The 251471-nt window shown below is 39.6% G+C and overlaps 4 protein-coding genes across 5 annotated transcripts; 1 reads left to right on the top strand and 3 right to left on the bottom strand.

Annotated features, from left to right (window-relative positions):
* Positions 1 to 5554: 5554 nt before the first annotated feature.
* Positions 5555 to 16065, bottom strand: PPIL6 (peptidylprolyl isomerase like 6). Its single transcript, XM_063296584.1, has 8 exons — positions 15964 to 16065; positions 12614 to 12709; positions 11819 to 12007; positions 10670 to 10732; positions 9170 to 9317; positions 7607 to 7663; positions 6280 to 6415; positions 5555 to 5741 (listed from the first exon to the last, which is right to left on the bottom strand). Exons 1-8 carry the CDS (start codon positions 16063 to 16065, stop codon positions 5630 to 5632), a joined length of 903 nt encoding a protein of 300 aa, XP_063152654.1. The 3' UTR covers positions 5555 to 5629.
* A 3341-nt stretch (positions 16066 to 19406) lies between these two features.
* ZBTB24 (zinc finger and BTB domain containing 24) lies at positions 19407 to 33071 on the bottom strand. The gene is made up of 7 exons (XM_063311257.1): positions 32987 to 33071; positions 29440 to 30408; positions 27112 to 27279; positions 24923 to 25006; positions 23866 to 23949; positions 23381 to 23462; positions 19407 to 21960 (listed from the first exon to the last, which is right to left on the bottom strand). Exons 2-7 carry the CDS (start codon positions 30404 to 30406, stop codon positions 21162 to 21164), a joined length of 2184 nt encoding a protein of 727 aa, XP_063167327.1. The 5' UTR covers positions 30407 to 30408; positions 32987 to 33071; the 3' UTR covers positions 19407 to 21161.
* Positions 33072 to 35162: 2091 nt separating this feature from the next.
* Positions 35163 to 123984, bottom strand: AK9 (adenylate kinase 9). The gene is made up of 37 exons (XM_063296485.1): positions 123866 to 123984; positions 120217 to 120280; positions 116473 to 116525; positions 115879 to 115975; positions 114991 to 115103; positions 111967 to 112155; positions 110279 to 110404; positions 106725 to 106803; positions 106218 to 106312; positions 105580 to 105719; positions 105321 to 105501; positions 104317 to 104461; positions 102705 to 102821; positions 97152 to 97303; positions 95239 to 95395; positions 94518 to 94632; positions 94142 to 94197; positions 92338 to 92421; positions 91160 to 91366; positions 86181 to 86317; positions 82789 to 83001; positions 80714 to 80989; positions 67070 to 67191; positions 65379 to 65598; positions 65074 to 65136; positions 64227 to 64433; positions 57855 to 58073; positions 55715 to 55928; positions 53321 to 53522; positions 52617 to 52763; positions 44836 to 45056; positions 43708 to 43904; positions 42499 to 42668; positions 41211 to 41309; positions 41023 to 41125; positions 40296 to 40410; positions 35163 to 35685 (listed from the first exon to the last, which is right to left on the bottom strand). Exons 1-37 carry the CDS (start codon positions 123980 to 123982, stop codon positions 35483 to 35485), a joined length of 5415 nt encoding a protein of 1804 aa, XP_063152555.1. The 5' UTR covers positions 123983 to 123984; the 3' UTR covers positions 35163 to 35482.
* Positions 123985 to 125677: 1693 nt separating this feature from the next.
* FIG4 (FIG4 phosphoinositide 5-phosphatase) lies at positions 125678 to 230253 on the top strand. 2 transcript variants are annotated; one of them, XM_063311288.1, is made up of 23 exons: positions 125680 to 125973; positions 138182 to 138280; positions 139992 to 140115; positions 145002 to 145158; positions 147459 to 147509; positions 149999 to 150147; positions 151505 to 151633; positions 157377 to 157477; positions 158807 to 158969; positions 161820 to 161917; positions 170851 to 170984; positions 177249 to 177365; positions 183967 to 184012; positions 186398 to 186546; positions 190142 to 190308; positions 195206 to 195344; positions 198860 to 198918; positions 200261 to 200408; positions 201133 to 201216; positions 208176 to 208371; positions 218040 to 218122; positions 219850 to 219936; positions 229776 to 230253. In XM_063311288.1, exons 1-23 carry the CDS (start codon positions 125911 to 125913, stop codon positions 229951 to 229953), a joined length of 2721 nt encoding a protein of 906 aa, XP_063167358.1. In that variant the 5' UTR covers positions 125680 to 125910; the 3' UTR covers positions 229954 to 230253. The 2 variants fall into 2 exon arrangements, with proteins under 2 accessions (XP_063167366.1, XP_063167358.1); XM_063311296.1 differs by lacking the exon at positions 219850 to 219936 and having other exon boundaries at positions 125678 to 125973.
* Positions 230254 to 251471: the final 21218 nt, after the last annotated feature.

The following is a 251471-nucleotide window of genomic DNA, read 5'->3' as shown; positions in this document are numbered from 1 at the left end:
CCCTCCAAAGGGTTTGGGTAGCGCATCACTCCTGAAAATCACTGGATGAGAATGATAACACAAAATAAATATTAACCCATAATATTTCTACTGACTCATCATTATCATAAGTTAAAATCATGTACAATAGAGCCAGTCTCCAAGAACCCTTCTAAAAGTTATCAAACTATAACGTTGACTTAATGGAAAAAATATAAGGAATAATAATGGTAGATATTTAACTGTAATTAAAATTTAATGTAAATTAAATCAAATATTATTTTTGTTTTGACCCCACTCCCATTTTAACATGCAGCCCCTGACCTACCACTCAAAGCTCAAATGCAGCGTTTAGCCTCAAAAAGGTTGCACATCACCAATGTCTAAGAATTCTTACGATTCTTTACCAGTCTAACCACAGGTCCATTTGGTTTAGGTTTAATTTTGAAGACATGAGATATACCTCATTAATTAATGTGATTATCATGAAGGTGAATGACAAAACATGTGATTTGATAACATTAAAATTGGAGAATCTCTTTAGCGTTTTCTGCATTTTCCTTCTCACTAATTAATACATTGCTAAAAATGTTTACTACACTATGCAATCTTACACATCAGCTCAGAAATAAGATCTTGTATGTTTAAGAACACTTATTCCCAAGTCTAAAATTGCAGCCTTTCATTCCTTTTTCATCTGTCTTAGCCATGAGAAGTTAGTATTTGCTTTTGTTTTAAATTAAATACAGTTGAGCTTTAAGTCTAAGAGTAGGCAAACTATGGTTAGGTTTATCACTAATTGAAATAATGGCTGGTTTACACAGTTCATTAAATCGTGGTTTGTTTAAAAGCTATTAAATCTTGGGTGCAAAAATCTAGATGACCAGTAGATGACATTAAAGAGTAAAGTTTTCTGTCCATCTTTGCTGCCATCTTAATGGTTGTCTGGAATTTGGAGCCATAGGTTAACCATATTTCTGGATGTGCACATCATTCTAAACCATGGGTGCCTGCCAACCACAGTGTGTAGATTTACTGCATTGTGTTAAATCAGAACCAAACTACAGCATGGTTTAGTACTTTACACATCAAACATATTGCCAGTGTGTTTCAGCTAACCATAGTCAAGCCTAACTAGTTTAGAGTCTGAGCACACTAAACTGGAGTAACTTGAAATCAGAAGTAAACACCTCTGATCTCCCATCGCCGCACTGAAGGGAAGGCAGGAACAGCTGTCACACATAACAACAAGCCATTCAGAGCATGTTGGGTGTCTAAGAAGATATGAAGGAAACCTTCCAGATCTGAAAAACCATTTTCATTCCTAGTCTCTTATAGCAAGATACATGTTTCCCAGTACATGAGTATAGTTAAAATAGGTGCAGGGTGATGGTGGTGGAGTTTGAACATGTGTATACACACATGAAAGTGTCCCTGGGCATGTGATTCTCTTTTAACACTTAATATGTTCTGAGTGAAGAAAGATCTGTAAAAGTTTCTTCTGTTGAAGAGACCATATAATTAGGAAGTTCAGTTTGATTGCTTCAGTGTAAAAGTTGGGGGGGGGCATTCCTGATGAAAACAACTACCCCGTCAGTCCCACATGCCACATACTGTCTAGGCCTTAGGCTTTGTATGGTCTCTGCCTGGGATTGACAGGGTATGATTGACAGGGATCTATTTTGATTGACAAGGATCTATGCTGTGATTGACAGGGTGCTATTTTAACCTAGTCAGTCTGAGTGGCAGACATGCATTAGAAAGGTATGATTTAACTTTTTATATAACATTTATAAAAGTATTAAAATACATAATGAAGCAACAACAATGTTATTCCATTGGCTATGAAGTGCTGCCAATGTTAAAATAACAAACTTGTTTGGGTTTGGTTAAACACATCTAATTCTCTTTGAGCAACTCAGTCTGTAGAAAATCCTCTTTTTAGAATCTCAGATCAGTCTTTCACAAGTTTCTTATTTACTTGGTATGTTCCTCAGCTATCTTGACCTCTGTCTTACTGACTTTATAACTTAAGTTCAGATTAATCAAGTATTTTGTCATAGAACCTTTATCTACAATAGACACCCTTAAAAATCGAACACATGATCTAGTAAGAAACTTACTAGACAGTTTATTCCCCTGGGAGTCAGTAGGACCAAAACATAAACCCAAGACTTTATCCAGGACATTAAAACACACAGCTTGAAAGCATTATAGACTCCTTTCTTCATCTCTGTCCTGTGCAATGTTATACAATAGCTTGCCAGGCATACAACTTATTGTGGTGGACAAATGGTGAGATGTAATATATTTTAGTCCTGATAGCCTTTTAAATGCTTTAGTTTGCTTTAGTGGTATTTTTTTATTTGTTTCTTTAATGATTTTGTTTACCACCCAGAGTCACATTGTTGAGTTGGGCAGCCATATACTGTAAGTGTTCTAAATGAATAAATAACCTGCTAGCTATGGGACGCGGTGGCGCTGCGGGTTAAACCGCTGAGCTGTCGATCGGAAGGTCGGCGGTTCGAAACCGCGCGGCGGGGTGAGCTCCCGTTGCTCGTCCCAGCTTCTGCACACCAAGCAGTTCGAAAACATGCAAATGTGAGTAGATTAATTGGTACCGCTTCGGCGGGAAGGTAACGGCGTTCCGTGAGTCATGCTGGCCACATGACCCGGAAGTGTCCTATGGACAACGCCGGCTCCAAGGCTTAGAAACGGAGATGAGCACCGCCCCCTAGAGTCGGACACGACTGGACACGTCAAGGGAAACCTTTACCTTTACCTATGCTTTGGCTGTCTAGCAGCATTATGGAGATCCAAAGTATATTTGGCACTAGGCTTTCCAAGTTGATAAAAGGAGATGTGGGAGCCTCTGTTTGGTGGGAGGAAAGGTTGGCTGGCAAAGGTTGATTGGTAGTGCTTATGATGCTGATATTCTGAATCCGGCCCATTCTGGGCTGGAAAAAAAAACAAGCTGCTACGTAAAGGTAGAGCCAGTGTGGTGTAGTGGATAAGGCATCAGGCTAGAAACCAGGAAACCGAATGTTCTAGTCCCACCTTAGGCATGAAGCCAGCTGGGTGACCTTGGGCCAGTCTCTCTCTCTCTCTCAGCCCTAGGAAGCAGGCAAGGGCAAACCACTTCTGAAATCTTGCAAGGAAAGTGCAGGGACTTGTCCATGCAGTTGCCAGGAGTCAATACTGACGTGAAGGCACTGAAAAAAAAAGGCTGCCAGACCTGGGCTGCAGAAACCAGTTGATCGCTAGATAGCAGAAAAGAGGTGTGGAGAACTCTATGTTGTCATCTGTGGGTTCCCTGACATTTTGCAGCCCAAGCATGGAAGCCCTAATAAAGAGTATGTTTATCTGCATACAGGTAGTCCTTGCTTAATGACCCTAATTGGGGCCTGCAGCTCCACTAAGCAAAGCAGTCATTAAGCAAAACATCATGTGACTACCCTGCTTTCTGACAGCAGTTCCAGCAGCTCTGGTTGTGGTCATTAAGTGAATCACCCATGGTCATTAAGCGAGACATCACGGGACCGCAACTTGTGACCTCCTGCCGGCTTTTTCATTGGCTTGCTTGTCAGAAGTTGGCTGGGAATGTTGCAAATCGTTATCACATGACCATGGGATACCGCAACTGTCATAACTGCATGATGGTTGCCAAGTGCCCGAATTGCGTTCATGTGACTGCTGGGATGCTGTGACCATCGTTAAGTGCGAGAACTGGTTGTATGTCACTTTTTTCAGTGCCATAACAACTTTGAACAGTCACTAAATGGTCATTAAGCGAGGACTACCTGTAGTCTGTGATTATATTTTGCAGGAATAAAGTTGTACCCACTCCTCATTTAGCAATTGAGTTCTGGTCCTACGACTTGGTCGTTAAGCAAAATGGTCACTAAGTGAACACATGACTGAGAGGGAGAGACTGCAAAGTTCACTCATTGCTGCCATCTCATCCAGATAAAGTTCTCTCATATAGCTATCCCAGCATTACTCTTACTCCAGCATGTGTTGTCAGATACACAAAATTTGGTTGTATATGCGCACATTAGTCAGAAAATTATTTTTTTATTACCATTTATTACCATCGTATTTGTGAATGGTTGCTGAGGGAGTCACTAAACAAGGAGTGGGTGTACTATGTTAGTTCTAACTAGGCACCACATTGGTACTGTTCCCTAAGTGTGTGACTGACAGGTGGCTTCTTTGTTTTTGAGAGCCTGCAGTTTAACAATGTTGCTGGCTTCCTCATGCAACTGGTATTGAGAGAGCTGTTCACTTCCTGTTGCTATTTATCTTTGATGTGAAACTTTACATGAGATTAAGTGTGCAAACTGAGAGAGCCCTTTTGAGCAGAAGACAAGCTTTTTGCCAGCATGCAAGATACAATATCATCTCCTAGTACTGTGCTGTATTAGAATTTGAAAAGGATTTTTCACAAACACAACATGAGAATGTATTTTCTCCTGTGTAAGAGAAAATGTTTTGGAAAATATGTGTACATATAAAGGACATTTTGTATCAGCCAAATCCTACTGCACTGAAAGAGGATACCACAAATCATGAGCCTGCTCAGTACATGTGACAGCACATGTGTTTTGCATCATGCTATGCTATGGCTTTGTTTCAGCTGAGCAGACATCAGTAGTAGGTGTGGTGAATAGGCAGAAAGATAGACCATAATCAGGCTTAAAGTCACTCATGACTATTTAGATATAAGAGTCTCTGCCTCCTATATTCCAATACTGCTGGGGGTAGTGCACTTTGCAATACCAGCATAGGACCAATTATAATAATCAGTTTTCCTGATTCCAGATAATATGTTAAAATTTTCCCCTTAATGTGTGGTTCTTTGGGAGTCATCAGAAGCTGAACCTGACTCAAGGGAGTCTTTATCTTCCCTTACCTAACAGCACTACAAATGAGTGCGAATTCTGGGTTTTTCTGGAATTCAGTTCCCTATCTGATTACTGCATATAGCTTTCTGTACTAATCCAGTTTGCTTCTAACAATATTTAAGCTAGAACTGCTGTGAATATTAGTGCTTATTAGTGCTAAAATGTACGTTGCTTGATCATTTCTGCTTCAGTTCTCCTGCTGTCTGGAAGGGTCAAATAAACCAAGGTCATTTCCAGTTCTAATTTTAGCACTACATCTGATTGAGGATTCCTGGCTTCTCCCCTTCCTAACAAACTGGCTTGTTCTCTGCTTCTGACCGCCGTCTTATTTGGAAGCAATAGCCAGGAATCCCAGTTTGAATGGGATGTTTTGACATGTTTTGTTATTAGATGCTATACCATAATAAACAAACAAACAAATACATATGCGCACTCATAAAGGATACACATATATTGCTTAAGACCTTGCTGCTAGTTTTGAGATTCAAGAGATTTTCCCAACTCATGTGAATTGAAAAGCTGGCCTTAAAATTCACTTAGACTGCTTATACTAGTTAGTTTCCCAAGTCCTATATTCTTACATGTATGTTGCTTTGGGAAGGAAAAGGACCGCAGATGTTTTAAGTATTATATTGTAAAAATTAAAAAGTAATTTTTATTTGTCAATTTTTTTTAGCTACCACAAATTGTATGATCAGAACAGAGCTACACTCTACAACAAAACTAAATTAACATCTGTACAGTAGTCACGGCTGAAAAATATTACAGTTAATAATTTTACATTGAGGCACTGGCCTCTCATTGGATGTATCTGTTAGTTCCAGTTCCCGGAGAACTTCTGAGCCCTCGATCACCTGTCTAAAATAATAATAATTAAAATAATTAAAAATAAAAACCTGAGTAAATCCTTGGAGTTTATCCAATCATTATTAGGCCATAGTTTAAGACTGCATTTGATTGATTGATTGATTGATTGGTTGATTAGATTTGTATGGCTGCCCATCTTAAAATGCAACTCTGGGCAGCTTATAGCAGTAATAAAACTACAAACCATAAAATCAGAAAAGCAAAACTAAAACCAAGAACTAAAAAACCTGGCACCTCAGTCATCTCCTAGGATGCACCAACAACCATCCACCAGCTCCCATCACTCTACCCCATCTCCTGGGCAAACAGCCAGGTCTTGATGGCCTTCTGGAAGGTTAAAAAGTCGGGTGCCTGCTGGATCACCAGGAGGCGATGCAGCTATCTCACTTCAGTGAATCTACCCACCAATATTGCTTTGAGTTTCATGGTAGAAGAAAGGCAGGAGATAAACATCAAAGAAGAAATATGTTCCCATGTTTCAGTTACCACATTTAAACTTGGGATACGCAGAGTGACTTCTTACACATACCCAAAAGCCACGTATTTGGTATTCAAATATGGTGCAGGCTGCAGTGTGATGTAGAACTGGGACCCATTGGTGTGACGTCCTTTGTTGACCATTCCAAGAACCCCTCTCCTGTCATGGGGAACTACAAAATTTTCATCTAAAAAACAGTAAACAGTATGTAGGTGTGCATGTGTGAATATACCTACACAAATACATACAAATACCAAGGCTGACTGAGATCCCCAGTGAATTAACTTATCTCTGTGGGCTGTAGCACAAGTCACAAAGTCTTGGTTAGTCATTCCAGAGGTCATTTTCTATGTCTTGCCAGCTGCTGCAAAGGAGGCTGGGAGGCTGTTGCTTCCCTTTTGCCCTCTTTCCCTGGTGCCTGATCACAGTCAGCACCACAGCACAAAACCCCACCTGTTTCTGCCCATGTCTTTACTCCTTCAGTGGAGTGGAGTTGGAGGGCCTAGACATACCTTGTTTTTGCAGACCATCTCTGGAATTTCTTGATTGTGGACACCAGAAGGAGCAGTTTAACTCTCAGGTGACATGGAATGAACCATCGGATTCATGGGGAGTTGGTTTGGCCCTAAACAGACCTAGATCTGGTTGGGGCTGAAACTAAGTTTCTCTGTATGACATGCTATCCTCTCCCTGGCACATTTAAGCATGTTATGCAAATAGGGCCATAGAATAAGTGCAGTTTTCTATGGCCCACTGATTTACTTTTTCCAATGTTACATTTGGCTTGTCTCCTTGCCTTAGTTCAGTGTAATATCTATAATACAGCCACAAAAAAGTATTGATTATTCCCAGTTTTAGACAGAAAGGTGAGGAATATCTATTATGTACAATTCACAAATCAACCCCAAAATAGAGCTCCCTCCTATTCCATACTTCATGACACTGAGTTGCTCTATAGTTATTAGGAATAGTCCATGTTGATCTCCATGGACACACACTGCTTACCAACTCCTTTTATAACTTCACTTCCCCTGTGATGATGGCCAAAAATTAAACACCTTCTGAACAATCAAGAATTTAGAATATATGAATTCTAAATTGTTTCTGAATCTCAAATCTGGTCCTTTTTAATGAGGAAGTGAAAGTGAAAATTGGCACTTGTAACACAAGTGGCTCATACTTGCACTACACTGATTAAAGCAAGAGCTTCAACGTCTCCATTTTCATTCGCTGCAACACAGCTGACTTTATACTGTTTCTTTCAATTCTTTTTGTATTAGAAGATTATTTTTTACATTTAGGATATATTCTTTGCCTATAATATTTATGAAGCCGCCTATTTAGGTAGGACCAGCATATTTAAAAAAAATACTTCTACCTTCAAAGACAGGTCCATATATCGATTCACCTCCATTTCCTCTTCCACCATTTATATCTAGGTATATTAATTATGAAAAAATAAAATTATATGTTACCTTTTTATATCAGAAAACAGCACAGAATTTTAAATGACAAATACAATTTAATGATTTGTAACTTTTGTCTTTAAGCAAAAGAAGGAAAAACGATTAGAAAAAGGGGAAAAGCATAGCCACAAAATTATATATGAATGAGTTTTTTACATATGTCGATTATATATGGATGATTATAATGCAACATAGTTATCCTTTATTAAAACTGTTGTCTAGGACTTTAAATACATAGTGTTTTTCTTTTGTTGTTGTTTATTCATTCAGTCACTTCCGACTCTTCTTGACTTCATGGACCAGCCCACGCCAGAGCTTCCTGTCGGTCGTCAACACCCCCAGCTCCCCCAGGGACGAGTCTGTCACCTCTAGAATATCATCCATCCATCTTGCCCATCTTCGTTGGCCCCTCTTCCTTTTGCCCTCCACTCTCCCTAGCATCAGCATCTTCTCCGGGGTGTCCTGTCTTCTCATTATGTGGCCAAAGTATTTCAGTTTTGCCTTTAATATCATTCCCTCAAGTGAGCAGTCTGGCTTTATTTCCTGGAGGATGGACTGGTTTGATCTTCTTGCAGTCCAAGGTACTCTCAGAATTTTCCTCCAACACCACAGTTCCAAAGCATCGATCTTCCTTCTCTCAGCCTTCCATATGGTCCAAGCTCTCACAGCCATATGTTACTATGGGGAACACCATTGCTTTAACTATGCGGACCTTTGTTGTCAGTGTGATGTCTCTGCTCTTAACCATTTTATCGAGATTTATCATTGCTGAGAAGCCCTTATATATTTTATGATATTAGGAAGAATGGTATAATAGTTTAATGATTACTATCAGCGGAGATCCTGCAATACAGGGAACTAGTAGTATTGCAGTTGTTGGTGAAGTACATCTCTCAACATCCAGTACTGATCATGTTTGCTTGGGTTCCTGGGAAGTATAATTCTGCAGCACGCAGAGTACCACAGGTTCCTAACTTTTGTTGTGACTGAGAGCCTGACACATCTTTATGTCAGATATGCAATGGCTATTCTAGGTTTAGGCTTGGTTCCATCCAAATAAAAGGCTTCCATGCAGATAAATTTGCATAAAACTTTCAAGTGGTCCTCTTTTGTTCACAATTGATTTTCTAAGCATGTTTAAAATGTTTTTGTCAAATTGTTTGTGACTGTTACCAGCAACAAAAGTCTGATACGTCTTCTTCATTCACCCAGACTCCTGCTGCACATTTCAGTGCTCACAGAAAGATCTGCATCAGATGAGCTAGCTCAATGGAAGTGAATGAGGAAATCTGCACTAATTGAGGAGCATCATCCATGCTTGCAGTTTTATATATTTACAAACCTATAATTACCTAAAACTATAATTCTTATCTAAAAGTATTGTTTTATTCTGGTGATGGGAGGAAGAATTGTCTCACATGCTGGGTAGTATACCAAACTTGCCCCATACTTCAGTCTATGATTTCAGTACATACCTCCTCCTTGTATCCAACCATTTTTTACAATTCGATGAAAAATTGAATCCTTGTAAGTGAGTGCCAATCCAGATTCAGAGTTCCCTTTCTCTCCTGTACATAAACACTGGAAGTTACAGCATGTTCTGGGGCAGATATCAGAATAGAGCTGGACAATGGAAGAAGAACATGGAACATTTCAGAAGCTCAGTCCCTGAGGTCAGTGGGAAGAGAAACATTCCATTAATCAAAGCGATTAATGTATCTCAGTACACTCTGTTTATTCTAGATACAATCGGTCTAAAGATTGTGACATCTTTTAAAAATGAGTGTTTAATCCTCATGGGAAGAGACAATGCATTTTAAAATGGGGAGAAAGAATCATGACTAAGAGATCAGGATCTTGAGCATGTGCTACTGTTATCTGTTCTGTTACTCTATGGTGACTTAGAATTACTTCTCTGCCTCAGTCCAACTGCTCGCTATCATTCCACCCATCTCTGCCTAGCAACAACCAATAAAGCCAACAGCCCTTGCCAACGGTGTTGCCTCCATTTTGGAACTCCTGTCCCAGGCCATGGGGGTCTCCTGGCAGTTTTTCAGCTATGTTTCAGAAGGCAATTAAAATTTTCTTCTAAAGAGCTTCTAGTTTAAGTTTTAAGAAAGGGAATTTACCGATTTATTTTCCATGGTATTATATGATGACTTTTGCTGATTTCAGTGTTTGCATGTTGTAAACAGCTTATTTTACATTTACTGTGAATCACTCAGGAGTATGCACAAGGGCAGAATGCAGAAATTAAACATGCACAAGCACACACACACGCGCACACACAGAATTGCTTGACTGGAAAACTCTTATGGCACAATCCTAAACATGTTTAGCAAAAAAGTTTGAGGACACTTGGCAGTAAGAGTATATTGGATTGCAGCTTTAATAAATCATATAATTTTTAAATATTTATCAAAGAAGCATAAGCTTGCATTTGAAAAAAAATCTAAATCAAAATGTATTTGTTTTGTTTTCTGAGCTGGCATAGTACCAACTTTAAAAGTGATTCCTTTCTCCTTGTTACACACGTGCAGATGCACACACATACAAGGACAATACCTTCAAAGGTAACACTTTTCACGTGACATTTTTATAAGTACTTATACAAAAACTGATCTTATAAAATTTACAGTTTTGCTTTACAACCATTAATGGGTGGTAATTAAATTTGAATTTGAATAATGGTTCTAACAAAATATTTTAAAACAAAACTGAGCAAAACAATATTTTAGGCTCAAGAGAGCAGAAACATTGCACACACTTCTGTATTGTCACCCACATAATTCTGATGAGTAGCCATTCTCCATTTTCCATCCATGTTCCAATGCCTCTTAGTATTTGATCCCACACCAAGGATTACACCCTTAAGTGTAACAACAGTTTTAAGCATATGTATGTTTGCTTCCATGTACATGATAAACAGAAAGCCCACTACCAGGAATTGTTTGTCTTTTTCTTGTGCAACTTACCTCAAAGAGCAATTTTCCAATCGAAACCTCCTGAATTGCTATTTCCATGAACACAAACATATGCTGCCAAGATAAAGAAACCAAACCCTGTGGTCAAAGTAGAATTGAGTGAATCACAGGATAAAGATTGCTCCGTTCTGACTGTGAGTCATGCTTCAGAAGGTAAAGGGTCAAGTTGCAGTAAGAAATCTCTTGTCAATATTTTACTCTCAGGAGACCTGATCAGTGATCATCAACTAATCTGCCAAAGAACTCAGACATATGGATGAGTCTGGAAAGTGTTGCAGGGTACACATTAATAGCAGAGGCTCAGTCTTACATCATACGTGAACTGAGAATATACAGAACAATCTAGGCTCAGCAAGAACTCACAGCACTCCAGATACTCCACCCCTTATCCAGCACTTGGTTTGATTTGGCAGAAGACTCTCAGACATGACATGGCTATATTGGAATCTTTATGACAAATAAGAGTGAAGCCCTAAACTACATAGTTGTTTGCTCAAGGCCATGCAAAGAAGTCAGAGCCTTCAGATACAGCTACTGTATGCTCCAGGGTGTAGGCTTTTTCTTCCTGCTCTTCTAAGCTCATGGATATTGGCCAGTCTTGTAATGGCCTTGAGAGGCAACTGAAAGATGTTCATGGGACAATTGTTATTCACCTTGAAATTGCTGGTTCCAGCCAAGCTCAGCCTTTACAAGCATTCAGACCATGCTCTAGACCTCATCTGCCTGTTCTTTTCACCCTCACTCACTGTCAGTTCTGACTTTTCTTCAGCCAGCACGCTGCATGTTTTTCAAAAAATACAGTATTTTTTCTGACAGCCGTAACTCTGTCAGAAATTATGATTATTACTTACCTATAAAGCATGATATGAAGAAGAGAGGGATTTCAATCCATGGTTTTAAGGTTAGTGCTTAGCAAGGTTTATGTGATCTAAATATCACATAAATGATGGTCAGAGCAACCAAGAAATGGGAGAAAATTTATGAGTTGAAATTCTCTTGGTCATTCTTAATTTTCTAAAGGATTTTCTGAGTCAGCTTTATAAAATTAAACAAATGAATTACACAGGGTTATATGTAAACTCCACCCAACTCCAAATGTTGTATAGTGATCAGTGAGACTTCTGAAAACCCAAATATCACCTTTTTGCCTTTTAAGTATTTTGTGAGGAAATCTGATGTAATTGCTTCATAAAGTGCTGTGGGCTTAAAGTCTTTATAATCCCAAACATCATAAGCCCACTTGAGCAGCATTTTTTCATCTCCAAGGAGCTGGCCATCAACAAAACACATCACATTGGATGGATATTCCCATGTTTCACCTCTCAATTCCTGTGATAGGAAAACAAAATGGCAATATTAAGGATTGATACACATTTCATAGAAAAACACTAAATTAAACATGTTGATTTTACACAGGTGATAAAATTAAGATAGATCTGAAAGGGTAAGGATGAGTTTCTGTAAAAGATGCAAGTTTGCAAGCATTACATAGGTTGACCAGGATTTCCTATTTATTATTTATTTTCTACCCCACCTTTATGTTTCTTCAGCTGTAGATTCACTGGTTATATTCATGCATCATACTGAGCCATAGTTTGTTCTCTGTGGCTCAATTTATTGTGGAAGTCCAGGTTATGGATAAGTGCACCTTTGTCAATTGTGGTTTATTCAACAAATCATAATTTAGTACTATGTGCTATTAGATATGAAACAAACCAGTTCTCAGTAATTCAGGCTAATTTGCCCAGATTTGGAAACAGAAGTCTTTGTTGACACACAATTAGAAACTAGCCAACTACATTTTAGTCTAGCATATCCGTGTAATAATTTGCAGTTCAGTGTGTTGTGCAAACTCTGAAAATTGGAATAATAAAACTATTCAGTTAACTATAGATAAACATGTTGTGTAAATAGAGCCAGAAAGTAAAATATTACCTTTTTTTTTTCTTGTAGATATTCATTCCATGCAAACTGCAGTAAAGGAAGTACTTTAGGCACAGCTATCTTGCTGGGAAAATTTCTCCTAAGGGTCTAAATGCTCAAGACAAAAGTTTTAAAAAGCGAATTATGTTTTATATTTTATAATAGTGCTCCTAAAATACACATAACCATTATAACCATATAGCAGGTCATATAAGTTCCTTACCTAACTAACTAACTATGTTTTTGAATCACTTAGAGGAATTTATACAACTCTACTTCCATGGAATATTTCATGCAAGAGTTTATCATGATAAAAATAAGTTGTTAATTTCTTCTTCATTTATTATACAAGAATAAAATGGCTAAAAACAGCTATTAAGAGTGGTAGCAGTGAGACTTGCAAGTCACAAAATTTCTCTTTTTCATCAAGTATTAATTCAACTGAGTGGTCCTAGCATTCCTTAGCTAGCTCTCCTACCTCTCCCCACAATATATTTTATAAATTGATGTAAGTTTTACAATCCTAAATCACAAGTTGGCTTGGGGAAATCTCTCTGTCTCTGTACCTGCAATAGGAGAGATTATTCCCTTTTAGGCCAATCCCCCTACTTTGTATTGTATACCAGTTCCAATTCTGGTCCTACTTGATTGGCAGGTCATAGATAGGAGCATCATCTCACTATCTAAACTCAATGATATCTAAGACAATAATGTCCAATGCAGGCAAAACCATTCTCTCAGCCCAACGTACCTCAAGGGTTGTTGTGGGGGAAAATAGGAGGAGGGAGCACTGTGTTTAGCTACCCTAGTTCCTGAGTGAAAGGCAGCCAGGATATAAACAAATACGAAGAAACACATTTCACTTCCTGCAATCTTTCTAGTTTCTTTCACTTTTTTTCTTTTCTTTCCACACCCATTTCCACCCAAGATCCACTCTTGATACTACCAAATAATGGTCTGCCCCACATTTGGAACCTCTCATCATCCTTTCACTATTCTCTCAGTTTTCTTAAGAAATTGCATCATTTCCTTGCACCCATGAGCCCTTTTGATCAGCAGGGCAAATGGCAAGAGTTAGATAAGGCAAAAGGTCTTCAGATACTTCCCTGTGTCTGTTTCTTACCTGGACTATTGTTAGTTAAATATTTATGTATTTATGTATTTATTTGTTAAATTTCTCTGCCACCCATCTGGGTTTAAGAGAGAGAGGGAACTTGCTGTCTGTTTCTCTCTAGTTCTTCCCTGTCTTCAAAATGTAGAAGTGAAGCTTTTGTATCATGTATAATAAACCCAGCTTTTACTTCAAACATAATAAATGTATTTTAACATTCATCAATTGCTGGTTTAAGTTCATATTCTGCAATCCAGACAACTATATTATCCTCTTTTAGATTTATATTGATCCCTTTGCCATGTGAACTTCAAATATGCTTAAATTATGAATCTGAAACGAACAGACTTTTTCTGAGCAAATACTCACCAAACAGTCACCGTACTCACTCATTCTTGGGTTCTGAATGGCCCAGTTACTCTGTATTCTTTTGTGTCAATCCCACCCATCCAGTTATGTCAACTAACAGAATAATTTCCCCCCTGGAATACATTCATTAAAAGTGGTGTACAGTCTTTCCCTGATTCTTTAATTATCAACATTCACTACAGTGGAACATGCAACTATCATCCAGCCTATAAATTCCTATTTCATATGCACCCATGAGAATCAGATGACACCAATGAATACTTTCATTACCAAGAGACCTTTTTGTTACACTTTCAGTTCCCTGTATCAACTCCTCTTTTCAAGCTCAGGCTCCATCCATCCATCCATCCATCCATCCATCCATCCATCGATATTGTATTTTCTCCTTTCTCTTCGTCATACAGCCTATTTTTCTTTCTTTCATTCCTTTTACCATTAGTTCAAGCTTCTTGCCATGTTTTCCTCTTTTATTTTCCTTATTTATTTTATTTTTAAAAAAGATTTTTATGGCCACTCATCTTAAACAATTCTGGGTGGCTCACAACAGCAATAAAACTTGGTAACTATAAAGCATAACTATATTTTAAATTACAATCTTCATGTACCTCACCAGATAGGCCTATAGATATTGACCTTTGCTACCCATCATGTCTTTGGCCAATCAAAGCTTTCATGTAGTATTTTTTCTTAATAATGAACATAATGTTGTAAGTAAGGCTACCAGCCTTAGTCATATTGTGGCATTCCTTGCTAATGCTGACAATACCAGTTAGTTTGGGCACATTTTGTGCAGTGTGTCACATGCCCAACCAAAGCCCAGTTTTAGCTCACACACTTCTATGCAAGCTAGCATCTCTATCTAAAAACAGCTTTGGAAGCCAACATGTCTAAATCTCACCAACTAGGAGGTGCATGCAATGGACTGACAGATAATTATGATGTAGCATCAGAACTAAGTATCCAAATGAAGGTCACATATCCTATCACTGAAAAATTTACTCTTGGGAGATAGTGATAAATGTCAAATTTCAGTTGCTCCCCTTTGGGTTAGCCCTTTTGTTCATAATAGCTCTTCCCCTCCCCAAATTCCTTTTCTTTGCAGCCCTTCTAACTCTTTAAAGCAGATGGAAGGTTGCAGGGTAGATGCCTCCTCCATATTCACTGAAGAAGGCTTTTCATCAGTGGGTTTAATTGGGTAATACCCATCTAATTAATTCACAGCTTACATAGTAATACGCAAGAGGCAAGTTGACACGAAGTGGCCTTGGAGATTAAGGCCCACTGAAGAATCAGCCTTCATGTATATAGAATAGCTACTACATCTCAGTAATGATATTCTTGATGGAGTACTAATTTTTTTTTGGCTGCCATAATTCCCTCCTAGAGTTATGTTGTCTGTATGGCCACATCTGCAGAGATTTTCAGCAACTGAAGTAACTAAACATTTCAAAAAGTCAAGGGAGCAGATTTTCTCTGGCATTAAGGAAATGAGTTTTTCTTGTACCTAACAGAAGGAAATTTATTTTATTTTGTAAGCTTATTGGCTGCCCCAGAAGGCAAGAGGATCATAGGAACAGACATTTGTCAGGGATCTGGGTTTTTTTTTTTTAATGTTACAGAAGCCTACCTTATAACTGCATACTGACAACATTAGTAACATTTTAAATAAACCACATTTAAATCTTGAGCAAAACCGACAATTATCTTCTGAGAGAATCTGCTGTTCATTGAGCCTTTGCAATACCATGTTTGCAGTAGAACAGCTCGTGGGCCACGTTATGGACATAAAGAGCATCAAAGAAAAAAGAGAAGATGTTAACAAAGATGTGAGCAGTGAAATGGGTAGCAAGTGAGTTACAAGGAAAAGGCTCCTGGAAATTACCTCTGCTGCATGTGCTGCCATGTGAAAGGAAGATTCTGTGAGCAGGCCTACAACCTCCACTTCTTGCAGCTTCACGGGCTGCACAGCGTTCTTTGACCACATTGCTCACAAAGTTTTCTATTTCTTCCCTTTGCCTTTTAGCTGCTCTGCTTCCTCTCGGGCAGCAGCAAGAGGAAGATCAACAAGTCCCCTCACCATAGCAACTCCAATCAGGTGCCACCATTCCCTCCAGCTGGGAGTTCTGCCAGCCAATGATTGGTTCTCAGTTGATTTTACCTTTGTATAATGCAAGATGACACCCCACAGGTCAATTTGGTTGTAAGCTGAAATCTGATGCCAACTGATACTATAAACCCAGAACATAGATATTCCACTTAAATACTGTAATGAGGTAGTGATGTGTTTGCCCACTGAACTTTCTGAGCTGAGATATCAATTGAGAAGAAGCCAAAATACTTCCTGTTCATACTTTTCTTGCACGTGCATTTGTGTTTTTGAGAGAATTGTTTAGATAGTACATATTGACTAAGTGGTGCCCCGTAGAATTAGAATTATACAGATGATAACAACAATCTCATAAAAATCTTGACAATAACATTAAAGTGCTTTTGGATTGGCTGTGGGATTTGCTAAAGGCCAGACTGTTCTCTGATCAGTGCAGTTAAACGCTTAAATGTTAATCCTTGCTACTGATAGAAACAACACATAATGTGATGTGACATGCATAAGATCAGAGTATAAAGTTAATAACTGAGAAAACACGATAAAAATGGTAAAATTGTATATCCTAATTAGACCAAAGTCATTCACTGCACATGATAACAAAATGAGATGTTGTTTTATGAGTTTATTTTACATGCATATCTGATCTGAAAAGCACAGTCCTTATGGTTTGGGATTGAAACACTTTACAGAGTACAAGCTCAGTAACATTTTTTTGTAGCTCCAGCAGCTTCTTTTACATTTAAGTAATGAACCAGTATTTGGAAAGACTCAGGGGCCTCAGTTTACTCACCTCTCCAATACAGGAACAAACAAAATACCATATACACTCACGTATAAGCCCATCTGTGGATAAGCCAACACACATTTTTCATGGTATTTTGGTTAAAAATTTGAGGGTCTGCTACTCCGCAGATCGGTTTATCTGTGAGTATATATGGGAAATATGGGTACTTTAAAAAATATTACCATATATACTCGCGGATAAGCCAAAGCCAATTTTTAGGTGCATTTTGGCACCTAAAATTCTCAGCTTATCTGCAAGTATATACAGTAATGAGACTGCAATATTTTCCAGTGTGGACTGTCAACTGCCCACCATTCATACTGACTTCTATTGCAGCTTCTCAGATGCTGTCACCCTGTGACCTTGAAACATGGTTGGCCCTCAGTGGGTTATTCTGCAGGCTGTTTCAAGATTTGCCCCTTTTAAGTTTTCTTCTTCTTCTTTGGTATGCTCATGTATAAGACCTGCACTTAAGAATGTATCAAGAGCAGATTTTACCACCAGTAAAGGAATATCTATCATGTCGGTTTTAATGAAATTGTGTAGATGCTTTTCCATTTTTGTCATGTCAATTTATTTTTTTCCCTCGCAGTTTTCAATTCCTTTAGGATCATAATGAGAGCCTTTTAGTTCCTGTGAAATTTGCAGACACCTTGTTATTGACAGCCAGACAAGTTCTAAAGGAATAATTGGTAACACGGGGTCAATATTTGGGCAGCTGTTGTGTAATACTGAAAAAGCACACTAAAGTATTCCCAAGTAAAACAAGTTAATCTAAGCGTAATGTTTATAGTTCAGGAAATCAAATCTGTTTTTATTCGGAGCCATAGGTAACTCCAAAATGCCAACAAGGTTCCTGTGGCAAGGAATGGGCAGATAAGCCCCTAGTCTATATTCACTGACAGGTGCTCAGCTATTGCTCATTTCTGATTCACATTCAGGTTGACCGAGGCATGGTTTGGGCACATGTAGGCAGGGCAATTACTCAACCTCTCCTTTCCTGCTAGATGTTTTTCTTTAAAAATAAACAAATGGATAGAAGCTGGAAACTGAGGCTGAGAATAGAATTGCAGTTCATTCCATCTCCCCAGCAGCCTCAGATAACTGACTGAAGTGCACAGGGACCTGAAAATGAAATGCAGGAATAACTGAGACAGAGAGAAATATGTTTCAGGAAGTCATTTGGTAGTCTGGCAAGAGCCTTATATTTTCCTCTGTATTTTTTTAAAATGGGAAATCCTTTTAAATTATGACCTATGAATTGAACATCTTTGTATTTTTATCTCCTTTGCCACTATTTTTGCCTGCAACTACGTAAGACTAAAAAGAGATTGGTCAATCTCCCAAAGGGGGCTGGGGCAGAAGAAGCGCTGATTCCTCATGACATACATTTTAATGTTATAAAGCCAGGAGTTAATGCTGTAGAATTTCATTTTTCCTCCCCGCCGCTTTTAATTTCCAGAAAAGCAACCCAGATTGTGGGAGCCCTCTCTTTCTTACACAATATTAGGTAAGTAGTCACAGTACTTATCTGTTACACCAAGGAGGTGAAGCTAGAGTGTATAAACTCAAGAGAGCTTCTGGGAGATGAGGTTTCATACCTCTCCTCCAAACTTTTGTCTTACAGACTTGGCTATGCCACAACACCCACCCCTCTGAACAAGAAATTAAAACGGGAAGATGGCATGCTGCAAAGCAAACTCCAGCCTCCAGTATCATTTATAAGAGTTTCAGGACCTTTTGTGTGTGTGTGTGTGTGCGCCTTCAAGTCAGTGTTGACTTCTGGCAACTGCCTGGACAGGTACCTGCAGTTTTCTTAGCAACATTTTCAGAAGTGGTTTGCCCTTGCTGGCTTCCAAGGGCTGAGAGAGAGGGACTGGCCCAAGGTCACCCAGCTGGCTTCATGCCTAAGGTCGAACACTGGTTTCTAATCTTGACCACTACACCAAGCTCTCTTTCTTTTCCAGACCTTACCTGGACTTCATTAGCATATTTAGGAAATATAACTGGCAAGTGGCTGCAGCAGAATGTTGTTCAGAAGTGTGCCCACCTCTCCAGAGAAAAAAATGAGGGTGCTGGGAATCATTTGGGAAGGCTACAGGAGGTGCTGGAAGGCATCCTCAAAATTTTGCCTTTGTTAAGGGGGTATTTGTGACTGGTCATGTCCACCATTTGTGAAAGCATCCAAATATCCACTCAAAATATCATTTGGGCATATGGAGAAATAGTTGAAATATATTTTTGTATTTGCACATATGATTACTCCACTAACACTTGTAATTTTATATATTTTTCATAAAGTAATTAAATATGATTTGTTCTTATTTATACTGCAGGAGCCTAAATTTGACCTGTGAGGAACAAGTTTCTGACCAAAAAAAAAAAATGTTTGTAACACACAGATAAACCATGCAGGAAAAAAATTCCAGAAGGATTAATGTATGCATTGTGTTTATTTTAAAAGCACTATAGCTTTATTTTACATAGACACAAAGAAGCATTATATTTTAAATGCTTAACTCAGGCCACAATTTAATCATTAATTTAGAGGCAGAATCATTAATTGCTAGTAGCTATACTTCCAGATTACATGTGTTTATTTTGCCATTTTCCCCCTCCTGATATTTTATTATTTTTTTCTTTACACAAACCTTCAATATTACATTGTTTATCTTCACTAACTAATTCAATTGGTTTTAAGACACTGAGAGTTTTAAAATAATAGTTTTGAAAGAAGCTCAGTCAACTTAACTGAGAGAAGAATGGGTGCCATTTCAGGTAATGGCTACAAGTCTGGACCTCCTGTCCCCTCCCTTCAATGTACAAACTCCTAGCACCTTCATTTTATCCTGTTCTGAATTATACTAACTGTTAAACATGGTTACCGCAAGGATGCTGAAATAATCTGTAAGGTTCCATTGCCAACCAGAGTGTTCCTTGTCTACCACAGCAAAACTTTTCCCATATTCAGCAAATACAAATTGTACAAATTAGGCAGTAAGAGGAAAGGAAGAAGTGGAAGATATACAGGACTACAGTGCCCATCTGAGTATGGATGTCCATCAGCACTGCAATACCTTAAGGAGAATGCATGCTCAGAGGTGCATTCTTCCCTATTTCTAGGCTATTTCAGGCCTAACCATTTTGGACAATGGTTTATTGGCCCAAGCATGAAGCCTTTATATTCTCTCCCCCAGTGTGATCCTAGCTTAAAAACTACAATTAAAATATAAAGCAAACATTCTTGGTAGTTATAATGGGAAACAGTCACTTGTTTTTATTTTATTACAGAACTGTTGTATGCTGCTTATTCACCAGAATGTAAAGAGCACAAGACAAAGGAGAAATCATAATGCCTATTTTTGCTCTGATAAGCCAATACTTTCTGACCCAGGATTGATTTGTGTCGATCAAGTTTAGGGAAGTCTAGCATTGAACTCTGATGTGCATAAATACATTTAAAGAAAAGCTTATGTAAAACATAAGTAAAACAAGGCAATGATTTGCTAAGCCTATTATCAGCATTACTTAGGAGAACCTATGCAGACCTGTCTGGAGATCCGCCAATTTTTTCTACCTTGTGAAATTAGACATTTACTTTTGCAAAAGGTTGCAAAAATCCCTTAAGCCTTATTTCACATATGCTTGTAGATATCATCTCAGAAAACCAACTCTCACAAAATCTCAGCTGACACTAACATAGACTGATTCATATTTTGTTTTTGAAATCCAAACATGGGCTTGCTTTAGCCCGAACTAATGAGCAGATAGGAGGAAAAAAGTACAATACATCAGCTGATAAGTTTGTTAAATATATACAGTATTGTCCATTCAAAGGCAATTTTACATCCCATCATTTTCAGTGGGAGAATTAAGCATGCATTGTTCTTTCCCACTGAAATAACTGAGATGGCAAAATGCATAAGCAGGCTTGTACCATGTTCTATTAATGTTTTATTGCAATTCAGGCAAAATGAATGAGAACACTGGTTAAAAAGCCATTCTTTCAACATCTATCTAAACTGATAAATCTGCAAAATAAAAATGCATAAAGCAATGACCATTAAGCCAACAATCAACGCTACCAACATGTGAAGGTAAATAGATAATATATGTAATGCATTTCACATGAAGGATCTTATTTCATCTTGATAAATAAATATAGCTAAGAAGGAAATCAGCCTGTATTTTAAAAAGTCTGCCTTTCAATGTGATGATCTCCAGATGGCTGGTTTACAGTTAGAGGCTGTTGAGGTGAATTGGAGATATGTACAGTCTGGCTCCGTCCTTTGCTAATTTGAGGAGGTAGAATGCGAAATTGCTGGCTAGGTTCTTGGGCCATCTGCAGATGTGGGGTTGGATGTGGTGTTCCTGCCGCTATCTGAAGCACATCTGCTTGACTCTGATTGGCATGGAGATGTTCCAGAGCTTCCTTGGACAGTGTGATGACATGCATTTGTTCAGTCTGGGGAGGATCCATTGGGTCACTCACAATGCTGATATTCTGAATCTGGTCTGTGGGTTCTGGCTGGCCTGAAAGAAGCAGGTTCTGCAGCTGCTGTGATGGCTGAGTGAGAAGAGTAAGGCTGCCTGTGTGCTCCGTCATCACATTTTGGGAATCATCTGAAGTGACAACGCTAATGCCTTGATTATGGCTGGGCACAAAGTTTATGTTGTGCACTGAATCTGTAACCAGCAACTGGATCTCTTGTGGCCCAGAGGTAGAGAGTTGATACTGCTGCAGCTGAAGAATGTTCCTGACGTCCTCTGTACTGCTGCTGTTGGAAGCCGTATTGGCTTCCTGCAGCTGTTTCTCTTTGATATGAATTTTCAAATGAGACTTCAAATTGTCTAAGCGTGCAAACTGCACACAACACTCTGAACAAGAGAAAGGTTTTTTGCCAGTGTGTAAGATACAATGTCTCCTTTTGGCACTGGAATCTGAAAAGGATTTTCCACAAATACTACACGAATATGGCTTTTCTCCTCTAAAAAGGAAGACATTTGGATTGATTAGATATGCCAATACTTTGAGAAACATGGATGTTTTAAAAGACCCAAAGCATTATTCAAATATTACTGCATTACAACTGAATGCTACATGGATTCTCTTTCTCCCTCCCCCTGAAGCACATCAACTACCCAGTTAAGTGATATGTAAGTCAACAGAAGCCATCTTACTTTCTTATCATGTGGCTCAAATCATGACTGTACTGTAGGATGAAACTCTCTGAAATCCTATTACTGCCCATGATGCCTCAAGATGGTTGGTATCTAGTTTGCCAATCTCAAGAACAATTGGGCAGATGCACAGGTGTACCGTCAGACATTTTCTCCACCTGGGCATGTCTAAACCCACTGCAGCCATTCCGTTTCTAATCATGTTCCAATATGTCTAATCTCATAGAACGACAGTTACAGACTGGAAGAGAGATTAAGTTGCCAAGGGAATGTCATTAATATTTCTTCTATCTATATTGCCATCAGATACATTTAAGCTATTGTTTGGTAACAAGAAATTCAACCTTGGAAATATTCTGAGGATGCTAAAAAAACTACAAGGATTAGCAGGATCCTCAACCATATGTTGAGGGCAGTAGACAGTAGCTGAAAAGGCCTGATCTACTTCAGCCTGTCATTAAGGTGGCATAGCAACGCTCTTCTTTTTCACCCATTTTGGGGTCATATAGCTGATCCACATTGTTTTTTAAGTGCAGCTGAGATAATGAAGTGGAAAGATATTAACACAGTACATAGAGAAAAATTCCACACTTGGCTAATCACAATTTTTCTCCAACTCTATAGTTTCATATCCCTTTGCTACTGGGCTGTCAAAGACCATCAGGACTGCCAACTTTCCCTACTTTTGTAAACAGATGATGATCTGTAGGGGCCTCATAAAATACAATTTCCAGAGCTCTTTTAAAGACCACACTATTGTCCATTTCTAGTGCACATATGCCCTCAATCTGTAATGCCAGGCTTTACTTTTTACTAAAAGGTCCAACTTTCAAGAAGATAAGTTAAAACTGTATGCATTATTTCATCTATAATGAGAAAGAAAGACCAGAGTTCATTTAAAGCAGGAACCAATACAGGTAATTGATTTTTTGACAATATATATTCAATAATGTGACAGTGTTGGTACAAACAAATTTGGGCAAAAGACTAAGTACAATTTGCACCAGTGGTTAAAAAATAATTTCATTTTAAATATTCAGAATGGTGAAGATAGATATTCAGCTTAAAAACTGTCAGCATATACAGTAACATAATTTACTTGTACTGTATTTACAAACTATGCTCTGTAATTGCTGCAGGCAATAAAAGTGTTAATAGTCTCACTCAAAATATTTCCCATAAACTGGTTTCCATACAAAATCACAAAGAAAAAAAGGAAGGAGATACCTGTGAATTCTGATGTGTGTCTGAAGAGAGCTTTTTGCTGTAAATGACTTGCCACAGATTTCACAAGTGAATGGCTTTTCACCTATAAAAACTTGCTGGTTACTATAGTATCTAATTACTTCTTATTTAAAGAACAATTAAGAGAGTTAAACTTACAAGTAGACTCTAACTAATGTAACAATCTCAAATTTCATAATGCCAATTCATAGCTATTTAGTGAAAGGTGAACGGTCCCCTGTGCAAGCACCAAGTCATGTCTGACCCTTTGGGGGGATGCTGCTTTCATGACGTTTTCTTGGCAGACTATAGCGGGGTGGTTTGCCATGGCCTTCCCCAGCAAGCACCATACAGATCCAATGTTAAAGATCAGAATCCATTATAAGCTCATTTTTCTCTATAGATTCACACTGCTTGCTTGAATGTTCCTACCTAAATCATACATACTCCCAACTTTTCCTTCAGAAAAGAAAAGAAAGCAATATTACCTGTATGTGTTCTTAAATGTTTCTTTAATTGAGCTGTATCCATGAATTTGCGATGACACAGGATGCATTCTGGCAATGAATGACCTCATTATGTAAAATGAAAAATAAATAATCAATTATCTTTCCCAAGTGTGTCTATTTCATTTACTATTTCTGTTTTAACAGGTAGGTAGTTAATAATAAAAAAGCATGACGTTTACAATTCTAATGCAACTGAAACCAAAGTAATGCCACAACTGATGGACGCATTATAGGGAACATTAGAAAATTAAAAGTTGTTTATTGTGGGACAATGGCTCCATCAAATGTAAGGTGAACTGATGTCTGCTTGCGTGATGGATGTCTCTTCTTTCTCTTCTTTCACTCCACATATGCTCCAAAGTTACTCCCAGATTAGGGAGGTGTGTGAGGGATGAAGGAGGAATATCTTTTGGCAATGGATCCTGTTGTATCAGCAGATGGCCGCTACTGCATGAGTTGGTGCTCATTTAATACATTTGGTGCTCATTTAATACATTTGACATTTATATTTTTTCCAATATGATCATAGTAATTTGAAATATTACATAATTGAAACAAGTTTGACCCGGAACAAAATAACAGTAATAGCAAAGTGAATAATAAAGTGAATAATAGCAAAGTGAAGAGAATCTGACAGGTTGTCCAATTCACCACAGAACTGTTCTACAAGCAACTCAATTTCTCTTGCTTCCTCATATACAGGAATCAACCCATTAATATCTCTATCTTCAATCACAGTATCTTCATAAATTTTTGCTTATTATGAATTGCTTCCTTTTAATTGTGCATTTTCAGCAGAAGACATCCCCAACTCCTTAAACACTGAATATTTGAATTTTCTTTTATATACTATTAAATTACTCATATAATAATTCTGCAAAATTATCAGATGGAACTAACAGTGCGTTGAAACATTTTATGGAATGCACAGTAAACAAATGCTTATAGATCTATCAGTTATGATTCAATAATTAAAAGTATAAGAAAACCTCAACACTTCCTAACATGTTGTAGTATTCTCTTTAATTTATTATACCTGTGTGAACTCTATAGTGACTTTTAAGTTGCCTTCTCTGACTGAAGTATTTTCCACACTGGTCACAGGTAAAAGCCTTCTGGCCTGAAAAGAAAAGGGGGGAAAAGGAGAAAATATAGTCACTTATCTGTACTTGTGGTTCTCTGAGCAGCCATCTGTGAATTCACACCTAGGCATTCTGCTCCTGCATAGCAAGTCAGCTGAAATGTTCCAGAACGCAGCAACCCTGCCCATTACAAAGCAGGGCATCATCCAAACTCCTTAGTTCTGAAGACTGCCACAGAAGCTTGAAACCAAGGTGACTCTCCTCAGACCAAGGTAGGATAGATAGGCACATTGTATGAATTCTCAGATGCCATTCAAAGAACCACAGTAGCAGGTAAGTACAGTAACTACTTCTTTCTCATGGTATCAGTTTTTTTTAATTGTATGGTATAGCAGTTCGGTGTTCATGCTGTTTTTTCTTGCTGGGAAATCCTTGTGAGGTCCAGAAGCCAGATGTGTAGACTATTTAGCAGTGACAAGTCACGTTGCCCGGGGTGCACCACGAGGAGGCTAGTCTACGTTGCACCAAGTTGGGCTGAGAGAGTGACTGGCCCAAGGTCACCCAGCCGGCTTCCATGCCTAAGGCGGGACTAGAACTCACAGACTCCTGGTTTCTAGCCACTAGACCAAACTGGCTCTCAGTAATCAGTAATTCAGACATACTGTATGCAGGATTAGCAAGCATTCCTAACTTGAAGTGGGAAGATCTAGGATTGTATCAAAGTCAGCACTATTTGTCAAAAGCTGCATCACACTGGGATTGAAAATCCAACTAATGGTCCTTAATGAAACTACAGGTTGTCCTCCCTTAATGACCACTTGTTCAGCGACTGTTTGAACTTGTGATGGTGCTGAATGAGTGGTACTTATGGCCGATCCTCAAAGTTCCAGCTATCACAGCGTCCCACAGTTACGTGATTGCCATTTGTGACCTTCTTTGCCAGCTTCCTACATGCAAAATCAATGGGGAAGCCGGCAGGAGGTCGCAAAAGGCGACATGACGTCCTTGCTTAACAACCCACAGTTACTTGCTTAACAATGGCAACCAGGAAGTGCTGGAACTGCTGTTGTTAAGTTATGCAGTCACATGACATTGCGCTTTATGACTGTGTTGCTTAGCGATGGAAATTCAGGTCCCAATTGCCATCGTTAACTGAGGACTACCTGTAGAAGGCTGAGACTAGTGGACTGCCTGGCAAATGTCTGGCAGAAGACATCCCTCAGAAATGCCACTGATGAAGCCATGGATCTAATGGAGTGACTTCATAAGCCTATGAGATGAAGTGATTTAGTCAAATCATAGCAACTAAACAAGAGGACACCAAATTAATAGGGTATTAAGCAGGCACAGAAGCCATGTGTGTAAATCAGAGACCATGAACAACAGAGGATTACATAAGTCATTTTAAAGAATCATAAGAGATGTAACACACACTGGAAAACTAGATTATCATTAAGGACACCTAACAGCCCAATCACACTAACTAATCTTAGGAATGGAAAATGAAATATATTTACTCAGAAGTAAGTACTACATGATAGTATTTAACATTTTGTAACTGGACTTTCATTTACACAACATTACATAAGCAGATTTCCATTTATATCACCTCTGCGGCCACTACCACGTTCTCAAAATTTGCTTGCGAATGTTAACAGATCTTCCGCTAATAGATTTTGAGAGCATGTAACAGTTACAGGATGGATGAGGAATTTCTCCTGTCTCATTCTTGGAATAGAAATGGCAGTAAGCCCTCGATATTGACCAATGGAATATGGGTGCTACATCCAGTGTACCTCATTCTAAGGAAAACACACCTGGGACTTCTGCCATAACTGTGAAATTGACATAGAATTTATTCCACATGGAGAAGTCATGAGCTATAAAAAGGTTTCCACCAATGTATGAAAAGACCTATGTATGGATTAATGGAACCCCCATGAATAACAGCAGTACACCTCATAAAACCAGACACTAAGGATAAAATATTGGGGACAGCTATTATTTCCAGTCCCTATAAGTGAGTTCTCAGAAGCATCAAGCGTTCTGTTACTGAAATAATGCAGGAACACTAATTCTAATCCAGCCAGGCATTTTTTTTTCACTTTACAATTTTAGCCTAACGAATGGCTTTTGATCTTACCTGTATGAAGACTCATATGTTCCAGGAGGGAATGTTTTGTTGTTAAAGCCTTATTGCAAACTGTGCAAGTGTATGGCCGTTCCCCAGTGTGCATCCGCTCATGAACTTGGAGAGAGTGCTTTTGGGAAAAGCCTTTGCCACATTCACTGCATTTGAAGGGGCGCTCTCCTAAAAACAAAGTTGGGGCATTGTGAATGGGAAATAGACACTTCAAACAGACAGAGCAGCCCTTGAAATAATATGTGTCATTTAATTTAAAACAGAAGTAATTTTTCAATACTACTAGTTTGAAAATACAAAGGTAGCAACAATGATGGTAAAATAAATAAATAAGCAAGCAAGCAAGCAAGCAAGCAAGCAAAAGTGTAGTTTTAATAACTTTAATTCTAATAACACCAAGTTACTTTACAGGGAGATAGTACTATTGTTGCTGGAAGAACCAAGAAGACAAAACTGTTCCTTTTCTGAGGCTGTACTGAAATATATAACTATAGGATTTCCTAATTTACCACCCATCTCTCCTTAGGGGGGGGATGGGCGGTGGTAAAATTTGACAAATAAAAATAAATAGATAAATAAGCTAATTACTTACATGAATCCATAAAAATAATAATTACAGAGAGGTAAAGATAAAGTCTCCCAACAGCCAAGCTTAACACCTTAGGACTTTAGGGACAAGTCATCTTAATTCTCTTGGCAACAATACAGGAAATGGTTTGTCACTGCTGTTCTCTGAATGTTTTTTTAAATTTCTCTGTCCAGTCTATGGTTCAGGGATTTCCTAGTGGTCCTCCATTTAAATACTAAGCAGGCCTGCATCATTTTTTTCAGGTTTATACAAGGTCTGCTAAGTGCAGCCAGTCCCTGTGACTCAACATAGGCAAGCTCTTAAATTCTGTAGCACTGTGTAAATATACTATGGAACTTATATCAACTTATCATAAAGCAGGTGATGTGGAATGAGTAGACATTTGTGTGGGTGGGTTGGTGGGATCTGTCAAGTTGGTCAACCTTAAAAGCAAGACCTGTAGTCAAGCACAACAGGAGAGTAGAGGTGTTGTGGCACAGTGGATCTGCATCCATCTGTTGCTTTTGACAGAAGAGAAGTAAGAAAAGAAAATCCAGAGGAAACCACTCTCCGCAGAATTTATCACCTCAGACTGAAGATCTAGCATTTTATATATGCAAACCCACCCAAAAGTCTAATCATTTCACATCGCCTGCTTTATGATACTTGGTATAATTTCCATAGTACATTTGTACAGTGCCCCTGAATCAGATGAATGGATTCCTGAAAACAGTATTAGGGAAAATTAAGCTATATTAAACATAATTGTAACTATTTTGTCCATTTTATATCATAATAACCTAAAGAAATATAGCCACTGAAAATTAGGCGGCTGATTTTCAGTCACAGTTCTTTGGGATAAGCTAGGTAATGTACTTTTTCTACGAGTTCAGCTATTTGTAAGGTGAAAAATGTATATTTATCATTGTGAGAAGGGTTTTCAAAAATCATACTGAAGATTGCTGAGGAGATTCCAATTTCTGTCATTGCAATTTTAATTTAAAATTATAAATGTAAAAGTTGTTATTGTTTAAGCTACTAAATATCTATATATGAAAGGTTATCATTTCAATTAATAAATTGTTTTATATGAGCAAACCATGAGGCACAGAGTTTTGGGTGCTTCACCATTCACCTGTGTTATGCCACTGTTGCACAAGCTGCACTGGCTTCTAGTTTCCTTCTGGGTGCAATTCAAGGTGCTGGTTATCACCTTTAAAGCCCTGTATAGCACAGGGCCAAGTTATTTGAGTGACCCCCTCACCCTGAGGACATCTACCTGTCCCACTAGATTGGACAGGGTGGGCTTACTTCAGGTCTCCTCTATTACTTGTTGTTATCTGGTGGGACCTAGGAAGCGAGCCTTTTCCATAGCTGCTCCTACCCTATGGAGGGCCGCTCTCCTCCTTGCCTTCTGGAAGGCTGTTAAGATCTGGTTTCCCTCAGGTGTTGGGCCAGGATGGGAAGTGAGCCCAAAATCTGTGTTTTTGAGAAGATAGTGTTATGGTGTTTTAACCTTGTATATATTATTATTTCCATATCTGTTAGCCACCTAGATTATTTTATTTAATATGGGTGGCCATATAAATTTTTCTAATAAATAATAAATAAAAGTTTAAATTTATGTCATTTCCCTATATATTGGTTGATAATTTATACATTATATTAATCTTCCAATCACAGTTTAATAAACAGAAAGTAGATTGCTTTTAGTATTTTGCACAACAATCAAATGAAAGAAACTGCTCTTCAGTACTCACCTGTATGACTTCTTCGGTGGATAGCTAAAAAATGGTTATATTTAAAGACTTTCCCACAGTCTTTGCACTCAACTTCAGACCCAGTACGTTTTCTTCTCGCATTGGCCCTTTTTGTCAGCCCACTGTCCTCTTCATCACCAATAAGTTTATAATCTTTTAACTTGATTGACCGCCGTATCCTACGTTTGCTGTAACGACTCTGACTGATCTGTGTGTTTTGGCACTTAGGATCATAGTTCTCATCTTTTTCTGTTGAAGCACTGACCACAGCTTCTGTCCTACATATTTCTCTTCCCTCTCCACTTACAGGAATGAGTTCATTGGAATTTCTGTCTTCTACTGCAGTCTCTCTCTTTATCAGATTTTGCTTATTATGAACTGAGTTGTTCTCTTTTAATTGCACATCTTCAGTAGAAAGGGCTTCCAGTTTTTCTTCCTGAATGTTCTTCACTTTTCTTGGTCTTCCACGTTTTCGCTTTGGTGGATCTTCACTTTTCTTGTTCTTTGCTAAGACAGCTACTGCAGTTTCACCATTAGAAATGCCAGATAATGTGTTACTTAAGCTACAGTTCCTCTGTTGTTCTGTATATGCTCTAACCAGATCATTCACTTTGAGGAGATGAGCAGTCGCTAAAATTTGTTCTATACTTTTTTCACTAGCTTGTAAGCAGCCTGTGTAAATGAATTCCAATAGGACACCAAAAGCATCTGCCACCATCCCTTCCAGCATATAGATTGACTGGCCAATCTCGCCCTCTTCAACAAACATCATTGAGAAATATTCACTGCTGGCAGCAAGTAAAGCCTTATGTGCTTTAAAGTGAACATTTTCTACAATTAAAGTGATGTCACACAAAAAATCTTTTTTTCTCTGCTCCTCAAATTTAATCAGGATAGTATCTCTGTGAACCTTGGAGTGGATTGCTATAAGTTTCTCTGAAGCATTAGATACGACTTCATCCATCATTGCTAAAGGCAAAGGAAAAAGGAAAAAAAGAAAAGAAACTAAGATTCAAAGTGCTCCAGGACAAATGCTTATTTAAGTACATGGGGCATTTGCTGGTCTATTTGAATGGGACCACATCGTGCCCTGGATCCCCCAACTTTCAGAGTTACAGGCCAGTCACTGTAACTCTGAATTAAGCATCCTAAATAAAGGCCTCATTTAAACATCAACTTAACTTCAATAATTAATTAATTAATTAATTAAATTAATAGTTCAATAGCTTTAATAATAGAATAAATAAAAGTTGGTTCCAAAGTAGCAAAAAGCAGAACTCTATGACCGGATGCTCCCAAAGTTTGAAAGGGGAAGGCAGTTGTCATGAACCTACCTACCTTTTGTAATGCCTTATGCCTAGAAACTCTGCTTTGGGAAGGTAGGGGGATTCTCCAGAGAAACATGGAAAATGGCAGTACATTTCACCTCCTTTCTTTTAACGCATGGAAGCACGTAGTTAGCAGAGTCAGCCACAGAATAAGTCCTTTCATTTATGGATGAGAAACTGGGATCCAAATCTACTGGCTGCAATTTTAGCTCCATTCATTTGTACATTCATATAGCACACCGATGCACACATACACAAAGCAGGAGTAAGAAAGCAGCTTTGCATTAGAGCTACTAAGGACAGAATACAGTTGGTTACAACATTTAATAATCTGAATGTAATACATGCACATTACAACTTGACTTCTGATGAAATGGCCAATTATAAGTAGACCTCAGGATTTATTCCAAAGTATATATCTGTGAATACCAAGAAAGGGTTCTTTCAAATCAATAAAGGCAGCATTCAGATAGGATGTAAGTTGTTTTAGCATATTAGAGATAAGGTAAATAAAGACATAGTCTAGTGAGAAGCTGTACACATTCAATCCCTTTAAACATTTTTTTAAAAAGAGAAATCAAATAAATTTAGCAGAGATGAAAATGAAACTTGTAAGACAGATATTACCAAGATCTGATGTTTCCCTTTTTAATACATGGGATGATTACACTAATATTCTGGCCAATAGGAAACTGGCCAGTGATGTCACAATGTATAAGGAGCAGGTATAAAGCACCTCTCTTTGATTCACTATAACAGCTGTACCTTTTCCCATGCTTGCTTTGTATGCTGCTCTTGGCTATTTCGACATGTCTGGGAAAAGGTGTGGCTGCTTTATTGTTTTGAAGAAAAAGTGCTTCATACAGACTTCTGACTGATGCAAAGTGACTCTTTTGAGGGAGTTGCATAGCTGTTCTGGTTAGTATCACTGACATAAGCAGCACTTACAATAATCTAAGCTCAACTGAGCCTCACACAGAAATGTATAATTTTCTTCAAATAAATGCTGATACATCCACTTTTACTAAACCACTTAAGAAATCCTTAACTGGGCCTGTCACGTAAGTTTGTTTCCCAATAGTTTTGATAGATTAAACTAAACAGCATACTCATGGGCTACTCGTCTCATTAAGAACTGGCCTTTATCTCTTAGATAATGTTATATATAGTTTTGTGCCACATCCAAGGTTTTCTTTTCCACAGAATCATATTTCTAATTGTACTGTAATCTTCAGCATTGATTCAATGTATTGTTTACTATTTATAGTTCTGTCTGTGATTTGTATTATGTTAACCTAATATGTTCAATTGGGATACTTTATCTCTTTTTTCTTATACGTTTTTACATATTTCTTTTTTACATATACTTTACTCATTTATATTCTTTTAGATAAAATTTTAAAAATGGCCTTTATTTCCTCCCATGTTAAAATCCCTAGGAATATTAAAACCATCTATCATGCCATATTCAATCAGTTACTCTATCATTCCTTCCCTTTCAGGTTAGATTCCATATTGTATGACTTCACTGTTGAGTGAATAATAAAAATGAATTTTATTTTCTATAATGAGATGCTTCCCATACCTTTTTCAAAGCTTTTGTAGAAGCAAAAAGAAGACCCATTATAGAAATAAGGGCAAAAAATGACTGGTCTTTAAAAGCCATCGGCCTGTAATACATACTTCCCTTTGCTGTCATATTTAAGACACAACAAAAGAGGAGCCAAGAACTGTAAAGCAAGACAAAGTAGAGAGATAAGAAAATTAAGGGAGGAAAGATGAGAAAACAGCACCGGGATGCCGGGTCCACCGCCCCCCACAGGAGTTTCGTGCCTTTACAAGCTGCTCCACAGCAAGCGAAATTCAACAGGTGACGCTTTTTCGTCTCATCCAACTGTAAACTACTAGGTTTCAGTTAGTGAATTTCTGCCTCTTGAACACTCACTGAAAGTCCTGCCTTTCAATGATTGTTATTTACCAAAAATATTTACCAAAATAATGTATTTACCAAAAATAAATATTGATAGCGGGGTTATGCACCAGAAATTCCGGCCATCCCATCGTACATAAAGATGAAAGAAGAATCAGAGGAAGAGTTGCGACCTAAAAACGCCTCTATCATTTCATTAGTCTAATAATTGTCAACGGAAGAGCAGAGTCTTCCTCTGGATAATCTATTAGCTGTCCGGGAAAAAGGTCAGTGATGAAGTCGGACTTACCCTGGACTGAGAGAGCTCCAAACACCGAACCCCGCGACAGGCGGTTAAGCAAAGCAAAAGCATACGCCGGAAGCGGCGGGCGCGTACCCCGGAAGTAACGTCAACCCAGCCGAGGGAGTGGATTAGAAGGGAAGAGCACGGCAGTGGGTGGGGTGAGTTCGGAAGTGGGGGAAGCTGGGGTTGTTCTTTCGGTCGTTGCTCTTGGGCGACCGGCGGGAGATGCCGTCCAACCAGCGTGTTATAGGGTTATTCGAGGGGACAGCGTGCGATTCAGGTCTCCCTGTGGGTGGAAATCCCCTGGGGCTCTCCAAGGTGCCACCTTTTAGTTGTGGAATCCAGTACCAGACTTCGAATCAAGGTCCCTGGTATTGGAACGCCAGGCCTGGAAGTACAAGATAACTCCTGGCACTGAAATAAGGAGTCGGGCGATGCCCCATGGAGCATTTATAACCAAAATGATAGCGATAAAGCAACACTTCCAGTTCTCCCGTTTTAGCGGTTTTCAGGGTTTCCAGGCTTTTCATTGTGCTGACACCGCGCCCATTCATGGCATTTTACAGGCGGTCTTACTGAGGAAAACAAACGCAAAGAACAGAAACAGAAAAATTACAAAATGCTTCCCGATTGTTGACACGTAGATCTTTGGAAAAATTCTTAGCCTGGTATCCGAGTTGCACCTGAAATTTAGTCTGCTAAGACACATTTGAATGCTCGACTTTTTGCAGAATATCTCGAAAGAGGTTTTTATTTTACTGCTGTTTATATGCTGCTTCATTCTAAAATGGTTCTGTGCAGCTGAGAAAGTTGGTAATCAAACTGCTATATGTTTCCACCGCCAATTCAGCTACTGCCATAATAACCAGAACAGCACTGCAATTTATTAAACTAGCTCTTCACATTTTAGCTTAATGTGTTACACAAATCTGCCTGTATTGTTAGTTAATGGCTCAGTGTATCGGACAGACCAACTGGTTGTATTGACTAAGCTATGGTTAAGCAAACCACAACACAGCTATAATGGTTTATTCAATTGACTGACCCCTAAGCCTGATTAGTGCTGATTGAGAGAGCTCTGTGTCTGTGTTGACCCTACCATTTCAGATTAGAGGGGAAGTCATATAATTACTAATATTCAGGATTCAAATGGATGTATCAGCTTGTAATTTTTTCTTCTTTGTGTCTAGTTTTTTGTATGGAAGATTTATTTTTGAATGGAAAAAAGAAAAAGAGCCTTTTCCACTGCCCCCTGCCCTGTGGAACATCTTGCCCCTTGAGGCGAGGTTGGCTCCCACTCTTTTGGCCTTCTGGAAGAGCGTTAAGACTTGATTCTGCCAACTAGCTTGGGGATCCAAGAGTGGTAGGCAGACCTGGGGGTGGCTGGTAGTTTGAAGACACTCTCTTTGCCTTCTAGTTTTTCTCCTTTACCTTCTTGTACTTATTGTATTTTTATAATGGTTTCTATGATTTTCTATTTGTAAGCTGCCCAGAATTGCTTTTATAGTGAGATGGGTGGTGTGTGTGTGTGTATGAATGAATGAATGAATTAATGCATTCAACCATATGAGCCTCTACTTGCTGAAATGGTATAGACAGAATCATTTATCCATTTCAGTGAAGACACATCTCTAGCAACTGCTATCTTATTATCCACTGGGGTGAGGAAGACATGGCATAAAGAACAAGCCATTTGAAAAACCACTCTTTTTTTAAAGGCACTGAATATAATAACCCATTCAGAATTTTTCCAGCTCTCCATTCTGTCATGGGTAAATAAGGCAAAAAGATGCAACTGATTGTATTCCTTCATTATGTACAGTAGTATAGAGTTGCTGAAAAGATGCACACAATAGAATGAGATTACTCCCAAACTACCCATTAGTGTAAAATGAAGCAATTACTCATAGTTATTTAGAACTGAGGTGTGGAAAAAAACAATAGCAATGACCTGAATGTGGATTCTTTCAAGTAACTACATGTAGAAGTTAATATTTCACCAGTTACAAAAATTACAAAACCACTACAATAACATCTGAAAGCTGAGATACTATCTCAAATTTCATAAAACATACTTTACATTTAAATAAACACACTAAATGTTTAAGAACATAGCAATGGCAAACAATAGTGACTTAACAAATAGCTTAAAGCAGTTAGTTTTATTTATTTAATCATTGAAGAATATTAATATTTCCACAATTATAAACATATTTTTTTAGAAGTAGACTTAATTAAAAACAATCATTACTACATTCCTTGCAAAATTATTTAGGACTGTATGGCAATTTCCAAATAATGTTTGTAAGCTATCAGTTCTACAAACTGCATTTTGCAAACCATCCTATAGGAAGCTACAGTATTGCTTTGTTTAGGCTTGCAACCAGCCAGGGACATGAACTTACCTTGATCTAGTCTCTAGTTAGGCAGGATCCAGAAACAACCTAGTCTACTCATAATTTAACAGTCAAATATGAATATATCACTCTGCCATATTTAAGACTAATGAGAACTTGGGTCTACATCTTTGAGAGACAAAAAGATCTGTAACTTGTGGTCAAAGTCAATAGGTCGATTTTGAGGCTCCTTATAGTTCTTCGTCATTTTGATGCCCAGGTATGGGATAAGTTCACAATGGTCCATGAACCGTTCCAACTTCATTTTATACTTCTTTCGTAAATAATCAGGGCTGTTAGGGTTATATGCTGCAAGAAATTAAATACCTTTAAATATCCAATCCATTTCAGAATTCACATTACTGTTATTCTGATACCCAAAATCACACTATAGAATTATTTCTATACACAAATGCCTGAACTGTCTTTTCACTGAATCCATATTAATGATACTGTTTACCATGGGTGCTGACACTGACTAGAAATCCAGATTTTGGCTACAATGTTTAATGTAACTATTGTAATATGATTTGAGGGCTAAACAGGGTAGTTGTTTCATGTCTTTATCTACTCTTGTTCTCACTGGAAATAAGGAATGGATTGCACAACTTGGGATTTAAATAATTTTCCAAAGGATGCATGCACATACTATGTTTCAGTGCTTCCCATAAGTTGCTCCTCACTTTTGTTGTTTATTCATTCAGTCGCTTCTGACTCTTCGTGACTTCATGGACCAGCCCACGCCAGAGCTTCCTGTCGGTCATCAACACCCCCAGCTCCCCCAGGGACGAGTCCATCACCTCTAGAATATCATCCATCCACCTTGCCCTTGGTCGGCCCCTCTTCCTTTTGCCCTCCACTCTTCCTAGCATCAGCATCTTCTCCAGGGTGTCCTGTCTTCTCATTGTGTGGCCAAAGTATTTCAGTTTTGCCTTTAATATCATTCCCTCAAGTGAGCAGTCTGGCTTTATTTCCTGGAGGATGGACTGGTTTGATCTTCTGGCAGTCCAAGGCACTCTCAGAATTTTCCTCCAACACCACAGTTCAAAAGCATCGATCTTCCCTCTCTCAGCCTTCCTTATGGTCCAGCTCTCGCAGCCATATGTTACTACAGGGAACACCATTGCTTTAACAATGCGGACCTTTGTTGTCAGTGTGATGTCTCTGCTCTTAACTATTTTATCGAGATTTGTCATTGCTCTTCTCCCAAGGATTAAGCGTCTTCTGATTTCCTGACTGCAGTCAGCATCTGCAGTAATCTTCGCACCTAGAAATACAAAGTCTTTCACTGCTTCTACATTTTCTCCCTCTATTTGCCAGTTATCAATCAAGCTGGTTGCCATAATCTTGGTTTTTTTGAGGTTTAGTTGCAAGCCAGCTTTTGCACTTTCTTCTTTCACCTTCATCATAAGGCTCCTCAGTTCCTCTTCACTTTCAGCCATCGAAGTGGTATCATCTGCATATCTGAGATTGTTAATGTTTCCTCCAGCGATTTTAACTCCAGCCTTGGATTCCTCAAGCCCAGCATGTCGCATGATGTGTTCTGCATACAAGTTGAATAGGTAGGGTGAGAGTATACAGCCCTGCCGTACTCCTTTCCCAATCTTAAACCAGTCCGTTGTTCCGTGGTCTGTTTTTACTGTTGCTACTTGGTCGTTATACAGGTTCTTCAGGAGGCATACAAGATGACTTGGTATCCCCATACCGCTAAGAACTTGCCACAATTTGTTATGGTCCACACAGTCAAAGGCTTTAGAATAGTCAAGAAAACAGAAATAGATCTTTTTCTGAAACTCCCTGGCTTTTTCCATTATCCAGCGGATATTGGCAATTTGGTCCCTAGTTCCTCTGCCTTTTCTAAACCCAGCTTGTACATCTGGCAATTCTCGCTCCATGAATTGCTGAAGTCTACCTTGCAGGACCTTGAGCATTACCTTACTGGCATGTGAAATGAGTGCCACTGTTCGATAGTTTGAACATTCTTTAGTGCTTCCCTTTTTTGGTATGGGGATGTAAGTTGATTTTTTCCAATCTGATGGCCATTCCTGTGTTTTCCAAATTTGCTGGCATATAGCATGCATTACCTTGACAGCATCATCTCGCAAGATTTTGAACAGTTCAGCTGGGATGCCGTCGTCTCCTGCTGCCTTGGTATTAGCAATGCTTCTTAAGGCCCATTCAACCTCACTCTTCAGGATGTCTGGCTCTAGCTCACTGACCACACCGTCAAAGCTATCCCCGATATTGTTATCCTTCCTATACAGGTCTTCTGTATATTCTTGCCACCTTTTCTTGATCTCTTCTTCTTCTGTTAGGTCCTTGCCATCTTTGTTTTTGATCATACCCATTTTTGCCTGGAATTTACCTCCAATGTTTCTAATTTTCTGGAAGAGGTCTCTTGTCCTTCCTATTCTATTGTCTTCTTCCACTTCCGCGCATTGCTTGTTTAAAAATAATTCCTTATCTCTTCTGGCTAACCTCTGGAATTTTGCATTTAATTGGGCATATCTCCCCCTATCACTGTTGCCTTTTGCTTTCCTTCTTTCTTGGGCTACTTCTAGTGTCTCAGCAGACAGCCACTTTGCCTTCTTGGTTTTCTCTTTCTTTGGGATGTATTTTGTTGCCGCCTCCTGAACAATGTTGCGAACTTCTGTCCAGAGTTCTTCCGGGACCCTATCTACTAAGTCCAGTCCCTTAAATCGATTCCTCACCTCCACTGCATATTCCTGAGGGAAATTAGTGAGCTCATATCTAGCTGATCTGTGGGTCTTCCCTAATCTCTTTAGTCTGATCCTAAATTGTGCAAGAAGAAGTTCGTGATCAGAACTACAGTCAGCTCCAGGTCTTGTTTTTACCGACTGTATAGATGACCGCCACCTTTGGCTGCAAAGGATGTAGTCAATCTGATTTCGGTGTTGTCCATCTGGTGAAGTCCATGTATAAAGCCGTCTCTTAGGTTGTTGGAAGAGAGTGTTCGTTATGTAGAGTGAGTTGTCTTGGCAACATTCTATCAGCCTATGTCCTGCTTCATTTTGTTCTCCCAGGCCATGCTTACCTGTAATTCCAGGTGTCATTTGACTGCCCACCTTAGCATTCCAGTCTCCCGTGATGAAAATAGCATCTCTTTTAGGCGTGTTGTCCAGTAGGTGCTGCAGATCCTCATAGAACTGCTCTACTTCAGCTTCTTCAGCATCTGTGGTTGGGGCGTATATTTGGATCACTGTGATGTTAGATGGCTTGCCCTGAATTCGAATTGAGATCATTCTATCGTTTTTTGGATTGTATCCAAGCACTGCTTTAGCCACTTTACTATTACTTATGAAGGCTACTCCATTTCTTCTGTGGTCCTCTTGTCCACAGTAGTAGATCTGGTGGTCATTTGATGTGAAGTGGCCCATTCCAGTCCATTTCAGTTCACTGACGCCCAAAATGTCTATCTTTAATCTTGACATCTCACCAATAACCACATCCAATTTGCCCTGGCTCATAGATCTTACATTCCAGGTTCCAATGGTGTGTTGATCCTTAGAACATCGGATTCGCCATTCACCACCAGCACGGTCGGCTGCTAGCCATCCTTTCGGCTTTGAGCTAGCTGCATCATCACATCTGGGGCTAGTTGAACTCCTCCTCTGTTCCTCCCCAGTAGCATTTGGACCATCTTCCGACCTGGGGGTCTCATCTTCCGATGGTATACCGACATATCTCTGGTTGTACTGATCCATTTAGTTTTCATGGCAAGAATACTGGGGTGGGTTGCCATTACCTTCCCCAGGGATCGCATTTAGTCTGACCTCTCTGTCATGACCGTCCCGTCTTGGGTGGCCCTTCACGGTTTAGCTCATGGCATCATTGAGGTGCTCAAGCTCCAGCACCACGACAAGGTAACGATCCTTTGCTGAAGTGATTCTCACTAGATATTTATTTAGCTATTTTTAAAACTTGTACTCATGTATTCCTAGGAAGACCAGCCCATAGCAATTTACAACATTAGCTACTGTAGTGGGAACTTCTAATATGGAGGAGTTGCTATAAGAAAACTGCTGGAAGGAAGGAAGAATGGATTATGAGTGTCAGGCACAAAAATAGTTCAAATATTTTTCAGATGTTTTTCTACATACCACCTTACAGGCTAAATCCATGTTTAAAGGCATGAGACTGCTACTCTCATTTTTAGTTTTTGGATGCAGTCTATACAAGGAGTGAAAAAAAATTACAATCACAAACCAAAACAATGAAAAACAAAAACAATTGTTGTGCAAGTAAATCCAATCATATTACACTGGATTTAACTCTTGGAATGGAGAAAAAATTACTGAGGAGTCAAGAGGAATTTCTTTTCCCTTCATTTTCTGTTCTGTACTTAAGAGAGAATGAATTCTTACAAATTCAAATAAAATACCTAACATGTCTTACTTCTTAACAGATTCATGTGCAACCACACTTTTGATGAAGTCACATGAAAGCAGTAGACCAACTCTTAAATTCATTTTTTCCCTTAATGATCTGCTCCCTAGCCTTCATTCTACAGCGTCTGTATTGCCTAAATGTTCCTTTGCTTCCATTACTCCTGTATGGATATGATGCTTTCATTATGCAGAACTTAATTATCTAGAAGTCAGCATTTAAACTGACATGGCTAAAATAACCATTCATTTCCATATACAAGTGTACTAATCCTTCCCTGCTCCCCTCCCTTAAATGAGTCTAAAAGTAAACTAAAATTAAAAATAACAGTTCTGGAAAAGAAATACATCTACTTGAAAAGAATGTTCTTTTTTACCTATTAGCAAAAAATTATTAATAGTTTTCTTTTTTGACTAATTCTGATGTCCATGCTCAATCTAAAAATTTTATACAGTTATTAATGATATAGAAGTACCCAATTTTTTACAACAAGAGTGCTCCTTTTCCTTTACCTTTTAAATGATAGGCTATGAATAGCAGAGCAGTCCTTTTCACACTCAGGAATGGAAATTTTGGCTTTAAGCAACCAACTGCATTCATTGCTTTTATTAGTGCTGTAGCCACACCCTTTGGGATAAAATATTATTAATGTTAATTGTTTAGTATCATGATGCTATTTCATAGATATGCTTTATAACGCACATGGCTTGGTACTGAGCTTCCCTGTGGCTTTGAATACTGTTTCTGAAGTACTTTGAAATTTGATTTTTAAAATTACTTTTAGATATATGTTAAAGAGCTGAATGTTGGGGGTTCAGAAGCCTGGGTCCAGATTTTACAGGCTTGGCTAATTTGAGTGGAAGTCAAACAGGATAGCCAAGGAGGGTGACCCTAGTGTATGCAGATTCAGGTCCTAGGGGACTTAGGAGATAATTTTGTATAGTTAATGTGTTTGGTATTATCAATATGCAGATTTTATTTGATCACAGAGTCTTAGCTTCTGGAACATGTGCAGCACATTTCTGTGCATCACAAATCAAAACTGGAGTCTCAAAATCAAAACTGTTTAAAAAAGAAAGGTGTACAAATAAATGAGAAGAGTTAATGAAAATGATCAACAACTTTTGCTTTAGAAAAATTGTTCTATGAGTTTTAACATGTCTATAAGCATAGCTGATACTGATTAGAATCCAAATAAATATTTAAATTTGACTATAAATAACAAGAAGAGCTAAAAACCTGCTCAAGGTATCCAGTCAGAGGAAGAGCTGTCAACAATATAGGTTCCTTTAAGGGGGGAAGCTTAAGTGGAAGCTTCTGATTCCAATATTTTTCTGGTTTTCTAAGAATACAGAAATGAGAGGTTAGCATATATAAACCTAGTCCAATCAATATTTAGATATAAAAATACTTAATGCATTCCGTACCTCATAAACTTCTGAAGTTTTTCTTCATTGTCAAAAATATATAGCTTTTTGCGATAAAGGACAGCATATTCAATGTTCCCAGGTATTAGAGCTTCATACCTCAAAAGAAAAGCAGTATATATTTTTTGATTTGCACCCTGGCTTTCTGCTTCAAATTGTGACAGGAAGTTATCCTTAAAATATAAAGCCCTTAACATCATTTTAGGGCTTTAAAGAGAATGATTAGCTTTCTGAATTGAGATAGATATGCACTGGCAACCAGTGAGCTGAGATAAAAGAGAAGTCACATGCTTCAAGTAATTGGTTCTGATCAAAACTTTAGCCAGCAAATGTTTTTGAAAGGGTTTATTTAATATTTTCAACCAGCAATGGCTTTCAAATCCTTTTCAAAAGTTGTCCCAATTAAGTATATTGCAAGCACCCAACCTTTCTATAGCAAACTTTGCAGTCCTGTACCTGTCAGCTCAGAAATCAGTCCTGAGCTACTGTATGTATGATCATAGCAAAACTTCAACTTTTTCAGGAACAAAGAACCACTACCAACAGACCCAAAGCATTTCTGAATATAGCAGCTGTACAAGAATCCAAAAGTACTTCTGCAAAAGTACCTCTGAACTGTGAACATGATTTTTCAAGAATTAATCTACATGATCCCACATCCTTATAACCCTAAGATTATCCAGGAACATTTATACTGTATGTATTACAGTACATTACAGATATCATATAATGCAAGGTACAGTACAGTAAGGTATACAGTACATTATAGATATCAGGCACTGATTTGATCATCTTTGTGATATGTGGTTGGCCAAAAATCCGTGAATGGAAGATGCTTTAAGTATACAGGAAGAAACAATTTAGAATGCAACATAGTTTAAAATGCATCTCAAAGAGAAGACTGAATTTTGGATCTTCTGTTAAGTCAGCAGATACACCTGCATTATATATTTTGTGAGACATACTAATATTTACATTTCTTTAAAAATAAATCCTTCAATGCAAGATTAAGAAAAAGAAAGAAAGAAAATCTTCAGCTGCTTCATAAAGCACAAACAAAGTTTTATCATTTATCTTTTTAAGATGTTTACGGTTTTATGGTTCTATATGTCTGTCCTAGGCTTGCCTTAGATGTTTTAGTTCTGGTTATTTTTGCTTCAGTTGATGCTCTTAATTGCTGTAAAACACTGACAATCTGATTGATTGTGTTGGATATAAATCTGATAATTTTTTTTAAATGTTGCTTTTTGACATTACATTTAATGGAAATGACAATGCAAGTGTTTACCTTTGCTTTCCATTGAGATAAGTGACTGGGCAGAAGCCTTGCATTTCAGCTTGCATGGGAAATAAAGCTTTCACATCTGCTGCAGTCAGCCTTTTTGGTAATTTATTTGGGAAAGGAAGAGGATAAGGTGCTAATGGGGGAACATATAATTCTGGCGTTTTCAGGAATTTCTGCATTGAAAGAAATAGTATATTCATAAGAAGAAACATACTTTAAGATATGAAACAAAATGCTCATGAACCTACTTACTTTGTGACAGAATGGATGTTTCTTTTTTAACTACTGTCTATCTTACTACAGAATATTTCTCATCAGTCCTTTGATAAGTGCTCTACAGAATGACAATATAGTGTATCATTTAAGAGGATAAGATCCAATTATCGGGAGGGAGGGAAGGATTCAAGAATTACTAAAATATACAAGAAAGGTAGCATAATAATTCTGAAAGTAAGCTTTGAGGACAGGGAGATGGTTTGATAGGGAGGCTATTTGATGCAAAGGGGAGTGCTTCATTATCACTGTCCCTTCCAGAAACCATCATTTCATTTACTGCTTTTATTTAGTCTAAAAAAGCATGCAAATGCAATGTTAAAGTACAACTGGTATTACATCTTAACTAGTGGCATTGTATTCTTAAAGCTCAGGAAAACAAAAAAGATAACATCACAGTACAATTCAGCGAATAAGCACTGTGTATAGCCATTACTATATAATAATATTCCTAAGCATTCAAGTATATCTCAGTACATTAATCTGATTGCAATACTGCAGGAAGAGTTGGAGACTGGGATTAAGAGACAATAATTTGCCTAAAACCACCCAGCATTCTGGGTGGGTGGGTGCTGGGATCCCATAGGGGCTTCTCCACTGACTTTACGTATGCCATGTGAGGTGAAAGGAAAACACCAGCTTCGGTGTAAGCCACAGCAGCAGAGTATGGGGCTCTTAGATTCTGTTTTTGTTTTCAAACCCTGTCCCTGAATGCTCAAGAGACTGGGGAGAATATACTTCAGAAGATTCTCTACATCTTTGGAGAGTCCAGTGTTTGCTGTTACTTGCTAGTCAGCTCCCCACCTCTCTGACTACAAGGGTCTCTGCCACACTGCGATGCAAGCAAATTTCAATCTGTATAGTCCTATCAAGCCCTACAATCTCTCACAATTCCTTGCACCAGTATCTGTTTTCCTGATTAATAATATACATACTTACTTCTAACTCCTGCTGTCCAGCCATTTTGTAATAATGTCCTCGAAATTCTGCAGCAAGCTTCAGAGAAGGAGAGTCAGAGCAATCAATAAGTTCTTCCCTTTCTGCAAGGCTCACTGGACAATATTGCCCAAACTCTCCCAGCCGAGAGAGCAATTCATTTGGCATGATACACATATCAGCAATACTGGCAGCTTTTCCTGTTAACAGTTGAATCTTGTTTAGCTGTTCCACACTTGCTTCTAACAGTGGTACAAAGATTCCCCACTAACATTTTTATCATGCTGTGACCCTGTGATGTTGCTTTCATCTCATCCTCTGCCCATGAATAAAATAAATTTAAGCTATCCTTACTGTACTGGTGTTAAAGTACATTTCCCCTTCTATGCCACCCAAAGGCAGTCTCAAGGTCTGCGAAATCTGTTAGGCTTACTCATCCATTATCTTGGAAAGAAGTTGGTGACTCGCAGTGACTGGAAACAGAGAACATGGAGATGGAATAGGGACTGGCAATGGGCACAGCAAGTTTCAGGCCACTTTCATTTTTGGTCAATTTAAGGGTGGGTGGAGACCACTTCAACTGTACAGTTGGCAAAAGACTCTTAGTATGCTTCTTTAATATTGCTCCATATAATTTTTTAGAAATTGAAAGTACCCCTCCTCCATCAAGATAACAAAAAATAATGGGCCATTAGTTATTAATCAGATATAATTCACAATGTAAGAAGCTTGAGTGTTTAATTCCATTTTCCTGCCTATAGGGTAGAAAATAAAGATATATTTGATAGTAATAATTTGTGTCATATAAGAATATATTCTCTCTCAATTGCTATATGGGTTGCACATTTCATATGGGGCAGAAGGAAGGATATGTATATAGATTTTTTATATTATAAATGCATCATTGTAATATAATTATAAAAGCAATTATGAAAACTGGATGGATTTAAATTCTTTTGGCAAATAGCATCTGGAGAGATTATGAACTTCCTCAAAATAATTTGAAATTCTCTTTTTAAGTTTCAAATGACTTGATTTTTATTTTAAGGTGAACTCAATTTCAAGTGTCATATTGTAGATTTAATTTCTTTGACAAAGACCTATTCATTTAAAACAAGACTTTCAGCTTACCTTGCCGTATTCTTTCCAGGTATAACTGGATCTGTTTAGTGACTGCTTGAGTTTCCTCCCAGATTTTGTTCCAGATCCACCATTTGCTGTGAGATCCATCAATTACATACCAGTTCTGGTGCTGTTCCTCATAGTATGGTCTGATTTCTTCAGTTTGTGCTCTGTAGCAGGAATTCTTGATGGAAAGAATATGGGAGCTGTCATGCAGTGGGTAGGGAGGTCTGAGAAAACAATTTGAAGACCCATTAATGCAAAACTTCAATAGACTGCCATAAAAAGTGTTCCATTGTAGATTACATTGATAAAGATTGTTGACTGTTGCAGTAACAATGATAATGATCATACTTTTAAATTCAGCACAATTTCCTCTTTCGCCTCCTGTTCTCACTACTATGCCTCCTCCCCCCAATTTTTTCTGGAGAGCACTCTAAAAGTCCAGGACTATTTGGAGGGCTTTATGAGATGAGTAGCAGAGGATTCTCTTCTATTATGGCAGACATGATGCAAGGACTGTATGTGGCTCCTAAACCTCAGAGCTCCTTGAGTTTGTTGTTTGTTGTTTATTCGTTTAGTCGCTTACGACTCTTCGTGACTTCATGGACCAGCCCACGCCAGAGCTTCCTGTCGGTTGTCAACACCCCCAGCTCCCCCAGGGATGAGTCCGTCACCTCTAGAATATCATCCATCCATCTTGCCCTTGGTCAGCCCCTCTTCCTTTTGCCTTCCACTCTCCCTAGCATCAGCATCTTCTCCAGGCTGTCCTGTCTTCTCATTATGTGGCCAAAGTATTTCAGTTTTGCCTTGAATATCATTCCCTCAAGTGAGCAGTCTGGCTTTATTTCCTGGAGGATGGACTGGTTTGATCTTCTGGCAGTCCAAGGCACTCTCAGAATTTTCCTCCAACACCACAGTTCAAAAGCATCGATCTTCCCTCTCTCAGCCTTCCTTATGGTCCAGCTCTCGCAGCCATATGTTACTACGGGGAACACCATTGCTTTAACTATGCGGACCTTTGTTGTCAGTGTGATGTCTCTGCTCTTAACTATTTTATCGAGATTTGTCATTGCTCTTCTCCCAAGGATTCGTCTTCTGATTTCCTGACTGCAGTCAGCATCTGCAGTAATCTTCGCACCTAGAAATACAAAGTCTTTCACTGCTTCTACATTTTCTCCCTCTATTTGCCAGTTTTCAATCAAGCTGGTTGCCATAATCTTGGTTTCTTTGAGGTTTAGCTGCAAGCCAGCTTTTGCACTTTCTTCTTTCACCTTCATCATAAGGCTCCTCAGTTCCTCTTCACTTTCAGCCATCAAAGTGGTATCATCTGCATATCTGAGATTGCTAATGTTTCTTCCAGAGATTTTAACTCCAGCCTTGGATTCCTCAAGGCCAGCTTGTCACATGATGTGTTCTGCATACAAGTTGAATAGGTAGGGTGAGAGTATACAGCCCTGCCGTACTCCTTTCCCAATCTTAAACCAGTCCGTTGTTCCGTGGTCTGTTCTTACTATTGCTACTTGGTTGTTATACAGATTCTTCAGGAGGCATACAAGATGACTTGGTATCCCCATACCACTAAGAACTTGCCACAATTTGTTATGGTCCACACAGTCAAAGGCTTTAGAATAGTCAAGAAAACAGAAATAGATCTTTTTCTGAAACTCCCTGGCTTTTTCCATTATCCAGTGGATATTGGCAGTTTGGTCCCTAGTTCCTCTGCCTTTTCTAAACCCGGCTTGTACATCTGGCAATTCTCGCTCCATGAATTGCTGAAGTCTACCTCGCAGGATCTTGAGCATTACCTTACTGGCATGTGAAATGAGTGCCACTGTTCGATAGTTTGAACATTCTTTAGTGTTTCCCTTTTTTGGTATGGGGATATAAGTTGATTTTTTCCAATCTGATGGCCATTCTTGTGTTTTCCAAATTTGCTGGCATATAGCATGCATTATCTTGACAGCCTTCAGCAAAGGATCGTTACCTTGTCGTGGTGCTGGAGCTTGAGCACCTCAATGATGCCATGAGCTAAACCGTGAAGGGCCACCCAAGACGGGAAGGTCATGACAGAGAGGTCAGACTAAATGCGATCCCTGGGGAAGGTAATGGCAACCCACCCCAGTATTCTTGCCGTGAAAACTAAATGGATCAGTACAACCAGAGATATGTCGATATACCATCGGAAGGTGAGACCCCCAGGTCGGAAGATGGTCAAAATGCTACTGGGGAGGAACAGAGGATGAGCTCAACTAGCCCCAGACGTGATGACGCAGCTAGCTCAAAGCCGAAAGGACGGTTAGCGGCCGACGGTGCTGGTGGTGAACGGCGAATCCGATGTTCTAAGGATCAACACACCATTGGAACCTGGAATGTAAGATCTATGAGCCAGGGCAAATTGGATGTGGTTATTGGTGAGATGTCAAGTTTAAAGATAGACATTCTGGGCATCTGTGAACTGAAATGGACTGGAATGGGCCACTTCACATCAAATGACCACCAGATCTACTACTGTGGACAAGAGGACCACAGACGAAATGGAGTAGCCTTCATAATTAATAGTAAAGTGGCTAAAGCAGTGCTTGGATACAACCCAAAAAACGACAGAATGATCTCAATTCGAATTCAGGGCAAGCCATCTAACATCACAGTGATCCAAATATACGCCCCAACCACAAATGCTGAAGAAGCTGAAGTAGAGCAGTTCTATGAGGATCTGCAGCACCTACTGGACAACACGCCTAAAAGAGATGTTATTTTCATCACAGGAGACTGGAATGCTAAGGTGGGCAGTCAAATGACACCTCGAATTACAGGTAAGTATGGCCTGGGAGAACAAAATGAAGCAGGACATAGGCTGATAGAATTTTGCCAAGACAATTCACTCTGCATAACAAACACTCTCTTCCAACAACCTAAGAGACGGCTTTATACATGGACTTCACCAGATGGACAACACCGAAATCAGATTGATTACATCCTTTGCAGCCAAAGGTGGCGGACATCTGTACAGTCGGTAAAAACAAGGCCTGGAGCTGACTGTAGTTCAGATCACGAACTTCTTCTTGCACAATTTAGGATCAGACTAAAGAGATTAGGGAAGACCTACAGATCAGCTAGATATGAGCTCACTAATATTCCTAAGGAATATGCAGTGGAGGTGAAGAATAGATTTAAGGGACTGGACTTAGTAGATAGGGTCCCGGAAGAACTCTGGACAGAAGTTGGCAGCATTGTTCAGGAGGCGGCAACAAAATACATCCCAAAGAAAGAGAAAACCAAGAAGGCAAAATGGCTGTCTGCTGAGACACTAGAAGTAGCCCAAGAAAGAAGGAAAGCAAAAGGCAACAGTGATAGGGGGAGATATGCCCAATTAAATGCAAAATTCCAGAGGTTAGCCAGAAGAGATAAGGAATTATTTTTAAACAAGCAATGCGCGGAAGTGGAAGAAGACAATAGAATAGGAAGGACAAGAGACCTCTTCCAGAAAATTAGAAACATTGGAGGTAAATTCCAGGCAAAAATGGGTATGATCAAAAACAAAGATGGCAAGGACCTAACAGAAGAAGAAGAGATCAAGAAAAGGTGGCAAGAATATACAGAAGACCTGTATAGGAAGGATAACAATATCGGGGATAGCTTTGACGGCGTGGTCAGTGAGCTAGAGCCAGACATCCTGAAGAGTGAGGTTGAGTGGGCCTTAAGAAGCATTGCTAATAACAAGGCAACAGGAGACGACGGCATCCCAGCTGAACTATTCAAAATCTTGCAAGATGATGCTGTCAAGGTAATGCATGCTATATGCCAGCAAATTTGGAAAACACAAGAATGGCCATCAGACTGGAAAAAATCAACTTATATCCCCATACCAAAAAAGGGAAACACTAAAGAATGTTCAAACTACCAAACAGTGGCACTCATTTCACATGCCAGTAAGGTGATGCTCAAGATCCTGCAAGGTAGACTTCAGCAGTTCATGGAGCGAGAATTGCCAGACGTACAAGCTGGGTTTAGAAAAGGCAGAGGAACTAGAGACCAAATTGCCAATATCCGCTGGATAATGGAAAAAGCCAGGGAGTTTCAGAAAAACATCTATTTCTGTTTTATTGACTATTCTAAAGCCTTTGACTGTGTGGACCATAACAAATTGTGGCAAGTTCTTAGTGGTATGGGGATACCAAGTCATCTTGTATGCCTCCTGAAGAATCTGTATAACCACCAAGTAGCAACAGTAAGAACAGACCACGGAACAACAGACTGGTTTAAGATTGGGAAAGGAGTACGGCAGGGCTGTATACTCTCACCCTACCTATTCAACTTGTACGCAGAACACATCATGCGACAAGCTGGCCTTGAGGAATCCAAGGCTGGAGTTAAAATCTCTGGAAGAAACATTAACAATTTCAGATATGCAGATGATACCACTTCGATGGCTGAAAGCGAAGAGGAACTGAGGAGCCTTATGATGAAGGTGAAAGAAGAAAGTGCAAAAGCTGGCTTGCAGCTAAACCTCAAAGAAACCAAGATTATGGCAACCAGCTTGATTGATAACTGGCAAATAGAGGGAGAAAATGTAGAAGCAGTGAAAGACTTTGTATTCCTAGGTGCGAAGATTACTGCAGATGCTGACTGCAGTCAGGAAATCAGAAGACGCTTAATCCTTGGAAGAAGAGCAATGACAAATCTCGATAAAATAGTTAAGAGCAGAGACATCACACTGACAACAAAGGTCCGCATAGTTAAAGCAATGGTGTTCCCCGTAGTAACATATGGTTGTGAGAGCTGGACCATAAGGAAGGCTGAGCGAAGGAAGATCGATGCTTTTGAACTGTGGTGTTGGAGGAAAATTCTGAGAGTGCCTTGGACTGCAAGAAGATCAAACCAGTCCATCCTCCAGGAAATAAAGCCAGACTGCTCACTTGAGGGAATGATATTAAAGGCCAAACTGAAATACTTTGGCCACATAATGAGAAGACAGGACACCCTGGAGAAGATGCTGATGCTAGGGAGAGTGGAAGGCAAAAGGAAGAGGGGCCGACCAAGGGCAAGGTGGATGGATGATATTCTAGAGGTGATGGACTCGTCCCTGAGGAAGCTGGGGGTGTTGACGACCGACAGGAAGCTCTGGCGTGGGCTGGTCCATGAAGTCACGAAGAGTCGGAAGCGACTAAACGAATAAACAACAACATCTTGACAGCATCATCTCGCAAGATTTTGAACAATTCAGCTGGGATGCCATCGTTTCCTGCTGCCTTGGTATTAGCAATGCTTCTTAAGGCCCATTCAACCTCACTCTTCAGGATGTCTGGCTCTAGCTCACTGACCACACCATCAAAGCTATCCCCAATCTTGTTATCCTTCCTATACAGGTCTTCTGTATATTCTTGCCACCTTTTCTTGATCTCTTCTTCTTCTGTTAGGTCCTTGCCATCTTTGTTTTTGATCATGCCCATTTTGGCCTGGAATTTATCTCCGATGGTTCTAATTTTCTGGAAGAGGTCTCTTGTCCTTCCTATTCTATTGTCTTCTTCCACTTCCGCGCATTGCTTGTTTAAAAATAATTCCTTATCTCTTCTGGCTAACCTCTGGAATTTTGCATTTAATTGGGCATATCTCCCCCTATCACTGTTGCCTTTTGCTTTCCTTCTTTCTTGGGCTACTTCTAGTGTCTCAGCAGACAGCCATTTTGCCTTCTTGGTTTTCTCTCTCTTTGCGATGTATTTTGTTGCCGCCTCCTGAACAATGTTGCGAACTTCTGTCCATAGTTCTTCCGGGACCCTATCTACTAAGTCCTGTCCCTTAAATCTATTCCTCACCTCCACTGCATATTCCTTAGGAATATTAGTGAGCTCATATCTAGCTGATCTGTGGGTCTTCCCTAATCTCTTGAGTCTGATCCTAAATTGTGCAAGAAGAAGTTCGTGATCTGAACTACAGTTAGCTCCAGGTCTTGTTGTTACCAACTGTATAGATGTCCGCCACCTTTGGCTGCAAAGGATGTAGTCAATCTGATTTTGGTGTTGTCCATCTGGTGAAGTCCATGTATAAAGCCGTCTCTTAGGTTGTTGGAAGAGTGTGTTTGTTATGCAGAGTGAGTTGTCTTGGCAAAATTCTATCAGCCTATGTCCTGCTTCGTTTTGTTCTCCCAGGCCATGCTTACCTGTAATTCCAGGTGTCATTTGACTGTCCACCTTAGCATTCCAATCTCCCGTGATGAAAATAACATCTCTTTTAGGTGTGTTGTCCAGTAGGTGCTGCAGATCCTCATAGAACTGCTCTACTTCAGCTTCTTCAGCATCTGTGGTTGGGGCGTATATTTGGATCACTGTGATGTTAGATGGCTTGCCCTGAATTCGAATTGAGACCATTCTATCGTTTTTTGGATTGTATCCAAGCACTGCTTTAGCCACTTTACTATTACTTATGAAGGCTACTCCATTTCTTCTGTGGTCCTCTTGTCCACAGTAGTAGATCTGGTGGTCATTTGATGTGAAGTGGCCCATTCCAGTCCATTTCAGTTCGCTGATGCCCAAAATGTCTATCTTTAATCTTGACATCTCACCAATAACCACATCCAATTTGCCCTGGCTCATAGATCTTACATTCCAGGTTCCAATGGTGTGTTGATCCTTAGAACATCGGATTCGCCGTTCACCACCAGCACCGTCGGCTGCTAGCCATCCTTTCGGCATTGAGCTAGCTGTGTCATCACGTTTGGGGCTAGTTGAACTCCTCCTCTGTTCCTCCCCAGTAGCATTTGGACCATCTTCCGACCTGGGGGTCTCATCTTCCGATGGTATACTGACATATCTCTGGTTGTACTGATCCATTGAGTTTTCACGGGAAGAATACTGGGGTGGGTTGCCATTACCTTCCCCAGGGATCGCATTTAGTCTGACCTCTCTGTCATGACCTTCCCGTCTTGGGTGGCCCTTCACGGTTTAGCTCATGGCATCATTGAGGTGCTCAAGCTCCAGCACCATGACAAGGTAAGGATCCTTTGCTGAAGTCCTTGAGATTGGGCTGCCAGAATTCAGTAACCAACTTCTGCTCAATTTCTAACTGATGTTTTGGAGGCAAAAAACACACAATGAAAGCATGTTTTGTTGTTGTTGTTTTAAAAAAAACATATTATCCACCACTACCTTTTGCCCTTCCCATGCAAGGGGGAAAAAAATAAACCTTGGGTGAAAAATCCCATATCATGCCTTCTGGTTATGTCACTGTTTCACACAGAACAGTCTTTCCCTGCTGATTTCTTTTTTTAGCGTGACTACCAAAAAGTTGCCCAATTAGTAACTGAATTAGTTTTAAATACTATTCATTTATTATGAAAAAAACAACAAAAAAAACCCCCTTCCCCTATGACCAGTTTACAATTTTCTACCATGGCATATAAATGCTTTTAAATCAGGGTATTAAAAGATTTCTAAGTTATGAAAGTTTATGCCATAATAAATTTGTCTTTAAGCTGTCAGAGAACTCTCTGTTCTTTTGGTTGGTATATTGGTATATATTCTTTGCCAGTATGATTGAAAGGATAAGTACTAAAAACATCCATGTGTCCTATAATATATCATAAGGTATAAAGACAGACAATTGAAATAACACTTAAGGAACACATTTAGTCAGTTATTGACCATTCACTGTTCAGTACACAAGAATGGAACAGAAAATGACAACTACTTTGATAAAAACCCTGTAATTGTCACTCTGAAAAAAGCTTTACATTTGCTATATAAGAATCAGTTTGTGGGGGTTATTCCTTCCCACATTCCTGGCATTGCTACCTGTTAGGGCTTTGTTTATCCAGAAGTGCTCTTCTGAGAACCTCTTTTACATCAATGTCTAACTCAAAGATTTTTACTGGAATGATTTTCATTTCTTCCAAAAGGTCTACCTGTTTTCTTGTAACAGGGTATCCATCAATAACAAATCTATGGGAGAGAAAATGAATACAGTTCAGATCTGAGTTCAGATCTATTTTGGAACAGTGTCAATTCCTATAATTCCTGAATACTGCTAATAAGGTACAGAACACAAGCCAGAAGAAAGGAAACAATAAGAAATATATATACTATAGAGAGAGCCCGATTATAAATTTCAAGATTCCTGTAAGCTTGTGTGTGTGTGTATAAATATCTGTACATAGTATCTTAAAACTAGCAAATACTGAAAAATAATGTTCTATATACATTCCAGAATCCATAAACTATTAAATCCACTGAATTCTTAATCAGATAAGACAGAAAGTAAAGAAGTATTATATTATAGCTGTGCTTTAAGAAGAAGCTGTGTCACTCAATTTTTTTGGAAATCTAGAGATGTGACTTCTCAGTAGCAAACCACCATGAGAACTGTCACAGGCAAGTTGGACAGAGTTATATGGCAAAGAACCCACAATTGCCTGTGGTGTAGACTGGAAATTGTCTTATTGGTTTGCTAAACCCTGCAGAAATAATGCAGTGTAATACTTGAAATGGAAATTGCTCACCCTGAAGTATTGCACACAGTATCCATCAAGGCAATATCTAAGGCTCTTAGGGCAAGTTCATCAGGTGCAGTCAGTCCTTTGTGAAGATGCCACTTTAGCACAAGAGCCAATTCAGTTTCTGGCTGATTGTTTAACACTGCACGGATGGCATCTCCCATGGAAAGGCGCATCAATCCATATATTTCTGCAAATTTTTTGGCAACTGCAAAACATGTTGCTGATTATTAATCCATTTTTCATCATATCAGTGAAATATACTGATTGGAGAAGAGCAATGACAAACCTCGATAAAATAGTTAAGAGCAGAGACATCACGCTGACAACAAAGGTCCGCATAGTTAAAGCAATGGTGTTCCCCGTAGTAACATATGGCTGTGAGAGCTGGACCATAAGGAAGGCTGAGAGAAGGAAGATCGGTGTTTTTGAACTGTGGTGTTGGAGGAAAATTCTGAGAGTGCCTTGGACTGCAAGAAGATCCAACCAGTCCATCCTCCAGGAAATAAAGCCAGACTGCTCACTTGAGGGAATGATATTAAAGGCAAAACTGAAATACTTTGGCCACATAATGAGAAGACAGGACACCCTGGAGAAGATGCTGATGCTAGGGGGAGTGGAGGGCAAAAGGAAGAGGGGCTGACCAAGGGCAAGGTGGATGGATGATATTCTAGAGGTGATGGACTTATCCCTGGGGGAGCTGGGGGTGTTGACGACCGACAGGAAGCTCTGGTGTGGGCTGGTCCATGAAGTCACGAAGAGTCGGAAGCGACTAAATGAATAAACAACAAAATTCTAAAGAATAAATTATTATGATCAATAAAGCCAGTTAAAATAAAAACTGGTATGGTGACTAACTGTCATGAGCACTGATGGTGAGCAGGAGGGGGCCCCTATCCAGGGGCGAAAACGCATGTGTAGTAGTGAGGAGTTGAGCAGCCATTCAAAGAGACAAAGAACAGACCCGCATTGACTTTTGGAGTTTATCTTCTGGGTTTTCCCACGCTTCTTCAGTTTGTTAGGATCTTCTGTCTCATGTAGCAGTAATAAAACACTAGAGACCTATTCCTCGTCTCAACGTGGTTCCTGACTGTTAGGACACTAACATTGTTAAAAATACAAAGCTTTTTCACAATAATTTATCAATGAAAATCTTTGAGCACAAAGTCTTCCTAAGACCAAAATTAACTAATACCCAGATGCACAAGGTGTACTGTATATTTTTAAAATTTAAATGGTAACATTGTTTTGATTATAATAGCCAATATTATGCAGTTACCATTATTTTGTTTTGATATTCTATATAAAATTCTATTTTATTCTATGGTTTATTTTATATTCTATATAAAAAATACTTGGGGAAAAATTCAGGAATGAGGAATCACAAAATAACCTGATGCTCAAGCATGCTCGGTAAGAAAAAAATGTCAAAAAACTGTTGAAGGGGGAAAAAGCGGGGAGGACTCTAAGTGCAGGCAGGTGGGGGGAGTGATGAGGTGCCATGGATGTTGACTATTGGAAGCAGCATTAGTACCTGCCTATGGCATTTTGTTGCAGATTGTATTGGTTGTTAATTCCTGTTGTTATACTGTCATCCTATGATGCTATACGATACCACACAAGCTGTATATCAGAAATAACGTTCTCCTGAGCAGATTTCACATCCAACTAGATAAAATTTCAGATTCTTTAAAAATGGGGCTGCATTCCTAGTATACCATTCAACTGATGTGAAGAAACATATAGCCCAAGATATTTTTGAAGTTGAATTGCAATCAGTTGACTAAACAGGAATGGCAGTTGTTAATAGAAAAACAGCTTTGCCTATGTTTCCCGGGGACCAATTACATGAAAACATTCACCACGTCATCAGCTACATGTACACTTCTCCCTTGGTTATATTACAGTTATCTTGCATTATGTCTTACAGCAGTATATATGGTAGAAAAGATATATACTTTCAAATATATTTTGCCTTAATTATTTAAATGATGTGCACCTGAGCTGAAAAAAATTGCATCATATTTTTTTTGCTCAAGTTAATTATCCTATACCTTAGGGATGAGTAACTTTCCCAGGGCTGGGGTTTGAAACTGTTCCTCCAACTAAATAAAAGGCTGCAGATGACAATATTAGGATGTTGATATCACTGGCAGGGCTGATTGTGTTTTTTAAGAGTGGGCATGGGAGGCAAATCTTTTCCATTTTTACCCTTAAAATCCTCCAACCCTTACAAAATAGTTTGCAATTCTACCATCAAAATTTAACAATACAATGGCTGAATTTTAGTAGCGTGGTTTTGAACCATGTGGAGGGGGATTGTGTTTTGTTTTGCTTCCCCACAGTAAAAAAACAAGCAAACACAAAGACCAATATTCTCACGGTGAGGCCAAAACCTACCTGTTGTCTTTCCAGATTTTGGAGGCCCAACAATTGCAATTTTAACTGGTACAGTTGGTTTAGGTTTAGGCTGGCGGAGATATTTGATAGGGTTTTTCATAAATTTTTCTCTATTTTCTTTACTTGTAAAAAAATAAACACAGTTTCGATGAATAAGTGGAAAAGTTGATGCTTCATCATTTTGAAAGGGCTTGATTACATCTCCTTCGCTTAGCTGCAATAAATACAGAGTTATTGACATCCAAAATTACATAAATTACAGAGTTCACTGGAGTTAGGCAGCCAATAAATTTAAATAAATAAATAAATAAAAATATAATTTCTAACTTATATAATGAAATTTTATATAAGTTAAAATACTTTTCTCTTGGTTTCAACAGATATTAATATTTTATTTGTGAGAAGGAAGCAAAGCTTCTCCTTCCTGCTATTTAAATAATTTATGCTAGTACAAATACTTGCTGAGAAGCATTGACAAAATAGATTAAAGCATCATTTGACAATCATTACAACCAGCACAGTCCTATACATGTCTTTTAGAAGTATATCTGGGGGAAAATCAAATATAAAATTAAAATGCTTCAAGTTCAGGATTAAGAGCCTCCCTCAGCCCAAACTTTTGCCCTTCCCACAAGACTGGAACTTCATACCAAAGGCTCCTGGAGCCTTGAGTAGGAGGCAATCTTTGGCTGTTACCAGAATGATTACTGTTGGCAAAAGATACTGTGGAACTTTTCTCTCTTTTCTCATATTATTTTTCTAGGAGGGGAAAGCAATGGTGGGGAAGTTGGGCAGTATTGAGTTTCGAGCTTAAGTGACTGTAGTCTAGACAGATTTCCTGACATTTCGCTGGCAACTGTGGTGCCTGCCTTATGGAACATCATCCCAACCCCACCCCACCCGTCCCGAGGTCAGGCTGGCTTCATCCCTGTTAACTCTTTGTAAGACCTTCAAAACTCGGCTATGTCATCAGGTTTGGGGGTCCCAAGGGAATGGTGTGTTGAAGTGGTTCCACTGTTGTTAATATCTGTCACTCTCTCCTTACCTTTTTAAAATTGTAATATTAATTTTTAATTGTTGATTGTTTTTTGTATTATAGTTCTTTAATTTTTTTTATTGTGCACTGCCCAGTCACATTTTGTGAGATGGGCAGCTATATAAATATGATGACTAAATAAATAAAATGGCATCTTCAGAGGCAAGGTGGTCTACTATGCAGACTACAGGCAACTGAGCAGGAACTGACAGGGCTCCTGTCTTTATAGCTAGGTGACCTGACTTTTGATTGGTCTTTAGCTAAGCTGGTTTCTGATTGGTGCGGGTTGGTGAGGGCTGGTCTCTGATTGGAACCAACACCACCAAAACGACCAATCAGAATCAGGCATAAACAAAGAACCGATCAGAGACCAGGCCTCACCAATTTGAACCTATTCCCTCAGTGAATAGATAGAACTGCAAGTGGGGAAGATCATATCTGTAACCCAAGAATGTTTCTGTTGTATTTCTTAGGGTTCTTTTCCTGCCAACTGCAAGAGATGACATGGGTGCCTGCCAGTGTTCTGTTTGGGGATTCTGTGGTTGCAAGTGCTGGAGCCCAAGAGCTCTTGGAACACAGACCTGGCTTCCTAAATATCTTACTATAGAAGAGAAGGAAACTAATGGTCATGAGTGGGAAGCACCTTGTCTGTTGATAAGTAGGAGGAAAAGCAAGGAAGAAGGGGTGATGCATTTCTTTACCTCTGTAATGGTATATGGGAATGACCTTGGGAGATGGGGGAAGAGATGCTGCCTAGGGAACAATCAGATAAAAGAGGTTGGAGCAAACAGCTCATAATGGGCAGACAAAGAAACTCAGAAAGGAACCTCTCTAACTTATCAGGCTGTTAAAAGAGACAGCGGGAGATTTGTACTTCCCCTCATCTCTCAAGGTCATTCCCATATACCATTACAACCTCCACAATTCATTCAGAGCCCCATTTGTTGACTTATTCTTACAGTAAACTTTTGTCTTAGTAATTAACATTTCATGAATGTAATCCATGATAATACATTCTTATTTATAATTATAAATACTACAAAGTGTATTGGATTGAGCTTAAGAAATAGTTTTAGAAAGCAAGCAACCTGACAGTTTGCTTACCTTGATTGGGTCCCATTGGCCAAAATTGCTTGGATGTTTATAAGAGAGAACAATCATTTTGCGTGCAAGTGAAAAACTTATTGGATAACATTTCTCAAAAATGCTCTCACGATTTTCTACAAGGTCCTTCAGCTTTTTAAACAATTGGTAGCATACAATGCGAGGCTTTCGTTTGCAACTAAGCGTTATTTGGGGTATTTGTAATTTTTCAAATTCTTCCTGGGAACCAAGGAGAATAGAAAATAAAAACATGGCTAAGTGCTATTTTAAATAAGTACTTTTCATAAAGCCTCAACAACTAAATCACTACTGTAGGCATATCACATGTTAACTAGAGTTATGGATTTGGCAAACTACGTATCAGAAGAGTAGCAAATGGCAAGGCTATTAGAAGGGTTCCACAACTAGCAGCACCTGCTATGTAGAACTAATAAGTTATTGGCAACCTATATTTTCATTTGGTTTGATATTGTAACTCATCTTAAGTGTGTACAGTCATATTCAGTGATTTTCAAACTTCATTAAAATATTCCTGTAAGGTCTGGATTTTTAAAAAAAAATATCTTAGGAATAAATTATGCTTTATGGAGGCTCCTATAATAGTTACAGGATTGAAAGTCAATTTGCAAGGCAAGGCTAAAAGAAAGAAACACATGCATGATGCATTTGGACATTTCTTTACACATTATACTAATCCATTGTTTGCTTAACTATGATTTGTTGAATTATCCATAATTGGCTGGGATTCATACATCATGCAAAATCATTGATCATGGTTTATAAACCACAATGGTGGGTTAAATAGTGTGCTAACCCAAAATCAAGCAAAGCACATTATGAGTTAACACAATATGAATCCAACCACAGTTAACATCCAGGCAAATGTTTGGGATTTAACAGAAAAATATAAGTGGAAAACTGCAACCAAAATCAGTGTCAAAAGAATCAAACACCCACATCCAACCATGGGTGTACATCAGGGGAGGGGGATGATGATATGTGCATCATGATATCCTCATGCAAATGACACAACTTACATACTTGTGTCAGGATATCATGTTACAAGTACATAATTGCATCATTGGTATGTTGATACCATGATGCCCACACTATCATTTTGACCAGGGTTCTCTGTTTGGTATCACTGGAATCTTTCAGATGAGTTTGAACTTGAAGGTGTGATTCCCTTTGTGAAGAGATACAACCTTTGAATCAGTACTGTCCTTTGAAGGCAGCTGTACTATTTTCTACAAACAGATAATTAAATACATTCAATAAAACTTCAAGATCACAGAATGCATCCTACATTTTGAACCACTTAAAACTTTAAGAAGAAAAAAATTAACTTGTACTTAGTATGCTGATGTAGATGTTACAGTATCCAGGGACAGATACAGAAAGGAGTAAAGGTGGCGGGGTGTGTGTGTCAGATTACAAAAACAATATCATGGCACAAGCCTTTTTCCATGTGAATTGCCTTATTGCATGCACACCCAAAGGTGTGGAGCTTGAAGTATAACACCAAGATGCTGCTTTTGTTATTCTGATGACAGCAGCAGAATTCTGCAGATGCTGCTGGTGGTATCTGAATTGAAACCTGTTACGTTATCCTTAGAATAGGTAAGAGACTGCCAGGAATGAAAATGCCAACCAAAGCAATAATAGGAATTATGGGAATAGGTTTGGTACTCAGATGATACATTAAGTAACAGAGAAACTCCTGGAATTCTGGTGCAATAATATTCAGTTGGCAGACAGATGGAAAAAGTAACAGTGATTCTACCAGGACAGCCATAATTATGGCTCTTGTTCATCACCACTGTAGCATACACTTCAATTATACTAATTGGTACTGCACTAGCTATAATTCTTGTGGAATAGAAAATAGGAGTGACTGGTCTCAGAAACAAATGTTAGGAGAGGGTTGCTAGGGGAATGTCATATAATGGAAAGAGCCGCTTGGAAAAAAAAGGTTGGGGAAGGGCAGAAGAGGATGGAGGAAAAGAAAAGAATGGGGGGAAAATGGTTTCCTCTCTGAAGAAGGGTAAGTCATAATTTCAGCTGAAAGATTTCTTGAGTCATCAGTTACTATGGTTTTCTTGGACAGTCTAATTTTGGTGTGACAGTGCTGGTTGGAGGGAGTTGTCCCAGGCCTTTTTTGTGAGTGCCTTTGAGTCAGTGTTGAGTCCTGGTAACTGCCTGGACTAGACCCTGCAGTTTTCTTGGCAAGATTTTGGAAGTGTTTTGCTACTGCCTGCTTCCTAGGGCTGGGTGAGGGTGACTTGCCCAAGGTCACCCAGCTGGCTTTGTGCCCAAGGCAGGACTAGAACTCATGGTCTCCCAATTTCTAGCCTGGGACCTTAACCACTGCAACAATCTGGCTCTCTGTCCCAGGCACTACTCCACCTGCCAAACCCAGAAAATGTCTTGGTTTTCAGGAGCCCACCCTGCCCAATGAACTGTAGCTTGGAAAACAACTCTTAGTAGCTACCACTGTCATGTACTTCCAGAAGATCATAATAACTTGACTTTTCCAGAATGCCTTTGGAGATTGATCACTGTGGAGTCATTGGCACCAGTAATGCTTTTAATTATTAATGTGAATTATATTATTGAATTGTACTGTCATCATCTAGAATCCTAGCGGACTTCCACATTCACTGTTCATTGTCTGTGAGAGTACCTGAGGTGGAATGGACAGTGGCTGCAGTACAGTATGCAAAAGTCATAGAAAGGGCATCAGATAATAGGGCTCTCTCTTAATGGGCAAAAATTGTTTTAAAACGTAAATCCTGCAATCAGTAATATAGTACACTGAACTAGATACCATGATTTAACTAACTTTGCTTTTCAAAACGTACACTGTAGTTTGTACTCCATGGCCAAACTTCTCTCAGTGCTGCTTGTTGAAACAACTTGTTAAGAAATAAAGAAACTTCTTCAAAACCAAATATTCACTCACTGAAGAACTACAGAAAAACTTGCCTTCTTTGCATAAAGTAGGGGTAGATCATGCAAAAATACCTGGCAAACATGATAACTAAGCTTTTCTGTTGTTCATGTGCATGTGGATATCGCTAACCATATTCAAACACACCCACATCCACAAAATATGGGTCAAGGTTGGAAATAACAAATAGGTGTTCAAAGTAACTTCTGGAGAAAATGAGAGGCAGCAGCTAAAGGTACATTTGCTTACTGAGTCATAACAAACAACTGTAGTTTTCAGTCCATAGCCTGTTTTTCCGCTTTCTTTAAATATTGTGAGGGAGTGATGGTAAACTTTTTAGAGTTTACCCCCGTGTCAGGTGAAATCTCCTATACCAAGAAATAGATAAACTTAGAGGAAAAAGTGATTGGATTTTGTGCTGACAACAACACAGATACCAATAAACTAGGAGCAGGAAATATTTTTTTTCTACAGACTTAAAGAAACAATCTGTGAAAACTCTTTAATAAGAGTGGGAAGTGTAGCGGCACTGTCCACAATGCAGCGCAAACCGCTGCTGACAGGCTAGTCCATAACGCTGAGTCCTACATTTTACAAGTAAAGTATAATCTCATTTTAACAGACTAACTGGATGGAAGTGTCCATTGCTCATGAATGTCCAGTTAATGGAGAGTATGTCATTGTAGCAATTTACTTCATTTGCATAATGATGATTAGATTTTTACCCCAACTTTTTTTATATATAACTCAACGCAACAATGTATTTAATACTCCTGCCTCCTATTTTCCCCACAACAACAACCCTATGAGGTGGGTTGGGCTGAGAGAGAGTGACTGGCCCAAACTCCCCTAGCCAGCTTTCATGACTAAGGGAGGCTTAGAACTCACAGCCTCCTGGTTTCTACACCAGCACCTTCACCACTACACCAGACCGGCTCTTTTGATGATATCACAACCGCATTTGTATCACTTCAGTTAAGTGTAAGGTAATTTAAGGTAATCAAGGTAAGGTAATCAAGGTATTGATTAATCAATTTAGGTAATGACATCATTATACAACTTACTATAAATCACAGTGAAAATTTCTTTTGTTGCATGCAAACTCTGTTGCACTGGTCTAGTAAATTGAGGATTTAACTGTACATCACATTTATACCATGTAGTTGAAAGAATTGTGTGATTTTGTTGAATTGGAATATCAGCAGTTTCTCAGTGTAAGCAGAACACATTGGCTTTATCTGATGCCTTCAACAGACAGGAAGCTGAAACCCCTTCCAGTTCTCAAATCTTACTGCTCGTCACAAGAACTGTTCTCAATTGCAATTTTTGGTTTTTGATTACTCCTTTGGTGAAATCTGACTTTGATTTCTGTACAATCAATTCTCTCTGTTCAACAACCAAATAAACACTATAGGGGAAAAAAAACATAATTGCAGATGTTGTCATGAAATTGAGTGATTTGAAAGAAAGTTGTTTTGGAAGAATTAGAGCAGAATTGTTCAAACTGTGTCCCATAGAACCCTTGGGTTCTGCCTTCTGTGAGAACTTGACAGAGTTCTATGAAAGTTCATTCAGACATAGCCAATTTTCTATTATGACAGCTTTGCCTCTTAATCATGGGTTCCAAGAAGTTTTTTTTTAACTAACAAGGGCTGTGGCCTGAAAAAGTGTGAAAAACCCTGAATTTAAAGTAATTTATTTATTTATTTTATTTTTATTCTGCCTTTATTATTTTTATAAATAACTCAAGGCAGCGAACATACGTAATACTCCTTCCTCCTCCTATTTTCCTCACAACCACCCTATGAGGTGGGTTGGGCTGAGAGAGAGTGACTGGCCCAAGGTCACCCCATCGGCTGTCATGCCTAAGACTGGACTAGGACTCACAGTCTCCTGGTTTCTAGCTCAGCACCTTAACCACCAGACCAAACTGGCTCTGTTTTTTTTCTCTTTCTACAACATGTAATTGCAAAAGTACAGAATCATTGAAAGGGAGTTAATTGATCAAGTGATGTGCAAAAAAATATTGTCAAGAATGGAACAGGCAAAAAATAATCAGGATATACTGTAAGTGATGGATAGAAATGTTTACCCATGTTGGTAAAACATTGGCCTCCTGACAGAGTTTGCTATGTGCCTGCCTGGCACAAATACAGAATTTTCTCAATTTTACATAATAATTAGGCACTGATTATAGAAACCAAATAGAACAGAGAACTCAAGAATCATTTCTCATCCTGAATGCCAACTACAATTATAATGTGCTGAATAAATTTTACAATATCTCTTAAAAAATAAAAGTATTCTTTAAAAAGCATTCTCTAGAAAAGTACTTATCATGGGAATAGTCCAGGGCAGTGGTTCTCAACCTTTTTGTGATTTTTTTTTTTGCAAACAATTATACTCATAAAAGTGCAAATCTAATTTTTACCTGGGACTCTTGAATTATGGATTAAGATTAATGAATGCACAAGTGTATACAAATCAATGTTTCTCTGTTTTTTCTCTTGGCAATCTGACCACCCTAGATTTGTTAGGGTTTGATGAGGGGGAGAGCCATAAAAGTAAACAGCTGTAGCCCATTGAGAGTTCCCATCACTCAAGGTGCAGTGTGTGCTTATAGTAGCTGAAATGAAGGACAACTAGCAAATGGTTAGGGAAGAACAAGAAGGAGAAACCTATGTTGTTAATCTAGAATATCATATCTTGTTAACTTTTTTTAGGCATTTGACTGAATGTGTTAGCTTCCTTCTCAGATCTTCATTTATCTGTACCAGTGGCTTTATGTGAGCTTGCTTGTAATTTAAATGAGTGATGATAATTTGAGTTATGGTGATGAGTGATCAAAGTATTAGTAAGAATGAAGGAAATAAAGCTGATATTTTCACTAGCCTATTGCACAATATTTAGATAGCACTTACTCTTATGAGCCAGGCAAAAGAAGAAATATTTAGCTCACTGGGCCTTTTATCAGAGACACACAAAGCTATCTCTGCCATTAAATAAAAACCATTTTACATAAAGGTTGCCATACACCACTCCGAACAAGGCTGCAGAAGGATGGAAAGGGGAGGCTATAGCCCCAAAGCTTTGCATTGCCTACCTTCTTCTCCACTTGGATTCAAAAACTGATGAAAACATACTGATGAAAACATACTATAAAAAAGTGCTCCAAGTGGTGTTAACAACAAAAGACTTTGTCAAACTCTTGGCAGTCAAAGCGGAGAAGACCAATTGTCCTCTTCCAAAACCGAGACCCAAATTATAATTATTTTCCTTTAGTTTGCTAGACAACAGTATTGACGATCCAAAGTAACATACTACAGACCAGTTCTTTTGAGGCATCTAAATTATGCAAATTGTTAAACTGTTTAGGCAAATGTTAAAACTGAATAGAAGTGAATAAAATATGCTGAAAGTACCTGCACAGTTTGTATATTTCCAATATCTGCTTCATATCTCTCTGCAATCTCAGTCTTTATGCGCACAGTAGCATCAGTCTCCTGCTCTTCCTCATCTTCTCCCTCATCATCTTTAGGAAACTCTTCTTCCAGAATAGCTTCAATATCTTCATCTTCATCTTCATCTTCTTCATCCAGAGCTTCAGCTTCAAACTTACTTGCCTCATTCTAAAATTAAGAATGTAACTATAGAATGGTTTTTGAAAAGATTTCTATGAAATAAGTAAGTGTTGTCAGTCAATTCAATAGCTGCATACCAATAGTTTGATGAAATGCTGCAGTGTAGATAGACACAGAACCCAAGATCAAACCAAATTTAATCCCCACATGACTGAATCCACTTTGAGTTGTATGGAGAGATGTTGGTGCTATACACTGTGTTGGGGAATTTGGTGAACAGCATAGGACAGGGCTGCTCACCTTTTTTCTGGACAGAGTCCACATTTGGCCTTTTGGGCATGATGAGCACCACAATACAATAAGTATTTGTCTTTATTGAAGAATTTTCAATTGATGGGGGAGGGGGCAGGAGACAGCTGATGTCATTGAGCACAATGAACATAAAGGCTTCCTAGTCAATGATTAGTCTCTGAAAGCCAAACAGTTAAGTACTTTATTCCAATCCCAGCCAATTTAGAGAAAATGTGGTGTAATTATAATCTGTGATCATTTAGCAATTTCTCTTCTGTTCAATTGCAGCACCATATCCAAATACTGAAAGCCATTTTACAAATTCCTATACAATGGGTTCAAAACAATGTTTAAAAGTAGGATTTATGAAATTTAATTTTACCTGTGTCTTTCTTACCTCCAATTTCCTTTTTGTTTGTTCAGTTAGAAGCTCTGCCCGTCTTCTAGCAATTTGCTCCTCCTGTTAATAAAAGATCCTGATGTACATATTTATATTGTTCCTAATTGACACACTGATATTCAGTTTCATTTTCTTTGATTAACCTGATGATATAATACTAACCACAATTTGTTAAATGAGTCTTTATTGATTCATAGAAAACACTAAGCCCAAAATAATGCAGTGTGTAAACCCAGCATGATATGTAAAGATGATAGGACAGGTTAGCCTTGAATCATATAATTAATACTAGTAATACTTACTCTCACTCTTGCCTTCAATTCTTTCATCTGTTGCTTCTTCTCCATCTTCTTAGTTTGTTTCTCTTGCCATTTTTTCACTTGCTTAGCAAGAAGTCTGTCAGAAATGTCATCTTCATCAGCTTCAAGACAAGCTATAATATCTGGACAAAGTGAACGCTCTGCTAAATACTGGACCTCATCTCCTGTTCGTGGAAAACCATCAAGTATAAACCCAGTAGATCTAAATGGAAAAAATATTTGGGAAAAAAAGCTGTCACTATTCCTTGGGGGTTTAGTTTGCTTTTTTTTTCCTACCAAAAAATGACAAAAATGTCATACTGTTTTGTGGGTAAAGCTAACTGGAGAATATATTTTGAATCTGGAGGACAGATTTATTTTATTTTAATGAATTGGTGTTCCATTTGAAAAAGCAAACATTCAACTAAAAATTCTCTTAGTAATAAAGCCAGAAATTATCCTGTTTCTTGTTCTGAAATAGGTTACAATGTTTAAGAGACCTGCCAACAATGGCTTATGATAATGCATGAGAGAACAAGCATTTTAGAGTCACTGGTAACAATTTTAGTTGCATCAAATAAAGTTTTATTTCCAAATCATTTCAGGAACTGCGTCCAGTTTGAGGCACTATACTTTACAAAAGATTCTGAAGGTCAGAGAAGGACAAGGATGATTGGGGGCTGGAAACATTTCCTGTGAGGGGAGACTGAGGGAAATAGATATAAGTAGCTTTGCAAAGAAACAGCTGAGGGGTGGTATGATAGCTCTCCTCAAATACCTGAAAGGTTTTCTCAAAAGAAGAGGCCATTATTGATTTTCTATTGTCCTAGAGTGCAGAACATGGAAGATCCTCTTACTGAAAGACAGATTTCAGTTGACTATCTGGAAAACTTTCCAATGCCTAAGAGCAGTTCAACAGTGAAATCAATTACATCAAGAATTACTGCAGTGAACTCCCCTTCACTGGATTTGTTGAAGTGGAAGATAGATAGCTACCTGCCTTGGGTGCTGTGCCCAGGATGTTGACTCACTGAGTCTCCCATGGCCCAGAAAAACAGCACTGCCAACAGGTCAAATTTCAGAGGGCAGAGAAGTGCCACAGCACTGGCTATAAACACTTGGCGAATAAAGTCATACTCAATATGCTGCAATCAATATAAAAGTAGTTTATTTTTGTCTTAAGGTGATGTGTGAACCCATCTCAAGAAAGAAACCATGGGTTATGTTGGGCAATAAACCAGAAATATTGACTGTCTTATTTCATCCATAGCTTGTTGCAATCTCTGAGACAGAATCAAGGCTTATTCTTTTTATATTCCTTTCAAAATTAGTGCATTGGAAGAAGAAAGGAGGGAACAAGCCATGAACTGGCCAAGCAAACCCTTATGACCTTGCTGATCTTCAGGATACCTCCAGTTTGTTAAAAAAGTCATGGTTGAAACAAATCTAGGTTTTGCACTGGCCTTACAGGGCTTACTAACTTTTATTTAATTGTGAAACTAGTTAGTTGCTTCTTTATAAAAATTAGACTTGTAGGACTAAATATGGAGAAGTACTCCATGTGAACCATTGGACAAACAAAATGGTTGATTTATATACTATTTAGAAGTATCACGTGAGACTTATTTTCAGATAGAATCTATATGCTATATGGAGAAAAACCAGTGAGATTACTTTAAAAATACAATAGTTACCGAAATGGTTCCTTCATCCACCAATCAGGAATAATATTATCAAGCACTTCAATGGGAATAGGTTCATTTTCTAATATATTGGCCTTGATTGCTTCTTCCTCATCTGTTAATTGCGTATCTTTCTGTTAAAATGAACCAAAATACATGAAACATTTATCTAATAAGTGGCAATATAATTCAGAACTCTAATTTAAAGATTTTGCATAATTGAATGTCTTAAGTTCCTTTTATAGATACATTGTTTAAGTTATATGGCATATTTTATGTACCATAAAACTAGGTAATTTGAACAGGAAATATTAATTTCATTTTCCCAGAAATGCATTTAAGGAGCAAGTGTATATTCAATTTATTCTAGTGATATACTGTAGCTATGTACAAGATAGTCAGATGATTTTTTTAAAAAAGGGAAACAGTATCTCCCAGTCTGCTAGAATTCTGGATTGTATCGGTTCCAAAGGAAAGTCCCTTGTACCAGTTTCCAAGGATATGCACTCATCCCATGCATATTAATTGTGATATTACTGAATTATCAGTTATGAATTGCATGTAAGCCATCTTGGAGATAAAGCTTTTCTATCACCTGAAACCCAGTAAATTACATGCAGGTATCATTGAGATGACTTCCATTCATGGAATGTTTCCATTCATGACATAAGACTGGCCATTTTTTCCACTGCTCTCTTTCCTATGCATCGCTTTGAGTATCCGTCTATTCTGGAGGCTTAGAGAACTATTATGAAAGTTGGCACATGAGAAATCTCAGAATTGCCATTCCTTTCATGAATGAAAGAAATTGTTCGATCTGAAGAAGGGCTATGCTTTTCAGTGAAATTAATCTGTATCTGAAGTTAATTTGTATCTTGTTTTCAGCGGCTACACCACAAGAGTAGGAAATCTACCAGACTTCTAAATTTTACATCCGTTCCAGACATCTGAAGACCACCTGGAAGCTTCAGCTGGTCCAGAGTGCAGCAGCATGGGCAGTGATGGGCATGCCTTGGTATGCCCATGTAACACTTTGCCTTTGCGAGCTGCACTGGTTGCCAGTTTGCTTCCAGGTGTGATTCAAGGTGCTAGTTGCTACCTATAAAACTGCATGGCATAGGGCCTGGTTACTTGAAGGACTCCCTATCTCTCATAATATCTGCCTGGCTGGTTTTATCTGGCAGGGTTGGCGTGCTCTGGGTTCCATCGGTTAAACAATGCCATCTGTCGGGACCCCAGAAGCATGCTTTCTCTGTAGCAGTGCCTGCCTCTGGAATGAGGTTGCTGTTTTAAGGAATTGCTTTTAATATTAAGACTATTTTGCATTATTCATCCATGTAATTGTTTTAATTGTATGCTTTAACGTGTAAACAGAAAAGTCTGCTATAAATTAATAAATAAAATGATTATATGTAAATCATCCTTTGCTGCCTAAAATGCTGTATTTTGTTCTACTATTTTCTTGTTTTACTTTTTTCAAAAAAATTAATTTCTATGCATTATTTCAGCAACTCTCAGCTGAGGCTTGTAATACTATTCTTAAATCATATGTAGATTAAAAAATAAATAAACCTGGCTCGTGGGTGAGGACCTAAGGTGGGTTAGATGTCCCTGTGAGCATCTCTGCAAGTGGGAACAGCACTGTGGCAAAGATTGGTAGCCAGGCAGCGAGTTCTGGTCAGCGAAATTTTCTCCAGAGAAGGAGAGACCAAGAGATCGCCCACTTGTGCTCTGGATAGCTGCTCCTCACAAGGAGACCACTGGAATTGAATTTCTTGTGGTTGATTGTGGATTGAGCGGTTTGGGAGCTGAGGGATTACCATCACACTCAAAATTGCTGTGCAGCCTTTATGAACACTTGAGCCACAAAAGCCTCACTTTCTTAAATACTTTCAGATATAATTAATTTACAACTTAAGAGAGATCTTCAGACTGTCAGAAAAGAATAAAGACACACAGTGGGTTGCCTTCTTTTTGGAATTAAGAAGAGATAAAAACTATCTTAAAGGATTTTGACTTAAAAGCAAAAAGCTTAACAAGACTGTGATTTAAGAAAGTTTTAAACAGATAAAGGGCACAGTAATTTTAGAAAATTGAAGAATATTTTTTTTTCTTTGACAGAAGTGCCTTTGAAAATAGTAAAATTAACTAGACAAACATGTTAATATGTTTTCTACTACAGATTAAGGTTACTATGGTAACGAATCATTTTGGCCCAGTGAAGAGGTTGAATTTAATTGTCCCCTTTTCGGATGTTAATTTTTGCACCTGAGGAGAAGAACTTGCCTGGACTTGTTTTAGTTTCGGTTTCCCTTCTGTGTAGGCATGTAGAGAGTTAAGCAGCTCTCACTGAGAGCCTGTAAGAATGCAGAAGCCTTTAATATGTTTTGCTTTCTGTAAATAAAATTATTTTTATAGAAATGCCTGGTGTGTGTCTTTTCTGATCTCTCCTGGGCCAAAGGATTTCTAGCACTCTGCCAACAGGTTATGGGCCCAGTAAACAGCCCAGTAAGCCCAGTAAAACCCAGAGAGAATAGAGAGATCAGCTCCACACCTCATGCACAATTTAAAGGCAAGTAGCAAAGACCTGTGAAGATTTTCTTTGGAGCTGCCTGGAGATTTTCCAGCAACTGCCGGTCTACGGGACAAAGAAGCCAGCTGAGGTGACTTGCAAAAGAAGGAAGAAGACATGGCTATCTCCCATCCCTCAGCGATGCCTCTTGAGCACCTATCAGAGACCAACTATTTGAATTGGGCCCTGAAGATGGAGATGTATCTTCGCAGAGAGAATCTTTGGCTGCCAATTGGTGAGCAAACCCCCCAAAATCCCAGTGCTGAATGGCTTAGACAGGATAAGCGGGCTAGAGCCACCATTATCCTGGTAGTTGAGGACAATCAGCTAGTCCACGTGCGAGGTATGCAGTCTGCAAAGCAACTTTGGGATGCTCTGAGAGACTTATATGTAAAGGCAACAGCAGGGAGTAAAGTTACCCTGACAAAAAAGCTGTACAAAGCCTACCTTGCAGAAGGAGATAGCCTTCCTGAGCACCTGCATTATATTCAGCAGCTGTTTGTTGAGTTGCAGGAAAGAGGAATGGAATTTACACCTCTCACAAAATCCTATATCCTCCTGTCCTCACTGAATGAAACGTGGGACACACTGATTTGTACCCTGGAGGCTATGCCTGAAGCAGACCTCACCCCATCGTATGTTACACAGTGCTTACTCGCTGAATGGGAGAAGAGAGAGGAAAGATCCCCCTCATCTCTTCTGGAAAGCTGCAGTACCAGAAAACAAGGGAAAAGAAGGGAAAGGAAGCTGAGGCCACAGTGCTAGCCAGCCAGCGATGCTTCACTTGTGGTTCAGCTGGACATTTGCAGAAAGACTGTGCCTTGAGACCCAAGAGTGGAAAGACAGAGAAGAAGAACACAAGGGCAACACAGAAGAAGGCTCTTCAGACAACCCAAATTGCACAGGTTGCTGAGAAGGGTAATTCTGATGTATGGGTGTTAGATTCTGGGGCCAATTGTCATTTATGTAATTGTAAAAGCTCTTTTGTGTCACTGTCTAAAACTGAAAGACAAAGTGTATCTTTGGCTGATGGGTCTGTGACCAAAATTATGGGACAAGGTGACTTGTATTTATCCTGCTTGGGAGAAACTGTAAAAGGTGTGTTGTATGTGCCAAATTTACAATCAAACCTTTTATCTGTGGCACAATTAGCTGCAACAGGGTATGTCATAACATTTAAGAAAAATGGTTGTGAGATACGTAAAAATGGGAAATTGTGTGCTACTGCTATATTAAAAGACTCCTTGTACATTGTGCAAAATGCAAGAAAGCCAAGCTGCAAGGCTGCAGTTGGCAACACGCCATATCATGACCAATGTGTACACCTGATGCACAGGAGATTTGGTCATGCTAATTTCAAGTATATAGCACAAATGCCACAGCTGTGTGCTGACCTAAAGATAAAACCCTGTGACAAATACTTAGATTGTGTAGTTGCAAAGAATGCAAAACACTAAAAGCTCCTGTGAGTAAGCACAGTGACAGAGTTACAACTAGACCTTTGGAAACTGTACACTCTGACATTATTGGTCCTTTTGCTCCAAGTCTTGGACAAGCAAGGTATGCAATGACCATCATTGATGATTTCTCAAGATACACATTTATCTACATCTTAAAACATAAAGATGAGGCATTTGAGAAATTTAAAGGTTTTGTGACATGGGCAAATGGAAAATTCCCTAGGCCTGTATCTGCACTCCAATGTGATAGAGGAGGAGAGTACCTTTCTCACAAATTCAAAAGGTTCCTAGTGGAAAAGGGGATAGAACAAATTCTTTCTAACCCTTACACCCCTCAGCAAAATGGTGTTGCTGAAAGAAAGAACAGAACCTTGCAAAATGCGATGGAATGCATGCTTAAAGATTCACATTTATCTTTTAAGTATTGGGGAGAGGCAATATCTATTGCCTGTTATGTACAAAACAGATTGTATAACTCTGTCATTCAGGACACTCCATTCCATTTGTTTTATGGTGTGAAACCAAAGGTAAACCATCTTAGAGTGTTTGGAAGCACTGCTTGGGTTCATATTCCAAAACAACAGAGAAGGAAAGGAGGCCCCACAACAAAGAAAGCCATTTTTGTTGGCTACGAACAAAGCCAGAGGAGCTACAGGTTCATAGTGGGAGAGAAATTGATAATTAGCAAAAGCGCTTCTTTTGCTGAACAAAACCGGGGGAGATTAAATTCTTGCTCTCCAGTTGATCTGACCACCACAAGAGAACAGCAAGGACTTGCTGATAGTGATCTTTTGCCTGATGAGGACATTAAACCAGAAAAGCAAACTGAAGATCTGTCTGATGAGACAGATGCTTCTCAGGAAAGTGACAGGAGTCAAAATTTAAGCCCTGTATTACCTCGCAGATCTCAGAGGAGTAATAAAGGCATTCCTCCATCACGTTTTCAGGCTGAAACAGTAAAGGCATTTCACATATTCACAGAACCTGAGTCTTTAGAACAAGTGAATGCTTTACCACCTGAGATTGCACAAAATTGGCATTCTGCCATGCAACAGGAATTAGCATCCTTGAAAGAAAATAAAACATGGAAACTGGTAAATCTACCTCCCAATGAACGCTGTCTAGGTTGCAGGTGGGTTTTCAAACTGAAAAGGGATGCTGATGGCAAAATCCAAAAATATAAAGCAAGGTTAGTTGCAAAAGGGTTCACTCAAAGGAAAGATTTAGACTTTGACAAGACTTTTGCACCAGTTACTAAAGGTGAATCAATTAGATTACTGTTAAAAATTGCTGCACTCAAAGGAATGTCAGTTCACCACTATGACATTCAAACTGCATTTCTCTATGGTGATTTAGACCACAAATTATACATGCAGCAACCCCCTGGCTATGAAAAAGGGGAGAATCTAGTCTGTGAACTGCAGAAGTCAATCTATGGGTTAAAACAAGCTGCTAGATCCTGGAACCAAAAATTAGATGAAAAACTGCAGAATTTTGGTTTTGAAAAAGGAAAAGCAGATCCATGTGTATATATGAAGAAAGACAAACAAGGCTGTATGTATCTGTGCATTTACGTTGATGATTTGCTGCTGTTTACATCAACAGAAAAACAAAGGCTTGATTTTGAAGACGGCATGAAAAGCCATTTCACGTTAAAAAGCCTTGGAACTGTAACAAATAACCTAGGTTTGGAAATACACAGGAAGAAGGATGGTAGCTTTCTGATAAACCAAAGGGGAGATAATATTAAAATAATGTGAATGGAAAGACATACAGAGTTGTCAAATAAAATTGGTTTGCATCTTATTCTGTAGTATAAAAAGGGGAGCGTTAATATGTTTTCTACTACAGATTAAGGTTACTATGGTAACGAATCATTTTGGCCCAGTGAAGAGGTTGAATTTAATTGTCCCCTTTTCGGATGTTAATTTTTGCACCTGAGGAGAAGAACTTGCCTGGACTTGTTTTAGTTTCAGTTTCCCTTCTGTGTAGGCATGTAGAGAGTTAAGCAGCTCTCACTGAGAGCCTGTAAGAATGCAGAAGCCTTTAAATATGTTTTGCTTTCTGTAAATAAAATTATTTTTATAGAAATGCCTGGTGTGTGACTTTTCTGATCTCTCCTGGGCCAAAGGCTTTCTAGCACTCTGCCAACAAAACAGACTGGACCTTCATGGGAATGTTGATTGTTTATTGTTAAGGAAAGTAGATAATTGGTGGATTTTACAAAATAAGGGTAATATGAACCAGACTGTGTGACTGTAGCTATGGAGAGGTAATTGGGACTAAAGTGTTAGAGAAAACCAAACTGGAAATAAAAAGGAGAAGCTTGCCTTTTACTTTCACCCTGATAATTGACATACTTTCACTTTTGGGCCATAAATATTACAATGGCAACCACAAGAAAAGCAGCAAAAATAGGAGAAGGAAGGGGTGGTCCACTAGAACAACTTACAGACAAGGGCATCACCCCAGATTTATTGCAGAAAAAGTTTGAGGAATTTGACAAGAGGATGTCTGAAACAGTTGCCAATAGTTTGCTTCTAAAAAGGAAATGGAAGAAGGATTTGCAGGGATAAAAAAACATACGAAAGAAGAAGTGAAGAAGATTGAAGAATCTGTAGGACAATTGGCTGGAGATGTAAAACAAATTAATGATAAAGTTGAAGTTTTGGAAAGTAAGACAGAAATTATTAACAAAGAGATGGAGAAAGATGAGGATAACCTGGCATTACTGGAACTGAAAGAAAAAGAATTTTAAGATTTAGAACAATTCCAGAAGACCGTGGGGAAGTGTCATGCACTGCCTGCCTCTGAATAATGCTCAGACACTGGTTCGATGGATCAGGCTCTGGTTTATTCACAGCGCAGTTACAGCGTCGGAAGAAAAAAGCTGAGAGTGACAGGAGCGCGCCGGTGCGGGGTTTAAATACCCCGCGCCGGTCAGCGCCCCCTCACTCGCGGTCACGTCACCCCCCTTTGTCCAATACGTTGCCCTGCCGGTGGGTGAGGGGTTGTGAGGCCCCGCTGGCGTTCCGGGATCGCCCATCATCGGGTTTTCTATTCATCCGGTGATTGCTGTCAGCTGGGCGATCTCCGTTGTATTGGCGCTGATGGCTTGGGTGTGCTCCGTGATCCGTTTAGTTATTGTTTGTTGGCCGTTAGTCGTTGTGAGTTGATGGCTACTTATCTTGAGCCCCTTCTCCTATTTCCTTGCTATTGTCATGTGTGCCATTGCGCTGATGACTTCAGCTCAACGGCACTCATGACAGGAAGATACATGGAAAAGATTGTTAAGTCTTTCTAACTTTTTGGATTGAGATGAAGGTGACACAGAGGCAGAGACTGACAAAGTTTATAGGATTAATACATGATTTGCAAAATTCAGAAATATTCCAAGGGATGTCCCTGTGTACTTTGTCAGGAAGAAGAGTAGAGATCAAGTTCTACAGCAGCATTTTAATACTAGATTGACAATAATATAGACGTAATTGTACTTAAGGAAATTCCAATTAGAATATTGCACAAGAGAAAAGAGTATTTTTTTCTGAAAAGCTCAAACAGAAAAAGATTCCATTTAGACGGGGTAAGTCGGAAGGGGTGTTTTTTACTTTTAAACAGCAGAGATTCACATTAAACCCTGTGCAGAAAGCAAGAGACTTTCTGGGAAAATTCGAAGAAGAATTTGAGGAAATGCAAATGGAAGTGACAATGACAGATGCAACTAAACAAATGCCACAACAGAGAACAACAGGACACTGAAGATGCTACCACACTGGGCACTACGGGTATTGATTTTTCTAAAATCTTGGCTTAACTATGGATTATAAATGCTTAATGTGGAATATAAATGGAGCAAATGTGCCTCAAAAGAGAAAAAACTTATTTTATTATTTGAATAAATTACAACAAGATGTGATTTGCTTACAAGAGACTCATATTAGGAAAAAGGATGCAAAATATTTGAGTCACAAAAATTTGGGTAAAGAATTTATTTCAGCAGGAATGAAAAAAAGAAATGGAGTTGTTTTGTATAAAAACTCTCAACTATATCGAAAACTCATATTGACTGTTCATTATGGCAGGTATGTTGGGGTGGAAGTTCACTTAGAGGGCTAAGACTTTGATGCTGAGATTTATGCCCCAAATGACAATAAAACAGCATTTTATAAAGGATTTATGGATAAACTATTAGACTTTCCATAAGACAATTGGTGTCTCCTGGGAGACTGGAATGAAGTGGTTTCCCCACGAAAAGATAGAACCTCTCAGAATAATATTGAAAATACACAAGGCAAACCACCAAAGGTTCTCTTTGCTTTAATGGACAATTTGGAGCTTGTTGATGTATGGAGATATAAAAATGGTGATTCAAAAGAATATACTTATTTTTCTGAAAGACACAGATCTTTTTCAAGAATAGATTCGATATGGATCTCTAAGACTTTGAGTACTAATGTTCATAAACTTTTGGCTACTAATGTTTATAAAGCCAGTTAGTCTATTGGTTAAGGCTCCAGGCTGGAATCTAGGAGACTGAGTTCTAGTTCTGCCTTAGGCCTGAAAGCCGGCTGGATGACCTTGGGCCAGTTGCTCTCTCTCAGCCCAGCTCGTCTCACAGGGTTCTTTTTGTGGGGAAAATAGGAAGAGGAAGGAGTATTAGGAATGTTCACCATCTTGAGTTATTTATAAAAATAAAAAAGGGGATAGAAAATAAATAAATGAATAAATAAAGGAGATATTACCAAAGACCTACTCAGACCACAATCCAGTGACTTTAACTTTTAAAAGGAAAAACGGCTCCTTCAGATGGAGATTGAATGAGATGCTGTTCCAAAAGGAAACAGTAGTGGAGGATTGCAAACAGAAGTTAAAAGAATTTTTTGAGAATAATCTTAATAAAGGCACAGAAGTAAGAATGGTTTGGGATGCAAGTAAAGCTTTTATAAGAGGATATTTCCTACAACATAACAGTGAATTTAAAAAGAAAAGGCAAGTGATTTTGGATGTTAAAAAAAAGAAGAACAGTTAAAAAAGTCCCCAGAGAGGACAACTATTACCCACCAAATTAAGCTTCTACAGAGGCAATTATCTATGTTAACAGTGAGATAAATGGAAATAAAGATGAATTATGCAAAACAAAGAAATTTTGAATTTGCACATAAACCAGGGAAATGGTTGGCACATAAGTTGCGAAAAGAAAAAGAAAAGAAAGTGATACTAAAGTTACAAGAAGGAAATACTGCAATAACAGATAATGTAAATATGTGAGGTGTTTCACCAGTATTATTCTACTTTATATAAAGGTCAAGAAATTTTCTTGGAAAAAGTGGATGAATATTTACATAAACAGAATTTACCAAAGATTACAGAGAATCAAAGACAAATTTTGAGTGACAAAAAGGGAAGTTTGTGAAGCTATTAAAAAGACTAAAACAGGAAAGGCACCTGGCCCAGATGGTCTGCCGGCCTCTTATTATAAGTATTTTGAGGAGGAACTTTTGCAACCTTTACAACAAATGATGAATATTATTTTACAGAATGGAAAGATTCCTGACAGCTGGAAAGAGGCCAATATAGCATTAATACCTAAAGAGGCCCAGGACCTGACTTTAACAAGGAATTGTTGACCAATAACTTTATTGAATAACGACTTTAAGTTGTTTACAATGATTTTGGCTGAAAGGTTGAAAATAATTTTACAGGACTTTATTTATGAAGATCAGTGTGGGTTTTTACCTAAAAGACAATTACGAGATAATATTAGAAATATGTTGGATATTCTGGAGTATTTGGAGCAGCACAGTGAAAAGCAGGGTGCACTGATCTTCTTAGAAGGCCTTTGATAATTTGAACTGGATTTTCTTGTTCAGAGTTCTGGAAGATATGAACTTTGGAGATAATTTTATTAAATGGGTAAGATCGATTTATACCTCACAGAAAGCACAAATAATTATTAATAGAGAACTCACAAAATCTTATGAGATTCAAAAAGGGACAAGACAAGGATGCTCATTGTCTCCACTTGTGTTCCTTTTAGTTTTTGAGGTACTGAATAAAGACGTAAGACAAGATGAGAGAATTGTGACAGTAAAGATTAAAAAAGAAACTTATACATTAAGGCCATTTGCTGATGACCTGGTGGCAGTTTTGGAGGATCTGTTAGAGGGAGTAGAAAAATTAATGGAAAAACTAAAGGACTTTGGTATGCTAGCAGATTTTAAGATTAATAATCAGAAGACAAAGATGTTAACAAAAAATATGAAAATAGAAGATCAAATAGAATTGATGGAGAAAACTGGTTTTAAGATTGAGAAAAAAGTAAAATACTTGGGTATTACTATGACAAATATGAATTGTATGTTATTTCAAAATAATTATGTTAAGTCATGGAATGAAATTAAGAGGGACATGTTAAGATGGGAGAATTAAAATTGTCACTGTTGGGGAGAACTTCTGTGATAAAATGAATGTTTTGCCTAGAATGGTGTTCTTCTTTCAGTCAATACCTGTTTTGACAACGGATGTACCATTCAAGCAATGGCAAAAAGATATATCTAAATTTATATGGCAATGGAATAAACCATGTGTTAAATACAAAGTATTACAAGATTCAAAGGAAAGAGGAGGATTGGGTTTACCGGATTTGAAATTATATTTTGCAGCTTGTTGTTTGGTTTGGATGAAAGAATGGGTGTTGCTGAGAAACAAAAGACTTTTAGAGTTAGAAGACCTGAGGTTTGGATGGCGTGGATATTTATGGTACGATAAAGTTAATGTGGATTTTAAAAATCACTTTACTAGACATGCCATATTGAGAATATGGAATAGATGTAAACCCAGGCTGTGCCTGAGAACACCTCTATGGATCTCAGCACAAGAAGCATTTTACAGAAGAGAAACAACAGGCAAACATAAATGGTTAATGTACCAGGAATTATTGGAGAATTATCAAGCCTAATATATAATTAAATCAAGAGAGCAACAACAGGCAGAAGGATATAGTTGTAAATGGTTTTCCCATTTACAGCTATCAGAAAGATTTAAAATGGATCAAAAGACTTATGGTATGGAGCAAAGAAAGACAAAATTTGAAGTGCAATTTTGAACAGATGATGAACATGTAATTACTACAATGTATGAACGTTTGTTGAAATTTGAAATGGAAGGACAGGTTAAAGAATGTATGATAAAGTGGGCTAAGAATTTTGGTTATAATATACAGATGGATCAATGGGAAAATATGTGATCAAAAGGGTTGAAATTTACATTAGGTTATGATCTTAAAGATAATTTTTATAAAATGATGTATCATTGGTACATGATGCCAGAGAAATTATCTAGAATGTATAAAGGCATTCTAAATGTATGTTAGAAATGTGAACAACATGAGGGGACATTCTATCATGCTCGGTGGACATGCAAAAAAGGTTGTCACTTCACAGCTTGGTCAGTAGTGATCCCTCTTCCAAACCTCCTGGCTTTAACCTGCCTCGCTCTGTCTGGACGAAATTGAATAGAATCTGATGTGATACTGGAAGGAGTGCCTCTGCTCTGTATCAGTGGGGCTGGAAAGATTCTCCTTGTTGTGACTGTGGAGCCGATATGCAAACTATTAAACATATTGTGCAAGACTGCCTACGACATGCGTTCCCTGGCTCCTTAGAAGATCTGCACGAAGCAACACCAGAAGCGATCGCCTGGATAGCTGAACCGGACATCCAGTTATGAGGCTACTGCTGTATCCCTGCAGAAGTTTTGTATAGAATTGTGTGGCCTGCGTGTAAATATTTGCCTTTTCTCTTGTCATGTACTCATCATACGCTATACAGTGTGTGTGTGTGTGTGTGTGTGTGTATACACATACAATCATACAGTATGTATGTGTGTGTGTGTGTGTGTGTATATATATGTAAAAAAGCTAAAAAAAATTGGATTCAAATACACACATCGATACAGAGAATTTTAGAGATTAATATCAAAGCCAGAACTTTTCCTTTTAGGACTGACGGATACAGTTAGAAAAGAGTCATGGAAGATTATTTCAATGTATGATTACTGTGTTGAGATTATTATATGCACAAAGATGGAAAGATTCGGCACTACCCACCATGGAGGAATAGTTGGTGAAATTGACAGAACTTGCTGAGATGGCCAAACTGACTTCTTTGATTAGAGAAAGGTTATTATTGACATTCATCAGTGACTGGAAATCCCTTATGGACTTTTTGCATAAAAAAGAAAATGATTTTGTGACTTATAGTTTTGATGATTAGAAAGAATAGGTTATATAAGAGAATTATGATGTAATCTTAGAGAGGTTTGATTAGAAATGTATGTATAACTGCTGAGAAGAAGATCAGAAGACATTTCTTTATATTTCATGTTTTTTCTTTTTCCTTTTTTCTGCAGGTAGTCCTCGACTTATGACCACAATAGGGACTGGAAAATTTGTTGTTAAGCAGTGTGGTTGTTAAGTGAGGCATCATGTGACTGCACCCGATTTTATGACATTTTTTGCAGCAGTTGTTAAGCAAATCACTGAGGTCATTAAGTGAATCACGGGGTTCCCCATTGATTTTGCTTGTCAGAAGCCAGCTGGGAAGGTTGCAAATCATGATCACATGACCCCAGGATGCTGCAAACATCGTAATACATGCCGATCGCCAAGCCCCGAAATTTTGGTCATGTGACCACAGGGTCCTGTGACCACAGGGACCGTGACGGTCGTAAATGTGAAGACTGGTCATAAGTCACTTTTTCCAGCACTGTCATAACTTCAGACAGTTGCTAAACGAATGGTCATAAGTCGAGGACTACCCGTATCTCCTTTTTTTCTCTTTTTTCCTTTCTTTTTTTTTCTCTTTCACATTTACTGTATATTTTTCTTTGAATGTACTTATTATATATGCAAAATCTTTTAATAAAAACTATTTTTAAATAAACAAATAACTAAACTTGTCCATCAAGTGATAGTACAGCTATTATGTCCCTCAGACGTGATGTGAAAATTCTGTAACTCAAATGTGTTTATTTGTTAAGGTGGTTTCTATGGCAGCTCCCTGCCACACTGTGCTCACAATAACTTATAAAAGCAATTCAAAGGCAACCTAAAACAATTCAAAATATCTGCAACATGGCAATATAAACCAAATCAAACCATTAAAAATGGCAGATATACTGTACAGTGGACATTATAGCAGAATTCCTACACTGTTCTGGACATTTGACCAAAATAGCATGTATTCAAAATCAGAATATTGGGTTGGGCGGAATATTGGGCTAGTGAGACTCAATTCTTTTAGACTGATGTTATTGCATCTTCTCTCCTCCAAATCAGCTTAGCCTGCTATAATATGAGTAACTTGGTATATAAAGCTGAATAAGTAGATGCTAGTTCAACATTTTCAAAATATAGAATCAGAAATGAGAGATGTATTTCCTGTACCTGAACTGGCACTGTAGGGTGGTTAGATAGCAACCAAAAAGAAGGAATTACTGTAGAATTACAGCTTACCTCTTTTCCCACTAACAAGACTGGAGTCTCCCATCATAGCTTTCTCTGCTGGAAACTCATCTTCCACTTGGGAAGAAGCTAACAAGGAGTATATACAGTAGTTTGATTACCTCTTGAGTTTGCTTACTTTCTTCTTCGCTCTCAAATTCAAATTCAGGTGCATTTTCAGGAATAGTGGATTCTCCCAATTCCTGCGTTCCCTCACCTTCCTCTTCCTCTTCCTCTTCTTCAGGTCCAACTCTTTTTCCCGTTTTGAGCATGACTAATTCTTGTAAGAGTTCTTCAAACTGAATATGGAAAATATTTAGCTTATCTGCTAACCACCGGGCACAGACTGTTTTACCCCCTCCATGTGGCCCCAACAGACATATCCTTATAGGAGGAGCCTAAAAAGGAAAGGAAACATGTGAATATAATTATATAGCTTTTTTAAAAAGATGTTTTGATCAATAAGATTATAGAATGAATATTTCTAAGAAAAAGCTTTCTGAGAAACTTCAGACAGAAAAAACATATTTTCAAAGATATTTTTGACTGACAGTAAATACTTCAGCATGAGTAACAAAATGAAATTATCTAGAGAAAATATGTTTTATGACATCTATTCTACTCAGGTGCTACATTCATACTTCTGCACACTCCAAAGCATCTTTTTTGAGTCAAACCTTTAGAACTGCATAGCCTTAGTAATTAAAAACAAACAAACAAACAAGCAACCCAGCTATTGTATGTAGAAATATCTAGCTGACTTTGGATGATCTCAAAAAGCTAAGCAGGGCGAGATGAAGTTAGTAATTAGATGAGAGACCATCAGAAATTTCCAGAGCTGGAGTCAAAACTGTGAAATTGAAAAAAAAAATCCCAGAAGCGGGTAATGGCAAATTACTTTTGTAAGAAAACTACATGGATGTGTCCATACAAAGTCTCAAAGAAGACTTTTCCTAATTTACAAAGTTAAAATGTGATCTTATGCAGTGCGCCTCCTGTATTCTAAAGCAAGGTTGGAACCTGTTGTCTATCAGATATCATATTACAATCCCTAGCATTACTGATTATGGTAGCAGGGACTGTTTGGAATTGGAATGCAACATCTGTTTTATCGATATACTGAATTCTTATACATTTAAGCTAATACAGGTAGTCCTTGCTTAACAACTGTTCGTTTAACGACAGTCCAAAGTTAGGACGGCCTTGGAAAAAGTGCTTTACGACCTGTACTCACACTTACAACTGTCACAAAACATTGCACCACCCCTGCAGTCAAATGATTGCCAGTTTGGGCACAAACTGGCAAAAAACTGACCTTTTTTGCCAGTTTCTGGTAAAAAAAGGCCATTGGGGAAGCTGGATTCGCTTAACGACCCCATGATTCACTTAATGACCACCATAAAAATGGTCGTAAAATCAGATCTGGTCATGCGGTGACTCACTTAACAACCGCACCACTTAACAATCCTATGTAGTTGTTAAGTGAGGACTACCTGTACAGAGGTCGAGGTACAACACAGTGAGCCTCAGAGCCATCTTCGAACAAAGAAGACAATGCTGATCCTCTGGCAGGCAGATAGTATGAAACCTCCATTTAACTAAGCATGATATTAATACATGGACCTATATTTTATCCTTCTCTAGTCATCGGAGCCAGCAGTATCTTTTAACTGCTGCACTTCAGTATTCAGTTCTTGACCTTCTCTTGCTCAGGAATAAGCTGTAACTCAACACATAATATTCAGCTTCCAGACCCAACTGCAACTTATCAGTAGGGCTACTGGGGATGAAGTAAGAAGCTAAGTCTCAGTATGTTTTGCTAGACAGACTAGGCCTGAATAGTTGTCAGAGGATACTAGGTCTGATATACCCTGTTCAATGCAAGAGTTTTAATTCATCAGCAATTAATGTTATTGTAATAATTCCCAGAGATTCTGAATGGAAGCTGCTTTTGCAAATAACATATCAATCTTGTGCTGAACCAGCTTTTGCTATCTGCCAAGTTTGGATAAGCAGTAGAGTATAGTTTCATGGGGAGACCTGACTATCATTACATATTTTCATTGCCATTGCCATTCTGTTAAAATATCACACCTATGCACAGACACACACAGATGCACACATGGAGATATATATTTGGAAAATATTGGAATCAGTTATTAATCTTATATAGCTCACATATGCAAGATCTGCATACTTTTAATGGCTCATTGTGAGAAACATATTCTTCAGGATTTTCTAGAAATTTATCTCTGTTTTCTGGAGTTGAAAAATAATAGTATTTTTCTCGATATTTAGCTGCATTTTCAGTAACTCCTGGATAAAGGATAAAGTTTTCCTTCAGAATCACTGGACAGAAATGCTTTGTATCTCCCATATGTCTCTTCCTCTCAGCAATTTTTTCTTCATCCTTAAAACAGCAAAACATTTTTGGTAAACAGTTAAACAGCTTGTAAAGATATTTACTCTAACACATTGGCTCAAGTCTAGGTAATTCAGAGGGTAGCAAGCAGCTGCAAATCCATTCTATACTTGGTTAAGGTGTTGGACTAGGAATGGAGAATCCCAGGTTCAATTCCACCCACAGCCATGGATACCTACCGCGCGACTTTAGGTCGATCACTCTCTCTCTCAGCCCTATCTATGCCACAGGATGATTGTTGTGGAATAACATGAAGGGAAATTCACATATAAGCTGCCTGGATCTCTTGGAGGAAGGGTTGGATATAAATCTAATAAACAAATAATTTTAAGAAAACCTCCATTGCTTAGGATATAACCAGTCTGACAGTACTGATTATTTGAAGGTAGGGGGTAGGGAGGTGGGAGAAAGAACTTCAGTTTAACTAGGAAACCACTTCCCTGCTCCATCTCCCCCAAAGATTATAAACACTATCAAAGTTGGCATTATATTTTCTAGTTAAAAGATGTCCCTACTAATCAACTTTTTCATTGATCTTTGCATTACTGTATTAAAGATATCATGTTAGCCTTGAGGATGGGTCAATATTCTATGTGAAGTAAAATAGGAGGGGTATAGCCTGTATGGTCATACCCCTCCTATTTTACTAAGATATCCCCCCATGTCCAAGGCACTGCCTTCTTTAGACTGTGTCTATTAAATGCATGTTACCTATATTACAAGATCATTACTTTATTTATTTATTCAGTTTGTACAGCTGCCCATCTCACATAGGTGACTCTGGGTGGCTCACACAATTAAATTACAAGAAAAAAATAAACAAATACAAATAAACAATCTAAACAAATAAAACCATTAAAACCAATTTAAAAACATAATCTGCAGAAAAGTACAATCCACACATCACACAGTGCCACCCCATCCAGCACCAAAGATGGTAAGTTCCTGGAACCTGAAGGCCCCAAAACCCAGACCTACTCAGTCTTGCTAGGTTGGGCTGAAGCTTGTTTTTCCCCATCCAGGTCCCTACAGCCTCCAGATACTGAGACAGGACATCAACAGCCTCACCCCATGACAACAGATGATTTCCCCCAGTGGCTTCATGTAGATGTTAAACAGGAGCAGAGAGGGTACTGAACCCTGCAGGAACCCACAAAGTAGGGGTTGAGGCTGGATCTCTTGTTCCCGATCAACATCCACTGGAATTGGCTCTGGAGGAAGGAAGAGAACCAGCACAATACAGTGTCACCCACTCCCAACTCCTGGAGCCAGTCCAGAAGTACCATGGTTGATGGTATTGAAGGCCACTGAGAGGTCAAGAGCAAGGATGGATGCACTACTCCCACCCCACTCAAGCCAGAGGTCATCCACAACCAATGATGCTTCAGTCCCATGTCCAGGTCTGAAACCCAACTGAAAGGGGTCCAGATAATCTGCTTCATCCAGGGTCCTCTCAAGCTGTTGTGTGACCACCTTCTCAACAACCTTCCCTAAAAAGGAAAGGTTGGATACTGGACAAAAATTGTCCAGTACGGTTGGGTCTAGTGACAGTTTCTTCGGGGGGGGGGGGGAACTACCAGCTCCTTAAGAGGTGGAGGGCCCCTGGCCCCGAGGAAGAATTTACCACCGCCAAAACCCAGCCACACATGACCTCCTGGGAGGTCTTCATGGACCAGGAGGACATGGATCTAATAAATAGCTATCCAAGCTCACAGTCATGAGGACTCTGTCCACTTCATCAGCCCCAACAGGTTCAAACTCCTCCCAGATAAAAGGGCAAGACTGCATCCCAGGCATCTCTACAGGACCTGTACCAAGGTTGGCATCCAACTGGTAGCAATTTTCTCCATCAGAGCTCTACATATTCCTCCAAGTGATCACGTAGGTGAACCTCCAAGTCTCCTCTATCCAAGAGAGCTTGAGACACTCTAAACAAGGTTGCCACACAGTTATCTGTGGATGCAATAAGGGCAGAGAAATACTGACGTTTCACTGCCTTTCCTGCCACAAGGTAGGCCTTAATAGCAGCTCTAACCCATGTTCAGTTGAGTTCACTCTTTGTCAACCTCCAGCAGCATCTAATCCATTTTATCTCCATCAACTCCTCTGTAAGCTACAAGGAATGAAGGGACCTGCAGAAAGAGAGAAGCTGTATGGGCACGATCTGATCCAAAGCCCCTGTTGCCCTTTCATTCCAGGCGCAACCAAGACCTCAGTCAGACCATACAGGAGACCATCAGGAACCCTCCAGCTCTCTATGGAACCCATCAAGGTGCATCAGTTACTGGGCGCCAACTGTTTGAATAGATCCCTCCTCCCTACTCTGGGGGGCAGCCCCAGAGAATCTCATGGTTACCAGGGAATGATCTGACCGTGACAGGAAAGCCACAGTCAGCTCCCCCAATTCCAGATCACTTTGTGTGATGGAATGTGAAGGTGGCCTTGGAAGATGGGGGAAGAGATGCCACTTAGGGAACGATCAGATAAAAGAGAAAGAAGTCTGAAACCGAGTAACGGCCAAAGAAAGAAACTTAGAAAGGGCCCACCCTAATTACTCTGGCAGTAAATAGGTAGGGTGGGAGATTTGTACTTTCAGACTTGCAAGATTGTGTTAATGTAGCCTTACGATAAAGTAGAATTAGTTCATCTCGTCGTGTTTCCTGTTTGGTTTACCTGAGAGGGCTGACAGATTGCCATTGCAACAAGAAAACCAGATCAGGTGTGTGACCACTGTCACGTGTTGGGCTCTGGACGACCTGGGATAGGCCCATGGCTATCATGAACTCCCAAGCAACCTGAGACCCCAGGCAGGGGATTACTTCATTTCAAGTGTCAGGGAAAAAATACAGACAGCCCCTGATTTATATCACCATTCTATTCATGGACCCCTTGTGCAAATCAAATTTTGCACAGGTCTATAGTCTTCTGCATATGATCTAACAGGGCAGATGGCTTTCTGTACACGCATGAACATCAGCCACCATGTTTGCATATGTGCAAAATGCTGGCTGGCTTTTCATTCATGTGCAAACATTGCAGCTCCTTTAAGTCATGCTCCTTCTATAAAGATGAACTCATATAAGTTGTATCCTGCATAACATGGAGACCACCTGTATTCAGTAAATTACAGCTCAAGATAATCTATTGAGTTGAAAGCTAGAGCTTACTTCTTCCTCTTCTTCTTCTTCTTCTTCATCTCCCTCCTCCTCTTCTTCTGCCAGTGCCTCTGCTTCAGCCTGCAAATCATCTTGTTCTTCATCTTCATCTTCAGGACTAAATTCCCAGCCATGATATTTAAAAGGTTCTGTCAGAGATAGTCAGTTTAGAGGCTTTTTTTAAAACATGCATGACCAGAGATACAACATGAATATGCATAGAATTCTATATGATATTGAAATTCTTCAAACTACAGATCGATCAGAAATATGAAAAAACAACATAATTAAAAATATATTTTGTGATGTCATAAGTCCCACGCTTTGTCAGGTATGTAAGGGACAGACTTTCATCAATTGTCACCCCCACCCCTTGCATTCCCATGGATACTTACGCTTGTACATTAGGTGTCAACCTTTGTAGCATATGAGGCCTTAGATCTAAATAAAGAGCTCACAGAAGTATATTCATATATTCAGGGAATGAAATAATAAACTGTGTCCCTGTATTAGATTAACTGTATCATGAACCTTCATCTAATACAGGCACACCGTTTATCTATTTAGTGCAGAATAGAAGGAGTGCTGATATTTTCTATTTATCATCATGATAAATCATGAACGATCTGAACCAGAACCTCCCACTGAAAAATCACCGCCCTAATTCAGTATGTGTAGCAATGAACTGATTCCCTCTGCCCCTCCCAGCAGCATCCCATATTTCCTATGTACTGTATACCAATATGTAAGACAAATATGTAATTTGTTGCCATAAGGTATTGCAATACCTAGTAGCTCTGATAACTTTAAACATTCAGGGAGATGGATCTATCAATAACTCTGATTCCTGACATTTAAAACATAATAGTAATAATAATAATAATAATTTATTAAACTTGTATGCCACTCAACTATTGCACAATTTAGGATCAGACTAAAGAGATTAGGGAAGACCCACAGATCAGCTAGATATGAGCTCACTAATATTCCTAAGGATAATAATAGAGGTTAAGATGCTGAACTTGGATTGAGAAGGCCCAGCTTCCAGTCCTCACTCAACCACAGAGCTCACACTCTGGGCCAGTCACCCGCTTTCACTCCAACCTATTGTTGGATCCAGAAGGCCCTTATCCCTATATTTTCAATGTAGCCATTTTCTGGGAGATCCTTGGGGAAAAAATAGAAGCTGCCAATAGGTATCTAGAAGATGCCATTTTTATTTTCCTCACAGCCCCTAATTAACTATCAAAGATATCTTGGGGAGAAATGATGGATCTCAACCCCAGCTTTTAAAGCATTGTGGGATCTTACTATATTCATACATTGACATTAAGGCACATATGGAATTATAATGGGAGAAATATATATATGTGTGTATGTATGTATGTATGTAACCTAAGAGACAGCTTTATACATGGACTTCACCAGATGGACAACACCGAAATCAAAATGACTACATCCTTTGCAGCCAAAGGTGGTGGACATCTATACGGTCGGTAAAAACAAGACCTGGAGCTGACTGTAGTTCAGATCACGAACTTCTACTTGCACAATTTAGGATCAGTCTAAAGAGATTAGGGAAGACCCACAGATCAGCTAAATATGAGCTCACTAATATTCCTAAGGAATATGCAGTGGAGGTGAGGAATCGATTTAAGGGACTGGACTTAGTAGATAGGGTCCCGGAAGAACTATGGACAGAAGTTCACAACATTGTTCAGGGGGCGGCAACAAAATACATCGCAAAGAGAGAGAAAACCAAGAAGGCAAACTGGCTGTCTGCTGAGACACTAGAAGTAGCCCAAGAAAGAAGGAAAGCAAAAGGCAACAGTGATAGGGGGAGATATGCCCAATTACATGCAAAATTCCAGAGGTTAGCCAGAAGAGATGAGGAATTATTTTTAAACAAGCAATGCGCGGAAGTGGAAGAAGACAATAGAATAGGAAGGACAAGAGACCTCTTCCAGAAAATTAGAAACATCGGGGGTAAATTCCAGGCAAAAATGGGCATGATCAAAAACAAAGATGGCAAGGACCTAACAGAAGAAGAAGAGATCAAGAAAAGGTGGCAAGAATATACGGAAGACCTGTATAGGAAGGATAACAATATCAGGGACAGCTTTGACGGTGTGGTCAGTGAGCTAGAGCCAGACATCCTGAAGAGTGAGGTTGAATGGGCTTTAAGAAGCATTGCTAACAACAAGGCAGCAGGAAACGACGGTATCCCAGCTGAATTGTTCAAAATCTTGCGAGATGATGCTGTCAAGGTAATGCATGCCATATGCCAGCAAATTTGGAAAACACAAGAATGGCCATCAGATTGGAAAAAATCAACTTATATCCCCATACCAAAAAAGGGAAACACTAAAGAATGTTCAGACTATTGAACAGTGGCACTCATTTCACATGCCAGTAAGGTAATGCTCAAGATCCTGCAAGGTAGACTTCAGCAATTCATGGAGCGAGAATTGCCAGATGTACAAGCTGGGTTTAGAAAAGGCAGAGGAACTAGGGACCAAATGGCCAATATCCGCTGAATAATGGAAAAAGCCAGGGAGTTTCAGAAAAACATCTATTTTTGTTTTATTGACTACTCTAAAGCCTTTGACTGTGTGGACCATAACAAACTGTGGCAAGTTCTTAGTGGTACGGGGATACCAACTCATCTTGTCTGCCTCCTGAGGAATATGTATAACAACCAAGTAGCAACGGTAAGAACAGACCACGGAACAACGGACTGGTTTAAGATTGGGAAAGGAGTACGGCAGGGCTGTATACTCTCACCCTCCCTATTCAACTTGTATGCAGAACACATCATGCAACATGCTGGGCTTGAGGAATCCAAGGCTGGAGTTTAAATCGCTGGAAGAAACATTAACAATCTCAGATATGCAGATGATACCACTTTGATGGCTGAAAGCGAAGAGGAACTGAGGAGCCTTATGATGAAGGTGGAAGAAGAAAGTGCAAAAGCTGGCTTGCAGCTAAACCTCAAAAAAACCAAGATTATGGCAACCAGCTTGATTGATAACTGGCAAATAGAAGGAGAAAACGTAGAAGCAGTGAAAGACTTTGTATTTCTAGGTGTGAAGATTACTGCAGATGCTGACTGCAGTCAGGAAATCAGAAGACGCTTAATCCTTGGGAGAAGAGCAATGACAAACCTCGATAAAATAGTTAAGAGCAGAGACCTCACACTGACAACAAAGGTCCGTATAGTTAAAGCAATGGTATTCCCAGTAGTAACATATGGCTGCGAGCTGGACTATAAGGAAGGCTGAGTGAAGGAAAATAGATGCTTTTGAACTGTGGTGTTGGACGAAAATTCTGAGAGTGCCTTGGACTGCAAGAAGATCAAACCAGTCCATACTCTAGGAAATAAAGCCAGACTGCTTACTTGAGGGAATGATATTAAAGGCAAAACTGAAATACTTTGGCCACATAATGAGAAGACAGGAGAAGAAGATGATGCTAGGGAAAGTGGAGGGCAAAAGGAAGAGGGGCCGACCAAGGGCAAGATGGATAGATGATATTCTAGAGGTGATGGACCCATCCCTGGGGGAGTTGATGACCGACAGGAAGCTCTGGCGTGGGCCGGTCCATGAAGTCACGAAGAGTCGGAAGCGACTGAAGGAATAAACAACAACAATGCCACTCAACTCTGGGCATCTCACAACATTCAAACAAATAAATTACAATGATATCAATAAAACATAAAAAATAAAGATAAACTATCTTTATGGCAAACATGATGAAGCAAGGAGTTTCACTCTCCCTCAACAAAGGCCTGGGTGAAGAGCCAAGTCTTCATGGTTCTTCTAAACAATAGCAGAGTGGGGACCATCCGGATCTCAGGGTAACCTCATTCCAGAAGGCAAGCACTACTATAAAGAAGGCACACTTCCGGGGTCCTGAGAGATAACACTGTTTAATCAAAGCCAGAGTGCACCAACCCTGCAGAATTGAATTGGCTGGGCAGATGTTATGCGAGACAGGCGGTCCCTCAATTAACCAGGCTCTATGCCATGTAGGGCTTTATAGGTAACAAACAGCATCTTGAATCATACCCAGAAGCAAACTGGCAACTAATGCAGCTTGTGAAGCAGAGGTGTTACATGGGCATACTGAGGCATGCCCACTACCACTTGCACCACTGCATTCTGGACCTTCAAGGTGGTCTTCAAGGGCAGCTCCACGTAGAAAGCATTGCAGTAGTCAAGCCACAAGGTGCCTAGGGCATGAGTGACTTGTCTGAAGGGCCCCCCAGGAAAGGGTGCAATTGATGGACCAGATGGAGTTGTGCAAAGGCTTTCCTGGCCACAGCTCTTCAAGCAGGAGCTGCAAGTCCATATTCATATTCACAGGCAGTACCTGATCCTAAGACACAAATCAGCAGGAAAAGCTATCATATTTGAAAACTAGATCCCCCTCCCTCCCTTCATTCTCTTCAAATAGACTATTTCCCAGAAGAAAAAATAAGTCCTGTTTTGTTCACTTATCTCTAGATGAACCCACACAGCTTGATCAACCTTTCCTTCAATTTCAGAATAAGCTGGCAGGAGCAGTTTTCTATTTCCTTCTATTCTCCTGCAGGCAGTCCAATTTTTTTAAAGTTTAAAAAATGTTCTAGTTTAATACATGAGTAAAAGCAGTCATGTTGACTATGCAAGAGAATGTATTCATATTAAAACAGCCTCTTTATTAAATCAACTAAAGTTTTATAGAATTTTTAATATTAATTTCAGAATGATTTCTGTTGCTGTTATTGCTTATTTTCCAAGTAGTAGAAACATGTGTACATACAGTTCCATGTTGGCAGCAATTTAAGATGTTCTTTGCCTCTTCAGAAGTAGCTCATAATTTATACAAGCCTGCTTTAACCAACTGCATTTATAATTTGAAGAAACTATAAAAAAAACAAAGCCAAAACCCACCCCAAATCTCCTGAGGAAGAAATAATTTTTAAAGAACTGTGAACTTGAACTACTTACGTTCCATAGCTCGCACACACTTATTAAACAGCATTTCTGGAGTCTGCCCATCAATCTCCAATTCAGTAATCAGGACCAAAGGTGAATCTGCAATATGTGGCTCTAATTTTTGCCAGTTATTCTGGAATTGGTTGAGCTTGTTCCTTAATGGCTCTATTTCTACTACATCTGGAAAACCATCTTCATGATACTCAGGTACCTTGACTCCTGAACAAATCAAGCTGCATTTTAGGAAACAACTTAATAATGTAATAACTATAAGATGCCCTCTTATGTGTACTGGCATTACTTTCTTTTTGATTCTCTGGCCAGTTCTTATGGAGCCAAAATAGCCTCAGAAGAAGGAGGACCAACAAACTAAATAGAGCTGGGAGAACTACAGAAGTTCAAAAATTTGAGGTATGGGGAGGGGGCGCAAGATATACCTAACAAGAGAATCTCCTCTAACAGCCCAATGAGGAATAGATGTGCTAATGAACCTATTGAGGGAAAAATGAAAAACTGGGTGGAAGAAAAATGCAGTATTCTGGGGAGGACATAATTGCAACACTAAACAGGGCAGTGAACACAACAAAAAATTGTTTCAACTATACATTTTTTAAAGAAAAAGTTGAAATGATTCAGTATACGTTCATTGTGGGTTATTCAACATACAGACAATTACAGAGACCATAGTTTGGCGGGATGAGTGACCCAGTCAACCTCTAACCTAGTTGAGATGCAATACTTTTCAGGTGTTCATGTCGTGATTCAGATTTTTCTTCAGTTTCAAGGGGTTCCATTGATTCTGTGGGGATCAGCAGAGAATCATTATTACTTACTTTTGCATAGTTTATAGAAAATGTTAAGAGCTTTCAAAATATTTAGGAAATCAGCAGTTTTGATCTTGAGTCCAGATTTTCACTTTGTAGACTTTCCTTCTGAAAGTTTACCAAACTGAGCCAGTAAAAAGAGGTTTTCTTTAAAGAACTAACAAAAATATTAATTAGATGGTGATAAAGAATAAAATGTGAATGATATTTAATAAAGAAGATAACGAAGATGATGACAGACTTATAAGGCCATCAATCAGAGACTCAAGGCAGCTTACATTGCAAACAACAATCAAAATGCAAAATGTTACAGAACAAATGTAGTTGTCTCCTATGATGAAATATTACTGACATATAAAATCTAACCTGTCTTAGATTCTTCATGTTCTTTGGAGTCCATTGACAACTGTGCTTCATCACCCTGATCTACAGTCTGCACTGTCTCTGTACCTAGATACATAAACACACTGAGATTTACTACTAAACGGATTTCCGCTGATCCATATAATCATGGTTAAGCTAAAAAATATGCTAAGAAACTGTAAAGTGATAGAGAACAGAGGATTATTAGAATAGCCCTATTCAATAAAAGTTAATGAAAAGTGTACAAATAAAGGAGATGGGCTATATGTAGAGGCAGGCACTTTACATGTGATGTGTAATTGCTGTGATGCAAATCCCACTTGAACTTCAATAGCTGGTTACAGAAGGAGATAAACCAGCCTTCACAGTCTGTCTGTTTACTATTTAATGAGAAAATTAACTATGAGAAATTGTATTCTTTAGGATGGCTACTGTTAGACCTTGGAACATAGCCCCAGAGCTGGTTTTAGCTCTTCAAAAGCCTTGGAAGTATCCCCAGAGGTTCCATAAATTGTCACCAAATTATAATTTGAAATGTGAATAAAGAGAGAAGTTATTAATACATCACTGGATCATATGTATATATATCATAGTATTTGCAATATTTAATTTCTGTGAAATTTAAATTGCATCCTTGTCATCATTCTGCTCAATACACACTTAAGTCACGTCCTTGGGATGTATAGTTTACAGGCCAAAAGTGACTCTCAGCATGGAGCAACTTGTGCAATAATGTCTTAGATGTTAGTTGGCTAGTGTGGTTCAAATGGTATCTTAGTTCAGTCAGTGCAGAGTATGCCTATTGAAATAGGGGTGTCTCCACATGCAGGATTATACTGCAAGAATGTTTGAACAGACGGCAACATACTATTTGTAGAAAGGGTATTGTCAAAGACATTGGAAAAAGAAGACATGGTAAGATAAATACTTTGCTCCCTCAGCTTTTCCATAGCAAAGTTACAGCCACAGCAATGTAATAAAACAACTTGATGTTTGTTAGAGGAAAAAAGATAATCAGCATGTCACAGATATCTAACCGCTGGATGTTTCTTTCTGTTTAGATCCAGCAGTATCAGGTTTTACTGTTTGGCTTGTTTCAGTCCCAGAATGAATTTTTGCCTGCGATTCAGATACAAAGCTGCCCTCCAGAAACTCCATAGATTCTGTAAATATGAGAAAAATATATTTATGGAAACATTTACAAAGCAATTTTGGAATCCTAGGTGGGACTCTACTGTACTATAAACAATATAAAGACTTTAGAAATTCATCAGACAACCCAAAATTAGCTCCCAGTTTAAGCTTCAGAAAAGCATATAATGGAATCAGAGAAGAATACTAAAATTATAAATAAAGCCAGAGTGCTAGATTCCAGAGTTTACAGTGAAAAGGAATACTTGAGTATTATGAAATATCAACAAGATGTCATCCATTTTCAGAATTTGGAATAATTGCTTGGAATAGCCATTAGAAATAGAGCCTGTTTAGTGATGGCCTCATATCTATGGACTTTATTTCCTGAGATTGCTATTAGGCCCTTGCCCAAGCCATTCATTTGCTTCATTTAGGTTTCCCCTAATGCCTTTATGATGGGCATCAGCTGCCTTCCAGTTCAGTTTTTATGTTTTGGCAAGTCCTACTCTACTGTGTGAGTAGAGTAGGCATGATGAGTGGTAGGTGCAGGGTCAGGCTCCAGACTTAAATTCTTCCATTGTTACTAGTACCTGTAAGTTCAACCATATGATTAGTATGCACAGAATTAACTTTGCTGCTGAAATAATTCCAGATTCATTACTGTATTTCTTACCTCCGTCTTCAGCAAATTCCTGAGCTTGCAGTTGTAGCATTTCTTGCAGTTCTCTTCTGTAATTAGAAGTTTGCACAATCAAATGATAATACAACATGATTGAAAATGAACTGCGATCTTGCTGAATATACATTATTCTAGAAAGCACTGTTTCATATTGTTCTGCCCATAGTCAATTTAACAGGTTATACACATTTCTGTAAAAAATAATAATAAAAAATAAGTATAAACTGGGTTTATATATAAATCTTAGTATTAGTTTACTCTCTGTAAAGGTAAGTCATGGCATAAAAGAACACAAGGTTTTTTTATCCAGAACAATCTTCATTGTAGTGTTTTAATTAAATCTCTCTCTCCCCCCTTTCCAAATACTTACTTCGTTTCTTCTTCCTCCTGTTTCTTTTTTAAAGCATCATCTATTAGCCTTTCTATAATCTTAGCATCAACTTCTTCTTTATGTGCTTGGTACATTCTGTGTATTACCAGTTGTCCTGCAATATAATTGAAAATAATTCAGTAGAAAAGGGCTGTGTACCACATCTCAGAAATCGTACAACTTTTGAAAAAGAGATGATGTTGATGCCAGTAATAACGCTGCATTGCATTAGACAGCTTTTTTAGGCAACTGCTTTTAATTTTTTTAAGATACCAATTGTTTTTCAATAGCTGAGTAAATTTAGTTAAGCAGCCAAGGGAAATAAATAACATATGCCTTTTTGTGCCTTACTTTAATGAATGGATGCATTAATCAAGGAGTTAAACTGGTGGTAAAATATTAGGATACAGTAATGGTAGGACTAATGTGTTAATTCTCTATGTGCAGTTCCTCTCTATATTAGTTGCAAGCTGAAACTGAAAAATTCCTAAAGCTGGGATACAATCTCTAGCTGTGCTCAGGCTTCGACTCCCCTAATTTCTGATTGGCCATACTGGATGAGGCTGATAGGGGTTGGAATTCAACCACAGCATCCATACTTTTAGAGTTTGTATTCTACAGCTGGGAGAAAAGACATGTTGAAAACTTACCACTTCAGCTATGATGATTGTTCCCTAAGTGACATTCATTGATATCTATTCATTTCTAAATATTCACTAACCATTTAGTTCAACATTCTTCAAATAAATCACAATATCAGGTAGGAGTCCTTTCTCTGCCAAAGCATTCCAGTGATCTGTTAATGGAGGAAAATTATCTACTACCCATCCTCCTTTACGTGCAGCTCCAGGATATCTGTCTGGATTTGTTTTATGCAGCTGAAATAAAAGAGTGCAATTAGCATATTAAAGGGTTGAACATTCAGCATTGTTTAGAATAAAGATACATTTTGAGTTCAGTTAATTGGCTTGCATGAATTTTTCCTCAGCAATCAAATTTTCATCAGCTACTATAACAAGCTCATTCATTATAAAGTACAGCATGCCAGAGAAAGATAGGCAGTGGCAAAGTTATGACAATCTGCACTTGCTAGACCAGACCCTTTTTAAAAAGTCTTTCTTTGTTCAGTCTCTTAGATATAATTCAGATGAAACAATTATCAAATTGTAGCCCTATGTCTTCCATGTGACTGTCCTAAGGAAGCTTTTAGTGTTTGTGGGCCTTTCATTAAACCACTTTGCAAATCCTCCCCCTGCTATTTTTTTGGCTTCCTGATTATTAAAACTGGAACATTTAAATAAATGGCCTTTTAATTTCTTTTTGAATGATCCTTCTTAATTGACCTAATATTAGGTATTCTTCTTGCACTGGGAAAAGAAGAAGCAGAAACCCAAACTGGGCAATTAACAGTGCAATCCTGTATTAGTTTATTCAGGAATAATCTTTGCCATGTTTATTGAGGTTTATACCCAGGCTACTCTCATCACCACTCCGCCTATGAGAATTACTCCAAAGCAATAAAATAGATATGGCTTGCAACCACAAATGTTTTAATTAATAAAAATATAATATTTACTGAATAGAACTCATTTGCAAATAAAGAAGACGCAGAAAAGCATTGCTAAATAATACAGTATCATGTTGAATACTGCATGGAACACTGTATGAGCCATATGTTCAGTATTTGGAATACTCAAAACATGGGTATTTCATCCTCCCTGCCAACAGTGCTTTTATGAGCTGCAAAAGGTATGCATGTAGACCTATAAAATCCACATAGGTTTTCTCCCTGTGGCCAATTGTGTGTTAAGGGAGCCAATTTCATCAGCATGACATTTGGAGACCAGCATAACTGGAAACACTTGAATGAAAATTACAATCATTTCAAGAAATGCTGCAAAGGAAAAGCAGATTTCACAGAGATCTTATACTAGAAAGTAGAGTTCTTATACTAGAAAGTAGACAATGAAATGCATCATATTTACCAGACATTGCAACCTTTTTTGTGAGAGGTTGATGTTCAGAATTCTTAGAAAAGTCAAAACAATATTTTGAATAGCAACATTCTACTATATCAGCCAAAAAAACCCCACCCCTTTACCTGTAAGACAAGAACATCACCAAATCTAAAATGTCTTTGGGAGATATAATATATAATCCATAAAATGAGAGAGGAACATTATGAAAAAGAGTAATGGGGAACAAAAAAATGCTAAAAGAACTTTTAAAGGATGTTCTCAGACTATGAGAAAGCATTAGCTTGGGACATCTCAACAGCTCTACTTTTAATGGTATATCCCAGATTCATAGTTTGTGTGCCACACTGGAAATTATTCTATGTATGACAATGTTTCTCAACCTTGGCAACTTTAAGAAGTGTGGACTTAAACTCCCATGCTGGCTGGGGAATTTTGGGAGTTGAAGTCCACAAATCTTAAAGTTGCCAAGGTTGAGAAACACTGATGTATGCAAGCACTAGAATTTAGGCTTAAACTAATCCGTGATCTTCCTTGTAACATACCGAATTGTAATATTCCAACTGGTAATGATTTGCATAATTTTAAATAAATAACATGCCAGTTATAAAAAAATCTTTCTATCACAATGCCTTTCATTTGATACTGCTGTTTTTACCTCTTCAATGGTTTCTTCTAATGCTTCCACGTATGCCTCTGGTGGCAGTATTATTGGAGACAGCATTGCAGCTTCTATAGCTTTCTGGACCACTTCTTGGACATCTGGGTGGTCAAGAGGAATCTCTGATTCTGTTTGCGCTATTGAGATGTCTGCTTGTCATGTAGAAAAAAGCCATGCGTAAGTACCCCAAAATGTAGTGAACTGTATATAAAACCCTGTTAATATTACTTTGCTGAAGGGAGGCTTCCGTTAGTGGAGCAGGAGGGTCCTCCTTTCCAAATCTGAAGGATTGGGTGAACCTCTGAATAAATATGGTAGGAGCAGGGAGAAGAGGGAAAGGGAAAATTCCATTGCTTGAGCAAAATTCTACTCACACAATGTTTGATGCTGTTCTATCCGTTTTTTTGGTCAGTTTTGGTCAAAGAACATATTGCAAAATATAGATTTCGTATTAATTTTATAAAGCATAGAAACCTAACTTGTTAGTGAAAGGGAGCCTGGTTCAAAAGAAGAAAATTACCAGTCTGTCTTCTCCTATTACAAAGGTTAAAGAAAAATATTTAGGAAAATATTTAGAAATATTTTACAGAGGATTGCATACTAGTAGCAAAAGGAGGGGCTGGCATTACTTGTCATCATGTTTTTTCAACTTGGAAGGGTAATAAAAATCCTGATCCAGAAAGAGATAAAGAGCTTCATTATGCTGAGAGAAGGGCATCAGTTTGACTCTTCCATTAATTACACAGTGAAAGAGCAGAAGCAGAAAAGGATGGGCTAGTGGTATTTCCTGTGCAAGCACTCCATCAAATCATGCCCAAATCACATAATTAGGTAACTGAGGGTGAAAGATGCTCACCTCCATTGCTCTCAGTATCATATAAATATTTGAAGCAAGTGAGCAAATACCCTATAACCCACTAATAATTATATATTCTACAATTACAGCAAGTAGTACTTCCACTATGAATGTTTATTATTAATGCTACTTACTTCGGGACTTCTGGGGAAGAATGGTGGACTGAAGACGGCTCTGCGAAAAGCAAAAGACAGGGAGCTGACAAGTAGATTGGCTCCTTCGGCTCTCTCCGTATAAAGAGAGGATGCAAGATTGTCCAAGCTGGGCTCCGTACAGTTGCTTCTCATGAGGAAACTGGAAAGCAGCTGTCTCCAGAGGGTGGAAGAATCAGGAGCTGAGGGAATTTGCCATACTTGCTCCAGCCGCAAACGGAGCCTTTTCAGGGGACGCTAAGTTCATACTTCCTTTGCTAACTACTTTCAGAAATTGCCCATTTACTGCTTTAAAGAAGTTAGATACCTTCAAAATGAAGAGGCTGGAAATACACCGGGTGAGTGCCTTCAATACTTAATATAAGAAAATGAAGATGTCTTTTTATGATTTTTAAGAATTTAAAATAAACAGCAAAAAGCAAGAGAAGGTTTTGGCTTTAGAAAGTTTTAAATGGATAAGAAAACATTGGAATATTGTATTTTGAATATTGAGACTTTGTAATTAATTTTAAGAAATAAATGCATTTTCATGGGAAAGAATTTTTTTTTGATATTGGAGACATAACAAGACAAGCAACTTATAATGGCATTTAGAGACATCTTTGAGGAATTGCATCAGGACTTTGAATCAATAAGGTCAGCTATGTTGTGTCTTCTTGGGAACATGCTGTTCCCAGAAGAAGATGTTACAGAAAAAGATATCCAGCCAGCTATACACAAGAACAACTTGAATAAGAGTTTGGATAAGAATTGGTCATCAGACAAAAAAGGAAAAGAAAAACTGGATGAGGCTTTAAAAATTAAGAAGGAAATAAAAATGACAATCCCATAGAGCAATTGGAATAATTTCTTTTTGGTGGACTCACAAAGGAGGCTGTTTAAAGTTTTGAAGAAATTGGAAACAAGGATCAACAATCATCTGAATGGATTAAAGAGCAAGATTGTTTTATGTAAAAAGAAGGAACACAAAGTTGGTTTATTTGACCAAGGTTAAAATGGGATATGTTGCTATTTTGAGAGTTTTTTTTGGATTTGCTGACATCTGGATTGGAAAAATGTTATGTATTGGATTTGTTTATAGTTAACATGGTGTTTAAATCTTTTTCCCTACAGTTACTTTATGTATTCTAATCTGATAGTATTTAAACTGGCTTTGTATTTAAATGTCTTTCCAATTAAAATAAGACATTTTTGTGAGCTTGTTTTCTTTAAAGGAGAAATTATTCCTCTTTGTCATGTTAAACTTTAGTCTTTTGTTTATATTAGAATACTGGGATCTCTTTATGCCTCTTAAATGTGGATTTGCTTATAATTAAGAGCTGAGAGATGGAATGTTTAAATGGGACACCTTGTTATTTGGCATGGTTCCCTTTGGATTTGCTGACATCTGGAATGAAAAAAATGTTGCATAGTGGGTTTGATTACAGTTAATATGATGTTTAAACTTTTCTCCCTAGTTATTTTATGTACCTGATAGCATTTAAATTGGCTTTGTATTTAATTGTCGTTCTACTTAAAGTAAGGGATATTTTTGAGTTTGTTTTCTTTAAAGGAAAAACTCTCCCTTTTTGTCATATTAAACTGTTGTTCACACTAGCATATTGAGACCACTTTAGGCCCTTTAAATGTGGATTTGCCTACTGTAAGAGCTGAGATGTGGAATGTAGTTTTATATATGTTAATTAATGTTATTATTTTAAAGCTCTGTTTGGACTTTTTGCTGATATCTGGATTAGAGAAGATGTTACTTACTCATGAGTTATGGGATGAAGAGTTTTATATTTGTTAATTAGGAGGAGGTGAAGAGATAATGAAATTGTTTGTTTGTTTATCAAATTTGTCACCGCCCATCTCCTCCGACTGGAGGGACTCTGGGCGGTTTACAATATAGAACAATAAATATATAATAAAATTCCAATAAAATACACTCTAAAACAATTTCTCAACTACCAAATATAATAAAATCCAGATGGTTGTGGTCTCATTCAGTCATTATGTAGGAGGGGCACTTCAAGGCACTAGCCAACCCCAAGTATGACTATTCTCCTCCCTGCCCCAAGCCCGGTGGCAGAGCCAGGTCTTCAACTCCCTCCGGAAGGCTAGGAGCGATGGGGCTAATCTCACCTCCGGGGGCAAGATGTTCCAAAGGGCAGGTGCTACTGCAGAGAAGGCCCGCCTCCTGGACCCCGCCAGATGGAATTCTCTTATAGACAGGGTCTGTAGCATGCCCTCTCTGCATGATCAGGTGGGACGGGTTGATGATGTGGGGAAGAGGCGGTCCCTCAGGTAACCCGTTTATACTTGTGATGAGGGTGGGAAGCTTGTCTTTTTTCTTCTTTGCTTTTTTGTACCTTTTTCTTTTTTACTCTTTTTTACTCTGAATCATCTTTTATTATTGTAATCAAAATGCTTAATAAAATTATTATTAAATTTTTAAAAAAAATGCTGCTTACTTCAGCCTTTCAAGGTAGGCCAAGTCCGAAAAGACTCCACAAATCTGAACTGCAGCTCTACTTTGATATAGGCTCTAGTAACAGAATCTTGAAAGCCTGAGTTTTCCCCTCCCACCCTCTTATACTCTAGTGAATTAGGGAAGAGTCAATCTGAGGTTCTTTCTTACACTTTCACCTTTTTCTCAGCTTAATGTATGCTTTTGTTTACATAACCATCATCATCTCTGCCTAATTTCCACATGCTATCAGTAATACCTATTTGTTCTGTACTCTGGGATGGAGATATCTCTACATTTTCCTCTTCTTCTTTTACTATACTCTCTTCTTTTATGACACTGACATCTAGAACAGGTACAGATGAGAAAGAAAAATGCACTGAGTTATGCAGGCAATATTTTTCTGTGTACCCACAGGGTTGGTTCACATAGTACTCTAAATCATAATATGGTTTCTTTGGATTTGCTTAGACTGATGTGTGCATCCAGCCACTAAAAAGAATTTATTTGGATAGACACCAGCACAGCAAGAAATCCTTATGCCAAGAATCTATGTGGTGTAAAACAGGTTACAGTTCTACGTGATGTGCCTCGTGTAATTAGAAACCACACTGATGGATCTTTAAAATTAGATGTGCAAGAGCAAAGCTCAATAATCATTACTGCAGGACATAGGAAGCAGAAGTTTAAGTTTTCTCTTTCTGGCTATGATTTCACTATCTTTTCCCTCCTTTCCCTCCATAAACATATAGCAATTATCGTTTGGAAAAATGAGACTGATTGCCAAACTGGCAAGTGCCCAACTTCAGAGAAGGTTACTCTTTGAGTTGGTAATGAATAGGCAGGCATAGATTGGAAATACACTGGCAAGATTCTTCCAAAGACAGAGAAGTTCTTATAGATGCCAAGTTAAAAAAAAAAAGTATATACTGACAAACGTATTCCTTCCCCCTCCATATCCCTCCCTTGTTCCCCAGTAGCAGCTTGAAACGGTGGTACTTTGGCTAACAGAAGTTTAAGGAACGTTGACTTATACCACAATCCAACATGCAACTACCCAGAAGTAGGTCTCATTGAATTCAGTGGAATTTAATCCTAGAGAATTGGAATAGGATTGAAGACTTATACCTGGTTGCCTGAACCAGCTGGGCATAATCATGAAGACTTAAATACAGTACAGCATATGTAACTGCATCCTCAGATGCACGAATATCAGATCTGCTTTCAAATTCCACGTAGAATAAAAATAATTTGTCTATTATCTATTACATCTTATTAACTGTTACTTTATGATTTTTCGTAATAATGACTATCCTCCTTTGGTATAAGCTGAAATAATTTAAGACTAATAAATAAAACCTTGCACATGGTCTTCCTCTTCTTCTTTCATATACTGAAGGAAAAGACTGGGCAAGTGAGCAACCACTTTACCTGTAGTTCGTTTAAATTTCAGTTAAGCGAGAAGAAACCAAACATAGTTTCAGGACTTGGAAGATTTTAATAACCCCCTGGGCTTTAGCATCACAGGGAACTATGGAATCAATAAAAGTGGAAACAAAAGCTTCCACTCTTTACCTTATTTGCATAAAACAAAGGAAAGGAAAGGAAAGGAAAGGAATTGTGATAGCCTGAACTTTGCTGCTGTTGCTTCATATAGCAGTAAACTATGGTCTCCCATTATTTTTGAATTAGACCAGTGTATCATTCGTTACAAGGCTGTATAATTTCAGCTTTCAGGGTTGGGAACATACAGATTTGAATGATTCCACTTACAAAAACTAGACACACAAATAATGCTTCTGTATCATAAAAAAGATTCTAGCCTGTTTGTTTGATCAGTTCATTTTGAATATGCAGGCAGGTTCTTTTACAAAAGAAAATATTCACCTTCCCCCCACCAAGTTTAACATAGTCCAGCAATGGAGAAATTGTACCAGGCTTATATCCATATCAAAACAAAATGTATCAAAAGTCTTCTGACAACCTAAATAAGTGGATTCCAAGGACAGGGCTTACTTCACTATGCAGGGAGGGCTCTGCAGGTATGTCCTATTCTTCTATAGAAAGTCTGACAAACCAAATCCTTAGATTACCTTTTTGGCTACCAAATGTTGATTCACTAGGCAGAACTGAACTTCTCTCATCTGTGTGAACACTCTCTTCATAGTTTTCCAGTTCCCTGTCACCTAAATCTTGGGCAAAAAGTAGAGCTATAAAAGATAATTAACATAATTAAGATGAAGAATTTCTATTAAAAAAAAAGTTTCAGGCAATCTCAGAAGGTCTTAACAAACACAACAGGCACAACACAATGGGCGTTTAACAGACTACATTTTTAATTGATGTTATATGTAACATGCATCTGCATAACAAACTTGTCTTCCACACCCCCACCTCACCCCAATTTAAATCCAGCCACTCTTTGCATCTGATGACATGAGCTGCAGCTCATGAAATCTTATGCTTTTTAATAAAATCTGTTGGTTGGAAAATGTGCTAACAGACACTTTTTGACTCTTTTGCTAGTTGAGATTGCAATTGTTTTAGCTGCTGAAACAATAGCAAGGAAATGTCCACCATTTGGGAGTGATATAACCCTGTGTGGAGATGTCCCCGGTCTAGTCAGTTCATGAAGCTACAACTTTTCACCCTAGCCTTACAAGATCCCTGCTCAATCTCTCCTCTAAAGGAAGATTAGTGAAGATTGTTTTTGGTTCCAACAGAAGAGAATATATGTAGAAGAGAATATATGTAGAGTAGGATTGTTTTTGGGTTTAGCTAACATTCATCTGCCACTAGGTAAGGACATGTAGCAGAATAAAACTGGTTGGCAGAAAAACTGAGCTAGAAGTTGTTTGGCAATAAAAATGTATAGTTGGATGGATGGATGCATGTATGTTTATACAGCCAAGCTCCAGAAACAACTCCTGGTGGTTTGCATATAAAAAACATTAATCAAGATTAAAAACATAAAACTAGAATAAAGAACCAGCTCAAAAATAGATTTTTTTCTCAAAAATAGAATTATATAAATAATATTGTACTAAAATAATATCCTGTATTAAAACTGAGAAGATGGAATAATAGAAGATGAATAATAGTCTATATGGCTAGATTTAATGATATGTTGAAGGATTGAGCTAGTTTTATATGAATAGTTTATGGGTATATCTCTAGTGACGACTGGGGAACGCAGTGGCAAACCAGCCCACTACAGTCTGCCAAGAAAACGGCATGAAAGCAGCATCCCTCCAAAGGGTCAGACATGACTCGGTGCTTGCACAGGGGATCTTTCACCTTCATATCTCTAGTGTCTTCAAATGTCACTCAATTAATTACTACTCTGTATATCTTTTTTGATAATATTAGCAATGTTATATTTTTGGTTGTACTTCATCATATCTTCTCATTGTCATACTTTACCAATAAAATATTTAAATGTAAAAAAACAACAACAACATCCCATGGAGAAGACAAAACATAGTATTTACCTCCTTTTTCTCATAGAGTTTCAAATGATGATTTACTGGCTGCAGTCATCTACTGCAATGCTTATTCTTTCATTCCACAAGTCCTTGCACAAGCATTCTACAGAACTTTTGAATCAAGGCTGCCACTCATGTATGTCAGAGCCTTTCCAGGGGGAACCGAACCTATCATACCTGAGCAACTGAGCATCTTAGCTTTGACATGGAACAGCCTCACCTTGCTCCCTCAACTGCTGCTCTATTTCCAATTTTTCTTTCACTTTGGCAATGCCTAACAGGATTGCTTCGGCTCGGGTCTGCTCAATGAGTTCCATCCTGGCTTCTTCATAATGTCTTTGCAGAAGAACTTCCATGTCAAGAACCTACGGAAAACCACTGAACATGGCATCCAAGGGATGAAGGAGCAGATACCTATTTTTTCCAGGTTCTTTCCCAAAACACTAAGTAGGAACTACAGGAGCCCTACCCTTAATACTGTTGCCTCCCCTTCCCCAATGTTTCATTTTCCAAGTTTTGTAGTGCAAATGAGAACTTCATTTTTTTAAAAAGTTAACCTTGTTATATTTGAATATGAAAACACTATAGAATGCCGTTTTTTCTGTGTACTTAATTTTATGCAAACACACAGAGTATTCATTCACATTTAGACAACCTCTTATTTTGTGGTGCAATGTTGAAGATGTTGGGCTAAGACTGGGGAGGTCAAGGCCAAGTCCACCCTCACCATGGAAACGTACTGGTGACTTTGGGCCAGTCATTCTCTTTCAGTCCCAGTACTGCACGGGATTGTTTTATGGGAATAGTATGAAAGCAAATCCCCATGTAAGCTTCCTGGACCACCCAGAGAAAGGTTATATAGAAACCTAACAAATAGATAAATAAAATAAAGGCTTTCTAAAATCTTTTCCCACTGAGGACTAACTATTGCTTTTGTCTAGTGCCACCTTTGAAGCAACAAATTGTGAACTCCCACTTATGGGGCTCAGCAGAATCAGGTGACTGAGAAATCCAAGCAAAACTTACCTGGCCTTTAATAATTGTTCTCTCAGAACAAGTGATTAGGAAACACAATTCCCAGTATTAGTGGTATATTCTTTGTTGTTCTGTACCAAGCTCTTGGTTGTCAAAGTCATGTGCTTAGGAGTCTTACTTCTATTTAAATAAGATATTTTATAAACAGGGACTTTGAGATTTCAATAAAAAAAATGAACTTATACCCACCTTTCCCTGATAACGGTTTGCAAGCAACTCACACAGTGTTGATTTCCCTGATAATGCAGGGCCTACTATTAGTACTTTACAAGGTGGAAGTGGCATAGGAGGCAGCAGGTAGGAACGAGGATTCAGCATGAATTGTTTCAATGCTTCTTCTGTAGAAATCATGTACATCTTACCTAAGAAGCTACAAAGAAAGCAGAAGTATGGAACTACAGCCTTAGAAAGGTGGATTTTGTATTAAGCATAATAGAGTTCTACCTACCTAATGGCATTGTCTAAAGATCCCATGATAATGTCACCATCTTTTAAAGCCACAGGACATGCTCGGCCCCATTTGCTCCGACGCCATCGGTATCTAGGTCCTACAAGTTTATAGGATGAAAGCACTCGAAAAAGTTCATCCTGAATGCCAGAATAAAGCAAACAACAGAAGCCCATGAAAAACATATTGTATTGAAAAGAGAGGTGACAGATATTTTACCATTTCATATTTTCAAAAATTATGTCACTAATTTTCCATACCACCGACTGTTAGAATAATCATTTTGTATATGAATTCCATTGAGTGATGATGGCAAGGGTACAGATTTTATAAAAGGTTATAGACAAAAGCTCTTGGCAGAAGGTATCCTTATATTTTTAGGATTGTTTTCCTTAGATATAAAATGTAAGAATAAAAATATAAATATAAGAGATAATGAACAATAACAATAAAGGAATGTGAAATCACAATAAACTGCTTGTCATCTGTACCTAGCACATTCTCTGAAGTTGTGTCATATGTTTTAATCTGCTATGTGTAAGAAAAATCTATATCCACATTTATAACACCTTTTTAATATGACAGTTGTGTTATTTCTACAGGCAGCCAATCAGAATACGTACAAATATCACACTTACATTTTCCAGACCTTCTAACATTTCTTCCTCTGCACTCTGAAGCCTGGTTATAAGAGCTCCATTCCTTTGGCCCATGCATTGGAGGCGGGTTATTACTGACTAAACAAAACCACATAACAGTTTGTGCATAAATTGCCAAAAAATATTTTTAGTTAATATTGGGTGCTGGTTTTGAAATATAAAGCCAGTTTGAAAGAGTAGTTCAGTGTCTTTCAAATCCACCAACTATTTTTTATAAACAACTTAACCTGATCTAATAAAAGATACTATGTGGGAATCACAGCCCTATGTCTGTAATCTCCAAAAGGTTATTAATATTAACATATTAATATTATAATAATATTAGCATTGAACTGTCCTTATTATACATAAGGTTGGAGCCAGAGATACAACCTTGGTAGAAACCCCGCTGCCTTAAAGGAGGCAGGGTTGAAACTGGGACAAGGTTGTAGAATTGGCAGTAAAAATAAATGTGCATTCTTTGAAAAGGAATGACTCTTAGCATACTTACTTTAAAAAGTTCTTCTGCATTCTTGTTTCCATCCAGTTCAAAAAGATACTGAGAGTCCTGCTCAGCCATTAATTCCTGAAGTTTTAAAACAGAAATATGATTGTATAATAGATTGGATTTGATTCCATTCCCAAGGCCTTAAATGATTGCACTGACATATCTGGAAAAAAAAACCCTGTGCTGCTATTTTTTGCCATACCTTACTAATACCTCTATATTAATGTCTACAAAGTATAAAATATTGTAATTGCAGTATTATATTTGGCAAGGAATGTGTGGACTAATTAAGTCTTGCTAAGTGTTCCTATGATAATGCAAACAACTGCACCCATACAAAGGACTTAGGTACAACTGCACTTACCCAGTTCTGCCCTGTGGGTACAGCACAGCCTAGAATTTGATAAAGAAGGGATGTGAGGTTGGCAGAGGAACCATATTTAACTGCTATCTTGTCCACATTGTCCATACTAGACTCCTTGGCTGAGAATATGGCTAGATTTACATATCCATTCAAAAACCAGTCCATGTGACAAGCAAGCCCCTCTAGAACCAAATGCAAATATCAATGGCTTGGCAAGCAACAGTTTTCCAGTATGTACCCCAGAAGCACGATTTATACCTCCCTACTTTTTGAGAAACACACATGGACATATGGAAGGAAAAGGAGATTCCTTCCCAGTTTTACAAAAGAGGTGAAATACCTTTTAGAATATATTATATTCTAAATTTTTAAACATTTTATATTTTGGCTCCCATATTGCTAATTCTACAGATTAGGTAAAACCATGATCACTTTCAACCCCTTTTTTGTTTTTAAAGCAATATGTCTAAATAAGGACTCCTGTCCCTTATATAGCAGTATCAGAGAAAAGAAGTTATGTAGAAAAGCATTCTCTTTTTTATAGTAATTTTATTAAAAATTACAATTACAAAGATAAAACCTAATACAAACAAAAAAATAAAAGAATAAAAAGAAAAAAATAGAAAGTGCAGAAAAAAATAGAAAGGAAAAAGGAAAAAAGAAAAAATAAGAATATAATAAGGAAAAAGAAAAGAAATATATAAAGAAATGACTTCCCCCTTCATCACAAGTATAAACAATTTTAGTAACTTCTCTTAAAATACAACAATGATCTCATATCCCATCTCTTATCTATAAACAAATCCTTAAAACCTCATTGTTTCAGTCCTGATCAGCAAAAGTCCATTAAGGGTTACCAGAGATAACAACATATCTATATTAACTGTGATTAAATAAACCAACTTTATATTCCTTCCTTTTAACAATCTTGATCTTTGGTCCCTTCAAATAATGTCCTAGAACTTGAGTACTTTTCATTTTTTTCTTTGTCCCTCCTCAGAAAATTCTTCAAAACTTTAACAAGCCTCTTTTGTAAATCCAATTCTTGGATTTAAATCTTGGTTTGTTATTTGCATATCCCTTTTAATTATTAAGACATCAGCCAGTTTCTTTTGTATGTCCAGTGTAACAACTTTTTCCATGTCATTCTTGTAGCCTGTCATTTTTAAATCCACTTTCAGATCAGTCTCAGTCTTGTCAGATAAAACCTGTTCCTCTTTCATAACATCATTTAAACACAGTCAATCTATAGAGGTAAACACTCTTCAAATTAACTTCTGGGTCCATTGTTCAAAAATATCCTTCAATATGTCCAATGTTAAAATATTTTGCTTCCTTCTGTATTCTGTCAAAATTAAGTGTTCTCCTTAAATTGTAATCTTATTTCCTTCTGGTTCCCTCTAGTGTCCAACCTTCAAAGTCTTATCCTGTCACCTTTTTTTAAAAGAGAATTTAAAACAAAAGCATTTTCCCATGAGAAGGATTCTTATAATTAATTTCAAAATCTTATTTCAAATCCATTTGGACCCTTAGTCAATTTGTAACTTTCCAAAATCAAAGATCTAATCACCCTTTTGCTGTTTATTTCAAAAGATTTTTTTAAAGTCCTTAAACTTGTATTTAAAACTTCTTTCGCTAAGGATCGAAGGAAACTAACCCAGTGTTGTAAAACATGTCAATCCAGAAGTTCCTAATAGCTGAAGAGCAGTTAACAAGCAATTTCCAAAAGCGATTAGAAAAGGAAGTGGGAATCCTGTATCCTTTTGAAGGAGCCAACCATTAGTTGAGCAAGATGGCTATTCCCTCATCTCCCAGAGCTCTAAACCCAGAGGAGACCGCTGTCTTGCAGTCTCATTGCAAGGAGCAACTACACGGAGCACTTGTAGGTGATCTCAAGACCTCTCCTTGTACGGAGAGGAATTACAAAGAGCCGGTCTACTTGCTGGCTCTTCATTTCACTGCGGTTGTTAGCTCCACTTTTTGCCATTTCTTACCTGGAAATCATAATGAAAATTGTCACAAAAAAACTTGATGGAGCAAACTATTTCTTGTTATGTAAGTTGTCAGCAGCAACTTTATACCTAGAATGCAATTATGGAATACATGTGCAACAGATATAAAGTGGAGCCCCATTATGGAGTTTAAAAACAACAACAATACAAGGTTATTGATTTGCCCAAGACTAATCTTGATTTATCAATTCCCCAAAATATTATTTATATATATATGTTAGTTCCAGTAGTTTTTTAAAACATGTTTTACTGCTGTATATTCAATATTCATTCTATTTTTTAATTCCTAGTGTACACTGCTGATTTTTTTAAAAAAATGATAGAAACTGTTGCAAATAAACAAACAAAATCCACATAAGGATCACATCTGAAAAGAAAAATGCAACTTCATTTTCCCAGGAATCAGTTGTTCAGACCTGGTTTACACACTAAGCTAAGACATAATGCGGTCTATTTGGCTTTGGCCTAATACAATATCTGAACCTAGCCATTTGGGTTGTATGTCACATTTTATGGTTTAGTGTGGTCCTCTACCCTTGCCCTTGCCAAGCTTTGCAGTTCCAAACACTCCTCTAAACAACATTGAAAAAAATCTGCAGTGCTGTTTCCTACTATTTTGAGGAAGACCCACATAGAAATCATACTTTAACCTCCCCAAAAGAGTTAATATTGCTTTAATTTTTAAAAAATAGGCATTCTGCCCCAAATCCAACTCTGTCCACATACATGACACAGCCCTGTTCACTTTGTAGCACTACCTCACCCTGTTTGTTCTTGGCTCCTCCAAAAATATTAAGTTGAGCCACAGACATCAAAAGACTACCAACTCCCTGCTTAAAGTACTATATAAATCCAGCCAACTGTGATTTATTCAACAAACTATGGTTAATCAAACCATGGCTTACTATAACATGTCAGCAAAGTCTTAAAAGTTCATTGATCTTATTAAAATCTAATTTAATCTTCCAGTCCTGTACTAATTATTACTATAGCTATGATGACTAAGTTCAGTGCAATGTTTCATGCTGGAGGTGAGCATTATAGCAACTCTTGGATTCATTAGATAGTTATCTATGCTTATCAGCAATAATAAAAGTTACATTGAAGATCTGGTCATTTTTCTTTCCTTCTTTTCTTACTTCTAGATGTTATTGCAAAGAGCTTATTCTTTTCTTACCTCTAGAGGACGTAGCATAATATCTTTATAGAGATCAATTCTTTTTTGTGCATTTTCTGTAAAATCTTCTGGCCTTTGCACTAAAGTTGGCAAAATTTCTGTCAACATAATTTGATCAGCTGTTGCCTAGGTGGAAAGAAAAACACTCCCTTATTTATAAAGTAAATACACACAGCAAGCTTGGTTCTACCTCCCGCTCTGGAAGTATAAAACCAGCAATGAGAAACATTAACTGTGGGCTCAGCTGAACAAAACTAATTGGTTAAAAACAATTTTCAACAGTCTAGGATGAAATTGCGGCTGGCTTAGTTATGGACTGAACTGAATCTTCAATAAAACTTCATTCCTGAACAAATGTGCAATTCCAGTTACTGAAATTGAAGTGATTTTGTAAGTTTTAAAAAAAATCTTTTTCCTGCTGGAGTCCTTTTGAGGTAGATTGAGATAGAAGCAACTACACTGTCCTTCAAGCATTCTGATTCAATTTTGCCCTCAAAGCATTTTCCCATTACTGAATCATAGTGCCATCCTCTCATTCTTGAACTGGCAGAAAAGAATACTACAGTAGCGTGAAATCTGCTGTCTCCATTGCTGATAACTCCTCTGTCTCTTTTTCAGGTTACTGTAGTCATACATCCTCTTTCATGGGTGACAAAGCCTGACATATATGCCATTTCTTAAATCTGTCCTTTGACAGTGTCAGAAAAGGAAAAAAATACTACTTTAACATGGATAACATTAAGGACTTCTTAAGCCTGTCTCACTAATGGACTGGGGATGAGATGAAGGCTATGTCATGGGCACATGGCATAATAAATATGTTCCCAAGGCATGTCTGAGTCATGGATATGTGCAGGTAGACAAAGGCCCTCAGATCATGCTTGCTGCCTTAGGTATTGTGGAAACTAAACTTTAAAACATCCAGAAGGCATTATGTAGTGTTTTCTATTATGGTGCATCATACTTGAATGCCAAGGCCAGGCTTACAAAGAGATGTTCTCCTTACCTTCCTGCAGTTATGAAACTTTGTCTTAGAAAATTACCAAAAGTTACTCTAGTCAATTCCAGGAACATTTTTGCTGGAACTGATGTTTAGTCTGCCAAAGGAATAATCTAATTAAGGAACAAGGTCCTTTTTTTTTTTTTTTACAGCAATCCTTCCTGAGCAAGGCTACCTTTTCCGTGAGCCAGTTGCCTCAGGGGCTTGAAGGGAGCAACAGAGAGAGCTGTGTGTCATGAAGCCTGCCCTGCATGACCCAAACAAGCTTGCTGCCTCTGGAAGATGCTGTTCCCAGTACCAGTGTTGAAGAACACCACTGAAGACAATTTTATACTTGGAATGGGAGGAGATACCAGCCAGTTCTTTGCTTCAGCAGGCCAGCCAAATGCATTAGATCAGCACTAGTCTGAGCCTTCAAAGTAAGGATACAAAGTTCAAATCCTTTTACTAAATTAATAGATATAAAGGAAACCCTTTAATACTGTTACAATGAGAGCAGATTTTTTAAAATTCAGCATGTAGAGTTAGGATATTACATATAACTGTAATACAACTTAATTTGATTAACTTCATTAAAGAAGAATGTTGCATTGTTTAACAAATATTAAACTATGTGTTTCCGAATGATCTAAGAGTCTTCTTCTATTTGAAACAAATAATTGCCTTTTTAGAAATATGGGAAAGCTACCTCACTTGACTCCTCTTCCTCTTCTTCCTCTTCTGCTTCTTCATCCTCTTCACTTTTATGTAATTCTTTCTTCTTTTTCTTACGCTTTTCAATAATCTCAGGATCCCACTCTTCTCTTTGAAATATACGTCCTGTTTCAGGATGCTGTCTTTGACCAGTGATTTTTTGGCACAAATCATTATTTGGACACTAGTTAAATACAGGAGGGAAAACAGATTGTTATGAGATAGAAGTTGTTTCAAATCCAGTAAGAGAACTTTCTAACTCTTGATTCTAAGATCTCAGAAGGAGAGCCTTTATTGTCGATGTGCTGGTACAGTTTCCTTTAAGACTAATAAAAGCCAGTTGGCATCTTCTACCTTTCTGACAATGGGTTTAAAGGAGACAAGGATAGTTCAGAAAGGCAAAAATGAGAAGCAGGGATGACTCATCTTTGGTACCTCCCCTGGGAAGGGGAAAGGAGGGCAGTAAGTAGTACTGGAATTCAATCTTCAAAAGAGGTAGAAAGCTCTCTGCTACTGCTATCATTCCCCAGAAAATCTGATATAAAGTGCTGAGGTGTTGATGCCATTTTGTTCTCAGCCTTGTATCACAGAAATGCTATCAGCCAGCCATTCAAGGCAAGGACTGGTGACACATTTTTTCCACAGGCCACACTCCTCCTCTTCCTAACTGGATACATAGATATTGTTACATAAGAAATTGTTTATCCTTAACAATACAGTATATATAAGAAAAATCACAGTATGTGAGATCAAATAAATTTACTGTAGTTCTAAAATAGGAAGAACTTTATTTTTATTTGTTACTAAATTTATACACCACCCATCTCACTATAAAAGTGACTCTGGGCGCTTACAAATAAAAATTATAAAACCATTATAAAACAGAAAGTACAAAAAGTAGAAGGAAACTAAAAGGCAGAGGGAGTGTTTGAAGTCACCAACCACCCCCAGGGCTGCCTACCACTCTTGGATCCCCAAGCTAGTTGGTAGTGCCAGTTCTTGATGCTCTTCCTGAAGGCCAGAAGAGTGGGGGCCAACCTCACCTCAAGGGGCAAGATGTTCCACAGGGCAGAAAAGGCTCTCTTCCTTGACCCCAGCAGTCGGAATTCTTTAACTGACAGGGTGTGCAGCATACCCTACCTGTTGGACCGGGTGAGACGGGTCGATGTAATTGGGACCTTAATGTAACTTAATACCTCTAAGACTTTAAAAGGGCAATGTATTACTTATTTGCTAATTATCTGATATGGGTTACTGCCTGTAGATCTGAATCTTTAACAGGTCAAGGTCTTGTCCCAGTGCTTGGAAGCTATGCGGGTCTAGATGGGGAGAAACCATATCTGACTCAATCCTACTAAGTTTGAGTGGCTGTGGATATTAGGGCCATCTAGATCTGGGGATACTCCATCTCTAACACTGGATGGGGTACCACTTCCCCATTTGAGAGTGGTGAACAATCCAGGGATTTTCCTTTGCACAGTTTCATGTGGTGTGCCAGTTGTGCCCTTTCCTAGATTGGGAGGCTCTTCAGACAGTCACTCTTGGGCTAGTCCGTTCATGGCTCAATTACTGTAACACATTCTACATTGGCCTGCCCTGGAAGACCACCTGGAAACTTCAACTGGTCCAGAATGCAGTGGCATGGGCAGTGATGGTATGACTTGGTATGCTCACATGACATCTCTGTGTTGAGAGTTGCACTGATTGCCAGTTGGCTTTGGGTGCATTTCAAGGTGCTGGTTATGACCTATAAAGCACTACATGGCATAGGGCCTGGTTACTTTAGGGACCATCTATATCTTGTGGTGTCAGCTCAGTGGGGTTGATCCGACAGAGTTGGTGTGCTCCAGGTTCCTTTGATTAAGCAGTGCCATTCTATCATGACCCTGGAAGTGTGCCTTTTCTGTTGTGGCACCAGCCCTCTGGAATGAAGTTCCCCCAGAGATCAAGGTGGCTCTCATCCTGAGGGCATTCTGGAGGGCTTTAAAGACCTGGCTGTCTTCCCAGGCTTTGGCTAGGTTAGTTAGAGCCCTTTGTTGGATATATGATATGGCTGTTGTTGACCAGATTGACTATCTTCTTTCTTTCTTTCTTTCTTTCTTTCTTTCTTTCTTTCTTTCTTTCTTTCTTTCTTTCTTTCTCTTTCTTTCTTTTTCTTTCTATCTATCTATCTATCTATCTATCTATCTATCTATCTATCTATCTTTCTATCTATCTTTTCATTTTGTTGTTTTCTTTTTTATGCTGTGATCTGCCCAGAATCAATTGGATTGAGGCAGCATCTAAGTTAAATAAATACATACATAAAAAAACAACGTTATCTTCATATCTATTTTAGGGACTGATATTAATCTGTGCTGTTCCAATGTAATGAAATTAAAAGTTTTGCTTTAGCTAAAAGATGGTTCAAAATGTAAAAAGAAAAAATGATTCAGAAGATTCACTTCTCTATCATAACTATTTTGCATATACCAAACTGATGTCATATGTATTTTTAAAAAGCTGATATTGATAAGCTTCTCAGTTTCCAGCATTTAACTTTGATAGCTTCTTTGTAACTTTAAGGTCTGCCCTTCTGTTGTAATATCATAATCCTAGACTATAGTTTGAACTTAGATATAGCAAATAATGATTGATGATTATAAAGAGACAGGCAGGACTCCATTTTATCATCAATCATACCTCAAGCCATATGTTGAAGCAGGTCACCTAATAAGTTCTGGAAATTTACATTTTCTTGGAAGTACTGTGCTATAAATGCAGTCTGTGGTCTCAAAATCACTAGAACTCAGCGGTTTAAAAAATCAGAACACTAATGGGAAAAAAACAGGATACAGGAATTTGAATCAAATTAGCGGAATAGTACTTAGACTAGAACAGTAATCTAATCCAGATGTAAACAGAAACAGTACTTGGCAACTACTAGTAAAGAAAAATGAAATATTTCATTCCTTTACAGTATGAAGCAGTTATAGAATAACTACAAGATTGATTAAGAATTTTCAAACAGTGACATTACCTTAATATTAATCAGGAAATCTGGTTTTAATTTTAAATTTTTAATTACTTCTATTTGTTCTGGTGTAGCCATGAAATCCTCAGAAAGAGAAGGGAAATCACAGAGAACATAACCTGCAGGGTGAAAAATGCAAATATTTTTATACTTTAAAACCCACACTTAACATATCTATTTTACAGTAACTATGGGATGACTATGGGCCTTTCCTCATTTGTATCTAACCATAGTAGAACCACTCCCTGGAAACATTTTACGCTGCTGCGTCCTCATCTTGTCTTCAGCCCATAAACAGCTTTAAGTTGTCCTTACCAGTATGAAAACGGTTTCTCCCCTTAGACCAACAGTACCCAGCAGCAGTTTCAAGGTGTGTCAAATCTGATGCATCTCACTGCCCATGCTATTGGCAGCCTATCTGGTGAGCTGGGAGAGTAGAATCAGCCAGCACCTATTGATCCCTTGAAACAGGAATGAATGCACACTCTTGCCTCTGGTCTCTAGCACCCTTTTTTTTTCTTCCTAAAGAAAGGTCTGGAGAGGTGCCCAATTTTGAAAGAACAACAGTCTCCTGTATACCAGAGATCCTACACTTTCCTTCTAGAACTTTAAAAATTTCTACTCTCACCTCTAATCTCCTGGCACTTGCTTTTACCACTTTTTTTTTTTTTTTTTGGCATAATACTATACACTCAAGGTTAGCAAATAGCTAACACAAAAATACAACTGCCACCACCATATAGAGCCACCCAGAGTTGTCTGGGAGTCAGGCAGCCTCTAAATCCCATATCATCCAATAAATAAACAAACAAACAAACAACAGGCATATATTTCTAGGATTATAATGAGCGTACTTAATAGATAACGGAAAAAAGAAGATGCAGAAACCCATACCGAAGTGATTAATCTCTGGTGATTCCAGCTTGTTCATAAGCATCTTTATCACCAACTCTTCAGGAACATTTTGACCTTGGTAAAGCAATTCCTTACACTTAAGGGAGAACAATGTAAAATGTTGAATTGTGTTGAGAATATATAATAGGGGATATATAATTAATATAGAAAACTGCCTTACATCAGATCAAACAACTTATCCAGATAGCCCAGTATTGTTTCTTTCAGGTGAAAGCATATTTTGGACTACAACTCCTATAAATCCTTGCTGCTATTGTTTTCTCTTTCTCTCTCTTGGCTTCTTTCTGTTTTCTCTTATAGTACCTCCTCAAGGTCACCAGCAGAAATCTTTTATTCTTTATATTATCTGCTACTGATTTTTTTTTACTGGAGATGCCAAGAAATGAACCTATGTACAAAACATGTGCTCTGCCACTGAGCTCTGTACATTACCCATAGTTCAAAGCCTAATAAAACATCACAATAATTCAAGGCTGTGAGCTAAGCTGGGCTTTAACTGATAGTGCCATTTGAAAGAATTATAGTTTTACTAAGGAATAAAAAAAAAAATCCAAGTGAATAAATAGAGTTTACCTTCAGTCCATATTCTGTTTCGGCTGTCATATTTTCATTTATAAGTTCCAAAGCTAAAAGGATACATCACATAAAAAAAGCATAAAACTGTTTAGATGGTGCTGTGTGCATGTATATATGCAGCATAATGCACAACAGAATTTAGGTGACTTAAAATGGTGATTAAAAACAACATTTTTAATACTGAAGATCTTTATGCATTCCCTTCCCACAATCATCCATCTGCAGTGATAGTCTCTTGTATATCTCTCTATACAAAGACAATGCAGATAATAAGTGTAGAAACCATGAAGTGGCCATATTTTGTGTTGCTCTGTCTAGATAGCACCTGATATTCTATTAATTCCTTAAGGAACATTCATCTTTCTGTGCTGCAGCCAAGCTTCCCCTTGAAAAGAACAAGAGACTTAACGCTACTTCTAAATATCCTAAAATGTCTAGAGAAGTTGCACAATGTATGATCCATTAAGTTGGACACATATGTACAGTCAGTCTGCCAGGTACTTGATAATGGCTGGGATAACAGATCACATTAAAACACTTTGTAAAACAAACCATAATGCTTAGTTCACTTGTAATGTTAAGTGGTATACAAAGTACAATAGCTTTGTACAAAGTGAAACATAAATGGATCATGCTAACACCAGATCAAACAAATCACAATATGGGTTTACAGGATATGTGAACTTAAGTGGACTTCGTCTTCAATGATTCCTGACAGGAAAGAAATGTAAGAAGAAATCAGGTTTGTTTTATTTGGCCACCATCTCTCTTGCTTTTGTAAAATTTATTTTTTTTAAAAAATGTTATAGGCTTGTTATTTCCTTGTTTTTTTATTTTAAAATGTCGTGTCTGGGGATTAACCAAAAATTGTGGTTGGCAGCTGTGTCATCTCACTTTCTCATGCTTTCACTTTCTGTGTATGTGTAAAGTCTGCAAATATGAAATGATCAGGAGGTGAGGAGAGTGATGTTACTCTCCTTTCATACATTGTTGATACGTGATATCCAATGGAAGGAAGTTAGAAAGGAAAGGATATGCAGTGTTACCCAGGGACTTACATCTGGTTTCTTCTTACATGCTAACCTTCTTGACCCCTGTTAGCAGAGTATAGAGATATGCTTTAAATACATATTAATTGGCCAAGAATCAAAATGGGTTCCCAAATGACTAATACAGTGGTACTGTTGTTATTTAGAATAATTGATCCACAACTGCATGAATAGTAAAATAGCTGTAATGTATCTTTCTGCTATAATTTGACCAGAGTCCAAACATAACAGAAGTATTCTAAAAGCAATATAAAATATTTTCATTTCTCTTCAACTATTACAGCTTTGGAGAAGAAGGAATCAATACCTTTTTCTCTAAAGCCACTTTCTAGATCTTCAAGGTACCCATCATGGATTGATAATTATTATTACCATTAACGCTCTCATTTTAAATGGAAGAGACTGATTATGGTTCTGAGCTTCATAATCTAGTTCACCATAATTTCAACAAAATAAAAGGCACTTTTAGCCACCAGAGGGCTCCCATGTTGTTCTAATTGATACCACCTAAATTGTAAAGAAGCAGGCAACAATAGGCTCACACAAGCAATTTCTCCTTAAATAAAACCATAATGCAATTTTAAAAATTCAGAAATTTTAGTCTTGCCATAGGATTCTTTGGAAATCATTGTAATTATGTACCAATGATAGAACTTCAAAGAAAAAAAGGAAGAGAGCCAGTTTGGTCTAGGGGTTAAGGCTAGAAACCAGGAGTCTGTGAGTTCTAGTCCCGCCTTAGGCATGAAAGCCGGGTGGGTGACCTTGGGCCAGTCACTCTCTCTCAGCCCAACTCACCTCACAGGGTTGTTGTTGTGGGGAAAATAGGAGGAGGAAAGAATATGTTTGCCGCCTTGAGTTATTTATAAAAATAAAAAAGGGGATAGAAAATAAATAAAAATGATGCTTTGGGGATTAAATTGTAAATCAGGCACATGCTGCTTCATAGATTTAGCTTTTTACGCAGAAACCTGCTGATGCCAAATTAATCCTAAAGGAATGAGTGAGAATCCAATCACTAGCTTGCTGTGCTACTTTCTTTATTCACTCCTGCAAATTTAATGTAAAAGTTACTGCTCCCAAAGGTAAGGCAGTCTCTCTGGGGGGCAGAATATCCCGGAGGAAAACTTAATTTAAAAACCAAAAATAGATTGCTGAAAGTTGTGCCTGACAGAGAACATATACTTCCCTCTAATCACTTCAGTTATTCCATACTCCCTAGGTGAATTAATAGATGGCAAGTGCAACTTAAGTGGAATGGGAAAGGCTGGAATCAAGCACGTTTTAGTCTGAAATTGTTGGTAAAAAACATGAAGAAAATCTGTAGATTATTACCTGCAATAAAATTGAGGCAGCTAAGGAGATACTTCCTATAAGATGTAAAGGTTTATCCTCCATCAGACTCAGGGGCATCCTCATGTTGCATGGATATAAAAAGGGGTAGGGCTTCAATCGCATGGCCCTGCCCGCCATCTGGACTTCTTTTTACCCTCTCCCCACAAACACCTCTGATCAGACTCTTTTATTCTTCATACAATGACTAGTCCAGAGATTAGCAGAAGCATTTTATTAATCCCTTTTATTTTAATAAAAAATAATTGCCATCACAATATAGTTTTTCCTTTCCTACTCTCACCAAGCCTGTTACTGACTTTGTTAGGATTCATTTCAAAAACTTGTATTGCTTCTGCAACTGTGATGTTACGTTTGTATGAATATAATGGAATGGGAAACAACATTGCAATTTGGAAAGAAGAATGGAGTAGGTTAAATCATATAAAAGTCATAAAGGTAAAGGTAAAGGTTTCCCTTGACGTAAAGTCCAGTCGTGTCCGACTCTAGGGGGCGGTGCTCATCTCCGTTTCAAAGCCAAAGAGCCGGCGTTGTCCATAGGACACTTCCGGGTCATGTGGCCAGCATGACTCACGGAACGCCGTTACCTTCCCGCCGAAGCGGTACCTATTGATCTACTCACATTTGCATGTTTTCGAACTGCTAGGTGGGCAGGAGCTGGGACGAGCAACGGGAGCTCACCCCGCCGCGCGGTTTCGAACCGCCGACCTTCCGATCGACAGCTCAGCGGTTTAACCCGCAGCGCCACCGCGTCCCTATAAAAGTCATACGGATAGAATAAAATATATATTTTTTAATATACAACTTGATGGTAGAAATACTAACTTTACAGAGCGGGCTGTTTTTTTCTTGTTATGTTTTAAGTGATTCTGTAACTAAATTACACTATCACACTTTTTAAAAATGTAGGAAGTCTATGTGTAATATGGACATTGTCAGCCTTGCCACCGACACTATCTATAAATGAGAAGAGATGTAGCTTCAGTATCAGTATCTTCAAAACAGGCTTTTTTGGAGGGGTGGGTAGGCGGAGAATATTTTGTTACACAAGCAGAAATCCAGTTTCGAAGCATTAGATTCCATCCCCCTCCCCCTCCCATTTTGGCACTTCTTTCACCTTTGTGGAAATATGGTAATACTTCCAATGGTATCTGCTAAAATTCAAAATCTCTCCAGCAGAAGAACAATATACATTACCAAACTCTTCTGAAGAAATGATTCGTATGTTAGTTCAGGAAACCATTGCAGGCTTTTATTTTAATGAAACAGGCCTCTGAATGTTAGAAATCATGTAAACGTGTAGAATGAAATACTGTAAAATGAATACGGTTTTTATATTTACCATCCACAAGCGTGCACTTCCAAAACTGGGCTAATTTTTTAGCTAGTGTTTTCTTCCCAACTCCCTTAAAGTGAGAAAAACAAAAAGAAAAGGATTATTAAAACTAGAATGAATTGCAGTGCTTCAAATGTAACAAATTAGAATGGAGCAATGAAGACTGAAATATTTATTATAATAAGGAGTGATTAGAAATTCCATCCACATTATTAAAAGTCAAAAATCCTGTTTGTGGCTCTAATTGTGTACGCAATATATTCTGTTTTTCCAATTTTTTATTGAAAAAATGGCATCGTTCTTGCCCTTGTTACCTTTCAAAGCAAAGATATATTTGACACTTCTAACTCATTAGCTCTGGTAGTTAAATCAATGTGATTCTATGTTCTGTGCTATGTACCTGTCTGAAAGGTTTCATGGTAGGGATAAAAAGACACAAAGAAAACTAGGGCTATGATCACACGCTTGCTTCCAGTAAATATATAATACAATATACTTAATATATTAGCAAACAATTCCCTGTTACAAAGCAAAATTGATAGAGATACATTAGGGAGCATGGGCCTATTGCTGATTTATCTATCCATCCATCCATCCATCCATCAATCGTATTTATAGAGTGCTAAATCCTGAGAACTCTCAGCAGCTTACTACATAAAATACACAAGAAACAACATATAATAAATAAGTAGAAAATAAAGTTCCACAAACTAATGGAAATATGGAATAAAATTAAATAAACCAAATCAAACTGTAACTAAACCAAGATGGAATCAAGACCTAAATGTCCCCCAAAAGAGCTTTGTTTGGAGTAGCTTCCAGAAGGCAGCCAGTATGGGAACCAACCAGATGTCCACTAAGAGGCTGCTGTAAAGGACCCGTGCTGCCACTGAAAAGCAGCACCTCCATTCTTGCCCTCCTCACCTCCCTAAAGTGGGACACCACTCGTAGGTTCTCCCTGGTAGTTTGCACTGGCTAGGCCAATTCCAATGGAGAATGGAGTCCTGCAATTAACTATGTGCCAAGCCATGTAGGACTTTTAGATTACCACCAAGATTTTAAATTGTACCTAGAAGCCTGTTGGACAGGGCTTGCAGTACTGATGTAATCTGCTCCCACTGGCAAATGGTCAAATGCAGTTTCCAAGTGATCTTCAAAGGCAGACCCATATAGAATCTGTTGCAATAGTCTAAATGGATGGTGACAAGGGCATGAGTCACTGCAGCAAGATGCTCCCACTCTAACTGGTACACCAGCCAAAGCTAGGAGCCCCCCTGGCCATAGCTCTTCTAGAAGATCTGAGAGCCTAGAAGAACCCCCAAGTCATGGACATGCTCCTTCAGGGGTAGTACTGCACTATCAAGAGAGACTACTAAAACAGATAGAGAACCCCAATGGAAAAAGCAGTGATTCCATCTTTCTACAACTCAGTTTAAACCCGTTCTTCCCCATCCAGATTCTTAAGGCACCAGGACAGGGCCTCAACGGCATCATCAGTCTGGTTTGGGGTAGTGATATAAATCAGCACAATGACAATCTGAACTTGTCTCATCAGCACATTGATGATCTGAACTCCAAATTTTCAGATGACCTCTCCAAGTAGCTTCATGTAAATGTTAAATAGGTAGAAGAGAAAACCGATTCCTGCATCACCCCATAATTATCTACTTAATTCTGCACCTAAAGAACAGTTTACTGTTTACTCAGCAGCTATACTGCAGTTGGGTTGAAACATGACTTTCATAATTCCCAGCAAGGATAGCAATATTGTTTGTAGCTGAAAGAATTCCAATACATTTGGAAAGGCTATGTTAGTGTAAGCATATGAAAGATGTGAACTACTTTATTCTGGGAATGCACATCAGAATTATTGTTGGAGCCAGTATAAAGTAGAACAGAGTTGTAAGGATGCAACTGCAGCCTAAATTCTCCTGCCATCATTGTAAGCTAGTTTTGAAATACACTAATGAGAATTTCAAGAAGAATCTAATCAAATAAATTCAGAAATATTGGCAGTGTATACACTATATTTTGGATTGCTGAATGAGATCTACTGCAATTATCAGTCAGATAAGCATTAAGTCCCACAATGACATAACTATAATTTCTTTTAATAATGTTAATTAAGTCACTGCTAAAGAAGATGCCTAGAGCATCGGAATACTGCAACTCCACACAGCATTATCTCAAATACATGACAGAAATAAATCCGACAGAAATCAATGCAATTCGTTTTCCAACTCAAAGAATTTTAACTCAGGATGCATGGCCAAGCACATGAATATAGTTATACAGAAGCCAATCCATAAGATATATTTCAAAATAACACTGTGACACTCAGCATTGTGGAATTAAAAGGACATATTTCAACTGCATCATATGATAGGAACAGGGCAAAGCCTTTATATAATGACTCCCTATGGCCATCATACTTTGTGATATAGCACAATAGTCATTTGTCTGCCTGCAACAGACAGTGGTAATGATTGCTGGAGCTGTTCTGGAACTCCTGCAAGTGATACAGAAGAGCACCATTTATTTATTTATTTAAAGAATTTATGAGGCTGCCCTCAACCTAATGACCCTGGGTAGCTAATAATACAGAAACCATAAAATAAAACAAAATAGAACAGAATAAATACATGCAATGTAATGCAATGCAACTGAGGCTCTGAGCAAAATTCTCCCATAATGCATTATGAAAGTTACATACCAGTCTTGGCTAATATCCTGGCCCCAATGCCTGAAGGAAAAGGTTTTCAAGGCCTTCTGAGACTCTTGAAGAGTCAGGGCCATCTAAATCTCAGGGGGAGGGGATGGGCAGGCACTTGAACAGAGAAGGTTTGCTTCCTGGGCTCAACTAAATGACACTGCTTAAAAAGAGACCCTGAGCATACTCTGCCAGATCTGGTGAGTTGGGCAGAAACCATCAGAAATAATCAGTCCCAATAACCTGGCCTTATGCCACGCACAGGTGATAGCCAGCATGTTCAACTGCACTTAGAAGCTACTGAAAGCAGTGCAGCTCATGAAGCAGTGGTATTACCTTGGTATACCATGTGATATGCCCAAAGCTACATGTTCTGCATTCTTGATCAGGTGCAGCCTCTGTATGCTCTTCAAGGGCAGCTCCATGAACTGGGAGGTGATTAAAATGTGAGTAACCATGGAAGAGTTTCCTGATCCAGGAAAGGGCACAATTGGCACACAATATGCATTTGTACAAATGCCCTCCTGGCCACAGCTGCCACCTGCTTCTTGAACATGAACCATGCAAGAGGACCCCCAACTTGTGCATCAGCTCTGTCTGGGGGAGTATTACCCCATCCGGAGTCAGAGATAGAACATATCCAGATTGGGAAGACCTTAAAATCCATATTTTATGGCATGCCATGCTATACATTCTTGCAGTGATCTAGAAAAGCTGTCTTGGAGAAGGCAAGGAAAAGTTTGCCATATTGACAGCACCATCTTATGAATTTTATTCAGGAGTTAACACGTTCAACAGGTTTAATGACTTTCAAGTACCTGTACATTCTTCTAGTAATAAAATCTACTGAATTCCATAGGAATTGTAGATAAAGATATATATGAGGCTGTATTTTGAATTATACTGTTTTAAGTATCGATTTAATCATGCTGGACTTTCTCTTACTGGTTTTCCAAAGATGACAAAGCAAGTAGGCTTGGACATAAGGAAGACTCTGTCAGATTCATCTTCATCATATATATCTACAAAAGGGTAAGGCTGTTCAGCTTCTGGAGATGCCATCATTCAATCTACATTTAAAAGACAGAGTTATTTATTAAGATCATCACTACTTTTCACATCTATAGCTAGTAGCACCAATTAGCTGATCTTGGACGATCCAGAAAAAAAAAAATAGGAGAGTTGGACCTAGATCTTGAATGGGAGACAGTCAGAAAATCCTATGGCTGTAGACTATACTAAGAACCCAAAAATAATAATAAAATAAAAATAAAAATCCTGAAAGGCAATGGCAAACCACTTCTGCACTGTTGACAAGAAAACAGCATGGATGTGTCTATGCAAACAACAGGCATCAGCTCAACTAATAGGTGTCTACTTATAATCTGCATATATTGCTGCCATATGAATTTTAGCATAAAAGCAATTTGGTAAAGTTTTTCTGTGCAGCCTGATTTGCCAACAGACTCTTCCTAGACGCGTTTCTCAGCCCCAGAGAGTATGATGACTAATAGTAAATTTAGGCTGGCTTTTTTAAAGTAAAAGCCCTTCTTGAGTGCACTGACCAAAAAGCGAGGTAAAAATATTGTAAATAAATAAATTAATTAAAAAAAACACACACAGCATGGTACTTAATCCCCTCTTGACAATCTTGAGTAAGGCGCGAGGGGCGGCACAACTGAACTTGATGAAATAATTTTCATTGATATTCCTGTCGCAGGAACGGATAAAGGGCCATATAGGGAACACTTACTGCAGGATGAGGCCAAGCGAGGCTTCACAGTTTCACTTTGGCAACTGCGCGGGATGAAAGCTCCGCAGTGATTTGTGTTCCCCCGTAACCGTGGAGATAGCGCCCCGCCTCATCTCTCCCTTGGAATCACCCACACTCGCTTCACCCAATCAACGGTCCCTGCGCGAGGCACTCCGCCCCCTCTCACAAATGGGCAGGTACAGCCGAGCGCGAGCTAACTTCCGACTCATGGAATGTTTAGGGTGCTTCGGTAACGGCTGACACGATTGTTCGGGAGGTTCTAAATATAAGTCTTTTAGCGGGAATTCTCAGCCTCCTAGGGAGCGGATCCTTGGTGGGAGTTATGTGGGTTAAATGGGCGCAACTGACTTGTAGCCCGAGGATCAGCCTGTAACGTTGCAAACAACGGAATCCCGCATTTGCTCAGAAGCCACGGGTTCAGTGACAACGCAGGGCAATGCTATGCATTTCCACACGGGAAAGTCTCACTGAGTTCATTTCTTGGTGTGAATATTTAAAACTTTTCTCCTAAAGAAAAAAAAGGGTGTTATGAGAGCTGAAAAAAGTGCTTGCGATAGCTTCAATGCCTGTGATTTGGATTCTGCCTCATCAGAGCCGCAGAGTATTAGCCTCGATGGGCAGGAATGTTATTCACCCGCGTGGGGTGCTCCTAGGAACAGACAGATAAACTTCATGTAAACGATGACGTGGACTTTATCCACGAAAGCTGAAATCTTTTAATCCTTGTGCATCCTACAAGTTACTGCCGCCATGGTAGATTCCATGGGACTCCACTCGCTGATAGCGCAAGGAAAGAATGCAAAAACATGGCGCTCCGCTATTGGGCTTACAATTCTCTCCAAAATTTCCGCCGTTCCGGGCAAGAACTGGCATCGTTGCCAAACCCAAAATGGCCGCCGCGCCGGCAAGTTCAGTCACGTGGCTTCGCGCTTCCCCTCTGCTGTCACTCTCCGGCGACCGCGCTCGGTGTTAGCGGAACAGCCTCCTACTCTTGGTAGGGGGTGGTGTCCCATGTTTTTTCTGCTCCCAATCGACCCTTTCTTATAGGGTCCTTCTCTGGTAGAGTTAAACAGAGGAAAACGGGTTTATGCACCCTTTTATCTCTGAACCGTCGCCTAGTTAAGGCCAAACCTATCCTCAAAAGGAGGAAGGAGCGTTCTAGGACAGTTGGGGGCTTTCGCAGGTGGCTGAGTGTAATCCCCTCTGCTGTGTTACCATGCCTGCGGCGGCTCCAATCATCAGCTCTGTACAGAAGCTGGTGTTGTACGAAACTAGAGCTGTAAGTAACCTCCACAACGCCTGCTACTTTCCTATTTCGCCGTTGGTTGGGATCCTGTGGGTTTTGAACTGAGGAAAGTGGAGGAATCCTGGATATTCCTATTAAATAGAGGAAGTCTCCTAGGTGCAGATTTTAGTCTGACTGGTGGATTTCTATCCAACCTAGAAATCCTGTCTTCTGCATTACAAGGAGTGCAGCCCATGGCTGGAATAATAGGAGCTGTTAAGTCCTAACTTATCATTATTTTCCAATGAGCACCTGTTAATTACCATATTTTCTTTACTATAAAGAGCTATGCGGAGTCAGTTTTGGAACTATAGAAAAGTAACCAGGAAAGAATGCTGGGTTGAGTGAGTTCCATTGGCTTGAAGTTGTATATTGGACTTTGAGCCCCAGTAAACTGGATTGATAGCTAACTGGAACCTACACATTTAAAGCTGACAGATACTGTAACTGAATACTAGTGGAAGGACCTTGGCTGCTGTCATAGCTAGGTACAGCTTTCTCAGAAACACAACTCTTTGCAGTTGTGTTTCCACAATATGTTAAGCCAACATACTTGGTTAATGAGCACAGGAGAGCTGCCAACTTTCATCCCCTTTCCCAGGGCTTGTTTACTATTATTTTAACCAAGGCTAATCTATCCTCCCAAAATGGGAGCCATTTCAAGTTCAGATAACATAGTAAGCCTTAAACTTTTGTTGAAAAGCAATGCTCAGTGAAGGTGGAGAAAAAGATGCTGATGCATGCTCATTCACTGAATGTTTTTTCTGCAAACAGAGCCCCAGAAACATGTTCCCAAATCCTTGGTCTGATGTAGATAAGCTTTTCTTAAGTCTGTGATTTTTCCCCCCCACTGAATGAAAGATGATGGAAGTCTGTATCAGCTGTTTTACTCCAGAACATTTGGCCAGAGTGTAACACATTCCATGTGGAGATACTGATCAGTACTGTACTTTGGAGCTTCTGTTATAAGAAAAGTGATCTCTACAGTGAATGTTTCAGTATCCATTGGGAGCATATCTGTAGACTGTGGAGTCTCTAGCTATTCCATCCTCTCAGGGAGCACTTTCTTGCCTGCAGAATCGTTCTGAGATCTGAGCATTCATGAGTCAGTGCCTAGTATTGGCTGAGTTACTCTACATATATCTGAAGAATTGTTGCATAGTTCTTTGAGAGTCTAAATGGAGCAGGAAAGGATTTTGTAGGAATAGAAAGAAGAGGGATATCCTTTTCCAGGAAAAAGTGAGATGTTGGGTTAACAATATGTGCTTTGGGTATCTTGAACTGTAAGATATCTAACCTGTGCAGTATTTTGAAGAATGGAAGCATGCAGTTCCTGAAATCTGTTTGGGTTTATTTTTAGGATTTGGGTAATAGTTGATGTAACGGATACATTAACCCCCTTTCCCAGTGTCGGGAAGTTATTTATTTATATGTCTTGTAGTCTGCCTGCAGATTATATATTGGACACTGCCTAAGTAATCTCTATATTTAGCAAAGTTAATTTTGTTGTAGGATTTATGCTGAATATCTGAAATCTGGTCTGCCCTCTGGAACAGTATCCCCCTGGAGATTTGCACTGCTCTCATCCTGCAAGGGTTCTGCAAGTCTTTAAAAACATGACTTTGCTACCAGGTGACTTTTGTACAGTATTTTAGGTATTGGATGTTTTTTCCATATATATTTTCTCCTTTTTTATTGCTTTTTCTTTTTTGGTAACGTAAGCTGCCCAAATTCATTCTGGAGTCAGGCGGCCTTTTAAATCTTATAAATAAAAAAAATGAATGACAACTTCAAAATTCTACTTTTTTTTCAGATGCAAAATTAATCAGAATGTTGCCCATGGTTTGCAATAGATTTTGGTAATTCTGTAACCAAAAACATCTACAGAAATCATGGCAGAAATAAGCATCTATATACAATTTTGTACTTTGTTGATTTTTCATTTTTTTTTTTAAACTTCCCTGTTGCTTAGCGAAGGTAGCCTGATAATGTTGGAAAACCCTTTTTAAAATGTTTTCTGATATACTTTAGAAAAAGGTTAAGATGATCTTGGGTCATACATCTGTTCAATTAATATAAAAATGTTTTTATGTGCAAATTACTATAAGTAGTGGTCAGTTGTTTGGCTTTGGCTTTATTTTGTAATTTATTGTTAAAGTAGTGCAGATTGAATGAAGGATGTAAGAAATATATTTAGAGATGGACCATGTTGGAAATAACAGAAAAGGGGGCCACAGTTGTTTATTTGGGATTACTGTATCATCTGGATTGTTAAAGTTAAAAAAAATGCTTAAATCAGGGGTCTCACACTGTGGGCCATGACTGTGCAAAAAACATTGTAAAGGGGGAAGGGCTTGGCAAAATTGGTTGCTTTCAAAACTCATTTGTGTTTTGCCTGGCAAGCTTGCAGAAAGGTTGTGCAAACCACATGGAGAGCAAAGCCCGGAATGAGTTTTGTGACATGACTGTCAACACAGTGCTAATGTGCAGTTTTATAATTTTGTTTACTTATTAGTTTTATCCATGAGAAGGATCACACAATTGTTTTCTATTTTAGGGAATGGCAATATTGCAATTTTGAGAATCTCTGGCTTAAACTAGGAAGATTCTGTTAGCTTTTCAGTGGCTTTCCTAGTTTCTCTGTGGGAGTGCTAGTAGTGTGGTTTAAGACTTAGCATGCTGTGTCTTTCTTATTTAGTAAACCATGGTTTAGCATGGAATGCAATCCCAGTCAGTGTGAGGGGTTCATATGCCACATTAAATAGCTGATTTCATATGACACATATGTTATAAACCTCCTTTTACTAATTAACTGGTAAATTTAGCATACAGAGTTAACTGGATCCGCTCGATATGCTAAACCAAAAGCGGACAAATTATTTTATGGCTTAGTTTTTTATATGAATTAGGCTACTGTACTGCATTAGATAGTATGTTAGCATGATCAGTAAGTTGTATATAGAATAATAGAATAATTGCCATTGCTCTTTTGAGTAATGAATAATTAAATGAGAAAATTGCAAAAAAATATGAAAACTTGAATTCACTTCTAACTTACACAATCCGTTTTTTACAACTTTTTTTTTACCTTTTTAGTACTTTTTACAACAGCAAAGTAGCAGGCCTGCAGCTGAGTTGTGACATGTACTGTAAAAAATCCAATAACTGTGAGTACTGACGTTGTGCAGTCCGCAAAGTTAAAAAACATATTTTTTTCAATCATGATCTCTTGTGGAACACCAGTTAAGAAAGGCTAGTCTAGTTTATCTTCCAGGGCCTCTTGCACTGTAGTGAGTAAAGAGAATATCATTGAAGGACAGAAGGAAGATCCTCTATCAAGGCAACAATCAGATAAACAAAACTTGAGCCCAGGCCAAGAAAGTGGTTTATGAAAGCATCTCAGACATCACCACCCCTTTAATTCTCATGAAGATAAAAGAGGGAGAAAGGGAAGCACATTCAGACATTCAAGATTCTGTTACTATTGCAGTCCTAATAAAAAGTAGTTTTAGGTCTGCATGGTGTCAGTTTCTTCGTCTGGTCCACCTCATAGGGCTGACATACAGATAACTGCCATAAAACAGTCTCCCCCAATTCAGTGCTATCTGAATATATTGGACTGCAGCTGCCCCAGAAATCTCAGTCAGCATGACCAACGTGCATATTTTGGAAGCTGTATTTAAACACATCTAGAAGGCAGCGTACTGGAGAAAGCAGAACAATATACATTTTATGTTACAGTGAAATTGCCTGAATGAAGACTATAGTGATACAGCTGGTGGTACTTCATGCTAAATATGTTAATTACATTTCTGACTATTTTCTGAGATCAACATGAATCATAGGAGTTTTACAAAATTGCTGGATATTTCACTGTTGCACATGGGCACATAATCTGACTAATACAAGGAAGAGCAAAGCAAAACAAAATAGGTTGGGTTGATTTTAATAAAGAAGGAATTAGGTTAAATCATGGATTTACATAAGCATTCCAAATATACCATATGGTATATTTCCTAAGCAGCACTTTTTATTAGTAAATCTTTAAAAAAGCTTAACCTCAAAATTAATTGTGCATTAGTCTTCAGGATGGATAGGCAAACTGGAGCCTTCCTGATTCTTTGGACCAACTCTCATTAGCCCCAGATAGAATGACCAATGGTAAAGTATGGTTATAGTTATAGTCCAAAACTTCTGGAGGCTACCAAGTTTCCTATAGCTAGGTAAGAGAGTTGCCTGGGCTCTTGACTAACTTACCATAAACAGTAAATTCATACACACACACTCTTACATTAATGGATAAGATTAACAATTTAAAACACTTGCTCTGTGTATCCTCTGCACATGTGTCTTTGTTTACAGACAAGTAAAGCAGGAATTGTTATTTATTGGAACTATTACTTCTATAACTTCTGATTTGACAGTTCCCGACCCTCTTTTTCTCAAGACTTTACTAATAATATATGACTGGTTCTGCCATATTTATAACACTTGCCCTTAATTTTTTTTTCCTGTGGTCCTTATCAGATGTCATCTTGTCTTTGTATATCCCATTCTAATCCAATTTATAATGAAATGAAAGAAATGAATCTAAGCAGAGGCCCTACACTGTGTAATGAGGATTTCCTTTTTATGTTGTTTTGGGGCATAAAATACCACACTGTGCCCCTTGTTCAGTTTCATTGTGCAAGGTTTTACACAAAGAGGTTTATAAAAAACACTGCTGTTTTGAAAATCCATCTTCCCTTCACCAAGCAAAAACAAGGTACTATCTGAATGAGCAGATCATCAAGAGAGCAATGTAAAATAATCATAATCAACACATTTGGAAATATAGTTTGTAATATTTTGAACATTCATCTTTCATTTCTACATATACCACTTTTGTCTCCTCTGCCACTAAATTTACAGAACTCAACCTTTCATCACATACTCATTTGTACCTCTTCAGCGATGATGTGGCTGACCATTTATGTTGGGGCAACCCAGTACAGTATATGGACTTGATCAAATTTAAAACACAGAGGAAGATTGAAAGGGAAATAATAATGGTGACTTATTCATAAAATCAGGTTAACTTAAGCTGCATTCAGCTTAACAAACTACATTCAGGCACCTCACAGGGTGGTTGTTGTGGGGAAAATAGGAGGAGGAAGGAGTATTTGTTATGTTCCCCACCTTGAGTTATTTGTAAAAATAATAAAGGTGAGATAATTAAATTAAAAAGAGGTTTTTAATGATATTAGTACAGTTTAATACCTAGCAAAAATATTGTTAATTATTGGTTGTATAACTGACAAGCACAACTTTTAACTCAATATGTTTATTCATTTCATGGCCTGGTTTATACCACATGCTAAACCTGATTTGCTTGAGTAAAGCACAACTGATAGAGTGTAGCTCTATGCAGAACCCATAACTCAAGATTTAAAAAGCACAATGACTGATTAAACACATTGCACTAAACCAAAAACAAACCTATCATGGTTTATAGCAATATGTGAACTAAGTTAATATATTTTATTTTTAACATGCTTAAATATATTCTAAACAGTATTTTTAATGAAAAAAGAGACGTTTAATGTAATTTTTTAAAGAGTTTAAAATAAATGTTGAGTACTAGACTGTTTTTGTAGATTACAGCTGCTTCTGTAACATTATCCAGAGACTTGTCTCATATTGTCCCTCAGCTCATTGGTGATGGGGACAATTCATGTTTTGGGTCCATGTGGTAGAAGTTCTATCTTTTAGAATACGCTGTAGAGACGATTGTTTACTGTATCTTTCCTTACCCCTCAAAAATGCCCTAGCGCTTTTTTTCTGTTCTTTATATGATTTTGTACAGGTCACTTTTGTTTTGATTCTGTTTTAGGTAATATTTTTCCTTTCCCTTCCATGATTTAATGTCTCTATTATAATCCTTACTGTAGTTGATAATTACGTAACAGTGTGGCATAAAGTTCTGAATTTTACAGTGTAGTGATTAGCCCTTTGGCATTCACAATACTTCAGCCTTCTTACCAGTCAAAATGTTAGATAGTATCTAACTTCTGTCCTCTCTCAGGCATGGGCTTTAGCATGGTATGCTCAGATCCTGTCAAATCTTGTCCTAGGACTTTTTTATTTTTTTAAAAGCTCTAGTAAATGAATGGAAATATCTCAAGAAGCTGACATAGGTCCAGGGAAAAAGAAGCAGAAGATTTTGCTTTGAGATTTGGGTGGTTTTGCAGGAATATGTTATATAACTCCTGTTAGCCATTGGATTATATTTTAATTGTAATTGTAATTAATTGCATTTAATTTTAATTTCTTTTGTCTGTGTGCATTAGCATTCTTATTATCTATTTCTTCTATTTTTCTATATTTTCAGACTTAGTTCAAAATTTTCTCTTTATTGATTTGTTGGGAACTGATACATAGCTGGAAACAGATCAATGATTGTAGCAGAGCAATTCCATCTTGCGGCCTGCCAAGTTTGTTTTTGTGTATTGCCTGTGAGACTGAGTTACCTAAAAAAAGGAAATTCTTGTCATAATGCCTTTTTGTTACAAGGCAAGTAAGTTGCATCATAGAAATTATTTAATTTTTGTTTTTACCTTTTATTTGTCAGAAGGAAAGTACAGGTTGTAGGCACTGTATCTCTTGCACAGACAGGGATTAGGGAGAGAATGTGAAGTGAGCCACCCCTTGGAAGATAGATGAGGGCAGTAGTAATTACCAAGCAGCTACACTGGGGCAAGAGGTAGGATTAGTGTGTGAAGACCCAATGCCTACATGGGCTCTGAGGGGGAAGCCTTGAAAACTCCAGCCTTTCTCCCTATGGGCCCAGCCCTCCTGTGGCATAAAATATACTTTAAAATGGCTTGTGTGCTTAGAAAATATTACTCTCAGAATTTCCCATAAAATAAACTGAACAAGTTAAAAGCTAAAGTGTTTTTTTCCCCTCTTTCGTGAATCCTTCTCCTGGGGGAGTTTTTTTCTTAAAAAAATATTTCTTCTTCTTGTGGTTCTGAGTGAAGATACACCATCTTTGAAACTGCTATTTGCTTTGTTAGGGAATATGTATGCCTACTGAAGAATCTGTATAACGACCAAGTAGCAACAGTAAGAACAGACCACGGAACAACGGACTGGTTTAAGATTGGGAAAGGAGTACGGCAGGGCTGTATACTCTCACCCTACCTATTCAACTTGTACGCAGAACACATCATGCGACGTGCTGGGCTTGAGGAATCCAAGGCTGGAGTTAAAATCTCTGGAAGAAACATTAACAATCTCAGATATGCAGATGATACCACTTTGCTGGCTGAAAGCGAAGAGGAACTGAGGAGCCTTATGATGAAGGTGAAAGAAGAAAGTGCAAAAGCTGGCTTGCAGCTAAACCTCAAAAAACCAAGATTATGGCAACCAGCTTGATTGAAAACTGGCAAATAGAGGGAGAAAATGTAGAAGCAGTGAAAGACTTTGTATTTCTAGGTGCGAAGATTACTGCAGATGCTGACTGCAGTCAGGAAATCAGAAGACGCTTAATCCTTGGGAGAAGAGCAATGACAAATCTCGATAAAATAGTTAAGAGCAGAGACATCACACTGACAACAAAGGTCCGCAATGTTAAAGCAATGGTATTCCCAGTAGTAACATATGGCTGCAAGAGCTGGACCATAAGGAAGGCTGAGAGAAGGAAGATCGATGCTTTTGAACTGTGGTGTTGGAGGAAAATTCTGAGAGTGCCTTGGACTGCCAGAAGATCCAACCAGTCCATCCTCCAGGAAATAAAGCCAGACTGCTCACTTGAGGGAATGATATTAAAGGCAAAACTGAAATACTTTGGCCACATAATGAGAAGACAGGACACCCTGGAGAAGATGCTGATGCTAGGGAGAGTGGAGGGCAAAAAGAAGAGGGGCTGACCAAGGGCAAGATGGATAGTTGATATTCTAGAGGTGATGGACTTGTCCCTGGGGGAGCTGGGGGTGTTGACGACTGACAGGAAGCTCTGGCATGGGCTGGTCCATGAAGTCACGAAGAGTGGGAAGCGACTAAACGGATAAACAACAAATACATATACATATGCGCATGCACACAGAGTATATATGTTGATTGTAAATTATGATGGAAAATCTTCCTCTTACAAAGGACTGTTGCATAAAAAGTCATCATGGCCTTTAAAGTAAATTGAGTTTTTCAACATTGCAAGATACCCTTGTTCTCTGTTTCACCTTTATGCCATGTGATCTCTTGTCTGCCCACTTCTGGACATGTACATACTTAGCTAAAGAGGAAATGCATCCCAGAAGAGTAGTCCAAAGAGCAAGAGCTTATCCCAGCAATAAAAGTGATTTTTTTCTATTATCTTGTTTTGAATACATACATATTTTGTATGAGATTATTTCTTCTGCATCTCATTATTTATATATGGATTTCATTATATTTATACGCTGCCTCATCAAATGACTCTAGTTGGTTAATATTGTTTTTAATCTATTTATTTATTTACCACACTTGTGTATTACCTACTTGCCAAATTTACCTCAGCCTTGTTGGCTGTGTGTTGTCTGTTTTGATTGAAGGGTAGCAGCTCTTCAAGGCTGTATATAAGAAGTAGAAATCTTTTCTAGCCTTTCTGCATTACGATCGGATTTTTAGCTGGATGCATGAAGGTTTGTGTGTTGAATTTCATCATTGAGGTATATCCCTTCTCTTCCAAGCCATGTTAGGAAGAAGCAACCTTAGAAATTCTGTACAGTAGGTGTTTATACTTACTAAACTATTCTGTTACCCAAACATGTACAGAACCTGTGGTTGTGCTATACCGGAACACTTAGGATCAGACAGCTTAGTTGTTAGTATGCGTACTTGGGCTTTTAGGGTATGGATTAGATTTAAATCTTACAAGACAGAGGTGCCAAACAGAAGCAGGTACATGCTTTTTCTTTTGTTTTTATTTCAGTGACTTTATTGCCTTAGGGATCAACAGCTAGAAGATTTAATATACTATTCTTCTTTTCAGTGTTCATTTTTTGCTGAGAAAGTAGTGAACCTTTCCCTTTCAATTAGTTCAAATGATTGTTTTATAGCCCTCGATGAAACAACAAATTCCCTGTTTAGAGCAAAGAATCTACTTTAAATAATTGCTCTGCCACCAAATGTTCTAACTCAAATATATTTTAGTTATTGGCAAACCAAGAAATAGAAACCACTTTTCATTCTGAAATGACTCTAACTAGCGATGTAAAAGAATTCTGTCCTGGATTTCTTTTCAAGTAAAATGGTGTGATCTGCTAAACAAGAATCTGCTTTAAAAATGGCATGCAATATACATAGAGATAGAAGTTGCATCCAGAAAAGCATATGTTTGGGAAAGTGGCATACAACCATTGCTGGTATTTTGTATGCATTTTAAAAATGATTTGCAAAAATGGTAAGAGAACAAACTAATAATTAAATGCATATCATAGCTTCATAGTCTAGATTTAGATTGAACCACATGACTAGCTATAGCATCCCAGGTCTCCTTACAGTATTTGTAAGCCGGAGAGATGTACAGGCTTTGTCTCTCCTGTTTACAGCAGTATTCTCTTTGTATCTGTGTTGTTTATGAAGCAATCCTACTAAGCCTGGCCCCAAAGTATATGGAAGACTTTCCTGGACTGTCTGTACAGAAAATTGGTTAATTGAATAAAATGTTGTAGACAGTAAGAAATATTTATTTTGGAAAACTAAAAACTAAAGATTTCAGTCTTATGGAAAATATATTAGGGCTGTGCAGTACTTTAGATTTGATCTGTAAAAGGTGCTTTGGAGCGTGTGGGAATGAGAAAGTAGCACCTTCCTGCAATAAAGCAGCAGCTGCCTTAAGATATTGCAGAGAGGTGCTAACTTTGTGTTCCTTCATGCTCAGAAGCAGCATTTGGAGATCAAATCCAAAGTGCTGCACAGCCTTGAGATAGATAGATAACAATTTCAAGTATCCATAGTCTGTAAAAGAGTGATATCTTTATAAAATATACAATAGATCATAAAATAATGTGCACATTTTTTATTCTCTAGAATTGTTCATCAGATAGGATGGGTAAATAAAGCAAAAAAGGTGGAGAGGAAAAGGTGACAAAAATTGAGCTGGTATTTAATTATATTCTTAAGATATAATATGAAGTAGACTGTAGATATTAATATTAGGTGGTATTAGGTCCTGGGATAGTGTCTGGTGGAACCAAGAATTCTCCCAAGGTCTGGAGGGATAAAAAACAAACCCACAGTTTGACCTTTTATTTTTTAGATATTACATTTTGTGGAGGGCTTCAAATTTTTGTGACTGAGAAAATCATCTGGAAGTATGGGTCAGAATGTCCTCAGAATGCCAGTGCAATGCAGCCAACCCATCACCATCAATTGTTTCCCAGGGACGAGTAAATAAACATCTGAATTGGATATTGGGAGGTGTTTTGGGATGAAAAAAGGTGAAGACTGCAATTTAAACTATGTAAAGGGACAATGTTGTTGAAGGAAACTGAATGTTGTAGATGGAGATTTATGACTGGTTTTAGATGAGGTTGTAGTTCTTCTGAAAGACTAAGGGCACAGTTTGGATTCCTAGACTATTTGCTAAGTGGGAAAGCTCAAATGGCCATGTGATAGGATGAGCTTTTTGTTACTTCAAGTTGTGTCAGGCCCAGCCCAAGAACAACCAAGAGCCAGTCCAGCCAAACCTCAGTTCTTTATTTGCTAATGCTGTATAGACAGAATCTTGCCAGACTAAAGCAACTCTACCTAACCTAAGGGGAAATAATCTCAGAAAGCTCTAGGGAGGAGCTATTCTGAATCTCTTGGCTTTCCCACGATTGCCCCCTGGACTATATCTCCTTTTATCTCTTCCATCTTCTTGGAATGTGCTCACTCCTTCCTGAGAACCAGCGACCCTGCCAAAATCCTCCACAAGTTGATATAATCTTCTTGTGTAGAGAGGAGGGACCTTACCGTAGTTGTTTGTGCACTAATGACATCCAGGCTCTACTGTATATAGTCTGGAAGCCTCAACTGGTGCTGTAGACAACTGCCCATGTGTGATAGGGACTTCAGTATTTTCAAATGTAATTCAAAGGCTTGATTTTTATCTTTTAAGCCTAAAAAAATTGGAATTAAGTTCCATAAAGGACTTGTACAAACTGCTCTGGGAATAGATCAGGAATAGAGGCTCTTTTCTCTTGTCCTTGTTTGAGAGCTGCTAGGCTGGTCAAGATGGAGCTAAGTCTTTTCCATACTAACTCCACACTTAAGGAGTATCATCACCTAGGACTTGCCAGGAATGGTCATTGCCAGCTTTAAGAAAGCCCTATGGAAATGGATCTTACCCGAGCTTTCCCATGAATGAGTGATTGTTCTTTGTGTTTTGGAAGAGTTTTGTTTGTTTGTTTTTAATGTTTGAAATCTGTTGGCTTTAATGTTAATTTTATTAATGTTTTCTTCCTTTTGTATGTAACATGCCCCAGAGAGGGGGGGTTGCCATAAAAAGTATTTTAGTAATATTTTAAACAGATGAAGAATAAATAAACCTGCCTAATATAAATTTTTGAGTTTGTGATAATGCATATTTGATAGATACATGCTTTGGGGCTTTACAGTTGTTGTTTTTTTTCCTGAAAGTTAACGGTGCAATCTTAAATACTTTTTTGGGATAAGACTCATGAAACTCAATGGGACTCATTTCTGAAGCAAGTTATTAGTCTTATTAATAATATATACATCAATATAATAAAAACAATTTGTAAAGGAAATCAATTCTGATTCTTCACTGTTCTATGTATAAACACAACTTAATTTTTCCAATATTTTTATCAAATGCATCCAGTGCAGCTGACAGGATTGTTAACTGATTGTTCAGTGGGTCAAAAATAGGGAAATTATGCCATTAATGTAACAAGGCTGAAGTCAGAAATTACTTAGATTAGAATGTGGGAATTTGGACAGTTTTTAAAAATTGTAAAATGTTTATTTTAAAATTAGGATGATAAATTATATTTGAAGAGTATGGTTAAAAAAATAACATATTGAACTAAGTTGGATGAAATTGGTTCTTGTATATGAAAGTTCATGCCAGTAAAATTGCATGTCTGATGTGCAACAGAACTTTAATTATGGTTGCAGTAATTATGATAACTTCCATAACCATTCTTTTACTGTTTTATTCTTTTGTAATCCCCAGAGATATTTTCTTGTTGGAAGCAATCAGGCAGAAACCAAATATCGTGTTTTGAAAATCGATCGCACAGAACCAAAGGATTTAGTTGTTATTGATGACAGAGTGAGTATGTCAACATTTGAAATATTATTGTTCAAAAGAAAATATAGTAATTCAGTTATGCACCGCATTGAATTTAAGCTGCATTAAAGTTCTTCAGCACCTTTTTCTTTTTAATACATATTTTCATAATACTCATTTATCTTCTTTTATATAGTTTCCTAATAAACGAGTTAAGCAATAATAAATAAATTGTTTGGAGAGAAGCAGGAACAATTTCTGAATAAAGAGAATTAATTATGACATTGCCTCCCCTGATAGTGTTTCTTCCTTTGAAAGGGCTCCTTCAGATGAAGAAAGGGCATCTTTGGGTAAAGCTCAGTAGGAAAGTATGTCTTAAAAGAACTTAGGTTCATTTTTTGCTCTGAAAGGGAAATCGGAACTTACGAAATTTGTTCAGGGAAATTCATGAATTTCATCTCCTGTGTAATAATAACAAGCCATATTTGTATTAGGAGGGCAGGTGAGATTAAAAGCTTCTTCCTCTATCACTGCTTATTTTTCCTAGGTTGTGGTTCTGAGAACTCTGATTTTGAGCTTAGTCTGCCTGAGTTATATTATTCACAATAAACTCCCAGTTTTTCTTAAAAATCTCCTCCCCCACAAAAATGATAGAAGTGTGGGGGGCAGTCAGAACTTTGTGGGAAAATATAAAACGCTTTGGAGTTTAGACAGCTGTTCTCTTTACGCTACTCTGAAGATAAAATTCTAGATTTCTTCTCCAGACATTTATATATATGCCAAACAGGAATGCTTCTTCCTTTTGTTGATTTTTGCCCCTCCCCACAATATTCCACCTATTTTTACTGGGGGCTAAATAGACACATGATGAACATTATAAAACAAAGGAGCAATATAAACAAGGGAGAAAGTCGCAATAAAATTCAAATAAAATAATATTTAAAGAGTTAATGGTAATCAAAGACAAAGTTGTATATATTTGTGTATATACATACTCACGAATACACACACACTCACAAATATGTAGTGTCACATATCTGTATTAGAGACCTCCAACATTTTTGGGCTGATGGGCTTATTTGAAATTTTGAGAGCCATAGTAATTCTCAGAAAATGTCTGCCATGTGATGAGAAACTTTGCTTATTTATAAAGTAATCACTATGGGCAAAATAAGCAATCATAGAATATTGGTTTATCAGAATACTCCCTGCCACCTGCACTAGCCTACACCTCAGGATGCTCTCTGATATCCCTGCATACCCTTGTCCCTTTTCTGGCAAATCACCCTTTCAAATAAATCACTCGGTTTTGTCACTTGCATTTTGATTTTTTAAAAGAATGCTTATCAGGCCCACTTGGAGTCAGAGGCATTCTTTGAAATAAAAATAACGATGTAGACTGGTACTTTTGATTTGCAGTATAGTAGGATCCCATTAAAAATACTACATTTTAAAAAAAATTAAACATATAAAAATGATATGAGACAGGAAGCTTTGGTCAGTATCTACAACCCAGGCATATATCATCAACCTGTCTACATATAAAATAGAAAGAATTTCAGTATTGTTATACCTTCACTAGTGAATCAAATCAAACAAAGCATAATGCTGTCCTTGAGCTCACACAAATTAGGTACTTCTGCTCTAGGAAGGTGACTGAAACTGCTGTATAGAAGTTAGCGTATGCTTTTATTCAATGAAGTTTTTAATGCTTTCAGATATATTTCAATGACTATACATTTTCATTTTCAAGCATGTATATACCCAGCAAGAGGTGAGAGAGCTGCTAGGCCGTTTAGATCTGGGGAACAGGACAAAAATTGGGCAAAAGGGCTCCTCTGGATTATTACGTGCTGTCTCTGCTTTTGGGATAGTAGGTAAGTTCCTTTATTTTTTTACTAGCTTGTTGGCCAAGGCACTGCAAATATGATTTTGGAAATAAGCACAAAACACAAATATGAAACAAAATTCAAACAATGGCTCTGCAAATAAGGACAGGCTAATAATTTGGAACAGTTACCTTGGACAGTTACCTGAATCTTTGTAGATCAGTGGCACCTTTAATATGACTTAGAAAACTCTGTTAATTTACACTATTCCCTTGAAATACAATTCATGACATGTAATACTTGATGTGTGTGTGTGTGTGTTTACATAAATAAAAATTCTAGTTTGCTTTTCAGCATAACAAATTATATGATGCCTAATAGTAATGGTAAAAAAAGCAATGTAGAAAAACGATTTAAAAAGAGTTTAAAGACAGAACAGCATCAAAGCAGATGCAAAATGTTTTACAATCTCAGTAAAATACAGTAGACTTCACTGTACCTAAAAGCTACTGGTGATACTCAACAGTGTGTGATCAGAAAGCAAGTTTGCACAACAGATGTTTATGTTTCCTGTTGGACCCCAGTCAGTCCATTAAGTGATAGTGTACTTAATATATCTATAACATAATCAAAAATATATTTCACATTTTATAAAAATATTTCTAATATTCTCTTCATTTACGAAGAAAACATAAACCTAAAACATAAACCTTCATTTACAGTGGAAACAAAAAGTTAAAACATCGACTGGAAAGTTCAGGCTGTGATATTTATTTATGAGAAACAATGAAAAAAAGATAACATTTATAGTCTTTAAAAAAAAGAAGTATTGTTCTTTATTTTTTTAAAGCCTGTGCTCAGCTCTTCATGACCAAAAGTTTCAATTATAAAACAGGATACAGTCAACATTCAGCAGAATACTTTCCCCAAAGACAGGAATTAAGATGACAAGCTCAAAACAAATATGGATGCTACCACTTGAAACATGAATTGCAGTAGTTGGTATCAACTCATAGCCTCCTTTCAAAATAAACATGCTCCTATGAAACAGTTTATTGCTCTGTCCAGTACTGTTCTTCAGAAGTTGGAGGTGAAAAATTTCACACACACACACACAAAATGGCTAATTTCTTGGGACTGATGCATGATGTCCTGGTTTACGATAAAGTCAACAGTCTAACTTTCTTCAAAAGCTACAAAGTTGCACTAATTGTCAAGAACACATAAAGAAGCCTTTTCCATAAGTTCGTATCAATTTACATCCCTCTTTACCATCAGAAGAAGCATGGCCTGAAAGTAACTGCTATCATAAATTAATGCCACCTTCCTCTGTAGTCCAGAATGGAAGGTTAAAAGCCATGAATACCACTTGTTTATTATGGAGCTACTGATATGTGAATTCTCATAAGAACCGCTGTCAACAAGAATGCAGATTTACTATTAAAATTTTAGCAGAGATTGGAGAAGCAGCTGTTGTGCAAACAATTACATATTGTTGCTCAAGAATCCCATGATACTCATTGAAATTTTTATTATTGTTCAACTGGGACTCTGAAATAAAGGAGTAATTGTGCATCTGACAAACTGTCATGGAAGACCAGTAAACTGTATTCTGCTTGATGCATCATTATCCAGGCAGGGATCATTTATATCGAAAGAGGATCAGTCTGTACCCAATTGCACATTTATATCTTGTTTTCCTTTGTGCAATTCACCATGATTTAGAGCAGGAATAGGCACAATGCTGAACCCTAATGTCTGTCAAACTTAATCGGCGTGGACAATGTGAGCAAAGATGGGAGTTATCCAGCAACTGTACAGCTACAGACTGCCCATTTCTGACTTAAAGGTTCCAATGACTCCTGTTCATTTTTAAAATATATTATTTTGCATTGCTTCCATGGTTTTGCATATAACACTTAAGAAATTATATTGATATCACATCCATCTTTTTGTTAACATCTTTATTAAGCAGGTATTGCTTATCCCTAGGAATGAACATGCAATTTCAGTGAGGCCAGAATGAAGCCCAAAAACAGCAGTGCATACAAACAATAACATGTTAACAACTTTATATGTGAGCTCCCCATATCCAATACAGATCTGTTCTGTCTTTTAAAGTATTACTTACTCGCAAACCCATTTCCAAAGGAGCAAAATTGCACATTCAAAATCAGAACCTCCTCCTCCAGCAGAATCCAATGTTGTGCAAATGGAAATTCCAGCTTCAAAAGTGACTTATGTGATTCTGCTACTTAACAGCAATCATAAAAGTTTTGGAATTGGATTTAAAAGACTTTATAAATAACATGCAGCACAAAGGGCTGTGTCCAAAATTATGCAGTCCCATTTCTGCTCAAACAATAAGGCTTTTCCTTCACTCCATTTCCTTATACTCATCCCAAATCTCCAAAGTAGCTTTAGAGGGTACACTGGGAAATGGAAGAGAAAAAAATGTCATTCCACCAGTGGAATGATGCTTTTGGATGCCTCCCAAGGTGACTACATTTTTTATAACAAAAAATGCTGTCATCTTTGCATAAAAGGCCATAGGCAACTTTCACAAAGTTCAGTACAGTATGTTAGCAGAAATTCCAGTGCACAGCTGGAATGCATAGCTATTCCTTAGAACTTCATAATGTTGATTACCAAAGTAGTGTACTTTGTGACCCAAATAAACATTGCTGTTAAAATTGCTCCACATCCTATTTTTATCCTTAGGATCACTATTAAAAAGAACTTTCAGACTTGCAAGGTTGTTGTCAGCCTTTCCAGGTAAACCAGACAGGAAACACAACTAGATGAAGTCATTCTACTTTATTGTAAGGCTACATTAACAGAATCTTGCAAGTCTGAAAGTACAAATCTCCCGTACCCCCATTTATCGCTTGAGTGGTCAGGGCGGGTCTTTCCTAAGTGTCTTCTTTAGACCCTTACCCTCTCTTGGACTCCCTTTCCTTTTATCTGATTGTTCCCTCGGCAGCATCTCTTCCCTCTGTTCTCCAAGGCCACCCTTACGTTCCATCACACACTGGCATGGCCAAGACATTGGAAGGATGAGCTGATGGGATAGTATCTGCTAGTCAGATATTTGTTTACTGCAGCATCTTCCTCAGATGATCACTAGCCTCAACCTTGAGAGTTTTTCTTATCCTTTGTAATTCTTCCCTTTTTTCAGTTTTGTGTTTACATGGCTTTCAAAGTCTCTGCCTTCCAGATTATCACCTTCGAATTGGGTCAGGTCAGCATCCAGCCACTGGTTGTGCTTGTCTACCATCCTGTAGGTCTGCATGGCCAAATACACTTCGTCATTACTATGTTCTTTGCATTTTGTATTAAGCATTTTGCAAGATTTCTGTGTGCTGCTCTGATGACAGACTCCTCACATTTGAAATGTATTGGGCTGCAAGACCAGGAGAAAACAGTTCACAGTGTGTGGAAGTACTCATGATTCTGTTGGGATATTTTTATGGTGATGGTGGTGGGGATAGTGAAGCCACATGGAGATGACAGGAAAAAATCTGTTGTACCTACTTGCTTTTTCTATATGCAGCATTGTGAACTACATCCCAACTGAGTATATAAGGAAGTGTTCCACTGAAGATAGCACCACCATGGAAAAATCCCAATTTTTTGGTGCTTCTTTATTGGAAACATTTGAAACAGGCTGATGAAAAAAGCAAAAAAAAAACCCACCTCTTTTAGAATGCACACAGTTTCACATGGAAGTACTTGGCTGCAACACTTGCTGTTGACTTTGAGCATTCATACCATTTTCAATTATTACAGTATAAAGAATGACTGTCTAAATAGACGAGTAGCTATAAATCCTTCTTTGTAGAATCACAATAAAAGGTCATTTGCCAGAGTCTTTGATTGATAACTGTGATAGATTGAAGGAGTGAAAAGTTAATCTGATGTGTCATGTCAAATATTGTAGAATGTTGAAAATTTACATTAAGGAAAAGGCTAACAGTCTGGATTTGCTATGTTATTCTGCTGGAAATAAACCCTACCTTGCAATGCTGAAAAGTTGTTTCAGGTGGAGGCTTAGAAGAACAAAGTATAGAGAAGTCACATTGCAGTGTCAGATACTAATGTAGTTTATCTGGTCAGAAGCGGCAGACTACTGAGTTTATATGGGTGTGTGTGTGTGTGTGTGGGGGGTTAAATATAGTTTAAAATGATAAATCTAGGGTTCTTACACTGATGTTACCTCCTCTTGTATCAGCTCTTTTCCTAATAGTTTAACTATGCTCTCTCATTTACTTAGCTGAACAATTAAAATTGTATTTAATACATTCTATGATCAGATAATATAAAACATAAGTTTAAAGAGTAGAGCACCATGCTTATTTACAGAATGATAAATAATACTTTGCCACAGAGGTTATCAGTGTCTCCTTTTGTATATGCAAAGTTATTTTCTTCTCCTTTCCTTTCCCCCTTTTGTTAACTGCCCTCTTTCCTTTCTCTCTTTCCCAAGTCTTTTAACTTTCTGCCTTGTCTTCCTTATAAAGAAATGTTCAGTTAACTCTTTATTTGCATTTCATCTCAATGAGATATTTCATTTTCCTCAGTTCACCCCAGGCATTGATTTGATGAAATATGCTTTGAGAATGCAATACATAATTTTGCAAAAGAGATGAAGTGAACAGCCATTTTGAAAAATACTTTTCAATTTACATTTGTTAATTATTTAGTGTATAATTTAAGAGGAAAAGCAGGTTACTTCAGTGAAATTCTGTAGATTAAAGATTTATTCAAGAATGACAGTTCCCCCCCATCTCTAGTTGTATAAGGTGCTAAAAAATACTATATAATTATTACAACCTTGACAGAATTTGTGCTTGTTTTTTTAGCCTTCTGGTACTATATTGAATCAAGTGACAGATACAAATAATAAGTAGAGTGATTTATTCTGTTTCTTGCAGGTTTTGTTAGATTTTTAGAAGGTTATTACATTGTGCTAATTACAAAGAGGAGAAAGATGGCAGATATTGGAGGACATGCAGTATATAAAATAGAAGATACCAATATGATCTACATTCCAAATGACTCTGTACGAGTGAGTCATCCTGATGAAGCAAGGTACTTTTCTTTTACAGTTTCCATTTTGCTTTAAGATAACAGGGATCAGCAGGTAGTACCGTATACTGCTTACCTTAGCTGATCTCAACGAGCTGTCAGCTGGATTGGGAAGAAGAAGGCAATGGTAAACCACTCCCATATTATTGCCAAGAAAATGACTTAGATATATCCATGTAGTCAAAAGCTTGCATCAAGAGTCTTTACCTGTAGGGTTTGAAACTTGGGCTCCATTTTATGACAGCTCACAAAAAACATGTGATGCAGAGCCTGGCTCTTACTTTTCATACTAGGGAGTTGATCACCTTGAACAGATGGCTTGTGGGGAATGACTAACTTTTTTCCTGTATTTAATGACAGCAAAAAATCAGCAGACTTGAGCAGGAACATGGGGATGGAGAGGGAAAAAGCATTTGAAAAAGCTGTGCTTAGCAAGTAGGGTTGTTTTAGGGCATCGGTTTATTGCTTCCCTTTCTTTCCAGTGACCATACTCCATATCAGTGGGAAATAAATGAATGTTTCTGCAGTATGAGTTTAAGTGGATGTACATAACAACTTATACAGCCTTTGGAAGCTCTAAATTTGCTCCCTTTAGCTTAAATCAATATGCAAAATTCAGACTTTAGACCTGCTTCTAGATTCTTGTTTCTGGATTGTGCTATGCATGTTTAGTCTTGAGAAGAGAGGTAAGATATGATAGTACTCTTCAAATACTTGAAAAGATGCCACATGGAAGGAGGTCAAGGCCTATTCCAGAGAGAAGGACGTAGAATAATTGATTAAAGTTGCAGGGAGGCAGTTTCTGATTGAATGTTGGAAAAGTCTTAGCCATAAGAACAGTTCAACAGTGGAACCAATGATGTCAATAGTTAGAAGGCTGCCCTTCACTGTATGTATTTGAACAGGGACTAGACAGCTATCTGCTTGGAATGCTTTAAATCTAGATTGCTGCACTGGGCAGAGGTTTGCCTTCAGGGACATAAATGGCCCCATCCAAGTCTATGGTTTTGTGTAATCCATTGGCTATTTTGAATGCATTACCATGAGGCTCTTTATGCTAGTTAATAACAATTCTGTTATAGAAGTAGCTATGGATTAAGAACTTGGTTCTTGTGACAAAAGGTATTTTGTTCCATGGGTAATGGAGTGACCTCAAATTATATAGAAGTGGAGATTTAAGAACAGAACTACAGTAGACAATCAAAAGATGTGATGCTGTATACAAGCTCAGGTTTTGTGAAATACCATATACATAATAAGAGACAATGATCTATTTTATGCAACTGCTACCCTTAACATAATATTTTTTTACCAGAGGAAATTGTTGTTATGTGTTTACCTGATATCTTCATTCTTATAGAAGAGGAGAGCATTTTGAATTCAGAAAGGAAAGGTGTAAATTTTTAAAGTCATTGACAACTTAATGAATAAAAACCAAAGTTTTAATTAACACATGCCAACATCCCTCTATCCCAGCATACATACCCTTGCAGTGCCAGGGAAATTGAAACAATCCAACATGTCCTCCTTTACTGTAACTTCTATAAGGACCTTTGAAACAAGATTATAAGTCCTGTTTTACTGTGAGTGTCATGGAGAATGGACAATTTCCATTCCCCCTACCTCATTTCAGTCTCAAATCATGACATCACCCACACAGTAGCTAAATTTATAACTACAGCAGTTAAAACTAGGGAATAATTATCTTCAGACTCAACCAGATAACTCAACATCCTTGAACTACTTTATTTTTGTTTCCCTTCTCTTTCTCTCTCTCCTCATCTTATATAATCCTAAATTGTGATTACAATAAACGAGTAGGTATTAAGTAAGCATCATCAATTATGTTCAACATCTCCCAGGTAGAACTTTATTATTTTAGTATATACTGCTGCATTTTATCACCACATTTTTAATTATCTTAATGTTTTAATATATTAGTATTTTAATACTCTACTAGACTGTCATACGGCAATATAGCTTGTGCTTCCTTAACAGTTAAGTATTATTTGCAATTCTTGCTGCTTTACGTACTTCAAGTATGGTCTGGTACTCCAGTTCTTACACACTGTTATTACTTTTCCTCTCCTTTCTTCTCTCTTTTGTGTAAATTACTCACTTTTATCCCATTTCCTTTTCTCCCCTGTAATTTTGTTACTGAATTGTACCTATATCTGGTCATTGACCATAATAAAGTATTTGATTTGATATAACTAATACAGAAGTTTTTGATAGAGGGTGTCATAGGCAGCATACTTTGTCTGCATAAAATACCTTTTATTTTTTTAAAATTTTTTCTGTAGATACCTCCGAATTTTTCAGAACGTGGACTTGTCTAGTAATTTTTATTTCAGGTATGTTTCTAATTTGAAGTATTCATTAGAGTTAGCTATTAAACAATGATGACCTAGAATTGTCATATTCCTCTCTCTTCTCTCCATAAAGTGTACATAAAAATACTTAAAAATTGTATACTTAAAAATATCCATAAATTGTGCTAATGGCTAAAATGCAACATTCCCATGAGCAGTTACACAGCTCTCTCCATTTTGCTCATCTCCTTCCCAATATACACAACCTGATCTTTTTTGATCCACTGTCTTCTCTTACTCTGGAATGTACCATGTCAGGTGTCCTGTAATCCCAGATGATTATAACATGGAAGTAACAATATGCCAGATTTTAAGGACTCTGGAATGTAAAATCTTCACTGTGTATTTTTCAGAAGTGCTGTAAAAAAATGTCTTTGAGTTCCTTTTATCTCAGCTGCTGTTACATTTGCTTTCTGTCAACTATCATTACATCATTCTGGAATACTTTTGAGAGGAGAGTTTAATTCTGTCGTGTTTCACAGGAAAATATCTGAAGAATTAAAAACCTTCCATTACACATAAAGCATCCACTGTTAAGGGAAATTGTTTTCAGTCATGCATCGAGATTTCATTTTGCTTTCCTTCAGTGCAACTCTCATGTATATGCCATATCCTCTGAGCATATTTTCTTTTGGTATGGGGCAAGATCATGCAATATTATTTAAGTAGGAGAAAAGTTTAAATTGGTGGCATTTAGAAGGCTTTAAATATAGCTTAGAAAGATATAGAATACAGAGCTGAAAGAAAACTTCTACTGAATGGGGCAGAATTGGAAGATGAAAGGGGTTAAAAACTTCACAGCCAAGTCTAGGTATCGTGCTTAGAGTGAGAGAGGGGAAGGGAGACTTCTGCCTAGAGGTATCAGATAGAGTGCAGCAACAGAGAACAAGGAAGAGCCAGAACCTCATGAAGCAGTACCTTTTATTACTGTATGTTCTGTGAAAATGTGTATCTAGATGCTCTTCAAGAAATAGAAACAAGCCTCATGCTGAATGCTGGGAAATCCTCTGATGACTGAGTAGTTCTTCTACCACTAGAAATTTTAAGATGTGCAAATGGCGGTAGAAAGGTGGTGAGTAGAAGGTGGCCTGTTGCTAGGAATGACTTCTTGTCAAAAGAAAATAAAATGGCTCTGTACAACAGTTGCTTCTGTCCACTTTGTTATATGAAATAAAAATTGAGTAGTCGGGAGAAACATAAAAGTACAGGTGGTCCTCAGGTTATGACCACTCATTCAGTGACCATTCAAACTTGCAACGACACTGAACAAGGGCATTTACAACAGGTATCAGAGTTCCGGCAATTGCAGCATCCCTACAGTCATGTGATTGGGATATGGGTGCTCGATGCCTGGCTCACAATTACAATGTTGCAGCAAGATGCGGTCACGTGAATGTGATTTCTGATGTTCCCTGCCGGCTTCCCACAAGCAAAGTCAATGGGGAAGCCGGCAGGAAGTTGAAAGTTGCAGTCACATGAGGTCCTTGCTTAATGACCTGCACAGTCATCGCTTAATGACGGCAACTGGGACTGCCATTGGTAAGCAACGCAGTCATGTGATGTCGCGTTTTACAACCGTGTTGCTTAGCGATGGCAGTTCTGGTCCTAATTGCTGGCGTAACCTGAGGATTAAGTAGTACTTAGTAAGTGTGTAACAAGAAGAGACAGGTTAGGAATGAACAGGTCCTAAATGAATGTGGATTGAATACAAAGGTGAGTCATCAGGATGAAAAAGTATGTTGAAGTGTTTGATCATACCAGAGAATGAATGGGGATTGAATTATAAAACAGATATATGAAGGAAGAGTGAATGGGTTGAGAGGAGGAGAAAGATCAAGGAAGTTGTGATTGGATGGAGTTGATAAAATCCACAAAAAGAGAGAGGTGAGAAGTTTAAAGAGCAAAGAATGATGTTTGAATTAGTATATGGATGTGGTGGAAACAATGATGGTTTGCAAATGTAGAAAGGTATGTAGAGGTATTGGTGTAAACTAGATTCAGCTATATTCTTTTTCTTCTTCTTTTAATGTCCTGCCTTTAATTTCTTTGGTTTACCATTTTTTACTCCTTTTCTTCAGTTGCTTACCTCCAAAAAGGAATAGTGTGATGGATTGGAATGCATGGATGGATGGATTCAACCTTGTAGCTGATAATATATTATAAAATTGTATTTTATGAATACATTCTATCATTTTGATTTCTTGAGCTAGGTAATCTAGAATTGTGACTTTCTTATAATTCACTCAATTTGTCACACATTCACACATATCTGAAATTCAGTCCACAGAATATACTGATTCTCCAATATCGTATTGGTTTAAATGGCATTTTATTTCCATGGAGCCATACAATTATTAGAAGACACAGTACATTAAAGAATCCTGTATTGGAAAACTGGAAAACTTTACTGGATGATGATCAGTAATTTTTTTCAGAATATTTATTTTTTTCTATTTTCATCTGAATTTTAGCTACAGCTATGATCTGTCCCACTCCCTTCAGTATAACCTTACCATTTTGAGAATGCCTCTAGATGTACTTAAAACAGAAACAACCCGAACTCGACAAGAGTGTTTTGATATTTTTGAAGATGAGGGACTCGCTACTCAAAATGGAAGTTGTAAGTATCCTTCGTATGCAACTAAGTACCTGTTTTGTACTTGAAATGCTTTTAATTGCAGAGACATGTACTCTTTCACTTAATTAGTATTTTGTTGAAAGTGTTCAGAGTTAATAAAGGATTACATAACATATCGATTATACCTAGTTTGTTTTTTTAAAGCAAGACAGTTGTAAATTATTGATCACTTGTTTTGGTTAAATAAACATATAAGTTAAGAGAATAATTTAGACAAGTGATTATTATTATTATTTTATAAATATTCATTTATTTGAAGGATCAGTAGTCACTGATTTATTTGTGGATTAGGAATTTATCTCCTGTGGCATATAACTATTACCAATAGACACTAATGCCAAATGCTAATGGAAAAAATATTGTGGTTCTCTTTTATCTTTGGATTATAAATATTAATAATTGAATAAAAGGCTTCAGTTTTAGCTCAATGATGTGAAGTAATTCAAATTAAATCATGCTTAATTATTTATACCAGTTATCCCTTTCCACAAGTTACTGCTGTAAATGTGTGAATAATTGTCTTGTCTTGCAGAATTTTCTGCGAGTTGTAGTCCAGCATATCTGGAGGACATAAGGCTGGAAAGATTATGTAGGGCTATGGTCTCACCTAGGCAGTATGCAAATCTTACATAATTCTGAGGAAGACGGCGTATGGATTTCATTCTATAAACAAAGCAAGTGGAAGCCAAGTAGTGTCCTTTTATTAGTGATAGGCTCCAAAAACATACTAGAAAGGGGGGCATTTGGCATCTTCCTATACTGTCGGATAGAAGGTTGTAAGATCTCATAAAGCAGATTTTGGTTGGTATAGAATTAAAAGTAGTAGTCATTTTTCCTATGCTGTTGCTGAAAGCCTTCTATCAACAGAGGAACTCACTTTGAATTCCACCAGTTTCTTAAAGAAGTGGAGAAGAGTGGAACTTTTTTACATGTCTTTTTGGGTCAAGGAATGGGCTCCCCAGAGTGGCTCATACCCTCTTCCCTTTCTTCTCCTTTAACAAAGCACAGGCCTTGCTTGGCATTGTAGAGTAAAGGGTAAGAACTCTACTATATCAGATCAAAAAGTAATATAGATATACAGTACATCTTGTTTCCAGTAACAATAAGCAAAATACTTCTGGTATTCAATGTGTCTAATCTTATGTAATGATGAAAACATTAGATGGCTCTTTCTATTTGTGTTCCAAAACATCCTTAGCATGGCCAGGACCTCTGGCCTTCGTTTATTTACCAGTTATATTGCATGTTAATAAAGATAGATATTTACCTAAATAGATGTGTGTGTGGTTTATAAGGCTCAAAATAACATGCTCTTACTGTTTTTGCAATAATTTTTCAGGTGTATTTGGAATTTGCAGTGAACCTTACAGAAAATATGTGTGGAATGGGAAATTGCTTGACGTTGTCAAAACTGCAGTTCATCGTGACTGGCTTTTGTATGTTATTCATGGATTTTGTGGGCAGTCGAGTATCCTTCTTCTTTTAGATATTAATGTTTGTTACAGTAACAGCAAATTGCTATTCTAGAAAGAAAACTGAATCATGGTAACATACAATAAAGTCCTTGCTCAGGTTCTTTGTATAGCGTTATTAAACTCACCCACAAATTAATTAGCTGTTTTTAAAAGAACCTCTTAGATCCTAAGAGCTGGGAAACAAATTTTCAGTTTTCATCTACATGCAGATAATGAAGCACAATGAAGGAAAATTCTTATTCTAAGCATGCCTATTACGAGAAATCATGAATGGGGTTAGCATTGCCAGTGAAGAAATAAGGGCCAGATAAAGGCTCCATTTCCTACCACAATGACTGTGTCAGACTTACTTCACTGTGAAATTAGGTTGCAGTGGAATAATTGAGCATACTCATTTTGGAGCAGATAGTAGAATAGCTAACAGAACTTAACTACTATTAAAATGCACTTTTGATAAATATAACAGAAAAATGGAAACGAATATACCAAAGTAAATAAGACCTTATTTATACTTTTAGAGTACTTATATAAATGTTCTAGATTGCATCCAATACTCGGTTCAAGAAAAGTTCTTCTATTTAATGAAGTTTTAGATGAGTTGAAGAGGGAGCAATGTGATTTTTGTGTATTTCCCCTTTTTAAAAAAATAGTTTTTATTAAAAGATTTTACATAATAAGAAATACATTCAAAGAAAGAGAAATAGTAGTAGTAGTAGTGAAGTTTATTGTTGTAACCACAGGCCATAACATAAGAAAGAGAAATAGTAAAAGAGAAAGAGGAAAGAAAGAAAGGAAAGGAAAAAAGAGATAAAGAAAAAAGGAGATAGGAAAAAGAAAATAAAAGAACAGAAAACATGAAAAGAAATATAAAGAAATAGCTTCCGATCTTCCTCTTGGCAGTTATACATACAATTCTAATCAAACCTCTCTAAGATTACATTGTAATTCCCTTCTTTCTATGACCTATTCTTTTTCATCATCAAAACTGTAAGTCACAAAATCATTTTCTTTTTTATGCAAAAATTCCGTAAGGGGTTTCCAGTCATTGATGAATGTCAGTAATGACCTTTCTCTAATCAAAGAAGTCAGTTTGGCCATCTCAGCAAGTTCTGTCAATTTCACCAACCATTCCTCCATGGTGGGTAGACCTCCCTTAAAGGCCTGGCTGCTCGGCCGGGCCGGGCTGGCTTTGGCTGCAGAAAAAGGAGAAAAAATGCTAAAGGCAGCTCCTCAATGGCAGTGTGCTAAAACACCCCTTTTTGCCACGCCCCTGGGTGGGGCTGGAGCTGGCTTTGGCTGAGGAAAAATTAAAAAAAAATAATGGTAAAGGCAGCCCCTTTGCAAAGAGCTGCTGGGTGGGGCTGAGCTAGTTTCACTTAAAAAAAAAGCTAGCTTAGCCCTGCCCAAGAGCCTTTTGCAAAGGGGCTGCCTTTACTGTTTCCTCTCTCTCTCTCTCTCTCTTTGGAATGTGAAGCTAGGTCATCCCCGCACAGCAGCTCTTTGCAAAGGGGCTGCTTTGGGCTCCCCCCCGCCCCATAGCTGAAGCCTAGCTCAGCCTGGCCCAGCAGCCAGGCTGGGCACACCTTATTAGCAGTGGGAGAAAGAAGCTGGTGAAGGTCAGCTGAGCAGTGGAGCACAGGGTGGCAGGAGTCTAAGGGTGCAGGGTGGCGAGGGGGACTGCAGCTGGGACTGGGCTGGGGCAGCTGCGGCTTCCCAGGGCATGGCAAGCAGCCTCAGAGCCACGTGGTTCTGGGGCTGCTTGCCACCCCACAAGGCAGGGTGCAGGGCAGCCAAAAGGGCAGAGATGCGGGGGAGATAGGTGGGTGGGGTGAGTGGGGGCAGTTGCTTACCTTACTGAGGCTCGGGACTGGGAGGGACCAAGCCCAGAATGGATTGGGGTGGGTGCTTGGCTAATGACTGGTAAAATTCATTTAACGATGGCAAGAGGAAATGACAGGATTGTCATAGCTAAGCGATGCAGTCACATGACATCTTGCTTTACGACCACATAGCTTAGTGACAGAATTCCGGTCCCAATTACTGAATAATAATCTTGCCGCAGTAATCATATCTTGAAATAATCTTCCATGACTCTTTTCTAACTGTGTATCCATCAGTCCTAAAAGGAAAAGTTCTGGCTTCAACTGAATATTAATTTTTAAAATCCTCTGTATCAATGTGTGTATTTGAATCTAATTTTTTTAGCGTTTTTACAGGTCCACCAAGCATGATAGAATGTCCCCTCATGTTGTTCACATTTTCAACATACATTTAGAATGCCTTTATACATTCTAGATAATTTTTCTGGCATCATGCATCAACAATACATCATTTTATCAAAATTCTCTTTAAAATCATAATCTAATGTAACTTTCAACCCTTCTGACCACATCATCCTCAAAATATTTATAATAAGAGGCTGGCAGACCATCTGGAGCAGGTGCCTTTCCTGTTTTAGTCTTTTTAATAGCTTCTCAAACTTCCCTTATTGTTATAGGTCCATTCAAAATTTGTCTCTGATTCTCTGTAATCTTCAGTAAATTCTATTTATGTAAATATTCATCCACTTTTTCCAAGGAAATTTCTTAACCTATATATATAAAAGTGTGTTTCCACTTCTTGATGCAGTCATCTTTAGACCTCAAAACTGCTTCAGAGAATTGGGGAAAAGTGTGGAACAGCAAGGAAAAACAGGAAGAGACAAAAGGGGAACTGGCAAAAATTCACTTCTCCATTTTCAAAACTTTGAGAGGTCTAAAAAGATTTATGTGAACATCAGCACTGGATGCAGCTCCTTGTGCTTAAGATTATGATTTATTTTTTTATATCAGCTTTTAAATATGTTTTATATCATTCTTTCTTCTGAAGGAGCCCAGAGCAGTGTAGGAAAAGAACAGTAAAAGCAAACAAGTCACTTATCCTAATTCACTTACTCTACTTTATCCTAAGCCACTTGTTGTACTTTGGCTGAAATACTATTGATTTTAAAAGTGCCTCAATATCTAATGGTTGCAGGTTAAGTTGTACTAGTTATAAAAAAAGAAGACTTTTAAGGGCAGAAAGATACCAAGCCCAGAAAACACCAGATAGGAATTAATATTGAAGGGAGAGCAGAGGATGATATATCCTAGTACAAGACTACAATGACAAAAACATTAATAAATGAAGTACACCATATGCTAAAAGGTCATGTTAGTTCAAATGAAATGAATGTATATTTAAAGTTTGTGTTAATTCAGTGGCTAGATTGCTTTATGGTTTTCCTGCTGGAGTAAAGATTAACTGATAGAGGTTGATAGGATGTCTACATTTCTTCATTTAGCAAAACGATTTAAACAGAAGGGCTGATGTATCATTGCAAAACCGTGTGCTGTCATTATTTTACCAAGATGTGGAAATGTATGTTTGTACTAGCTTAAAAATCACATCCGTGCTGAAAAAGCCAGCCTTTAACATCAGTCATTACTTATTGTGCAGAGTTGCAAAGACACCCTCTTTTCTTGGTGGTCTAGTGGCCCCTTGCAAGCCAGCAAGACATGTCTGGATATTGAGGCTTTTCTGTATTACTTTGAATAGTCTTGTGTCTAGGTTTCACATGTCCATGGTCTCTGAAAAGTTCTGGCAGGAAATATTGAACTATACTATATGATCTAAAATTCATAAATGCGTAGGAATAGTTCAACCTGTGCTTTCCCTTACAGTATTTGCTGCAATTCTTGAGTAGTGCTCTTAAATCCAACTACCTGGATTTGAAGAACAAAATATGATTTGGAATGTATGTTGCATCTATCAGAAACAGCATGAATCAAACCAAAAACTTATTGCTCTTCTTTAAGGGATTACAGGCAGGAGCTATATGTGTACCCTCTTGGCAGTCCAAGTCAGATTTGCTCTTCAAATCTGGGTTGTTGCTTAGCTGTATAGTACTTTTTTTTTTTAATCTGTTCAATCGTGTCTGATTCTCAGAGACTGCCTGGACAAATCCCTGCAGTTTTCTTGGCAAGGTTTTTTCAGAAGTGTTTTTCCCTTGCTTCCTACCTAGGACTGAGAGAGAGTGACTGGCCCAAGGTCACCCAGCTGGCTTCATGCCTAAGGTGGGACTAGAACTCACAGTCTCCCAGTTTCTAGCCTGGCGCCTTTAACCACTGCACCAGACTGGCTGTACAGTACTGTTATAACTGGCCTGAAATAGAAGAGATAAGAGATTTATTTTTATTTGTCATATTTTTATCACCACCCATCTCCCTCCTGCAGGGATGAGGATGGAAGAGATGGAAGGATTTTCTAGCTTCACCTTCTATTTTATTTACTTCCCTTCAAAAAACACAACTGATAAGTCCTAGCTCTTACAGGAAAAAGATTGAATGTATACTGTATTTTAAAGTTTAGGCACCATGATTCAATGAACTCTTAAGTGAACAGAAGCTAGTGCAAGCTGTACATAGTTCAGAGTTAAACATGACATGTTTTTGCAAATTTCAATCATACTAACTACTTACGTGCTGTTGAAGATTCAAAACGACAAAACAGTGAACCCCGCAGGTGCAGAAATAAGAATACCTTTCAGTCAGTACTTGGTAATCATCTTTTTTTTTCTGTTGGTGTCATGGAGTTTTTGTTTCTTAAGATTTCACTATTTAAATAAATAAAACATACTTTGTTATACTTCCTTTGGTAGGAAAAATGGCCTCTAAATGTTTTCTGTAATCATCTAAGAGTCTTTCTATCCTAGCCTTTAGCATTTTTCCCGCTCTTCTTTGCAGAATTGTCTAGCTCAGAAATATTCTTCAAGAAAACTGGGAAAAATGCCATCATGTGGATATTTAGTTGAATCTATTCTTTTGTTCATCAGCATATTATTTCTTGTGCTATTCGCTGTTGCACAACCTCAGATTATAATATTATTGCTTAAAAGTTGGCAAGATGGTATTCTAGCAGAGATTTTTCATTATCTTGCCTTGAATTCAACAGTTTCAACAATTAAGCCTTTTTAAACAGTGTTTCTCACACTTAAAATTGTTAGCTGGATGTAGTTAGAAATTCTTTTTTGTAAACCTTACTCAGTTTTGTAAGAGTGGATTGCCTTGGTTTTCAAATACTTGGATAGTTGCTTAAAGGAATTCATGGTTATTAAAAATAAAAAGAACAATCACAATCCGAGATTTAGAAGAGTCAGATATTTGTTTACCTCTGAAATTATCTCAGTCTGGCTAATTGTGCCATAGGCATAACGAGTAACAAATTTGGGGCTTTATTGATAGCTTTACAGTATAGTGTTGATTTTTCTTTAAAAAAAAAAGCACTGAATCAATTGTAATGGTGTCCAAACTTCTGCCCCTGCTGTATTCACTGTTTTCTTATTTAAGGGGGGAAAAAACTGCATGTACTTCAGATTTCCAAAAGATACAATGTTTAACTTTGTATCATGCAGAGCTTGTGTCGGCTTATGTTCACCAAGGGATTCACAGAAACATACAATTTGACCAGCAGTGCTTGATTTTTTTTATTTTATTTTTTGCATTCAACTCTAAATAGAATTTCTGCCTTTCTTGCTTTTTGTTACGGGAATTTGAAAGATTAAAATGTCATGTTGATAGACTAAGAGAACATTCTTTTTTAAAATGAGAACTGTACACTTGCTCTATGTTTATGTATATGCCAGGACTAAAAGGAAGTTAAAGAAGAATGTGGGGTAGTGAATGACATATATTTATAAACCTTATCTTGGCTTCCAAGAACTACTTATTTATGGTCGTCCAGTGTATGTCACTTTGATAGCTAGAAGATCAAGTAAATTTGCTGGAACACGGTTTCTAAAGAGAGGAGCAAACTGTGAGGTAATATATATATATATCAGAGTTTTCATCATTGTATGAAAATGTTGCATGAGATGTACTTTGCTATGAGATATATTTTGCTGTGGAGACCCTATCCCACCCCCCAGGTTTGGACTTTGTGGTAACTGTTTTGCCATTTAGGCAACTCTAGAAGAAAATCCAAACCATGCATTTTTCCCCTTATTTTTGGAAAGTGTATATCAAGTAGTCCAAGACAGGCTAGTTTACACTTCATTTGTTTTATTAATAATATGCTAAATCACCTCAAAATTAATCTCTGCATCGGTTATTGTTAGATGCAAAGATTCCATGGTTTTGTATATATGCTGTAATTTTATGATTGCAATGTACGTGCCCACAGAAATGTTCATTTGTGCATTTTAGATTTAAGATTTCTCTGACAAAACACTGACAAATTAATAGAATTTAGACTTTTATCCTTATAAATCCACACAAGCATCAGGGTCAAACTGTTTAATCAGGTTGGAAACCTAGGGATTTATTCAGAACTGCTTGGCTGCCTCCTCCTCCTCCTCCTCATGCCTGGGAATATATTGATATTCATTTGCACAAGTTCATTTCTTAAATATGCATTAAGGTGGAAGGCCTTTTTACCCCTGAGTTTTGGAGATGAGTAATTATGGGATGATACATTTTTTTCCCTATGGGCTATCTCAGTTCTGCTATGGTACTGTCCTTCACTCTTTTCCTCTTCCTTCCAATTGCCCCATGGACACCCCAGATATCCAAGCCCCATAGAGCAATGTGAATAGTATCTAAGAATTGTAGAGATTAAGAATCTATTTTACTAGTGTTAGGGTATCCATCAGCACATCACCAGTTTTGAATCAACTGTATGGATGCAGAACTGAAGTAAAGCTATATTTAATGTCATGACCACCTGCATTACTCCATCAATATCAGTCTATGTTGAAGTGACGTCCTGTTTCTAGTTGCATGGCAAAATACTTTTCAGGGGACCACATGTCATGATTGTGAATGTATAGTTAGATACTTACGAAGCACAGTGTTCTCTTGCACTCATGATATCTGGTTTGGAGTAACTGTGGGTTTAGGAACAGAAGTAAAACTGATTTCAGTGTAGATGAAAGCAAAACTGAAATTAATGAGACATTTTTCCAAAAAAAGTTATTTAGATCTAGAGTTACAGACATTAATGTCAAATGATTAAGACCATGCAATAAATCATAATTGATTTTTTTTTTTGCTATGCTAAAACTAAAACTAGTGTGATAATTGGGTGATACCACTTTTGAAGATGATGCTGATAATTGGAAGTATCATAATGTTACTGCTTTTTTCATACAGGGAGATGTAGCGAATGAAGTAGAAACTGAGCAGATACTTTATGATGCTTCAGTAATGTCATTTTCTGCCGGAAGCTATTCATCTTACGTCCAGGTGCGAGGTTCTGTCCCTCTGTATTGGTCTCAGGACATATCGACTATGATGCCTAAGCCACCAATCACATGTATGTACAAAATATTAATTTGTAGGTTGTGTGCAGATTACGTACTGTTAAATTACTGACTCTTGTGCTTCCAAGCTGTAGTTCCAAGATGGGGAAATAATATTTTGACCAGTCATAGCTAATTGTAGTTACTGGTAAAAGCTTTCTGGTGATAGTGTTAATAATATATACTATGGTTATGCAATCTTTATAACCACATACTGGATAATGGCCATGAAACCTGTGAATATTTTCTAGATAAGGCATTTCAAGACACAGAAAAATATTTTCTAGGAGGTTACCTGCAAGACTATAACAGTCTTGCAGATAACCTCCCAAATGAAGTTTAAACAGGCAGGATCATGTTGTTATATTAGGAACAGAACTTGTGCAGGCAGGTACCATGAGAAGGTTTTTTTAAAAACAGTTTAATATGTTGAATAGTGAGGGAAAGGCTACTCTTTCAAAATGAATGTATTAATCATTTATTTGTCTTTATTGTTAGTAACTTGATATTTAAGAATTCAAGGTTTATATAGGAGGTTTTGGTAGAGTTGAGTGACATCTACACGAATGCTCATAACCCTTTATCTTTATTCATTTATGTAGAATATTTATCATCTTAGGGATTTCAAGGCAGACTACCCTCCCTGAAATACATAGAAGAAAAGAGAAGTGAAATAAAAATATACTTTTAAAATTAAAACAATAATAACCATAATACAATAATGAAAAGGCATAAGTATTTTTTTACAGTGGGTGATAGGGTACAGGCAGGTTGTAACTTTTAAATCCAGTATACAAGAATAAAAAGCCAGGTCTTCATTTATTACCAAAATGTGGCTACTTTTGATGCCAGTCTGGTCTCCAGGGGAAGCAGGACTGCTGCAACAGATAAGACCCTCTCTTACATTGTCACACTTCTTCTAAGCAAATGCACAACAGAAAAATGTATGATTGTAATAAAGTGTTATAAGCTGGGAGGGTGGGTTATTTAAATCTCACTAACAGACCTTCTTCCAAGGGTCCCTCAGTAGAAGATAGTGATAATCTGCCACCAGTTCGCTTGAAATTCCTGACACCTCCTACATTAGGCTGTCCAGCTGTAAAGTTCTTAGCCTTTTCACTAAAGACTTCTTCCTTCAGCCCAGCTTCAGGAGAAGAGAAAGGAAGATGCTCTGGCTCTTCCTTCCCAAAGCCTATAAATATAGAACAAGAACAAAACTATTGGCAAATATCTTGAAAGCAGAAAAGCTAAGTGTGCCTGTTTACAGATCCCATCTTCTTAATGACAATATGATTGAATGATGAAGATGCTAAATAGATTACACTGGTTATGTGATTGCCTAGATTATATTTTATGGGAAATAAAAGATGAACTCTGCTTATTCAGGGCTCTTAGCATTCACTAGAAGTGAATAATGTAATTGTAAACAAGGGTTATGAAATAAGATATAGAAGAACTGTATATTGCAATTTGTCAACATATTTTTAAAGCATAGTTTAAAAGTTTGCTAAATGAAAATGACTGGATCGAGAGTATTTAATAAGTATTATCCACTGCAGGGATGGGGGTGGTAGTGTTTGATCAACAGAGCCATGACAGTTTTTTTAGAAGTTTGACACTGTTCAATAATATATAAATAATTTAGTTAACTGGCTGTTAAAAATATATTCTTATCTTTACCACCTATCACTTATGTAGAAGAATTCATGCTGCTTGCTTCTTTCTGTATGCTGCTTAGGTTAATAGCACAGAACTTAAAAGACATATTAGACACTGAAAAGACATGAAACTATTGCTGCTTTGTTGTCTTTTTTGCTCTCAAATAGAAAAGATAAGTAGAATTGTGTTGTTGCATTACGGATTTCTTTGACCTATCTCAACCAGTTATATAAGATGGAGCCAGAGGATGGAAAATATGATGAGAAATCATGGATTGTATGTTTTAAAACTCATCAAAAAAGAAAGTAAAAAGACAGTTGTATCCAAGTAGTATCACTTCATTGATCCAGCAAAACTTCAGATAGTGAAATTAAGAGTGATTTCCTTCTTTTCCCTTTATCCCATCTACACTGCCCAGTTAGTTAAGCTTTTTGAACAACATAGTAAATGGTACAGAAAGCTGTAGAAAGGAGCAAAAATCATGGTTGCAGTTTGATATGAAAGTGGATCAAACCATTCTATCAGCAAAATGATAGTACTATAAGTGAATGCAATCCATTATTTCTTCAGTTTTTTCTTGATGAGATCACAGAGTTGTTAGGTAAAACTGAAAGGGCGAGTACTACATATATGCCATACTGAACACCAGGAGAAAGAGCAGAACATAAATGCAAGAGATAAAGTCATGGTGAAGTGGGAACTCTGTTTCTGTTATAAGGTCATGCTCATTCATCTAATTACAGCTAATTCTGAATCAAGTCTTTTATATATACTGCTGTGCAGCAAAAGTGGATCTGAAACCAGAGTACCCCTCTGCACTGAATTCTTTCCAGTATTCCATCATTGGTGGCCTAGTGAGTTGTTGGGAAGTATTTGCTCAACATGCATCTCTCAATATTTTTTTTGTAGCATTTTTGTCAATCTTATTATTTTTCTTTTTTGTGTTATCATTTCACAGAAGAACTTCCCATATAGCAGTATGAGCAGTTCATGTGTGTGGGTGGGAGATCTCTTAACTTTCCAGATTTAGAAAACTTTATTAGATGAGAGGAAAAGAATATCATCTGTCCTGAAAATAAACTCAAATGGCTTTTCATCTACTTCGTAGTTTCAATGAAGATGGCTAAACATGAAAGGTATAGTATATTAACTCCTGATAAGATCGTAGAACACTGTTCATCTAGTATTAATTGCTCTTTTTCTAGTGGATCAGGCAGACCCATTTGCTCATGTAGCTGCTCTTCACTTTGATCAAATGCTCCAGAGATTTGGCTCTCCAATCATCATTTTGAATCTTGTGAAGGTAAACCATTGGTTCTTAATTTATGTGCACAATGTTTATATTTTTTGCTTGTGTTAATTCCTAAGTGTTGTCAGTTCTTGGAGAGGGACCATAAAGACCAAGATCTTGGCATTCAGAAAAAGCAGGTTAAATTATATATCTTATTGAACCATTTTAAGTTGTTACGAAGGACTGTTACTGTATTTGGGATCAAGATTGCTGCCAATTTCCTGTTGAATTTTCAGATAAGTCTTGATGATTTTATGAAATATTTTTCCTTTATAACTTTAATATTTGTTTAGCATATTCTAATTATTACTTTTACCAATCTCCTTGAACACTTCTTAAGGCTGGCTATAAACTGTATTTGTTGAAGGTATTATTGTCTGTGTAGAAAGGTTGTGTTTGTTTCTCTTCCAATCCATGTAGCATTCCCATGGAAAGCTGCTACGAAAATTCTTTGGCATTTCAGAGACAAGTTCTCAGGGCTGTGCTTTCCTTTTGAGGTGCTATGTTTTGAATTGTAACTTGCCAGGGAGTATAATCAATTATTTCCTTTGAAACAGAGTTTAAAATATTTTAGTGATTTGATGCAATATTGTATGTGATCGAGAATTTCTGTCATCTTAAGGATTTCAGCTATGTCTTTTCATATGTGGAAACTGAGTACATTAATACATATTAAAACATAATTTCTAATGTTTGTCTATTTTCAAACAGATGGTAGAAATCAGTCCTTATAACAGACTTCTTGTTTCTTCTAAACACTTTGTAGGAAATAGATTTCCTAAGAATCCACAGTTAGCATATGTGTGTATCCTACATACCAGCTTCAGAACTCAATGAGGATTTTAGCAAATGATCTATGGATATATCACTTCCTAGGCACTGCTGTGAGGAAAGGAGTATCTCTGAGGAAGCATGCAGAGCTAGGGTGAAAAGACCCAAGCCATAATCAGTTTAGAGATAAACCATCATTATCCCACTCTTTGGGGATACAGATGAGGGGAAGAGACATTTTAGCTCTTCAATATAAATTGGATGGAGGGAAAAGAGGATTAAACCAAGCAAAATTTTAAGAAGTTGCCATGAACTTGCTAAAATTGAATTTAGTAATAAGTAATTGTTTATCATTATGGGAACAATCTATAGAGATTCTCAGGTTGGAATACTTCTTCTTCCTATGTTGGAGGAGAAGATTGAAAGTTTTCAGTAATGATCAAAAGAAGATGATGTCAGTTATAATTATGAAATCATAGTTTTCATAGTTGATTTACTAATCTGGTTCCAAAGTTTGTGAAGGCTGATCTCAGTTTATGATTTTAGTATGATGCTAAACTGTCTTCATATGGCTGTACTGAAGGATGGGGGAAGAATAACAGCGTTCAGTGTACACTGTGGCATCTGAATTCTGCCACCAAGGGATCATTAATCCATCAAATTCAACATTTTCTATGCTGATTGGCTATATTTGTGATATAAAATTGAATAATAAATAAATAAATTTCAGCTTGGGTTTTTCTGAGCCCTATCTGGAGATACCAAGATTTGCATGTGACATTCTACTACAAAGAATCTGCTCTAGTCCAGACCTATAGCCCCTCCACCCTTAGGGAGATGTTTTGCAGGTTTCCACTTTATAAGAATATTGCATTCTGTATAGGGGGTACCATTTCCAGTAGCCAACTGGCAAGCCTTAAATTTGGCATTCTAATAGAATTAGCCCACATTATTTATGTAATATGTTTATTTTAGAGCACTGTGTATGGCAGTATTTTACATTTGTGATTCTATGAACTTGTTGTTGTTGTTTATTCGTTTAGTCGCTTCCGACTCTTCGTGACTTCATGGACCAGCCCACGCCAGAGCCTCCTGTCGGTCGTCAACACCCCCAGCTCCCCCAGGGATGAATCCGTCACCCCTAGAATATCATCCATCCATCTTGCCCTTGGTCGGCCCCTCTTCCTTTTGCCTTCCACTCTCCCTAGCATCAGCACCTTCTCCAGGCTGTCCTGTCTTCTCATTATGTGGCCAAAGTATTTCAGTTTTGCCTTTAATATCATTCCCTCAAGTGAGCAGTCTGGCTTTATTTCCTGGAGGATGGACTGGTTTGATCTTCTGGCAGTCCAAGGCACTCTCAGAATTTTCCTCCAACACCACAGTTCAAAAGCATCGATCTTCCTTCTTTCAGCCTTCTTTATGGTCCAGCTCTCACAGCCATATGTTGCTACGGGGAACACCATTGCTTTAACTATGTGGACCTTTGTTGTCAGTGTGATGTCTCTGCTCTTAACTATTTTATCGAGATTTGTCATTGCTCTTCTCCCTAGGATTAAGCTTCTTCTGATTTCCTGACTGCAGTCAGCATCTGCAGTAATCTTTGCACCTAGCAATACAAAGTCTTTCACTGCTTCTACATTTTCTCCCTCTATTTGCCAGTTATCAATCAAGCTGGTTGCCATAATCTTGGTTGTTTTGAGGTTTAGCTGCAAGCCAGCTTTTGCACTTTCTTTTTTCACCTTCATCATAAGGCTCCTCAGTTCCTCTTCACTTTCAGCCATCAGTGAACTTGTACTAGAACTGAATTGGCATAATATTAATATCAAAAATAATGTTGAAGTGCAAGAGTTTTCAGCCTGTTTCAACTCTGCCAACCCTTGAAGCAAAAATGTGTCTAAAACTGTTTCATTAATAAGTTTAAATATCCTAACTTTTCTTTTCTCAGCAACCACTGAACAGTAATCTTAGGCACATAATGTTTTTTTTTTCATTTTCTTTCTCACCCTGTTTAATTTACAGGCTAGCCCTTTGATCACTTTAGAACATAAATTAGTCATTGAGAATGACACAGTGGGAAGAAAGCCAAGCAAATAATTCATTTTCGCTTGCTTTGTTGCAGGATTCTTACAGAACAGCTGCTCAAGATCCAATCTGACATTCCAAAAAGCCATTTATCTAACAGGATATGCAAGTTCTGTAGGAGTTTTTGAATGCTACTCTTGCTCATACCCTGTCAGCTTTACTAGTGGCTGAGCCAGGGAGAAAAAAGATTAGTATTGGTATGTCTAAACACTATACAACCAAGTTACACAGGTACATGAGGTGAGGTTCCTCACTGAGGATTCTAAACAAAGTACAGCTGAAAGGCGTATAATCTGAGTAGAGGCAAGTATTTTTAGCAGCCAGCTGTTCATAGGGCTTAAGTTCAAACCCAGCAAAGTAACAGAGAAGGATGTAGGAAAGAGGCTAACTTGGTAAGATATCACTCTAGTTACGAAATCATGATGTTAAGGGACTTACACCTTCTGATCATCTATTCTTTCAAATCATTATATTCCTAGGTACATTTACATAACATGGAACAAAGAAAAAATGTAGAAAAAATATTTTAAGAGTGAAGAATTCTGACGCTTTTAAAGAAAGTCTGAAAAACCTTAAACCTGAGATGTGCAAGCTTCTTATAGGAGCTTGGGATGTGGAAAGGAGTGTGTCAGCTATTTGTTATTTATTTTATTTATTTGTCAAACTTCTCTGCCGCCTATCTCGTATACAAGAAGAAAAGCTTCTCCTCTAAGAGGACAGAAGTGGAGAAGATGTGATTTTTATGATCTTTGTCAATTGTTGCTTCCTCTGTGCCCTAGAATCCCTCATGGGATCATTGATACTACAGATAAAATTACTGAGTGCATAGCATATGTGCAGCATTACTTAGTGTGTCATAGCTTATATTAATAGCTAACCAGATAAACATGTTTTCTAGGTGATATAGTAATGGATAGGCATAGCATGCTTAAAGCCAATGGTGGAGTAAGAGATGGTCGATATCAGAGTAGTAATTCACATATGACAGCTTCTAATTTCTGTATTACTGGTAGAGGAAAGCTTGGATTCAGCCCAGGTGCTTTCTATCATAGCTTTTAAGAAACTGGATGAGAAAGGAATAACCTTTCAAATAAGATCAAATGATTATTTAAATAATCAAAACTAGTTCTGGAGATTGCTGGAAAACCAAAAAGTAGCAAATGAAACAGGGTTTCCAGCTAGAAATAAAAAGTTAGTTAAGAGTCTGCTATTTGTGGTAGGAAATAATTAGTGATGATAATCTCTGTAGATCTCTTATTAAGTCTCTGCATATGGTAGCAGCCTGGCTGACTGTGCGCAGAAGCTAAACAGGGCCAAATCTGCTTAATACTTAGAAGGAATCGCCAGGGAATTCCAGGGCTGCAGACTGGACCGGGAAAGTAAAAGATACCCCCCTTCCCATACACATGTTAGCTGCATTCACTACCAAACCCATGAAATCCCCTTATAAGGAAACATTCACAGCAAGCTGAACTGACTCTGAGCTAGGCGACAGGGGGAGGAATCAGTCAGGAATGAGTGGCCCAGTAAACCAAATTGTTTCTATCCACTGACCATTTCTCAAAGATAGTATCGCTGGTATGCTGACCTAGTAGGAAGGGATAAATAATAAGGGCACCCAGACTGGTTTATCAAAACCACTCCAGTGTCATGTTGTAATTTACATTGTGTCTGCCTTTTCCTTTGTCTTGTCTTTGAAATGTAGTAGGCCAAAGGTATATAAGCTGTGGTTCTGCTTTTGCTCAGGGCTACTCAACAAGCTGCCAATGTTTTGCTAGGAGTTCGGTGTACATTGCAGTTGTTTGCATGCTTAATCAATTTATGTTGTATCTTTAAGATGATTTCGTTGTTTTAAGTGAGCCAGGTTTTGGCCACAACAGTTTGGTGCCGTGACTCAGATTGTGTGTTGACTTTTGGTTGTTCTCTAAAAAATGGAATAAAAGAATGTCAGTTGGCAAACCATTTAATTCTATCTGATACAAGCTAGCTTGTCACAACTCTTTGGTTGTTGTGTTCCAGGATCAAAGATCTGTAAAGTTTTTAATTTTTAAGCATTCTCTTTGGAAAAAAGGTCATTTGATTCACAGTTAATCACATGTGTTTAAAATTTAAATAATTTTTGACACAGCACTTTTATATGATGAGTTATGAGGTTGTGGGGGCTAGTTCCCACATTTTACTCTGCAGCCCTGTCCTGATTTGGCCCATTTTTAACTCAGTCTTTCTTCTCCCCTCAGACCAAATTTAGTCCTATTTTGGCTCAGCCTTTTGGCTAAAATCATCTACAGTAGCTGTTTGAATCAGCTTTTGAGCATTATCTTGCTAATGGGCAGACAGATGGATAGACAGAGTTCTGAGCCCCTTAATTGAATTTCCTTTTGCACAATAATGAGTGTTTTAGTGGAGACAGAATGCTGTGGGAGAATTGGAGGAGGAATATAGAAAAGTGGGGAAGGACAAAGAATGGAATAAACTTGAATCTAAACCATTCCCAACATTTTTAGATTTTTTAAAAGATTTTTTTATCCCATCTTTAATATTTTTATAAATAACTCAAGGTGGGGAACATACCTAATACTCCTTCCTTCTCCTATTTTGCCCACAACAACAACTCTGTAAGGTGAGTTGGGCTGAGGGAGAGTGACTGGCCCAAAGTCACCCAGCTGGCTTTCATGCTTAAGGCAGGACTATAACTCACGCTCTCCCAGTTTCTAGCCTGGTGCCTTAACCACTAGACCAAACTGGCTGTCTTTGAACTCACTTGTTTAATCACAAAAGTTCTGTACTGAAAAGGAGGCCTGTACAAAATTTCAAAGAGACACTTGCTTTGATTCAGTCTTTGAAGCACTCCTTCAATGAAACTCCGCTAAATGGTGCTGCAGTGTGTTAACAAAGCCATTTTGTTGGCATTCAGTAATTATCTATGCATATATGTGTGTGCATAGAAGTTACTTCTATTGAAGCAAAGAGGGATGGACTGCCTCCATTAAATTTATTTATGTCTCAGATTTGTACTACCGCCCATCTCCCCCTGAGGAGGGACTCTGAGCACTGAGGAAGAAAACCTGGTTCAGGATGTTGTGGGGCCACTCAGCAATCAGAACTGAGCAGATCAAAGTGGCACTACTTCACACAACTCTACCCTAATGTTTAGTGTTCATGTTGTTAAAGTGTACAAGACAGATAACAATGTAATTTTTTTTTCCAGGAACTGTTCCTTGTTACCTTTGTAATAAATTGCAAATTAACTGTGGATCAGAAGGTTTAGCTTCTTGAATCAGGCTTTTTTAGAGCAATTCCATATGGCAGCCTCAATTGCTTGCCTCCCATGCTGCTCCCAGCTGTTCCTGAAGTGTCTAGTCTAATCTGGACTGCAGTGGTTTGGCAGTTGCCCAGGTTGGTGCTCAATCTGGCCTATGGCCACTGCAAGCCCTGAGGGGCCCTTCCCTTGCTTCTTGTCCTTTGCATCTGTGCAAAGAAGGTGAGCCTTACTTGCTGGCCCCTGTGTGGTGAGTCTACCATTATCTGTCTTCTACTTTGAGAAACTGTTTCCTCCTCACTAGGCCTTCTTCCTTTCCTTTGTTTTTCCAGATGTTTGCATATACTATATGGATGCCTTCATGCCTGCTTTGCACATTTTCTTATTTGTTACTTAACAGAGATCCTTTCTTTCCCTCCCCATTGTCCTACCACTGTTGGTTTGATGCTACAGTGACTAAAGCTAAGGGAGGACACTGTTCCTTTGCTCTACTGAGGGTTGATAGAAACTTTGAGACAACAAAGAACTAATTGTTCAGTTTCATAGAATCATTTGTTCAAGCATTGTTCCAGTGTGCCTATGTTGTAAGTTAAAGACTTTTAAAAAATCAAGAAAATGGGAAATGAACAATTGCAGTAGGTGGAAAATAAAAGAAAGCACACTTCATGTAGCCTAGGCAGAAACTGAACCAGTACTCTCTGGGACTTTATGGTCTTTCTATCATTGGAACAACTGAAAGAAAAAGAAGAAGCTGTTGACTTGCTGAGAAAGTAGCATCCCAGGGTAAAATACAGAGCAGTGACCAGCCACAGGAGAGGATGGGGGGATGGGGGGTGTCAGGCATTATAGCAAAACAAGGCTGGGGATGTCCAGCAGATGAATCATTTGGAGGGACTTAAGACAGCTGATGACAGAAAATGGTTCTTTTGAAGCATAGCTTTAAAATATGGACAGGGGTGCATTTGTAGTGGGGTGGGAGCGGGTGGAGGATTATGTTATTAATTTCTTCACTCAAGAAATTGTAGGTGGCCCATACTAGTGGTGGAGCAAATAGAAAGTGCAGATCCAGCCCTAGTTCTTCTTAGTATTTTGAGGGCACTTTATTCCTGTTCCACATTGTCAACCTACGAATGTACCTCTGTGTTTATGAAAATGTGCAAGCTGGACTTTGTAAATCAATCAGCTAAAATGTAAACAGATTCCCCACTCCACCCCATTTAAAGATAACAGTTTTCAGAAGCTGAGCTTGAGGCTGTTGTAAACAGTATTAGACACAGCTAGTAATAAAATGATTTTGGCTGTTATATTTTTAGATTGAATTAGAGCTATCATGTGTATCTAAGCTCACATGACTGCCATGTGAATCATTATATGCTGTTATTCACAGGGCTTCTGGAGTGTGGCTGAAAATGTGTCTCCCTGTAGGGGCTCAATACTAGAACACTGACATTAACACTTTCCTGTCATTTATGTGTGGAAGAAGGGAATATTATCCTATACATTTGAGCAAACATTGAATCAATTGCCTAATCAAATATAGAGCCTGAGTCTTTATTCTTAGTTAGATAAGTCTTTTAAGATAAATGATTTTTAAACAATGTTTTGCTATTTAGTGTGATACGGAAATAGGAAATAATTAGTGAAGAGCTTTTTCTGGTTATTTGCATATTTATGATTTTCATAGGAAAGAGTTGAACACTATTATGAAGCTTCAGGATTACAGAAACATGAGCTTCAGAACTTGGTACCTACAACATTTTTTATGGGTCAAATATTAATATAAATCTGATTTTTAAAGAATCTGATAAAATAATGAAGTATTCTTGGCAGAAAAATTTCCATGTCTTATTCACTAGGACTATAAAGTTTATAATACAGTATAGTTAGTTGGTTTTATATTAATTAGATATAAATGTTGCTGTTTGAGTTTGGTTTAGGGTGTAGAACTAAAGAATAGTTGGTTACAAATGGAGACAGAAAATGGATATTGGGCAGTTTACATGGACATGCTTTTTCTATTCAGTTGCATTGCCACATGGCAGTGTGTTTCAAAGGATCACAGAACTGAAAGTCTTATTGAGACTGTTTAGTTCAACATCCAGGCGCAATTCAGGAATCCAAATTAAACATCATAGACAAATGGCTGTTTAATTTTTGCTTGAAGACATCCAGTGTAAGGGAGACTGCCAAACTGCTTTTACTGTTAGGAAGTATTTTCCAACATTCAACTGAATGTATCTTTGTGTAACTTAAAACTATTATTCCATGCCTTGCCTCCTGGAACAAGAGATAACATGTCTTGATTTTATTCTGTGGGAATCCTTTCAGATATTTGAAGGATGGCATCATATCTTCTCTCAGTCATCTTTTCTCAAGGCTTAACATACTGTACTCAACTCTAAACGACTCAGGGAGCAAATCCAATACAATATACAAACACAAAGAAGACAATAACTGGAGAACAAAATAACCCATACCATAACAAAACATCCATGCTCCCAACCCAGGATGCTGCTATATGATGGACCATAGTGACCTCTCTTGTTTGTGGAAATATATCTGAAGAATGTATATAAGGCTCCAAAGGTTCACCTTTTTAAGTTGAATAAAATTAGTAGATTTGTTGTTAGTTCTGTATCAGTATAAAGATTCCTGAATGAGTGCCCTGACTAAAGATTGCCCACATTTTGGAAAGGCAAAAACAATTCATACCTTCAGTGCTTCATTATATTTACTAATATATACAGTATGCACTAGTAGTGGTTTTTTTCTCCCTATGAGCTTAAATTACTTAATGTATATATGCCATTTCAGTTAATGCTTTCTTTTTAAGGAACGTGAAAAAAGAAAACATGAAAGGATACTAAGCGAAGAGCTTGTTGCTGCTGTAACTTACCTCAATCAATTTTTACCTCCTGAACATGCTATTGTATACATTCCTTGGGATATGGCCAAATACACAAAGAGGTATGTGGTTGTGTGTTCATTTATAGAGCGTCTGCACAAATAAAACTTGCCCAGATATGCAGCCCTTTTGTTTAGCAGTATTTAGTATGTGCTTATACCTAACTGTAGTACAATATATAAATAAAAAATTAACAATTGTTGTCTAACCTCATGTAATGGTATGAGGGAATGCCCTAGGGGGACAAGGGGAAAAGCCACAGCCAGGGGAACGGTCAGACAAGAGGCAGCTTAGCTCACAAAAGGAATGTGGGCATGGCAAATGTCTCAGAAGGGACCCTCCCTAGTTTCTTGGGGTATAAGGGTGATGGAGAAATATACTTTCAGACTTGCAAGGTTTTGTTAATCTAATTTTTCAATGAATTTGAATTAGCCCATTTGGCCGTGCTTCCTGTCTGGACTACCTCACTAGGCTGATACCTTAGTACTACCACAATTTAAGAGATGTTGGGCACTGCAACTGAAAAAGTTTGTTCTTCTAGCTGTAGAACAAAGAACACAGGCAGTGCCCTGCTAATCCAATCCCTGGCCTGTCTAGTCAAGCAGTCTCTTCTCACAGTGGCCAACCAACTGAACAAGGCAACCCACTAGTCTCCCAGCAGATTGCCTTCAGGTGCAGTCACTCTGCCATCAAGACTAATAGCCATTGATCCCCAGAACTTGCATGACTTGATCCAACCCTTTTTGAAACTCGCCAAGCAGGTAGCCAGAACCACATCTTGTGGTAGCAATTCCAAAGCTGAATTACACATTGTGTAAAAAGTATTTCCTGATTCTCTCAGGACTCAGTGTCATTGGGTGAAGTCTGGTTCTGGTATTTTGGGAAGGAGAAAACAGCTTGTACTTGTCCACTTTATCCACACCATGCATAATCTTGTAACCTTCTCATTTGTCCTCTCTTATTCAACTCCATTCTAGATGAAAAAGCCCCAAATATCATACTCTTTCTGTTGGCAGATGCTGGGAAAGCCTTTAGCCCAGGAGAGGTCAAAAAAAGTCACACACCAAGCATTTCTATAAAAATAATTTATTTACAGAAAGCAAAAACAAAAACAAAACATTTAAAGGACCTAGCTCCCTTTTTGGAGCAAGCCTTGCTGAGCTACATTTCCAGCAGAGAGAAAAAGAAGAAGTGAGAACAAGTCCGGGCAGGTCCTCCCCTCCCCCAGGCTATTTGCATGAAGCACGTGCGAGGAGACAATCTAATACAACCCCTTCACCTGGCCAAAATGATTTGATACAATAGCAGTCTTAATCTATTAGTAGGAAAACCTCAACACTCCCCTTTTTACACTATAGATTAAGTTGCAAACCAATCTTCTCTGACAACTCTTTGTGTCTTGGTACAGGAAGAGGTTTGGTTAAAATATCAGCAATCATGTCTTTTGATTCACAATATTTTAACATTATTTCTCCTTTGCTTATCATATCTTTGATATATTGATATCTAATATCGATATGTTTTGTTCTACTTCTGCAGGCTTCAGATTTTGCCATAGCAATGCAAGCTTGATTATCCTCATAAACAGTTATAGGCTGGTTCACTTCCATGCCTATGTCTTTTAACAAATGTTTAAACCATGTAACCTCATTACAGGTTTGTGTTAGAGAATAAAACTCTGCTTCTGCAGTGGAAAGAGCAACAAGTGTTTGTTTTCTAGAATGCCAGCCTAAGCTAGATCCAGCAAATTGAATTAAAATCCCAGAAGTGGATTTTCTGTCACTGACATCTGCTCCCCAATCAGAATCGGCAAAAGCCTGCAATTTCTCCGTTCCAGAGGCATTTAGCTTCAGGCAATAATTCTTTGTTCCTTGCAAATACCTCATTAACCTCTTCAGTGCTGCTTTTCCAGTAGATGTAGGCTTCTCTACCTGTCTACTTAAAATGGCCACAGAATTTGAGATATCTGGGCGAGAATGATTTGCAATGTACAGTAAACTTCCAATTGCAGATCTATAGTTCTCTGCCTCAGTTAATTGAGTTTCTCCTATATCTTTCTGAAAATCTATTATCATCGGAGTAGAGACTGGTTTACAGTCTTGCATATTAAAATCTTCTAGGAGCTTTTGAATTTTACTACGTTGGTTTAACAGAAAGCTACCATCCTTGTCTCTGTGTACTTCCAAACCTAGGTAATTGGTCACAACTCCAAGGCTTTTTAATATGAAATGGCTTTTCATGCAGGCTTCAAAATCAAGCCTTTGTTTTTCTGTTGATGTGAATAGCAGCAAATCATCAACATAAATGCACAGATACATACAGCCTTGTTTGTCCTTCTTCATATATACACAGGGATCTGCTTTTCCTTTTTCAAAACCAAAATTCTGCAGTTTTTCATCTACTTTTTGGTTCCAGGATCTAGCAGCTTGTTTTAACCCATAGATTGACTTCTGCAGTTCACAGACTAGATTCTCTCCTTTTTCATAGCCAGGGGGTTGCTGCATGTATAATCTGTGGTCTAAATCACCATAAAGAAATGCAGTTTGAATGTCATAGTGGTTAACTGACATTCCCTTGAGTGCAGCAACTTTTAACAGTAATCTAATTGATTCACCTTTAGTAACTGGTGCAAAAGTCTTGTCAAAGTCTAAATCTTTCCTTTGAGTGAACCCTTTTGCAACCAACCTTGCTTTATATTTTTGGATTTTGCCATCAGCATCCCTTTTCAGTTTGAAAACCCACCTACAACCCAGACAGCGTTCATTGGGAGGTAGATTTACCAGTTTCCATGTTTTATTTTCTTTCAAGGATGCTAACTCCTGTTGCATGGCAGAATGCCAATTTTGTGCAATCTCTGGTGGTAAAGCATTCACTTGTTCTAAAGACTCAGGTTCTGTGAATATGTGAAAAGCCTTTACTGTTTCAGCCTGAAAACGTGATGGAGGAACGCCTTTATTACTCCTCTGAGATCTGCGAGGTAATACAGGGCTTAAATTTTGACTCCTATCACTTTCCTGAGAAGCATCTGTCTCATCAGACAGATCTTCAGTTTGCTTTTCTGGTTTAATGTCCTCATCAGGCAAAAGATCACCATCAGCAAGTCCTTGCTGTTCTCTTGTGGTGGTCAGTTCAACTGGAGAGCTAGAATTTAATCTCCCCCAGTTTTGTTCAGCAAAAGAAGCGCTTTTGCTAATTATTAATTTCTCTCCCATTATGAACCTGTAGCTCCTCTGGCTTTGTTCATAGCCAACAAAGATGGCTTTCTTTGTTGTGGGGCCTCCTTTCCTTCTCTGCTGTTTTGGAATGTGAACCCATGCAGTGCTACCAAACACTCTAAGATGGCTTACCTTTGGTTTCACACCATAAAACAAATGGAATGGAGTGTCCTGAATCATAGAGTTATACAACCTGTTCTGAACATAAGTGGCAGTCGATATAGCCTCTCCCCAGAACTTAAAACATAAGCGTGAATCTTTTAACATGCATTCCATCGCATTTTGCAAGGTTCTGCCCTTTCTTTCAGCAACACCATTTTGCTGAGGGGTGTAAGGGTTAGAAAGAATTTGTTCTATCCCCTTTTCCACTAGGAACCTTCTGAATTTGTGAGAAAGGTATTCTCCTCCTCTATCACATTGGAGTGCAGATACAGGCCTAGGGAATTTTCCATTTGCCCATGTCACAAAACTTTTAAATTTCTCAAATGCCTCATCTTTATGTTTTAAGATGTAGATAAATGTGTATCTTGAGAAATCATCAATGATGGTCATTGCATACCTTGCTTGTCCAAGACTTGGAGCAAAAGGACCAATAATGTCAGAGTGTACAATTTCCAAAGGTCTAGTTGTAACTCTGTCACTGTGCTTACTCACAGGAGCTTTTAGTGTTTTGCATTCTTTGCAAACTACACAGTCTAAGTATTTATCACAGGGTTTTATCTTTAGATCAGCACATAGTTGTGGCATTTGTGCTATATACTTGAAATTAGCATGACCAAATCTCCTGTGCATCAGGTGTACACATTGGTCATGATATGGAGTGTTGCCAACTGCAGCCTTGCAGCTTGGCTTCCTTGCATTTTGCACAATGTACAAGGAGTCTTTTAACATACCAGTAGCACACAATTTCCCATTTTTACGTATCTCACAACCATTTTTCTTAAATGTTATGATATACCCTGTTGCAGCCAATTGTGCCACAGATAAAAGGTTTGATTGTAAATTTGGCACATACAACACACCTTTTACAGTTTCTCCTAAGCAGGATAAATACAAGTCACCTTGTCCCATAATTTTGGTCACAGACCCATCAGCCAAAGATACACTTTGTTTTTCAGTTTTAGACAGTGACACAAAAGAGCTTTTACAATTACATAAATGACAACTGGCCCCAAAATCTAACACCCATACATCAGAATTACCCTTCTCAGCAACCTGTGCAATCTGGGTTGTCTGAAGAGCCTTCTTCTGTGTTGCCCTTGTGTTCTTCTGCTCTGTCTTTCTACCCTTGGGTCTCATGGCACAGTCTCTTTGCAAATGTCCAGCTGAACCACAAGTGAAGCATCGCTGGCTGGCTAGTGCTGTGGCCTCAGGTTCCTTTCCCTTCTTTTCCCTCATTTTCTGGTCTTGCAGCTTTCCAGAAGAGATGGGGGGGGATCTTTCCTCTCTCTTCTCCCATTCAGCGAGTAAGCGCTGTGTAACATACGATGGGGTGAGGTCTGCTTCAGGCATAGTCTCCAGGGTACAAATCAGCGTGTCCCATGTTGCATTTAGTGAGGACAGGAGGATATAGGATTTTGTGAGAGGTGTAAATTCCATTCCTCTCTCCTGCAACTCAACAAACAGCTGCTGAATATAATGCAGGTGCTCAGGAAGGCTATCTCCTTCTGCAAGGTAGGCTCTCTACAGCTTTTTCGTCAGAGTAACTTTACTCCCTGCTGTTGCCTTTACATATAAGTCTCTCAAAGCGTCCCAAAGTTGCTTTGCAGACTGCATGCCTCGCACGTGGACTAGCTGATTGTCCTCAACTCCCAAGATAATGGTGGCTCTAGCCCGCTCATCCTGTCTCAGCCATTCAGCACTGGGATTTGGGGGGGTTTGCTCACCAATTGGCAGCCAAAGATCCTCTCTGCGAAGATACATTTCCATCTTCAGGGCCCAATTCAAATAGTTGGTCTCTGATAGGCGCTCCAGAGGCATCGCTGAGGGCTGGGAGGTAGCCATGGCTTCTTCCTTCTTTTGCAAGTCACCTCAGCTAGCTTCTAAGTCCTGCAGACCGGCAGTTGCTGGAAAATCTCCAGGTGGCTCCAAAGAAAATCTTCACAGGTCTTTGCTACCTGCCTTTAAATTGTGCATGAGGTGTGGAGCTGACCTCTCTTTTCTCTCTGGGTTTTACTGCGTTGTTTACTGGGCCCATAACCTGTTGGCAGATGCTGGGAAAGCCTTTAGCCCAGGAGAGGTCAAAAAAGTCACACACCAAGCATTTCTATAAAAATAATTTATTTACAGAAAGCAAAAACAAAAACAAAACATTTAAAGGACCTAGCTCCCTTTTTGGAGCAAGCCTTGCTGAGCTACATTTCCAGCAGAGAGAAAAAGAAGAAGTGAGAACAAGTCCAGGCAGGTCCTCCCCTCCCCCAGGCTATTTGCATGAAGCACATGCGAGGAGACAATCTAATACAACCCCTTCACCTGGCCAAAATGATTTGATACAATAGCAGTCTTAATCTATTAGTAGGAAAACCTCAACACTTTCCTCATAGGGAAGCTGCTCCAGCCCTTCCCTGAACCTTCTCTAGCTGCACCGTATCCAGAACTGCACACAATATTCCAGATGCAGTTACACCATTGGTTTATATACGGGCATTATGATATTGGCACCTCTCTTTTCAATAGTTTCTTCTTATTCCTAATATGCTGTTGGTCTTTTTTACAGTGGCTGTACACTGTGTTGATACCTTCATTGAACTGTTTACCAGTTCAGTGCTTGATAAAGGACCTGAAAAAAGCATTTAAAAGGGCCTTTTAAAACCTTATGAGATCTGAATCCAAACAAATAAATCTGTGAAACCCCACCAGTTTTATTTAGTTGGATCCTGATGGTTTTTAACCTTATTATGACTCTTTCCAGAGTAACTATTTTTTTACTATCTTTCATTTTGTGTATGTTGGGACTCTAGGTGGACCTCAGCATTCACAGTGGCAGTGCTTGTATATCAAACAACGAAAACAAAGCTAGTCTTGCATTTGAAAAGTTCTTTGCCTCTGATTCACTGAAGATATTTTCAACAAAAGGAAAAAAATGTGCTTTTTACTTTTATTCCCATCTAGCAAACTGTGTAATGTCCTTGACAGACTGAATGTGATTGCTGAAAATGTGGTGAAGAAAACTGGTTTCTTTGTAAATCGACCTGATTCGTTCTGCAACGTTTTGCGTCCAGATGAAAAGTATGTATTTGAAAGACCAGGGTACTAGATAGCATTTGTAATTGTTTTTTAAATACATTTTTAAAAATCTCCAGTTTAGTACATTGATATCCAGACATTCCTCAAATACAGAACTATGCTGCGTGTGTTTTCATACCAATTAGAGATGACTTGTAACTTTGCTCATCATACACCAGTGTTGTATGTAATGGTGAATCAATGTGCTATGTGTTTTTGTGGTGGGTTTTGGTGGTGCTGCTGGTTCTCAGGAAGGAGGGAGCACATTCCAAGGAGGTGGAGGAGATAGCGGAGGCACAGTCTGGGGGGCAACGGTTGGAAAACGAAGAGGTTCAGGATAGCTCTGCCCTAGAATCTCCCAGATTATTTCCCCTTAGAAAGTAGAGTAGCTTTAGTCTGGCAAGATTCTGTCTATATGGTGTAAGCAAATAACTGGAGTTTGAATGGACTGACTCTTTGCTGTTCTTGGGCTGAGCCCAACAGTTTTAGCTCTCAAAATAGTGTATAGTCTGACATAAAAAACCAAGGCATATAATCAATACATTGAAGCACCGCATTGAAATCATTATTATGCCCAGAAGATTCAAGATGGTGACCGGGAGTCGACACTGGCTTCCCTGCTGAATGGAGGCCCTTGTTTTTGGTACTTGGAGTCCCTGCCTTACCTACCTGGCTGGATGGTGACTTTGGGGGGGATGTTGGGAGGTATCCTGGCCCCCATGGTTGATGGTTGGGTGGACTCCAAGGCACAGGAGAGCCCTGCAGAGCTTCCTGAGGCGGCGTGGTGGTGGAGCAGCACGAGTGGCCGTGGCAAGGCCAGGAGGCGTGTGGCAGCCAAGTGGTGGTCAGGCAGCTTGGAGACCTCCTGGGATGGCCTGGGAGACTCGGGGGACCCTGCCTGAAGAATGGAGGGTGGCCCAGCAGACCCAACTGGAGTCTTGCAAAGCCCCCTGGAGCAATGGAGCAGCAGAGCCACACTGCAGCGGCTTGGCAGTGCAGACAGTGGTGAGGCTGGAAAATCCCAAAACCCTAAGAGTGGAGGAGAGGAGCAGAGTCCTGTGGAGCTTCCCAAAACGGTGCGGTGGCCTGGTTGGAGCACTGCAGAACCTTCTGGAGTGGTGGAGCAGTGGAGCCGCAACACAGTGGCCTGGCGGTGTAGATGGTGGTGGGGCAACCAGGAGGCTCCTAGAATAGCATGGTGGCAGAACGGCCGTGAAGACCCCCTGGAGTGGCTTAGTGAGCCAAGCCGGACCCCCACAGAGTCACCCAGAGTGGTGGAACAGCAGAGCCAGGCGCTGTGAAGAACTCTGGGGAGACTCAACAGACTTGTTTTGGAGTCCCCCAGAATAATGGAAGAACAGTGTGGGACCCTGCAGGTACTGCAAATCCAGGAGGCACAGCGAGGCGGTTTGGTGGCCCGGTAAATCCAGCATTGAGTCCTCTGGAGAGAGGCTCTGCGGGCCCAGGCAGACCCCCTTGGAACAGTAGAGGTGCAGGGTGACAACCAAGCGGCGCAGCGGTCTCTTTGACAATCCAACGGACCTAGCGGGTGATTCCGCCTCCCAGCAGGTGGTCTATAAGTCTCCCAGGGACCCCCCCTCAGTCGGTGGAAACAAGGAATGCCCTGTTGGGGTCCCCTCAGTGTGAGGAAAGGTGGGACTCCCTCCCTGGTGTAAGAGACGGGGAGAGAGCCTGAGAGAGTGGATGAGTATGTGAGAATCCTCTGTCCCTGAGTGAGAGTCAGGGCGGAGGAGAAGTGGGTGTGGCCCCCTGCCAGCTAGTGAGAGAGGCCAGTGAGGGGGATGTGGTGAATGTGGGGTAGTGGTTGAATTCCCATGGTGCCGAGAGAGAGAGCTGGAGTACCAGGGAGCTCACCACCACCCTGTGATTGGTTGGTGTTCATTTGTGGTGTGATTGGATGGAGGGACCCCTAATCAGGGAAATCAGAGGGCTGGGATTGGGGCAAAATAAAACTGGGAACTCTGGGGATTTGGGGGCGGGATGTTCCATTCAGGTGGTGATGGGATGGAGGTGTCAAGGTGGGAATCTAAGGGTGGGCTATCTTAGGAGAAGACGCCCTGGTGTTTGGTACCAGTGGTGTGTTCCGGCCCTCTGTACTCACACCTGGGCCCTGGACAGCAGACCCGTTGTGGCCCTGGCTTTCGGCTGTTGCTTCTTAATGCCAGGTCGGTTAATAACAAGGCCCCCCTCATATGTGACCTGATCATCAAGGAGGGGGCCAACCTGGCATGTATTACCGAGACTTGGCTGGGCCCTGAAGTGGGGGGTGCCCCTTTCAGAAATGTGTCCAGCCAGGTTCATGGTATGGCACCAGCCAAGACCCCAGGGCAGCGGAGGAGGGGTGGCTGTTGTCATCCAGGAGTCTCTGGTGGCTTTCAGGGGCCCTGCTACATAAGTGGCCGGTTATCATCACCTTTAAAGCCCTACATAGCATGGGTCCAGGTTACCTGAGGGACCGCCTCACCCCCATTGCATCAACCCTTCCCACCGGGTCAGGCAGAGAGAGCATGTTGCAGATCCAATTCATGAGAGAGTGTCGATTGGCAGGGTCCAGGAGGAGGGCCTTCTCTGCCATAGTTCCCGCCCTGTGGAATAAGCTACCCCCAGAGATAAGGCTAGCCCCTACCCTCCCAGCCTTCAGGAAGGGGCTTAAGATATGGCTATGCCACCTTGGCTTTGGGTGGAAGAGAGAATAGTTCGTTGTGGGGGTGGCTGGTGCTATAATACGGCCCTGGGGAATTTTAACATCTTATCATCTTGGATTTTAGCTTTTTACTTATCTATTTTATAATGTTTACATATTTTTAGAGTTTTATTTTATTTTATATTTATATTTTATAATGTTTTTAATTGATACGAATCATTCTAATGTGTTGTAAGCTGCCCAGAGTCATGTTTGAGATGGGCGGTGGAAAAATGTGCTAAATAAATAAATAAATAAATAAATAAATAAATAAATAAATAAATAAATAAATAAATAAAATTATTATTATTTAAATTTATATGCCACCTGATTCCAATGACTCTGCGTGGTTACAAATGAAAACATTAAACATTAAAAATAAGAAAAAATAATGATAGACAAAAAGTCTAAAGATGTCAAGGATGACAAAAAAACAGACAAGAACAAAAACCCATACAATCCAAAGGGAGTTTCAGTCACCCTCGCCAAAGGCCTGGGTGAAGAGCCAGGTCTTCACGGCCCTTTGAAACACCAGCAGGGTTGGGGCGAGCCAGATCTCAGCAAGAACCTCATTCCAGAATCAATCTTAGAGCCAAATTTTAATGCAGTGTTTTATATGAAATTTTTGTTCCCCCCAATCTTAATTGATGGAAAACCTATTCATTTAATTGAACAAGTGTAACTCTGAACTAGTCTACTTAGACGAATAGGGAAAAGACAGATAAAAAGAAGTAGAGAGAACGTGCCTTTTTTCATAGTTGAAGGGTAATTAAGAGAGTTGAAGTCCACACATTTAGAAGACATCAGATTGGAGAAGGTATATCTGACTGATAGAATGCAGTGTTATACACATGAACACAAGTATGCTTTTGGTCATCTCTTGTTTCATTGGTTCAGAGTAGTAGACATTGTTCATTATATATGCAGCCGACATCAATACCCCAGAACATTGTAGGAAGCAAAATAAAATCTTTAAAATGTACATACCTCAAAGGACTGTTGATCCTTCATTACAATTTATGAATTAATTTGGGAATGTTACACAATTATTGATCAACTGCATACAATTCCTTAGTATTGTTAATATATCTTCATGTATTATTCAACAGTGAATACGCTATTAATATTAAAGAATAATATTTAATATTAACGGTCACTTCATTTATTGAGGGATGTATTATGAGAAGCTCTTGGGAACAATTAATCTTAAGGCTTGAGCTCTCTATTCCCTGCAAAACTTACAGCATCATCTATATGTTAATGCCATTTTCCAGTAACTATGCAGAAAGTGTTTCCCCTAAATGGAAGCTTGACAAAGAGTCTCAACCCTTGGAGTTTGCAAAAAAAAACTTTTTAATAATAAAATCACTCTTTCAGAATTGCCCACCCAATAATTGTTGGTTTTCTTTGCCTTTTCAGCATCCCAATATTTTCAATATCTAAGTAGTGATTTAAAATCAGTATTTAAGTATATAACTTTGCCCCTCAAAAAGTAGTGGTTTTTTTTAACTAACTGAAAGCTGAAAGGAAGACATGTTGGGTAATATACAGACACTAGAAGCTGTCCTGGAAATTTGGCTATGATTTCCTTAAATGAATTTTCTTAGCTGTTGGTTGAATCATAGAATATTCATGAACCTTCATATATTTTGAAAATTAGGATCAAAAATTGTCTACTAGGGCCAGATAAGAATTCATACAATTTTAGGAAAGGAATGCCAAAAAAACCCCTTCCATCATTGTTGCTGGATTGAATGAGGAAGTAAAGCTTAAATATTTTTAACATTTTTTAAAATTACAAAATATAAGAAGAGCACCAAGGTATACCACAGTAAAATTAATCCAAAAAAATCAAAAAATGAATTAGAAGAAAAAGAAAAGAAATTCTGCTTTATCTATTAAATTTATAGTTAGTCACAAAAATACCATATAATACAAAATTGTAATCAGGTACAAAATGGTGTTGTAAAATATTGTAAAATTTATGCCAGCAAAGAACATAATATTTCAGCCTTTTGAAGTGAATATTTGTAGCTCAGGGTTGAACTGTGGAGTCCTTGGTGCTCTCTGAGCCTTGTTGTTTTCTTGCAGACGTTTCATTGCCAGACTAGGCAACATGATCAGTGGAAACAGTGACTGGGCCTTGCTCTCTGTTTATATACAGTGGCTTGCCTTGCTTGTGTTGGTGGGGGTGTTGTTTTCTCCTTGGGAGTTCTTTGATTGGGCTGTTGTTTGCTGCTTGGTTGATTGACTGAGTTAATAGTTCCTTGATTAGGGTGTATTGTGCTGTTTGGTTGTTCTTCTGGTGTTAATCCTAGTGTTGATTTTTGCATATCTGGGTGTTGATTGCTGGCGAGGAGGTGTTCTGTTCTTATGGCTTTTCTATTGTCTCTTTTAAATGGTATGTAAATGTTGTTTACCTCTATGTGTCTGTTGATGGCTGCTTTGTCTGAGTGCTAGTCTTCCAGGAATTCTCTGGCGTTTTTGGATTTGGCTTGGTTTAGGATGCTCACAGTTTCCCAGTTGAAACTATGGTTGAGTCTGTCCATGTGTTGGGGGATTAAGGGGTGCTCATCATGCCTTCTGACTGCTAGTTGGTGTTTGTGGATGTGCTCTGCTAGTCTTCTCCCTGTCTGTCCTACATAGTGGCTGCTACAGTCCTTACGCTGTATATTGTAGATGACCCCTGTTTTTTCTTCTTGGGCTACTGGGTCTTTTGGGTTACTTAGGATGTTTTGAAGAATTTTACTTGGTTTATGTGCTACTGTGACGCCGTGTGGTTGTAACAGTCTGTTGGTGGTTTCTGAGATGTTTCTGAAGTATGGCAGTGTTATCCTTTTCATAGCTTCTGTTGGTTGGGTTGTCGTGGGTTGGGTGGTGAGGCACTTTTTGATGAAGTTGAGGGGGTATCCATTTTGCTGGAAGATGCTGTATAGATGATCTGTTTCCCCTTTCTGGTGTTCTGGGTTACTGCAGTGTGTAAGTGCTTGTCTGAATAATGTTTGTCCATAGCTTCTCTTGTGGGAGGTTGGATTGTTACATTGGTAATGGAGCACTTGGTGGGTGTGGGTATCTTTCCTGTAAGGAAAAGGTCCTGTTCCCCCAGAACAACAATTCACAAGACCATACCATGTGAGTGAATGAACCCTCCAATTTTTTACAGAGAAAATCTGATTTCCATCCTTTTGAGATTCTTTGGGGAGTCCAATACACTTTAAATACAATCTTTTGATGAATCAACTTTAATCTGAGATCTGTTAATCCCATTTTAATGCGTTAAGCATATGCAGCCATTGATAGAGCATTATCAGAGATTCCAGTTCTTTGGTCCATGTTTGATATATCTTAGTAGTATCAACTCCAAAAAATATTGTTCAGGTTTTGATAAAGATATGTTGTGAATTTTAACTTCTATCATGGATTCCATCAAATAGGAAAGCATTTCAGGTGCCTTTGAAGCAGAACATTTATAATATAGAGCATTTTAGAGGAAGTGTGTGGGGCAAATCTTTTCTCCCATTTTGTGGGAGGGATTGGAGAATAAGGGGCAAAATGTATGTCTTAAGTCTTGCAAAAGAACAAATTATCCCTTAACACACAACTTAGTCCAATATTTCTGGTTTTGAATATATTCAGGGACACTTATTTGGCCTGTTAAATACCCCTATTCTACAAAATTGGGCCAAATATTTTGTCTCTTCCTACTCTTTTGACACAGTACCATTAGTTACCCTGCTATGCAAGGAGTAATACTTCAGAATTATTCCATAAGATTCAGGTCCTAAACAATTTTGTTATAGGTGTTAGCCCCTTTTCTTGGAGTTGTGTTTATTTTCTTAGGTTTTGAACAAAATCTGTATATAGATCACTGTATCTTATAAAGCATTTATATCTTTACAGATGGAATGAGCTAGGAGGATTTGTAGTTCCCAGTGGCCGTTTGCAGGTAAATGGAATGAACTTCTTTTTTAAATTGTTGTTACTGTAGATCAGTATTCTCTGATAGGTAAGCTATATTTATCATTAGGGAAAGCAGTCTCTTGCAGAATTATTTTATTGTATTTTATTGATCATTGCTACTCAGTAATTAATTGATTGATTGATTTTATTAGTCACTGACCAGTACAAGATACAATTTTATAAAAATATGCACATTAGCCATAAAATATGAGCCATCTAAATTAAAATAATTTTAAATTTGAGTTTACAAGTTCCAATTAAGTGTTAAAATACGTTTGGATCACAATGTAAGTGAGCCCCTTAATCAAGTTTAAGAACAATCTTATTAATTTGCATTATCATGACTAATATTCTATCAGGTATAAGTGTCTATAAAAATATATGTAAAATATTAAAAGGAGTGATAAAAAGAGTAAAATATCATATATAAAATGTGTTATATAGACCACAAAGTTATTACAAGGGATACATTACTACATTTTTCCAATCATAATCTGACGTATCTTTATAGCAGCTGCGCAGAATCTGGCTACTTGCACCGTGACAGTTGGATATTCATCTATAAGTAACATTTGCATACAATCTATATCTTTCCATCTAGGGCATTTACTAATCAAAGGTAATATTTGTTTACTCCTGAGCTCTTTAGAAAAAGGACAACGGAGAAGCACGTGGTCTGTAGTTTCTATCTCTCCATTGTTACAAGGTCACCCCCTTGCAGCTATTGGGATTTTTTTGTATCCGCCTTCCAAGACTGAAGCAGGGAGTGCATGGCTTCGAGCTAGGGAGAAAGCTTTCTGCTGGCTAGGAATTTCAAGTTGAGAAAGGTAGTTAGCAGTATTGACAATATATTTATTATGCTCTGAAGATAGGAAATGAGGGGCCTTCTGTAAGTCCATTTGTCTCTGAAGGGCTATCTTATTGGGTTGTAAGTAACATTTACCTAATACAGGTTTTTTACCCTTTTCACCCATTTCTGTACAGATGTTTGTCATTTTCTTATCTTCCCTTTTAGCCCCTAATATAGGGTTAACTTCAGAGGCTGAAACTTCCTTTCCTCCGCAGCCTGACTGAGAGGAGTGGTGCAGGTGTAAGCCCTTAGCTTTATCAGAGGCCTCAGTCTGATTTGCAAGACTTGTGCCAAATTCAACCAGGGAGTCTCTTAAAGAATCAACCTGAGTTTTGATCGTAGTCAGCAAATCAAAGATTGAGAGAACTGTGTGTGCTGTCAATAGACTGTGTCTGGTTATAAATTTCAATGAGTTTTGGACTTCCAAGCTTTTATGATCAAGGAGTCCTTCCTTACTTAATTGTTCAGCAGCTGTGCAGACAGCAACAGCCTCTGGGGAAGAAGCATTTTCTAGCAATGATGAAGAAAACTCCAACAATTGCTGACTCTCTATCTCAGCCTGTAAGTCCCACTCCAAAGGATCCTTTCTATTCAATAAGTAAGTTGGGGAATCATAGTTTACTGACGAGGTTCGCTTACTTGTAACAAATCTGTCCACCTTCTGTTGTTTCAGCGGTTTAGAAGAGGGTTGCGTTGCCAAGGGAGTCCTTTGTCTCTTCCTCCTTTTCCCCATATCAAGAGATAAGATACCACTTATTTAAGTAAAATATAAATAAGCAAGGGAGGCTCCGTAGTAGGGTAAAAAACTATCTGAAGTTGAATGGTGAGTTTAAAATGTCATAAAATAGAAATAAAAGGAACTTGTTAGAGGAGCTCATTACAAGATGTTGCAAGTGGGAGGCATCTTGCTACTCAGTAGATATTTCTTGGTATTGGTACTCCTTTAGAAGCTTTGTTGTCAGGCCTTGATAGGTTCAAACAAGGAAATTAGTAAAATGGCCAAATATGTGAATTTACATAAAACTGATACTTCTAATTTACATTCGTAAAAGCATTTTAGAAATACAACACTATAAGTAGAAATATATCACATCTCATCCCAAGGAAGATTGTAATCAAATGATTTGCTTATCTGCTCAATATTAAGGAATTTGGAAACCTGGGAAAACAGTATGAAATATCTTATTTGGTTTCAGCCAATGTAGTTAATCTTTGATCAGTAAAAGAAAGTACAGCACAGCCATAAGCACAGCTTTCCTTCCATGAACAGACACTCATTCTTTTCATAGAGAATTTCTATTGGCTGCAACCCATTTCAGTAAACTAAATCATCAAAACCCTACAAGTTTTCTGTGTGCCCAGGCTGTTTGCACATGGGAGAATCTGCACCAATAGACAAGTATGCAGCCTTCAAGATTTTGTTCTATGGGGGCAAAAAATCTATCCTGAAGAAGATTCTGGCATGTACTAATGTGTTTTGAGCTAATCACAGACTCTGCATTTATCAAAATGCTTTTTCAGACGGGAGTTCTTCGAACCAATTGTGTAGACTGCTTAGATCGCACTAATACAGCCCAATTTATGGTTGGAAAGTGTGCTTTAGCCTACCAACTCTATTCCTTGGGATTGATTGACAAACCCAATCTTCTGTTTGACACAGATGCCGTTAGGTAAGACTTTTTTTTCCTGTCAGATTTAGCAGATACTGTACAGCCATTTCTTTCACATTACTGATTCTTGTCTACATCTCTATTTCTGCACATCATTTCACATTAGCTTGAATATTTTAGCATGTTAAATGGAGATTCTTTCAGATAACAGCTGAAAAACCTCTTTCTAAACCCAAAGAATGGATGGATAGATTGGTTGGTTGGTGGAACTTTGCTGCTCCAATCTAACAACTCTAAGCAGCTTTTATATAGTTCTGGTTGACTTTAAATTGGCCTTTAATCTTATCTTTCTCAAATCTTTTTGGAAAAAATTAAAGTAAACCTTGTGACAATTGGACAAGTTCTTCAGTTCCTGTGAGGTTGGATGACAAATGATAATGGATATTGGTTATCAGAAAGATTAAATTAACACAAGCTAGAGCTGCTATTAAGGCCTACCTTGTGATAAGAGTGGCAAAATGTCAATATTTCTCTGCTCTTATTGCATCCGCAGAATGCCATCCAACGGCCCTGTTTAAGATCACTCGATCCCTTTTGGGGAAGGTGGGCCCAGTGACCCACCTACAGGGCCATGAGGAGGGGTTTTCTGAGCATCTGCAGGATAAAATTGCTTGGATCAGTTCTAAGTTGGACTCCAAGCGTGAGGAGATGCCAAGGGAACGTACTTACCCAGTTATCTCAGAACAGTTTGATCCTGTTGGACCCAAGGAAGTGGACAGGATCCTCTGGACTGTAAATGCCACCACTTGTCATCTAGACCCATGCCCCTCCTGGCTGGTGAAGGCAGCCTGGGAGGTGACATGTGGTTGGGCCCAGGCAATGGTTAATACATCCTTGAGAGAGGGGGTGTTCCTGGCTGCCTTTAAGGAGGCACTGGTGCACCCCCTCCTCAAGAAACCATCACCAGACCCTACTGTGTTGGACAAGTTTTGCCCTGTCTCCCACCTCCCCTTTTTAGGGAAGGTGGTTGAGAAAGTGGTGGCATTGCAGCTCCAGAGGATGCTGGAGGAAACCGATTATCTAGACCCCTTTCAGTCAGGTTTCAGGCCTGGATATGGGACAGAAACAGCATTGGCTACACTTATTTATTTATTTATCAAATTTGTCACTGCCCATCTCCTCCCACCAGAGGGACTCTGGGTGGTTTACAGCAAAATAATCAATAAAACAATAAAAATACAATAAAAATACAATATATAAAAATACAATATCTGAAAGTACAATTACAAGTCAGTGATAATTATAAATAAAAATAGAATCCAAATGCCAAATGATCTCAGTCAGTCCTTGTATGCGATGAGCACTCTAGGGCACTAGCACTTCCCAAACATGATGACTCCCCTCCCCATCCCAAGCCAGGTGGCAGAGCCAGGTCTTCAAATTCCTCCGGAAGGCCAGGAGCAAGGGGGCTAGCCTCACCTCTGAGGGCAAAATGCTCCAGAGGGCAGGAGCTACTGCAGAGAAGGCCTGCCTCCTAGACCCCACCAGATGGAATTCTCTTACCGACAGGGTCCACAACATGCCCTCTCTGCATGATCGGGTGGGACGGGTTGATGTAATGGAGAAGAGGCGGTCCCTCAGGTAGCCTGGCCCCATGCCATGAAAAGCTTTAAAGGTGATGACCAACACCTTGAATTGGACCCGGAAGCAAACTGGTACCCAATGCAGCTCATGCAGCAAAGGTGTTACATGCGCCCTTCTAGGGGCACCAAAAATAGCCCATGCAGCTGCATTCTGCACCAACTGTAGCTTCTGGATACTCTTTCAAGGGTAGCGCCATGTAGAGCGTATTGCAATAGTCTATATGGGAGATAACGAGGGTGTGAGTGACCGTTTGAAGGGCTTCCCGATCCAGGAAGGGGCACAACTGGTGTACAACACGAAGTTGTGCAAAGGCTTTCCTGGCCACGGCTGCCACCAGCTCTTTGAGCAGGAGCTGTGAGTCCAGCAGGACCCCCGGATTATGCACTGGGTCTGTCTGGGGCAGTGCAACCCCATCCAGAACCAAAGATGACAATGTCCTGGATACGGAACAGCCATTAACCCATAGCTGCTCCATCTTACCAGGGCTCAGCTGAAGCCTGTTATCTGGCTTCAGCTTGTTATCTATGGGTGATCTCTGGTGGGAATGGATGAATGGGATGAAGGGAGGGCATCCATCCTCACTCTTTTTGACCTCTCAGTGGCTTTTGATACCATCGACCATGGTATCCTTTTGGGGCAGCTCAGGGAGTTGGGGGTGGGTGGCGTGGTTTTATGCTGGTTCACCTCCTTCCTCCAGGGCCGGTCCCAATTGGTGGTAATAGGGAGTGAGAGATCCAGCCCACAGCCCCTCCTTTGTGGGGTGCTGCAGGATTCGGTTCTCACTCCTTTTCAACATCTACATGAAACCACTGGGTGAGATCATCTGTCACCACAGGATGAGGTATGATCAATACACTGATGATACCCAATTATACATTTCCATCCCAGGTGAGGTAAGTGATGCGGTGGCTGCCCTGTCTCAGTGCCTGGGGGCTGTGGGGGTCTGGATGGGGAACAACAGGCTTCAACTGAACCCTGGTAAGATGGAGTGGCTGTGGGTTAAGGGCTCCTCTGTATCCGGGAAATTGTCATCTTTAGTTCTGGATGGGGTTGCGCTGCCTGAGAGAGACCCGGTACGTAACTTGGTGGTCCTTCTGGACTCATGGCTCCTGCTTGAAGAGCAGGTGGCAGTTGTGGCCAGGAGGGCCTTTGTACAACTTTGTGTTGTGCGCCCGTTATGCCCTTTCTTGGATCAGGAAGCCCTCTGAACAGTTACTCATGCCCTGGTCATCTCCTATATAGACTATTGCAATACGCTCTACATGGGGCTACCCTTGAAAAGTGTCCAGAAGCTACAGCTGGTTCAGAACGTGGCCGTGCAGGCAATTCTTGGTGCTCCAAAATCGGCACGTGTAACACCTTTGCTGTGTGAGCTGCACTGGGTACCAGTTTGCTTCTGGGTCCAATTCAAGGTGTTAGTCATCACCTTTAAAGCCCTACATGGCATGGGTCCAGGCTACCTGAGGGACCGTCTCATCCCATGACATCAACCTGTCCCACCCGTTCATGCAGACAGGGCATGTTTGACTTTAGTGCTCTCCCCTATGCTCTGTTGTTGGGGAGACACTTTCAGATTCAAAGATCAGCTGCCCATCTGGATCAGGGGAGGTTGAGACAGTAGCATATAAGCTTTTATAAAGCTTGTATCATATTGCTATCCATGAAGAATTCCACCTCCATTTTAGTTAGGATTTCAAGCAAGTTAGATACATCTTGTCTAAGTTTTCTTTTAGCTAATAATTATCCAGCAGGAAGAACAGACAAAGCAAATTTATGTGTGAGAACCTTGCTATTTGCCATATGAGGTCAATATCAATTATTCTTGCTTTGCTTTGAGTCATAGTTTCAAATCTGTTTTGTCTGGATGGAATGGAAGTTTTTATCTAATATAAAGTTCAAAATCTGCTGCATGGCAATGCATTTCTGCATGCTCAAGAAATAGCTAATGGTTTCTTATTTGCAGCTGTTCCACTAAATGGAATTCTAAACTATGTTGCTCTCCCTGCTTTAGATTATTTGAAGAATTATATGAAGATCATGGAGATACATTGTCACTCCAGTATGGTGGTTCTCAACTTGTTCATAGAGTAAAAACCTACAGAAAAATAGCACCCTGGACCCAACATTCTAAAGATATTATGCAGACTCTTTCAAGATACTATAGCAATGCTTTTTCAGGTATTGAATTGAATTCTGTGTTTGAAGACTTAGCCTTTTCTAATTATTAATAGAAATAATTAACAGCAATCAGGTTTGACAAAGAGTGATTTATTTATAAAAAGAGGTTTATCAAATGAAAGCAGCATGGATGTGTCTATGTAGCCACAAGAAACTGAGATTAATTTAAGGGTGACTAATCTTTCATATGGTGTTGTTTACTTGTTAGGATAAAACTAAATGGGTAAAGCTATCATATTGAAATCAACAAGGTATTTGGATGACACTAAACTTTAAATTCAATAGCACAGAGTCAAACAGAAGGCTTCTATAAAATAGAATACTGTAGTTGCTGCAAAGTCAAAGGAGACAATTCTTTTTGCTCAGGGTCTTACATTTTTTCTACAGCAGAGCCTAGCCATTTTCCTACTTAAGAAGAAAAATGCCTGATGTTGCTTCCTTTGGGAGAAGATAATACTAATGTTTGCAGTGGTGGAAATGTTTATGCTCCATGACTCAGCTGCCAGTCTGCCACTTTGCTGTTGTAAATGTTGTAAAACATGGATTGTGTAGATTAGAAGTGAATTGCATTATGACTTTTCTGATTTTTATGCAGGGTTATCTAAGACCTGAAAATTATTTCAAGGGTTCCTCCAGGGTAAAAAGGTTGAAAAGGGCTGCTCTAAACCCATGTGCAACAGTGAAGAAGTTAATAATATCGTATGTCAGGTGCCTTTTCACCTCATCAGAAACTAACATTTTAACTTGAAATTCTGAGAGAAAGCAAAAGTCATTTGACCAGAGATCAAAAATTTGCTCCCTCAATTGTGATGGCCAAGACTGCACAAAATACACACAATGCATAAAATTAGAAGCAGCATGACAAAGGACTATAACTATACTTATCTCTGAAAACCATGGAGCCAGTCTCAAATTAAGTGGAGCTGAGTTAGCCCATCATTAATTAAAACCAGTTATGCTGTACAAATTTAAGCTTCCCAAAATGAAGTTTTTGCTCAGAAAATAGGGGCCAATCCCAGTAATTTCAGAGAAATTGCATTTTATTTAGAATGTTAAATCAAAACATTTTGTTTATATTCCTATTGTTAAAAAAGTGTCCTCCTGTTTCCTATTTCAGCAGCATATAAATAATGATTGAAAGAGTGGCCTTTCAGGCAGTTATAAATATTTTTTTTCCACTTAAGGTTGTCAAGGAAATTGAAAAACTCATTCTAAACTGGCATTTCTGATTTGTATTAGAAAGGTAATGATTTACTGCCGACACTTAGGTACAATAATAATTTTTTTAAAAAATGTTCAGGATTTTTCTGATTATAATGCCCAATTTCTGCATCCATTGCTAGATGATAAAGTGAATAGAAGCTATTAATAATTAGTGCCTCAGCATTAAATTTCATACTTACTTCCTTTTGATAATATTTTGAAAATGTGCACATTTTAAAATAAATCCATGGTTTAATTTCTTAGAGTAATCTAGAGTGAACATGGAGGTCATTCCAAAGCAAGCTCCAGAATGGAAGAAGTGTTGATAAGTGTCATCAGAGATAGGAAGGAACAAGAGAGTTTACAGTTGCTTTTTTTTTCTTTTCTAATCTTTAGGAAATAATCCTTGTCCTCTGGAAAAAGGGATTATGGGGTGCTTGGATCCTGCAGATCACTTTTCTTGCAAGCAAAGAACTTCATTCTTGGTTGCCTCTAGGATGTGGTACAAAAATCATCATCCTTTCCTTAGCATTGGTGCTCTTTCTATAAACTGATAGTGGCAGGAAAATGTCTATAGTAACCTTGGAGCTCCTTGGCTCAAAGTCTTCTATTTTCCTTGACATGTTTTGAACCAAGTGAAAATAGAAGTATTTTGGAGGCAACTTATGTACTTTCACCTACTGAGTCAACAAGAGATAAAACATAAAAAGGAAACAAATGAGAAAATGCTGCCTTCTCTGATGGGGTTGAATCTGGAAATGCTGTGGCACAGATGTTCCTGGGATTAGGAATATAGAATTTACTTTCAAAGCTATCAGTGATTTCAGCAGCAAACTCCCATCCCAAATTACTCTGAGTGGTCATTTATTTATTCATTAAATTTATACACTGCCCATCTCACCATAAAAGTGACTCTGGGTAGCTTACAAATAAAAGCTACAAAACCATTATAAAAATAGAAAAAGTACAAAAAATAGAAAATAAAATAGGGAAACTAAAAGGCAGAGAGCGCATCTTAAGCCACCAACCACCCCAGGGCTGCTATCACTCTTGGATCCCCAAGTTCATTGGCAGAGCCAGGTCTTGACACTCTTCCTGAAGGCCAAAAGAGTGGGGGCCAACCTCACCTCCGTGGACAAGATGTTCCACAGGGCAGGGGCAACAGCAGAAAAGGCTCTCCTCCTGGACCCCGCCAGTTGGAATTCTTTAGCCGACAGGGTCTGCAACATGCCCTTCCTGCCGGACCGGGTGGGACAGGGAATGAGATGGTTCCTCAGATAACCTGGGCCCATGCCATGAAGGGCTTTAAAGCTCATAACCAACACCTTGTATTGGACCAGGAAACACACCGGCACTCAGCTCACGCAGCAGAGGTGTTACATGTGCAGCCCTAGAGGCACCCATAATTGCCCATGCGATCGCATTCTGCACTAGCTGCAGCTTCCAAATACATGGCCATATTTGGACACCTGACATAGTCATTTGAGATGGCAAATTGAGTGTCATGTGGACAAAGTAGGAAAAAAATTGTGGGTCATGCTTATATTATACTTTAGTGCAAGTGAGAAAAAGCCCTTCTGATTGATTCCCATGTAAGAGGAAGAATACTTAGAATTTCCATAGCATCTTCTGTCCAATACTAATTGCAAGTGTATGATCTGGAGAAAAGTCTTGTACAATGTATGTACAATTGTATAATAAGTTCAGGGTGTATCCAAATTTAATTTTCCATGTATTAGTCTACTGGAAATTTATTTACACATAATAGCCAAGGTTATATTAACCTTGTTACAAGTAAATTGTGCATTCTTGAACGGACTCTTTGCATGATACCTGTTTTTCTAAAGAAAAGTATTCTAGTTATTGAACTGATCATTTTTAGAGCAGGGATTCAGAAAACCCCCAAGAGTATAATAGGAAAGCAGTCAAGGAATAACCCAACTTCCAAGTTTAATGTGAAGGAAGTACATTGGAGAATGAGTTCTATATAAGATAAAGCTATAATTAAACTGGGATTGAGATAAAATGAGATTGATTTTAGGAGGAAAGGAAAATGGAACCTGTCATGTTAGTAGTGGCATCATGGAACAGCACATCAGAAGAAATATGGAGAGGGTGTAGGAAATGTACAGATATATGCACATTGCTGCTGTTCAGTGTTTTCTTTGTAAAGAAGGTGCTGGGTATGTGTGAACTTACTCTTGTTCAAAGTAATTGGCTGCTGCAGGCAGGAAAAAATGCCCAGAATACAATGATGGCTTCTCTGTGTTCTTTTGCAAATATGTTAAGGGGTAATTTAAAACAAAAATTCTGTTTCCAGCTGAAGTCCTGGGTTTCCCATAATGTTAATCTTCTTAATAAAATCTTAATAAAATTTACAAGGGAAAAAGAAAACAACAACACACTACCCTTCCTGGATATCCTCATCAGCAGAGGAAATGACGGCAAATTAGAAACACAAGTCTATCAAAAAACAACCCACACTAGCCAAGTGCTCCATTACCAAAGCAGCAATCCAACCTCCCACAAGAGGAGCTGTGTAAGAACACTATTCAGACAAAGACATATGCACTGCAGCAACCCAGAACACCAGAAGAAGGAAACAGACCACCTACACAGCATCTTCCAACAAAATGGATGGATACCCATGCAACTGTATCAAAAAGTGCCTGATCACTCAACCCACTACAGCATAACCAGCACAAGCTATGAAAAGGATAACGCTGCCATACATCAGAGACTTCTCAGAAACAACCAACAGAGTATTACAACCACACGGCATCACCAACTAAAGCTCTCCAAAACATCCTAAGTAACCCAAAAGACCCAGTAGCCCAAGAAGAAAAAAACAGGAGTCATCTACAACATACAGTGTAAGGACTGCAACAGCCACTATGTAGGACAGAGAGGCAGAAGACTAGCAGAGCGCATCCACGAACACCAACTGGCAGTCAGAAGACATGATGAAAACTCCTTAATCGCACAACACATGGACAGACTCAACCAAGTTTCAACCGGGCAACTGTGAGCATCCTAGACCAAGCTAAATCCAAAAATGCTAGGGAATTCCTGGAAGCTTGGCATTCAAACAAATCAGCCGTCAACAGAGACATAGAGATAGACCACATTTACACGCCATCCAAAAGAGACAATTAAAAAAAGCTAAGAAGGAAACAAAAAGACCAGAACACATCCCCTCCAGCAGCCAACACTTAGATAAGCAGGAATTAATACCAGGTAAACAATGAAGCACAAAACAATATCCTAATCAAGGAACTACTAAGGAGACAAACAGGCAAGCAGACAAACAAACATCTGGGGGAGATGGGCGGTGATAAAAATATGATAAATAAATAAAAACAAGCTGAAAACAATACCCTAATCAAGGAACTACCAAGGAGAATACCACACTCCCACCAACACTGGCAGGGCAAGCTGCTGTACATAAACAGGGAGCAAACCCTACACTTAACTGGCACTGATGATGTTACCTAGTCGGGTAAGGAAATACCTGCAAACAACCAAGCTCAGAGAGCACCAAGGACTCCACAATGTTAATCTTCTGTCATTCTAAGCCTACTTTCCTCTACCCCCACTCCAATTTTACACTTTCTGGCAGTAAAACTAATGATAAAAATTGTGTGAGTATATATTTTAAAAAATACATAAAAATCCCTTTCCTTGTATCTTTTAGATGCTGACCGGCAAGATTCTATTAACTTGTTTCTAGGAGTATTTCAGCCTGAAGAAGGGAAGTCTCATCTCTGGGAACTACCTACGGATTTTTATTTGCATCAAAAGGACACAATGAACCTTCTCCAGGCCAGGCGAAGGTATTTCCTTTCAATATTCCCAAAGGAGAGGAAATCAAATTGGTCCATTCCATTTCCTTCTACCCCTGTCCTATGTTTTAGAGGGTTATAGGGAACTTCAAGAGACAGAGTGTATGGCTTTTCTGCCATTTTTACTAATGGAAACCTCTGCTAGATTTTTTTTTTTTTTTTTACAAGCAGAGACATCCATTAATAAACTTTACTTTTTCAAAACTCTTTCCATTCATAGAGTAATTAGGTTGGATGCAATCTCCTGTGTCCCATTTCATCACTGGTCTTGTGAAACAAGCAACTAAGTATGCAAAATAAATGAATGGAGTATTGTAGGCTTATGTACACATTTCTCATCTGTGTATTTGGCTACTAATAAATAAATAAATAAATAAAAATAAGGAATTAAATGAAAAGCAAATACTACTTAGTATTTGCTTGTTAACAAATATGTGCTGACTTGTGTCTTTTAACATTAAGTTTACCTGTTTGGATTATTTCTCTGTCAAACAGTAGGATGTTAAAACCAAATTATAGTGTATAAAACAGTAGGAATCCCAATCCATATCCATCTGTACATAAGTGGCATTCCATTGTTAGTCATGATAAAGAGCTCTGATTGCATGCAGGGTTCTTTCCATCCCTTAGCAAGCAAAAGGAACCTCTACATGCAGTTCTGCTCTGTTCTGTCTCAAACAAACGTATTGAGCATGATATGCCCTACTGTTGTCAACAATCTCCTTCTGCTCTATCAATATAATTGAAATAAGTAATGTTTAAATTATACAGTATAACTTATCAAGCAGTAGACAGAGTTCACAATGGAAGGAAATAGCAAGCGATCCCTCAAAGATCTGTTTCAGAACTAAAGCATTCCAACTTCTTTATAAATAAACTGGAATTAGCAGTGTGGAGGACATATTGGCTAGTGACAGTTCAGGGTGTTTAAAACAAAAGAAATGCTAAGCGCTCCAAACCAAATAAGGATTGAAATGGAAAGCAGTGGTTTAGTAGAAGCTTAAAGTCATGTACACTGGGCCAAGGAGTCTTAATTTCTTAGTTACACCAATGGAGACTGAATTGCAGATGGTTAATCAGAAAAGAAAGGTTGGAATTATGGTGGCAGTGCCGTGAAAATGTCAACCCAGTATGTAGAGTGTGTGAAAAAGCCAAATTCCATTTTAGGCAACAGTAGGAAGGGTATTGAAAAGAAAGCAACCAAAAGCACACTACCTTGGTGTGCCTCCTCTTGGAGTGTTACACATAATTTGAAATATCATCCCTCAAAAATACATTTTAGAATTGGAAAATATGCAGGTGTTGCGAACAAAATGATCAGGAATGTTAAGCAGTCTATTATGAGGAAGAGTTTCAACATTTATAGAGGGAGAATGGTGTGAGATTCAGGATAGAGAAGAAAAAATTAAGATAAACTACAGAATTCATTTATCAGGTATTGTAAGAGATAGTTTTAAATGAGAAGTAGATAAATTCATGGATGATAAGACAATGAATGGCTACCACTCATGAATGCCAAGTATTGGCATTGGATAGATAGTGTCCCATTGGACACTATCTAAAGCAGTATTACCAGATTTTGAGTTATCATGATACAGATACAGATACGAAGATAGTTTACTCTGTAAACTCTACATCTAGTATTTTAGTGTCAGTTTAGTGGATGCCATTGAGACATCATGTAAGTCAGACTGAGAATTACAGGCTTCATCTCACTTTGTAAAATCGGAGTGATCATGATGGAGAAAGCAGCTAGAATCTATTCTTTGATTATACTGGTTTGTGAAATGTACAGTCTTTGTAGAGAATGATTTTTGATGACTAAGGATAAGATTATTATCCGTAGCAATATGAGGAGAGAAATGTTTAGTCACCTTCAGAGATATCATAGACAAGCAAGAACATGGCTGAGGGCCAAGATGACACACCATATAGAAATTGAACAGCGTAAGGATTTGTCAAGAGCAGAGGACAAATAATCAGAAGGAGCTTTTGTACTTGCCATGGTGTGAAATAGCTGCTATTTTTAATGTGGCAGATACAAATATTTGCTTCTAATTGATTAGTTTACAAAGGTTCAAAAGGTTCTTCATGAAAGTTGTATATGCTAGATGTGGTACTCTACAAGTACTTGTATATGATCATGTTGCATTTGCCAGCAGAGAAAATGACACAGTTTGCAGGATTTGGGGAAGTAAATAAGTACAGTGTTTTCTCAGACACTGTAATGAACAATTCAAACAATTAAATCAATTAACATTACAACAGCAAGAGAAGATGTTTGATTAGTTTTATTAGAATTTCAGAATACACTGTTGACTGGCTTGGAATATCCTCCAGCAAAGTTATTTGTGGGCCCTCTATTGAGGACGCCCTTCCATCTTAACATCTCTTCAAATAATTTTTCAATCTAAGATTTTTCATCATGAAATATATTTCCTATCATGAGACCTTTGGAGTGAGAAAGCATATTATAATCAGTTGGCTTAATTATTATGAGCCTTTAAATCATGAGAGTTGGTGTGCATGGTAGCAGCATAAGGTTGGCAGTTGGAAAGGACAACAGTACCATATCCAGAGCTGCAATTTTACTTTGTTGACACATTATTAGGTAACAGATACTGATGCAACGGAAGACATTTGAAAGAGAATGGAATAAAAGTTCTGGACAGAGAGATTGTGAATAACCAATAGGAAGGTCAGGTATAGCAAACTACTCTGGCACAGTACTGTCTTCAGTGATTGGTCTGGGACAAGTTCCAGAATCCTAAAATAAATATTTGGAAGGAACTGCAGCAGGCAGTACAGCTGTACAACTACCAGAAGCTAAACATATGAGCAGTGCTCTGCTCAAGTCCCTGTTATTCAGAAGTAAGATAGTTTTAACTTTTACAAATACTCTGAAAATCATTTTAATAATCTATGTAAATATATAGTTTTTAATATAAAATAGCAGTGTTAAAATTGTTTATGTCATGTTTTATAATGAAAAGGGAAGATGTGGCATGTTTCTGTTACTTTAAGGCTAATTACCTATAATTAAATGTGGGATGGATCTGTATGAATGACTTATCTTGATGATGATGTTTTACTTTAGTAGGCTGTTCCTGCCTTTCCAATACATTCTCAACTGAAGTAAGGGAAAATATTATATGGAAAACAGAATATTGAGCTAGATAATTCTTTAAGCTCAACCTCGCAGCTGATTTCTCATTTATCTTTATAATAGCATTAATTTGCTGGGTGATATAAAGAATTCATAATCTAAAATTTGACATCAAAAGTATTGGAAAAGGAGGCTTGGATAAAACAGAATCTGTAATTTTGTTTACATATATTTGGGCTTAGCAACTATAGGGCATGAGGAATAGAGTAAGGGGTTCCAGGAGAGGGTTTTGAGGGCAGCAAGAGGAGAAGCATCATGTAGGAGGCAATTGCAAACATAAGATATATGAAGGGAGAAAGGGTGCTTTTTTCATGCTATGTTTTTGTTTTTTTGCTTAAAGCTACACTTTTTGGTGGACTCCTGGTGTTCTAAAATATTTGCCACTGCCTTATGATGAAGGTAAATTCTACTTGTTAAACATTTTGCCTTATAATATAGCAACATAAGATGAGCATAATAAAAATAATTCCCTAAAGAATGGTGAATTAAGTTTGCATGTTGTTAAAGAGGCATTATCACTTTATGTAGATATATGAAATAGGGATTTAGCAGTATATGGTACTCTGATTAGATGGTACTCATCCCATTTTTATATATTATTTTCTTGTTGCCCCCATTTTTCAACTTCATGCATTAATATAACTAAGGCGAACTTTGGGTTTGAAGGTACTTTGCTTTCTCCTCTTTTAATGGATTAGGTGGACTTAGCTAGCTGTGGAGCCTCATTCTGTGTAGTGATGGATTTTCACGGTTTGGGCTTTAGGGTTTTTAACTTCCCACAGTGCCCCACAATAAGGTCAGGAGCACTCTGAAAAATCAAAAGCATGGTTAGGTCCGACTGAGGTTGAAGGTGCTTGGTCAGTGGGAATAAAAAACAAAGGGGAGCCCAGTCAGTGCTCAACTGGGCCTGGCAGGGTGATGAAATTTTGGTGGCCACCCAAAGATGGCAGAAGCTGATGTTAACCCTAATCCTGAATGCAACTTACCCTTTCTAGCAACTGTGTTATCTATATCATCCATCTCTATTCATTTCTCCTTATGGTTGTAGTGGAACAGTAGAGTAGAAATGTGGCATTTTTCCAGCATCTCATAAGTACAATACTATCTATTGCTGCTCTTTGTCTTTAAATACATTATAGGATAAAGAGTTGTCTGCATTTCTGAGTGTCCTTGGGGATAAGACTATTATGGTTAGTTCCTGCAGTTTAAAATTCCATACTTCCCCATCAGTCCTGCTTCTGTCAACTTTAACCAAATACCCCAAGCACTTCCCTCATCACCAAGAGTTGCTGAGTTAAATGGCAGATGTCAAATCAAATCTTTATTACTGTCATAGACCAGCATAAACTGGCAGATATAAATGTTAGTTTGTGGGCTTGCATGATCCACAGGGTACTGTGCTGGATAAGAAAAACCTATTTATTATTATTATTTTTTGTAATGTATGTACTGTCACTGATTTAAAGCCACTAAAAGAAGTTAGTGCCAGAAGTTGGCTGGGAAAAATGGAGAGGGATAGTCATTTGCTGCTATTTTTTAAAAAAGAAGAAGGGGGAGAGAGGTTATATATTTTAACACTGAAAAGTGCACAATCTTCAATATGCTAATAATAAAAATATTAATGAAATGACAGAAGCCAGGAATTAAGTGTTTTGGTTTAATGCATCCACAAACCTACAAGTTAATGCAAGCTGTACTTTGCCTTTTCACTTAGAAGTATATATGTATTCACTTGTTTTAGTGACATGTGCTGAAAACCAGAGGAAGTTAATAGTGAAGAGATTTCGTAAGTTTGATGAAGAGATTGACATTCATAATGATTTTTTCCGACCATATGAACTCAGCAGTTTTGATGACATCTTTTGCTTGGCAATGACAAATTCAATGCGGTATGTCTATTTCATTTTTGAAGATGTTGCATTTTGAACTTGCTTCTTGGACTCCAGACTCTATTTCAATTTTCTTTAAAAGGCATACAGTAGAAAATATACCTTAAGATATAAGAGGCAATGGACTGTTAGAAATTAAATTCTATTTCTCTTTTAATTCAATAAATTATATGCTAAATTCCACAGAATTCTATATTCTGTACTTCCAGTTTCAAAGGAGACTGATTTCTGCCCAGTTTCCATTATAATGCATATATAAGCCAGTCTAGTTATGCAGGAATCCACTAACATACAGACACTCTGAAATATTTGAATTTTGCAGATACATGTGTGGGATAAGTTGGTTGTGTGAATCAGCTATCAAAAAGTGAATTTGACACTGTTTGGGTTATTTAACAAGAGGAATGCCATTTAATGCATGTAGAAAACAGTGTTGTTGGAAATGGCCAGACCAACCAGTAATATAAATAAATCACTTCCTAACTTGAATGTAAAAAAAGACACCCCCCCATAATATTAGTTATACGTGCTTTATTTTCATTTGAATTTGTTTTATAGATTTCTGGCAAGACTTAACTGTGACAAAGGCATTTTTTGTCTAAATTATTTAGGAAAAAAAGCTACATTTTTATGACAATTATTTCTGAAGTACGTTGTCCATTGACCTTCAGAGAGGTTTTTGCATTTGATTATTGATTTTTTTTTCTCCTCTATATTTCTTCAGAGATTTTATGCCCAAGAATGTTCCCATTGATCCCAGCCCATTTACTGTACGCAAACCAGATGAAACTGGAAAATCTGTTTTGGGGTAAGGAAAGAAGTGCTGTAAAAAGCTTAATACTGCTTTATTTATTTAGCTGTGTTTACATCATCTGCTGTTGCACTGATGTGGGACAGAATGCAGTGTGAATTGAACCAATGAATTTTTTTGTGTTAAAAAAATATAAGCAGATTAGGCACAGGGTGAAATGCATGCACAAGGCTGGAGTTCCAGCTTCCAAATCTTGAGTAGATTAATAAATTTAAACCATCTTTCTGCTAGCAAAACCCACAAAAGGAGATCAGTATCTGTCTTTGCTTCTGTCAGAGAAATTATGCTGTTCCCTTTTCCTCTGGACTCCTACATAGATCAAACTAAGGTAGTACCAAATAGTGGTAGTATAACTAGCTGCCAGAGTGTATTCAGTGCTGTCTTTTTTTTCCATAAGTAAACACTCTCTTCTAATGGGGAAGTAAAAAGCAAGAAGAACAATCTGGCAATTACAGAACAACTCCAATGTTTTATTGCCATTTGATGCATGAACTTTCCTTTTAGTGTTTCTACTGTTAATTCCTTATATCAAAGATAAGTATGTTTGCTGATTTGCCTAGGAAAACTTGCATGGTTATCACATTTCAATTTTGGGGGCAGAAATCATATCAAATCAGCTAAGCATCCTTCTTGTGTTTTTGTCTTTCTTCTTTGTGTTAGTACCTCACCAGCCAGATCTTGTCTTAGCAAAAGGTAATTCCTGTTCCCCCAATTGGGCTTATCTCCAAGTCTTGCCACACTTCAGGGAAGGCAGTTAATGACTAAGAGCTTGGCAGTGAAGCAGCTGGTAGAGGAAGGATTATTCAGAAAGATGGAACATTGCAGGAATTTTTAATGTGGGATAGACAATGTCCTCTGGGTTTGGAGTGTAATTCAGCCTCGTGACCTGCTAGTGAGCTGCAGAAGGCCTTCTGGTTGCTTTTTTTTAAAAAAAGAATTTTATTAACTTTCAAGATAAAGGTAAAAGCTATGAAAAAATAAAAAACTACAAAAAAAAGAAAAAGAACTAAAAAGGTGTGAAAACACAGACTTTATTTTTTTTTCAAAATTACAGAAAGGTGTGACTTCCAACTTTTAACAGCAAGGATATACAAAAATTTCCATAATCAATCTCTTACTCCATATTAAACCAAAACCACATTACTTCTAGAAGTATTTCACTTTAGCACATTATAAAAATCACTAAGTACAGTTACTCCCCCCATATTAAAATAAAGAAAAAAATTCATATAAACTCACTAAACAACTCCCCCGCACAAAATAGCACTTATGTAATTATTTCCTTCCTACTACTATTCTATACATTTCTGTCTACTATAATAAGAATCAAACTAAAAAGCACATACGCTGTCTGCCATTATACTTAATAGCACAACAGTTTTAATAATCTTAATCTTAATAAACCCAAGAAACAAAAACAATTCAAAACAGTGGCCTTAAATCAAATCCTTAAAACCATCCAAATAAACACTTTTCATACCTAATAAACTTAATCCAAATCCTTAAAAGCAAATAACATCAGCCAAACCCTAAAAGCAATCCAGATAAACATTCTTTAACCTTTATCCCACTTCAAAATAAACCAGAGCATTTACATATCCCCACAATGTGCGCAGAGCTGTCCTTTTGAAAGAATCAAACAGCCCAACTGCCCACCTCAAAAATTCCAGCTTCTCTTCAAAACACCTCCCACACATAATGACCCCTTCTTTTTCATGGCATTCCACCAGAAAATCAATTTCTCTAACTCCACTATCCTATCTTCATCCAGCATCTCAATAGAAATCCTGAACTCACTCTTAGAAGAAACGTTCCTATCACTGTTGAATTCCTCAATTTCATCCACCACATCCCCAACCTGATGGCACATTTTAGACCTCAAATTTTTCGAGATGTCCTGAATAGCTTGCATAAAAATTTGGTAGAAGTCAGAAAAAATCTGTTTAAAATCTTCCATGTCTCATGCAGTATACTGATCATGGTGCCTCCCTAGGAGCTTAACCAGCAAAAATCGAAGATATGAAAAAGTTCTGGAATGTATTTACACAAGCGAGAGTGAGATAGGCAGACAGTTCCAAGGGAAAGTAGAAACAGAAAGCTGAAGGTTCAAATCAGCCAATTCAATGTGTAGGAAAATGCTAATATCTTAAATTTAGTACAAAAATAATAACAGGAAGACAATTGTCTACTCTCAATCCTCCTTTATATTTGTAAGGAAAACGAAGTCCAAAATTTAAAAAAGATTTTAAAAAAAAAGTAATCCCAAAAATAAGGATAAACACCAAGACAGCTAGCTTCTTCTCACTGTAGAAAGCCTTTCTTAGGTTATGCATACTTTAAAAAAACCCATAAATTTAGTGATTTAGAAATGGAGTTGCCAGTCTTAATGTCCCTTTAAGGCTTGGAAAATGATGACAGCCCCACCTCCCAGCTAGCTCTTACCAGTCGAATGCGAAAGGCTGCTTGCGATCTTCTGGCTGCAAGCAGCCGTCCAGAGGGCAGATGGGATAAAGGTGTTCTCTTTTATCCAGAGAACATTTCTGGCCTTCAGGAAAACCTGCCTGAGCCCCCCCAAAATTGCCACATTGTCAGCTCCGCCTGCTAAGCCTGCAGGCACAGCTGCTCAGTCCGCCACGATCCCCACTGGAAGTCACTTTCTGGTTGCTTGTGATCCACAGGCTGCAAGTTGTCCACTCATTTTAAAGCAACAGATCTTGCAGATGGTAATATATGCAATTCTTATTTCTTAATGCCTTTTATAGATATAAAATCAATAAAATAAATTATGAATAATTTGGCTTGTTTATAAAAGTATGTTTGGTTTCTAAAATAAAAAAGCAGAAAGTTATTCAGGTAAATTGTAAATTTACTGATCAAATTTACTATACCCCTGATTTTTCTGGTTATTTTCCAGTCTTTTGCATTTCTAATGATATACTTGTGTTTGCTGATCTGCTCTGCATACAGTATGTCTCTCTTTAGCTCCGTGTATTTAAGATTCTGTTTTGCTACCAATGTTGCTATGAGGTACTGGTTCTGTTATGTTTTTGAAAATTAACCTTCAGTTACTACTGTCCCAGAAGACTGTGTTACTTCCTCCAGGGCACAAATACATATGTGGTCAATAGAACTGTTAAGTTTATAGCTAGGGCTGTCCAACTGAGAACGCAATTTATAGAACACGTTGGGGTGGCATGTGAAGGTGATGAATTTATTTAAATTCACATTGTTTCTGTATTTTATTTCTCGTTTTATTATATCTTGCATTTTTATCTTACAATTTTATCTCTATTTTACCTTACTGTATTTTATCTTACCATAGTATATTTTACCTAATTTTACTGTATTTTAGCTGCTTTATGGTATCATATTTTATATTTTATATCTTATAGTGGCTGATGCCCAACTTTCTGATATGGTAATTTGACTAATCAATAAAGTTATTCATTCATTCATACTACTGTCCCATCCGGTTGAAACAAGAGATGAGCAAGAGCACAAATGCATGTGTGTGCATTTTAATTTATGTCTGCAGTTTAGATAAACCTCCTCAACCTGGTGTACCCTAGGAATTTAATTTTGGAACCTGCAGTTCAACACATGTGGAGGCCCGTAGGTTGAGATAAGTTTGTATAGTCTGCATACTTGTTGGCTCTATCCTGGACTGCAAGAAAAGACTAGTTCCAAGTGTCTCGCCTTTTGCATGGTAAATCTTTTGAGCAACCGCTGCCTGATAGGTGGTGTTGGGAAGGATGACTTCTGCAGATATCTGTCCCTACTAAGATTTACGTTCACATGACAAGTCCACCACTTCCCATAGTACGTTAAGCAGCCAAGAATTCACAGCAAATCTAGAACTCTATCTACAGAAATTGCAATGATAGCATTGAGTTAATGGTCTTGTGACAGCTGCAGTTACAGAGTTTTCTGTGCAGAGGGATCTTCGAACTCTGTTGATTTTCCAGTTTTGCTTGAATATTTTGTAATGTGCCCAGTGAAATTGTTTACTTTTAATAACTGTTGAATCAGGACGAACTACTGCTTCATTTGAGTACATCCAGGAATCTGTTCAGAAACCTTTAATTTTTCCATTCTGTTCTTGTTTTTGTTTTTAATCACCCCTTTCTTTAAAAGAACATAAGGGTAGTTTTTTTTCTTCATCCCTCTCCTCAGTCTCTAAAAATCCATTTGCTGAAAGCAAAATTCTTTTTATGTTTTTAAGGAGGTAATTACTTTAATTGTATGCAAGAGTTCAATAAGACTATCTGTACTGAGAATCTAAAGTAATATTTTGTACCTAATATATCATGCCCCATATAGAATAGATCAATGGCATTTTTTTTCCTTGAAATAGTTCAGAGACTTCAGATCGTTGCTCTTTCAATCATATTTTCTAAGTATAACAGAGTCAAAATGTTCTGATCTTGATTTGGAGCCATTTAACCACTTCACTAGTTTGCAATTTTCTAGGGCTGGACATTAAGTGTTGGCAAATGACTCAGTTCAGCTAACAAAGCCTTTTGAAAGCCATCCTTTGCTCTTACCTTTGTTTGTAGAGCTTGACTTGATAATCTAAACATTAAAAGCCATTTTAATTGGGTACTTGTTTCCTAATGTTTTTGCACCTCAGATTAAAATATGTACTCAAAGTCATAGATGACATGAAGGCCCAAGTGGTTCAGAGACAGAACAAACTGTAGTTGTAGCTGGAACGAAAAGTCTAACAGAATTTAGCCTCAGAGGACCAAAGAGTCTGGCAAATGAAAAGGATCAAAGCATTGCATTCCATTTTATGGAGACATTCATGGAGCCTCTTTCAAAGGTGCATTGTGTGTAGTGTCTTACTGCAGCTATAATGTTCCCAATCTCTTAATCTAGAGGCATATCTGGGGAGACTGCAGGGAGGGTTCGCCCCCCTTTTTCTTGTTCAAGTTTGAATGGTTTATTTAACCTAGAATACTACTAACCACTAGTCTCTCAGCAGTTTACAAGAGAAGAGAGTTTACATGAAAATAAAAGTTTACAAGACAGCCACTTTGGTCTAGTGGTTAAGGTGCTGGGCTAGAAACCAGGAGAGTTCTAGTCCTGCCTTAGGCATGAAAGCCGGCTGGGTGACCTTGGGCCAGTCCCTCTCTCTCAGCCCAACCCACCTCACAGGGTTGCTGTTGTGGGGAAAATAGGAGGAGGAAAAAATATTAGGTATGTTCGCTGCCTTGAGTTATTTATAAAAATAATAATAAAGGCGGGATAAAAATTAAACAAATAAATAAATAAATACACACTGAAATTCGAGACATTAAAAATAGTTCAAATAACGGTTAAAACTAATAAAAACAAATGAAAAAATACAATAATTGAAATAACGATTAAAACATGTGTTTAAGGACCTTTTAAAAAGCTAATTGTCCTAACTGCCAGGAAACACGCTGAGACAAGGAACTGGTCTCTAATGTTTTATTGCTTGTACATAACAGGAATCCTAACAAACTGAAGAAGCGTGGGAAAAACCCGGACATATAAACCCCAAAGGTTAAGGCGGTCCTGATCGGTGTCTCTTTGAATGGCTGACCAATTCCTCAGTGCTATGCATGCGCTTAACAGTCTGGATGGGAGCCCCCTGCTAGCCATCCTTACTCATGACACTAATCATGGCATATATCAGTGTCAACCCTTTGAGGTAGACAGGTCAGGAAACAGAAACAGCAAGGATTTCGGGATGCTACTGTACTATTGTAGTGTGTACTATCATAAAAACTTGTCAGAATATCCCTCTGCCACCTCTTATACCAAACAGAGCCAAAACAGGGTTATTCTGACTTTTCTTTTTTTCTTTTCATGGTTCTTGCATTCCTTATCTTTGTACTCCTCCACATCACAAGGTCTGCAGGAAATGTAATTCAAAGCATGAGGAAGGCCCAAGCCCAAATCATCCCCAGACAAGCTTGTGGTGATTTTAGGTGAAATGAAAGCTACATTAAGGATGTTGGTTCGTTTGTTTGACAAAATTGTATACTGCACAATTCCTAGTAAAGCCAGCCCCTAGCAGGTAATAGTGGGAAACAAAACAATGCATAATGTATCTATCTTGCACCTTTGGGAGAAAAAAAAGCCCATAATTACTCACCCTTGTCTTCAGCTATATTATAGCAATGTACATTAGGTACTGGACAACATGTTCTCTCCCTTGATCCTATGAGCTTTCCTCTTCCTAGTGGCCATAACTGTGAGCTGGATATTTTGTTACCCTTTTGGATAAGTGGCATTAACCATATTCTCATTATAAAAAAAAGTATTGGTGAGAGATTGGAAGCAATCCCAGAGGTTCACATGCTCCCTTCCCAGAACCTCCATTCTGAATGAATGTTTTCCCACAACCACCATCCATATTCATTTTTTATTTATTTTACTTAACAATTAACATAAACCATAGTTCTTTCGTACCTAGGATATCCTCAGGCCCACATTGCTGTTGTTAAGGTTAGGGAAATACAACTCTCTTAAGAGAAAAGGGATTGGGTATTTTCACTCCCATGCCCACTGTCTCAAAGATATACAGAATCTGGATGACAGGCAGCCTCAAAAGCTTTGGGTGAATGCTCACATGTCTTCAAAGTTTATCAAAAGTTAATGTTATTCAGAACAGAAGAGAAAATAAGAAATTAACTAGTGTTAATTTTAGTGCCTGGATTAACTGTTGAATTTTAATGAGATTTAAATGAAATTAAGTCAGATTTTGGTATGGTTCTTGCCCACCTATTATTTTTCAGTGTGTGACCTTTGACATGCTACTCAAAGGTTAAGTGTGGCCTGAAAAAATTGTGTACCTTTGACTTAAACGAAATATCAAGGGAGAAAAACCCAGTATCAATTAACAAAAGGAAAAGAAGAAGACTGTCTCTCTTCTTGCCCTTCCAGTGCTATCTGTTTCTTGAATTCTTAGTTCTGTCCTTCCTCAGGAACAAAAGCAACCGAGAAGAAACGGTGCTGCAACGTAAAACGGCTGCTAGTGCTCCTCCGCCCCCCAGCGAGGAGGCTGTGTCCAGCAGTTCTGAGGATGATTCTGGAACTGATAAAGAAGATGAGGGTGCTACCTCTCAGCGTTCGACACCAGTGAAAATATCAGATACCGGAGACAATACCAAAATAACGGAAGTAAGAAATTGGGGTGCCATGAAGAGGGACACACTTGTATACTTGCTCTTCTGCTTTGTATTCAATATGTATTGAAGGCTTACACACATGATTTCTTTTGTGCATTAGAGACATTTTTTTGCTAAGAAATAAAGGCATCAGAAAAATAAAAAACTGGAACAAAAACCTTGAGGCGGGACCTCAGAAACAGATGGAGTACTTAAAAAGCAATTTTAAGAGAGATTGTGCAACTGATTAGATTTCATGCAGAAAATATACTGTGAAGTACTTGATATGTATCAGCGCTTTAAATTAAACTAGGTAATTCAGCCAGGAGTGAAAAATGGGTTAATAGAATATTGGCTTAATATAGAAATATAGCTTAATACCACATTTTCAAATAGGAATACTAATTTAGCCAGATGATACCCTTGTGCAGACTGATTCACTACCATTATAATGCTTCAATATCTGGTGATGTTAATGAAGATATGTAAACACAATAAGATGAGGCATCTTAGCAATTTTGTTTCAGCACAACCTAGACATTTAAGATTTTACAAGGAAAACTTCAGAGCACAACTGATTGGACAGTCAAAGATCAAAATGTGCCTTGTCTTGCAAAATGTGATATACAAGAGGAATTTTGTGCTTCTGGCCAGATTGACTCTATGAGCCATGCTTGAACATAATGTGATAGAATATACTGTAGGGAAGGACTCCTTCATAAAATCTGAGGATCATGATTCGGATCCAACCAGGTTATATCTTCAAGCAGCTGCACCACATTATTCTACTAATGTTGTGGAGAATACTGAGGTTCAGTTTCTCATATTGCAGGCTATGTGCCTTCAATCTTTTGCACATCTCTTGGATCACAGACTGGCTCTTGGTTCCCAAAGAATACCAATACTGTCATCCAGTGAGTTGAGTTGCTTGTTCAATTGGCTAATTCTGGAAAGTATATTATAACTTTTAAGGAGACATTGGAGTTAACAGGACCATCTCTTCCCAGTTCTTTCTACCCATCCTACCCAATCCAGCAGGAGGGGTATGCTCCAGGTCCCATTGGTAAGGAATGTCAGCTAGTGGGGCCCAACAGGAGAGCTTTTCTGCCATGGTGCCTGCCCTCTGGCATATCAGATTGGCCCTGACTCTGCTGGCTTTCCACAAGGCCTTGAAAACTTGGTTTTGTGCCTGAACTTGGGGCCCCGAGTGTGTTTGGGTGCCTGTCTCCTGGCTGTGGTTAATGATGTTTTATGATTCTGGCTGCTCTGTGTCTTTAATTTTAATATTGTACATGTTTCTTACACACTAATCTCTCCTTTCCAATTTTAAATTGCTAGGAGATCAAATGCTTCTGCTTTTAGTTTTCCATTAATATGGACTTCTTGTGATCCCCAAATTTGGGGAACTGTAATATATTCAAATTATAGTTAGTGAGAACAAGTCAAGGCCAGACCTTGTTCTTATATGAAGCAGATGCCCTGTGATGGAGCTCGGAGCTGGGGGAGAAGAGAGCACATTCCAGGCTGATAAATGTTCTTACAGCTTGCACAGCTTGGAGAGCGTGGGAGGGCCAAGGAAGAAACTTAGATTAGCCCTGCCTTAGATTCCCAAGAGTATTTTTCCCTTTAGCTCAGGGAACCTTTAGTCCGCCAAGATTCTGTATATGGTAGAAACAATAAAAGGAGCTAGAGTTGCACTCCAACTCAGCGTGGTTTTCTTCGCCAATTGCCCTGACATGCCCTCAAATTTGGGCTTCATGGGAGGACTGGGATTTATTTAAATTTAAGTTAAATTTAAATTTGGAAGTTTATTTCCCCTTTTAAATGCTAAAGAGGAGGTTGAGTGGGGTATATAGCATGGAAGATTAAATATTTCAATCGCTTCACCTGGAAAAATGATATGGTCTCTTTGGAGGTGTGGATTTGAACTCTTTCTCATTGCTAGTTTTTTTACCTCTGATTTTTCATGGCTAGATTTTATACATTGAGAATGAATGGGAAGATCTACATTCCTACAGATTATTTGTGGGATCCTTCTTACACACAATATCAAAAGCAATCTGAAATTTATTTATTTATTATTCAAATGTTGTTACTGCCCGTCTACCCCAAAAGAGTTGGGTATGTTGGTCCATTTCAGTTCTTTACCCTGAGTACTTTTGGAGAGGAAGTATGATACATCCCCAAAGCTTAATTGCTATGTCCTGCCGAAATTGGAGAAATTGAGATGGCAACACATGTGCTGATACGCTTGATCCTTTTACTCCAATCTTTGCCCAAATGTCACTACTCCTCTTCTAGATAGATGTCTCGATAGACTGGAGGATTTTATCCCTCTGCTATGAGACCAGTACTCTGAGTCTATAAAGGATTTTGCAAGATTCTTTTCTGTCACTGCTCTGATATATTGTCAATTACTGGAAATGCCCTAAATTGAGTAATAGTAAATTATGTATGTTGAGCAGAGTAGTTTTGTGACCATTTAATTTTTTTTCTTTTTGCTGGAATTCTGACTATTGATAAAAATATATTATGTCCCATTTAAGTGGCCCTAATGCTCTTGGAAGGGATGCGGTGGCACTGCGGGTTAAACCGCTGAGCTTGCGGATCGGAAGGTCAGTGGTTCGAATCCGCGTGACGGGGTGAGCTCCCGTTGCTAGTCCCAGCTCCTGCCAACCTAGCAGTTTGAAAACATGCAAATGTGAGTAGATTAATAGGTACCGCTTCGGCGGGCAGGTAACGGCGTCTGTTTAGTCATGCCAGCCATATGACCACGGAAGTGTCTACGGACAAATGCCGGCTCTTCGGCTTTGAAACAGAGATGAGCACCGCCCCCTAGAGTCGGACACGACTGGACTTAATGTCAAGGGAAACCTTTACCTTTACCTTAATGCTCTTGGAGCCACTCTTCCCCCACCCTTAGCAAATTAACTGGACTAGAAATTAACTGATCATGGTTTGTTTAAAGTTACATGTGCTGGTCAGAAGCAAGATGAAGATGTTTCTAGCTGGAGCTATCCAGAGAACACAGCTGTAGCTTGGTAATCCATCCTTCATCCAGCATTATGCTTACATGCTTTACTGAAAAGCAACCATGAAGAATTAGAATTAAGTTGATTGTTCAGATGGGAACAGCAGCCAGAGGCATGTGTGCTAACTAGCACTTATGATTAAGTATGTCATACAAATGCTCCCAATATGAACAAAGCTGACTGTAGATGTGTAATGAAAAGTACTAGATCAGAAAAAAGAAGAAAGGAACAGCACTGGTGTGTTATTTACTAACCAGAGTCTTTTGTGGATTGAAGCATTCTTTACACACACAAATGAAGAAAGGGTTCTTTATAAATCCATATGTTACATGTCCTGTTCCTGCTTATCCATCTCAATTCCTTTTCAATCACCATAACAGTATACCTCTGGAATGTGTTCTTGGATATGACTTATTCTTTTATTCCCTTCTGACCTTTATGTTCTTATATTTATTCTTTTTTCTTCTAGTTATTTCTTGCTTCGTTTTTCATATTTATGTTTTCTTTTCTCCCCTTCTTCTTGAAGGCTGCTTTACCTTTCACCACAGATCTTATGGCCTGAAGGCACTATTGAGAAGGTCCACAAGATGCAGTCATTTTGCTACAATTTTTTTCCTACCCATCCTGAAATGTTATGTCCTGAACTCAGTTAGATCATTGTTCTCCTGCTTGCTTGGCTGTTGGCTTGCCATGAACTCTGGCCAGTTCTTTCCCACTTAAGTAGCTATCTGTTCCAGACAGCATGGTACAAAATTAACCTTGCTCCATTACCTGGCTAGCTCATCTTCTCTGCCTTTCACATTTGTAACTGGAGAAAAAAGTGAGTCACAGGGAGCTTATGGGAAAATACAAGAGGCAAAGATAGATAATAAAAATAATTGTTCCAGTAATTTAAAAAGGCAAAAAAACCCTCCCACAAAATTATTTGGGTAATGTTAAGATTTATTACGTTGTCACATGCACTGTAATGTAACATTGCAACCAATTTATACTTATTTTAAAAAATGATAGTCCCTTTTGAAATGCAATAAAATTACTGGAGATCTTAGAAGTAGCATCTAGTTTTTTCTATATAATATTCAGAGATGCATGTTTCCCTTCCTAAAAGGAAGGTGTCTACAACATTTTAACTCCAGATCATGTAGTATATTTACAGTATTTCTGTTCAGAGACCTTAAAATTCTCAAGTAGCCCAGCCTATTTTTTTTCTAGAATGTGAGAACACGAACCCCTTTTTAAAAAGAAGAACCTGCATCAGAATTTTGAAATGCAGAGAACTCCTATGCAGGGTTTTAGATAGCTAGTCATGTAAGATTCGGTTTTGCATTTCACCCTTTCCTGAGGTTCTATTAATTTTCTTCTCTTCCATTCCACTGCAGAATTACCTGGTTAATTGGACATGTTCTCTCCTCATTTGGTTGTTAGTCGGGGTCTTAGCCCCCCACTAACTTAGGGTTTTTCTGAAGTATTTTGGGGATTCCTTTGATTCTATTGATACCTGTTGTCCCTGTAAAAGTTGTCCTTCAGGTGTGCTGGAAGATGCTGCCCTATTGCAAAGGTAGAAATAAGAGTTTGTGGGTGAAATGGAGAAAAGAAGCTCTTGTCCTTGCTCTCTGGCATCCAAATGTTCAGATACTGTCTCTCCATAGGCTATAAGATATGGTGTAACAACTGATGTCTAGATAACTTCCTGAGGAAGTGGACAGGATTCCACTTCCGGACTGTGAATGCAACCACATGTCAGCTTGACCCATGCCCTTCCTGGCTGATAAAATCAGCCCAGGAAGTGACTTGTGGTTGGGTCCAGGCGATGGTTAATGCATCCTTGAGGAAGGGGGTGTTTCCGGCTACCTTTAAGGAGGCGCTGGTGTACCCCCTCCTCTAGAAGCCATCCTTGGACCCTACTATACTGGGAAATTTTCGCCCTGTCTCCCACCTTCCCTTCTTGAGAAAGGTGGTTGAGAAGGTGGTTGCATTGCAGCTCCAGAGAATTTTGGAGGAAACAGATTATCTGGACCCCTTTCAGTCAGGTTTCAGGCCAGGATATGGGATGGAGACTGCATTGGTCGCACTTATGGATGATCTCTGGCGGGAGCGGGATGGAGGGAGTGCATCCATCCTGGCTCTCTTGGACCTCTCAGTGGCTTTCGATACCATTGACTATGGTATCCTTCTGGGGCGGCTCAGGGGGTTGGGGGTGGGCGGTGAAGTTTTGCACTGGTTCACCTCCTTCCTCCAGGGCCGTTCCCAATCGGTGGTGATAGAGGAGAGATTCGGTCCTCGACCCCTCCACTGTGGGGTGCCGCAGGGTTCGGTACTCTCTCCTCTACCATTTAACATCTACATGAACCGCTGGGTGAGATCATCCATCACCATGGGATGAGGTATCATCAATATGCTGATGATACCCAGTTATATATCTCCATCCGGGTGAAGTAAGTGATGCGGTCTCCACCCTTTCCAGGTGCCTGGGGGCTGTGAGGGCCTAGATGGGGGACAACAGGCTTCAGCTGAACCCTGGTAAGACAGAGTGGCTGTGGATTGATGGCCCCTCGGGTTCTAGGAAGTTGTCATCTTTGGTTCTGGATTGGGTGGCACTGCCCCATTCGGAACCAGTGCGGAACCTGGGGATCCTCCTGGACTCATGACTCCTGCTCGAAGAGCAGGTGGCAGTCGCGGCCAGGAGGGCCTTTGCACATCTTCGAGTGGTGCGCCAGCTACGCCCATTCCTGGACCGAGATGCCCTCCGAACAGTCACTCATGCCCTTGTCATCTCCCATATAGACTACTGCAATGTGCTCTACATGGGGCTACCCTTGAAAGGTATTCGGAAGCTTCAGCTGGTCCAGAATGCGGCTGCACAGACAGTTATTGGGGCTGTAAAATCAGCCCATGTGACACCACTGTTACGCGAGCTGCATTGGGTACCAGTTTGCTTCCGGGTCCAATTCAAGGTGTTGGTTATCACCTTTAAAGCCCTACATGGCATGGGGCCAGCATACCTGAGGGACCGTCTCGTGCCCATAACATCGACCCGTCCCACCCGGTCAGGCAGGGAGGGCATGCTACGGAACCCATCAGCAAAGGAATTCCATCTAGCGGGGTCCAGGAGGTGAGACTTCTCTGCAGTGGCGCCCACCCTTTGGAACATCTCGCCCCCAGAGTTGAGACAGGTTTCCTTGCTCCCGGACTTCCAGAAGAAACTGAAGACCCGGTTCTGCCGCCTTGCTTGGGAGGGGGAGGGTGATAGCTCCACCTGGGGATGGCTGCCGCCATAGCACCGCTTAGTGATTGTGTTCCATCTCCACTTGGATTTTACATTTGTTTTTATGTATATTTTAATGGTAATTTTTATGTGGTTATGTTTTTAGTGCTATTTTATTGTAAACCGCCCAGAGTCCCCCATTGGGGGAGATGGGCGGTGATATAAATTTAATAAATAACAACAACAACAACAACAACATGTCTCAGGCAAGCACATGCATTCTAACCAGCATCTTCTTTTATGCTAAGGGAACAGATCAAACCCAATAGCTTAATTCTTTTTCACTGCCCTTGCACAGGCTAGTTAATATCATTGGGGTGAGAGATACAAATTCATGCTTTTGCCCCTGATGACATTGCCTAGCTCTGAAACCACTTTGAAATGACAGAAGTGCCTGGAAATTGCGCTGTCCTGCCACAGCCATGTTTGCAGCTCTTCTCAATCTTGATGGTCCCTTGCCTGCCTTCTGTGAGGAAGCTGGAGGGTGACTGAGATACTGTAGCTGTGCATCAAGCATTCCAGCTTGTGGTACTTGGTGGGAATAGGCATGCAGTCTCATTCACACTGCAACTTTCTTTGGAGGAACATAGGATAGCCAAGGCAATCATGCTTGCAAGTACTTTAGTTGGAGCAAATGCATCTGTTGCTGCATATGATAACAAATGAAGTGTGGATGGAGGGTTGAGAGGAGGTATAGAGGTCTTACTTGAGGTCAGGAGCCAGATGGGCTGGCTTTGTAGGACAGAGGCTGTCTAACTATGTCTTACAGGGGGAAAAAAACTTTAGGGAGTGATTGAAGCAAAAAAACAGCATAAAAACGTAAGAAGAACCTGCTCTGTAAGGTCCATCTGACCACAGCCTATAAATATCAAACATGCGAAGATTCTGAAAACACAAGAGGTAGCTGTGTAATTGCTATCTTGCCTATGAAGAAAGTTTTAATGAGGAATTCCCTGTATAAACTAATGAAGCCAAATCTTTAGGTATGACAAAGATTATTTTGGAAAAGGTATGTTGTGAAGCCAACCAGCCTTCACAGGTCTCTGGACTGTTGACTGCAAACCCAGATATACCAAGTATACAACTTGGTCTCGAGAGGAATATTCCTAATGAAAGATACTTCCCTGAGGTGTGGCTGGGAGCATGTATGCAGGGAGGTCTCCCTTCCTTTCTGCTGGAGAGAAACATGGTTGGTATTTTTAACAATGGAGCAGAAATTGCTAGACAAAAGGCTGGGAACCAGTAGGCTTTACTATTTCCATTCAGCCTCAGCCTGAAACAGAAATTTGCAGGAAACACAATTTCTGCAGAGCAAAATTGACACTGAGGTAATGTATGCTGCAAGGCTAATCTAGGAAAAGGTTAGCTAAGAATTACTTTTTCTGTGTGGTGTTGAAGCTTAATTTACTATCTCTGCTGATTATTATTTTGGAAATTAAAGCTCTCTGTTCATAGTCAATAAATTGTGTGCTTTTATGCAACATGGAACCTTTATGGAGCAGAGTTCAAACCAACTATATTTTGTGATTGTCCAGAACTTTAATAGACTTTTACAGAGTTGTGAGAGGTCGTTTTCTGATGTTCTGTCTGTTCTGAATGGCTCTATATTTGCCGCTGAATGTTTTACCTGTGCCTTAAATAATTTTTATATCCACTTTTTCCCCCTTTAAAAAAAAGCTAAAGAAATACAGTAGTTTATTTCTTGTGAGATTGCTCTGTCTCTAAAGAAGGTGGGGGACTGCTTTTCCCTAGTCACACTCCTCTTGATACAGGAGGTGGCATTAGAAATTGTATTTCATTTTTATCAGCTTCTTTCTTTTTTTATCACTTGCCAGTAAAACAAACAGGCTGTGAGGTTCTTCCACACAGGAAGGTTAAGTGGGAGGGATTCTAGGTAAAGGCATCCCTGTGGAAGATAGGCGATGGTAGCAGTAACTACCTTCAGCTATGCTACAGCAAGAAGGTGGCCGGGGTGTGTACAATCCAGAGGCCTTCTAGGAGAGGAAGGTTGAGCCTTCCCCCCTTTTATCCTATGGGCTCTGCCCTGTTGCTACAAGGGATGAATAAGAAGAGCAAAGTATTAAACAGGATGCATTTTGTAGCAACGTTCTCACAAGTTTTGCAGAAGTAAGTGAAAGCCGATAATTAGGAGAGGCTGATGATCCTTTTGCCCAGTCAAGCAAGATACTCTGTTCAGTCGTCTGGCCAGCAAAATCAAAAAATTACTAGAATCTGAACCCAGGAACTCCAAAACTGAATGATAAAAGTGATAGCTAATTATAACAGCTTAATGTGTCCTGATTACCAGGAAACACACTGAGGCGAGGACTTGGTCTCTAATATTTATTAGTAGTACTTAACAAGAATCCTAACAAACTGAGAAAGCGTGGGAAAACCCAGCCATATAAACCCCAAAGGTTAAGGCGGTCCCGATCTGTGTCTCTTTGAATGGCTGAACAGTTCCTCAGTGCTACGCATGCGCTTGACAGTCTGGGTGAGAGCCCCCTGCTCGCCATCCTTACTCATGACATAATGTACTGTTATAATAAAAAGAGATTATGCCGGATATAAGTGTTGGGAGAAAACACCTAGCACGGGGCAAACTTGTAAGACATTGTCATGCTCTTTTTAGACGTATATCCTGTACAACGTGGTTTGTCACAAGAACTACTTTTATTGGCCTTGGTTTTCCTTGCACTTAGCTTCAGTGGATGACTTTGAATTCTGATATTGCTGATACTGTGGGAAAGAATATTGTGTCACATCATGCATAACATGCTGTATATGCACCCCCCCACACACATACATAGACACACGTCAGATGCCTTTTTTTAAAAGCTAGCATGGTTAAAGCTGTCACATTTCTTCTTGCCTTCTAAAATTATTTTCATAATTACGTGGCCATTTTTGAGCATATCTCCTAGCAATATCATACCCTTTTTGAGACAGTAGCCCCAATTATATACTGCAATCAAAGTCTTGTCACACCCAAAAGTTGCATTACGGAACTTCTGTATTGCTAGTTTTATACTCAGTCCTTCTCATGATTATGGTGTATATTACATTTACTAATGATTGAATTCTGTCCTTACGTTCAGCTCTCAGGTGTATTATGCAATAACAGTTGATTAATTTGAAAAAAGAAAACGACAAGGGCATCCTTCCTCTTTCTCTGAATTTAAAGGTGACATCTTTGGGAAGCACTCTGACGGCTAAGCAGGCCTTGTGCCTCTGCTTTGCTGTTGAGTCTGTTGTATTTCATTGTTTTTCTTGGTGTGTGTGTGTGTGTTATTGCTGATTTTTAAATTGTATTCTTTCAAATATTTGAATAAACCTACAGTCCAAGACATATTGCCCCTAAGAGTTTGTCTTGCTTTGTTTCAGAATGTAGTGCAACCTACAAAAGATGTCTATGGGATTAATCTTTCAGAATCTCCTTCAGAGGATGATCTCGGCATATACATAAGGTGAGTTTTCTTACTATCTTGCTAATGCCAATAGAGAGCAAACATCAACATTTGAAACATGAAAGAAAGTGGACATGTTCCAATCAGAATTACGCACGTTTACATTCCACTTGCTTCAGTGAGTTCCCAATTCCCTGGTTGCTTATTTCTCTTAGGTTAGTGTCCATAGCAGGGTTTCTCACCCAGGGTTCCATGGAACCCTAGGGTTCCACAAGAGGTCACTAGGGGTCCCTTGGGAGATCACAATTTATTTAAAAATTATTTCAAATTCAGGCAACTTCACATTAAAGAGGTAAGTTTCATTATTTTTAGTTTAAAAACACTGTTAATGCATAGATACAGGCCCACACATGAAACAAATATAATGATTTTGGAACTTCTGGCCTATATTTGAGCCTGAATGTGCAGGGGTTCCCTGAGGCCTGAAAAATACTTCAAGGGTTCCTCCAGGGTCAAAAAGTTGAGAAAGGTTGGTCTATAGATTGCTAAAAGTTGTTTTGATTGTGTATCTATAAAATAAACTCCAGTATTTTTTTTAATCTTCCTTTACCTCCAAGGAAATTTGGAGGTTAAAAAATGTAGATGGTAGTTATCATCATCACCCTTACCCAATTTTTTTATTTAAAACAACACTATAAAGCAAGGTCGATCACACAATTAGTTGCACTGCCAAATGCAATTCTAAATCCCCCATTGGGGGAGATGGGCGGTGATATAAATTTAATAAATAAATGAATGAATGAATCCAGATTTCCCCAGTCTTAAATCCAATATGCTAGCCACTCTGGTTTTGGCTTAAGATTTAAATGCAGTGTTACTGCAGCAAAAGCCTGGCAAGTGATACTAAGCTCTGCCATCTTTTGCAGGGCACAGCATTCACCTTGTCTACTATTTCTTGTTACTAAGTGCAAATCCCTGTATCATCTATGGATTTCACAATAACGTACGGAAAAGAGTAAGGAAGACTCCACCAGCAATTGTACCTTTCTGCTAATGCTGGGATTTGTAAGCCTGGTGATGTAATGGCATGGAAGTAGAGCATAGTACTGCTCAGTACTGTAAGGCCTACTCAGTAGTAAGCCTCACTGAAGCCAATTACTCAGTGATATCTAAGTTTTCAGGTATTGATTCTACTCCAACAAGCCATTTGACTAGATGGCGTGTAAAGATTTCTCCAATTCTCTCATTCTCGCTAGATGAAATCTAGGGAAAGAGCACAGACCATATATCTATATATGTAGGATATATACTCTTTCAGCCCAACTTACCTTACAGGGTTGTTGTTGTTGGAAAAAAATGAGGAAAGAGTACCCTGTGTACTGCTTTGAGCTCCTGGATGAAAGGAAGGCTATAGATCTAATAAATAAATAAATGTCCTACCAGTGTACAGTAGCATGTTATTAGTAAATGGTTGTATATACTTTGTGACTCTTTGAATAAAATGTATTTGGCTTTTAGTGAAAGAAAGCTATGAAAAGCCTCAAAGTCACTACACTAGCCTAAAAGTATTTCAACTCCTCCATTACTCACTCACAAATTAACTTCAAGGAAAGTATTTTCAAACTGCTCTTAATGTGCAGCTTGATGTCCCTTACCGATGTATGACTCTTACTGGCCTTGATGTCCCTTAGTGATGTATGACTCTTACAAAGTCTGCAAGAGACACGTTATTTTCATTATTTCAGAAAGTCCTTTTCCCACTGTGCTTGTTCTATCTCTGTTCATAGGTTTGTTCAGCTGGGACAGAGTCAACAGAAGCAAGAGAAGAGTTCCCAAACTTTCTGTCCTAAAAACTTAGATGGGGTTATAAATTTGTAAGTACTGGGTGCTTATTCAGTCTACTTATATTGTTTCAAAAGCTCTTTTCCAGTCTTTTTCTCATTCATTTTATTTATTTTTATTTATTTATGTATATTTTTCCACTGCCCATCTCAAAAAATGAGTCTGGGCGGTTTAGAGAGGAATTAAAACAGTAAAAATTAAACATCAATTAAAAAGATACATTGTAAAATATAAATATACAAATATAATAAAAGTTCTGAAATATAAAATCTAAAACCCAAGATGGTAGGATCACAACCTTGTTAAAGTTTCCCAGGGCTGCGTCAAGGTGCCAGCCACCCCCACGACGAACTGTCCCCCCTTCCACCCCAAGCGAGGTGGCACAGCCACGTCTTGAGCCCCTTTTGGAAGGCCAGGAGAGCGGGGCTTCCCTTATCTCTGGGGGTAGCTTATTCCAGAGGGTGGGAGCTATGGCATTATTATCCTCATTACTGAGGATGAGCTTTGTAGATTTTAATTAGAGACTATTATTCCAAGCATTGCTCTTTTTTGAATTTATCTAACAAAATCGTTGGTAAACACTAAAATGGTATATTAAGAAGGGTAACGTGTTCCTGGGAGGAACAGAATTATAATTTACAGTTCTACCTCAGTAAGACAATGCATAGAGACTTTGCACAAACTTAAGTTCCTGTCTTGCAGTTTATTTAAAGCATTAAGGGTACATAGTGTTTTCACAGCATGGATGTCATGAGTGCCGTTGAGCTGAAGTCATCAGCGCAATGGCACACATGACAATAGCAAGGAAATAGGAGAAGGGGCTCAAGATAAGTAGCCATCAACTCACAACGACTAACGGCCAACAAACAATAACTAAACGGATCACGGAGCACACCCAAGCCATCAGCGCCAATACAACGGAGATCGCCCAGCTGACAGCAATCACCGGATGAATAGAAAACCCGATGATGGGCGATCCCGGAACGCCAGCGGGGCCTCACAACCCCTCACCCACCGGCAGGGCAACGTATTGGACAAAGGGGGGTGACGTGACCGCAAGTGAGGGGGCGCTGACCGGCGCGGGGTATTTAAACCCCGCATCGGCGCGCTCCTGTCACTCTCAGCTTTTTTCTTCCGGCGCTGTAACTGCGCTGTGAATAAACCAGAGCCTGATCCATCGAACCAGTGTCTGTGCATTATTCAGAGGCAGGCAGCGCATGACATAAAGCTGAGAGTCATAAACTCAGCCTCGCCAAGCCCCACCGGACGACAACGAGCCGCGGGAGGAATAGACGGCGAGAAGACCAGCAAGATGAAGCCGGAGCGACGCGGGCAAGGAGGGTGAGCCGCACGGCAAGAGACAGAGGAGGACCGACCAAGGCCAGAGGCACCGCGGACTCCCGGAGCCATGGACGCCCACCCCACCCGACCCGAGCCTCAGCTCCAACCCCAAGGGGAGATGGCGACGGAGGCAACCCGACCGCGGGAGGGAGCAACATGCCTTCCGAAACCAGCGGAGGACCCCGCGCCCCACATCGCACCCCAGCAACGGGCGTGGAGCGACAGCCCAACGGCGGTCAACACGGAGGAGGACGATGGAGACACCCAGCAGACGGCGGAGGAAGCGGACCAGCGGCAGAGGGAGGATGAACCCCGCCGGCAACCCACCCCCGCCGACGCACCGACGGAACCGGCCCCAGCGGCGGCGCGGGCCGGGGACGAGGAGGCACGAGCTGAACTCGCGGCCATGCGGGCCCAACTGACGGAACTCCGGACCATGCTCCAGTCGCTTATGCCCCCCGCGCCACCCAACGACATCCCCGCACAGGCCCACACCCCGAGCGAAGCACCGAACCCCCACGGGCCAGCGGAGGGTCAGCAGACGGCCCAGGCGGACGACACCACAGGCCGGGAAGCGAGAGGCAGGGCCGCGCAAAATGCCCGGGCCCCAAAGGACTTCCCCATCTTCGATGGGAACCCCACGAAACTCTCGTTCTTCGTAACGAACGCCAGGGAGTTCATGGGGAGGCACGGACACTCCTACGACTCAGAAGCCGACAAGATCGCCGCCGTGGCGATCAAACTACAAGACAGGGCGGCGGACTGGTACGTCCAACTGTACGAGTCCAGCTCCCCCGCCCTCGCCACCTTCCCTGCCTTCATCAATGAGATGAAAAACTACTTTGAAGACCCCCTAGCCAAAGTAAGGGCGAAAAGCGCACTCCAAAGACTTAAACAGGGCACACGCACGGTCCCAGACTACGCCCTGGAGTTCAAAGCCCTCGCGGGGAAGGTCAGCGACTGGTCCGAGACCACCCTGCTGGAAATGTTCAAAAGGGGGCTCAATCGCGACGTTCTCCAATGGGCCCTCTACCGTGATGACCCAGAAACGCTACACGGGTGGATCCACCTCGCGGGGAAAGCCGAACACGCGCACCGCACCTTCCTCATGACAACCACGGAAGACACAAACTATGCCGGCAAAAAGGTACCCGCACCACACGTGGGGATGGCCGGCCCCATATACCCAAAAAAGAAATTCAATCGGGAGCCCTGCGGGAAGTGTGGCAAACTAGGGCACAAGACGGTGGATTGCTTCGCCAACCGACCGCCGACCAGTGCGCCTAAACCCACCCCGAAAATTAGCCCCAAACCACCCAACCTGGGGCCGCCCCCTCACCGCCGAATGACCGTGGCCACAGCGACACCAGAGGAAGGCTGGGACGCCTACTGGGGGGAAGAGGATAACGTAGACCCCGACCAGCCGGCGGGAAAAGCTCCCCGCCTGCCCTGAAACGCGTTGCGAGGCAGGCGGTGGGACAGCAGCGCGGACCACCTCGACGGAACGACGAAAGCCCCGTAATAATGGCGGCAATCAAACTCTCTGCCGGCAACGGAGCCACCACGGCCACGGCACTAGTGGACTCGGGGTGCTCAAAAAACCTCATCCACCCCGACCTAGTCGCCAAACTCAACCTCCGCTGCTTCCCCCTCCCCACGCCGTTGGCATTCCACCAGCTGGACGGCTCTACAGCGGGAGGGAAACCAGCCACGCTGCAAACCGAGCCGGTCACCCTGCAAATGGGCACTCACACCGAACGCACATCGTTCGTCGTCACTCACATCGGACGGCCCATTGCAGTCCTGGGGATGCCATGGCTCGCGACAACCCGCGCATTAACTGGGAGACCCGCACCTTCACATTCGGCGACGGCGAGTATCGGGCACCAGTTCCAGCGGGCAGAACCAACCCCACTGTAGGACGAGCGGAGGCGACTACACAGGACAACGCCGCTACCACAGCAGACCTACCGGAACAATACGCCGACTTCTCCGAGGTCTTCGGAGAGGCGGAAGCTGACCAACTACCCCCCCACCGCAAGACGGATTGCCGGATCGACCTACTGCCCGACGTCCCCTTACCTAGACCAAAGATCTATTCGATGACCCCGAAGGAGATGGCAACCCTCCGGGAGTTCATCGATAAAAACCTAGACAGGGGATTCATAGAGCCAGCATGCTCACCGGTCGGAGCCCCCGTCTTATTCCGGGAGAAGAAAGACGGCACCCTATGGCTCTGCACCGACTACCGGGGCCTAAACGCGGCTTCCCTGTCCAACAAATACCCCTTACCCCTGGTGAAGGACATGCTCGCCCACCTGTCCACGGGCAAAGTCTTTTCCAAATTGGACCTTCGCGAGGCGTACTATCGCATCCGAATCAGGGAGGGGGACGAATGGAAGACTGCGTTCAACTGCCCCCTAGGCGCCTTCCAGTACAAAGTGCTGCCCTTCGGACTCGCGGGGGCCCCTGGGGTGTTCATGCAGCTCATCAATGAGGTACTGCATGAACATCTGTTCAAAGGGGTCCTGGTCTACATCGACGACGTCCTTATTTACACAAAAACGCACGAGGAACATGTGACCGTAGTCAGGCAAGTCCTTGACAAGCTCAGAGGGGCGCAGCTCTATGCCAAGCCTACAAAGTGCGAGTTTCACAAAGCGCGCCTAGACTACCTGGGGTACCGAATCTCCGGGGACGGCATAGAAATGGACCCCGCAAAAGTCGAGGCGGTGCTAAACTGGGAGCGCCCCCGCAACAGACGCCAACTCCAGAGCTTCCTCGGATTCGCGAATTTTTACAGGTCATTCGCCCGGGGGTTCGCAGAGATAGCCCTCCCCCTAACGGACCTCCTCAAAACCAAAGGGGTGGGGGACACCCGACGCGCCAAGAACCCGGGCACAGTGTTGAATTGGACTCCCGCGTGCCAGACCGCATTCAACAAGCTGAAAGCGCTGTTCACCACGGAGCCAATCCTCGCGCACCCGGACCCAGAACGGCCGTTCGTGGTCCAAGCCGACGCCTCAGACTTCTCCCTGGGGGCCATCCTGCTCCAAAAGGACCCCACGGGACTCCTGAAACCATGCGCCTACCTGTCAAGGAAGTTCTCCGAGACAGAAAGGCGATGGCACGTCTGGGAGAAAGAAGCCTTCGCGGTAAAATCGGCGCTAGAGACATGGCGACACCTACTCGAGGGAGCCACCCAACCATTCGAGGTCTGGACCGACCACCGGAACCTCGAGGCCCTACGAACGCCCAGACGCCTTAGCCCAAAACAGGTCCGATGGGCCCAATTCTTCAGCCGCTTTAATTTCCAGCTGAAGTTCATGCCGGGCAAAAAGAACTTCCTGGCCGAAGCCCTCTCCCGACTGCCCCAAGACGAAGAGCCCGCCCCAGACACCATTGGGACGGTCCTATCCGCCTCGCAACTGGGGATGGCCGTGACCACCCGAAGCGGCGCTCGGAGGCAGCTCGACTCTACGGCGCAGCTGACGGCGGGACAACCTACGACCAGAAGAAGCCAACCGCAACTACCAGGGGGAATGCGCACGGACCTCGCCGCCGCCCTCAAAACCGACCCCTGGTTCCTGGAAAACCCCGACAAGGTAACGATGGCACAGGACCTGGCATGGGGGGAAGGCAGAATCTATGTCCCGGACTCGCAACGCCAGGCGATCTTGCATAGGTCACACGATGCCAAACAAGCGGGACACTTTGGGTTCCTCAAGACCCTACACCTAACACGGCGTCAATTCTGGTGGCCCGCGCTCAGGCGAGACGTGAAAGCATACGTAGCGTCCTGCCCAACGTGCGCTAGGGCCAAACGGGCACCAGGCAAACCCGCGGGGCTATTACAACGGGTGGCAGAACCCTCCCGCCCATGGGAGGCAATCTCTATGGATTTTATAGTGGACCTCCCACCCAGCCAGAAGAAAACGGCCATTTGGGTGGTGAAGGACTACTTCTCAAAGCAGGCCCACTTCATCCCCTGCACGTCGGTCCCATCCGCACAACAGCTAGCCAAACTCTTCCTCATCCACGTGTACAGGCTACACGGATGTCCTGCACGTGTGGTGACCGACAGGGGCACACAGTTCACCTCCAAATTCTGGCGGGCCTTCCTAAAGCTGACGGGGACCCAACAGGCCCTATCTACGGCCTGGCACCCCCAGACGGACGGAGCCACAGAGGTTCTTAATGCCACCTTAGAGCAATTCATACGCTCATATACTAACTATCACCAAGACGACTGGGCTGAACTGCTCCCGTTCGCCGAAGTCGCATACAACAACGCCGTCCACACGAGCACGGGGAAAACTCCGTTCGAAGTAGTCTCGGGGCGCGACTTCGTCCCCATACCGGAGCTACCTCAACCCCCGGAACCCCAGGTGGACGCTAGCGACTGGGGACGGAAGATCGCGGAATCATGGCCAATAATCACGGCGGCGCTGAAGGATGCACAGGCAGCCTACAAAGAGCAGGCCGACAAGCACCGGCGCCAACAACCGACGTTCCAAGCGGGGGATATGGCCTACCTATCCACCAAGTTCCTAAAGTCACCCCAACCCTCGAAAAAACTGGGGCCTAAGTACATCGGGCCGTTCCGAGTCACCCAAATAGTGAACCCGGTAGCAATACGCTTGGACCTGCCACACAACCTACGGAGACTCCACCCGGTGTTCCACACCAGCCTCCTGAAACCGGCAACCACCTCTCGATGGCACCCAAGCATGCCACAGCCCTCACCGGTGATGATCGACGGGCAACACCACTTCGAGATAAGGGACATACTCGACTCCCGCAAGCAACGAGGAACTCTACACTATCTGGTCAGGTGGAAACACTTCCCCCACCCGGAATGGGTGGCGGCGCACAACGTTAACGCGCCTGACCTGACCAGAGCATTTCACCGGGCATACCCCGACAAGCCACAACCAAGGTCAGCAAGCCGTCCCCTGCAAACCCCCCCCCCGCAGGCCCCCCCCGCCTCCCGTGCCCCAAGGGAAAGGGCCCCCCCAAGCCCGCGACTTGGGTGGACCTCCCCCCCCGGGACTCACTCCCCCCGCCCCGGGCCCACGAGGCGGTGACAAGCGTTCGCCAGCACCCTCCCCCCGCCCCCCGGCCGCGGGGGAGTGGCAAGCAAGTCAACAGGGCAACCTGGGGGCAACGCCCAGGAGCTATAACAAAGGCGACGCACTTTAAATAAAAAAAAGAAGGGTCCTACCTGGAGCTGATAAGCACCCGACCAGCCACGCCTCTCTCCTCGCCGAACTGAGCCAAACAAACAGGGTGTGGCTGGAGCATGCGCACGCCAGGACGTGACCCGGGCATGCGCACTATGGACACACCCTGGGAAGGCACGTGGTAGAGGGAGGAGCAAAGGGAGGGGCGACAACTACTCCGGCGGGAATTTCGAAAAAAAAAAAAAAGTGCCGTTTGACAGCTGCACCGAAAAAAAAAAAAAAAAAAAAACCCAGAAAACCGGGGGGGAGCACTATTCGGACAGGGGGCAGTATGTCATGAGTGCCGTTGAGCTGAAGTCATCAGCGCAATGGCACACATGACAATAGCAAGGAAATAGGAGAAGGGGCTCAAGATAAGTAGCCATCAACTCACAACGACTAACGGCCAACAAACAATAACTAAACGGATCACGGAGCACACCCAAGCCATCAGCGCCAATACAACGGAGATCGCCCAGCTGACAGCAATCACCGGATGAATAGAAAACCCGATGATGGGCGATCCCGGAACGCCAGCGGGGCCTCACAACCCCTCACCCACCGGCAGGGCAACGTATTGGACAAAGGGGGGTGACGTGACCGCGAGTGAGGGGGCGCTGACCGGCGCGGGGTATTTAAACCCCGCACCGGCGCGCTCCTGTCACTCTCAGCTTTTTTCTTCCGACGCTGTAACTGCGCTGTGAATAAACCAGAGCCTGATCCATCGAACCAGTGTCTGTGCATTATTCAGAGGCAGGCAGCGCATGACAATGGACCTATGGAATAGTAAAGTAATAGGTACTATCATGAGGCAAATCCTAATATACAGAATGGCAAATAGGAAAAGACAGAATCTTTTGAAGACCTTTGAATGGTGGAATCGGAAGAGCAAAATTAATGCATGGAGTCCATGTGAATGTAAGAATAGAAACCTAATAGGAAACTAGGCTACTAAAAGAGATTGGCCTGCGTCTGGGATTACAGGGAAGCCCTTACAACACTAAGGCAGGACATCACGTGATCAGAGCAACGAAACGTATCCAATATTTTTATAGCAGAATGCTGGATAGAAGTGAGAGTCCCAAAGTGAACTGAGAGTCCCAAAAGTAGAAGAGAGATAGCAGTAGTCTAGATTACAGACAATCAAAACATAGAGCAGAATGACTCAAAGGCACAGAAAGAAAGGCTCTTGCTACATTGTAAAGGGAGAATGACAAAACTTGAAAATAGATTAAATATGAGGAAAAATGAGTGAAAGAAAAAACAGTTCCATGTCTGTCACGTTAACATTGATAATCATGAAAGATGAGGAACAAAGGGTTTTGGAAAAAAGATAAGAAGTACCTTAGCTCAGCTTATACAAGAGAAGTTTTTCCTCCTAGGCACACGCCTTTCCCCAAAATTGGTTTTAACCAGTCCCTAAGCCTTCAGAGTCAGTTTTTAGATATGGCAGGGGCTGCCAAGAAGGAGGATTTGACTGTCTGTCTTCCACTGACGAAAGTAGTTGCATAAGCAGGACAATGTATGCATAATTAGATTGTATACTGTTGTTGTCATTTATTACGACATTGTATGTCTTTTACGTCCCACTTTTCCTCTGGCAGCCCACTGCTGTGCATAGAAGTCTCTATTTGTTTTAAATACGTAACAACACTTAAGTTGATTGGTGTGAGAGATAATTACTGCTCCAAAATCACCTCATGAGCTCCATGGTAAAGCAGGGATATGAACTAGTCTCTGCAGTCCCATTCCAACACTTAACTACTACTCAACATGGAAATGAAATTATGTTGGTCGTTTGTCAGCCTTCAGTAACATCAAGTAACTTGGAAATAAGATAAAATTAAAAATAAAATAGTCAGCACTGATATGGCTTCCTTAAGAGACCATCATAAATTATAGCAAGAAACAGGTAAACAGGAAAGTTAACAATTAGTATTACTATTAAACTTGGAGCAAGTTTAATTGAATCACATTGTTCTTAGTGAGGCTCTGCCTAACGTTGCTGTCTGTTAAACAGTCCATAGGAGAGAGTTTTACTCTGGTTAGCTAAAAATAAAGAGCCATCATGGTCTGGGTATTAAGTTAGAACAAGTGATGTAAGTTTATGTTGCATATTTTGATGAGATTGTCAGTGAGGAAGCACTTGGGCTGTTGTTTCAGTGACTCCTGACGTAACAGTGGCAAAGGCATTAAGTGTAGGGACCTTTCTGACAAACAAGCATCACAATATACTCCTTTATCTGGATGTATCTCCACATGAAGGAGTATATGTGATGCTTGTTTGTCAGTTCTGGGTGATAGTAGTCTGGGTTGACTAGTTGAGCAAAATGTGCAGGAGCCAGAATGCAGCCCTACCTAACTTCCCTGAAGCCTGGAATTTCTTTAGTGAGAAGTCCATACACTTTACTAGCTTTCTGTATGAAGGCAACAAAGAATAACTGAATAACTTTCCATGCTATATATATTTCCTTTTAAGAACTACTGTCACTTTGGTGAAACGTTTGTTTTAGGTTTGTGAAGCAGTACAAAATCCTGTGAACCATTTTTTTCCAAGCAAAAATAGGATTCTTTTTCAGAGCATGGTTAATTTTTTTCAAGAGCCTGTAGTATGTGTCCCACCTACACTTCTGTATATACAACATGAACTTTGCAGTAATAATGTAATGTTTTTATACAATCTTTGGAACAACATGGCAGTTCATGTTTTTAGAAAAAGATTTAAACTTCAAAATATCAGCAGTTTAAAATTTATATTGAAATACTACACATGCATAGCTTTTATTAGTAAAAGGCAATGCTTTGTTCTGTTTGGATTCAATAAATTGCTAAGATACAAACATTTTGTAATAAAACATTGTACAGTGTTCTTGTAGTAGAGCAAAAGCAATTTAAAAAAAAGATAATCAGTGAAAAATGAACATGTTCCAGGGGCTGTAGCAGCAAGAAGAATCCTAAAAAGTGTTGGACAACGTCCTTCCGTTTTATTAGAGACAGGCAAATTCAGGCTCTCCGGATACATCCCTTCTTTCCTGTATGCTGAAGTTTTGTGAGCTACAGTTCAGTGGCAGATATTTTGGACACCGGAGGCTTTTAAAAATGTCTAATAATGTCATGAGATAAACATCAGAGGACAGTCAAACATGTAAGGCGCATGTCACCCACTCTTTCTTATGCTACCATGTGAATAATTAAGAAATAGAAGCCTTTCTATTGTTGATGTCTATAGAAGGAAATGTCTATCTTACCTCCTCTTAAAATTTCTCCTGAATTTAACATTTATTTTATTTTATTTTTACTTTTCACAGAACACCCATCTCTGCTTTCTCCCAAGACAACATTTATGAAGTCCAGCTGCCTAAAGTAGACAGGAAATCTATTGAGATCTTTCATGCTCACATCCAAGCAAGCAAGGGTATTATGCAGCCCTTGGGAAAAGAAGACAACTTCCTGTACCGAGAATATATTAGAAACAGATACCTATGAAAAAATGCTAGTGTTTATCTCTTCTGAATGTAGCCCCACTGAATTCTAGATATGTCTTGCAAGGGAAGTTAGGAAGAAAGTACTCAGAATGCCTCTTGTATGCATTTGCTCTCCCCCAACTCCAAGGAGGATAGATGGCTTATTCTTTAATGGCCTTATAGTTCTAATACAAATAATCTCAAGTGAGAATTATGTTAGTTTAAAAAAGAACTTTGGAAAGACAAAAATGCCTTTGTTGATAACTGTTTAGATATAACCATTGAAAATGGTTGACAATATTAAAGATTTTGATAAGCAATATTGTGTACAAATGTTTGTGTGTATACATATGTGTACACCCATATATACACATACATTTGTTGTTTATTCGTTTAGTCGCTTCTGACTCTTCATGACTTCATGGACCAGCCCACGCCAGAGCTTCCTGTCGGTCGTCAACACCCCCAGCTCCCCCAGGGACGAGTCCGTCACCTCTAGAATATTATCCATCCACCTTACACTTGGTCGGCCCCTCTTCCTTTTGCCCTCCACTCTTCCTAGCATCAGCATCTTCTCCAGGGTGTCCTGTCTTCTCATTATGTGGCCAAAGTATTTCAGTTTGGCCTTTAATATCATTCCCTCAAGTGAGCAGTCTGGCTTTATTTCCTGGAGGATGGACTGGTTGGATCTTCTTGCAGTCCAAGGCACTCTCAGAATTTTCCTCCAACACCACAGTTCAAAAGCATCGATCTTCCTTCTCTCAGCCTTCCTTATGGTCCAGCTCCCGCAGCCATATGTTACTACTGGGAATACCATTGCTTTAACTATGCGGACCTTTCTTGTCAGCGTGATGTCTCTGCTCTTAACTATTTTATCGAGGTTTGTCATTGCTCTTCTCCCAAGGATTAAACATCTTCTGATTTCCTGACTGCAGTCAGCATCTGCAGTAATCTTCACACCTAGAAATACAAAGTCTTTCACTGCTTCTACATTTTCTCCCTCTATTTGCCAGTTATCAATCAAGCTGGTTGCCATAATCTTGGTTGTTTTGAGGTTTAGCTGCAAGCCAGCTTTTGCACTTTCTTCTTTCACCTTCATCGTAAGGCTCCTCAGTTCCTCTTCGCTTTCAGCCAGCAAAGTGGTATCATCTGCATATCTGAGATGGTTAATGTTTCTTCCAGCGATTTTAACTCCAGCCTTAGATTCCTCAAGCCCAGCATGTTGCATGATGTGTTCTGCGTACAAGTTGAATAGGTTGGGTGAGAGTATACAGCCCTGCCGTACTCCTTTCCCAATCTTAAACCAGTCTGTTGTTCCGTGGTCTGTTCTTACCGTTGCTACTTGGTTGTTATACAGATTCCTCAGGAGGTAGACAAGATGAGTTGGTATCCCCGTACCACTAAGAACTTGCCACAATTTGTTATGGTCCACACAGTCAAAGGCTTTAGAGTAGTCAATAAAACAGAAATAGATGTTTTTCTGAAACTCCCTGGCCTTTTCCATTATCCATCAGATATTGGCAATTTGGTCCCTAGTTCCTCTGCCTTTTCTAAACCCAGCTTGTACATCTGGCAATTCTCGCTCCATGAACTGCTGAAGTCTACCTTGCAGGATCTTGAGCATTACCTTACTGGCATGTGAAATGAGTGCCACTGTTCAATAGTCTGAACATTCTTTAGTGTTTCCCTTTTTTGGTATGGGGATATAAGTTGATTTTTTCCAATCTGATGGCCATTCTTGGGTTTTCCAAATTTGCTGGCATATAGCATGCATTACCTTGACAGCATCATCTTGCAAGATTTTGAACAGTTCAGCTGGGATGCCGTCGTCTCCTGCTGCCTTGTTATTAGCAATGCTTCTTAAGGCCATTCAACCTCTCTCTTCAGGATGTCTGGCTCTAGCTCACTGACCACACCGTCAAAGCTATCCCCGATATTGTTATCCTTCCTATACAGATCTTCCGTATATTCTTGCCACCTTTTCTTGATCTTCTTCTGTTAGGTCCTTGCCATCTTTGTTTTTGATCATACCCATTTTTGCCTGGAATTTACCTCCAATGTTTCTAATTTTCTGGAAGAGGTCTCTTGTCCTTCCTATTCTATTGTCTTCTTCCACTTCCGTGCATTGCTTGTTTAAAAATAATTCCTTATCTCTTCTGGCTAACCTCTGGAATTTTGCATTTAATTGGGCATATCTCCCCCTATCACTGTTGCCTTTTGCTTTCCTTCTTTCTTGGGCTACTTCTAGTGTCTCAGCAGACAGCCATTTTGCCTTCTTGGTTTTCTCTTTCTTTGGGATGTATTTTGTTGCCGCCTCCTGGACAATGTTGCGAACTTCTGTCCATAGTTCTTCCAGGACCCTATCTACTAAGTCCAGTCCCTTAAATCGATTCTTCACCTCCACTGCATATTCCTTAGGAATATTAGTGAGCTCATATCTAGCTGATCTGTGGGTCTTCCCTAATCTCTTTAGTCTGATCCTAAATTGTGCAAGAAGAAGTTCGTGATCTGAACTACAGTCAGCTCCAGGTCTTGTTTTTACCGACTGTATAGATGTCCACCACCTTTGGCTGCAAAGGATGTAGTTATTTTGATTTTGGTGTTGTCCATCGGGTGAAGTCCATGTATAAAGCCGTCTCTTAGGTTGTTGGAAGAGTGTGTTTGTTATGCAGAGTGAGTTGTCTTGGCAAAATTCTATCAGCCTATGTCCTGCTTCGTTTTGTTTTCCCAGGCCATGCTTACCTGTAATTCCAGGTGTCATTTGACTGCCCACCTTAGCATTCCAGTCTCCCATGATGAAAATAACATCTCTTTTAGGCGTGTTGTCCGGTAGGTGCTGCAGATCCTCAAAGAACTGCTCTACCTCAGCTTCTTCAGCATCTGTATCCAAGCACTCCTTTAGCCACTTTACTATTAATTATGAAGGCTACTCCATTTCTTCTGTGGTCCTCTTGTCCACAGTAGTAGATCTGGTGGTCATTTGATGTGAAGTGGCCCATTCCAGTCCATTTCAGTTCACTGACGCCCAAAATGTCTATCTTTAATCTTGACATCTCACCAATAACCACATCCAATTTGCCCTGGCTCATAGGTCTTACATTCCAGGTTCCAATGGTGTGTTGATCCTTAGAACATCGGATTCGCCGTTCACCACCAGCACGGTCGGCTGCTAGCCATCCTTTTGGCTTTGAGCTACCTGCGTCATCACGTCTGGGGCTAGTTGAACTCATCCTCTGTTCCTCCCCAGTAGCATTTTGACCATCTTGCAACCTGGGGGGTCTCATCTTCCGATGGTATACCGACATATCTCTGGTTGTACTGATCCATTTAGTTTTCATGGCAAGAATACTGGGGTGGGTTGCCATTACCTTCCCCAGGGATTGCATTTAGTCTGACCTCTCTGTCATGACCTTCCCGTCTTGGGTGGCCCTTCATGGTTGAGCTCATGGCATCATTGAGGTGCTCAAGCTCCAGCACCACGACAGGGTAACGATCCTTTGCTGAAGATACACATACATAAATACACATATATATGCATACATTGACACATTTAGGCAGTGAAAAGTTGCCATCAGATTAAACTGAACTTCAATCTTCACACATGGCCAAAGTCCCAGCAACATATCTAAAAACGTGTGCTATAAAGGTACTTCTAAAAATTTTATGTTAGAGGTCAGTGTAAGTAAAATTTTAGTTGATAAAGTAGAGAGGTGTTTTATAATTAAATAATAAAGTAGATAACGTGCCTGGCTGGAAAGCTGTGGAGCATTGCATTTCTGTATATAGTTGTCTATGGCAGACTTGTAGTTCTGGAACAGAAATGTTCAAGATCTTGCAGGAATCTGTAAGCATTGTATAATATAAATTAATTGTGTTGTTATTATTGGCTTGGGGAATAATAGAATATGATCATCTGTATGAAATCAGCTCCCCGATTAAATGTTCCCAGAACACCTTATCGGACTTGCATCCATCTTCCAGCAACCCATGTCAACCTGCGACTCTCCAGCAGGGAGGGGGAGTCAGGCTGGAGTGTGAATCATTTTGTTTGGGCTAGATGCTCCTTGCCCCAAGGTCATCAGGAGAGAAACCGTTCTAGTCATCTGCCGGCACCAGGAGGAGGGACACATACCTATGGGGGTAGTAGAGGGGAACTGAAGCTTCTGTGATTTTAAATGTAGAAATGCACGGGAATTGGCATTCACAACTTTTTCCTTGTACTGGATGCTTCGCTTCATTAAATAGATTTCTAGGCAATTGCTTATGAGCCTTGTTTGCTTGAAAGCTCGAGCAATCCAGTCATCACAATCAGTTTGCTTCCTACAAAGAACTGTTTATATCTGTGAAAGCTGTTCATCAATTTTATTTGCAGGTAATCCTTGTTTACCAACCACAATTGGGACTGGCAGCTCAGTCGTTAAGGGAAGCGGTCACTAAGTGAAACCATGACTGTGCTTATGATCTTATTTCAGCTTTCCTTTGCTTTACAGCCCTGCAAAGGTCATAGATACAAGGATTGGTTGCAAAGTTACTTTTTCATCACCACTGTAACTGCAAAATGGTCATTGTGTGACGAAGTCACTAAACAAGGACTACCTGTATTTCTGTACCGCCTTTCTGAAAACCATTGTACAACATTGTAACAATAAAATAGTAATTATAAAGCCTTAGTTAAATATATTAAGCAAACATCTTAGGAACATCAAGGTACTAATAAATGTCAGGTTAGATTGGCTAAAGAATAGTGAGAGCTGTAGCACTAAACAAAATCATAACAATGCTGCTAGTAATCAGTGGGGAGCACAGAATGGAACATTGCCAAGCTATAAAAACCTGAACTGCAGCATGAAGGTATTCCCTTTCCTGGACAATCTGAGTTCCAGTCCCAGAACTTTTATTAATGTATCTGTATAACCCTTCTGTTCAAATTAAATTGAAGTTCAGTTCCTATACAACCCAATTCCAATAGAAATAAAAAAGATGTTATTGCTGCTGTAGTGATAAAAGAACTAAGGGCCGTGCTAGCCCCATACAATTCCCATCCTAGATCCACCAAGGTGACCAAAGTAATGTTAGTCCCATATTCTGCCTAAAAGTCTCCTGAAATGAGGCATCATGTTAATGCACTGCATTTACCTCTAACTGACAGATTATAGGGAATAGTATGTTGGCTTGCAATATAGTTATTAAATTGGAGAGCCTAGCTTACACAATACCATGAGCATACTTGGAGTAAAACTAGGTTTGCTTGGACCTGTGGCATGCTAACCAAAATCCCCCAAATTAACCAGTATTCTAGTTTACGTTAGTAGAGAATGCTGCAGGTGGCATGGATACAAATAATGCTGATAACGGTCTGGACATTCTGTATCTTACTAAACGTGTTATGGGAAAGCCTCAATTGAGCAAATGATGGATGACAGACACCAAATTTGTGGTTCCCTCTGGATAGCCATGGAATATGGAAAATTGTGACTAGCAATATAAGAGGAGTAAATGATAGAGAGTGAATTAACAAATGTAAGATATAAAAGTGAGGAAGGATGTAATAGACCAGAATGACAGTGTTCTGATTTTGCAGAGTGGAGTTAATAAAGAAATGCAAAAACATGAAAACGTAGGTTTACTTATTAATGAAAGAACTACATTTATAAGAACTAGGGAGGATCTTATTTGAGATGCTTACCCAAATTATATTTCTGCCTTGGACTTAGATTTTGTTTATCTGACCGTTGCCTTGGTTGCGGCTCTTCCCGTTCTTCAAGGGTACTCCTACCACCCCTTACAGGCTGCCACCTGCTCTTTGAGCAGGAGTCACAAGTCTAGGAGGAATCCCAAGTTGCGCTTAGGTTCCATCTGGGGTCATGTAACTCCATCCAGAGCAAGAGAAGGTCCCCAGTACTGTCACCCCCAAACTCAAAGCCACTCAATCTTGCTAGGGTTGAGCTGAAGCCTACTGTTCCCCATCCCCATCCAGACCCCCACAGCCTCCAGACACCAAGATAGGACTTTCATGGAATCACTCACACAGCCTGAGGTGGATATGTGAAGCTGAGTATCATCAGCATACTGACATGTCACCCCAAACTATTAGATGACCTCACCTAGTAGCTTCATGTAGATGTTAAACAGGAGAGGAGAGAGCCCTGAGCCCTGCAGTACCTCACAAAGCAGCAGCCATGGGCTGGACCTCTTCTCCCATCTATACCAGCTGGAACAGACCCCAAAGGAAGAGGAAAACCAACATAAAACAGCGCCCCCAATCTCCAGAGCTGGTCCAGAAGGATACTATCGATGATATTGAAAGCTGCTGAGAGGTCAAGAAGGGGATGGACACACCACCTCCCATACCCTAAGCAGTTATCAGAAATCTTGATGCCAGCAGAGCAGCTGATCGGGAGCAAGCAGCCAGCACTGCAAAGAATTGTCCAACTGCCATCTTAATATATAGTACATTCCAGATCCCACTATATCTGTACTAATGATATTTTGGACCTGAGTTACACTTAACTGTCCATCTCTAAGATTTTATCTTTTTCTGTATCATACTGTACTTGTGATAATGGAATTCTGTCTTCCCCAACCTGAAGCCTCCCTGATGGCTTTGACTACAATTCCCATAAACTCCCTCCACCATGTGGATTGAGTTATGGGATTTGTAGCAGAGGGCATTCTTCAGCAAATGATCATTACCTTGTCATGCTGCTGGAGCTTGAGCACCTCAATGATGCCATGAGCTAAACCGTGAAGGGCCACCCAAGACGGGAAGGTCATGACAGACATTTTGGGCGTCAGTGAACTGAAATGGACTGGAATGGGCCACTTCACATCAAATGACCACCAGATCTACTGTGGACAAGAGGACCACAGAAGAAATGGAGTAGCCTTCATAATTACTGTAATAGTAAAGTGGCTAAAGCAGCGCTTGGATACAACCCAAAAAACGATAGAATGATCTCAATTCGAATTCAGGGCAAGCCATCTAACATCACAGTGATCCAAATATATGCCCCGACCACAGATGCTGAAGAAGCTGAAGTGGATGAGCTCTATGAGGATCTGCAGCATCTACTGGACAACATGCTTAAGAGAGATGTTATTTTCATCACGGGAGATTGGAATGCTAAGGTGGGCAGTCAAATGACATCTGGAATTACAGGTAAGCACGGACTGGAAGAACAAAACGAAGCAGGACATAAGCTAATAGAATTTTGCCAAGACAACTCACTCTGCATAACAAACACTCTCTTCCAACAACCTAAGAGACGGCTTTATACATGGACTTCACCAGATGGACAACACCGAAATCAGATTGACTACATCCTTTGCAGCCAAAGTTGGTGGACATCTATACAGTTGGTAAAAACAAGACCTGGAGCTGACTGTAGTTCAGATCACGAACTTCTTCTTGCACAATTTAGGATCAGACTAAAGAGATTAGGGAAGACCCACAAATCAGCTAGATATGAGCTCACTAATATTCCTAAGGAATATGCAGTGGAGGTGAAGAATCGATTTAAGGGACTGGACTTAGTAGATAGGGTCCCAGAAGAACTATGGACAGAAGTTCGCAACATTGTCCAGGAGGCGGCAACAAAATACATCCCAAAGAAAGAGAAAACCAAAATGGCTGTCTGCTGAGACACTAGAAGTAGCCCAAGAAAGAAGGAAAGCAAAAGGCAACAGCGATAGGGGGAGATATGCCCAATTAAAAGCAAAATTCCAGAGTTAGCCAAAAGAGATAAGGAATTATTTTTAAACAAGCAATGTGTGGAAGTGGAAGAAGACAATAGAATAGGAAGGACAAGAGACCTCTTCCAGAAAATTAGAAACATTGGAGGTAAATTCCAGGCAAAAATGGGTATGATCAAAAACAAAGATGGCAAGGACCTAACAGAAGAAGATCAAGAAAAGGTGGCAAGAATATACGGAAGACCTGCATAGGAAGGATAACAGCATCAGGGATAGCTTTGACGGTGTGGTCAGTGAGCTAGAGCCAGACCTCCTGAAGAGCAAGGTTGAATGGGCCTTAAGAAGCATTGCTAATAACAAGGCAGCAGGAGACAACGGTATCCCAGCTGAACTGTTCAAAAACTTGCGAGATGATACTGTAAAGATAATGCATGCTATATGCCAGCAAATTTGGAAAACACAAGAACAGCCATCAGATTGGAAAAAAACAACTTATATCCTCATACCAAAAAAGGGAAACATTAAAGTTCAAACTATTGAATAGTGGCACTCATTTCACATGCCAGTAAGGTAATGCTCAAGATCCTGCAAGGTAGACTTCAGCAATTCATGGAGCGAGAATTGCCAGATGTACAAGCTGGGTTTAGAAAAGGCAGAGGAACTAGGGACCAAATTGCCAATATCTGATGGATAATGGAAAAGGCCAGGGAGTTTCAGAAAAACATCTATTTCTGTTTTATTGACTACTCTAAAGCCTTTGACTGTGTGGACCATAACAAATTGTGGCAAGTTCTTAGTGGTATGGGGATACCAAGTCATCTTGTCTGCCTCCTGAGGAATCTGTATAACGACCAAGTAGCAACAGTAAGAACAGACCACGGAACAACGGACTGGTTTAAGATTGGGAAAGGAGTACGGCAGGGTTGTATACTCTCACCCTCCCTATTCAACTTGTACACAGAACACATCATGTGACATGCTGGGCTTGATGAATCTAAGACTGGGGTTAAAATCACTGGAAGAAACATTAACAATCTCAGATATGCAGATGATATCACTTTGATAGCTGAAAGCGAAGAGGAACTGAGGAGCCTTACGATGAAGGTGAAAGAAGAAAGTGCAAAAGCTGGCTTGCAGCTAAACCTCAAAACAACCAAGATTATGGCAACCAGCTTGATTGATAACTGGCAAATAGAGGGAGAAAATGTAGAAGCAGTGAAAGACTTTGTATTTCTAGGTGTGAAGATTACTGCAGATGCTGACTGCAGTCAGGAAATCAGAAGACGTTTAATCCTTGGGAGAAGAGCAATGACAAACCTCGATAAAATAGTTAAGAGCAGAGACCTCACACTGACAAGAAAGGTCCGCATAGTTAAAGCAATGGTGTTCCCCGTAGTAACATATGGCTGCGAGAGCTGGACCGTAAGGAAGGCTGAGAGAAGGAAGATCGATGCTTTTGAACTGTGGTGTTGGAGGAAAATTCTGAGAGTGCCTTGGACTGCAAGAAGATCCAACCAGTCCATCCTCCAGGAAATCAAGCCAGACTGCTCACTTGAGGGAATGATATTAAAGGCAAAACTGAAATACTTTGGCCACATAATGAGAAGACAGGACACCCTGGAGAAGATGCTGATGCTAGGGAGAGTGGAAGGCAAAAGGAAGAGGGGCCGACCAAGGGCAAGATGGAGGGATGATATTCTAGAGGTGACAGACTCATCCCTGGGGGAGCTGGGGGTGTTGACGACCGACAGGAAGCTCTGGCGTGGGCTGGTCCATGAAGTCACGAAAAGTCGGAAGCGACTGAACGAATAAACAACAACAGCAGAGGGCATTAAGTAGGGAAAGGTTGATGTAATAATTAATGTTTTAATAATTAAAATTAAAGAGTGCTGCATTAAAATGCAAATTTTAGAATGAGAGAGAGGTTATCCAGTTTAATTCTGTACTGAAGAATTTCCTGCAATGAAGATGTGTTCTATTTTAAGACTTCCCTGTTAGGATATGGTACTGGTTCTGATCGAATCAGAAACTTCAGTGTTCAGTGCCTTCAAATACCAAAGGGATACCAAAAATAATTCAGAAAAAGAATTTGGACTTTTTGATGACTAAAACATTAAAGAGAAATAAGGAGCTTGGAGATCCGGATCCCAAATTAATTCCTTCCTCCTTCCCTCCCTTGTGATGGCTAACTCAGACCTCATGTGGTGTTGGCTTTTTTTCTTTTACTCCAGTGGGCATTACTTCATTATTTTATTTATAATGTAATGCCCCTTCGCCTAATTTTGATCAACCTAAATAATTTGCTGCCATCAGTTGACCATTTTCCCATTCACCTGAACTCTAGACCATTAATAAAGAATTTTTAATTCTTTTAATTTTAATTTAAAAAATCCAGTTGTTACTGAGAGCAGTAGTCGATCCCACGCACTAGCCTTTTCCTCGTGCCCTACTTTCTATTCCTGACAAGAATCCCTAACAGCCATAGTTGCTCAGGATGATTGGAATGGAAAATACTTTTTTCAAATAAAAGTGCTGTATGTCATGAGTGCCGTTGAGCTGAAGACATCAGCGCAATGGCACACATGACAATAACAAGGAAACGGGAAGGGGCTCAAGATAAGTAGCCATCAACTTACAAAGACTGAAGGACAAGAGACAATGGCTAAACGGATCGCGAGGCACACCCAAGCTGTTAGCGCTAACGCAACGGAGATCGCCCAGCTGACAGCAATCACCGGAGGAATAGGGAAACCGATGATGGGCGATCCCGGAACGCCAGCGGGGCCTCGCAACCCCTCACCTACCGGTAGGACAGCGTGTTGGACAAAGGGGGGCGACGTAACCGCGAGTGAGGGGGCGCTGACCGGCGCGGGGTATTTAAACCCCGCACCGGCGCGCTCCTGTCACTCTCAGCTTTTTTCCTATACTGTATCTACACTGCGAATAAACCAGAGCCTGTTTCACGGAATCAGCGTCTGTGTATTACTCGGAGGTAGGCAGCGCATGACATAAAGCTGAGAGTCATAAATTCAGCCTCGCCGAGCCCCACCGGACGATAACGAGCCGCGGGAGGAGTAGACGGCGAGAAGACCAGGAAGATGAGGCCGGCGCGACGCGGACAAGGGGGGCGAGCCGCAAGGCAAGAAGCAGAGGAGGACCGATCGAGGCCAGAGGCACCGCGGACTCCCGGACCCATGGACGCCCACCCGACCCAACCCGAGCCTCAGCTCCAACCCCAAGGGGAGATGGCGACGGAGGCAACCCGGCCACGGGAGGGAGCAACATACCTCCCGAGACCAGCGGAGAACCCCGCGCCCCACATTGCACCCCAGCAACGGGCATGGAGCGACAGCCCAACGGTGGTAAGCACGGGGGAGGACGATGAAGCAACCCAGCAGACGGCGGAGGAAGCGGACCAACGGCCGAGAGAGACTGAACCCCACTGGCAACCCACCCCCGCCGACACACCGACGGAACCGGCCCCAGCGGCGGCGCAGATCGCGGACGAGGACGCACAAGCTAGACTCGCGGCCATGGAGACCCAACTGAAGGAACTCCGGACCATGCTTCAGTCGCTGATGCCCCCCGCGCCGCCCAACGACGTCCCCGCACAGGTCCACACCCCAAGCGAAGCGCCGAACCCCCACGGGCCAAATGAAGGTCAACAAACGGCCCAGGCGGACGACACCACAGGCCGGGAAGCGAGAGGAAGGGGCGCACAAAACGCCCGGGCCCCAAAGGACTTCCCCATCTTCTTTGATGGGAACCCCGCGAAACTGTCGTTCTTTATCACGAACGCCAGGGAGTTCATGGGGAGGCACGGACACTCCTACGACTCCGAAGCGGACAAGATCGCTGCCGTGGCGATCAAACTACAAGACCGGGCGGCGGACTGGTACGTCCAACTGTACGAGTCCAGCTCCCCTGCCCTCGCCAACTTCCCCGCCTTCATCAATGAGATGAAAAGCTACTTCGAGGACCCACTAGCCAAAGTGAGGGCGAAAAGCGCACTCCAAAGACTTAAACAGGGCACACGCACTGTCCCGGACTACGCCCTCGAGTTCAAAGCCCTCGCGGGGAAGGTCAACGACTGGTCCGAGACCACCCTGCTGGAAATGTTCAAAAGGGGGCTCAACCGCGACGTACTTCAATGGGCCCTCTACCGCGACGACCCAGAAACTCTACACGAGTGGATCCATCTCGCGGGGAAAGCAGAACACGCGCACTGCACCTTCCTCATGACAACTACGGAAGACACGAACAACACCTGCAAAAAGGTACCCGCATCACACGTGGGGACGGCCGGCCCCACATACCCAAAGAAGAAATTTAATCGGGGACCCTGCGGGAGGTGTGGAAAACTAGGGCACAAGACGGCAGATTGCTTCGCCAACCGACCGCCGACCAGTGTGCCTAAACCCACCCCGAAAACTAGCCCCAAACCACCTAACCCGCCGCCGCCCCCTCACCGCCGAATGACCGGAGCCACAGCGACACCAGAGGAAGGCTGGGACGCCTACTGGGGGGAAGAGGACGACGTAGACCCAGACCAGCTGGCGGGAAACGCTCCCCGCCTGCCCTGAAACGCGTTGCGAGGCAGGCGGTGGGACAGCAGCGCGGACCACCTCGACGGAACGGCGAAAGCTCCGTGATAATGGCGGCAATCAAACTCTCTCCCGGCAACGGAGCCACCACGGCCGCGGCACTAGTGGACTCGGGGTGCTCAAAAAACCTCATCCACCCCGACTTAGTCGCCAAACTCGACCTCCGCTGCTTCCCCCTCCCCACACCGTTGGCATTCCACCAGCTGGACGGCTCAACAGCGGGAGGGAAACCAGCCATGATGCAAACCGAGCCGGTCACCCTGCAAATGGGCACTCACACCGAACGCACATCGTTCGTCGTCACCCACATCGGACGACCCATTGCAGTCCTGGGAATGCCATGGCTTGCGACAAACAACCCGCGCATCGACTGGGAGACCCGCACCTTCACATTTGGCGACGGCGAGTATCGGGCACCAGTTCCGGCGGGCAGAACCAACCCCACTGTGGGACGAGCAGAGGCGACTACACAGGACAACGCCGCTACCACAGCAGACCTACCGGAACAATACGCCGACTTCTCCGAGGTCTTCGGAGAGGCGGAAGCTGACCAACTACCCCCCCACCGCAAGACGGACTGTCGGATCGACCTGCTGCCCGACGTCCCCTTACCTAGACCGAAGATCTACTCGATGACCCCGAAGGAGATGGCAACCCTCCGGGAGTTCATCGATAAAAACCTAGAGAGGGGATTCATAGAGCCAGCATGCTCACCGGTCGGAGCCCCCGTCTTATTCCGGGAGAAGAAAGACGGCACCCTACGGCTCTGCACCGACTACCGGGGCCTAAACGCGGCTTCCCTGTCCAACAAATACCCCTTACCCCTGGTGAAAGACATGCTCGCCCACCTGTCCACGGGCAAAGTCTTCTCCAAACTGGACCTTCGCGAGGCGTACTACCGCATCCGAATCAGGGAGGGGGACGAATGGAAGACTGCGTTCAACTGCCCCCTAGGCGCCTTCCAGTACAAAGTGCTGCCGTTCGGACTCGCGGGGGCCCCCGGGGTGTTTATGCAGCTCATCAATGAGGTCCTGCATGAACACCTGTTCAAAGGGGTCCTTGTCTACATAGACGACGTCCTTATCTACACAAAACGCACAAGGAACATGTGACCCTAGTCAGGCAAGTCCTCGACAAACTCAGAAGGGCGCAGCTCTATGCCAAACCCACAAAGTGCGAATTCCATAAAGCGCGCCTAGACTACCTGGGGTACCGAATCTCCGGAGACAGCATAGAAATGGACCCCGCAAAAGTCGAGGCGGTGCTGAACTGGGAACGCCCCCACAACAGACGCCAACTCCAGAGCTTCCTCGGCTTCGCGAATTTTTACAGGTCATTCGCCCGGGGGTTCGCAGAGATAGCCCTCCCCCTAACGGACCTCCTCAAAACCAAAGGGGTGGGGGACACCCGACGCGCCAAGAACCCGGGCACAGTATTGAATTGGACTCCCGCGTGCCAGACCGCATTCAACAAGCTGAAAGCGCTGTTCACCACGGAGCCAATCCTCGCGCACCCGGACCCAGAACGGCCGTTCGTGGTCCAAGCCGACGCCTCAGACTTCTCCCTGGGGGCCATCCTACTCCAAAAGGACCCCACAGGACTCCTGAAACCATGCGCCTACCTGTCGAGGAAATTTTCCGAGACAGAAAGGCGATGGCACGTCTGGGAGAAAGAAGCCTTCGCGGTAAAATCGGCGCTAGAAACATGGTGACACCTACTCGAGGGAGCCACCCAACCATTCGAGGTCTGGACTGACCACCGGAACCTCGAGGCCCTCCAAACGCCCAGACGCCTCAGCCCAAAACAGGTCCGATGGGCCCAATTCTTCAGCCGCTTCAACTTCCAGCTGAAGTTCATGCCGGGTAAAAAGAACTTCCTGGCCGACGCCCTTTCCCGACTGCCCCAAGACGAAGAGCCCACCCCAGACACCATTGGGACGGTCCTATCCGCCTCGCAACTGGGGATGGCCGTGACCACCCGAAGCGGCGCTCGGAGGCAGCTCGACTCTACGGCGCAACCGACGGCGGGACAACCTGTGACCAGACGACGCCAACTGCAACTACCAGGGGGGATACGCACGGACCTCGCCGCCGCCCTCAAAACCGACCCCTGGTTCCTGGAAAACCCCGACAAGGTAACGATGGCACAGGACCTGGCATGGGGGGAAGGCAGAATCTATGTCCCGGACTCGCAACGCCAAGCGATCTTGCATAGATCACATGACGCCAAGCAAGTGGGACACTTTGGGTTCCTTAAGACCCTACACCTAACAAGGCGTCAATTCTGGTGGCCCGCGCTAAGACGAGACGTAGCGTCCTGCCCAACGTGCGCTAGGGCCAAACGGGCACCAGGCAAACCCGCGGGGCTTTTACAACAGGTGGCAGAACCCTCCCGCCCATGGGAGGAAATCTCCATGGATTTTATAGTGGACCTCCCACCCAGCCAGAAGAAAACGGCCATTTGGGTGGTGAAGGATTATTTCTCGAAACAGGCCCACTTCATCCCCTGCACGTCGGTCCCGTCCGCACAACAACTAGCCAAACTCTTCCTCATCCACGTGTACAGGTTACACGGATGTCCCGCACGTGTGGTGACCGACAGGGGCACACAGTTCACTTCTAAATTCTGGCGGGCCTTCCTAAAGCTGACGGGGACCCAACAGGCCCTATCCACTGCCTGGCACCCCCAGACGGACGGAGCCACAGAGGTCCTCAATGCCACCCTAGAGCAATTCATACGCTCATATACCAACTATCATCAAGACGACTGGGCTGAACTGCTCCCGTTCGCCGAAGTCGCATACAACAACGCCGTCCACACGAGCACGGGGAAAACTCCGTTCGAGGTAGTCTCGGGGCGCGACTTCGTCCCCATACCGGAGCTACCACAACCCCCGGAACCCCAGGTGGACGCTAGCGACTGGGGACGGAAGATTGCGGAATCGTGGCCAATAATCACGGCAGCGCTGAAGGATGCACAGGCGGCCTACAAAGAGCAGGCCGACAAGCACCGGCGCCAACAACCGACGTTCCAGGCGGGGGATATGGTCTACCTATCCACCAAATTCCTAAAGTCACCCCAACCCTTGAAAAAACTGGGGCCTAAGTACATCGGGCCGTTCCGAGTCACGCAGATAGTGAACCCGGTGGCAATACGCTTGGACCTGCCACACAACCTACGGAGACTCCACCCGGTATTCCACACCAGCCTCCTGAAACCGGCAACCACCTCTCGATGGCACCCAAGCACGCCACTGCCCTCACCGGTGATGATCGACGGGCAACATCACTTTGACGTAAGGGACATACTCGACTCTCGCAGGCAACGGGGAACTTTACACTATTTGGTCAGGTGGAAACACTTCCCCCACCCAGAATGGGTGGCGGCGCACAACGTTAACGCGCCTGACCTGACCCGGGCTTTTCACCGGGCATACCCCGACAAGCCAAAACCAAGACTAGCAAACCGTCACCTGCATAACCCCTCCCCCGCGCCCCCCCGCCTACCGTGCCCCAAGGGAAAGGGCCCCCCCTAGCCCGCGACTTGGGTGGACCTCCCCCCCCGGGACTCACCCCCCCGCCCCGGGCCCACGAGGCAGTAACAAGCGGTCGCCAGCACCCTCCCCCCACCCCAGGCCCAAGGGGGAGTGGCAAGCAAGTCAACAGTGCATCCTGGGGGCAACGCCCAGGAGCACACATAACAAAGGCGACGCACTTAGAATAAAAAAGAAGGGCCCTACCTGGAGCTGATAAGCACCCGACCAGCCACGCCTCTCTCCTCGTCAAACTGAGCCAAACAAACAGGGTGTGGCCGGAGCATGCGCACGCCCAGGGTGTGACCTGGGCATGCGCACTAAGAACACACCCTAGAGAGGCACGTGGTAGAGGGCGGAACAAAGGGAGGGGCGAAAAATACTCTGGCGGGAAATTCAAAAAAACAAAAAAAAACAAAAACCATTTTGACAGCTCTCCTGGTAAAAAACCAGAAAACCGGGGGGGGGCACTATTCGGACAGGGGGCAGTATGTCATGAGTGCCGTTGAGCTGAAGACAGCGCAATGGCACACATGACAATAACAAGGAAACAGGGGAAGGGGCTCAAGATAAGTAGCCATCAACTTACAAAGACTGAAGGACAAGAGACAATGGCTAAACGGATCGCGAGGCACACCCAAGCTGTTAGCGCTAACGCAACGGAGATCGCCCAGCTGACAGCAATCATCGGAGGAATAGGGAAACCGATGATGGGCGATCCCGGAACGCCAGCGGGGCCTCGCAACCCCTCACCTACCGGTAGGACAGCGTGTTGGACAAAGGGGGGTGACATAACCACGAATGAGGGGGCGCTGACCGGCGCGGGGTATTTAAACCCCGCACCGGCGCGCTCCTGTCACTCTCAGCTTTTTTCCTATACTGTATCTACACTGCGAATAAACCAGAGCCTGTTTCACGGAATCAGCGTCTGTGTATTACTCGGAGGTAGGCAGCGCATGACATGTATCTATCAGATCATGCTATTCCAGGTTAATATCCTTTAATGGAAAAATAAACCAAAAGATTAATCAGACAGAATTTGCAAAGTCATATTGATTCCTCTCAGCAAAATGTATTTCTGTGGAGTCCTTGGTGCTCTCTGAGCCTTGTTGTTTTCTTGCAGAAGTTTCATTGCCAGACTAGGCAACTTCTTCAGTGCCACTGAAGATGTTGCCTACCCTGGCAATGAAACCGTCTGCAAGAAAACAACAAGGCTCAGAGAGCACCAAGGACTCCACACTTCAACCCTGAGCTACAAATATTCACTTTGATTGAAACCTATTTCTTATGCTTGAGAAATGTAGATTTAATATATGTAATGGTTGCCTACTCCAATATACTCAGTCTCACAAGCCCGAGCTTTAAGATAACTGATTTATTAAAGGAATAGTGTGCAGATACAGACAAAGCTGAGAATAAACCAAAAGCGTGCGAAATACAAATCAAATACTGTTGCTTCAGGCCATCTCCGCCCCGTGCCTCCTCGTAGCAACCACCCCATCCCAGATGTCATCCATCGTCACACACCGGCCTGGGAAAGTAACCTTGAATAGAGTCACCAACCCAAACATGCATTCCAGAGATTACAGCCACGCAGGGCTGGAAATTTCCAAGAGGGAAACACGGATTAGAAGAGGGACATGTGAAACGTTACGATGTATACAGGACATTGAAACGGAGAACATGACAATATATTTCCACTAATTTACTTCAAATCTACACTAAGCTAAGGGGCTTCGAATTTATGAATATGCCTTCCCTGTATTCCTTTTCTTAAGTGTCAGACTGTCTACTTTGCAGACCTCTGTTACATTCTTCTTTTACAAGGTCAGCAGTTTCACACTGAAACTGGAAATTTCAGGAGAATATTTTCTGTGGTGAGTGGTTTCTTCCAACGTGTTAATAAAGTCTGGAACTTCCATTGCATTACATTGATCGCACTGCAAATATATTAATCACCTGATCCAGAAGCCCTTAATAATTTAACGTTTTATGATGTTTATTGTTTTTATGAATTGTACGCTGCCCAGAGTCAAGCTTTGTGAGATAGGCGGCTATGTAAATTTGATAAATAGATAAATAAATAATTCAGGAAAAGAAACAGTCCAATTTTTTTCCTGAATTATTTTTGTATAAGTTCATGTCTTGTTTTTTAGAAAATTACAAACAATTTGCATTTTCTGGAAAGAAAAAAAAAGACTATTTTTCTCTACTGACTTTCTTGAAATTTCTTATTAACCAGACTGGTGATATTGTCATCTTAGTGATTCTTTTCCAAGCCTTTCCTACATTGGAACTGTTGATAAGGGAAACTGTAATATGATAAAGTAAACTAAAGTTTCCTTCAAGTCAAGCTCCATTCCTAATGAGTACACAAACATTGTATGCTCTTTTAAGAGTGCTTCACATAACAATAATATGACAACGATAGAAAGTTAAATATGCAATAAAATTGAGATTTAAATGGCCCTTTCAAAATATTGAGTTCATTGTACAACAATAAAAGATCCATGGCAACTTTATGTTAACCATTATTAACTGCCAACAACTACTTTCCCTGTGCCATATAAAGTTTGGCCACCTTGATAAACTTTTATTTCTGTCCTTTCCCAGAAAAATTGAATACAGCATTCTTACTTTATTGGCCAATGTTCCTGCTCCTCTTAATCGTATTTGAAATTACTCTGATTACAGTGATCTCTAATACCATTATGGATTTTTCTTGTTTTTTTCACTCCTGCTCAGAGAATGCTTATTTTTCTAGCATCAATCAATTCTTAGTTCAACACTACTTTTGCCTTGTGAAGCTGCTGTTAAGCAACAGTTTGACATACAGAGATTTTGTGAAGCAACTGCTAGTTCCCTGCAGTCATACAAAATTTCATTGTGCAGTACAGAAGTGATGGTTATTCCGTAAATCCCCAGAGGTTGTTCTTACACTCAGTTTACTGTAAATCAATTTATTTTTATCTTTGCTTACATTTAAATTTACTTCCGAACACTGTATCACCCAATCACCCTTAGTGTCAATTCATGCATGTTAACTTGTCCCACTTTTTAATTTGCAAACATAGTGATAGCTGCATTTACTTTTTTTCAGAAATTGTTCTAAACCTCTCTTATGATATGATTAAAGTTCATAACTCACAAACTGCATTGTTGTGCATAACCTGATCATCTTGTACTGAATGATTCTTGCCTCCCTCTATTCCTGCCCTGTGACACTTGGAGCCATTGAATGCCCTGCTGTCATTTAGCCATAGCGGTGATGTCCCTTGGTTGCCTTGAACATTGTTGCTGGGATGTCATAAAGTACCTGAACCTCCCTGAAAAATGCCCCCTTATGGTCAGACAAACTAAAGTAATTGACTTTTGTTATTTATCATTTTGGTATATTATTCAGTGCAGTACTGGCATATAGTTTCAGTAGATGCAACAGTACAGTTGTGGCATCTTTGGATTGAATGCAGGGGAAAAGAAGAAGAATATTGTAAACTGTAAGCTATTCATGAACAAAAAGTTTCTGTTCAATGAAATCTGATTACAGATATTTCATATCTGAGTTGCAGAGATTGTAGAGAAGATTTTTATTCTCTGACTGAGGAAGAGATTAAATTCATTAATCTGCCTCTTAGAATCAACCAGCATATTCAGAAAAGCTATGAAACCCAATGACATTTTAACATGATTGGATTCTCCTGAAGGAGCATATGATCATCATTGCCTTACTGGCCCAAGATTTAAAAATAACATTTAAATTTCATTTTTGAGATTTGTCAGGGAAAGCTTGAAGAGATAATATGATAAAACCAGAACAAAAACTGGATGTACCAAGCTTTAATAATCCTGTAATGGTCAGGAGTTCAAAAGAATAATTTGTCTATATGACAAATCTCCGCATTCTCTTTTAAGAAATGGTGTTTTTCAGTTCCCTACGGGAGAAAAATTGCAGTGTAATGGCTTGTTTTTCTGTGGTTGCCATACAACAACTAATTTGATTCTAATTAGGTCACCTGTCAGCTGTTCACAATCATCTTGTTGCTCTTATTATGAACTTTTCTAGCACAGTCCTTTCTAATTCTCAATTTTCTAAGCTGTTCTAAAGCCCACATCCAAATGTGGCTCCTTGTGTCAATTGATTTCTTAACATAATAGTAATGAAGTTTCTTTGTCACTATGATGACTGGGTGACAGAAGTGCCAATCAAAAGATGGCAATATTGAGTTCCTCCTACCAAGTTTATATATTCCAGAAAGAGGACAGGACTTGGAAGAGGGCAATGGGAGATGTGGGTGGAAGAATAAATCTGAGGGAAGCTCAGAGTCTAAGCCTGGGAATCCTTTTATCTGTCAGGGAGGTAGGCTTATGAATCATTTTAGGCTAGTAGGTAGGCTAGTATTGATGGGATATAGATAATTTGTAGAAATAAGTGAACCTGTTTTAGCACCCTCCTCCTTTTTTAAAAAAAATTAATACAAAGCTATTGGTTTCTTTGTTCCTATGTTAACCATGTGTCTGTGCTATCCTGTATTTTCCCTACATTCCATCCAGCTATGTTAACTTAAGTTCTAAACTCAAGGTATTTTAGTGGTGGCAGCAGAATAAAAGGTTAATAAAGGGACAGATACCTCCCCTCCATCAAGGACTTGCATCAGTTACTTCCTTGAAATATTTGAAAATACTTCAAAAATACTTTTTCCCAGTAGAAATTGAAAATTTCATTTCCACAACCATCCACTTAAAAATTGCTAAAGAAACCCACCTGTGTATAGTTGTAAATTAAACAGAGAATTATGTTTACCTAACACTAGTGTGTAATGAAAGAATCTGTTACTAGATCCCCCCATAACTGAAGAACTGCAAAATATTACATGTCTCAAGCATATGATTTCACTCCCAATACTCTATTTCCTTGTTCTTATTCAATATTTCATGCTTATCCCTTGCTGAACTAGGATGGGGTGGGTGGTTCAGACTGCTCTTTATTTTTCTTGGAAAAAAGTTCATGAGGGTGCTAATTCTCCTTTTGAGTCCTTTTTTGTCAGCATTCAGAATCTGAATTCCATATACAATGGAATTACTATTAAGCCTCTAAATTGGTTTGTCCCTAATTGGCTGAGTTTGGATAAAACATTGGCAGGACAGGAATGATGGAAGAGTTTGCAATATCACAGAAGATTGAATGAGAGCCGGTGTGGTGTAATGGTTAAGGTATTAGATTGGGAACAAGGAGACCCAGATTCATACCTAACCTTATCCATGGAAGCTCCCTGGATGACTTTGGTCCAGTTATTCTCCCTTAGCTTAACCTACCATACAGGGTTGCAGGGAAAAATTGAGAGAGAAGTACATGTCTTTATGTATGATCCTGGAGAAAAGGTGGGAAAAGCTCTAACGGATGGATGGATGGATGGATGGGTGGATGGACAAAATTCCAGTGGCTATTCTGTTATTTTAGAATAGCAATTTAAAGATCAATTTAATTCCAAATTGTTATAATAATGTTTTATACTATCCCTCTCCAGAATCACTAGGGATATTTATGTTTTTTACCATTTTCTTTTATTTCCCAACCCAGACCATGAAAGATAAACTGTTGTTTCAAAAAGCGGCTGATAAAATAAAAGCAGTAAGGCCGATGTGTGGCCACATGATTTAAAATAAAGAATATTATTAATCACCTGGTTGAAAAACATGCTGCAGCCTTCTAAA

The sequence above is a fragment of the Candoia aspera genome, chromosome 1 (assembly GCF_035149785.1).
Source record: "Candoia aspera isolate rCanAsp1 chromosome 1, rCanAsp1.hap2, whole genome shotgun sequence".
Lineage (NCBI taxonomy): Eukaryota > Metazoa > Chordata > Lepidosauria > Squamata > Boidae > Candoia > Candoia aspera.
Note: the sequence above shows the minus strand (reverse complement) of the source record. Positions and strands in the feature narration are given on the sequence as shown.

Coding starts and splice junctions, on each gene's coding strand:
- PPIL6 (XM_063296584.1), bottom strand. CDS start 16,065: ATGTGGTCAAAGAACGCTGTGCAGCCCGTGAAGCTGCAAGAAGTGGAG. Junction 12,710..15,963: donor TGGCAGCACATGCAGCAGAG/GTAATTTCCAGG, acceptor TTGAGCATTTAG/ACCCTTAGGAGAAATTTTCC. Junction 9,318..10,669: donor TTGGAAAATTGCTCTTTGAG/GTAAGTTGCACA, acceptor TCCATTGTCCAG/CTCTATTCTGATATCTGCCC.
- ZBTB24 (XM_063311257.1), bottom strand. CDS start 30,406: ATGATGGATGAAGTCGTATCTAATGCTTCAGAGAAACTTATAGCAATC. Junction 25,007..27,111: donor ACATATGAGTCTTCATACAG/GTAAGATCAAAA, acceptor TTTTCTTTTCAG/GCCAGAAGGCTTTTACCTGT. Junction 23,950..24,922: donor TCACTATAGAGTTCACACAG/GTATAATAAATT, acceptor TTACATAATGAG/GTCATTCATTGCCAGAATGC.
- AK9 (XM_063296485.1), bottom strand. CDS start 123,982: ATGGCATCTCCAGAAGCTGAACAGCCTTACCCTTTTGTAGATATATAT. Junction 102,822..104,316: donor GCAGCAGTTGAGGGAGCAAG/GTGAGGCTGTTC, acceptor TATCTTTTATAG/CTCTACTTTTTGCCCAAGAT. Junction 94,633..95,238: donor GAAGAATGTTGAACTAAATG/GTTAGTGAATAT, acceptor ATTATATTGCAG/GACAACTGGTAATACACAGA.
- FIG4 (XM_063311288.1), top strand. CDS start 125,911: ATGCCTGCGGCGGCTCCAATCATCAGCTCTGTACAGAAGCTGGTGTTG. Junction 140,116..145,001: donor CTCTGCTTTTGGGATAGTAG/GTAAGTTCCTTT, acceptor TGTTTCTTGCAG/GTTTTGTTAGATTTTTAGAA. Junction 200,409..201,132: donor GCAATGACAAATTCAATGCG/GTATGTCTATTT, acceptor ATATTTCTTCAG/AGATTTTATGCCCAAGAATG.